Here is a 285,115-nt window from a genome sequence, read left to right as displayed (position 1 = left end):
GTTTTAGTCTCTCAGTCTCTGTCTTAGTACCTCAAAACAAACGCTACCTTAGAGTTGACGGAGTCAAGGACTTAAGTGACTGACGGAATTAATTGTTAGGAATCAATCAAGCAATTAATTTTAGTTGAAGACTAAAGTGTCTGGTCTAAAATTTTTTGAGGACCAAAATTGGTATATACTCTAATAATAAGGGAAAAACTCAAGTGTAGTCGACTTCACGTGAAGTTGATAACTGAGAGTCGTTAATTAATTTGATTAATTTGACTAAATTTTCTTCTAACGACTCTCATATATCAACTTCACGTAAAATCGACTGCACGCACCTGAGTTTTCACCTAATAATAATAATAATAATAATAATAATAATAATAATAATAATAAAGTGACGTTAGGAACAAAACCAGTTTTTTGGTCCGCATTTTCTCATCCATATGGGCTATTCCAAAAAAAGGGAATTAAACTTATCGTAAGGTATGCTTAAAAAGTTTGAATATCTAGTAATGGCGTACACGTATATATTGAAATTAATGCATTAAAAAATATTGAAAATTTTAAATTTATAGAAAAAAATGAAAAAAATTTGTGAAGGATTAGTTTGGTACACAACATTTAATTTTAGAGACTAAAATAAGTCACTTAACGTAAAGTGAAGGACTAATTTAGTGTATCTATAATGATGACATAATGGAATACATATGGACGAATATTGTTGCGATATGTGGCACAAACGGACACATGGCTAAATAATATTGTGACATATAGCACAGCCATACACATCAGCATGCCATGCGTCACTGGTCAACACATCATCATATCATTACACGTGGCCAAATCTTGGAGTAACACGTATCACTTACAGTCCATATCACCAAATCATGTCATCATATCGTTAATAAAAAATAAGTCAGAGACTAATATGATGCATTTTTGTCAATCTCAAGAACGTAGTTAGTACAATTGAAATCTCAAGAACGATTTTAGTGTATGATGCCGATCTCAAGACTATTTTGAGGTTTAACTCAAACGTAAGTTAGTATTGAATTAATAGATAGTTGATTCAAGAATTTTAGTAATGGATGTGTGAGAGAGTGCATATAGGGAGTAGAGATCAGAGATGGGTGTGTGGGAATCACGACAAGACATGACATTGTTGGCACTCATTACTAAACTAAACTACTATCAATACAATACAATACAATACAATACAATCCAAACCGCGTCCTACTATCTCGGAACTCACCTAAAACTCCTCCTACAGTTTTTTACACACGCCACCTAACCAAATCAGGAAAAAACTGGGAAAAGAGAGAGGCATCAGGGTGCCGCAGAGATACAAACTAAGAAATGAAACAGAACCCTGGGAATGTGTCCTATGATCCTCTGAGATCATCCTGAAAACGCAGCAATACATTCATAAGGAATTCAATCAATATATTATAAAAATAGATTATTGTTTATCTATACATATATTTTTTGTTGGCCTGTCTGGATTTGCCAGAACCCTCAAACCTGCATCAATCATCCTCTACATTGCTCAATTCCCAGCAAGAAAGAGAGTTCCTTTCTTGCACCCTTTTGTCCCTTGTGCATGGTAATTCACTCACTTTCTCTCAATGCTTTAACCTTTCCAACTCATTTTCATTGATGCCATAAAAGCTTACTTGCGGATGGGGTTATTCCTTTTTCTTCTTTTGCTTTTTATTGCCTTTCTTTTTTTTTTTTTTCATTCTGATTATGTTGGTTGGTTCTAGAAATTCTCTATCTTTTGTGGAGTTTTCTCATCGTGGTTGAGATTTGTTTCAGCTCTGCATGCTCCTGAGGATAATTGAGACGAAAGCATTGAGATTATGTCTTTGTTGAGCAAAAGCTTGTAACAAAGAGATAGGATTACACAGAATGAGGGACCCTGATTAGATCAGAGCTTCCATTATACAAAACCTTTGCCTAGTTAATTGAGTTTTTCTTCTTCTTCGTCCGAATAGATTCTCTTTGTACAGCGAAATCCTAGAAATTGTGTACATTGTATTGCATAGAATCCTGGCTATCAAGGATTATAGATACCGTCTCAGTCACTCTGGCATTGGTTTCCCATAGAAATGGGAATGAGATGGAACATATTTAGATTTTGGCTCAGAATTTATGTTTGCTTAATTGCTCTTTGGGGAATCCAAGAGTGTTGCTCTCTTAATGACGAAGGTGATTTTCAAATATTTCCTTTTAGTTATTAGTATTCTTTTTCCCATTCATGAAGAAAGGACGTAATGCAATCATTATATATATATTGAAGCATGTTTTCATTTACATGGAAAGTGCAGGAATAGCTTTGTTGGAGTTCCGGGCAAGAATAACTTCTGATCCTTATTTTGCTTTGGCAAATTGGAATCCAAATGATTGTGATCCCTGCAAGTGGTTTGGTGTTCGTTGTGTTGATGGTAAAGTGCAAACATTGTAAGTTCCTTTCTTTGTAAGTATTCCAATGATGCAGATGCAGTATTGTTTATAAGCTTGTTGTAGCTTTTCCTGGTTTTTCAAGGTAGTTGCTATTGCGACAGAATTTGATCGGAAACTGAATATAAACATTGCTGTTACTTCTTGTAGGGACCTTAAAGGACTATCTTTGGACGGGATATTGGCTCCTGAGCTTGGAAAGCTTAGTCACTTAAAATCTCTGTATGCCTCACAACATTTCTTCCTTTTGTTGTTTCTAAAAGTCTTTGTTTTCTCTTCTTCAATAATGGCAATCACCTTCAATTAAACCAAACTGATTAACCAGAGTTGGACTTTTCTGATATGGATATGCTTCCTCTGCTTTTGAAATAGCATTTTGCGCAAGAATAACTTTTCGGGCGCTATTCCGGAAGAAATTGGAGATCTAGCCAAGCTGGAGCTATTGGATTTAAGGGAAAATAACTTGAGTGGAATTATCCCAACAGAAATTGTCAGGTTGTTATTGCTAAAACACTTGTAAGTTAACTGTATGTTGCATATGCATGCATTGTTGGAAATTTCAGTATCCTCTAATGGAGTTATATTTTTACTCTAGGTTGCTTTGTAACAATAACAATGAATGTGGTGGTTCTCAATATGACAATGATGGTGGGTGTTCTCAATACGACGATGAAGGTGGTGGTTCTCAATATGATGGAGAGTTCAGATTTAAATCACTACTTGTTGCCAATTTTTCAGAACCTCTAACAACATTGGTTACATGCATCAATAGAAAGTTTGGACACTGGTAAGCATATCTTCATTCATTTTTTTTTTCACTTTGATCAAGCCAGTTCAATAGTCCCATTGCATGCTTTTCTTCCATTGAATTTTTGTGCTTGTATTAATTTGTTGCCCCTTTTATGATTAAAAAGTCTGTAATTTTTTTTGTAAATTCCTAGCCTTCTGAATTGATGGTATATGCAGTGTGTGGAAGAGCAACTTGAAGGAATGGAACGAACCAGATTCAACAGTTAACCAAATTAAAGTAACAATTGCAAACTACCTCAGTGCTGTTGTGCTGCAACTGTGTGTAGATAACTTGACATCATCTTAATCTTATTCTGCACCTATGTTTATACCTTAATCATGTTCAACTTACTAACATTTTCTACTCCTCTTTGAAGGTTTAAACTAGGAAAGCATACCCTAGATGGAAATGAAGAGAATTGTTGCGACCTTTTAACCGGTGAGTCGAGAAACTTCCCCGAATTATGGTCTATTGAGCAACCGAAATATTTCCCTATCATTGACATTCAAAAAAATCTTGCACCATGCAGATTCTAATGAGATAGACAACGTTGAAAACGTACCGGATCAAGACAATTCGGCACGTAGGAAGCTACTTGATCAGTCCAGTAACCTTGCAGCCGCGCCATATAGTGGCGAGGCTAATGTAGGGATCAGCACTGATCCAGTTACACAAAGCAGTGGGGGGTTCCCAGCTGTGCCAGCTGCAAAACAGCAGCAGAATCAAGCACCTCCACCTCCACAGCTGCAGCCACCTTCTGATCCTAAAAGTGATGCTTCTTCTAGTGCAAATAAACCAAGTCAGCAACCACATTCAGATAATGGTTCCTCTGGGAATTGGAGGAAGTATCTTCTTATTATTGCACTTGTCATTGTGTTGGTCATTGTTACCATAATCATTATTTGCATTTGGCGTAAAAGAGCAGTGAAGGTAATAAAACCATGGAAGACAGGAATAAGTGGACAGTTGCAAAGGGCATTCATAACAGGTAATAGTTCCAATTAGTAAAAAACAAACTACAAGTTCTACATGGATCTTACTTAAGTGGAACTTCAATTGATGCAAACAGTACCATCTATTCTTTAAATGTAGGAGTCCCCAAGTTGAATAGAGATGAACTAGAGACAGCTTGTGAGGATTTCAGCAATATTGTTAGTACTAAGTATGATGAGTGCATCATATACAAAGGAACCCTGTCCAGTGGAGTTGAGATCGCTGTCGTTTCTACTGTGATTAAATCTGCCCAAGATTGGTCAAAGAACACAGAGTTGAACTACCGGAGAAAGGTTTTTCTCCATCTAAACCTCAATATAATGAAAAGGATTGAATGAAAAGTACCATTTTTCAATTTGATAGAGACTCTCAAAATCAGTTCTTAAATTCTTCTTTTGCTAACTTCTTTTTCCCTCCCCATATATGCTTCAGATTGATTCTCTGTCCCGAGTAAACCACAAGAACTTTGTTAACCTTATTGGCTACTGTGAGGAAGAAGAACCATTCACAAGGATGATGGTGTTGGAGTATGCTCCGAATGGATGCCTATTTGAGCATCTGCATGGTAAGAGCATTTTCTCAAGTCATTACCTTCAGCAAAGCAAAATCAGCTTCAACTGTGTTCTTCCAACTATAGCCTGAGTTATCTATGTTTTGCTTCTTGCTTTTCTCAGTTAGGGAAGTTGAACGTCTCAAATGGAGTGAAAGGATGAGGATAATCATGGGCACTGCCTATTGTCTTCAATACATGCATCATGACCTGAACCCACCAGTAACACATACTGACCTTAATGCACATTCGATCTTTTTGACAGATGACTTCGCCGCTAAGGTATACACTTTCTCATCAGTTTTCTATTTCCTTTGTTATATGTTAGCCTTAGACATCAATCAAATAACACACCTCTCCATTATTATATTGTTCTTTCATCAGATTGCTCAGACCACATTCCGGAATATCGTAACACGCTCTGAGGCAAACAAAGAGAGGAGAAAGAAATCTGAGTTGCCACCCCATGATGATCCTGAAACCAATGTCTATTGCTTTGGGGTGCTGTTGCTAGAGATCGTTTCTGGGAGATTACCTCACTCTGTAGAACAAGGCAGCCTTGTTGATTGGGTGAGTATGAAATACATCTACTGTTTTTTCTCCTCCTTCTTGTTTAAACTTTTAAATGCAATACCATTGTTATATGCAAATATATTTAATGAGTGAATTATCATAATGAACATCCTAGGCTGCTGGGTACTTGAACGACAAGGGAAGCTTCAAATATCTGATTGATCCAACTCTGCAATCTGTCAAAGACAATGAACTTGATGTCATATGTGAGGTGGTCAAAGAATGTATCCAACCTGATCCAAGGTTAAGACCAACAATGAGAGAAATCGCAATCAAATTAAGGGAAGCTCTTAGAATATCACCTGAGCAAGCAGTTCCAAGATTGTCTCCACTTTGGTGGGCTGAATTGGAGATCTTGTCAGTGGAAGCCACTTAATTAAGTTTTATCTGACTCTCTTCTATTTGGTTTTTGTTCATAGTCAAGTGTCTCTTTAGCCTTTTATCAAGCAGCAAGAGTGCAAGTTAGGATATTTGCTAGTGAAGTTCTTTTTGCTTCGTTTTCTTTGGTCTTGATCCTTAAGACCTTAGCCACTCATGTCTCAAAGGAAGTGTGTTTGTGTTGTTGATCAACTATGGGATCTAAAAATTTTAATTTAGTATTGGGAATTTGGGATGTTGATCCCCACTCCCTATGCAACTTTTGAATAGGTGAGTATAGCTCTATAGATTATTGAATTGTTCATGTAATGAAATGAAACTAGTACTTTCTTGCTCGCTTGATCTGTGATGTATACAAACAATTTCTTACTATATTAGTGCTTGTACTCTTGTGCTCCACAAATGCAAATGAAAATGTACATCCAAATACATTATAATTAAATCTGAATAGTTAATAATACAAACAAACACGTACTGATGTTCAAATTTATCATCTTACTTCAGGGGTTATTAAATGGATCAAATTCATTAATGAATATAAAAATCAATAAATTGAATACCACCCAAACATTATTCAATCTAATCGTTGTATCAATTACATTCCTATGTATTTTTTATCTTTCAAAGAAAAAAAAAACTAAACAAACCAAATCAGCTAGACTTGTTTTGAAGTTAAACAATGTGAGTGCATTCTGCTTTGCAATAACAGTGGAAATTATTACCAATAGAATATTAAAGTAGTAGAAAAAAAAAAAAAGAGAACGAAGATAGGAATGGCAACAAGTTCCCACGGAAACTGAGACATGCCTCCCGTCTCCCACCTTCGGAGATTTTTTTTTTTTTTGTCGGTGGATTGGACAACCCCAATCCTAGGTATCCCAATGGATTGGACAACCCCCAATCCTAGGTACATAACACATCCACACACTCCTCACATATTTTATCACATTTTTCCTCAATTGCATCCTCTAGGATTTGAACCCTAGACCTTGAGGTGAGAAGAGGAGAGAAATGCCACTAGAGCCAAGGCTCATTGGCCTTCCGGAGAATTTTTTATTGAGACTCCATATCCACTGGATATTCGAATCTTCGCATATATCTACAAGTTTAAAACAAAATAGAAAAAAAAAACAAAATAATTGAAAAAATTTTAAAATAATATTTAATTATTATTATAAACATAATTTTACAGGGAATTAAACTCTAAAATAGTCTCTAAATTTAGAGTCATACATCAAAATTGTATCTAAGATTTTAATTGCATCAATCACATTTATAAAATTTGACAAAAGTACACAAGTTAATTTAATTTATTTTTTATTAAAGATGTGCTAATGTAGCTTGATAATGTGAAATATTAGTGATATCTGTCACTTCAAAATTTCACCACATGTAATAGTATGATGATAGATCGATTAATGACATGCGAAATATATTGACGTCAGGTGTCAGCTTGAACCAAATTGTGGGTAATAGATTAGAGACACTTATTTCCTATTCTCCTATTCCAAGTTCCTAATAATATTTGGAGTTCGTCATTTTCAATGGTAGGAGTATTTATGTGTGCAAGGACTCAGACACTGAAATTAGCATGAGTCGTAAGAAGAGTTAAGTTAGAGATCATATTTTAGTGTGCGTATTTAGAATAGTGCATATATTATGAAATTGTGATGTCATAAGCTCTTCTTCTTTATGTTTTTTAAAAGTTATTAGTTGTTAAGTTGATTTAGAAGAATAAACTATTCTCATAATTGTTTAATATTTTATTGTGGTATCATATGTTCCTACAAAATTTTTATATCTATAAATAGTTGATATTATAACTTTCTCTTTATAATGTAATAATTAATCTCATCAAATTAATTTATTAGACATTATAATAAGTGATTTAGAGTTAATATTCTTTTTTATAATGTCTTACTTAAAATTTCAAATAATACTTAATCATTAGAATTTCTGATACTCTTGAACCGGTTCTTTGTGTTGGACTTATACAAATATTCTAAAATAATTGCTTTCATACTTTCTATTTATAAAAGTATAGAATGTCTATAAATTTAATGAATAAACAAAATAAATTTTGAATATATAATTAAAAAAATTAACAAAAATACTTAAATATTAATTTTATTTCATAATAAAAAAGAAAAATACTAGATAATTATTATAATTTATTATTTTTTATCATTACTCCTAATTATCATCTTAATTTTCTTGAATTTATTAATTTAATAACATATTTTAGCCGTTATTTTTAAACATAAATAATTAATCACGAACAAAAAATAATAAATAATAAATTCTAATACTTTTATAATATTTTTTAACTAATATTTTTACAAAATATTTTTTTAATTTAATTTAATTTCAAAACAAATAGTTATATACTCAAATTTTAAATTAAGTACTCTATATAATCCATACTTTAGGAAATTAAAAAATATTGGATGTACTCAAATTTTAAATTCTTTACATAATCAATATTTTAAGAAAATAAAAAAATTAATATTAAAAAATTAATAACTTTTGACATAACTTTTTAAAATTTTTACTTAAAATAATAATTTAATAAAAATTAGAGAATTTAAAATTTATTTTAGTTTATTTATCTATTTTTAAATTATTTGTAGTTGATAATAAAACAAAAACACAATATATTCAAAATTAAAAATACAAAATTTAGGAAACAGAAGATAAAATATCTATTGTGTTTTTTGAGAAGAGCGAAAGGTCACGGTCTAAAAGAAAAGCTTGATATTACATTATTACTGACATCTGAAACACAAACAATTGATACACTTGTTGAAAAGCCTATTAGGTAATTGTTGTCTTTTTCTTGCCGCCTTGGCTGACCCTTCTCCAAGATGCATACCTCTGTATCACGGGTTGGAAGCCTTTCACCGCCTTCAAGGTACTGGAGTCTCTAAAAAAAGATAACTTTTTTGGGATGACAGAAGAGTAACAGAAGAAGATAAGAGAGCTAAGGATGAGGATGAGGATGAGGATGGAGATGGAAAAGATTAAGAGGGAGATGGAAAAGCAGCAGATAGCCATGACGAATAATGGAGTTGGCCAAGCTCTCTGGAAGAGCCACGTGGAAGAAAAATAATAATGGAGAAGAACATGATGAGATGGTACAGTTGGCGATGAAGGATGTATTTGGAGGATAAGAGAGAATAATTAAAGCTTCTGATTGTGCGAGGTTGAAGATTATTGAAAGGAGTTTTGGGCGTTCTTCAGTCAATACAATGTGCCTACTTCTTAACTGCTAATATTATTATACAACTTTTTCTCAAACAATGGAGTAACAACTATCACCCTATTTATCATTTTCATGCAGAATCCATTCAGATTCAATCATCCCATCACAAAATTTGAATTATAATTAAGTAGCAGTAGCTAACAATATATATTGCTGTTGGCTAATTAGTTAGTTCATTACTATTACCCAAGTTCTTTTTATATTTTATTCTGAGGTACTAATGAATTATGTTTTAATTTTTTTAAGGTTTTATAGTTCTGCAATTTATTTTCAATACACAAGAAATAAAATGATAGGATACATCACTTTGTTTCTTTCTCTTACAATCAAAGTAGCTTTAATATAGTTTATTTTTATTTTTTTTAAGACAATGACTTTGATAATTTTTTGTGGTGTTTTGAACAATTCGACTTTAACTAGATGGTAAAAGTATTAGATTTCGCCTTCACATTCAAGTTAGAAAGCTTATAAAATAGTACTCAAAAAAATTATTAAATTAAATTTTTTACTTTCAGCTGGGAAATTTATAAAACTTGAGATATCTAGAAAAAAAAAAGGCTCACCTGATTATGCTCCTCCAATTTTAAATTAGCCCGATCATCTAGTTGTTTGCTACATAGTAACATTGCTTGAAAGATGGAAACTTTATTGCAATAAGGACCAAATCTACCAATGGTTAGATTATCTAGCCATGCATAATAATTGCAATGCATATGAAATTTGTACATCACATGTGATATTATATGAAGAAATGGAGAGAATTAGATAAAAAAATATATAATAAAAACTTTTAAAAATAGAGTTTTTAATTATGTCATATTTATTCACACTATTATATTATATTTTTATTTATAACATAATTTTTTAATAGAGCTAGACCCAATACTAATTCTAATATTATTCTCCCTTTAAAATAATTTTATCTTCAAAGTTGCAAAAAAAGTCCTAATTAAAATTACAAATGCGAATTATAATTAATAAAAAAATAATTAATTTTAAAATAATATTTTTTATTCTACAACTCAAAATAAAAGTTATACTACTAGAATATTATTGTTTAAAAAAATATATATTTTTTTTATAAAAATGGGACATGATCCCCAAAATAAAGAAATTACAAAACAGAAATTAATCGAGATAAGATAGTCTTTCTACTGTCATCAACTAATATGCTAAGTTTAGTACTTGGTTGATCAATAAAATGATATCCTGGTTCAATAAATAAGTTTTCTTTCGCCATGCAATTCACTGCTCTATTTCCTTCTCTGTAACTATATACAAGTTTAATTTGTCATTTTATGTGGAGGAGTTCCACTATTTTTTTGACTATTATTTCTAGGTGTTTATTAAAACTAGAATAGACCCTGCAATGCGCGGAGGTAAATTAATGATAGTATATAATAAATATTAAAAATAGTTATGTTTTGTAAAATTAAATTAAATATGTGTAAACTAAAGTTAAATTTGAAAGGTATTTTGTTTAAAATAATTTGTAGTACAAAATATTTGGATGTTGAAATTGTACAAAGTGATATTTTTATTTGATAATTTGATTTTTACATTTGTTTTAGTTGAAGGATTTAGGCCCAATTTGGGTAAACAACTTAATTAAGCTCCTTTTGACAAAATAGCTTAAATAATAAATAGCTATATTAAAAGTAGTTTATAAATAAGTTATTTTGTGTTTGGTTTTTAGCTCTAAAAGTGTTTATTTTATAGAAATATGATAAAAAAAATAGTAGTATTATGAGAGAAGTCATTTTTTTAACATCTCTATAAGAACAACTCCAATGGCCAAAATATGAGCCCCTGTTTCTGACAAAAATAGAGGCCAACCATTGGAGAAGAAAAAAAGTAAGTTCTAGCATGATTTCCAAGAGAAGAGAGTCCTTGTAAGCAGGGACTTTCATCATCCAATAATAACTTGCCATATGGTAAGTTATTATAAAAATAAATAATTATATAAATTCATAATTAAATCATAATTAATTTATTAATAATTATTAAAGGTTGTAGAAAACTTAGAGAAGAGGGGTTAAATCTATGACTTTTTTTACTTTAATGAAATAACCATTTTAAAGTAAACTTCAATCTGAATCTGTTTGAACTCAGCAGCAGAAAATTTATGAGACAATTTATTTTTGTCTTATGAATATCAGAAAATAGAATAGAACAGGGAAGAGAGAAGTTGACTCCATAATGTATCCTGGTTCAGTTGCTTTATGTAATGCAACCTACATCCAGTCTCCACCATAACAGTGGTGGAATTTTCACTATAGTTAAAGTATTACATATACCAATTTCACAGGATTGACACAATCCTTTCACTCTCAAGTTCTAACCTAACTTGACTTGGTTATGCTAATACCTAACTCTTCACTCTTAGTGCTAACCCAACTAAGAAAGGGATACCTCACTGGTACAAAATATAAGACACATAATCAACCTAAAAAAATCTTAAATAAGTCTAGGCTTTTCACTCATGTGTATCTCTCTGCCTCTTTTCACTATTAGGCTCTTTCAATAACTCTCTCATTCAGTCTTTTACCTCAAGAAATTACAGAAAGATAAACATTAAAAAGAAAATTACAATCTGTAAAACATGAAGGAGATTAATACTTCAACAGCCTCTTTGCTATGTGATAAATCAGATTTGCTTGCCTCTGATTTAGTTCCTCATTCTGGCGGAATGCTCCTTTGACTAGGAAGCAGTGTCCAAGTTGATGAATTTTTTCAGAGAACTCTTCTCATAACATAAACCTCAATAACACTGGTTATCTCTCATTTTCTTCAGAATGATGAGAAATCTTCTTTTGTATCTCCTAATATTTTTCTGAGTTGCTCTCTCCTAGGTCAACCCTTGAGCTGTGTGCTTCACCAACTCACTTTTTCACTTTCTTCCATTTTTTTTAAATTATGAACTATGGTTCTGACCTTCTTTCTTGACCGAAAGCCTCATGACAGCAAGGAAGAAAATATTTTCAATGGTAAAATTAGATTTGAACCATTGAAATGCTACTTGGTCTCCAAGATGTAAAACCCGGTCTAATCATAATTAATTAAATAATAAATTAAATAGGAGTGAATATGGTTCGAAAATTTAGCAATCGGAATTTAATAATTTAAATATGATATTTGGATTCAGTGAATTTTTTTGAGTCGGAACACATAGTTTTCTGTGTAAAAACGCGCATTGGAATTTTGACCGTCAGTACCGGCTGAGATCTGTCTAGTACTGCAGCTGAGAAAACTGATTACAAGTAAATGAGTTTAAGAAATTAATAATTTTAACTAGGGAAGGTAGAAATATTTAAAGTGCGATTTAAAGTACTAATCTTAAAGGTTTTGGCCCAAAATTGGGCCAACAGACAAAAATATGTGAACCGGGCCTAAGTGGGCCCCAGACCCAACATATATAAACATTAGTTATGAGCATTTCAGCTCATTTTACCCTAAAGAAAGGGTGTGGGGCGCAGCTATGGTAAACGGAGGAAAAAGAGAGAAACCCTAACTCTCTTTGAACTTCAAATCACCATAACTTTCTCACCGGAACTCCGATTGACGAGCCGTTTGTGGCCACGCTTTTCTCTTCTCATTATCTATAATTCTATCTAATTTTTGTGGTGAGTATTCTATTCATCTCTGTCTAGTTTTCGAATTTCCCCACTGCTATATGTTTTTGGGGGGGGGGGGGGGGGTTAGTGTTAAAATCTTGTGATTTTGGTTGTTTAGAGATACTCTAACATGGATTCTAAGTGGGTTCTATCCCTATGTCATATGGGCTGAGATAAGATGTGCTCAAACTTTTTTGAGATTTATCTATTTCATGAACCCTATGTTAATGTATAATGTAAAATTGGTTATGTTAGTGTATTTGGTGATTTTGGTATATAATTGGGAGTTGGTGTTGCTTGAGAAGCTTTGGTGAGACTTGGAGCTAAGGGTTGGTAGAGACTCTCAAGAAGAAGCTCAATTATTTTGGCTACAAGAGGTACGTTTTAAGTTTCATTTAAGTACCGTGTGGTGTGATGAGAATTTCTAGGTAAGATGCCCCTATGATTAAGTTTGGATTGTGTGAATGGTTGGTGCTAATATGTATAGTTGATATGTTATGTAAATTAATGATTGGGTTGAGAATTGTGTGAATTATATGTTTGGTGTGTTGAGAATTTGATGAATTGGATAATGAGTATTGGTTTGTGGAATATGTATTTAAATTGTGAATTTGGGTCGAAGGCCGTGAATTTTAGGCTGGAGGCTGGAAAGAGGTAAGGAAGGTAAGTTGATGTGTGTATTGTGTGATGATATAAGTGATTGGATGGATTTTAGATATTGAATGTGTGAATGATTGGGTTGGTTATTGAATAATAAGGCTTGAGGAATTGAAGTATGGAATTTGATGGTTGTAGGTGAAATTGTGTAGATGAGGTAGGTTTGATTTTGGTTGAGTGTAATTATGTGAATGTGATTGGCTTGTGGTCATTTGGATGAGTGAAGATGAATTTAACTTGTGAACATTGGCAAAATTGGTGATTTCTAGTTTTGGGTAAAAACTAATTTTTTGACCAACTTTGGCGATTCGTAATTCGGCCCATGGAGTTTGAAATTCTTTAAAATTTATTCAACGATCTTTCCAATGGTTCATAAATGGTTGAAAAAGGAATTTTGTAGAAGAAGTTATGTGTGTTGGAGGTTTGGGGTTTGAAACTGTGAATTCTGCAGCTTTTTAACTTAGTAAAATTTTTAGTAGAATGCGCTCCCACCCATAAGCGTGGCCGACGCGCACGCATCATTTTCAAATTTTTACTCTCCACGAGTGCGCATGGTCCACGCGTACGCGACGATATGCTGCATCAGTTGCTCAGCCTAATTCCTGGGAGTTGTGCGTAGGGCACAAACCGCATCCACACGTATGTGTGGCTGACGCGTGGGCATCACCTGGCTTTTCTTCCATCTACGCGTGCGCGTGGGCGATGCATATGCGTCGCTGTACTTTTGGGCTTTCCACGCGTGCGCGTGGGTGACGCGCACGCGTGACTCTGTTTTCACCCCATGGTTGATTTTTGAGTTTTCAAAACCAAATTTCAGACTTCTAAGTCTCCATTCTCACCCTTTATGTCCTAAATCTTTTTGATAGAAATGAAAAGAAGCTAGGACATGTGATAACTTGTGGATGAAGTAAGTGAGATTAATGATATATTATGTTTAATGATGACTGTATGAGTTGTTGAGGGTGATGATAGAAATACCGTGTATGTCGTGAGCCAAAGGGCTGTATTTGATAATGATTATTGGCTGGTTATGGGTTATGCCATGAGCCGGATGGTTGTGATAAGCATTGAATTACAGCTAAGTATGTATATGTGCATGATTAATGATCAAATATGGAATGTGATGTGTGACCTCGGGTAGTAGGCAGTGGCATTGTCCACTTGCTCCGGGTATGAGATAGGGAAGGAGGATTATGATAATGAGTTTAATTATGGAATTTTGAATAAATATGTATCTGTGATACCTGGGTAGTAGCAAGGGTCGCGGTTCGTCCCGCTTGCTCTGGGTCATTGTTTGAGAATGGATAATTATGAAAAGTGATTATGAATAAATGTGTGTTTGTGATACCTGGGTAGTAGTAAAGGTCGTGGTTCGTCCCGCTTGCTCCAGGTTAATGTTTGAGATTTGATAACAATGATAATTGATCGATGAGGCTTTAACATGCGGCGAGTATGCCGGAGATGCATATATGATTAATGAACGAATGTGGTAAATGAATAATAATGGAAAATGTTACATATGAGTATGCTTGTGTTTTCTCTCTGGTTGTAAAGGTGATAGGGCACCGATACCCTCTAATGGCGACAGAGCGCAGATACCCTCTAATGGCGACAGGGCGCAGATACCCTCTAATGGTGACAGGGCACGTACTCCCTCTAATGATATTAATGTGCAACCGGACACGTCGGGTTGGCTTGATAACCGACAGATGATATCATCAGCCATAGGACAGGCATTCATCATTTGCATATGTTTGAATTATTTAGGTTTGCCTATTTGTTTTGGGTTGCTATATCATATATGCTATGTTACCTGATTATGTGCTACTTGTTCTACTTGTACTTTAATTGTGTATTACTTGTCTGTATTATTTGTGTCTGTACAACTGAGAGGTCCCTCATGCTGGTGTCGGTGGACGCTGAGGGCTGTGATTGATGAGATGAGTTCATGATGTAATTAAATAATGATGATGATTTTTGAATGAGGTAACTTGAGCTCCCTGGGTAGACGCAGTGAAGTGATTTCACTTGCTCCAGGTGAGGATATGATGTATTGATATAGAATTGTTGAGACAAAAATAACTGGTGATGATTTTATTTATGATTCTAATTCTGATTTGTTGGAGAGATAGAAAGTTGGAGGGCATGAAAGATATGAACTAGATTTAGCATTCCCTTATGATAGTTGCCTATTCATGGATTAGCGAGAACATAGGGTGAATATTTGGTGAAAGGAAGCTTAGGATGCTTAGTGAGTTTTTATTGCAGTACATTGTATTTATTTGGCACTTTTACCGTACTGGGAACCCATGGGTCGGGGGTTCTCATTCCGTATATATCTCTTGTTTTTCAAATACAGGTCCAGGTGCTCAGAAGTGAGCTGTGGTTCGTCTGAGAGACAGCGAAGATCTTTATATTCTCTACTTTATAATTTGCTTAGAATCTCTCCACCTTTATTTTGAAAAGCTTACATTATGTATTGAACTCTTTTGAACTTGCCTATAGAGGCTCTTATGTTTCTTTTGGGAGAGATTAAGAGATACGGTTGTCAACTACTTTCATACTGTACCCTAGCCGGCCTAAACTTCGCGGGTCGCGACTAGTAGCTATTTATTTATGTTATATATCTATATTCTGTCTTTCTCTTAATCTCCTTTGTGTCTTTATCTGTATATCGCTTTTGACTTCACGCCTTATCTTTTAGTCGTTGACACGTGAGTGATACGTCTTTGCGATTTTATTTTTACTCTTTTCAGGCTTCTCGATTAATACTTCCTTCAAATATATTTATATTATGTACTAAAAATCCACCTGAGAGTCGTACCACCGTAATATCATTGACTTATGATTCGAGCATGAGAATATTAGGATGTTACACAAGACACACTTTTGACCATAGATTCATAGCAGTGTTGAACAGAGATCATCTTTCTCATGTATCCCAATTTGGACTGGCAGATAGTTGGGGAAGAGGAGAATAAAGCACGATGCATGCAAGAGGAAATAAGTTACCTTTAACTTCTGTCTTAGCTTGATTTGGTTGGATGTGGGTGATTAGACCTCTGTCTTTCAAGCTTAATCTTTCTCTTTCTTTCTTCTTTGGTAAATAGCTTAGGAACTAAGCTTTCTCTCTCTTTCTCTGAGTTTTTACCGAAGAGGAAAGAATGAACGTTGTTTTAGTGAAAGGAAAATGGAGGGATCAGCCTTAAGTGATATCAAATCGGGCTTGGGATGGCTTAGATTCAATTAGTCCTTTTTTATTTCTTTGCTTTGTTTCTTTTTGGGCTTCCTTTGGATTATTAGCTCACCAGCAGGTTCATTTTGTTCCATAAATCTATAATGGGCAGCAGCTATATATTGCTTTTTGGCCTGCATCACTCAATCAAAATAATCAAAACTAATTAGTTAATTAGCCAATAATCTAAAATTTGTTATCATCAATTATATTAGTTAATTTCTTAACTCAACAATTATAATAATTTAATTATATTAAGTAATTATATTTTTATTTAATTTAATTTATATTAATTATCTAATAAAATCATTTAAATAATAATTAATTAAATAATTACATTAAATAATTAACTTGTATTTAATTTATTAATAATTATAATAATTAATTATATTAAATAATTATATATTTATTCAATTAATAATTTATATTAATTACCTCAGTTAGGAGAGGAACATTTTGCACTGTATTATCAATTTCCCTAAAAAATACCCAATTTCAGAATATGTAGCAGTATTGACCGTTGAAAGAAGACTTAACTAAACACATATGACAATTTTACGATACTTGGCATTAACTATAGAGTTCCACTTATTTTTTTTATATTGCGTATTTTACAAATTAGTTTAATTTTGAATTATATATTGTGCACTATTGTTATATATGAAGTTATTATTTTTTTTAATATTAATATTTTTAATAGTAAATTATTTTTGAATTTATAAATTTTAATAATATTATTACAAAAAATAGTAACTATATTAATTTTAATTAATTAATTAAGTAGAATCACAATAGAGACTAAATTAGTTCCTCCTAATGGAGAAGAAAGAGATACTTTGAGTTCCTATTTACTGTTTATGACACAAAAGCTGATGTAGACAGGGGCGAAGCTAGGTTGAAGTTGAGGGAGGGGCCAAAAATTAATCTTGTAATAAAAAAAGAGTAAAATAAAATTTTTAAGGGGGGCTAAAATAAAATTTGTACACAATTTATAAAGAAAATTTAAAGTTTGGGAGGGGCCATTGCCCCCCTTTGGTTATATGTGGCTCCGCCCCTGGATGTAGAGTTACTTTTTATGACAAGTGGGCTATAAATAGGGATTGAAATGAGTTCCCTAATGGAGATGGTCTAAGCTCCTAAATAGCTTTTTAAAAAGCTGCAATTTGATTTTGAAAATTGTACCAGACATTAATACAACTACTTTCCATAAGTCAAAAGCTCAAAAAAGTTACATTTGAAGTTTTCCAAACGGGCCCTTAGTTTTCTTATGTGGCGCTCGTCCTCCTTTTTCTTTATTGATTATTGTTAGAATTGTTGCTTTCTTCTTTCTGTCGAGGTTCTTGTAAAGGCATGTTCTTTATGAATTGTTGAGTTGTATGGCTTTCTATTATGTTGTTTGTTCTATTTTTACATGTATGTTTTTTTTCGAATATGTGTCTTGAATTTGTATGATTTTCTTTCTTCTTAATCTCTTGATGCAGTTTTCCAATGACATTTACAATAAAAAGAAAAAAAAATGTGTAGATTTTTTTTGAATAAGTTATTTTTAATAAAAATAATTAAAATAGTATAAAATAAAATTACCTGTTAGTATTTTTCTTTGACCCACTTTGTCAGACAATGTCTCAAGTGATGCAAATTCAAAATAGTCTTGAAAAATGTTCAAAATTGGATCTTTCATTTCTTTCACAACAATTGTGAGTAAAAAATTTGTTTTCATTATACCTTTAATTGGCCTATACAAATCATTTGTATCTTCTATTTTTAAATTTTTTATAATATAGATTTGTCCTTCCTTGCAGTGTCCCTAAATCATAGTTCATAATTAGTTAAAAAAAATAATGTATAGCATATTAAAAGAAGTATAATTTTAACGATATTAAAATACAATTATATATAAAGTATTATAAAATAATATAAAAAGTATAAAAAGCAAAAATAATTAAACTATTTTTATCGTAAATTTGATTTAAAAATATAATAAGTATATTTGTTTTGTACCTTATTCATCTAATATAATCATTTTTAAGCAAAGAGCCTCTTCTTCATTTGTGGGTGTTAATGTTTTCCATAAATGAACTACGCGAACTTTGATAAACTAATTGCCTTTTTGTTTGGTGATATTGTCCAAAGAATGATGCTCCATTGAGTAAGTTTGAGATATTGTTTAGTTTGAAAATAAATTTTTTGTGCTAAATTTGATGTCATTTGAAGGAATAATATTATTTGAATATTTGTAGTTCAAATAGTATGGAATTTGAATATTTGTAACGTAAAATTTATTATGATTAATAATATTATTATTACATTTGTAATATTAATGTTTATTATATTTAATGAGTTATTTATAGAAATTAATAAATTAATTATTGGAGTTATAAATTTATTGTATTGTTTATAACGGTTCCATATAATAAATATATGGATATGGATTCAATGTCTTTGTAGGTTACAAATTTGATTACAAATTTGTATGGATTCAATGTCTTTGTAGGTTACAAATTTGATTACAAATTTGTGTGTGTGTGTGTGTGTGTGTATATATATATATATTGCTAATTTGGAAATAATAGTTGATTTGGCAAAAACTGAGTGGTTGATTCTAATATTTTGCCAAGTAAACGATGTTGTCAATATGGCATTAATAGAAAGAAAAAGATGTTTTAAAAGTAATGTGGGTAAACTTATGTATCTACTTTTATATATTAAGAATAAATGTGTACTCTTTTTATCGCGTCCACCACTGCTTTGGGACACTTTCAGAATGATTTTCCTCAGCTCCAGTTTCCATGCTATTTTGAGTCCATAATAAACTCCCCCATAACTTTGCATAGTAAGCTGTGCAATAACCAATATTTGTAATAAAACCTACAATCCATCTACTTTGGTAATCATAAATTAAACCTTCACATCCTGCCATTTCAGAATTTTTCTTTGCAGCCCTATTTGTGTTGACTTTCATCCACTCTTCAGGTGGGCATTTTCAGTATATATTCGCTTCAATTTTGTTTTGCATCTAAACCTCCTTCTTAAAAGCTTTTTGGATTATTTTCACATATTTGAGGATAAAAGGTAAAGGCTGCATTAATCTTTAGAACAGTGGTTTCAATATTTATTAATTTCTCTACTTTTATAACGACCAACAAGTTACTAGAAATTGTATTTTCCAGTTTTCTTGTTTGGTGGTTCCAAGATCCATGGCAAGATTCTATTGGATCCAAATATTAAAGAAAACTCTAAAAAAATTATGTATGTGCTCATGATGGATTAGTTTTACCCAAATTCTAGATGTCATTGGACAATCACGGAACACATGTATTGTGTTTTGCTCTACACCAACACATCTATGGCAACTTGAGTTCATCCCAAATATCTGTGCTCTTCTGTGTGAAGTCATGATTCTTTCACAGACAGCTAACCATATAAAACATTTTATTCTTTCAGGTTCTTTCCACTTCCAAATAATTCTCTAAATTTGATCGATTTTCTTTCCATAATTTTCAAGTATTCAATATGTAATTGAGATGGAAAAGTTATATCTTTTATATATATAAAATAATTTTCTATAACACTTGATTTACTTATGAATTTGAGTTGGACTTAGTACTATAAGTAAAAGTCCACCTCAAAATTAGGGTCATCTTTTTCTTTCCACCACAATCCAAAAACAGAAAGTCAAATCTCATTTTTCCTTTCTCCCTTTCAACTATGTTTAATTTTCTTGCCGGAAGAACAGCCGTCGGCGAGCCAAACACCACCGTTTGACTCTAGTGGCTCTTTTTCCATCTTTTCTTGATTCAATTTTTTATTACTTTCTCTTTGTCTTTTGTCAAAGCCACCACTCTAAGCCGTTGCTATTCCGTTCTCCCCTGCGATTCTAAGGGAATATAACTGCTATGAGTGGTTGTGGAATAGTCACAATCGGAGAGACTCAATGAAATTAACAAGCTTGGAGATCTTCGCCGCCGATGGTGGTTGCGATGGCGTGAGCACTCACCACTGTTACTGGAGCACCATGCGCTTCTCTCTTTCACTCCGCGAAAGTGCCAACCTCAGCACTGCTGGTGGCTCTGTCGTCCCGAAACATCCTTAAATATCGGCCTTTCTTATGCGTCATTCCACCAACCACCATTGGAGGCTGGAGAACAAGAAAAAGGTAGTTGGTTGCTAGAGTTTCTTTCTCGTGATCCCAAACGAGTACTATCGTCAGGAGCTTTGATGGCGTTGCCACTATAGGAGAAACGTGATGGAGAGGAACGTGATGATGTACCTCACCAAATCACTTTCCTGCAACCACCACGTAAGATCTCAGTGCGATTCTCCCTGTCTGTAATTCTTCCTTCCTCGTCGCAAGAACTCCAATCTCGGTATCACTGCTTCTGCTAGGATCTTCGCCGCTCTGCACATTGTCGTCACATTTAATGGCAGTCCCTTCGCTAGATGACAACAGATTTACAGTGAGTGAGGTTGTGTTTTGCTTAATGAAATTCCTTAAACACTCTCAATATGCAGTCCTATTACTTCTTCGTTTTCTGGATGTATGATTTTTGAATTTTAGCAAGAATATTTCAATTGTTGAAATATTGTTGTTTCATTGTAATTATGAATTGACAATGATGATTGTTGAATTGTTACTTACTTTGGAATTTGTATTGATTTTTTTTGTTGCTGTTATTGTTGAATTTTGAAATTGAAATCTGATGATTCTTTTCTTATGATGTGTTGCGGTTGTTGTGATTAATACATCTCCAATTTTGTTCTGATTTTTTTCAAAATTACATCTAAATCTAAAATTTTATGTTGATCAATTATTGACAGAACAGGGATAAAATCAAGTTGATAACGAAAAAGAAAGGTGAGCTCAAAGGTATCTCAAACTAAGTTGCCGATGGATTGCGAAACTTTCATAATCAGTACCATTGTAGAACTTTGCTAGATAATCTATCCATGGCATGCCTCTTACAATCTTTGGGTCTCTGATACCTTTAAAAAATTTCAGAATTTCCAAACAGAAAAAATCTACTAATAACCATTACCACCATCAATAATAGGAATAGTCTCATACACTAAAATGTGATTTAAATTTTCTAAATCACCATTGATTTTAGATTCAGAATGAAAAATTCTGAAAGAATTATTAATGAAAACATCATTTGATACGGTATTGTATCAAAGAATTGAGAGAATTAGATAAAAATCAGAAAAAATAAAATAAAAATTCCTAAAATTAAGGCTAAGAAAAAAAATTTCAATTGCATCATGCTTTTTCACACTATTATATCATATTATTATTTATAACATAATTTTTTAATGGAACTAGGCATAATACTAATCCTAATAATCACATTGACAAATTTGTTCATGTACATAAACTTACCTAATAATCAACTTGAGTTGATTAAGTGATTAGTTTACTTATCTATTTAAATAAGTGTTGAAAGCTTGAATCTCGTCTACTACATAATATATATAATTATTATTCTAATAATAATTAATAAATACTAATAAAAAATAGAGTAAAGTATCGTTTTTATCCCCAACGTTTGGAATAAATTCCAAAGTTGTCCCTAACATTTCAATCGTCCTATTTAAGTTCCCAACGTTTCAAAATTGACTCAATGTTGTCCTGCCGTTAGGGATCCGTTAACAGAATTGACGGTGGGACAAAATTGAGACGATTTTAAAACGTTAGGGACTTAAATAGGACGAAAACGTTGGGGATAAAAACGATACATAAAAATAAAATTTAATTTTATCCTTCAATAATATCAATTTTTTACTATACATAGTATTCAATTATTTTTTAATCACATCTAAGTAATTACACTTAATCATATTATTTTCATTCTAAATAAATTAATTTTTTAATAATTTTACTCTTAAAGATTTTTAGTTATCATGAAATGTTTGTAAAATGACTAGTATATAAACTTGTGGAAAAGAAAATAATATATATATACAATAAAATATAAATTATACATTTTGTCTCTAATGTATCAAAATTCTTTAAAATTATAAAAAAATAAAATTTATTTAAAATAAAAGTAATGTGATTAAGTGTAATTTAGTTAGATGTAATTAAAAAATAATTGAATACTATGTACAGTAAAAAATTTATATTATTGAAAGATAAAATTAAATTAAAATTTATTTTTATGTATCATTTTTGTCCCCAACGTTTTCGTCCTATTTAAGTCCCTAACATTTCAAAATCGTCTCAATTTTGTCCTGCCGTCAATTCTGTTAATGGATCCCTTATGGCAGGACAACATTGAGTTAATTTTGAAATGTTGGGGACTTAAATAAAACGATTAAAACGTTAGAGACAATTTTGGGACTTACTCCAAACGTTGAAGACAAAAACGATACTTTATTCTAAAAAATAAAATAAAAAATAATATTTTTAAAATTTGTTTTAAAACTTTATTTGTTTTATATTTTATAAAATTAAATAAATTCTAAAATCTAAACTCTGTCAAGTCACAAGTGCATGAGATCGATGAGATGTTGAAACTAAAGTTTATTTTAATGATTTATGATTAGCCTACTTTTCAAAACATTCACGTGTCACTTATTAAGTAAATAGAATCGTATTAGCCTTTCTTATTTGTGTCCTTTTGTTGTTAACCGCCCAATTAAGAAACACAACTAGACCAACGTTGTCCAGTCTTGTGGAGACTTTGTGCAAGATTGGTTTACCATAAAGTGTTTGTGATTAGGATTAGAGCATTTTCTTTTATGAAAGAAAGAATGCACAATCGAAAATGACACTTGCTTTTTGCTATGAATAAAATATTCGGCTTCAAATCCGTGGCGGACATGTTTCACATAAGATAGCTTATCACCTATATAAAGTCCAAATTTGATTCGTCCTTTTATGATAACCACCAATTTTTCCACATTCAAGGCTACATAATCCAACGGTTACCTAATAAATCAAGAAATTTCTATCCACCAAGAAATAATCTAAACTGAAAAGGTCCCCCTCAAAAAGTGATGCTATCATCAGTAAACAATTCAACATAAAATTCAATATATATCGAGCTGCAAAATATTTTAATTAGGCACTCCACTATACTCAAAAAAACGCGAATTTCTTCACAAAATTAACACATTAGGCCTAACATTTTCCATATTTTTGGGTTACGAATGGTTCCTTTTTTGGGTTTCTAAGAATATCCATGCCTAAAATTATGCAGTGGTTATTGTTGAATAAAAAGATAAATAGTTAACCACATAATAATTTTTTTTATCTAATATACAACCTTATCTAATATTTATATTAGTTAATATTTTCGGTATTATCCTTCCAACTCCGATATAACATACAAAATATTCTCGTGTCCTCATGTATGATGTAAGCCATTAACTAGTTGTTTTCGGTTGAATATATAAGGTTATTATTCACATAATAGTTGAATTATATTAGATTGTTTAACATTTTTTTTAAAAGTAAAAGTTCAACATTCAAGTAGAGCAAAATAAGACAAAGACAAAAACAATGAAGGCATAATAATTCCTATATCATCTCCGGTATAATCATCAACAACTTGAATTTTTATAACACCATTCTGTAGCACATAAAAATAATTGTTCTACACATTCGCGAATTCTTGTTGTCTTGCTGCGAAATATAACATCATTTCGGCCTAGTCAAATAGTCCATATAACTGAGAAGAACCCAACTATTCAGTACTTGTGCCTCTCTTTTCTCATAGGCACGATTCTCCAACTCTCAAAATGCTCTTTCAGAGTACCAGGGACAATCCATGACTGTCCAAACGCCAAGATCCAAACACACCACACCTGCCAAGAGTACTCACAAGTAATAAATAAATGTTGTACATTTTTAACATCTTTCTTACACAACACACACAAATCGTCATTCTTTTGTAGGATTCACAGTCTATTTAACCGGTCTTTTGTATTGACCCAGCCTACTAAAACAAACCAAGCGAATAACTCCACTCAAGGCAGGACTAGGTCTTTCCAGATTTTTTTTGTGAACCTATTTCTCAGAAGCTCCTCATCTAAGGTCTCTTCCTGCATAACCTGCACAAATGAATTAGTAGAATAAACGCATTTCTTGTCAAATTTCTACACTACTCTATCTTGCACATCTACTATCAATCTAACAGATTGCAAGACATGAAACAGTTGGTTCAATGTATCTGTCTTCCATTGTCGCATTTTTCTTCTTCATTGGAAGTGTCAGACCCACTCTATCCCATCCCAGAACCCACAATCCCCTATTACTGATCCTTTTTTGTTTGAAATCAAGAAGAGTCTCGGAAATGAGTCTTTCAACTTTCCCACTTGGAGCCATGTATCCTCCCAAAATATGGTGGATCTTCCATCTCCTACTTCCATAACAAGGCCATCAATAATCTTCTTCCTGACATGTTGCTCCGTTATTTTCACTTGACATATGTCTCTCCACGGACCCCCTTTTTCGGTAATGTCTGAGTTGACAACAAGTGATTTGCGTTCAAACTATTGCAGGAGCAGACAATCTTTTTTCATAGAGGACAGTTCTCCTTAAAGAAGCGCCACCACCATTTAAATAGTAAAGTCGTATTACGGACCATTGCATCACCCACTCCCAAATCTACTAACTTCCTTGGTGCCTGGATCAGCTCCCACTTCACAAGAGCCATACCAGGTCTACCATCATCCTTCCCCTAAAAAAAACCTCCTCTGCAAGGAGATAATTCTTCGTGCAACCGCAGTAGGCATCTTATACAGACTCAGGTAATAAATAGGTAGGCTATTAATTACCGACTTAATAAGTACCAGCTTACCAGCCTTACTAAGGACCTTTACTTTCCACAAGCTGAGTTTCTCTTCCACCCTATCTATAACCGGCTTCCAAATTTTTACCAGCCGCGGGTTTGCTCCTAGGCTAATGCCAAGGAACCTCACTGGTAGAGCTGCCTCTTGACAACCTAGTAGCTGACACATCCTGTTCACCCACTCCTGGCTGCAGTTCACTGGTATCAAGTTAGACTTCTCAAAGTTAATGCTCAAGTCAGACATCATTTCAAAGCATCTCAGAAGCCTCTTATAGTTTCTCAGTGTCTCCTTCTCCGGTGGATAGAATAATATAGTGTTATCAGCAAATTGTAAGTGTGATAGCTCTATATTATCCCTGCCGACTAAGAGTGGAGATATCCGACCATTTCTAACTGTCTCTCCGATCATCCTGTTAAGCACATCCACCACCAGAACAAACAAAAAGGTGATAATGGGTTGCCTTGACGTAGTCCCCTCTCCATTCTGAATGGTTTCGATGGAGGCCCATTAACCAGAATAGAGATAGATGCCGATGTAACACACTCCCTAACCCACGCCCTTCATTTTCTTCAGAAGCCCATTTTCTCTAACACAATATCAATAAAACACCATTTAACTCTTGTTACGGTGGGTAACCGGAGATAAATGCAACGGATGGCGTTGAGTGGCCCAAATGTGTGAAGGAGGAGAACTCCGGGTGGATCAGCAACTCGGGAGGCTCCGTCCGACTTGCGCGCGCGAATGAATGGGGGGTGGTACCTGCAAAGACACTCCGATGCTTAAGTTAGCAAGAGTGTGAGCAGGTCTAGAGAGTATTGGGCTTAGAAATACCTGATTGGTGTCAGTGTACTTATAGTGGTGAGCCAATAACCACCGTTGGTGTAGTGCCGTATCTTTAGGGTGTTAACCGTCCCATTATCTTGGGGAGGTTAAGATATGGCTTTATGAAGTGGTTAGAGAGATTTTCGGGGCGGTTACTCATTTGAATGAGTGTTTATCTGCCAGTTAATCTCATAACCGACTTCTTCATGCTAAGTCGTGGTTGACACCGACTTCTTAAGTGGAAGTCGGTGCTTTGCTAGGCTTAATCTATTGGATCAGGCCTTTTGGTTGGACCTGGTCGTTTTTACCATTATGCCCCTTATCCTATTTATAAATACTTTCCCTCTCTTTCGTTTTTCCGTTTCTGCAATCTTTCAAACTTTTTCTTGCTTTGCTCGTGCTGCATTCTTGCGTTCGAAGCTTTCCGTTCTTCCCAACTTTCCTTTCTTCGGATAAAGGTTAGTTTTGTTTTTTCCATGCCATGCTTTACATTTGCATGTTTTGTTTTGTGAGTGGATAGGTCGACCTGTAGATTCTGGCTTCGTATCTCTCCTCTTTAGGGGCCGTGTTTTTTTATTTTTCTTTTTCTTTTTTCTTTTTGTAGGTTTCTGCCACTTTTCTTTATATATAAAAAATGGCTTCCGTAGATGTTCTTTCTTTGTGGGTTGATGACACTGTCCTTGGGGAGGAACCCCTGGTCGATGCTGAGTTTATCACTCATCTTCGTACTCATCACCGGCTTTGTACTTCAGAGGAGGACGAGCCAAAATATGAACTGACAATCCCGGGTCCTAAAGACCAGGTCTGTTTTGGGAGAGTTAATGAGGCAGCCCCTCATTTTTTCTTCATGTATGAATGTATGATCACCCGTTTGGGTGTTTTTCTTCCTTTCTCAGATTTCGAAATATCTGTTTTGCACCACTGTAGAGTTGCCCCTACTCAACTTCATCCCAATTCTTGGGGTTTTTTGAAGATCTACCAGTTTATTAGCCATGCTCTGGACTTTCCGACCTCTTTGAGGATTTTCTTCTTTCTTTTCCATATGACCAAGCCCTTTAGTGGGCTAAACAACAAACAACAGTGGGTATCCTTCCGAGCCATACAAGGTCGGAGGATTTTCACCCTTTTCGACGAGTCTTTTCATGATTTCAAAAACTACTTTTTCAAAGTTCAAGCCGTAGAGGGTCACCACCCCTTTTTCCTTGATGAGCACTCCTCCCCTCGCTTTCCCCTTTATTGGTTGTCGGCCTCCCCTTGTGAGAAGTATGGTCCAGATGACCTGGACGAGGTGGAGGCGGCCATTGTGGGGTTTTTCCGAGAAGCGTGGGGGAGGTCCCCATACTTGGATACCAGAAAAATCCTCCAGGGAACGCCGACTTTTGTTCAATCTCAATTAGGTAGTGCATGCATTCCTTATTTCCGAGTTGTTTCTACCGACTTTGAATATTACCGACTTGAACATTACCGACTTATGACTGTTGGTTGTTTTTCTTGTAGGTATGGCAAAGAAGAATGCTCAGGAGGCTTACCAAAGGGTCCAGGAGGCTAAGGCGAAGTCCCGGGCTAGATCGGGAGGTGCTAGGGCGATCATCTCTCCTCCTCCTCCTCCTCCTCCTCCTAAAAATAGTGGCACTCCCTCTCAACCCCTTGTCATTTCTTCCTCAAGTTTGTCTCGACCACCCCCTTCTGCCCAACTACTCTCCGAGCCAGAGAAGAAGAAGCGCAAGACTACAGAGTCTGGCTCTTCTTCTTTTGATGGTGGGGTTAAGGCGGATGCTCTGGCATTCGTCCGAAAGAACATCTATCCTTTTATAAGTACAGATGATGTTTCTGTTCGAAACCACCTCACCACCATGGCCGAGGAGAGTTTTAGGGCAGCGGGTTTTTGTGGTAAACTTTTGGATATTTTTGAGAAGACTCCCCTCAGCTCTTTGGGGGCATCCTCGAAGGTTGAGGAGTTGGAGGGGAGGCTTCTTCTTTTTGAAAAACATGAGAAGGAGTTGAAGGAGGAGAGAGATAAGTTGAGGAAGGAGAGGGATTACCTTAAGGAGGAGGAGGGTAAGCTGCGGGCCCAATGTATTTTGGAGGCGAATTTGAGGAAAACGGCACAAGACAGCTACCACAGTTTATTTCAGGATATTGTGGCCGTGAGGAAGGACTTGCTGAATTCTCGGAACGCATACTCCGAGTTGGAGGACTCTATCGCCGATGGTGCCGAGGAGTCTTGGAGAATTTTCTTGGAACAAGTCAGAGTTATCGCTCCCGACTTGGATCTTTCTCCTCTACATCCAGACAAGGTAGTTATTGATGGCGCCATCGTTTATCCTCCTGCCCCCGAGGTTGTTTCCGAGTCAGATTTGAAGACTCGGGGGCAGAGGATTATTGAGTCTCCTCCTCGAGATCCTCCGAGTTCGTCCTCCGTTCCTCCTCCTGGCCCTGGTGGTGGTGATTCCTCTGCTTCTCTGAAAAGATAACTTTATTTTTTATGGCTATATGGGGGCCCGGCCTGTGGGTCCCCCCTTTTTTAAACTCGTTTATTGTTGTTGGTTTGTGTGAACAATTTTTGGCCTTTTAAGGCCGTAAACAAAATATTCTGCTCGGTGCCCTTTTTGGATAAGGGCTTTTTAAACAAAGGTGAATGCCCCTTTTTTTGGATAAGGGTTTCAAGTTACCTTTTGTGTGTATGCTTTTCTGATTTTCCTGAATTCCCCTTAGCTTTTTCTTGAAAACCTTTCTTTTTGGATTGTTTGTTTTTCGTTGAGGACTTTCGAGGCGTCCTTGAAACTTCTCCTTAGGTTTTCCTATCTCTTTTTGTTATTCCTCATACTCAACTTTTGTTTTAGCGAGTTCTCATGACTTAGGTTATTTTTGCGATGCGTTTTTCTTCTACTCGGTTTTACACTCCGATCTATGGATCGAAGTGTTTCCAAGTTTTCATACTCGGGGTCTCGTTCCGACTTATGAGTCGGGTTGGTTCCCGAGTTTTTACGATCGACTCATATAACCTCTTTACACCGACTTGTACCTCGTCGTTTTATCCTGACGACCATCTAGGTCGATTCATGGGATTTTCACGTTTTGTCGAGCTTAAGTCGGCGCGTTTCGTAGAAAGACTTAGAAAAATAAAGGAGGATATTGTAAGAGATATTATAAATGAAAAAGATCTTTATTGATTGGGGAGGTACCTTCTTTCGCTACTAAGGGTTTTGATAGTCTATTCCCTTAGTCTCTACTATGATGCCTCGTTAAAAACCCTTCTCCAGAAAAAACCCTTTTTTGGGAAAAAATCATGAAGTTGGGAAAAGAGTACATCAGGGAGTAGAGTTCGCTTTTAACTGTAGTACCTTTTCATATTACAAGCATGCCACGACCTTGGTAGCTCAGTGCCATTCAGGTCGGTTACTTTATAATAACCTTTCCCTAACACTTCCTTGATTTTGTATGGCCCCTTCCAATTTGCGGCGAGCTTTCCTTCTCCTGATTTGTTGACTCCAATGTCGTTTCTGATTAGGACCAAGTCGTATAGGGCGAATGTTCTTCGAATGACTTTCTTGTTGTACCTGGCAGTCATCCTTTGTTTTAATGCCGCTTCTTTTATTTGGGCATCTTCTCAGACTTCGGGGAGCAGGTCGAGCTCCTCTTTGTGCCCCTGTATGTTTTCGACCTCGTCATGGAGAATTACCCTTGGGCTTTGCTCATTGATTTCTATTGGAATCATGGCTTCCACGCCATAGACTAGTCGGAAGGGTGTTTCTCCCGTGGCGGATTGGGGAGTTGTCCTATAAGCCCATAACACTTGAGGGAGCTCTTCTGCCCAAGCTCCCTTTGCTTCCTGGAGTCTCTTCTTGAGTCCCGCCAGTATGACCTTGTTAGCTGCCTCGACTTGCCCATTGGCTTGTGGGTGTTCAACCGAGGTGAATTGATGCTTGATTTTCAGACTGGCTACTAGACTTCTGAAGGTAGCATCGGTAAATTGAGTACCATTGTCTGTGGTGATAGAATAAGGTATCCCATACCTTGTGATGATGTTTTTGTAGAGGAATCTGCGACTTCTTTGAGCGGTGATAGTGGCTAATGGTTCTGCTTCTATCCACTTTGTGAAGTAGTCTATTCCCACGATCAAGTATTTAACTTGTCCTGGTGCTTGGGGAAAAGGACCTAACAAATCCATTCCCCATTTTGCGAAGGGCCAGGGAGAAGTGATACTGATGAGCTCTTCTGGTGGAGCTACGTGGAAATTTGCATGCATCTGACATGGCTGGCACTTTTTCACAAAGTCTGTGGCATCTTTTTGCAAGGTCGGCCAATAGAATCCTGCTCGGATTACTTTTCTGGCGAGTGACCTTGCTCCTAGATGGTTTCCGCAGATCCCACTATGTACCTCCTCCAACACCTCGGTGGTCCTTGAGGTCGGTACGCACTTTAATAATGGCGTTGATATCTCTCTTCTGTAAAGGACATTTCTCACCAGGGTATAGTGTTGTGCTTCCCTTCGGATCTTTTTGGCTTCTTTTTCCTCTTTGGGGAGGATGTCGAATTTCAGGTATTCGACTAAGGGATTCATCCATCCGAGGTTTAAACCGACTACCTCAAGTGTCTCTTGTTTATCTTCTTTTTTTGCTACCGAGGGTTCTTGAAGGGTTTCTTGAATCAGGCTTCTGTTGTTTCCTCCTGGTTTGGTACTTGCTAACTTGGATAGGGCATCCGCTCTGCTATTTAGATCCCGAGTTATATGTTTGACCTCGGTTTCTGCAAAGCGTCCAAGATGCTCCAGGGTTTTTTCCAAGTACCTCTTCATATTAGGATCTTTTGCCTGATATTCTCCGCTTATTTGGGAGGTCACCACCTGTGAGTCGCTGTAGATCGTCACCTTTGTAGCACCAACTTCCTCTGCTAACTTTAATCCGGTAATCAAGGCTTCATATTCTGCCTGATTGTTTGAAGCTGGAAATTCAAATTTTAAGGAGACCTCTATCTGGGTTCCTTTTTCACCTACCAATATTATGCCTGCGCCGCTCCCCGTTTTGTTGGAGGATCCGTCTACATAGAGTTCCCATGTAGTCGGTTTTTCCTCTTGTTCTCCTGCATATTCTGCAACGAAGTCGGCGAGGCATTGGGCATTAATTGCTGTCCGAGTTTCATATCTCAAATCAAACTCGGAGAGCTCTATCGCCCATTGAACCATTCTTCCTGCAACATCCGTCTTTTGGAGGATTTGCTTCATGGGTTGATTTGTGCGGACTCTTATTGCATGAGCCTGAAAGTAAGGTCGTAACCTTCGAGAGGCTATCACTAAGGAGTAGGCAAACTTTTCTAGTTTGTGGTACCTTAGTTCAGGGCCTTGTAGGACCTTACTGATGAAATAGACCGGGTGTTGCCCGACCTCGTCTTCTCTGATCAGGGCTGATGAAACAGCCCTGTTTGCTACGGATAGGTATAGGACGAGGTCTTTTCCCGGTATTGGTCGGGTTAAGATAGGAGGTTGGCTTAAGAACTTTTTGAACTCTTGGAACGCCTCCTCGCATTCCAGAGTCCATTTGAACTGGCATCCCTTCCTTAATAAGGAAAATAGTGGAAGGGATTTTAGTGCCGAGCCTGCCAAAAATCTGGAGAGGGCTGCAAGTCGGCCATTGAGATGTTGAACCTCTCTCAAACAAGTCGGGCTTTTCATTTCTAGGATGGCTCTGCATTTATCGGGATTGGCCTCAATCCCTCTTTGCGTTAGCATAAACCCTAGAAATTTTCCTGCCTCCACCGCGAAGGCGCATTTTGCGGGATTTAGTTTCATCCCATGCGACCTTATAGTGTTGAAGACTTGTGAGAGGTCGGATAAGAGGTCGACTTCTTGTTTGGTTTTTACTAACATGTCGTCGACGTATACTTCCATTAGGCTCCCTAGATGGGGGGAAAACACTTTATTCATCAGCCTTTGATATGTGGCTCCTGCATTCTTTAGTCCGAATGGCATGACCACGTAACAATAATTGGCTCTTGGCGTGATGAAAGATGTTTTCTCCTGGTCTGGTTCATACATCGGGATTTGGTTATATCCCGAGTATGCATCCATGAATGATAGGTATTGATACCCCGAGCTAGAATCCACCAGGGTGTCAATACTTGGTAGGGGATAAGGGTCCTTAGGACATGCCTTATTCAAGTCGGTATAGTCGACGCACATTCTCCATTTACCATTCTGTTTTTTGACTAGCACTACATTGGCTAGCCATGTTGGATATTTGACCTCTCTGATGAAGCCGGCTTCCAAGAGGGCCTGTACTTGTTCCTCCACTATTAGGGCTCGTTCCGGGCCGAGCTTGCGTCGTCTTTGTTGTACAGGTCGGGATCCTGGGTAAACCGAGAGCTTGTGGGACATGAGCTCGGGATCTATCCCAGGCATGTCGGAGGCCTTCCATGCGAAGAGGTCAGAATTAGCTTTCAGGAGTTCACCTAACCTTTGTTTTAGGGTTTCCCCCAGGTTGGCTCCTATGTAAGTGTTTTTTCCTTCCTCCTCTCCGACTTGTACCTCCTCGGTTTTTCCTCCCGGTTGGGGTCGCAGCTCTTCTCTGACCTTCGTGCCGCTGAGCTCTATGGTGTGGACCTCTTTGCCCTTTCCTCTTAGGTTTAGGCTTTCATTGTAGCACTTTCTTGCCAATTTTTGATCTCCTCTCACCGTTGCTATTCCTCCTGGGGTTGGGAATTTCATGCAAAGGTGGGGAGTAGATACCACTGCTCCAAGGCGATTAAGGGTAGTCCTGCCGATTAAGGCATTGTAGGCTGACCCTTCATCGATGACTATGAAGTCTATGCTCAGAGTCCTTGATTTTTCCCTTTTCCCAAAAGTGGTGTGAAGGGGTAAGAATCCCAGTGGTTTTATTGGCGTATCCCCTAATCCATATAGGGTGTCGGAGTAGGCTCTCAATCCTTTTTCGTCTAACCCTAGCTTGTCGAAGGCGGGCTTGAAAAGGATGTCCGCCGAGCTTCCTTGGTCTACTAGGGTTCTGTGGAGATGGGCATTGGCTAGGATCATAGTTATCACCACGGGATCATCATGCCCGGGGATTATCCCTTGCCCATCTTCTTTTGTGAATGAGATAGTGGGGAAGTCGGGTGTCTCTTCCTCGACTTGGTAGACTCTTTTGAGATGTCTTTTGCGAGAGGATTTAGTGAGGCCCCCTCCCGCAAATCCTCCTGAGATCATATGAATATGTCTCTCTGGAGTCTGCGGTGGTGGATCTCTTCTATCCATATCATCTCGCTTTCTTTTTCCATGGGTGTCCGACCTTTCCATGAGATATCTATCAAGCCGACCTTCTCTGGCCAGCTTTTCTATCACATTTTTAAGGTCGTAACAGTCGTTGGTGGAGTGACCATATATTTTATGGTACTCGCAATAATCGCCGCGGCTTCCCCCTTTTTTGTTTTTGATAGGTCTTGGGGGTGGCAGCCTTTCGGTGTGGCAAATCTCTCTGTATACTTCCACTATAGAAGTTTTTAGAGGAGTATAAGAGTGATATTTCCTGGGCCTCTCGAGACCGAGTTCTTCCTTCTTCTTGACTTCCCTTTCCCTCTCCTTAGATGAGGGAGGGGGTCCGGGTCGCCAACTCAGGTCTCTTAATTTTGCATTCTCTTCCATGTTGATGTACTTTTCGGCCCTTTCTTGTACATCACTTAGAGAAACGGGGTGCCTTTTAGATATAGACTGTGAGAAGGGACCTTCTCTGAGCCCATTGACTAACCCCATTATGACTGCCTCTGTGGGCAGGTCTTGGATCTCCAAACATGCCTTATTGAACCTTTCCATATAGGCTCGCAAAGATTCTCCGACCTCCTGTTTTATTCCCAGGAGGCTCGGTGCATGTTTTACTTTATCTTTCTGAATTGAAAACCTCATCAGAAACTTCCTTGAGAGGTCTTCAAAACTGGTGATTGATCTTGGTGGGAGGCTATCGAACCACTTCATTGCCGCTTTCGATAAAGTGGTCGGGAAAGCTTTGCATCTCGTAGCGTCGGAGGCATCAGCTAGATACATCCGACTTTTGAAGTTGCTTAGATGATGCTTTGGGTCTGTGGTCCCATCATAGAGGTCCATATCGGGGCTTTTAAAGTTTCTCGGAACTTTTGCCCTCATTATGTCTTCGCTGAAAGGATCCTCTCCACCCGGGAATTGATCTTCTTGGTCGTCGCGGGAGTTGTGACCCTTGAGGGAGGATTCTAGCTGTAAGAGTTTTCTCTCTAACTCTTTTCGCTGTTCCATCTCCTCTTTGAGGTACCTTTCAGTTTCTTTCTGCTTCTCCCGCTCTTGCTCCAATTGTTCTAAGCGACTGTGGACTAACCCCATTAATTCAGTTATGTGGGATGGTCCACCTTTTCCCGATTCTCGCTCGTCTGAGGGGTTTGCTTTCGGGTTTTTTACCCCGGAGGTGCCCTCTCTATGTTGATCATTAACTTCCTGGTGGAGGGTTAAATCTACATTGTCATTACCTGCGTTCAGATTCTCTTCTTTGGAATCCGTTTCCGCATGGACTTCCTCGTGGGATCTATCCGCCATCGATGGATGATCTCTCGGGTCCCCGGCAACGGCGCCAATGTTACGGTGGGTAACCGGAGATAAATGCAACGGATGGCGTTGAGTGGCCCAAATGTGTGAAGGAGGAGAACTCCGGGTGGATCAGCAACTCGGGAGGCTCCGTCCGACTTGCGCGCGCGAATGAATGGGGGGTGGTACCTGCAAAGACACTCCGATGCTTAAGTTAGCAAGAGTGTGAGCAGGTCTAGAGAGTATTGGGCTTAGAAATACCTGATTGGTGTCAGTGTACTTATAGTGGTGAGCCAATAACCACCGTTGGTGTAGTGCCGTATCTTTAGGGTGTTAACCGTCCCATTATCTTGGGGAGGTTAAGATATGGCTTTATGAAGTGGTTAGAGAGATTTTCGGGGCGGTTACTCATTTGAATGAGTGTTTATCTGCCAGTTAATCTCATAACCGACTTCTTCATGCTAAGTCGTGGTTGACACCGACTTCTTAAGTGGAAGTCGGTGCTTTGCTAGGCTTAATCTATTGGATCAGGCCTTTTGGTTGGACCTGGGCCCTTAGCATTGGGTCAGGGTATGAACAACTCTGTTATAGGCTTTTTGGAAATCCAGTTTAACGTTAAATTATTTAACATAATTTTAGTACGATTATGTTATATGTATATTAAAATTAGCTATAAAGACAGTTATCAATATAAATATATGTTAAAATATAAATACATACACATTAAAAATAAATTAAATTACATATGTATATATATATTTATAGTGACTAATTTTAATAGCTAATTTTGATATATGAGAAACAACTTTGATTTTAATATAATATTGTTATTATTTTCACTTACATTTTCACGTGAGGAGCCAGCTATAATATATCCTTAGGAATTTAGATCTTCCTTCTTGTTATTTTGTGGAGGATAGCTAGTAATATAACTAATAATAGAGGAAAGGAGACACTATGAAGAGGTTTGGGTCCTTAAGGTTTGGTTCCATTTGCTACTCTAATAGAATTATCAATAATTTGAAAGCAACGGTTCAGATTGTGGACCACACATGCCTAGCTAAGGAAAGCAACAAGAAACAAGGTTGATGCTAGATTACTCGAACAAGTTAAGAGAACCAATTCTGGTTCAGCTTTAGCCACCACTACTCTCTTGCATGGCATTGGCCAAAGACAACGTGCTAAATGCACCATACATATGAGATCAAATAATTATCATTGGTGGCACACTATTTGCATAGATACAGTTAATTATGTCTATTAATAAACTCTCTAGCAACAATGCACATACATACAAGTTTTCTAAGGAAAAAAATAAGGCTAAAATTTAAGGAATTCGGATGCTCAAAGTATAAAGAAAGAACGAATATTTATGACTATCTTCATAGTAGTCCGAAAAAACATGAAAACTATATTTAGCAGCTGTCTCTATTATTCCATAGCTTATTAGTGGCCCATACTTATTATATGACGTGCTAATTTTGGAAATTTTTTTTTTTTAAGGATTCTTAGTGGAGGGGAATTTGTATCCTTTTGGTATTAGATAATCTCTACTGAATTTCTCCCCCTTCTGAGGACTTTGATGTGTCTAAGTACGCATTTTTTGTTTTTTTCTTAATCTTCGATCTCCCTACCTATTATAATAAAATAATACCAACACATACATGCAAGGCATGGAAAGTCAACAGAATTCGGGGGTTGCCCCTTACCTCAATGTTCTAGTGAAATACATAAATTTCGGGTTGAATGGTCTAGCTAGTTCATTAAGGCCGCCTTTGATTAAAAAATCGAATAGAATAAAATAAGATAAGATAAAATAAGATAAGATAAGATAACGTAATGAAAATATAATATAAATGATAAAAATATAAAAAATTATTATTTTTTATATTTTATTTAATAATAAATTAAATAAAAATAAAATAAATAATAAAAATTTAATTTATTCTTTTTCAGACTCAAATAACTCAAGATCAATAAAAAGTGTAATAAGATTGGGTCATCTTATAGAAGCTCAATAAATGTGCAGATCTAATCCAACAAAATCATAGATTCACCGACCCAATTTGTTCATAGCACAAGTTTCGTAATGTGTGATTGACTCGATTTGTAATGCAAGCAAAACTTTGTCTTTTCATTATCTCAAATATTATTTACGAGTCAACAAATTCAATTCTGCAACGCTGGATCACCTTCCAAAGAATTAGAGAAAAACATTCTATTACTATAGGCGGTGAGATATAAAAGTGATGGACAAGTTATTATTTGGGTTAAGTTCGATTTTGGTCTCTAACGTAGGAGTTAAAAATTAGAATCGTCTCTAATTTTTTTTTTGTTATAAATTGGTCCTCAAAATTTTAATTTGTTTTAAAATCGTTTTTTTTATTAATTTTATTTTTTTATTACTAAATTATCCCTCATTAAAAAATTATAAAATAAAATAAATATAAAAAATAAAAAAGAAAAGCAAAGAAAGAGATACAGAGAAAGAAAGGGAGGGGGAGTTGGGGCTCGAGAAAAAGGAGGGGGGAGGGGGGAGGGGGGAGGGGAGGGAAGCCTTACCGCCGGACCACTGCACCGCCGTCCTGTCGCCTATGATCCGCCACTGCTCCTCCTCCTCATCCTCACCGGCCGCTTTTTCTTCTTCTTCTTCTTCATCTGTGAACTAAATTTTTTTGTAGAATTTCTGAATTTTTTGTGAAATATTGTTATTACTGAATTTGGCTTGAATTTGAAATATTGTTGGATCGGGAGAGAGAAAGAAGGGGGTTTATGCGAAGAGAAACGGAAGAAGGGGGGAGTGTTAGGATTTGGTTGAATTAGTCCCACATTGCTTAGGATAGCAAATGGAGTGGGTGGCCTAGGCTATAAATATGAGGCTAAGTTCTCCATTTGTTTTTGCACCAGTCGGAAACACTTTAAGCTTGTATCTGATTTTTCTTTTCCTCTGTACTCTTTGATTAGAGAGTGTTGTGAGGTGTAGTTAGATATTTGCTTTGAGAGAGTGTGGGTGTACTGGGGTGCCGGTGAGAGAAAGAAGTCTATGTGTTGTAACAATTTTCACATAGTGATATTCTCTGGTTGTCATTTGACAATGGCCGTGGTTTTTCTCCGGTAATTGGAGTTTCCACGTTAAATTCTTGTGTTGTGATTGTGTCTATTTTATTTCTCTGTCAAAGGTGTTTTCTCAAGGGGGAATGGTGTCTTATTTCCCAACAAGTGGTATCAGAGCCTAGTTCGGTGGGATTTATTCTTAGTATGCTCTGTGGTTGCAGCCTAGTCTGACCTTCCACATCAGAAAAGAATTTTGTCCTGTGGCTTGAAGTTGATATTTGGTTGCTGTTGTTGTTGCTGGAAGACAGTGTGACACTGTGAGAGTGCAGTTTGGAAAAGGTTCTGGCTAAGGAAAGACCTGGTATTTAAGTGTGTCCATTGTGACCCACCTCTCTTTCCTGGGGACCTTTCCTAGTGCATGGTCTACAGTTGAGTTATACTATTCCAATATACGGTTGCAACAATGTCAGGATATTCAAGTGCTGTGAAGCTTGAAATAGAGAAATTTGATGGAAGAATCAATTTTGGCTTGTGGCAAATACAAGTCAAGGATGTGTTGATACAATCAGGTTTGCACAAGGCGTTGAAGGAGAAGATCTCTGGTTGCTCTCTCTATGAGAGATGATGATGTTCTCTAGAAGACAAGAAGTATCCTCATGGTATTACCGCACTGCCATGGATAAGGATGAGTTGTGGCAATCGGGTCCACAATTGCACACGGGCATTGGTTGGCGTTGAGATGCAAGGTGTGTGGCGGAGTTAGGTCGATGGCTGAAGAACTTCCAGGAAAAGCCAATTTGGAAGTTGCACCATGAATTTTCAGCAAGGTTTCGATCTGTACCAAGACGAAATGCTTGGAGTGGTCTAATTCCAAGTGAGTATACTTTCATGGTGGAGTATGATAGTTCTCTGAACTATGATTGTCGGTATAGACAATGGCAACAAAGAATAGTCGGTGTTGACTATGGAAGCTGAAGATGTGTGACTATTTCAATCAAGGTGGAGATTGTTAGGATTTGGTTGAATTAGTCCCACATTGCTTAGGATAGCAAATGGAGTGGGTGGCCTAGGCTATAAATATGAGGCTAAGTTCTCCATTTGTTTTTGCACCAGTCGGAAACACTTTAAGCTTGTATCTGATTTTTCTTTTCCTCTGTACTCTTTGATTAGAGAGTGTTGTGAGGTGTAGTTAGATATTTGCTTTGAGAGAGTGTGGGTGTACTGGGGTGCCGGTGAGAGAAAGAAGTCTATGTGTTGTAACAATTTTCACATAGTGATATTCTCTGGTTGTCATTTGACAATGGCCGTGGTTTTTCTCCGGTAATTGGAGTTTCCACGTTAAATTCTTGTGTTGTGATTGTGTCTATTTTATTTCTCTGTCAAAGGTGTTTTCTCAAGGGGGAATGGTGTCTTATTTCCCAACAGGGAGGATATGGAAGAAGGGGGAGGGAGGGGTGTTGAGGAAGAAGAAGGGAGGGGTTTTATGCGTAAAGTAAAGGGAAAAGGAGGAAGGGGTTATGCGAAGGGAGAAGGGGGGAGGGGGTTCGGGAAGAAGAGGGGGAAGGATCTTCGCCGTCGCCGTCGCCGTCGCCGTTCTTCGCCGCCGCCGCCGCTGCTCTTCTTTGCTCGATGACCGTTGCTCGTCGTTCAAGTGGCTCGCCGGATTCTGCTTCTGCTTCCATCATTCTTCTTCTTCTTCTTTCATTCTGCTTCTATTATATTTGTTGATTTTTTATTATTGTTGTTTCTGGTTGATTCTGATTCTGATTGATTATATTGTTTCATTGTTATTGTTGTTGTTGTTCTGTTTCTGTTTCTGCTCTTGCTTCTTTTATTTCTATTTGATTCCATTGTTGATTCATTGGTGATTTATTGTTGTTGTTGTTTTCTTACTGCTGCTTCTGTTTGATTCATTGTTGTTGTTGCTTTTGGTTCTGTTTCTGCTTGTGCTTCTGCTGGTGCTTCTACATAATTTTGGGGAAGAAGGGGAAGAAGAGGGGAGGGAGGTGCTTCTGCATAATTTTGGGGAAGAAGGGGAAGAAGAGGTAAGGGAGGGGTATTTTCGTTCGAATGACGATTTTAAAACAAACTAAAATCTTGGGGACCATTTTGTAGCAAAAAAAAAAGTTAGGGACGATTTCAATTTTCGACCCCTACGTTGGACTTAACCCTTATTATTTCCTTTATAAATATTTCGTCAATTTAGATATTTTTTATTTTAATTTTTTTAAAATGTATTAAATTTTTGCTAATTTAAGTATTATAATTTTTTTAAGTATTCCATCATCATTCATTTGAAGATATCAAATAATTTTATTACTTTAATTAACAAATAGAAGCTTTTATTTAAAAGAGTATGGATTTCACGTTTAGGTTCATATAATTATAGATGACGAATATTAGGGACCAATAGAATTTATAATGTATAGTCATCAATTAGTTATCATTAATATTTTTAATAATATGAGATGACATATAATAGTATAGATTATTTATTTTTCTTTTAATAATTAAGTGCTAGCCAAATTTTAATAAAAGTGTTGGCTCTCTAAACTTTATCATTATGGATTTAGGTATTTTATCACAATATTTTTATTTTTTTCTTTCACACAAGATTAAAAAATAAATAAAATAATAAAAAATTAATAACAAAAATTTAAAATATTATATTCCTATTTACTGTGTTTTTCTTTGATAAAAAAATATAATACTATAATATCTTTAAACACAATATTTTTATTTATATTTTATCTATCAAACACAATTTTAGTCTTTATATCCGAGTTAATATTCAATTTGGTGGACTTGCACGTGAGCCTCCATTTAGGGTCCGTTTGGAAAGCTTTAAAAGTAACATTTTTGAGCTTTTGACTTATGAAAAGTAGTAGTATTAATGTCCGGTGTAATTTTCAAAACCAAATTACAGCTGTCTAAAAAATTATTTAGGAGTTTATAGAGAAGTTAAAAATTTTTTTCTCATAATACTACTATTTTTTATCACATTTCTATAAAATAAGTACTTTTAGAACTAAAAATCTAAACACAAACTAACTTATAAACTACTTTTAATATAGTCATTTATTGTTTTAACTATTTTTTCAAAAAGAGTTTAATTAAGCTGTTTACCCAAATTAGGGCTTAGTCCCTAAAATTTCAATTGTCTGTATTTAGTCCCAAAATTTTACGAATAAATACTACTTACAATGTGGTTTTGAGCTATTTAAATGTCAAAATAAAAATAATATCATCTTAAAGAGTCGAACGTAGCATCAAAAATTCTAAGAATTAACATGAGTCACATTCGTAAAATTTAAAAATTAAATAGAGACAATTAAAATTTTAAGAACTAAATTAAAACTCATAAAAATTTAAAGACCAAATCAAATATTATTTTCTGAGTGTCCTCATCAACAAATTAAAAGAAACCTAAAAATATGCAATTTTTTTGCTTGGTTCAGTAGAGCTGGATATACAACTTTTATATTTTTTATTTATTATATTTTTACAAAATAGGTTAAAAATAAGGGTGATATTATTTGGGGCTTTTTTATCCATTTTTTAAAAGACTTACCTTTTGGTTTTACCTTTGTGAGAAAAAGTATTATTAAAGTTAAATTTGCGAATTTATAAATCATTTCACAAATACACCCGGTATAACCAAACAACTCAGTTACACTTGCACACAATATTCTGCAGATCTCCGGCAGAGACCAAAGAGATTATCAAAGATGTGTAGCAGAGCATAGCATGTATTTTTTAATAACGCAGCACAACCTTATTGAATTGGAGCAAAATAAAACAAAATAAATAAAAAAGAAGCAAAAAGGTAAAACAGTGTTTGTGGCATGCAAGAAGAGAGATGTAGAAATATATACTCCATTTAACTATACTTTCGAATTAGAAGACATAAATTTGATGATAGCATCACTAAAAGATGCAAACCTACTCCTGGTAATAGAGGGTGCAAAAAGAATTTAATTTATGAATTACCATACATACACAAAGACTCTGTAACGAATTAAATTAAGCCTCTGAAGCTGGAGGTCGATACTCGACAGGATCATCCAAAGCAGAAGATATCTTATTGGCAGGTTCTGAAAGCACACGCAGCAATGGGGGATGGTGATGATGATAATGAGGAGTAGAATCGCTGCTAATTCCATTGGCAGGAGAAGCAGAGCTACTAAAACTGGATGAACAGGATTCCTCCTCTTTCATCAAGTTCATCAATCCAGGCCTCAATTCATTGTTGCAGAACCTCTCATACTCTGCTCTGTCTCCTCCTTTTTTCTTCACCTCAACTACTACAAGCTTCGGTGTCAGCTCGAATATCTCAACAGCAATCGTCAATGGACCCGTCAAACCTTCCCTTGTTCCTTCCAAGCTCACCCTGCAATCCTTCTTCCTCACCGAGAATCTAACCAAGTGTGCAATCTCCTCCAATTTCGATATAATCTTCCCAACCGGCGCCGACGTCACAAACCTGGCCTCGTCCCCTTTCTCCTCGAACAATCCAGACAGATCGAATCCTTTGGAAAACGAAATTATGTCGAACGCATTCAAACTCGCAGGCCGAGGCAAAGGAGGATTGCTAACGCTATGTCTTCTCTTAATCTCAACCTCAGAATCAGATTCAGCGTAATCCGAAACAGAAGCGTTGTCATCGTCTCCGCAGTTACTGATATTAGAAGGATGATTACTGCTATTAATGCTATTAACATTATGATCCTCCATGATCATGTTTTCAGTATCATCGAAACTACAGAGCCTATCGTCTTCGACATAGAACTTGATTTGCTTGAAGCCTTTCTTGAACCACTTGTTCTGCATGATTTCGGGAATGGCGATCCGCGTCTCGGGCTTAGTGTCGAGGAGCCTGGTGAGGAGATTGGCGAGATCAGGGGAGAACCACCTAGGGCACCGGAATTCACCTTTGTAGATCTTCTTATACATCTGCATCACGTTCTGATCGTGAAACGGCAAGTACCCTGCCATCAAAACGAACAAAACGACACCGCAAGACCACAGATCAACTTTTGCGCCGTCGTAGCCCTTTCGACCGAGAACCTCCGGTGCCACGTAGGCCGGAGTCCCGCAGAACGTGTGGAACAAACCGTCCTGGCGAATTTGATCGGAGACTGCGCTGAGGCCGAAATCGGAGACCTTAAGGTTACCGTTCTCGTCGAGGAGGAGATTCTCGGGTTTGAGGTCGCGGTGGTAGACGCCTCTCTCGTGACAGAATCCGACGGCGGAGATTAATTGCTGGAAGTACTTTCTGGCGACTTCTTCTTTGAGTCTTCCTTTTGCAACCTTGTTGAAGAGCTCGCCGCCGCGGACGTATTCCATGACGAAGTAGATTTTGGTTTTGGTTGCCATTACCTCGAAGAGCTGAACGATGTTAGGGTGGCGGACGCGCCGGAGGATTGAGATCTCGCGCTTGATGTGCGCCACCAGCCCTCCTTTTAGAATCTTCTCTTTGTCTATCACCTTTATTGCCACCCATTCTCCGGTTTTCACGTTCTTTGCGCAGTACACCTTCGCGAATGTTCCGTGACCTAGCAGTTTTCCGATCTCAAACCGACCTAGCAGGAGGTTCGATGATGACGACGACGTTGAGTCTTTTTTGTTGGGTGTTGTGGTGGTGCTCATGGGCTGCTTCGAAACCACGCCCGCCATGGATGGCTAATTAGGATTTTATTCTACTTTATTGGAGCTTTCAATGTTTGGTACCGTTTTTTCTATTGAAACGAAGGAAAGAAGACACGATTTTCTTTTGTTGTGTGTGTGTGTCTAAGCGTGTTCCTCCATTGGAGGGCGTATTACGAGAAGGTGGAAGGAAGGAAGAGAGAAGCTAAGGGGGGTGTGGTTTTGATTTGTTTTTAGGTTTCTTTTTTATTTTTTTTTCCCCTTTTGTGTTTCTGTTTGTTTTCTGTGTGAATACCCCTAAAATTGATTCAAAGGTAGAGAGTAGAGACAGAAGAGCGAGGGATTGTAGAGAGGAATGCTTTTATAAGGAAGAATATATTCTACCATTAACCTTCCTTTGCTATTTCTCTCATGCTTTTATTATCTTATTATCTTATTATCTTTTTCAATTTTAAAATTTTAATACTACTACTGATAATTTAATCATTGACTCAATGCCACGTAAAGGTACACCTATTTTAGTATTTTGGTTGTTAAGACCTTTTTTTAGTTAGGGGGTTGTTGTTACTTATTAGTTATTTTTTTATACAAAAAAGAATTCTATTTTACTTTAACCGGTTAATTTTGTTGGACTGAAGAAAGCAGCAAAAACCAAAATGAAAAAGAAAACAAAAATGAGGGGTACGCGTGAGCTTCTCATGAGTTTGCGCATCCAATTGTCTCACGGTCTTACCATTCAAAAATCATAACAAAATTAAATTGAAATTTTATGTAAATTTAGAAAAAAAAATAAGTATGCAAAACATAAAATCATAATAAAATTTAAGTGACATCAAATATAAATTTTGTAAAATTAATTGATTCATTTAAAATTATAATATTAAAAAAATTAACAATTAAAAAAGTAAATAAAGTATATAAAATATAAAATTATAATAAAATTTAAATTATAAAATTATAAAATTTAATATAAATTTTATAAAATCAATTGACTCATTTAAATCGTAATATTAAAAATCTATTATAATCATAGACACTACTTAAAACTGTTATCATCTTGCATTATTTTGACGTGAGCAAATTTTTTATTTTATTGAAATTATTTTTCTATTTTATTAACTTTTAAGTTTAAATAAAAATAATAATAGAATAATATCGAAGTAAAATATAATTAATTGAGTACGACAAAGTCCTTACTTGTTTTCAAAATTTTAAAAATTTTACAAAAATATTATAACATTAAAAATTAGTTAATTTTTAAATCAGTTATTATATTTTATGTATAAATATATTATTATTTAATTTATTTTTAATATATATTTTATATAAATAATTAATTTAATAACTAATTTTTTATATATATTTAGCATAGATAAAATATTTATCCTATGATGTACCATTGTTTCAAATAATAACATGTGGTGTGCAAATATTGTGGTGACACTCTTCATAGTGTAAGACAAACAAACAGAGAATAAAATCACATAAGGTATTCACGGTCAAATCTCTGGTTATTAAACTGTTAGGATTATTCTTTAAAACCGTTTTAAAAAAAGTATTGATGTTGATTAATCTGACTGACTAACCTGAACTGTTGACAGCGCAACATCTGCCTGTGAAATCCTATCCAACGGCTATTTCCTTCTATTTGGTGTACCGACACGTTTGACTCCGTGACACGTGGAAATTTCTTATATTGCATGTGATGAGAAGCTTAATTAATTTAATAAAGTCTATTTGAAATTTTCAAATACGAGTTGCGTGCAGGTTCAACAAGGCCTCCATATATTTTGGAATTTTGGGTTTCATAATCGTATTTCCAAACTATTAATTTGATGTTATTGAATGTAACTATATCATATTAGATAATATTATATATTAGATATTAGATTGTATTCTCTTAAAAAAAACCTCGCTCTATGTCATCATATTATAGAAGCAATAATAATATATCATTCAACATTTATCATCCACAAAATAGCAATAATAAGGATATTATAATTTTCAGCTACGCATTCAAACAGGCTTACCAGAATTTAAGAGACAGATCACATATGTTCATTTAGTGATACGTTCAATCAATAATGTAATTTTATGCAGGAAATCGTGCAATTTTTGCATAGTTTAGCTCTATTATAAGATTTAATGAAAAAAAAATCATGTTTTAAGTTATTTAAACTGTAATATTAATAGTTTGATATGTTAGGATTTGGTTGAATTAGTCCCACATTGCTTAGCAAATGGAGTGGGTGGCCTAGGCTATAAATATGAGGCTAAGTTTTCCATTTGTTTTTGCACCAGTCGGAAACACTTTAAGCTTGTATTTGATTTTTTTTTCCTCTGTACTCTTTGATTAGAGAGTGTTGTGAGGTGTAGTTAGATATTTGCTTTGAGAGAGTGTGGGTGTACTGGGGTGCCGGTGAGAGAAAGAAGTCTATGTGTTGTAACAATTTTCACATAGTGATATTCTCTGGTTGTCATTTGACAACGGCCGTGGTTTTTTCTCCGGTAATTGGAGTTTCCACGTTAAATTCTTGTGTTGTGATTGTGTCTATTTTATTTCTCTGTCAAAGGTGTTTTCTCAAGGGGGAATGGTGTCTTATTCCCAACAAGTGGTATCAGAGCTTCGGTTCGGTGAGATTTATTCTTAGTATGCTCTGTGGTTGCAGCCTAGTCTGACCTTCCACATCAGAAAAGAATTTTGTCCTGTGGCTTGAGGTTGATCTTTGGTTGCTGTTGTTGTTGCTGGAAGGCAGTGTGACACTGTGAGAGTGCAGTTTGGAAAAGGTTCTGGCTAAGGAAAGACTTGGTATTTAAGTGTGTCCATTGTGACCCACCTTTCTTTCCTGGGGACCCTTCCTAGTACACGGTCTACAGTTGAGTTATACTACGGTTGCAACAATGTCAGGATATTCAAGTGCTGTGAAGCTTGAAATAGAGAAATTTGATGGAAGAATCAATTTTGGCTTGTGGCAAATACAAGTCATGGAAGTGTTGATACAATCAGGTTTGCACAAGGCGTTGAAGGAGAAGATCTCTGGTATGAAGATGATGTTCTCTAGAAGACGAAAAGTATCCTCATGGTATTACCGCACTGCCATGGATAAGGATAAGTTGTGGCAATCGGGTCCACAATTGCACACGGGCATTGGTTGGCGTTGAGATGCAAGGTGTGTGGCGGAGTTAGGTCGATGGCTGAAGAACTTCCAGGAAAAGCCAATTTGGAAGTTGCACCATGAATTTTCAGCAAGGTTTCGATCTGTACCAAGGCGAAAGGCTTGGAGTGGTCTAATTACAAGTGAGTATACTTTCATGGTGGAGTATGATAGTTCTCTGAACTATGATTGTCGGTATAGACAATGGCAGCAAAGAATTGTCGGTGTTGACAATGGAAGTTGAAGATGTGTGACTATTTCAATCAAGGTGGAGATTGTTATGATTTTGTTGAATTAGTCCCACATTGCTTAGGATAGCAAATGGAGTGGGTGGCCTAGGCTATAAATATGAGGCTAAGTTCTCCATTTGTTTTTGCACCAGTCGGAAACACTTTAAGCTTGTATCTGATTTTTTTTTCCTCTGTACTCTTTGATTAGAGAGTGTTGTGAGGTGTAGTTAGATATTTGCTTTGAGAGAGTGTGGGTGTACTGGGGTGCCGGTGAGAGAAAGAAGTCTATGTGTTGTAACAATTTTCACATAGTGATATTCTCTGGTTGTCATTTGACAACGGCCGTGGTTTTTTCTCCGGTAATTGGAGTTTCCACGTTAAATTCTTGTGTTGTGATTGTGTCTATTTTATTTCTCTGTCAAAGGTGTTTTCTCAAGGGAAAATGGTGTCTTATTCCCAACATGATAAACTAAAAGAGAGAAAAAGAGTAAAAGTTAAGAAAAGAAAAAAAATAAATTCTTTTTATTTTAAAATTTTTTAAATAAATAAAAATTAAAAAATTAAAAAAATTATTTAATAGTTAATCTTATGTATTTTTATATATTTTTATTATAATTAATTATTATTAATATTAAATTAATAAAAAAATAATCAAAATATATTTAAAAAAGTATAAATAACTCTTAAGAAGGATACTCACAAATATTCTTTTTCTTTTGTTTCTTTTTTGTGAATTTCCAACTATATAGTATACACATTACAGATTACATAAATTTCAAAGTAATCATGAAGTCCAATGAACAAGCTTATGGAATAATGAGTCATTTGACAAAACCAAAAATAGATTTTTGGCCAACCGAACCCTATAACAAAATTACAAAGGGTACACGCTAGTCTATCTAGTTGTTTTTATCTGAATGTTAATGGCAAGGATACGAATTTTAAATTGAAAAAATAAAAAATCTCTCTATTTGAATAATGTTTGTTTCTGTCATCATCGATTTTTAGTGATAATTTATGTGTTTTTGTATAAACAAGTACAAATGTGCGTATATAACAGCTGAATGATTAGGTTAAAACACTATTCTTGATACCCGAAGATGAAACTATTTTACAAGTTGTTAATGTTAACACCGCTGAAGATGTTGTATATATATATATTATATATATAGTCCCCCGTACGTTAAAAGTTTATTTATACTTCTCTAAAAATTATATATATACTTGCTTTTTTGGACGAGAAATTCTATACGAACTTAATATTAATAGTTAATAAGAAGATATTTTTAATTATCAAGCTAGAGTTATTTTGTGTTATTATCTGTACTTTTATAATAATAATAAATAATAATAATAATAATTTTTATTATTATTATTATTACTATTATTATTATTATTAACTTTAAAAATATTTGACTACAATACACTAATAATAATTGTTAATTAAGGAAAAGCTACCTGAGAGAATTGTATTGCTAATTTTACTCGAGTTTTGAAAATCAGTTAAGCAAATGTAGGAAATAATAAAATTCAAACGAAGTGCTCCTAATTACTCTCCCAAATCCTCGCTAACAAACATGCTTATACTTTCTTCTTATAAGTCCAAACCTGACCAACTAATTTTCTTCTAAAAAACTCACACCACGCACTAAAGCTCCCTATAGAGAGATCCAAAATCAGCAAATATGGGCAATCGATTCAGAAGTTGTTCATTATTTTCGGTTTCCTTGATTATTATATTGTGTGTGCCATCAAGAGTGAATTGTACTGAGTTTGAAGTTGGGGGTCACAATGGCTGGGTTGTTCCTAAGTCAAGAAACAACGACCAAATGTATAATCAATGGGCATCCCAAAACAGATTCAAAGTTGATGACACTCTTCGTAAGTATCCTCATTATTCCAATAACTTATATGTTTTTTTTAATTATGATTTACAAAAATGTTATATGTACATTAAGATTAGCTACTAAAATTAACTACTAATCTATTTGTATATAAATATATATGTGATTCAAATTATTTTTATTGTGTATTTTTTATTTAACATATATTTTATGTAGTTTAATTTTGGGATATGATTGTTTGTACACAGGTTTCAAGTATTCTAAAGATTCGGTGTTGGTGGTGAGTGAAGAGGAGTATGAAAGCTGCAGATCCACGAAGCCAATGTTCTTCTCTAACAATGGTGACACTGTCTTTAAATTTGAGCATCCTGGAGTGTACTACTTCATTAGCGGGGTTAGCGGCCACTGTGACAGAGGACAGAAAATGATTGTCAAGGTTTTGGCCGAACATAATCCAAAGCCAGAGCCACTATATTCACACTCACCGGCACCGGCACCGGCACCGGCACCAGCATTTACATCTGCACCTTCTCCTTCTCATCATTCTCGTGCGGCAAGATCAATTCCTCTCCTCAGCATAACCAACTTGCCGCTCTTTCTTATCTTACTTGTTCTCGTGCTTTTTGCTTGATTTTTTTGTTGTATTATTGTCTTATCTATCCGTATGATTAGTAGTAATTACAATGAGTTTTTAGGCGTTTAATTTTAATTTGTAGTAATTACAATTAGTTTCTACTTTCTAGGCGTTTAATTTTAATTTATTGTTGGGTCTTAGGCTATTTAGTTTGGTTGTTTGAGTCATCTAGATTATTTACAGTGATGCGAAATTGTAGTTTTTTTTCAGTTGCATGAGAGGGTTGTTCATTATATATTTATTAAGTCATTTAGATGAGATATTTAAAATAATTTTTTTAATAATTAAAATTTAATACATATAATTAATTAAACGGTATTATTTTATCAAAATTAAATCATACAAATTGATTTAGCTAAATATTTAAAAATGATTAAAATATTTTTATTATAAAAAATAACTAAAATATTCTTATTTTATATATATTAATATTAGTTTTAAAAATTTTAATTCATAATCCTTTTCTTCTATATATATATATATATATATATATATATATATATAATATTAATATAAAATTTTTATTTTATATTAATATTATTTTTTATATTTAAAATATTATAATTATTTTTTATAAAAATTATTAATTTAAACCAGTTTAAAATTTGATTTATGGATTATCAAATCGATTTGTTTAATCTAATTATAATAAATTCATAATTAATTATAGTAGGAGTACATAAGAGTACATAAAATTAATCATTAAATAATTTTTTTTTCATATCACAGATGAAATAAAAAGTTTATCATCAAAAATAAGGTGAAACTATGAAAGGCAACTCTAAAGATGCAAATAGTAGAAGAAAAAGAAAAATCAACATTTCTCTAATATATTAAATTTGTATTCCTTCCAAAGGTTTTAATACTGATCATAAGAAAATAAAATAAAATAAAATAAAAAAATTATAAATTAATTAGTAGAATAACAATATTTCTGTTGAGAAGGATGTTTATAGGCATGTTTATCTATCAACTAATGTTTTGAATACCTCTTAATCAATTTTTAAATGATAATAATGACTATATTCAACAAATAATTTTCTTTTTAGTACAGTTATGAAAACGTAACAACAATAAATTATGATCCTACTATTATTGCCAAATGATTTTCTACACATTTACTGTTTTGAGTGAAATATCTGAGCATAGTCCTTATAAAAATTTTAATTGACCTAATATAGATCACTAGCCTTCAAGTTGATCAAAGTAAGCATAACTTTTTGAAATATGTCTCCCAGTTTTGCTATTCAAAAACACAATGAGAAATTAAAGCTTAAGTGTACCAATTTTACATGATAACAATGATATATTTTGATATTTCTGACAAAAAAAACTAGAGCACAATTCAGTAACAGGAATGAAAACTCACTCCCTATCTACCAATATGGCTGGAAGCAGAATTGATAGTATGGAAAATGGAAAATGGAAAATTTCATCCTAACTTCTCTAAGAAGTATTTATGCTCAAAGAAAGAAACCCATAATACCTTGAGAAACAACCTTTTGATTTTCTATTCTAAGGGACAACAGAGACTAAATGCTTTGATAAATTGAAGGTTTAAGCAGAGACTAAATGCTTTGATAAATTGAAGTTTTAAGCAGCAACCGTTTGCTTCTGAGCAAAAGCAATTCCCTTTTCCATGCTGGCCTTAAGTTCTGGCTTAAGTGCTTCCAAAGCCTTCTGTTCATATTCAGTCAATCCTTGGAGATTAGATGGAATCAAAGCCTCAACTCCTTTCCGGCCGAGTTTGACCCTTGAAGCAAAAAATGGAAGCTCAGTCAGGTCTGATTGTACAAACGAGCACTCATACACGTCCCCATCTCCATCGAGAGCACGAAGAGACGACTCAACGAATCTAGCAGTCGCATATGCCATAGACAGAGTAGCAGATCCGGCACCAGCCTTTGCTTTAACAACTTCTGTTCCTGCATTCTGAATCCTAACAGTTAACTCTTCAATCTCTTCATCAGTGAAACTCGTGGAGGGCTTTGTCTTCGACAGCAGGGGAAGTATGGTAATCCCAGCATGGCCCCCAACAACAGGGACATCAACATCAATCAGCTTCAGGTTCTTCCTCTGAGCAACAAATGTGTTTGCCCTGACAACATCCAAGGTAGTAACACCAAAGAGCTTCTTAGGATCATACACACCCTTTTGCTTCAGAACCTCGGCCGCAATAGGCACGGTAGAGTTCACCGGATTACTGATGATGTGAATAAAAGCACCGGGGCAATTATCGGCCACCGCCGAAACCAAATCCCTAACAATGCCGGCATTTATGTTGAAAAGGTCGTCGCGAGTCATCCCCGGCTTCCTTGGAACTCCGGCGGGGATAACAACAACATCAATCCCTTTCAAACAGTTAGCCAACTCAGCAGCTCCGGTGAAATCCCTGACTTGCGAAGGCGTGTTGCAGTGGCTGATGTCAGCAGCAACACCCTTGACATTGGCAATATCATAAAGGTGCAAATCAGAAACCAGCGGAGACATCTTGATGAGCAGAGCGAGAGGCTGGCCAATCCCTCCGGCGGCACCGAGAACGGCGACTCTGAACGACGCCTGAGGCTGAAGATGGTAGTGGATAGTCCTGTCTTGCGTTTGTGCCTTGGATGCAAAAGATGCCCGAAGGGCAGAAACGGTTTCTTTACCGGAGAACGATAATTGGGATTCCAATGTGACGGAAGATGAAGCCTTGAGGCCACAAAAGTTCTTGAGGGAGTTCTGCGAGTTAAACCTAAGTCCTCCGAGATGCTTCGATTGAGGGAGGGAGGTTCCTCTGTGGGCGGTTCCAACGGTGAAGGTAGGCGCTGTTGCTGAAGCCGCCGCCGCCATTTGAAGCTGCCTGAAACATACAAAACGCAACAATATATTATTCCACTGATTGTCAAAAAGCATAAAACATTGAATCGATAAAGGGAGGGTAAAAGAAATCAGATCTGGAGTGAGGAAAATGAAATCTGAGAGTGTACCTGGGAATCGGAGTGAAGAAGGTGAAAGCTGAGACTGTAATTTTAAGAAGGAAGCTGGGGTTTGGAATTTCCGCCTATGGTTCTTTCTTCGTGCTTAACGATACCGGATTCTTGGCTAGTAGTATGGTATGCAATATATATATATACCCTGTTTCGTCACCAACCACAAAAATGCTATTTTCAAAAAGCATTACTCTATGATGCTAGTAGTCATTCAAAATTCACGTGTCGGTGTGTCCTGTGTCATATCGTGTCTCATGTCGGTGTGTCCTGTGTCATATCGTGTCTCATGTGCGTGTATGAATAATACTAAAGTCATTCAAAACTGTTCAAAATTTTGCTCTAATAGTCTTTTCTTTTACAGTTTTCTCCAAGATATAAAATCCATCTTGGTTGATTGTATGTGACCAAGATCATAGAAATGGACAATTACAAAGAAACACTAGAACAATCCATAGAAACAATAATAATATATTATTCAACATCTATCATACATGAAATAACAGTAATAAAGATATTACAATTTTTAACTATGCATTCAAACTGTGATATTGGAAAAAAAATATTTGATGATTAATCTTGTGTATTTCTCATGTACTTCTATTATAATTAATTATTATTAATATTAAATTAATAAAAAATAATTTAAATAACATTTAAAAAATACAAATAATTCTTAAAAAAGTACTCACAAATATTTTTTTTAGTTTTTTTTATTTCTAATCATATAATATACACAATATAGATTATATAAATTTTAAAATAATCATAAAGCCTCATGAACCAAAATTATGGAATAATGAGTCATTTGACAAAACCAAGAGGAATTCTTAGCCAACCGAACTATATAACAAAATTATAAAGGATACACGCTCTTTTTTTATTTGTATGTTAACTATGAGGATACGCAAAGTGTAGAAATTAAAAATCTCCCTACAGAGGAATGTATATATTTAATTTTGCATTTTTAATAATCAGAAACCTATAACTAATTAATATTAACTAGGGTTATAAATTTATCCATGCTCTTTATAAAATAGCCAAAAAATAATTTACCTTTTACATTTTTATTTTTATTTTCTCTCAAAAAAATATATCTGATTCTGAATGAACGATCACTAGTCATAATTATTTAGAGCATTTTATATGATTGATCTATTAATCTTGTCACAAGGAAGTTGTAGCAATGCAATTTAAAAAGTCAACTTTGTGGTCGGTGATGATTAAATTACACACAATCATATAAAGAGACCTTATTATATGTATATTACTCTTACATTGAGTTAAAGTTAACAGAGTTTTTTGGTTTAATTCATTATCAACCAACTATTGTAAAAAATACTTAAATTAATTCATTTTGTAATACATGACGTGAAGACTCAAGCCAAGAGAATTACACTGTAATTATTTGTGAGCTATAAAGTATAAATTCATAGGAAAACTTAATAGGGATACTAAAGCCTTATGAGCTTGGTGAGTGCCTAGGACGGTGGATGAGTGCTGTATTGGGATAATTGGGTCATGGAGCTGGACATATTCATTGAGTTCCTCATATTAATTACGTGGTGTTTCCTATTAGCTTAGCATAGAAAGGTACGATGTGTTTGGGTTTTAATTAGCTTAGCTTAGTTTATAATGTGGTATTCCCTATTAACTTATGATGTGTTTGGTTTCTTTTTGTTGGCTTAGCTTATTTTATTATTTTAAGAATGATAAAATTAAGAAAAGAAACAGAAGAAATGGGAGGAAATAAAAAAAGAAAATTAACACGCCTGCCTGCTTAGTTATTAGTAATGCCATCCGAGTTTCATCTCATATATGAAACATGTTCAAAGTACAATTTAACTATTTTTATTATATAAAAATTGGATTTTTATTATTTTTATCCTTTAATGATAGAGTTGACGTGTTATATTTTTAAAAATATTTTTTAATTTATTTTTTTTAACACATTAAATAAATTATTATGATAAATTAATTATATCAACTAATTGATTTGATTAAATCTTTAAATATCATATAATTTATTATAATTTATATAAATTTTATTTGGTAGTATTTTTTAATTTATTTATTTTAATATTCTGTTAGTATTTTTTAATTTATTTCTTTTAATTTATTGAACTAAATTTATTGTGTGTACTAATTAATTAATTTGATTAATTTATTAGTCATTAAAATAATAAATCTATGAATAAAATAGACAATCGAGATATTTTCAACTAATAATTAAATCAAATCAAATCAAATCATATATATTGAACTAAATTCAAATCATATGAATTAAGGACTAAATTAAAATAAGATAATTTCTTTTTTCAAAGATAAATATTATTTTATTAATATAAAATAAAAGTGTTTCCATAAGGAAGTACAAAAGAATTGGGTATTCCCATTTATCACCAATTGTGACTGAAAGACTAAGAGCAAGAAGAGTAAAGTAAGAGTAAAGAAAATTAGCAGATCTATCAGGTATGGCTCACGAGTTCACGCACTAAATTGCTGGCTTCTTTCACTATCTCTAGTGCCAGGCTTATTACCTTCTCAAAAACAGACCGATTCCTCGCTTTCCAAGTGCTCCAACACAGTGCCGCTATGAGGAGGGTCTTTTGTCTACCGTCTAATTGAGCCGCTGCCAAGATAAGACTCGTTGCCACCAATTGAAAAATGTCTCTTCTTCCCTCATCCATAGGTCAGGGGACATTGGAACAAAGCATGAGAAATTGATTCAGCCTTCAACATGCATCTTGGACAAGTGGCAGGAGTGGATGTGAACTTGTTGCAACACTGGAAGCTTTTCATGAAGACTTTTTCATAGAAAAATCTTAATTTTATGTAGTAATTTCAACTCCCAAATGTTATTCCAGACTCTGTTGTGTATGTTCTGAGGCCTCAATGAAGTAGGAGAATGAAAGAATCCATAAGCAATTTTGTATCCTGACCCAACTTCATATATACCAGATTTTGTCCAGCACCAATTAACTTCATCCTCCTCTTCTGTTGGTTTGATTGAAAAAATTTTATTGCATATATCAACTGAAAAAATCGACTCAATCAGATTTCTATTCCAGCTTCTATCAGGATTTAGTAACGCACTAACGTAATACACTTGCAGATCTGGCGGGATTGTGAGTGCATTTTGAGGGACATTAAAGGGCACTGGTGGTGGGAGCCAGGGTCATGGAAGATGCGAACATTAGTGCCGGAGCCTATTTTCCATAACAAGCCTTTCTCGATCACCTTGCGCCCTTCAAGAACACTTCTCCAGCCCCACGACGGTACGCTTCCTATCTCTGCATGTAGGAAATCTGTATATCTGAAATATTTAGCTTTGAGCATTCTTGATAGAGTAGAATTAGGGTATTTCATTAGACCCCAACATTGTTTTCTCAATAAAGCCAAATTTTGCGCCCTTAGGTCCTTGATCCCCAGCCCGCCATCTTTCTTCGATCTCATCATTGTGTCCCATTTAATACAAACCATTCTTCGTTCTGCGCCTTTTTGACCCCACCAAAATTACGAGAGCATGCTATAAATCTCAGTCAACAGCATGTCCGGGAGCTTGAAACAAGAGAGTGTATAAATAGGAATCGCCTCCCCCACAGCTCTCAATAGCGTGTGGATGACAATAGACTTTTTTTCCAACCCATAATCCTCTTCTGAACTTCAAATAAGATAATTTCTTACTTATTCAAGTTGAGTACAATAAATACAAATTAATTTTGTTAGATAATCATAGTTGTCTGGTCTACTATATATAAATGGCCACACAAAATTATAAGAATCGTGATTTTTATTGCCCTTACTATTTCAACTCTTCTTTTTCTTCTTCTTATTTTTATTTGTATAATTTCTTTTTATGTATAAATATACCCAAAATGAAAAAATACGAATGAAAATTTTATTGATTGTTTGTTTGGTGAATATATCTTAATTTAAGCATTCTACTATTATTCGTAAGAATATTAAAAGAGGTTATGAGTCTTACATTTTTTTTAAAATTTATTGTTCAATAAAACAAACAACTTTCATATGATTTAATTTATATGAATACCAAACTTTCTTTTTTAGTCAAAAAGGCTACAAAAGCTTTTCAATGTGCAAATAATAGATTTTGCAGAACCTTCTTGATGAGATGCATGATAATAGTCAAATTCTTGAATTTATGCATTTGCAAGAATAAAAATAAACATGTATTAGTGGTTAAAGATCGGTGGAATTTTCCATCATTTATTTTTTGGATATCATTAAATTTTCATTGTCACAAAAAAAATATACAAGGAACATCTTATTGGACTCGGACTAATGTATAAAGGGAGCAGGTCAAATCAATTTCTTATATTTGAAAAATATGAGCAGTAGTCCATAAAATATGTTATTTTTTGTTGAAAAATTGCATGAATCCATTTAGTTTATATGAAAATTTCATTCACAGAAGTATTTTAAAATAAATGAAAAGCTGTTCCAAAAAATGTATCATTCATGGAAAAGCAAAGAAGAATTTTAAGATAAATTTTTTGAAGATACAAGATAATAAAATAAATTGATTTTAATATAATTAAAAGCTAAATTTAATAATTTAAATAAGCATCACTAATTATGTTAAAAAATAATTTTGTAATAATAATATAATTTACATATTAATTTTTTGAATAAATTCATTTCAAAATGTAGAACTTAGATTCAATTATGCTAAAATTTTAAAGGTAATATAGAATTTGACAATAAAATTAACATTCATTAAGAAAATAAATTTATTTATGGCTATTTTCTAATTATAAATAATAACAAGACTTATGAAAAAATATTAATATCACCATTCTTATTAATTAAATTATAATATTAGGTAATTGATAATTTCATAAACAAAAATTATTAAATAATTATGTAAAAATTAGCAACGAACAAACAATAAGGATTCAGAAAAAATCTATTATATAATAACAATTTTATAATTAAAATATATCACATATTATATTATCAGATATTCTATTTATTATCTATTCTATTATATAAAAATTAGGTTTTTAATTTGCACTTAATGATAGAGTTGACGTGACATGCTTATGAGAGTGTTTAGCGATTTGTTTCTTTTAACTCATTAAATACAATTTATTATGATAAATTAACTATATCAACTAATTAATTTGATTAGATATTTAAATATCACATAATTTATTATAATTTATATCAATTTGATTTGGAAGTATTTTTTAATTTATTTCTTTAATGTTCTCTTAGTATTTTTTAATTTAGGTTTAATTACTCTATTGGTCCCTATAGTTTTACAAAATTTTCAATTAGCTCCCTATACTTTTTTTCTTTTAATTGGTTCTCTGCACTCATTTTTTTTTTTTCAATTAGGCCCCTCTTGGTAGTAATTGGCTTAATTTTATAAGGACTCTACTAAAAAAAATTGGTGCAGGACCAAAATAAAAGAAAAAATGTATGGACCTAATTAAAAAAATTTTTGGTGCAAGGATTCAGTTAAAAGAAAAAAATACATGGACCTAATTAAAAATTTCGCAAAACTATAAGGGACAACAGAGTAATTAAACCTTAATTTATTAAACCAAATTAGTTATACTAATTATCTGTATTAATTAATTAATTAGATTAATTAATTAATTCATTAAAATAATAAATCTATGAATACAATAGGTTCTCGAGATGTTTTTTACTAATAATTACATCAAATCTAATCATATATATTGAGCAAAATTTAAATCATATGAATTAAGGACTAGGCTAAAATAACATGATTTTTTACTTATTCAAATTGAATGTAATAAATAAAATTAATTTTGTTAGATAATCATGGTTTTCTGATCTCCTGTATATAGATAGTCATACAAAATTATAAAAATTATCATTTTTATCGCTTTTGCTATTTCAACTATTTTTTTATGTATAAATGTACTCAAAATGAGAATGTATGAATGAGTGTTTTATTAATTATTTGTTTGACAAATATTATAGTCTGAAAATGTCTCAATTTAGGCATTTTACCATTGTCGATGGAAGTTGAACCTGTAGTAATTCAGGGTGACCATGATATATTTTATAGTATTACATAAAAAAATATTTTTTAAAATGAATATACCCGTTGTAATTAATTTTCTTTATCAATTTATTATCTTTTACCTCATAAACAATAACCATGTATGTTGAATATATTATTTTCATAAAAAACTATACATAATTGATTGATAATTCTATATATAAAAATACTCATGTGGTAACTAAATATTGTATTGTTATCTCGCTAAAGTTAATTCTCCTATGATTATGCGAATGTATAGCACTATCAGATAAAAATTTGATTGGATTACATTTATTTTCAACGAGGTACATGGTTTTTTAGGCCTAATCACGGTCAGAGTTGAGTAAGGTTTGATAAATGCTAGCAATACAAATACTTTTAATTTTTAATACCCAATAATAAATATATAAATTAAAACTAATATTATTTCGTACAAAGTCATAAAATGTATAGCATACTCAAAACATATCTAATTCATATTAATTGTCATTGTTTATCAGTTACGTTATGACAAATCTGGTTATTAAAAAAGATTAAAATTAACTTAAATATACACAATATTATTTCATGCTTTTCATTTTTATTTATTATCATAAAAAGCCATACATATTATACGAGAACCTCATTCTTTTACCAACGATTCTTCCATTCAATAGTTTCTATAAAGAAAAAAAGGCATAATAATATTGTGTTTGACAAGAATATATGGAATTTTGAAAGGTTGAAGCATAGGTTTAGTCCTTAACATATTTGTAGATGAAGTGCAGAGTAGTAGATAAAAAGATAGCTAATAAAAGAATAAATGGTTAAAACTTCCTCAATACTAACAGTCGTAGTGTGTGATAGGTGTTCTATAATTTTTTTGGATTTGATTGTTTCTTTATTATTATATATTATTCTATTTAATTTATGCTAAAAAGACTTATGATAATCATCTTATCGTAGTAGTGTAAAAGTTGTAAGTATTATATTTACTTTGTATGTTCTTAAATCTCACGTTCTTGATAGATATTTGTGGCTGAGTAATTATTAAAAGAAAATGGTTTAATATCTATTTTATATTCTATTTAAATTATAATAGTGAGTAAATATTTTTTTTAAAAAATAAATAATATGATTTTTCATAAAAATAATGTTTAAATAATTGTGAAATTAGATTATAATACAGATGATGATAAATATTTTAGTATTAAATTTGCTTTAAACAAATTTTTAGAAATATTATGTTGTATTGTATAATTTAGTTATATTTTTTCTATCTTCAATCTATATTATTTAGATTAGCAGATTTCTAAAAATGGTTATTCAATTTTTTTAAATTATTAAATCAAATTAGTTACAAATTAATTAATTAAGTTGATTAAATACCTAGATATTTTATAATTTAATATAATTTAATTTATATAGATACATGACTTTTATAATTTTATTATTTATTGTAATAAATTCTAGAAATAATTTTTATAAGTTATAATTTATTTTTTTATCTGTATATTCAACTTTTAAGGCTATTTTTTTAATTTTGTATTTATAATTAAATTATTTTCTACTTTCTTATATGAATTTTTTATTGTGCAATTCACTTTAACAAAAATAAATTAATTTATAAAAATTTAAACTTGAACACTTGTTATGGTTAAACTGAAACTTTAATTTATTTTGTCATATTATTATATAAATATTAAATTCTTTGATTAAATACTTATTTGATTACGAAATGATATTATATGTTACTTTTATATTAGCAATTAAATTTCAGTTACTATACAAATATTATATTTTAGGTAATTGTATATTTTTTTGTTATTTTAAAAATTATTATATAATTTTAATATAATTTAATTATGTTTATTTTTTAAAAGCATTGTCATTATTGGAGAATAACTAATGTTTGTGATAATCTAAAATTGAAAAATAAAAAAACAAAATATTAATATACTCAATTTTTGAAGTATAAATCTTGAAGTAAATATATGTGATTATAATTAATGATCATAATTAAAAATCTTTATTTTATTTCAATTTGTTCGGGACATGTTTATCTTAAATTTTATTTCTTTATTTATTAGTATTTTTTTGTATATTTAATTGTCATTAATTTATATAAATTAAAATGTCTAACTTAAAAAAATAGATACATGTCTAAAAAATGAAAAAAAATATTATTTTTTGTTAGTAAAAAATTTATATTGCTTTAACTTTTTTTTTTTGGATCATATCTTATATTTTTACTATAATTAAAAGTTAGAGGTAAATTATTCAATATAAATTAGAAAAAAAATATAATACTTAATGAATTATCATAATCACATTAAAAGGTATAAATTATTTTTATATAATAAAAGTGATATGCTTCAAGAAATATTTGTATATAATTTATTAATGAATATATGAGATATTTATCATAATTTTTATTTTTAATAAAAATATCATTGTATTAAAGTGATGCATTTTAAAGATGTATAAATGAGATTTTTATTAAAAAAATTACAAGATAGCAAATGTAATTTTATTTTAATTTTATCCTTAACATTTAGTTTTAATTTTACCTTTAGAGTTTTAATATGTTTCAATTATATTATCTGATTTGACCAAAATTAAATAAACATTAAATTATTTAATTAATAATAAAATAAATTAATTTGATTTAAATTATTCTCTTATTATTTTCTATATCTAATAATCAGAATGTACTTTTATGTATTTTGATTAATAATTCTTAAAGGAGTTACTATTTTATTTATTAACATTATAAATTTTTTATAATATTTTAATAAAACTTGATTAATAGATTATTCTTCGTAATATTTTTTTTAAATTTTTTAACAAAAATATATCTTAATTTTTGTCTTTCATCTTTTATATTCATTGATTATACTAATTTTTTTACAGTGTATTTTTATCAACTACATGTATTTTTTCTGTCTTTTTTTACTCTTTTTTAATTATTTTATTACCTTATTTTTAATTATTTATTTTACTTTTACTCCTCATATGTTTATTGTATTTCACTTCATCTTAGTTTTAATTTCATAGTTAACTTTCGATTATATAAAATTCAATAGTTTCTTTTAAAATATGCTTAAATATATTATCTATTATATACAATTATTAGGATAAACAAACAAATATAAATTGAATATATAATTTAATTTTAATTTAAACTAAAAACTAAATGAATTGTCAGAAAAATAGCAACTACTTTTGTTTTTAATTTTTCTATAATTTATTTAAAGGTAAAAATCTCTCAATAACCACTAATATCGTCGATAACAATTTTTTTTTTTAAAAAAATCCTTATGGATCAAAATGTAATTTTTTGATTTTTTGATTTTTTAAAATTTTTTAAACTTATCAACATTTAAGTTGTCTATACATCACTTCTCAAAATATTATGATTTCACAAGTTATAATATGTGGGGTAAATCACTTTTATAAACCATTTGCAAACCAATTTTACGTATATCTTCCAAAGTAAAAAAGGCTACGTGCATGTCTCAATTTATATATCTATATAAATCAAATTTATGGAGTTCGAATTATATGTATTCGTAGTTAATCAAATCTATAAGATTCGAATTACTTGAATGGTATCTATGCTACTAAATCGAATGAAGAAGATTCAGTTTACAATGAGCTGGATTGCTACTAAATGAGTATAAATCAAATCTTATTGTTTTGATTTAGCATGGACCATATAAATCAAAATTTATAGATTCGATTTAGTAGGGGATGACATAATTTGAATTTTTTGAATTTAATTTACTTTCGAATCACAATTTGAATCCTATAGATTCGATTTACTATTGATTACCCTAATTCGAATTCATTAAATTCGATTTATATAGAAATATAAATAGAGACAACAAGGTAATATTTTTGGGTTTGGAGGATTCGGGTAATTTTGGAGTGGTTTTAGTTTATCAATGTAAATTAACCTAATATGTGATATTAGTTATGATTGTATATATGAAAAATGTAACTTATTTATGCATTGTCTGGATTAGAAGAGTTTGTAAGAAAATAAAATGCTGCAAAAGAAAATGGATAGAAAAATTAATTTTTTATTGTTTGGATAAACAAAAAAATTAAATGAAAAATATAAAAGTGTATGTGGAGCTCATATAAATTTTTTCTCTTCAAAATTGCAAAGAAAACTAATGCAGAAGTACAAACATGGGTAAAAAAATACAGAATTAACATTTGAATTATAATTTATATATAATATATAAAAACATTAATATAATTTTACTCTATTATAATTTTTTCTCTTCTTACTTTTCTTTCCATTCAAGTAAAAGAAAATTTTTTTCTCTATTTTATTTTCATTCATTTTTTCTTCATCTAAACAACACACACAAAAATATACTTTTCTTTTCATTTTCTTTCCTCTTATTTTTCATCTTATATCCAGACAATAGCTTAGTGTTTATCTATTTATCTTCTATTAATATTGTTATAATAAGGATATATGTGACATTATAGAAATGATATAACCTAAACTTTGATTATCTAAGAATTTATTGAGTAGCTAGAATAGTTCCACGTCACGAACCAATAAATGCTAGCAATAGAGATGATCATAAAAACAGTCGAAACGGGTATTTGCAGGGATTACTCGCATTTTGGGGATAGATAGGGACTCGAGAAATCTTCACGACCTACCACGCGAAAATAGATGGGGACTAGGGGTCGTAAACGGGTCGAAACCCGTTGGAGTTGGCCCGCATAACCTGCCAAAAAAGACGGGTTGGTCAGAAATTTGAGACCGCAAACTTAAAAAGTCCGCCTACCCTACACCGCTTAATCCATGGGCTTTGGCGGGACGGAGACGGGGCCGGGCAAGCTTCCCTTTTGGGCCAAGCTTTTATTTTGTCAGGGCCATTTTTTTACAGATTTCTATGATGTTATTGATCTACGAGAAGATGAAGATAATAATTGAAGATGTTCTATGTTATATTTTAGATTATATTTTATGTTTAATTGATTATAAACTTGAAGATGTTTAATTATATATTTTGGACAATATTTATTTTATTTTGGACAATGTTAATTTTATTATTTTATTTTAAAAAAATAGGTTTATAATTATGTTTATTACATATTTATAATTATAAAGACTTTAATGCGTGTGAATTTAAAAATTATAATTTTTTTATGTTTTTAGAAATTATAAATTTATTAAAATTATTGTGAAAATATATATTATTTAATATTTAATGGTTTATAAAAAAAAAAGAGATCCCGCCAACCCGCCAGCCTACTATTAAGCGGGACGGGGAAGAAATTCATGATCACCTTACTAGACGGGGCGGGGCGGGCCAACCCACCATATGGCGGGCTTTTGGCGAGACAAGACAGACTTTCCTGTTTGGCACTCCTAATGAGACACAGACATAAGTACCCGCTCCATGGACCTATTAAATATACATAAATATAAAATTATTAGTTTATTCTAATTTATATATACATAAATCCATTTCTTAAATTTAGTAACCCTAATTTGTGCCTCCAATTCGAATTCTTCCTTTTTCTTTCATATTCATTCTTAGCCTCGATCCTCTCTTCTCTCTCTAACTCACTTTCTCTACCTCTCAAGTTAGTCACTACGTCGCTCAGTATCATCCAAAAAATGTTATGTTATGTTATTATGTTGGAATATATTTTTATATTTTATCCTTTTGAAATGTTATTTTTCATAACGAATATGTTATAAATTGTGTTGAATTATATTGAATTGATTATTTTATGATTATTATATTATGTCTTTTTATGTTAATTTTTTTCAAAAGTTTTCAAAGAATATTGTAGATATCCAAGGAGATATGTGTTCCCTAAAGGTAATTAAACAGGAACTTGCAATGACGGAGAAGGATTGGGAGTATTTTTTTTTTGGATCCCGCTAGGGAGACAATGGACTATTTGTACAATGTGTACAATGGCTATTGAGTTATGAAATGAACATCCCTTATACTATTTAGAATAAACATCCGAGTACAAGGAATAATAAACATCTTCTCGAAAAATTAGTTTAATTTTTGGGTTCACCAAGGATCGAACTTTTGACTTTTTGGATCTAGCACTTTAATACCATGTTATGATACTACTCATCCCAAAAGTTTCAGCTGATGGAAAAATGTAACATTAATAATTATATCTCTAATACTCCATAAATCTCCATTGTACACATTGTATAAATATTTCATTGGCTCCTCATATTTTCCCTTTTTTTTAAATAGGGGTGAAGGATGAGAATGGGGCTTCTCACGCTCCCTTGAGTACTCATTATCATATCTAACTAGCAATGGAGATCCAATTTGAGCCGATTTAAGAGGGGACGCGTAGACTTCGTTTGCATTGGGCCTTTAAGGTAATGAACCTAAATCGAATTTAGGACCCTAACAATGGATTTTAGTTAATCTTGTTTGCGTTGAGGTTTTACTAGGTTCAAATATATCTTAGATTAATATTTTGAGTCATTGTTATAACAAATACTATACTATTTAATATTATAACACTTAGTATATGTAAAAGTTTGATATATTTACAAGACATTTTTTAATTCAAATTAAAAAATTAATGGTATCTTTTTTAGTTTTAAATATTATTTTTTAATGTAACGAAAAAGTGAAAATAACAATAATCACTCACATAATTAAAATAGATAATCTTGATATATACATTATATATATCAAGGATTATTATATATGATATATAATTTTTTTTCTTTTCTGTAATGACTATTTATATAATTTATTGAATAATTTTTTTATCTTAATATTTAATAAATTTAACATACAAAAATTATTTAACATACAAAATAAGTAACTTAAGTCATCATCTAGGATAATAAATATAATAGTGCAAATACTTATTTATTTATTAGTAGTGAAAAAATATGTAAATAGTATAAATTGATAATTTTTTAGTATAAAAGTAATAATAAAAATTATTAATTAAGTTAATTACATAATTAAAAAATTATAAAGAATTTTTTAAATAATAATAAAAAATAAGATCACTATTTTTATATATTACAAAATTTATGAAAAATATTTTGGATAATAAATCAATCCTCAATAGATTATACATTAATTCTGTCAAAAAAAATAAATAATGAATACATTGGATATTATTATTTATGTACTATATATATATATATCTATATATATATATATATATATATATATATATATATATATATATATATATATATATATATATTATCGATTATTAATTTTATAATTAATTTTTAACTCAATTTCTGGTAATTAAAATTTAAATGATTGAAATTATTAAATGCTAAATACTTTATATCTAACTAATTTATTTTTTTATTGAAATTAAAAAAGGATGAGTTGTTAATCAAATTTAAATTTAAATTTAAATTTAAATTTGAGTAAGAAAATAAAAAATTAAAATTTTATCTCACTAACTAGAATTAATTTTAAAATAAGAAATTACCTTGTACATCATATATATTATAGAATAGTATGCTGATTTACTATTTTTTAATGGTAAATATTGTCAAATAAAATGGTGTAAGAAATTAGAAGAAAATATATTTACAAGTTTAGAAAATATTAATTTATTTTTCAATAGAATAAATTATATATTGAATAACAAAAGTCGTTATTGATTTCTCTTCACACTAACTAATACTCAACGATGGTGTTTCGGTACACCATGTTACCAAGAAATATTAATCGAACTAATAACTTTGTAATGACATACGTTTATAAATTTGAAAATTTAAAAATTATTTCATAAAATGTGAAATTTTAACAAGTAACAATGTTGATCATATTGTTTTGACTTTAAGAATAAATATGATACCAACAAATAAAATTGTCCCAAGTAAATTTTAACAAAGACAAAAGACCATAAGTATTGCTATTAATGAAAAATTAATCTATTTTAAAGACAAATACAATTTTTTTTGTATAGATTTCTTAACTCGGCAAGTTGAGGATTAATCCACCATATATTGATGTTCTATTTATTAAGAGTCTGTCGCTAACTAATGAATTCTTATACACACAAGACGAAATTCGAACTCTAAATACTTACTTAAACAAACAAATGAGATGACCATTCAACTAATCTAAATTAATTAAAATAAATATTAATTATTTTTAATATTTTTAAGTTGTATAATATTTATAATAATAATTACTATATATATTTTTATTTAAATTTTAATAAAAAAATTTATATAATTGTATGTATTATCCCGTACACCATACACGAAAATATACACTCATTAATAATAAACTTGTAATCTTGAGTGTTTTATGTTAATTGTATGATTCATTTATTTCAAATATTTCCAATCAACTGTATTAATTATATATTAAAATTAACTATTAAAATTATTAATATAAAATATATATTAAAAGTAAATTAAATTATATAATTATTTATATACAAATATATCATACTTAATTTTAATAACTAATTTTAACATGTAAATAGTATATTTTATTTTCAATACATCCATGCAAACCATACTTGAACTTAAGGCTTTGTATAGATTTTAAGCTATTAATTTTATGCACGCTTTTTAATTATCAAGCTATAGTTATTTTGTGTTATTATTATTATTATTATTATTATTATTATTATTATTATTATTATTATATAACTTTAAAAATATTTGACGGCAATGCACTAATAATAATTGTAAATGAGAAACGCTGGGCAGCAATTTTGGTGTTTTGTAACCATTAATTGGCCATCAATAATGTTTTTAATGGTGTGAGATTACATATAGTTGAGTGCTGGCCAAAAAATATAAAAATTACTAGCTCTCTAAACTTTTTTATTGTAAATTAAGGGAAAAGCTCCTAAGAAAGAATTGTATTGCTAATTTTTGAAAACCAGTTAAGCCAATGAAATTCAAATTAAGTGCTCCTAATTACTCTCCCAAATCTTCGCTAACAAACGTGCTTTTACTTTCTTCTTATAAGTTCAAACCTTAACCACCAATTCTCTTTTAAAAAACTCACACCACGCACTAGAGCTCTCTATAGAAATATCCAAAACCAGCAAATATGGCCAATCTATTCAGAAGTTGTTCATTATTACTTTCGGTTTCCTTGATTATTATATTGTGTGTGCCATCAAGAGTAAATTGTACTGAATTTGAAGTTGGGGGTCACGATGGCTGGATTGTTCCTAAGTCAAGAGACAACGATCAAATGTATAACCAATGGGCATCCCAGAACAGATTCAAAGTTGATGACACTCTTCGTAAGTACCTTCACTATTCCAACAACTTATATTTTTTTTAAGGAAAAGTCTAGGGGCCAGCAATTTTATTGTATTTTGGCCAGCATGTAACCAGCAGAGAAAGGTGAGCCATTGGATAAAATATCAGACCAATCTCACACCATCAAATCATCATTGATGGCTAGTTAATGGCCCCCTAGCATTGCTCTTTTTTTAATTATGATTTACAAAAATATTATTTATACACTAAAATCAACCATTAAAATTAACAATTAATGAATTTGTATATAAATACATACATAATTTAATTTATTTTTAATGTGTATTTATATTTCAACGTATAAATGTAGTTTAATTTTGGAATATGATTGTTTGTACAAAGGTTTCAAGTACTCTAAAGATTCGGTGTTGGTGGTGAGTGAAGAGGAGTATGAAAGCTGCAGATCCACTAAGCCACTATTCTTCTCCAACAATGGTGACACTGTCTTCAAATTTGAGCATCCTGGAGTGTACTACTTCATTAGCGGAGTTAGGGGCCACTGTGACAAAGGCCAGAAAATGATTGTTAAGGTTTTGGCCGTACATAATCCAAAGCCAGAGCCACCACATTCACACTCACCAGCACCTGCATTTACACCTGCATCTACACCTGCATCTACACCTGCACCTTCTCCTTCTCATCATTCTAATGCTGGAAGACCAATTCCTCTTCTCAGCATAACTAACTTGCCGCTCTTTCTTATCTTACTTCTTCCTATGCTTTTTGCTTGATTTTTTTCCTTGTATTATTGTCTTATCTCTCCTTATGATTAGTAGTAATTACAATTAGTTTCTTGGTGTTTAGTTTTAATTTGTTGTTGGGGTCTTAGGCTGTTTAGTTTGGTTGTTTGAATAATCAAGATTATTTATATTGTTGACAAATAAATTGCAGATTGTTTTTTTCTGGTTTCTTAAGAAATTTGCTGTTCATGATATATTTATTATTAGGGTTTTTCTTTTATTAATGTCAGTCTATTGGTGGCTTAATATTAATTATTCCTATCAAGTTACAATCTAAGCAACTATCTAGAAGCAAAATATTGAAGTTGTATATTCCATGTTATATCTAAACTATAAAAAATAAGACTGTTTGAGTTGTATGGTTTTTTTTTTTTGAGTCAATGTTTTCTGTAATTATTTTTTATCTTAAATTTTGAATTAAAAAATTTAAATTTAAATCCTAATTTTAAAATTTATTTTAAAAAAAAGATGAGAGTTAAAAATTAAATTTATAACAAAAATTAATTAATATTAACTAGTTAAAAATTAATTTCTCATATTCATTTATTTTTTTGGTCTTATGTAAACGGTGAGAGCAATTAGAGCCCATTATTTGACAGGACTCCATTCCCCTTCTTTAAAGAATAATGGGCTTACTTTAGGCCTTGGCTACAGACATTGATACACTAATATGTGTCTGTTTGAAAAAAAAAAAATCCAACAAATACGGCAAAGCATAACAAAACCAATTCCAAACCACCACTATGAATCTATGATCACAGAAAATACCCCATAAGGCCGTAACAAATGCTAACGTAGAAAAGAAATAACTAATTAAAGGTCTCTTTTGCTAAAGCTTATCTTTAGTAAAAAATTTGAAATATTTTTATTTAATAAATATAGAATAAATATATTAAAAATTTAATTTTTTTATATTTTAATAAAAAAATTTTTAGTTTGTATTAATATCTCTTTTTAATTTTGATTAGAAGTGAGTTAGTATTAATAGGATTTATGTTTGACAATTTTTATATCAAAATATATTATAGTAAATTAAATATTATTTGAATTATATTATTCAATAATTTTTAGATAAAAAATTACTAAAAATGCATAAATTTAAATAATTATTTTATTTATATTATCTTATTATTTTATTTTAGATATTTAAATAAATTCTAATACTCTTTTTAGTTTTTTTATTTAATATGGTCTTTCTAATAAAATTAATAGAATCATAATTAAAAAAATATTAACATGTATGAGAACATAAGAAAAAAAATGTTACAAAAATAAACATCAAAATTCATGTACGAACAAGAAGGAACAAAAGTAGTAGATAAAAAATAATAAAATTTAGAATGATTTTTTATTGAATAAGTTTTCATTTTGCCAATCTTTTAGTTACTTGCAAATTGTTAACAATAATAATAATGAAAATCTTTATCCATACATATTTTTTCTAAAAATTTCACTTAAAATCAACTTGAATTAATGTAATAATTAATTTACTAGTCCGTTTTAGTCGAAATTCGAATTAATGTGAGACAAAAACACTTTCACCCATATTAAAAAATGGCAACTTTCTTTTTAAGTCTTTTAAAGGAGAGAGGTCCCAAAAAAATAAAAAACCCGTTATAACAAAGCATACACCCGATAATGTAACAATCTGAAATTCTATGAAACTTTCAATTTAGGAATTAAAAAAAGTACCGGAGCTAATAGTCTAAGTGTACAATGTATATAATGGATTAAATTTTTGGCCCAATATTAATAAAATGAACATAAACATTTCATGTCATGAAATCACTCATCTCAAAAGTTTAAGCTGATTTTGGAGTTCATCAAATATCAAACTCTTGACCTTTCGGATTTAGAATTCTGATACCATGTCATGAAACCACTCATCCTAAAAGCTTAAACTGATAGGAAAAAATAACACTAATAATTATATCTCTAATACTGAATCAGACATTCCTAAACCGCCATTATATACATTGTACAAAATTTTCATTAATTCTCTATACTTTCCCATTAAAAAATTAAAATAAAAATCTGGTTGCTGAAATGGCACCTTTATCATAAGTTGAATTTCAGTTGTGGGGACACAGACAACCACTAATACAGACATACAAACTTAAATCATACATACTATAAATCAGCTTTCAGGTAGGAGTGTCAACTATAGTTGTTAACTATTTTATTTTAATAATTAATCCTCCTTAATCTAAGTGTATCTGTTAAATGTTGTGAGCTGTCATTCTCTTGGAATTCTGTTTGGATGGTTGTGGATCAGTGGATACCATCATCCACCTTTTCTTGCCCTCCATTAACATTTCCAACTTCCAAGGATAGATTTGTTTATTCCTTAAGATATGGAGGCAAATGCAAGAAGCCAAGACCCACGTGCTAGGAGCAGGTGAGGTAACCACTTAGCATCTGGAGTTTGTGGAGCAAGCTGCTTGCCATCTTCCAAATCCATCTTCACAATATGCTTAATTAGTTTTTGAATGAACCACTTTACTGTATCCATGCATATATCCTCTTTTGGTTTGTCTTAGTCTTGGTTTGACTAATGCATCATGCATCATTGCCATGTAATTTGTCTTAGTCTTTTTCTTCATTTGCAATGTAATTTCCATTATGCCTTATCTTATTTTGTATTCTAATTAAAAATCCATTTGCATAATTCATTAAATGGGCAATATTTCCTTAGAGGTCTAAACTCTAAAGATAGGTCAAATTGAAGTCATAGTCATTTGCACGTGATTTGTTTGTCTCTAAGCAATTAGATGATGTAGAGAAATGCCCCAATTTGTGCTTATCTATTCCTCAATTTTTTACAATCCTATTTTGTATTGTTATTCAATCATAGGAATCCTCAATCTCTAATCTCTGTTTATTCCTTTCTTATAGCTCTAGCAAATAACAATCACCCGATTAGGCATGGTTTAAACTAGTAAAACCTGCTCAGTCAAAAGGGAAGAAATAAAGCACTCTTGACTAGAATATGTAGCTGAGCTGCGATCAAACTATAATAATTGTTATGTGATAATTGTCCTGATCTTCTTCACCTACTAAGAACCCACTACCTTATCAAATACCCATAAAAGATACAGTGCTGACAAATGTACTCATATAAGAATAAAACGACAATTATAACTACGGAAGATGATTTCTATGTATTAAGAGTATCCGAAAATTGGTTACACTACAATTGTCGTTTTATTCTTATATGGATACATGTATCTTTCATGAAAATAAATGGTAATTTATTCTTTATTTATAAAAATAAAACATTATAATATGAATACAGAAATATAAAATTTTATTTGACAGACTAAATATAAATAAAGACATTGTATCTTGAGATATTAATATTATATATTTTGTGTCTTTTATGACAAAAAAATCATATAAATACTGAATAGAGATATAATTTATTTTTTTATTTTTTATTATTATTATATTTTTTATTCTAAATTTTATATGAAAAATAAAGATAAATTAATTTTTTTATTATTTATTCTATCTTATATTTAATCTAATAATAAATAAATATAAAAATATTAATTGTTATATTTTTATCTATTTTTATATTTTATTCTTTAATATCTTATTTTATCTTTATTCTTAAAATTAAACGCAGTTTTAATAAAAATAAACATGATATTTTCTATCTAAATTACAACCTCGCATTTAAAAGGGGATTAGTAATTAGTATAGACATGATAATATTACCTAATCCTATAAAAGATGAATATGACTTACCCCAAAAAATGTACTATCCTACAATTGGTGTTTGACTAGTAGCATATGTCCAATCTACATAAGAAAAACTGCAAATGTAGCTAGAATCATTAAATTAGGAGCAGAAGAGGTGAAATGTTGCTTCTTGCTTGTTGAATGTTGAGCATTTGCTCAAGTATGAGTGGTTAGTCAAAAGCAAAAACAGTGTTCAGGTCGAACTTGAACAAGTATATTGCCATTCTACTCTGCCTCTGCCATCAGAATAAGTTCTTTTTTAAAACTAGAAAAGCACTGTAGCCCATTCCTTCAACTCTGCAACACTGCATATATTGCTGAATTTGAGTAATCCAATTTGCAACACATTGTAAGCGCATGGAGTAATTGTTGCAAACATCTAGGCATACAAAATTTGCTAAAACCGTATAAATCATGCTCCATAATTTTTACCCATTATTGGATCAATGTATTTAGGAGGAATGTATGTCGAAATCCATGAGCAAATTCAATATAAAGTTATTCATGAAAAATGTAACCATGTGTTTACATGCATAAACCAAATATATAAACTATGTAGCTTGTTTCTCTGCTTTGCATCTTGTTATGGCAGTTAAAAGGCTTAAATTAAAGCACTGTCTGAAATTGTTGACAGAAGCATATACGGTGTTGTGAAGTGCGGTTTGGGTTTGGAAAATTTATTGCATGCCATTGGCAACAAGTTTAGCATTACATCATCTGCCCTTCTGATCTTTCCAACCCTCTGAGTCCAAATTTAAGAACTGGGTCCCCATCCCTTTGAACCCACAGTGATGTCACCTTCAAATCTATTTGAGTACACTATCATAAATCCTAATATTATATTAATACAACTTAGATCTTTTTTCTTCCACACACAATAATCAAAATTTTATGATATTACAATCTTAAATAAATAAATCAATTTAAAATCATCTAAAGATTTTATATATCTTTTCAATATAAAATCACTGTGTATTAAAACCAATACTAATGAGGTTAGAATAGTATAAAAAAACACCCACAATTTTGAAAAATAAAAGGGGATAATGAAAACAAAAAAGGGGTCACAATCAGCGAGTGCAAGAGGAAATGTGGTGAAAGCGGTGATCATAAAAACTGTGTTGATTTTTGAAGCTAATGAGTCATGATGCTCAACAGTCAACGACCCATAGGTACAACTTCCATTAATTCTGTGTTAATGAGTTTCAACGCATGCTCACGTGCCGTTGGCGTTAACTCCTCCGTCATAAAAATCAAAATTAAATGACGCCGTTAGTTTGCTTCTTCAATATTCATTCCTTCCCACTTCACTATACCTATAACCGCCAACTGTCCCACCATATAACACCAACATCACTACCCTCTTTCTTTTCCTTTTCCCATTCCTCTCATCTCACTCACTCTCACTCACCATTCCCCTGCGCCGTATAATATAATACCATACGAGATTATTGAGCTTAATTAACGAACTCATCATGAACCCCTTCTTTTACAGATTCTTGATTCTCCTTGCTCTGTTTTCTCTCGTGGAATCTTCTTCATCATGCAGCAGCAACAACAACAGAGACCACGAGCTTGTCTTAAAAGCCTTCCAATATGTCTCTGGATTCAAACCTTCATGGTTCCAAACAACACGCCAACCTTCTTCTTCTTCTTCTTCCAACTGTTCGGTAGAAGAGTCATCTCCCATTATTAAGAACATAGAGCTTCCTTCAAGAAACTTAAGCGGCAATATCTCATGGAGCTACCTAAAGAACATGTCAAACCTGCAAGTTCTCGATCTCTCCGGAAATTCCCTGCAAGGCCAAGTATCAAACATGTTGTGGGCAACTCCAAACTTGTTAGTAGTAAACCTCTCCAGAAACAGGTTCGGAGGGACCATTGCTTTCAACCAACTCACAACACGAAACGCTACCGTTTCATCATCGCTTCAAGTTCTGAACCTCTCACACAACAGGCTCACCAATCAGGTTCACCTCTCCGGTTTCACAAACCTCAAAACCCTCGACCTTTCCCACAACCACCTTGGAACCTTACCTTCGGGGTTCCAGAACCTCAAAAAACTCCAACACCTCGATCTCTCTAACTGCAACATCGAAGGACCAGTGAAACAAGTCTCTTCCCTTCACTCACTCACCTACCTCGACCTCTCTAACAACACGTTGAATGGAACCTTCCCTTCAGATTTCCCTCCATTGAACACCATCAAGTTCCTCAACATCTCACACAACAACTTCATCAAATCCACAGAACTAAGCCCAAACAAGTACAAGAAGTTCGGCCAATCGGCGTTCATAAACGCCGGCAACAACTTCCACTTGAACTTCAACGCATCCAACCTCCATTCAAAGAAGCAACACCACCAACCACCAATGCAACCAACTAATAACAAACACCACAGGCACAAGTCAAAACACAAAACCGTTTTGCTTGTGGCGGCATCGTGTGCCTCAGGGGTAGTTTTGGTATTGTCGTTGAGCGCGTGCATGTTACGGTGTTACTGTAGGAAGAAGGAAGAGGCGAAGAGGAACAAGTGGGCCATATCGAAACCCGTGGCGTTGACGAGCATCAAGATGGAGAAATCAGGGCCGTTCGCCTTCGAGACGGAGTCAGGGACGTCATGGGTGGCTGACCTGAAAGAACCGTCGTCGGCCGCCGTGGTGATGTTCGAGAAGCCGTTGATGAGTTTGACTTTCAAGGACTTGATGAGTGCCACGTCACACTTCGGGAAAGACTCACAACTTGCTGAGGGTAGATGTGGGCCCGTGTACCGAGCTGTTCTACCAGGAGATATCCACGTGGCAATCAAGGGTTTTGGAAAACGCAAGAGACGTTGATCACGATGACGCTGTCAACATCTTCGTTGACCTCTCCAGGCTGAAGCACCCTAACCTCTTGCCCCTCTCCGGTTACTGCATTGCAGGTACTCTCATTCAATGCTTTTCACGGGATGGAAAACTGGATATTCAATTCACGAATGTACTTTCCAATTTCCATACTAGGATTCAATTGAATTTAGCGCCAAAATATTAATGATTAATTGTTGTTTGTGAAATTGAAGGGAAGGAGAAGCTGGTGTTGTATGAGTTCATGTCAAACGGGGATTTAGGTAGGTGGTTACACGAGCTACCAACGGGTGACACCAACGTGGAAGATTGGAGTGGTGACACGTGGGAGATTCAAAACGGTATCGCGTCACATGAAAAGATGGCTTGGCCAACACGACACCGTATCGCCGTTGGTATGGCGCGTGGTCTCGCATTCCTCCACCACGCCGGATCCAGGCCTGTCGTTCACGGCCACATGGTAACATCTAATATTTTACTCTCTGATGACTTCGAACCACGAATCGCTGATTTCGGGTTGAGGAAATTCGGGCAGGAACAGAACGCGCCGAATTGCAGCACCGAGACTGACGTGTACTGCTTCGGTGTGGTGCTGATGGAGCTTCTGACGGGACGGCACGGCACGGCAGAGACAGTGGTTTCGGTGAGGAAGCTTGTTAGGGAGGGCCACGGTGTTCGCGCGTTGGATGAGAGGCTCGGATTCGGTGACTCAGAGGCTGAGATGGTGGAGAGCCTCCGAGTCGCGTACCTTTGCACCGCCGAGTCGCCGGCGAAGAGACCCACCATGCAGCAGGTCTTGGGTCTTCTCAAGGACATTCATCCGAGTGGCGGACTCGACTGAGTCCGATGAGTTGACTCGTCCCTGAATCGTTGCTTTTTTCCTTTTTGGGTTTAAGGATTTTGAAGCCCACCACGCGCTTCGTGAGCGGTTTGTGGCTTAAACTCGACGATCCTAAAGACAAAAAAAAAAAAAAAAAATCGACGATCCTGGTTACTATAGGAGGTGGCAAAATTGGCAATTGAGTTTTTGAATTTTGTAGTATTTATTATGATTATGATAATAAAAATGTATAGGAAAATTTTCGACGTACATCGATACATAATAATTTTTAATTGTTGATTTTAATTATAAAAAATAGTTAAAATTTATCGAAATACCAATATACTTGAAAGCTTTTTAAATGTATATAGTGCAAAAAACAAAAAGGTTGAGGAAACCAGTTGGACAAAATTAAGTGGGGTAGGAGGGGAAGCTTGGAATGGTGAGATAAGGTGTAATGAATGATAATGAAGTGGGGGAAGTGTGGTGTGTGTAGTATTCTTCTTTTTGGGTGAGCATGTAAGAAGGCAGAGAATCCCACTTATTACTTGTCTCTTCTAATAGGGCCTTCCATCATTTATTCTTTACCTTCTTTTTCTGTTTTATTTTATTTTTTCATTTACTATATACTACTTTACTTTAATGTTTTTTTTTTCCTTTTCTTTTTTATTTTGTTTTATTCTCTTTCACTTTGTTCTTTTTAGCTTTGTTCTATTATTAGTTTATTTTCTTCTCTCTTTAGTTACGGAATATCCCCTTCCCTAAAAGAAACAAAGATGGGTAGATGAGATTAGATACAACTATATTTATATCTTTAATAATGTGCATGCGTAGCTACTATTTGCTGCTTGTGAGTAGTTTTTTGCTTTATAATAGAAAATAAAGGAGAACCATGTGCGTTGTGTGTTATACCGTCATGGCTAGGACCAGGTTGTGGCTCTTTAAATAGTGTTAATTTGAGTGACCTTTGATTTTATGGTAGGTAATTAAGGCTATTCTATTTTTGATTTGTCTACATACTCTTGTACGTTAATTCCATCAACGTGGGTCAATGAGTGACATGGGATCTCGTATTGCTTTGATTATTTTAGCATGCTTAAGATGTCAAGTTTTGAATGATTTCGATTGACTTATCTCATTGAGGGATCTTTCACACATTATTGCCAATATGGAAAAAGATCACCAACACATAGAAAATTTCAATGTAGTGTTCTGTTCTGCATGAATTATTCAAGTGATATTTGTAATAGTAGATTGTTGAGCTAACATATGCATTTTTTGTATTCTATGATGACCTTTGTCACAATGAAAAAAACTCGGGTAATCAGTTGTCTACCTACTAACAAATGGAAAGTAATGATGATTATAAAAAGAGAAAGTACATGGAGTCAGTGGCCTAAGCGTACAATGTGTACGATAAATGTTTATAAAGTATTAGAGATATGACTATTAGTGTTATATTGTCCTATTAGGTTTAGGCTTTTGGGATGAGTAGTTTTATGACATGGTATTAGAGTTCTAGATCCGAACATGAGATGTTTATTATTCTGATATCCGGATGGTTATTCTGGATAGTATGAGTGATGTTCATTTTATTCATATGCCAAAGATTTAATCCATTGTACACATTGTATGTTTAGGCCATTGGCTCAATTTGTAAAATATTTTTGGGAAAAAAAATATCTTTCATGAAAAATACTATTTCTAATATCAATAACTAATACTTTAGGACACTTGTTAATAGGACTATATATTTAATTTAATAGCTCCATTTACTATACATTATTCTATTTTCTATCATATTATTTCTTCTTATTCTAGTCACAATTAATTAATTACCTAGAGACATAGAAGGTGTTCTACGTTGGTTAAGTTCGTTAATGCCTCTTGTGTTCCTCCTCAGAGTTAATGCCCCCAGCGAGTCTCTCATGCTTAGATTTCAATCCGAATCTGGTTTTGATGGGAACAATAACATACTGTGGACTATAACACTTTGATCTTTGATGTTTTATATCACTTATATCTTCTCCTAATAATTCTTTACAATAGTATATTGCAGTACATAATTTTCTCTTTTATATATCTTTACAATGTGACATAAATTAAAGGGAAGTATTTTGTTTTAATCCTTATTTCATTATCTTTAACTTTTGATGTAATTATCCTACTCTTGTTTCAAACTTTAAATCTTTATGATACCTTTAACATTATTTTAATACAATGTGTATATATATATATGCATGGTGATGAAGAAATGGATTTGTATTATCTGCATGAGCAAGCTTATATAAGGTGCACGTCAATATCAACTTTACTTGCAGCTGCTTCAATTCAAAGTTGGTCTGCCAGCTGCTATATTTCCGCGTTTTTCTTATCCACATGATGGATGAAAATTCTTGAGCCTGACATTACAATTACAATAGTCCCATCCCATTAATGCTAATAAATTAAATTAGGCCGACACAGAGAAATGTAAAACCTTAGCTTCCACGTTCCTTGTCTATTTCGTACTTTATAAATAAAAATTTGGATAACATTTTTTCTACCAACATATTATTTCTCCATGATCGGCTTATTATACCAAATGTAAAATTATAAATCACAAGAAAAGTTTCAACTATTGGTTCTAATTAAATTTCTTGCAACACACGTTATGTGGATGCTTTTTCAGTTTCTTTTACCTTTAGCTTTTACACAAGTGTTGTTGCCAATATTGCTACAAATATATATGAGTCTTGGTTATTATTGTCACTTTACTATTTTGCTGAAAGTTTAATGTTGCTTTTGAGCTTACCCTAATTGAAAACTCAGTTACTGGTTTCGATTAAAGCTGTTATTGTGTCCAGAGATAGATTTAGATTTCCGTCCTTGTCAGTAAGAATTGAGTTAGTTCCGTATTCCACAAATCCTTTAGACCTTAAAGTAGAGACAAAAGGGTGTGCTTCTAGTATTCTTACATGTATGTACATAACTGATGGAGTTGGGTAATACAAATCTTGTGGTCATTTAATTCATCCTAACTCCATCCATATATAAAGCGATAGATTTAACGTATATTTGGGTATAAGTATACGTGTATGTATAATTTAACTTATTTTTAATATGTATTTTGTATTTTAAGATATATTCTTACTTTTAAGATTGATTTTAGTGGTTATCATACAAATATTATAAGAGAAGGAGTTAAATAATTATTAGGAAATAGGAACCGAGGGATATATACATGGAAGCATTAGAAGTTAGAACCATACATTTTATTTTATTTTATTTTATTTCTCACGGTATCCCCCTAACCCAACAGGTTAAGGACTAATTCGTTGCGGATCTGAGCTCCATTTAAAGGTCTGTCGCTGGCCAATGGGTTGCTGCATGCACAAGGCGACATTCGAACCCCCGACACTTGCTTAAACGGACAAGTAAGCTGACCATTCGACCAACCCAAGTTGGTTTTTATTTTAGAGAAAGTATAGGGAGCCAATGGAATGTTTGTACAATGTGTACAATAGAGATTTAAGAAATATTAGAGATATAATCATTAATGTTACTTTTTTCATCAACTGAAGCTTTTGAGATGATTGGTACATTGTACACTTAAATTATTGGCTCCCTATCACTAGCCTTTTATTTTATTATTTAACCAGGGGATCATAATAACTGGATTGCTTCTAACATGTTTTTTGTTGCTGTTGTCAGTTTATAGGCTCTCAGGCCCAAAGGATTTGTTAGTTGAGATTGTTTAAAAATGGGCTCATTATCCAGGCTGAAAGAAAATGGGTTCATTATATTGGGCTAAACTCCAATATTGATTCTTACACCAAGAAAAAGAAACACCGGTTTGATCGGGTCGGGTGTGCCCGGCCCACCCATAGCAAAAAAAAAAAAAAAGAGGAACCCCTGTGTTTTCGAATTTCGATTCATCATTTGCATCTGTCTTGAGTCTTTCTTTGGTTCTTCCTGATTCAACCTTTTTCCATCTTCTCTGGTTCCCTCCTAATTCCAATTTTCTCGTCTCAAATTCCCTTCACTCGCAGCTCAACAACACTTCCCTGTCACTCGATTTCAACCCTTCACAGGAAACAAGCCCTTCATTTGTTCCCTCGCCGGAACCCTAGCTTCTGCCAATGGCATCCAAGAAGAAGCAATCTGAAGGTATAGCCTTATTGTCCATGTACAACGACGACGGAGACGACGATATGGAGGACGCCGAAGAAGATGAAGAAGATAACCAAGAGATAGGTATGCGCCACGAGCAGAACGAGGACGCCGCCGCCGGAGGATTCGCTGCGGAGGTAAATTTGACCGCCACCGACGCGGATAGAATGGCAGGGGTTGATTCAAGTAACGAGGGAGTTGCGGACGAGGTGTCCACGCCGGCGGAGAAGCGCAGGTTTGGAACTCCAACGCCGCAGCGTGTTAACACAAACATGGTAATTTCGCCGCCGCAAGATCAACGAGGGGTGGCGGTGCTGCCGTCGGATTCGACGAGGAGCGGGAGAGGGAAGCTTACTATAGTGGACTATGGTCATGACGAAGTTGCAATGTCTCCTGAGCCTGAGGTGCACTCCTTTTGTAGAATCTTATGTTTTCTCTTCGGTTTTCTTTGGAAGTGAGAATGATGGGTGTGTTTGTTGCCAATGATTGCAGGAAGGAGAGATAGGAGGTAGTGTTCGAGTCATGTATGGGGACCAGCTTAATTTGATCAATGGTAAGTGAAATATGATATTACAATGATGATTGAAATCCGATGAAACTTGTATGATACTTATGATAAATCGTGATTGAAATGCATCTTTATGCATTTAACTCATGCTTAGAATGCGGTGCAATTTGGGATGGGAAGAGTAGCAATCCTGTATTCGAATTTCAGTCTTGAGAAGATGATATTGCTTGATTTAATTTTTATTCAAATACAGTACAATTGCTAGTCTGCTACATGTTCATTTCTCCTGCCTCTAACTTACTACCCTCTGGAACATGTAATTGCAGGTGATTTGCTAGATAGAACACCATCTGGAGCAGTTCACGTTATGACACCTAGCAATCAAGCAAACACTCCTCAATTATCTGAGCAGTTGAAATCTGATACAATGAATGATGATGCCATGATTGGACCTGATGATGCAGAACCTGGAGAAGCAGGTCAAGATGAGCAAAAAGCTGAAGACCCATTGGATAAATTTCTCCCTCCTCCACCAAAAGCAAAATGCTCAGAGGAACTGCAAGTAAGTTTTGTTACAGCATTTGAATATTATCAACAGTTGAATACCATTTTAATAGATTGTAAAGTAGCATTCAATAAGTTAAGTAAACCACTTAGCTTGTCTTGTGGCGCTGATTTCATGTTGGATTTAATTGTAAGTTCCCTCAATTTTTTGAGCTAGAACATTCTTTGGTAATGATTTAGCAATCCATGGTTTCTAATTGCCTCAATCAAATACCTTCTGTTAATAATTAGAGGGTTCTCTTTTGTAGATCTTTTACCTCAGTTTTATACTATCTAGACATTAATATTTTCTAGTGGATGCCCCCTTCTCTTTTCAGTACTATCCCTTAAAAGTTGGCTGTAATTCTGTAATTATGGATTCTTTTTCGATTGCAGAGAAAAATAAATAAGTTCTTGGAGTATAAGAAGGCTGGAAAAAGTTTTAATGCCGAAGTTCGCAACAGAAAGAACTATCGAAATCCCGACTTCTTATTGCATGCAGTGAGGTATCAAGAAATTGACCAAATAGGGTCTTGCTTCAGTAAAGATGTATTTGACCCTCATGGATATGATTCAAGCGACTTCTATGATGAAATTGGTCAGTAACTGCTGCTTCTCTCCTTATTTCCTGACTGTTATTTGTCATGTTAGTCTGCATTTTACTCTTTTCCACGATTTTGTTAAATTTATCATGCATACTATTTTACTGTCTGGACCATAGTAGTTAAGCTTTGATAGTGGCATGATGCAGCTGGGTGAACAAACCGCAAAGATGGTATTATGGTATAGCAGATCATAAAGCGGCACTGTACCCAAGATTGTAGATACCCTGTAAATAATCTCTGATACACATTAGTTCTTAAAACCAGCTACTTGTTATCAATACTATAAATCTGCACTACTAAAAACCTTGGCGCATCTGGTCATTTTGCTGCTATTGGTTACCTTGGTCTGTAGATGTCTGTCTACATTTGTTGGTTATGACGGGTTGCGTGTTAGGCCATAAATCCATAATAGGTTGTTTATTCCAAGCTGGCAGTGTGTTTAAAGTATTTAATGATGTTAAAATCCTTTTTTAACTGTCAGAATGTGTTTTGCTTGCAGTACAAATACATTAGAGGTTATCTTTTGGGCTGCAATGCAGCACTACCTTTTATAGTAATTATTATACTCTTGATGAAGTATAATTTTATCAGATTAAGTATGTAATGTTAACTTCAAGATATGAGGCCTTCTAGATTTCTCTATTATTTTTTTGGTTGTCAATTTTTCTTGGTCTTGACTTGGCAAACTGAATATTTGCTAGGTTTAGGCTTTAGTTCTTGGCATGTCTATATTTTGGCTTCCATCTCTGAGCATCTGTTTTTAATATTTTTCCAATCTCATCTATTTTATTTCTCTTGATTTTCAGCAAATACTGGTTTTTCTATTTTTTAACTTCTATTTGTTTTTCGGTGCATTAAATGAACAAACAGAGGCTGATATGAGGCGTGAAAGTGAAAGGAAAGAACATGAGAAGAAGAAAGCACAGAAGATGGAATTTATCGCTGGGGGAACACAACCGGGAATTGTAGCAGCAGGTGCTCCCAGAATCGGCTTGCCTGTTGCAGGTCCAGAAAGCTCCTAGATGTTTTGTGCAATAGTGAAGCTTTTTCTTAGGTGTCATTTTTCATATATTTATGATGTTATCTTATAGTGCTTTTATGATATTGTTTTTGCACAGGTGGTTCTGCTGTGGCTGCAAGTGGTTTGGTGCCACCTATAGCTGACTCTATTAATCGGGATGGTAGACAGAACAAAAAATCAAAATGGGATAAGGTGTTCATCTAAACTTTGCAACTGCAACGTCAGGGACATTCTTAATTGGCTCATTATGCTAACAAATTTTTAGTGAATGATTTTGTTCCAGGTGGATGGTGATCGAAAAAATCCTCTGCCCTCTGTGGGGCAGGATTCTGTGTCCACTGTTGGGGCTCATGCAGCAATTCTATCTGCTGTTAATGCTGGCAGTGGGTACATGCTATTTGTGTAAGTACATAAACAACCTTGAATTTTATGCGTTGTATTTATGTATCTTGATTCCAGTTTGGCATTTGTTCAATCATATAGAGGAGAGAGGAGGGGGGACTAGAATAGATGACATATGAAAGCTAACGAGAGAGATCCACAAAACTAACAAGAGATGACAACATGTGATTGATACAGTGACGGGTGTTTTTGTTGGGCAGGCAGCAAAAACGGCGAGAGGCAGAGGTGAAAAGATCTACTGAAAAAAGGTCGGAGATAAGATCGTGAACCATCCATTTTACTAAGGCTGTGTATAACTAAAAAGTTGTGGGTTGAACATATTTCAGCATAACATTTTTGTCTGTTAATCAACTTTGGCAATGATCACTGGCACTGTATATTTTTTAGAATGGAAGGAATTTTTTTACTGAAGCATGCTTTGATGCCTTTTTAAATTTTAATCTATGTAGCAATGCAGTAATTAATTGGTTTAATGCTTCCTAATTTTATTAGGTGACTACCTTTGTCATCAGTTTACTCGAATAGTTTTTTCATATTCGTCGTGAACTTTGTACTAGATATGTACATGACTCTAGGTTTGGGCTCACATTTGGGGGTTATGGTGGGTCTCTATGCTGAATGTATTTGTAACTTGAGTAAAATTTAGTTTGAAGTAACAATGTATTCTGGACTAGTAAATTTATCGGCTATTGTATTGAAGAAGAAAAAGTATGACAAATGAAGAACTCGGTTGTTATGACTTATGATTGACTTGATAATTGATATGTATGTTTTCTAGTTACTACTGTGTTGATGTTATCTCAACACCCAAGAATGATGCCTCTTGTTAACATGAATATTACATGTTTGTTAAGGATAACAAAGTTCCAAATATTAATTTAGGAGCATGGATTTAGTTTTCCGAGGGAGTCATTACAAAATATTAGTAAAGTTATGCTTAACATTATTCCATACCGTTAAAAGTGCAAACTCAGGTGTTTCTTTTATAGAATGTGGGGGTTGATAGTAATAATATTCAGCCTGCCTTAAACAATGTTATATTCACGTGTTAGTTAAATTCATAATATTGTTCTGTTAATAAAAACCGCTACCCGATATTAAGAAGCTAGAAAGTGTTGGTGGCACCGAGCTCAGAGGTGGTTGGAGTGAATCATTGGTTGCAGTAATTGGGCAAATAAATAAATAAACAGTAAATACAATTTACGGGAAACGAGGTTGGACTTGGGGTGTAGACCAGTTGAAAATGTGCCACTTGCTTTCTGCTCTCCAGCTATTCATTCATTCATGAAACTCACCTTCCTACACTGGTGTTTTTACCATAATTAAATATGACCTTACCACCTTAAATATAAGGTGCATGCTATTGTGTCTATATATATTTGTCTAACTTATTAAAAAAAGATAAAAATTAGTATTTAAATTAAAAAATATAAAAATAAATAAATTTTTTAATATTTAAATCTTATTATTAAACATAAATTCGGTAATTTCAGCACCAAAATTATAGGCACCACAGAATTTGCTTAAATATAATGTGAAGTTGTTTAGTGAATAATATTTTTTTTTTCAAAATAATGATTAACACTAATGATGTTGGTTAAAAGTTAAAACATTAAATGATGCTTAGTGAAACCAAGCATTTTGTTGTCGTTATTGGGTGGAAGCATGAAATTGTCCATTGGTTCCTAACATTGCCTCATTTTGTTGTACTGTGCATGTGGGACCTTATACGGAAACAGTTCACGGAATCAATCACGGTTGCATTGCACCTTTTATTGTTTGTTTTTGTTTGGGGGAAACTTTTTGTTGCCTATCATTTTTGTACTTAAATTACTTAAAAGTAAAAATAGAAAAAATTGAAATTTATTCTTTTATTTTTAAATTTTATGTCAAAAATTTAGCAGAAATTATTTTTAATATGGAGAGAGAGACAGTATTTTGGTTGAATATTGATATTTAAAATGTATTATAATATTGTGAAAATCATTCAACACGTCCCCACGTGATGCAACACGCCCCCACGTGTTGGTTAATATGTTGCCACGTGTCCAACATGCTCCTCACGTGTGGCCAGAATGCTGTCATGTGTCCAACACATCCTTTATATGTTGACTTCTCTTCTACAAAATTCACACATATGTAATTACACCAAATAATCCCATTTTCAAAAAAAATACCAAAATTTTTTTCACACAAAAAAAAATCAGCCAAAATTTAGACACCATAAAAACACCTTTTTCGGAAAGCTGAAAGTCAGATTCAGCTTTGACCATGTGATACGAAAATGTACCAAGAACAAAACATTTTAATGTTAGAGATACCATACAAATTAGTGAAGTAAAATCATAAAAATTATATTATTTTGATGTAATATACACCAAATTTAACCTAATGCATCAGAGCATTTTACTAGGTAGGGGACCCCATATGACATATTCAATGCAAGATCCTTATATCAACATCTATTCAACATTCCAATCTTGTTCATTTGTGATATTAGGGTAAAAAATTGAAATGAGCCAAGGAGACCTCAAAATTATCTAAATCAGCCAAATGAGAAATCAATACATGAATCAACCAGGACGAATTACTATATAATTCGAATCAATATGATTCGAATTTGATTTGCATGTAATTCGAATTGATATGATTCGAATTACTAGGAACGCCAAAATTCAATGAAGTTCGAAACAACTTGTTTCGAATTATAACTATAGAATTCGAATTAAGTTAATTCGAATTACTAGGAGAAGTGCATGTTAGAGGAGTTCGAATCAATTGGATTCGAATTAGGTGAAAACGGACTTGCATAGTAATTCGAATCAAGTTGATTCGAATTACAAGGGAATCGGCTATAAAAGGAGTTCGAGCCAAGTTCATTCGAATCACTTTCTCATTCTCCAACCCCACCAAATCCCAGAGAAAAAGACCAACGTTCAGTACGAGCTTGACCAGAGCGGCTGTATCTGTCGATGGGGGACGATCCGGGAAGGCTTTATCGTTTGGATGGAGTAGCTCATATCGCCGGTGTTATCAACGACGAGGTTAGTGGTTTATGAAAGCGGTTTATGATAACGGTATTTGTTAATGGTTTTTTATAATGGTTTATGTTACTGTTAGTGGTTTAGGATAGTGGTTTAGGAAAGTAGTGTAGGCTAGTGGTTTTTGTTGATGGTTTTTGTTAATGGTTTTTGTTAATGGTTTTGTTTTAGCGGTTTATTGTAAATGGTTTTTGGATAGTGGTTTAGGAAATTAGTGTAGGGTAGTGGTTTTTGTTAATGATTTTGTTTTAGCGGTTTATTGTTAATGGTTTTTGTTAATAGTATTTGTTAATGGTTTATTGTTGATGGTTTTTGTTAATGATTTTTGTGAATGGTTTTGTTTTAGCGGTTTATTGTTAATGGTTTTTGTTAATGGTTTTTGTTAATGCTTTTTGTTAATGGTTTATTGTTGATGGTTTTTGTTAATGGTTTTTGTGAATGGTTTTGTTTTAGCGGTTTATTGTTAATGGGTTTTGTTTATGGTTTTTGTTAATGGTTCTTGTTAATGGTTTATTGTTGATGGTTTTTGTTAATGGTTTTTGTGAATGGTTTTGTTTTAGCGGTTTATTGTTAATGGTTTTTGTTAATGGATTTTCTTAACGGTTTATTGTTGATGGTTTTTGTTAATGGTTTTGTGTTAATGGTTTTGTTTTAGCGGTTTATTGTTAACGGTTTTTGTTAATGGTTTTCGTTATGTTAGTGGTTTGTGCATCTGTTCTAATTATGCGGTTTATGTATTGGCCAGCCTCGTCGTTGCATATCCAGTGTTAGGCGGCAACAGGGGATGCGTCTTGATGAGAGGTATGTCCCGTACTTGCAGATGGCGGGACTTTACCATCTTGCGAGACTGAACGACAGATGGTTCCGACTAGACGAGCCCCTAGTCAGCGCATTCGTCGAGAGGTGGCGGCCTGAGACGCACACCTTCCACATGCCGTTCGGAGAGTGCACTATCACGCTTCAGGACGTCGCATACCAGCTGGGGTTGCCAGTCGACGGAGATTATGTTAGTGGTTGCCTTACGGACTTCCACCTTTACATTGAGGGTGGGAGACCTGCTTGGCAGTGGTTCCATGAGTTGCTCGGTGTTTTACCGCCGGAGAACCAGGTGCAGAAATTCGCAGTCAACTGCACCTGGTTTCAGGAGACATTCGCGGAGTGTCCAGATGGGGCAGATGAGGAGACAGTTAGGCGATTTGCCCGGGCCTACATCATGATGTTATTGGGTACGCAGCTGTTTGCCGACAAGTCCGGCAATCGTATACACATCAGATGGCTACCATATGTTGCTCGGCTTGAGGAGATGGGTCGCTATAGTTGGGCGTCGGCGGCACTAGCATGGCTGTACAGGTGCATGTGCCGAGTCGCCAACAGACATGTGGTTAAGTTAGCTGGCCCGTTACAGTTATTACAGTCGTGGATCTTCTGGAGGTTTCCCACACTTAGACCATCTGGGTATGATGAGATCAGCTGGCCCCTTGCCTCGAGGTACCGTTATTGTTTTGTACTAGATATTCTTCTTGTTATTATTTTGTAATTATGCCCTATATTCTTCTGTTTTTTTGTACGCAGATGGTCTGGTTACAACCCTGGTATTAGCAACAAGGGACCTCGGGTACAGATGGCTCGCATGAAGATCGACTTGTTACAGCCTCGGCAGGTACGTAAGCAGAACTTCTGTGTATGTCAAGTCAGTGTTTCACTTTATATCACTTAACTGAAAGTACAAACGAGTTGATTTTGATTTTTTCAGTTCATATGGATGCCCTATAGCGCAGTGGACGTCATCCAGGTTGTCCATCCTGAGGTGTTGGAGCCTCGGCATACGATGTTGTGGCGATGCAGGACGTCCCTGATTTATTTTGCGGTTGTCGAGTGGCATCAGGTTGATAGAGTTTTACCTCAGTTTGGCGGCGTTCAGCCCATACCGTCTCCCGCCCTGAACATCGACTTCCTGATGTCGAAGGACGGGAGAGGAGGTGACCGCTGGTTCCCGGCACAGTACCCCGAGTGGCATCTTTACTGGCAGGAGCGTGCTGATTATATTCTACAGTTTGACATCGTGTCCGACCCTGGACCGTCACATGAGTTCTTGACATGGTGGTACCAGCACGGGAAGAGGTTTTTATCGCCGGAGATGTTATTGGGGGATCCGAGAGGTGTTCCTATTCCAGATGAGGCGACGCAGAGGGGTGCAGGCCGACTTCCAGACATGGACCGGGTAGAAGATGTTCCTGACAGACGTCGCATTGAGAGGAGAGCACGAGTTGGGACACGTCGTAGCCAGCGTGAGTGGAACTGGGTAGATCAGGCTATGGATGCCGGAGACGACCCAGTTAGGGGTGTGGGGAGAGGTCGTGGTCGTGGAGGCAGGAGGAGGGTGGGTGCTGTTAGACATGGTGCCCAGATGCCTGGGGGTGGTCATGTTGCGGGAGTTGCTAGGGCGCATCAGGGCGGGCATGATGGTGGGTCCCCTGGAGCCGGTATGGGAGATCCCACGAGTCACGCTGATGCTGGGGTTGGTGGTGGAGGTCTTGGAGATTACTTCGTAGGTGTTCCCGGTGATGATCATACCCTTCAGGATAGTACTCCATGGGTGAGTCCTGCCTCGATGTTTGGAGACTTACTTGCTAGTGATGGCATTGTGCACGAGTTTGGTGGACCATATTTCCTTGAGGATATCCGGACCATCATGCAGGAGGATGAGGCTGCAGCCGGACGGGTACATACGTCAGGGACACAGGCACCACTGGACGTTGATCTGAATGAGCCTGCCACGGTAGCTCCTGCGCATCCTTTTGCCCTGGGTGGGACCCCAGCATCGGCGCAGACTATTGGATCACACTCGGTTGCCGGCCCGTCCTCATCCAGACCTGTCCATGTACCGCCTACGACCCCGAGACAGCCAGTTCCGGATGACAGCGACGAGTCCATTGAGGATGAGGAGCCACTTATTCGTAGGGGCTACCGGACACGGGTGCCACGCCGTTGCGGCACTGGATCGCACCTGTTTAGATGATTCATGGATAGTGGTGTATTTCTTGTTGTCATATTTATATTATGCACTTTGTTGGTTTGTTATCGTTGTTATGGTATGTACTTTCTTATTATGTTATTTGAATTTATGTTATGTAGTCTCATTTAATAAGATGTATTCTACTTTTCTGTTATGATTTATAGTTTCATGTTATGTTATTCGTTATCCTATTACCATGATATAATGTTGTTTGTTCTAGTTATAAATTTCAATGATATAAAAGACATTAAACAGAAATATTTGGTACAAATAACAAGTTTCATTACACAAACGAAACAAAGTTGTTCCATACAAGTTGTAATACATTAAAAGTTCTAAACAAATAGAGGACAAGTGCTACTACAATAAGAAAGAAACACATACATAGCAAATCGCCTACTGATTTCTAGCAGTCCCGCTTGGGCCTGCGGCCTGTGGACAACTACGCCTGGTGTGACCTGGCTGCCTGCAGAGGCCACATCTCTTTGGCCGGTTCGGATCTCCTTCATCCATGTTGGTTCGAATTCTTGTGGATCTAGGACGACCCTCCCTCGCACGCCTCATACTCGGATCCGGTATAACGGTAGGCCCGGCATAAGGTGGCCAGAAACCCTCCGGAATGGGAGGGGCAAATCCCATCTGATAGACACCGAAAACGGAGCTAAGCCGATATACCTCGTGGACGTAAGGCTGCCATGTAAGCCGTGAATAAGCACAGCATGCCAATGCATGCGGACAGGGAAAATGAAGTGCTTGGAAGTATCCACAATCACAAGTCTTAGACCCTAATGAGACCCTGTACGTACCAAGAGAGAATGAGCCTGTCGGAGTCGTCTCAGCAACGGTGTACTCCGAGTTATCCCTGTCGTAAACAGTCACCGTGAAATGCCTGGCTGTTCTCAGGTTGGCCTCGATACACTTTACTAGGTATTGACTGAATTGTTGTCCAGTACCCATCTGAGCCTCGGCCTCCCTCCCCTTACGCACAAATAGCTCAGCAAGCCTTCCGTATGTGGCCTTTACCAGGGAGCAAACAGGGAGGTTTCTAACCCCCTTCAGGATTGAGTTGACACACTCCGAAATATTGGTCGTCATGTGCCCGAATCTCCGACCCTCATCACAGTGCTGTGTCCACAACGAATACTCGATTCGGTTCGCCCAGTCACACATTGCCGGATTCTCAGAGCGCAGAATGTCAAACCAGTAGTCAAACTCCACCTCGGTCTTGGCATATGCGGCGTTAACAAGAAGCCTCCGGGCATCTTTTCCCTTGAACGTCAAGGCAAAATTCGCTGCAACGTGTCGAATGCAGAACGCCCGGTACGCAGCAGGCGGTAGCCATCCCCCATCCGGAGCCTCGAGGGCTGCCTTTATGCCGTTATGCCTATCTGAAATAACTAACAGACCCGGCTGAGGTGTCACGTGCTCACGGAGGTGGGAAAGAAAGAAAGACCATGACTCAGCATTCTCACCCTCAACTAGTGCAAATGCCACGGGGAGGATGTTCGAGTTTCCGTCTTGTGCAATGGCGACTAGCAGTGTTCCCCCATACTTCCCATATAAATGGGTGCCATCAATACTCACCAAAGGCTTGCAATGACGGAATGCCTGGATACATGGGGGGAAAGTCCAGAACAGCCTATGAAAATAAACCTGAGAATCGTCAACCTGTCCCCCAACTCGAACAGGGCAAGTCCTGAGGACGGCTACAGTGCCAGGCATCGTCAGCTGCACTCCTAAAACCCACCTAGGGAGCTCATTGTACGACTCGTCCCAGTCCCCATATATCACGGCAACGGCCTTCTGCTTCGCCATCCATACCCTCCTGTACGTAGGCCTGAACCCAAAGTGTGCGGCCGTGGCATTTTGGAGCACCTTGATGTTCACACCTGCATCAGCCCTAACCATCGGCATAACGAAGGTGGATATGACATGGTAGTCCAGACTCCTATGGTCGCTGGAGATGGAGCTGGCAAGACATGTATGCGGTCCGTTGTATCGCTTCACTTCCCAGATACCCTTCCGCTGTCGGAGACTCAACCGAATTAGCCATGTGCACCCATTCCCAAACTCAGAACACTTTCCCACATACCTGCGGTAGTCAGACTCAACGACCTTGTACTGGACCCTTCGGCGGATACTGTACGTCTTCACACTCAACAGCGCCTCATCTTTATCTTGAAATTGTTGGCCAACCTGGAACTCGTTCATACCGGCAGACCCCTCGGTATCTCTAGCACCAAATCCTGAGGCCTGCAGATCATTGTCCTCTTGCCGCATGGCATCCAGGTCCAATGAGGAAAAATGGGGTGGATACTGCTGTGTGCCAGAACTAGATCCACCTATAGCCCTTGTCGGAACAGTAGTTCCAACATCATCGCCGCTTTCATCAGCGATCATATCCGGCTCCACGTCCTCGTCATCTAGATCATCAAACAAACCATCACCAACACCAGCCGGTGTGGGACAATGTACCTCGGTGGGAATATGTTCCCCGTACCGAACCTCCTCTCCAACATTGCCGCTCAGATCAACGGCAAACGAAGGGGACGCAACAGGCTGCATCGGTGGCTCATACACAGGAGCAGAGGATGAAGCAACAGCAGGTCTCGAGCTCGAGCCGGCAACCGCGGCTATAGTAGTGGCATTCCGGTTCGAACCACCCGAGCTAGATACCACATCAACCAACTTTGCCAACAGCTCTGGTGTCCTTACCTCGGGAAACTGCCTACGAGAAAGAAACATAACCTGCAAGTCCTCGTCACTACCGATTGTGAAACAATCAAACTTCACGGTGTCATGGAGCACCGCTGTTGGAATGCGGTAGAAAAACTTCTTGACCCGTTTAACGCCTTCAACACCCAGCTTCTCCAGCACAGAGCTAACAAGTACATCGTACGTGGTTGTCGGCGTCACGATAATACACAGGGGATCCTTATCAGTGAACTTCACGCCGGACCGAGTTTTTCTCTTAATCGACCCTCTGTAATGTACCAGAACTAGGAAACTCTCCTCACTAGCCATCTCAGCTCTTTGTTGAGAGCAACATCAGTTCACAGCATATATATAGAGACCTGGCTCGCACTATATATATATAATTCGAATCTATATGTTTCGAATTATCTAATGTCACAACCTAACCTAGTAATTCGAATCAAGTTGATTCGAATTACTAAACAATGTGCTTTCATAGTAATTCGAATTAAGTAAATTCGAATTATTATGGTGTAATTCGAAACAAGTTGTTTCGAACTTCATTCGATTGTTGGCTTCCTAGTAATTCGAATCATATCAATTCGAATTACATTCAAATCAAATTCGAATCATATTGATTCGAATTATATAATAACTCGTCCTGGTTGATTCACGTATTGATTTTTCATTTGGCTGAATTAGGTAATTTTGAGCTCTCCTTGGCTCATTTGGGTTTTTTACCCGTGATATTATCCGGCAACTTCGGCTTCCATTCAATTCAACCATCAAACACTTTTGGTCAGCATTCACATATATAAACTCCTCAGAATCATCATTTTCTTGCTTCTTTTCACTAATTTAGCCAGGCCCATTCATAGAAAGTTACATGAAAAAGGAAAGAAAAAGAAAAAAAGTGTTTCTCTTCATCTAAAATAATAGAATCTGACATTTCTTTTCTTAATTAATATTATTGTCACAAAGCTAGCACTAAGGTTGTTCCTTTTATGACTTAGTAATGATTTCTTGGTTGTTAACGGGATATACATATACTAAGGAAATGAAGCCTCTAGAGATAGATAACATAGGATGCATCATCTTTCCCTCCATAAAGATGGCTTACTAGGTCTATTACCTTTTTCATGATGAGGGATGCAAACACATCATAGTTCTTGAGAAAAGAAATGTCACTTGCTACCTCTCTTCATCAATCAAAATTTCCTCTATAAATATTTAAAGAAAATGACAAATCAATTCTTGACTTTTTGGTATACGAATATTTAAGTTTCTGAAAATTTAAAAATACATTTAATTTTTTACCTCTTTAAAATTTGGACATATCGATTTCTGAGTCTAATTTGTTCAATTTTAAAAATTCTCTCATGTGCATCCGTATCAACCAGGTCAATACAACGGGAGTCATATATGATTTTTTCATTAAATCTGACCAAAATGAACATAAAAGATCAGTATGTCTAGATTTTGAAAAAGTCAAAAATTTAAATGTATTTTCAAATTCTCGAAAACTTAAATATCTACAAATCAAAAAGTCAAAAATTTATTTACCCTTTTCTCAAATATTTATTTAAAGGTACATGTCAATGCAGACAAATTAAAGTGCTTTGGATATTCTCTAACAAAAGTTTGTTGATTTAATTTTATTTGTATTTTTAACTTCCTTTAACATGCTTAGCGTTTTAATAATTTAAGTGCACAGCATTACATATATTTAAATAAAATAATAAGAATATGACAAGCTTCAAGGCCTTATTATCACAAAGCATAACTCCAGATTTTGTGGATTGTTTTCCTCGACCACAAAACATTATTAGATAACACAAAGCATAACTCCATATTTGTGTTTTCTATATTGAAATAAAACACACTTTGTTTACAAAAAAAAAAAAAAAAGCTCAGTCTTTACTGTTGTCTTTATCACTAGATCAATGGTAAAGAAGAATAAATCAATTCGGTGTAAGATACCAAAACGTACGTGCGTGCGTATAAAAGGCCAGTAATTTAGTTTTTTTTTTATTAATTATGAATAAATGACTATTTGTACAAAGATAAAAATGTTGACATATGTGTCCACGCTAAATCGAAACTAAATTTGTACTCACACAAGATGCCTTTCGTGTGACAAAAGTATCCTGTCTTTTGGAGGATTGGAGTGCCATGTAGAGTACTTTTGTCGCATAGAAACATCTTGTGTAGGTACAAATTTAGTTTCGATGTAACGTGAATACATATATCAGAGTTTTTATCTTTTATGATACAAATGATCATTTATTCTATTAATTATTAACTATTAATATAAAAATCAAAAGTAAAGTGATGTATTGAAGTGTTGAAGACAGTGCAATTTCTCTTGTTACTCAGTTGCTGTGTTCTCAGTTCTCACTAACTACTCTGTGTGTCTCTTCAAGACTTCAACTGCGCATTCTCTCTCTTTTCTCTGTCTCATCTCTCTCTCTCTCTCTCTCTCTCTCTATATATATATATATATATATATATATATATATATATATATATATATATATATATATATCTAGTCTCTTTTCTTTCTGCTATTCAACTTCATAGTTCATACATTGACTCTACTACACTACTGCATTCTCTTCCACTCCCTCAGTTCTCTCACATTTTCATCTAGTTCTCTGTCTCTCTCTCTCAAGCTGTTCTTTTTTATCCATCATTAGCAACAAGGTTTTTGAGGAAGAGAAGAGTTACAAGCTGTGTCAGAGATCATGGAAGCTTCTAAGCCAGAAGAGATAAACCACCCACCAATGGACCAGCTTCAAGGCTTGGAGTACTGTATAGACTCAAACCCATCTTGGGGTATGCAAAGCTTTCACCTTTCCTCAACTACATTTTCAGTTTCAGTTTCTGTGACCATTTTGGTTTTCCGTGACAGTCATATATTTGCTTCTAAACTGTTAACAGTGGAGTCAATAGCTCTTGGTTTCCAGCATTATATTCTGGCTTTAGGAACTGCTGTCATGATTCCTTCATTCCTTGTGCCTCTGATGGGAGGAAGTGATGTAAGCCATTCCATGCTTCCAACTCTTTTTTCTTTCTGCATCTTCAAAACTTCATTTTTTGTATTTCTTCTGAGAACTTCTTGTGTGCTTGGGCACATTTTTTCCCTGCTTCAGTTGCACTTACAACTACTCTTTCTCATTTTTAATGTTAAAAAGGTCTATATTAGTTAAAAAAACCGAATGAATAGTTATAAATACTTTTAAAATATGCATTAAATATGCTTTACAGGCTTTTCTTATTCTGAATTTCTGATGATATTATTTGATATCAGGAAATCCCTAGGAAGTAAAGTTTTTTCTTTCTTTTTTGTCCAGCTTTTGATTGTATTGAAATTATATATTTGGATTTTGTCATCATTTGCTAAATCAAAATTGACTCATTGAGCTGGTTGGGCCCCACAGAAGAGAAAATTTTGTATAGACTGAAAATGAAATTACCTTGGCTTATTTTTCGTCTGCATTGGCCTAAATGGGGGAATTGATGTTTCATACAACGGTTCAGGATGATAAAGTTAGGGTGATTCAGACACTGCTTTTTGTTGAAGGGATTAATACATTGCTACAGACACTCTTTGGAACCCGGTTACCAACAGTGGTAGGAGGATCTTATGCATACATGGTCCCCATTATATCTATAATCCATGATTCATCACTTATGAAGATACAGGACCCTCATTTGGTTTGTACATTTCTCTACTCTTTGGTCATAATGTTTTTCCCTTAAGTTCATTTATAAGTTGATGGTCCTATTTATTATGTTGAAATTATATCTTAGTTCCTTTAAAATGTGAGTTTAAGCATTCAAATTTGAAATTTGCCTTGAATTTATCATGTCTATGCTCCATGTCTGCATAAATTAACGCTCTTTCATTGATTTCCAGAGATTTCTTAACACAATGAGAGCAGTCCAAGGTGCAATGATAGTAGCATCAAGTATACAAATTATTTTGGGTTTTAGCCAATTATGGGCCATTTGTTCTAGGTAGGTAAAAATTCTTCTATTTGAAATGAATAGATATTCTTGCATTTGAAGAATGAAGCTTTGATATCATTACTGTATTATCCTTCCCCTTTTCTTTCAGGTTTTTCAGTCCACTTGGAATGGCTCCAGTGATTGCATTAGTTGGTTTTGGATTATTTGACCGAGGTTTCCCTGTGGTATATATATATATAAAACAATAACTCATGTGTCAACAGTACTTGTTATCTGACTATACAAGAAATTTAAGACTCTCTCTTTCTGTCTAACATTGTTTGTTGTTTTGAATCTTCTTTCAGGTTGGACATTGTGTTGAGATTGGAATTCCCATGTTAGTTCTGTTTGTAGCCTTCTCTCAGGTACTACTCAAATTCAACTTCATTATGTCAATGTAGAGTATTTTCTATACATTCGAATTTGGTAAAGTATAATAATTGTGTTACAATATTTGTGTTACAAAAACTCCGCCTATGTTACACTTGCGGTACATAGCCGGTCCCAAGCCCGGATAAAGGAGGAAGGTTGTGTTAGGTCTTCGGCAACCAACATAAAAATATAGCCGAACCCCTATGACATGAATAATAATTGTGTTACAATATTTTCATTATGCAGTACTTGAAAAGCTTCCATACAAGACAAATACCAATACTAGAGAGGTTTGCACTACTTATATCAACCACCATCATTTGGGCATATGCACATCTCTTAACAGCAAGTGGAGCATACAAACACCGCCCGGAACTAACCCAACATAATTGCAGAACAGACAGAGCCAATCTTATTTCTTCTGCTCCATGGTTAGTGCATAAAACATCTCTCCCACATTTGAAATTAGTTGCAATGAGAAGCTTGATGAGCAATTGCCATTAACTCTTGAACATTGTTTCTTGCAGGATAAAGATCCCATACCCTCTTGAGTGGGGTGCTCCTACATTCAATGTTGGTCATGCTTTTGCAATGACAGCTGCAGTTTTAGTCTCCTTAATTGAGGTATTGTATTTAAAGATGACAGTTCATACTGAAATTCGATTCTAACAATTTATACTAATACTTCAATTCGTGTTCCTCATTTGTAGTTAAAGTTTGTGATTTATGTTCTACTAAAGCTTTATGGTGTCTTGGAATTTCTAATATCATGTTCATATTCTGTATCAATACTTGAGCTTCATAGTTGACTAACTAAATTAGGAAAAACCTTTCACAGTCAACTGGGGCATACAAAGGTGCATCAAGACTGGCAAGTGCAACACCACCTCCTTCACATGTTCTAAGCCGTGGTATTGGCTGGCAGGGAATTGGAATACTGCTAAATGGACTTTTTGGAACAGCAACTGGTTCATCAGTTTCTGTGTAAGTGCAATTCTTCATGTTCCTAGTTTCCAGTTTCACTATTATATAGGACACAAATTTGATTCTCCTAGGATCATGACAGAGAGAATGTGGGACTCCTTGGAAGCACTCGCGTTGGAAGTCGAAGGGTCATTCAAATTTCAGCGGGCTTTATGATATTCTTCTCAATGTTAGGTGAGTAGTAAACTGTGGGGCAACATTAGTCTTAACTAAATTTACTTTGACAGTTTATTTCATGATTTTTACTTACAAAGCACAATATACCTCTTCAGGAAAATTTGGAGCTTTCTTTGCATCAATACCCTTACCTATTTTTGCAGCTGCACACTGCATTCTATTTGGTCTTGTAGGTGAGTATAAGCTATAACCGTTTAATTCATTTCACCTTCGATTTCATTGGAGCCTATCTATGCTTCATTCGTCTATCTTTTGATGACAATTGCTCTTTGTATGTTTCAGCTTCTGTGGGACTATCATTTCTGCAGTTCACTAACATGAACTCATTGAGGAACCTCTTTATTACTGGTGTTGCCCTTTTCTTAGGACTTTCCATTCCTGAGTATTTCAGAGAATACACTGCCAAGGCCCTTCATGGACCTACTCATACAAAGGCTAGATGGGTGAGTCTGTTTTTCCATCCATATTATTATATTAAAAATTGTCCAGAGACTTGAAAATTTGAAAGTTGTCTTCTCAAAACATTAACTAAGTGCTATCATGGTGATCTATTGACATGAACTATATACTGTCATGGAGATTTCTGTTCTAGCTATGCATCTTATGCTTCTATTTGTGATGGCTTGTGCTTGACACAACCTAAAAGCATGTCATTCTTTATGAGAAATGTTACTAATTCTTATTCCTTTTGTTTTTTTTTTTTTTTTCAGTTTAATGATTTCCTTAATACTATATTCTTCTCTTCACCAAGTGTTGCATTGATTATTGCTGCATTCTTGGACAACACACTTGATTACAAGGATAGTGGAAAGGATAGAGGAATGCCATGGTGGGCCAAGTTTAGATCATTCAAAGGAGATACCAGGAATGAAGAATTCTACACCCTCCCTTTCAACCTCAACCGGTTTTTCCCTCCATCTTAAGAAGAAAGTTCTATCTTACAGGAAGATGTAAAAGGAAAAGCATCATTCCCAGAGGGTTGTATATGTTTTGGTGTGACAATTGTGTATTACTGAAAATTTTTGTGAAGTAAATTATTGTCAGTTATCTTAGACCTCTTTCTCACCTATTTTGGAAAGAGTTGTTAAAGCAAGTCAAGAAGATTGAAATGATAAACTACTAGTTCGAATTAAGTTTTAAATTAGCAAACATTAAAAGATTAACTTGGATAAAATTCTGAGAGAAATTCTGTATTAGCACTCTACACTCATTAAAGCTAAAAAAATAAAAATAAAATCCAATAAGCCATCCTATATCAGTCTTACAAGTATTTCATTTTTAACTTTTTTTTTTAAATTTATAATTTAAGCAAGTCAGCTTCTTGCTTGACTTTGATCTATTGGAATTTACTTATTTACTGTCAAAAACTTTTAACAAAAAGAAACTGTAAAAGCTTTAAATTTTCAGTCTTTGACTGGTAAAAAGACTTCCTTGAACCAAGTAAAGTTCTTGAAAAAAAAAGTATTCATTTTGTTATAGTTTCAAGTATAAATGAATGTGAATTAGCTTTGATGAAATACATCTAATTATCTACTATTTTGCAGTTATTCCTATGTTTATAAAGAACCTTGGATTCTGTGTGTACAGCTTGAGGTGTGTTTGACTTGTAACTTGAATCTTTGGAAGTTGGACCTAAGAAAGAAAGAAAAGATGACAGTGGTAATGTATGGTTTCAGTGCCAATGAAGAACTGCTAATATGTTCTGTCTCTATTGAGAAGCAGCTTTAGCTTTACCCTATCTGTGTCTGTCTTCTTCTGCATATCATGTCCTTTTTTGTATTTATGTGATAAATCACAGTGGATAGGGATGCCATATTGATAATCATATAATAATGGATTCTCATCCACCTAAGTTGCCTCATGTGATTACTGGTAATTATAATTTCTCCAGTGATGATCAATATTTTTAGTCTCTTTTGCCAATTATTTAATGTGTTTGGGATTATAATTTCTCCAGTGATGATCAATATTTTTAGTCTCTTTTGCCAATTATTTAATGTGTTTGGACTACCGTTGGTAAAATTGATTTTGCAAAATTGATTTTCATCAAAAAAGTGAATTGGTATTAACGTAGTTTATATTTAATAATTTTTATTTAAAATAAATTATAATAAATTAAATATTATTTAAATTATATTATTTAAAATCATTTTTAAATAAAAAATTATAGAAAAGAACATAAATTTAAATAACTATTTTATGTAATCTTATAATTTTAGTTTAAATATTTAAATAAATTTTAATATATTTTTTTAATACTCTTAATACTTTTTAGTACTCCAGTAGAATTAATAAATTTTAATATTTTTTAATCACTCGTGATGACTTTTAACACATGACAATGGTACTAAACTATTATTAATCTAATTAAGATTGATTCAGGTAAAACTTGAAAGAATATGTGAAGGGCGAACACAAATTTACTAGTGGAGTTTACACATACACTCTTGGCACCTAGGATGTCTATAAATGCTTTTGCCATAACCCTTTGTTCCAAGCTTCTGAGCTTCTTGGATCATCTTCTTTATTCTATCTTTAAAATTATTCCATCCTATGGTCCCATTCTCAGATAAAATTGACGATAACCTCTTCTTGTTTGGCCGCAATGTAGGAGCGTGGCCGCTGCCATAGTAGGTTCTTAGTCCAGACACCAATGATGAAAGTTGGCTACCAGAGTCGGTCATAGCAAACACATCAGCACTTGCACATACAATGAAATCCAATGCAGCCAGCTGCATTACATAATCAAATATATATTTTTAGGTATTATCATTCAAAATTTAATTATCAACAACTTCCAAATAAACAATTCAGCTCATAGATTGTGTTTGTGCTAATATATGAATTTACCTGAGAAGAAAAATTTCTAAAAGGTGCTAGTTCAGTAGGTGTGAGCAGATTTTCTTTTGTGATCACATTGGGATAAAGTCTAGTGAATGGATCCATTCTTGATGTTCCTCCATAAATTTGTGAACTAGCCAAATAAATGTATGTACTACGTTTGAAACCAAGACCTGCTAGAACAAGACCTGCTTCTTCTGGAGTCAATGGACATCTTCCCAATTTTCTCAAATCCGCAGCGGAAATAAAACTACAAACATCATAGTAATACATGTCATAAGAATGCTAAACTAACTTCGAAGGATTTTTATCAAAGAAATATTTTGTGTATTCATTTTGCCATGTATACGAGACCAAATAAATATGTACAAATAACTTAATTCCTTAATAACCAACATAATATGCAAAGAAAAGCATATGATAGGATCATGCATACGTCGAATTCTTCAAGCGCTGAAGGAGCAGAGGAAAATGGCTTTCTCTGTAAGCTTGAAGTTCTTTTCTCTCATTTTCACCACCTCCAAATTCACAAAGTGAATAGGCTACCATATCTATTTCAAATCTCAAGTGCAAAGCAAGGTATTTGGTTGTGCCTCTAGCATATTCTTGGCTCTCCTTCTTCTCAATGAACTTCCCCAGCAACTGAGTGTCTAGCATACTTGGTGGAGTACTATATTTTCTGATCCTTTTGATTAACAGTGACCCAGCTTGCTGAATTTTTTGTGCAAATTTCAAAGCATGGAAATTGCATTTGCATCTTAACCTCTGCAGTTGTTTCAAACATATATAAAGTTATAAATTTATAATAATTTTTAGCATTTGAACGATAAATAAGGTTGCTTTATGACCTGAATATCAAAAGGCAGTGGATCAAAACCAAGTCTGTTTCCATATCCGAGGAAGTGAACAAATCCATTTTTCAACAGAATAGGAAGGACAATTTTAATATAGTCAGCAGAAGTAGCCTCTTTTGGAAGATCTGCATCTGTAATCTGAAATGCAAAATATTTAGAATCATAAAAGTTGCAATTAGTCTTCTCTAAGTGCAATGAGATTATTAGCTAAGATAATAGACCTGGCTACCAACAGCATTTAAATCTTGTGACTTCATATGAGGTGGAAGTTCCTTCACTATTCTGATATCATCCTTCAGAATATTCGTAAAATAGTCCTCCTGGTATATGTCACCAAATTGGCTGCATTTATTTACCCCCATTTTTTCAATTAAACAAATTTGGTTTGATGAAAATATATATAAAACAAACTTTTCAGCTATTATTCTGGTAAACAAATTTTACCTTGGATCCTTCCATACATTACTATAGAGAAACTTTGGCATAACTAGAGTCGCATTAAGGAGTGATGCCACAGCAACAGCATTGCAAATCTGTAATCACTATAGCAGTCTCGTTACTTACATCCTTGTTATAACATTTTAACCATAGGCTTGATTTTATTATTATCTAAAATGACACAACATTATCTAGGTGCCAATACTTACAGCAACTCGTTGTTGATTAAGGCCACCATTTGCACTTACTGATATGTAGCCATTACTTTTCACAATGTTCCCTGCCACATATTGTAAACTATGTTAAGTCTTATGTGATGTTAAGAGATTAAACTATATTAAATATTCATCCTAATTACCTGGATTATGTTTAACATTTTTATCTGCACATGGTTTCCATAAAGATGCTTGCTGATATGGTTCAGCCCATAAATTGGATGGCTCTTGCTTTAACTCTTTCTATTAGTAAATTAAAGTCAGTATCATGATACACTAATGAATTATTGATTTTGACAAATTATCTAACAAGAAATACCAATAAGAAAGTTTTATACAAACCTCAGCAAGAGCACTGCCAGCCATGTTTAGAAGCCGATCATACATTTGAATTGGCGATTGCTTCATGTCGATGTTGGAATCTTTAACCTTATTCCATCAAATTAAATGTGTAGCAATTACAAACAAGTATCAATGCAAAATATCACATTATTTATTTTAGTTGCACTAGTTAACCTTAAATTACTCTGCTCTATCTGAAAATTCAAGGAGGGTATTGAGAAGCATGCATGGATGATTTGCTTATACCTGAAGAAATGCACTTGAATTATTTGATGATGTAGTGGGTTGAGGATTTTCAAACTCAGAGAAAGAGATGAAAAAGGAATCAATGAGGAAGAGGCAACCCAACAATCCAAGAACAACAACAATGGTCTTGATGTGCTTTTGTAGCCACAAGTGCTTTTTCCCAACATAGATTCCCCTACAAGAATAATAATTATACTTTGAAGAATCACTTCTCAGCCCATAATGATGAAGCAACAAAGTTTTTTTCACTTTCTTCCATGAAGGAAGAATATCACAACTGCTTGTTATCTTGTGATCTTTCATTCCTCCTGAGATTATAAAACTAGCACCCTCAAATAATTAAGCTCAAAATAGCTAAGACATTGATATTAGCAAGTGAACTCTAATAAAACATGCATGCAACTAAAAGTTTGTTTCTGGGGTTTGTTATTCTTATAGATTCTAAAACCAAACTATGAATAATCCAATAGAAAAGTAACGAATAAAGGTTAGTTCTTCCTTGTATGAATTCAAAGTGAAGCGAAGAAGTAGGTGATGTAGATATATATAGTTAAGTAAGAAAAAAGTAGAAAGAGTGAAATCCAAGCGAGTGATGAAGACTCAACCATATATGCATTACCTTACAGCACAAGAATCCCAACAATAAGAACAGCTACTTCCTACCAAACTCAACCAGCGCTGGGGTGTAGGTACACCTTCCTGCAAGCCTTCCAATTCCATCTTTGCAGAAATTCAAGCAATCACAACTTAGCGACAATATACTTTTTCCTTCTCGGTTTTTCTGTTCTGGACTTTTAATTTTTGTTCGTTCCAGCATGGCTTTGTTTGTTTACGTTAGTTGTGTGATTTGGTTGGTTGCCACAGAACCCCATGTTTCCTATAAAGCCGTTGTACTAATATGGCTAATAACTTGGTATATATATACACGCATAAAACTAAGTTAAGTGCATACAAACAAATCAATAACTATTGTTACGTCTAGATCATTTTTTATTAGAAATAATATAGGTTCATTTATAATTAATTTTATAATAAAAATATATAAAGAGTACATAATATTTTATAATAAAAATATATAAAGAGTACATACTATGTAACTACTTAACAACTATATATTTATATAGGAATATATATTGTTTAATTTATCATCAATTTTGAAAAAGTAAGCATATTTGATTATTAAGTAAATTCGTTCATCACAGATTTTATTAAAAATATCTTTCTCGTAATTTCACTACTAATTTGTATTATATATGTGATTAGTTTTTCTTTGTCGTTTATATTTTTGTAGTTAAATGATAAACACATGGAAATAAAGAGTTGTTAGACTTGGATCTTAAATTTGCAAAATTGTTACCTTCTCTGTTGAGGTCAAACTTGGATCAACTTAAATGGTTCGTATTAAAGTGAATATACACATCAATTTTTTTAAAATAATATTTGTTTGTTTATTACGTCGTAATTGCTTAACCTTATCCTTTCCTTGCAGATCAGATTCCGTGTAAACCAATCAAACAGTCTGTACTCTGTAGAACTTGAAAATACTAAATAGGCTAGGTGACCACTCGTTTTTAATTAAAGCAAATTAATGGAATTCTCATTGTCATAGATTTATGGATAAAATAAAGCATAATTTAGACTTTGGACTTTGGACAAAATAGGCTAAGTTTTAACTACATATCATAAATATAATTAGTCATTTTAATATATATTTTTATAATTAAAATTTAAAATATATTATTTTTTAAATGATATATTTTATAAATATATAATTAATCGTATTATAATATATTATTATTTATTATTTATTATTTTAAAAAAATTCAAATTTTAAATTTTATGTCACTTTGAAAGGTCATCTTTTATATTAACTATTTTAATATAAAAAATTTTGATAATAATTCTTTAGATATTAATGAGTCAAAAGATAATTTTTAATAAATTTTTAAAAATTATTTATTGTTTTATTTTAAATTTATAAGTTTATAAGTCACAAAAAAAAGAAATTAATAAGTTTATAAAAATATAAATTTTCTAAAATTTAAATTAAAACATAAAAATTGGATATCTATTCTTATTCGTTTTGATTTTTTTGATATTTTATTTGAATCCAAATAAAGGGTATTTTTTATTGACATTATGTTTTAAAGTATTAATTTAAAAATAGTAAATGTCAATAATTTGTACCAATATTAAATCAAATTAAACTGATTCGATTTATTATATATGAGCTGTTTAATAGCAAATTGAATTAGATCAATTCGATTTATTACTGAAAAGATTGATTCAAATTAGATCAATCAATTTATATAGATATATGCATAGAACTTCAACGTAACAATTTTTGTTTTGAGGGATTCATATAATTTTGAGATGCCTGAGTTTAGTTTTGGATTTTACATTTTTACCCCATTTATAGCATTAACCATGTTAGATAGTTACATACCATGTAATAAGGCATTACAAATTGCTTCAACAATTTTTTGCTCCTCCTAATACTACTACTACTACTACTAAGAATATGCCATTGAACTATTCTCCTATGTGGCACATCATTTGATATCTCTATGTGAAAGTTAGCCCTATTCTGCAATATAGTCTTAGTCAATAAATTAAAACTCCATAAATTCCTAGTGTTTTGTTTCTGGTCTGTCATTACCAGTCACAAGTTCTCATAAAAGAAGAATAGTGAGCATTAAAAGAGAAAACCAAAATCAATCCAAAAGCTAATAAAGGGATGTAAATTAAGGGTCCCAAGTAATTAAGCAAATGAAACCAAAACAATGGGCAAGAAGTTAGTCAAAATCTCCCTGTTAAGAGTCATTATTAATGATGTGTAAGCAGTAGCAACTACTGTAATAATTTAGTTTTGGGCAAACACCACCGCAATGTGATGTCACTACCTGCTCATTATGATTGCGCTTTGGTATCATTCAATAAAATCTTTTAGGAGAACCCACTCCCGAGACTAATTATTGTAGAGGAATAGTTCAAACTTATACAGTAGTCATTTTTGTGGACTATACTATGTATATAATAGATAATAGATGTATCTTAGTTCTTAGATTGGTCATTTTCTTGTGTTTTTTAAACAATTTGCTCATGCTAATAATTGTATAAATAAAACACTTATACATAAAAATTAAAAAGTAGAACATTATTCAACAAAAAGTTTATATGCATGTTATAAGAAAGATCTGAATAAAGGGTCAAATTGACCTAATCATATAACGTATTTAAGAATATATTCTGTAGACGTTAAAAATGATAAAGTGAAAAAATATGGTTACTTTTTTTTTTTTACCCTTTATTGTTTTTTATTCACATTTCAATCAAGCACACCTAATAATTGTGATTAACTGTGTCTAGGAGGTCTGAAGAAAAAAAACGGGAAAATGACAAAGAAAAAAAATAGAAAAATAGGGAGAAAAAAAATAAAAAAGAAAGAAAGGGGAAGACAGAAAGGAAAGGGAGGTGGAAAAAAAGGAGAGCTGGAATCACATGGACTTGTCTTTCTCTTGCTGGGTCCTCCATCCTCTTCTCTTTGTTCACACCTTTACCGTTCTCTCCCTCTTCTTCTTCCTCTCCACCCACTCTTAGATTCCTCTTTCCTTTCTATTTCTCTCTCTTCCTCCATGGCTGAGGATAAGGTACTTCCCCATTAACCAAAAACTGCTTTTTTTTTCTTTTTTTTTTTCATTGCCGTTGTTGATGTGCTGATTGTTTGGTTTCTGAGAAAATCTGGGTGACCCTTGAATGGGAGAGTTACAAAATCTTATCTTTTTGTTTAAGGGATGAGGCTAAGATGATCTAGGATGTGTGATTTTTGTTTCTCTGTTTCTCTTTTGGGTTTCCTTAGCGTCAGAGGGAAAGTTAGGGTTTGTTCTTTTTGGGGAAATTTGATTTTCGTGCTAAAAAAATTTGGCCTTTGAGCTTAACAGAGAAGACCATTCAGCTTATTTTCGTCTTGATCTATGCTTTTCAGTGAAGTTTCATCTCTATTTTTTTTAAACTTTCTCTTTTTTTTTTCTGGAGAGAAGTTTTCTGAACTCGTTCTGTGATGCGTAAGGATTTATTTGATGTTGAAACTCATGTCCGAGTCGGATCATGTTTCTTACATTGATGGTGGGGTTTCAACGTCTTTTTTTTTAATTTATTTTTCATATGTTATGATTCCAAATCTGGATTACTCTCTGTGTATACTATCCCTTATGATTTCTATTTCTGATTAACTTGTGTCATTCCTTTTTTCACTCTTGTACTAGTTGTTGCATTGCATCTTGCTTATTTTAGCAGCATAGTATGTTTTCTTCCTTGAGTTGCTTCTTACTTTCGATATTTGCAGTAGAAGTTTGTCCTGTGGGCTTGCTGCTACTATATTCCTTGTCATCCCCTTCTTTAGCAGCTTATTACCATAACAGAATATCTGCAATACCATACTGATGTTTCTACTTTCTACCGGGTTATTTATTAATGTTAATGAAACTTGCCTTTTAGGTTAAGGTTATTGAGTTGTGCTGTTGAAATGTGGTGGTTCATTTGTGGATTCACTTTGTGTGTTTGATATTCTGTCAAGTGGTTGTTTATATCTTCCTTGTGACACCTAATCATTTTGAAGTATTTGTTAATCGTTCAAGATTCTAACATTCCTTATACCATTGTTGTAAATGTTTCAATTTGAACAGGAGATGTCTACCTCTGTTGTCAACGGGAATGATTCTCTCACTGGACACATCATATCTACAACTATTGGAGGCAAAAATGGCGAGCCCAAACAGGTATTGTCTTTGTGAATCCATTCCCCTGGTAATATGGCATGTATCGGGATTTAATGATTTCTTATTTACTGATGCTTGTAGACTATTAGCTACATGGCCGAGCGTGTTGTAGGAACTGGATCATTTGGAATTGTTTTCCAGGTATGCTAATATCATGCTCATGACTGTTGCTGTTTCCACCTATTTTCTATCATGCTGATGTTTTTTTTTCCTCTTAGGCGAAATGCTTGGAAACTGGAGAGGCAGTGGCCATTAAGAAGGTTTTGCAAGACCGAAGATACAAGAATCGTGAGCTACAGCTAATGCGTGTGATGAATCATCCAAATGTGATCTCCCTGAAGCATTGTTTCTTTTCCACCACAAGTACAGATGAACTTTTTCTTAATTTGGTGATGGAATATGTTCCAGAATCCATGTATCGGGTCTTAAAGCATTATAGTAATGCTAATCAAAGAATGCCCATTATCTATGTAAAACTTTACATGTACCAGGTATGCTTAAGAATTTTGGTGATTTGTTAACACCTTGATTTCATTCTCTTTGCCTAATAAAAGTTTGTGGTGGGCCTGCAGATTTTCAGGGGCTTGGCTTATATACACACGGTTCCTCGAGTTTGCCACAGAGATTTGAAGCCTCAAAATATACTGGTTTGTCTATATCTCTTTGCTGAATATATAAAAATCACAATTATTTCTCATAATCCTTCCTGGCTTCTGATGCTGTTATCTGTATTATCCAGGTTGATCCTCTTACCCACCAAGTTAAGCTATGTGATTTTGGAAGTGCAAAAGTGCTAGTATGTTGGCCCCTTCATTTTACACAAGACACTTAGTTTGTTCTTTGTTGTGCATGCATAATTTTTTGTAGTATTTATTCAGTATAGAATATATCTTGACATGCTGGTGTCCTGGCTTCTTAATAGTGAAGACCAGCATTGCATTCTGTTTTTACTTTCTAATCATCCAACATATTTTGTAGCAATATTATTACTCATCTTGCAGTATTCAGGATCATGCTTTTTCTGTGTAATAGGCTTTTCTTTGTTGTGTGGAATTTCCTTGTGTTAACCTTGGGTCTTTATTCTGATCAGGTGAAAGGTGAAGCTAACATATCATACATATGCTCACGTTTCTATCGAGCTCCAGAGCTTATATTTGGTGCCACAGAGTATACCACTTCAATTGATATTTGGTCAGCTGGCTGTGTCCTTGCTGAACTGCTTTTGGGTCAGGTTTGTGTCAAGGCTTTGTTTTCATTATTATTCCTTCAAAAATGTACTGTGAGTGAGATGATTTTTCTTTTATTATCTACCATCCATCTGACAGAATTTCAACTTTTGCAGCCACTATTCCCAGGTGAAAATGCAGTGGACCAGCTTGTACATATTATACAGGTGCAACTGGTGTTGGTAATTTTAGATTATTTCTGATATCATGTCAATTTTGCCATCACAAGTTAACTCTAAAATTTTGATTGCAGGTGCTTGGCACACCCACTCGAGAGGAAGTACGTTGTATGAACCCAAATTACAATGACTTCAGGTTTCCACAGATCAAAGCACATCCATGGCACAAGGTCTTATCCTTTCCACCTCTTTTCTGACACTTCAATTTTCTGATGTTGAGATAAGTTGAGTAGATTGAAAATATTCCTGGTCATTCTAACACTTCAAAAAATTGTTTTCAGATATTCCACAAAAAGATGCCTCCGGAAGCTATAGATCTCGCCTCCCGGCTTTTGCAGTATTCCCCTAGTCTCCGGTGCACTGCGGTGAGTGTGATTGGCTAGCTTTTTTGTTTTCTATCCTCTAACTCATCTATTAAATTAGTATTTCTATATGTATATCAGTTTGTATTTTGTTGGAATTGGATCATTAATGGTTGTTATTTGGGAAAAAATAACCTAGAAATCTGATGAGGATCTTTTCTGTTATGCAGCTAGAAGCATGTGCACATCCTTTCTTTGATGAACTCCGAGAACCTAACGCCCGCCTGCCAAATGGTCGCCCATTCCCACCTCTATTTGACTTCAAACAGGAAGTAAGTTCTCAATAATTTTCTTGGTAGATGTGTAATCTAGCAGTAACTTATTGGTCCAAAATAATTAAATTTTGCAATGTGTTTACAGATGTCTAGAATCCATAGAAGGGTCCATATATCCAAGTGTGCTTTTTTTTGGGTGTTTTCTTTTTTATTTCTTTAACAACTGTTTGGGTAGTCTGAATTTTCAACACATTGCTCTTTGTCAAAATTCAGCCAAACCAATCAACCATCCAAATTGTTGCTGTTATTGACTGTGATTAATATATAACTCCCTAAAACAAAATTGATGAACAAATGTTGTGACTCTCCCTTTACAGCTGTCTGGGGCGTCTCCAGAGCTCATCAATAAGTTGATACCGGATCACTTGAAGCGGCAAATAGGGCTACAGTTTTCTCCCATGGAAGGATCTTGATGTAAGCTCCAAGGGCAATGTTGTATACTAGTTCAACGAGTTAACGAAAAAGTGGCGCCATTATTTTTTGTCTAGATTACCAATGTTCTGTGGCATGGGCAGTGTAATTCCATGCCAAACCCGGACTGAGACTTGGGGGTGCTGGATGGCTGCAAGTTGATCCATCAGTATATCATCATATATGTATACCCTTTCGAATCTACTGTTGCTTAATCTGGTGGGTCTTCAGTGTCCCCAGGCAAAAGCAAATAGCCTTATCCCTTTGCATGTTTTTTATTGTAAACGTCTTAAATGTCTTAGTAATAGTTTTGGCCTCAAATGGGGTCAGAAATGCTTCTGAGGGGGAAACTAAACCCTTTCCTTCTGGAATATGGAATGTTGGTCCTTTTTCTGATGGCTGGTGGTGGGGTGGATATGTTGGTTTTTTTTGGGTTTAGTTTTTCCCCAGAGTTCAAATGTTAATATGTCGCTGATGTGCAACGTTGCAGACTAGTTCCTTGTTTAAATGTAATGTGCTTTATGTTTCTCTTCAATGTTGTCTTCTACTTATTCTGCCATTTTGTTTCCATAAGCTGAATTACAAGTTTTACATCTCTCGAATAGTTTTTATATAGTTTTACAAGTGAGCCAATATTCACCGAGTCAACTTTTGGAGTTAACATCATTCAATCTCAATTCTGAGATACTTTTGGATATGGTATGCAGAAAGTTTAAATGGAACTTATGAAGCGCAAATTTTAAAATTTTACATGATACGGGAATATGAATATATATAAAATATAAAGTATATTTTAGGTAAATCGTAATGATATTTTGATATTTTATTATATTAAAATATAAATTAAAATTTTTAATTATTTTTAATGTCTTATTTTAATTATATTAAGTATTTAAATATTGTTTTAATAAATAATAATATATATTATATTTAAATTTATTTAAAGAATATATGTTAAAAATAAAATTAGACATGCTGACATGTGATGGTATTTAGGTATGTTCAGAAATTTTTTTTAATTTTTATTAAGACACGGTTGGTCACAGCAGACAACTAGACACGCATGTTGGATGAGTGTCGATAAATATCGTGTCCGTAATATGTTCGACACGCAGACATGACAACTTAGTAAAGTGTTTGTACTTTATAGAATGAAACATAAAATGTAATTTTAATGCACTGATAAAAATATTTTACACATGTTGAATTATATTTATTTTTTGAATGATTATTTTTGTTAACATAGGGATGTATTTTGTAAAATTATCTTTACACTTACAGTGAATTAAAGATAAATTCAAATATAAATTAGTGGGTGGCTTTAGGAGTTTTTTTTCCTAAATTTTTTATATAAAACTATAATTGTTATTAATTATACTATGGTTGATAAACAATTATGTAAAAGTTGGCGATAATAGTATTGGTTTGCTAGCAGTCAACGACGCCGTTTAAGGAGCTGTTTCTTGAGCTGTGAGACTCTCAAACTATTAAATTTCGCGCTTCGAGAGAGCATTACTCTGCCGCGCACTCACTTCGCTACTTTGATCTACACCGTCCATTCGCCATCATCATCACAAACAGAAAAACTAAACGGTCCTAACTAACCCATACAACAGAATCACGTGACTAACTGCAGGGAATCATAGCCAGCAGAGTTAAGCACTGTTGTTAAACACCTAAACCAGACCATGGGACAATCACTGTCATCTCACAAATCTCGAGCTGTTTTCCTGGTCTTACGTTCGTTCTTCATTTTAATCATTTCACTACTTCACTTAGATTTTATTTATTTATTTATTTTTTATATAGTGTACTTTTTCATTTTCTTTTTGTCGTAATAATAAAATTGCTTCGTCCTTTTCAACTTCGTTTCCCTCGAGGCAGCAATGAACGACTTTCCAAAAGGGGTTTGCTTGCTTTTATGCTTGTGTGCGCTTTGTCATTGAAGCTTTGTTTGGTAGAAAAGTTTAAAGGAGTCAGAAGAGAAAGTTCCCAGTTAAAAAGTTCCAAACTTTTTCAGCTCCCAGAATTTGATTCGGTTTTTCTGTTTCATGGAAGGTGTCAAGTTGGTTGCTTGGTTCTTCTCCTTGTTTATTTTGTGTTCGATGCCAATGGTTGTTGAGGGCACTGATAGCCTTCTCTCTCCAAAGGGTGTCAACTATGAAGGTTTTGTGTCACTATTGCTTATTATTCTAGCTTTGCTTTCTTCAAGTGTTGCTTACTTAGTTCACTACTTTGGTGTTATTTAGTTGCTGCTTTGATGTCCATGAAGAATAAAATGAACGATGAATTGCACGTCTTGAATGGCTGGGATATTAATTCGGTTGACCCTTGCACTTGGAATATGGTTGGTTGCTCTGCTGAAGGTTATGTCATTTCCCTGTAAGGGTTCCTAATTTCTCTTGCTCAATGTTGCTTCCTTTTGGTTTTATGGGGAAAAAAATTGTGAAAGATCTTACTTGTTAGCATTTTCATGTGTTTTCTCTGTCTTTCTAATACCATCCACTGTATTCTAATGATACTGATCTTTGTTGCTGGTGGTAACTTTCTGCTTTTGGCAGGGAAATGGCCAGTGCTGGTTTATCTGGAACTCTTTCGTCAGGAATTGGAAATTTGAGCCATCTCCGAACATTGTGAGTGTCTCTTATTCTCTACATAAATGGCCTATACTTTTCAAACTTAATGGTGAATTGTGGTGTATTGTTGACTCAGCACTATCTGAAAGATGCCTTGTTTATTATGCTTTTTGTTCATAAATAAATAGTCATAATAATCTTCCACTAATTTTTAATAGATGCCAAACAACGGTAGGAGAAAAATAAGTAGTCATAAAATACAATGAACTCATTTTTATCATATGATTAAGTGAGTTTTTTCATTGCTGAACTTAGGTTACTGCAGAACAATCAGTTATCTGGTCCTATCCCGGCTGAGATAGGCAAGTTGTCAGAGCTTCAAACTCTAGACCTTTCCGGTAACCAGTTTGTCGGAGAAATTCCTAGTTCTTTGGGCTTATTGTCTCAACTAAGTTACTTGTGAGTGTGTCTTAACAAATAGATAGATGATGATGTTATTTTAACCCTGTTCTTTTTGTTCCCCTTAAATTTTAATTTTATTCATTAGTGTTTCTCTAACTCCATGGTTCCTAATTCAATCATGCCAAGCTTTTCAGGCGGCTCAGCAAAAATAATCTATCTGGACAGATCCCTCCACTTGTTGCTAACTTGACAGGCCTTTCATTCTTGTATGTCCTCTACTCCTCTATGAAACTTTGTAATACCTTTACCTCCTCAATCAGTCAAGTACAGTTCCATAACCTTATCTTGTTTGTAGGGACTTGTCATTCAATAATCTCAGTGGTCCCACTCCAAAAATTTTGGCAAAAGGTTACAGGTGAGTTCTTTAATTGTATTAGATTTTTTGCCTAGTTATGCAACAGCTAAATTCTGATTATCCTATTAAAAAGAATAAACACTTGTAGCACTTTTTTTTTTAATTTCCTTTAATCATGCATTAACTGACACTATACTTCTTTTATTATAATAGTATTTCAGGAAATAACTTCCTTTGTACATCTCCTTCAGAACATTGTATGGACATTTCAAAACCACTAAACGGTAATACATTTAACTTTTTATTTATTAAAACCCAATAATCAGTGGACTATGTTACAGATAATGATTCAATTACAGATACAGGATCATCTCAGAAAGTCAAGAGTCATCACCAAAGGGTGATTTCTGTTGTTGTTGGCATCAGTTGCACATTTATAATTTCAGTGATGCTTGTGTGTTGGTTGCATTGGTACAGATCGCGCATACTCTATACATCTTATGGTACCTCCTTAAACGAACTTCATTACCTTTTTTATTGCTTCTAGATATGCACATATTCTGACAATATGTAATAATTGACATCTGAAGTGGAGCAAGATTGTGAATTTGATATTGGCCATTTGAAGCGGTTCACCTTCCGTGAACTACAAATTGCTACTGGAAATTTCACTCAAAAGAACATCCTTGGACAAGGAGGCTTTGGCATTGTCTACAAAGGATGCCTTACAAACAAAATGCTGGTGGCAGTGAAGAGGCTGAAAGATCCCAATTACACTGGAGAAATGCAATTTCAAACTGAAGTTGAGATGATCGGCTTGGCTGTGCATCGTAACCTCTTGCGTCTCTATGGATTTTGTATGACTCCAGATGAAAGATTACTTGTTTATCCCTACATGCCTAATGGCAGTGTTGCTGATCGTTTGAGAGGTTTGTTTCATATTAATTCTTACCATTTGTTATTCATCCTATCTTATAGTTAAAACAATGTGTCTCAAAATTAATGTCAATTACTGATTCCATTACATGGGGAAACAAGAAACAGTGATTCTCCTTGTATAGTTGGTAGTTAGAGGCCTAAATCTTATGTATTGGTGCTACCTCCTAAATCAGTGAAAATCCTTCATTAATTTGTTTGTTCTTTTATTAACTTGTGATATTTTAGTGTTTGATGGATTTTATCTTTTCCCTTGTTCCGAAGCAGACACATGCCGAGAAAAGCCATCTCTGGACTGGAACAGGCGAATGCGAGTTGCTGTTGGCGCTGCACGCGGGCTTCTGTATTTACACGAGCAGTGCAATCCTAAAATAATCCACAGAGATGTTAAGGCTGCAAACATTTTGCTAGATGAAAGTTTTGAAGCTGTGGTGGGGGATTTCGGCCTTGCTAAGCTGTTGGATCAAAGGGATTCGCATGTCACTACCGCCGTGCGTGGTACAGTAGGCCACATTGCCCCGGAGTATCTCTCCACTGGACAGTCTTCTGAGAAAACTGATGTTTTTGGATTTGGCATATTACTTCTGGAGCTCATAACAGGACAAAAGGCACTAGATGCTGGGAATGGTCAAGTACAAAAGGGAATGATTCTTGATTGGGTAAGTAACAAGTAAATTTTTTCAAATGTTTTGTTGCTTCACAACCAAGTAATCTTAAAATCAATGCAACATGTCATTATTGCTCAATTTCTAGTTTTCATGCAATCCATTTTTTTTCCATCATTGAGTATTCATTGACCTTAAACTTTGAGTAATGTGTACTGGCCTGAATTCCTGAAGGTTAAGACATTATTTGAGGAGAAGCGGCTAGAAGTGTTAGTTGATAGGGATCTAAGGGGATGCTTTGATCCAGTTGAGTTAGAAATGGCAGTGGAGTTGTCTTTACAGTGCACTCAGTCACTTCCGAGTCTGCGGCCGAAGATGTCGGAAGTCTTGAAGATTCTAGAAGGCCTGGTTGGGCAGCCGGCGCAGCCGGAGGAGTCGCAAGGAGGGTCTAACTTATATGAAGAAAGAGCATGCAGTTTCTCCCAAAATTATAGTGATGTTCATGAAGAACCTTCCTTTGTTATTGAAGCCATTGAGCTTTCTGGTCCTCGGTGACAATGAAGTGTAGCTTATTATTCCATTTTGTAAATGAATTTTGCATTTTATGAATATAGAAAACGTACATAGAAATATATTTATTTCCCATGCTCTCTATTCTTAACTAGAGCTGGGTCCATATGATCACAAGTTATTGCATTTAGTACGAATTTTCATGAGTTATTCGAGTGAATCTCTGATATGTTGAGGTATTGTACAATTATATGTCATATATCAAATTAAATAGTATATCTACCGATTTCTGCCAACTCTTGTTTATGACTGTGTTAATGAGAGTGCCTTTATGGATGTGTCTAATAAAAATGTCTTTTTTATAATGGTGTCTAATGGAATTGTCTTTATGAATGTATTTTTTTGATGTATCTCTTTATAAATATATTTAAAATATAATAATTAACTATTGTTGGTAATAAGTTGGCAGATAATATATTGATATTTTATATTTTTTTTTTATTTATATTATATAATGTATCTTAATAAATATTATATTATTTAGAGATTAATTAGATAATATGTAAATTAACGTTAAATTTAAAATATTTTATATTAAAATTATTTTGCAAAACATTTATTTGAGAATTTGTATATTATTTATAATTATTTAATTAAAATATAATACAAAATTGAAATTTAGTTTATTGTTTTAAGAATTTTAATTTATTTATTTTTAAAGAAAACACGGGTTTTTTATATTAGTTATATAAAGTTATTTTTTTTTTGTTGTTTATATTTTTATATTTGTTTTAGTAATTATATTTTGTCTTTTTCATGAAGTTTTTTTTTGGGCTCGTAAACAATTTTAAAAAATGAATGAATGAAAATAGAAAACATTAAAAATATAATATGAAATTATGAATTAATTTTATAATCATGATATATTTAAATGTAATTAATAAGAAGATGTGTAAAATTTAAAATTATTTGAAATAATTTTTGACAATTGGTATGAGAAATGAAAAAACGAAAAGTTGTAAGAATTTTATGTAGCATGTATAAGTAGAGTTTTAATATGTATAAATTCTAGAATTAAATATTTGTAATTGAAATTTTTTATGATTATTATTATAACACTTTTAATATATGTTTATTGTATTTAATTAATATTTTATATTTTAATTAAATAATAATTGATAAGAGCTTTTTAATTTTTTTAATATTTTTAATTAAAAAATGATTGGTTAATTTTGATCTTTTGTTAAATTATTAAAATTGCTGACGTGGTCTTATTAATAAAACAAAAAGATGACTTAAATTTATGGTAGAAAAAGTTAGTATAATTTTTATGTGTTATAAATAGATAAATAAATAGATGATGTTGAAATTAAAAGTTGAAACCCGTGGATGGGGCCTCTAACAAAGAAATAATGCTCTAAGTTGTTCAAATCTTGCTTGACAGAAATATATAATTTCTCTGCCAAGAGTGGTGTGGTCAAATTTTGTACCAGCTTTTTCTCTTCCCTTCATGTCCAAACCAATGAACCTTTCAACCTAATGTACCTACCACATTGGATTTTCAAAATTCAATCAGCTAGTCATTATATATTTTTATATGTATAACTGATTTAGTTACTAATTTTGTATGTATACATAACATAATTATTGTATTGGAAGATTTTTAAGTGTATTGTTATATCGGTGTATTACTGATTTTTAATTATTGAGTGAATACTTCATCCGGTTCCTGATAATTATTTCGAAAGGATAATAAGGTCCTAAAAAAAAAAATACCTAATCCGGTCTTTGATATTTTTTTTGGGACTGATTAGTCCCTGTGCAAAAAAAAATCAACATTGATTTTTTTTGGCACATGGGCTAATTAGTTTCATAAAAATAAATTTCAGGAGTCGGGTTGGTATTTTTTTTTTTTCAAGAATCTCGTTGTCTTTTAAGGTAATTGTCAGGGATTATTTTGAATTTTTCTCTATTTTTTATAATTAAGATTAACGGTACCGGTACGACGGTACATTTGAAAATTTTTCTATTGTATTTTACTTTTGCATTTTTCATGATAAAAGCATCTTTACCTTCCAACGGAGGCTCATTAATTTAAATATGGAAAATATTTTGGTGTATTGGGTGAAAATGGAGTAACTGTGTGTATTACAAATAGATGGACGTGTCAGATGAAGGGGTAACACGCAGGGGGCGTGGTGCCTTCAACATGTGGGGGGCGTGGAGGCTAGGTGGCATGCTGTGGTTGAGCCACCTAAGCAGCACGCAGGGGGCATGCTGAGTCAGCACGCAGGAGGCGTGCTGACGTGGCAGAATTTGGTTGGCCAGGAGATGCAGTACGTGGGGGCGTGATGAGTCAGCACGTGGGGGCGTGATGAGTCAGCACGTGGGGGCGTGCTGACGTGGCAAAATTTGGTTGGCCAGGAGGTGCAGCACGTGGGGGCGTGATGAGTCAGCACGTGGGGACGTGTTGACGTGGCGAGGAGTGATTGGTCCAAGTATGCAACACGTGGGGGGCGTGATGACTTAGCACGCAAGGGCGTTCTAACACGTGTCAAAACGTGATTGGTTGTGGTAGGCAGCACGTGGGGGGCGTGTTAAGTGCACTGCTCTATATAAGGTAGAGCTCGAGAGTGTTTTCCATATTGAGTGAGATTTGAGTGTGTTGTGAGGATTCTTTGAGGTTGTTGTTGGTGTAATGGAGGGCACCGCAAATTTGGTGGTGTATCGCAACGGTGAGATAATACGTAATACTCATGAGGGAGTGAGGTTTGTGTCCCATAATCCGTTTTCGTTTGTGGTTCCATGCACGATGACGTTAATGGAGCTGCAAAACGGCCTCTGTCAAAGCATGGAGAATGGTATGTTAATGAGAGTAAGCAGAATTCTGTACCGAAATCCGGTTGTAGTTTTTGGTGGTTTAATACAGTTTGATGCCATGCCGATCACTGATGAAGCGAGTATGCAGAAGATGTTTCAAATTCACCGGCAGACTCAGATGTGACACCCACAGATTGAGGTGTACGTTGATTTTAAAACTGTAGAGGCAGTGGCGGTTCAGAATGATATAGATATACATGATGATAGAGCTGCAATGTACCAAGGAATGAATAGTGACAGCGAAGATGACTTCGAAGCCACTTATGAGGCCGGCGACGAAGATGAGGATGGTAATGTGGGAGTTGAGGCAGCAACAGAGAATGTAGTGGTGGGTCCGTCGAGCAGTCAACCGATGGACGTTCCACCTTTTATGCGTGAGTTGGATCTCGAGGCCATGCATGCCCCCGAGTTTCTGGAATATACAAACATAGGTACGTGGTGACTAAATAATAATTTTGTGTTAGTTTATACGTTCGATTGAGTAATAAACAGTGTTGTCTTAACCGGACCGGACCGAACCGAACTGGCTGGTTTGACCGAAAAATCGGTGAACCAAATATTAAACCGGTCTGGTCCGTTAATTAAACCGAATAAGAAAACGAACCATTATGAATCGATGAAACAAAAAATGAACCGATGAAAACCGGTCAAATCATAATGATGCACGGCATAGTACTCTGTAAAGATGTGCAAGACATGCTGACCCCCAACTATAAGTATGGATCCGCTCGAAATCGTGAAGCAACGGTAGATATTTCGCATGGGCATATGCAGTCGACTTGTCCGTGAATAGGGTCGACCCTAATAAACAGAAGATATGACATCTGACGTATCTCCTGATAGACTCGTCAGTGTCCAACGGCTCTGCGTCTCTGATACGTCGAACCCATCCCAGCTTTATATAGGACTTCGCATTACCACTGACTGATAGCTCACGACCGAATATCGCTATGCCCTAACTTTGAACGAACTCGCCACTACTATCTGTCCATCCATTGACAGGCTCTCCATCAATGGGTAGGCCGAAAATATGAGCGACATCCTCTAATGTCACTGTAACCTCACCGATCGGCAATACAAAGGTGTGGGTTTCAGGCCTCCACCTTTCAACCAGAGCAGCTAACATGGGGTGAAATCCTCTTATGACCCCAATTCTAGAGACGTGGTAGAATCCCGTGGCGCATAAGTAGTTCTCCACCATCGGATTCCACGTCTGTGGCGGATCCAGTTTACGCACCAACAAATTTTGGTTAGACTACATCAACAAAGATATCTGTTACATTAATTAAATAATAATCCTTATAAATATATTAATAAACATTCACATATTTATTTTAATATCTTATTTATTAAATATTCAACATAACTTATCTATTTATTTATTGATTTATTAAAAATTTAAATTCTTTATTTATTAAATATATTTTATACGCCTTACTTATTTAATTTATTATAATATTATTTATTTATTAACATACGCATATTTATGTTAAAAAATTTAAAATATTTACTATTTAAAAAGTTTATGCATATATTTATTAGTATACAAACCGTAAATAGATATATGTATATATTATATTATATTATTATTATTTATATATTAATATTATTATTATTATTATTATTATTATTATTATTATTATTATATTTTTAAATTGATATAAATGAGCGATTTTTTTTACTCCTGCATCAAAAACTAATATTTTTCTACTTTTTAATAACAATGCATATATTATTTTCTAATACGTATTTATTTATTTATTTATTATCTTAACACTTATATATTAAAATTTTGAATATTTGCAACATACATATTTATTTATTTACAGAATATATATTTATTTTACTATAGTATTTTTATATTTTATTGTAAAAAGAATATATTTTATTATAAAATTTTTATTACATCATATAATATACATTTTATTATATTATAGTCTTTTTATAACATAAAATTAATCTAAAAATAACAAAAAAATAAAAATATATTATACTATGTTAAATAAAAAAAAATAACAAAAAATTAAAACACAATAAAAATATAATGTACCAACTTACATAAAATTGGATGATCCAAATAATTTATAATATGTTTCTCCGGAGCACAATAATTACGAACCATTTTTCAAAATAAATACAAAAAAAAATTATTTTTTTCTCCTATTTTCTAATCTTCCTCCTTTTTTCACTGCAACCCTCCTTCTCTTCTTTGTTGATCACCAATCTCCCTTGTAGTTGGAACACACTGAACAACCCTTCTTCTACTCTCCATAACACAACACACTACTACTATTGCATGTAAATGACCGAGAAGCTCCTTATAAAGAGTCACTACTCTTTGCTTGCTGTTTTCCGGGGTGGAAGACTGTCCCCCTGCATGGAAGTACAGTCAACACGCCCCCGATGGTAAAGACCGCCTTGGAACTCTGCGCTGCCACCTCCACCACGCCCCCCAGTGGTGTCAGCTTTCTGCAGGCGTGCCGCGTCACCACGCTCCCTGCGTGGTGCTTGGGCGATGACACGCGGCGTCACCATGCCCCTTGCGTGGTGCTTCAGCGATGACACGCGATGTGGCTGCTTGGACAGCACGCCCCTGCGTAGTGACTGTTACCTCCACCCCCGGTATATCACCCCACTTTCCAATAATCTCCCAAAACACCATCCACTTTTCTATAACAAAAATAATTTCTGTCCCGACGGAATACATAAATTATATTTCTATAATAAGATTTGACCCTAGAATCTTATGTATAATATTAAGATGAAATCAATATTAGACTAATCCGAGTAGCTTCTAAATTCTAATGATAAATTATTAGCAAAACTAAATCATAGGTCATTAACGACATGTTATTTATTTAGCAAAGCTCATAGCATATCTAATTTTAGATGTGTGGTATATATTAGGTGACATCTACATTGAACAAACATTTAGATTAACATCCAGTCATCCACACATTAGTGTTTTAATAAGACAAGGTTGCATGGCATAAACACAAGGCTAAATGCTTTCCTTTACCATAAATTAGTGTCTGTATGGTACGAGAACAAAATGAATCGGGATCCATACAGAAAGAAAGAAATGAGTCAATCAATCAAACTCCAGTTGTATTTAGGAAAAATAAATGCATACCGGAAAAAAAGGGGGTTTGTGGGTACAGGCATAATAGTAGTCAAATAGCACATGTAGTTGCCACACTTGCCAAAATTAAAAGGGGGATGCTACGGTAAAGATGCCTTTTTCATCTTTTCGTAAAGACGTTTTCATTTTGTGGTTGTTATTGATTTAAAAGCGTGTCACTAAAAGTGTTGCTTAAAGAGAAAGTGTTACCCTTAATCGTTAACTTGGTTCTGATACCAATTTTTAATTTTGCAAATTTTTAAAATATTTTTCTTGGGTTGGATTTGCACTATTAAAATCTTCTATTTCTTTTAATAAATTTTCTATTTCTCTTGTTATACTTTCTATACAATTTTTACAAAATTGTTCTACTTCTTCTCTATTTCTGGTGTATATGTTACTATTCTGTAATCTTACTTCATAATATCTTTTTTGATTTTTCTGAAATTCTAGATCATTTTTTAATTCTTGTAGCGTTTGATTTGCTAAACCAGGCATTTTATATGCTCCTTAGATTATAGGATTTTGTAAAGGTGATAAAGATACTTGTAATTCTTGTTCAGATTCACTTTGTTCTAGGGGTTCAACCTGTAGAGGTTGCATTACTTGAATATTTTGAACATGTATTCTTGATTCTAAAGCTTGTAATGCAATCATGCTTTGAATATGAAGATAATGTAATCTTCGACTTCGAAAAATACGTTTATTCTTAATACTTTCTTTTAGATTTTTCACTGTTTTCTTGATCTTTACATATTGTAAAAGTTTTCTTGTTTTAATTATTTTCTTAGTTATCTTTTTAATTTCTACTTCCAATTCTGAAGATTCAATTGCTAATCTTTTTATTTTCATGGCTATAGCCAAAAACCTTGTTTTCATTTTTCTTTTAGTAGTTTTTAAAGAAATAAGTCTTTTTTGAAAAACTTTCATATTGAAATTTCAGCATCTTCTGCCATAGATTCATGATTATTTTCTAAAGCTTCTATTATTTTTTCTAGTTCTTCAACTTCCTTTTTTAAATTATTACAGATCATTAGTAATGTCTCAAAAGCCCTTTGATTTATTGTAGAAAACCTTAGGTATTTCAAATGATTTTCTCTTTCAAAGAGTTCTTGTTTCTTATTTTGATAAGATACGTATATTTCTTCTTTATTTATTGTCATAATTTATTATTCAGAGTTTCATTCAACTTTTCAATTCTTTTCGTTAACTCCTTTATTTCAGAGTCTTTTTCTTCCGCTTTTACATGAGATAAACTTAGAGGACTGTTAATTTTAGATTCTCTTATTCTAAAACTAGATGATGAAAATGAATTTCTTGATGGTTGTTTTAATAACAAAACTGGGCTTTCAATGGCTTTATTTCTTGGAATTTCTGTTTTTACAAACTTTTGAAAAAGTTCATCAACATAAATTCTTTCTTTATCTTTGAAGTCTATACTATGATGACTATTTGTTAGTGCATAATTAATTGCATATGTAATAGAAAATGGTTCATCATTTTGTTCCATTAAATCTATCTTATGAAATTTATAAGCCAAACTTAAGGATCTTCCTAGGTTTTCGGTTGATAGGGGAATAGCGTATCCAATATGAGCATTGAATTTAACATTTACATTTGCTAAGTTACCATGGATTATTCCAATTATTTGGTCTCTAGGATTAGTGATTCTTTTATCACAAATTGCTAGACTTATTGGAGAATTAATTCCTTTCATGTATGTGGATTTAACTAAAACTGAATGGTACTAATATGAATCCATCCGATTTTAGATCTTTTTTGTTGATCTCTAATTTTTCCAATTTGTTTATTTACATCTTGTTCATTTATCAGGGCTATTTCAAGTTCCCCATTTGCAGATTGTATTTTTATCGGAGTTTCAATTTGAATTTTTCCATAATATATTATATTTTTTCTATTAAAGATTTCTTTTAAAGGGTTTTGTTTGTTAAAATTATCATTGGGTTTAAGATCTAATTCTGTTTTTAAGATAGCTTGTTTTTCATTATCAAGTAAAGCAGTTAGCTTATAGTAATCAGATTCTTCAGTTATTTCTATATCTTCTAAATAATTCATAACTTAAAGAGATTGAGATAAAGATGTACCTTTCTGGAGAATAAACTTCTTTATTTACTGCTATTTTACAATATGTGTTTTGTTCTCCAGAGGGGAGATTTTACAAATTAATTCCAGAGGGGAATTTCTTAGAATTATTTTTCTAATGACTTTGGTGGTCAGACTTCAGAATCGCCTTGGCTTCTTCCTCTTTGCCCTCCTGGCTTGTGAGTACTTCTAGCCTCCTGCTTTCTGATTTCTGCACCTCTTCAAATGACTTAGCACTCTATTTATAATGGTTGGGTTTGATGGACAAATCCCATCCTTACCCTACTTGTGACGTCATTGCATGCGTCACTGAGCACTTAGTTTGCACCAACTACATTATTGGTGCTTTTGTGATGTAAGCTCTTACGTCATTCAACAATAATGTTGATGGATGACTCAGATGTCTCATCCTCTTCTTTTCCCACGTGGGTGGGGTCTTCAACATTGTTGCTTTCTTCAGACATTTCTGAGGTGCATAGCTGGCACCTATGGTCTTCTTTGTCTTTTAGTAAATGGCATAGATTCCTCCTTATCCCGTCAGGAAGCTTTTCCAGTAATCCAGAAAAGTTGTAAAATGCTGATTCAAAATCTACTAGGAGTCTCATCTCTCTTGATTCAATTTGGTTTTTCTTACTAGAAACAATTAGAGTGTTTCTACTTTTGTAGTTTATTCTTGTTCTGGATTCTTTGTTTATTTTTTGGGCTCTCTCGAAGACTCTTGCCAATGTGCTGGCTAATCTACCTTCGTCGCTATAAATTGATAGATCTTGAACTTGTTCTATTGGTTGAAAATCTCCTGGGAAGACTGACATGAAAACTACTTGAAATGCTGGGATCAAACATTCTCCTTCTTCATTGAAGATTGGCTGACTACTTGTAAATTTTAGGGATATATCCCTTGGTTCTCTTGCATCAATCATATTTTTAAATTTTTTCACTGCATCTATAAAACCTGCAGGAAATTCTTTGATAATATTTAAATTGTCAAAAATTAGGATCGTATCAATTAATCCGTATTGGAAAAACTGATATGTATCAGAGGGTGAGGCCTCTGGGAAGATTACCAGCTTTGTTAGCTGTTCTTTGTTAATGGGATAATATCCCAATGTTGCTCTTTTGTCTAGAGTCCAGTTTAGAACCAGATTTAAGGTTTCTCTACAGTTTGATCTGCAGACCCTTTTCTTATCATTTATTTCGGCCCTTGTAGGGATATTTTTCATTAGTCCAGTCCTTTGGGCTTGGGCTGTTCTTTGGATTTGGACTGGAGCTTTCTCTGCTCTTTTTAGAATTTGCTCGGGATGGAGCGCTTCATATTTTCTGAGGGATTCTTTTGCTTCTTCTATTGTCAAGAATCCTCCTTTGTGAATAGTTTTGGGTTGGTGAGTAAATGGGGCTGCTTTTGCCCAATCATCATAAACTCCTTTCATTGGGCCATTATAGATGACATAATATTTTTGTCCTGAGTTGATTTTTAATTATTTCTGCCAGAGTTTTATTTTCAGAAATTTTTTCAATTTTTGGTTGGTCCACCACGCTTAGCTGGCTGAATTCTGATGGTGTTGTCAATATTGGTATTGAAGCAGCTAATGTTGTTTGCTGGGTTGCTTTCATGGCTTCTATTGCCTTCTTGATGGATTGAATTTGAGCTTTTAGCTGCTGACAGTGATTGCACTTTTCAAGCTCTCTTTCAAGCTTCTGGATTTCTTGATTCATTGTGTTGACAATGAACTCCATTCTCTTGTTAATGTATCTGCAATAATATTTTATTTCCTTTAATATACTCGATTTTATTGGGTATTGTAATAAGAACATTTGCCATCTTACCAGACGACCCTGATTATAATCAGCTTGTAAATTATATTTAATAAAACCTGTTAAATAACTTGAGTCTGTTCGTAAAAGAAATTCCTTGGGAAGAAGATCTATCCTCCATTTCTTAATAGTTTTTATTGCTGCTAGAGTTTCTTTTTCGTGGGTAGTATACCTCTGTTCTGTTGTTGTAAAAGTTCCAGAAATATATCTGCATAGTAATTCTTTTGAAGAATGTTTAGAATCTAGTGATTCTTTTTCTTTGTTCAAGCTTTTTTCAGCTTTTTTGGCTTTTAGACAACCTGACCAGGTTTTGTCTGAAGCATCTGTTTCAACTATTAAATAGTCATTTTCTTCTGGAATATAAAGTTCTGGAAGATTTTTACAAAGTTCTTTAATTTTTTGAATCTCCAGACTATCCTTTTCTTCCCATTTCCAAATTTTCTTTATGCTTATTTTTGAAAATAAGTTTTTAGTATAATCTGTTATATTCTTTAAAAATCCTTGATCAGAAATATAATTTATGCATCCTAAAAATCTTTGTAATTGTTTTCTATCTTCCATTTTATCAGGAAATAGATCTACTTTTTCTAATACATTTGGTTGAAGTTTTAACTTCCCTTCAGAAGATAGAATTAATCCAAGAAATTCTATTTCTTGTTTTGCTAGCTTAGCTTTCTTTTTACTAAGGACTAAACCTTTTTCCTTACATCTTTCTAAGACAATTAGTAATTTTTGAAGATGATCTTCTTCATCTTGTTTTGTAAAGATTAGTATATCATCAATGTAAACTAGAACGAAATCATTTAAATCTTTTAAATTTTCTTCCATAAATCTTTGATAAATACCTGGAGCTTGTTTTAGTCCAAATGGTAGGACATTCCATTCGTAGAGTAATACTCCGGTTGATTCTTTTGTTGGACAAGTAAAGGCAGTTAATTTCTTTGTTTCTTCGTCTAAGCGAAGTTGCCAATATCCTGATTTTGCATCGAGCGATGAAAACCAAGTTGCTCCTTTGATTTTTTCTAGAATGGAATCCTTTCTTGGGAGCTTATGAGCATCACCTATGGTTGCTTCATTCATTTTTTTATAATTAATAACCATTCTTCGTTTTCCTCTTTTAATTTCATTATTGTTTTCAACATAGAAGGCTGGGGCCGCATGAGGGCTTTTACTTAGTCTTATAATTCCTTTATCCAAAAGATCTTTACATTCAGATGAAAATTCTTCCTTATCTCTAGCTGAATAGGGAATTCTATTTGGAACATTTATTTCCCTTGTAGGAACTTTTAGCTTAATGCTTATTAATTCTCTGTTTGTATTTTTAATATCTAAGGGATTTTCAGCACAGACTTCATTTAAAAGTTCTTCTATTTTAATTTCAAGATTATTTTTTGGAGTTTTTATTTGGAAGAATAGGTTTAAATAACATTCTTCTAGAATAGAAAATATTTTGAATTTTAAAATTTCGTTTATAGTAGTGGTTGGGATTTTTATTAATTTTGCCCTTTGATTTAGAGAGGAATCATATGGGGCTTTTAGAACTATATATGTTAATTCTTGAATAAAAGGGTGATATAGTTTTAAGAAATTATTTCCTATAATTAAATCTATTCCAGATTCTAATTTATATATAGATGGAATAATGAATCTGTAATTTTGAATGAAGATTTCAACCATTTCTGTTTTAAAATTAATTTTGTGTATAGATTTATCGGCTATTCTAATTCTTAGTGGATTTTTTAACCTTTTCCAGTCAAGTTTTAAATTTGAACTTGCGAAACATTTTGTTGCCCCTGTGTCTATGAAGGCATTAATAAATTTTTCTGTAATCTTTACAGTAATAAATGTAGCACTATTACTCAGTTCCTGAGTTTGTTTCTGAGTCTGTTTCTGAGACATATTCAAAAATATATTTTAGTTCATCATCAGATTCTTCTAAAGGTTCCATAAAACAAGTTTTTGCAATTTCCAGTTGTTTAGTTAGGCCTTTTTTATCCTTCTTTTTGGACATTCATTTGCATAATGTCCTTCTTCTTGACAATACCAACATTTACAGTTTTCTTTTTTATTTGGGCAGAAGTTTTTTTGTTTTTTATCGATACTTCTTTCCCTAAAATATCTCTTTTTTCTCCAATTTGGATAATATTTTCTTTTTCTAAAGTGATATTTTCTTTTTCTTTGGATATTTTTATAAGGATGGTATTTTCTAATATTTTTGTTAGAACCATATTTTTGAGGAATTTCCTCATTATCTTGACAACAGATTCTAATTATATTATTAAATCTTTTCTGAGTAGCCTCTTGCATACAGCGTTCTTTTATTTCCTCTCTTATAGCGAAAGTTGCTCCACCAAAATTATTTTCAATTGCTTTATTATTTATTTCTCTTATAAATCTTCCCATAATAATTTCATTAGCAGGATATGGAAGTTTTGTGATATACATGCTAAGATAATGATTTTTATCTTCTTCTTTTAATTTATAATAATATATTCTATATTCACAAATATAGGATTCTATATGGCAAAGATCGAATATTTGAATATTGGCCAAATGATTTTTTGCCTCTAAATACTCTCTTTCAGAGATTTCTTTTCCATGATCTATGACATTTTTTCCAAAAAATTCTTTGTATAGAACCCTCATTATGTATGCAATTTTATCATAAGCTGTTGTTTTTTCAGTTAATTCTTCTATTATTTTGTTATCTACTGATAACATATAATTTCTTATAGTTCCTTTTGTGTGGAAACCTATGAAATTCCAGATATCCATTTCAGATAAATCATTTAATTTTGGGTTTGTATAAGCTTCTAATAGAAAAGAGTTCATCCAATCTTCGAAAATTTCTTTTTCGTTTCTTTTGCAATCTAAATCAAGCATTTTTTCTCCCTCTAGCTCTTGGATTTTAGGAACGTATTTAGATGGTATTTTAGTATATTTCGAGTTTTTGCTCATAAAACCTTTTTTAAAAGCATAATTTTCAAAACTTGTTTCCCATTTAAATTGGGTTTGATTACTATTCCCAGATGTTCCAGCTTCATCTTTTACTTGTACTGGATTTACTGGTTCCTCATCACTTGAATAGTCTAACACATATTCTTCTCTTTCAGAAATTTCTGGTTCTTCTTTAATCTGAAAACCTTGTTCCACAAAATTGTCTTCTTGAGCCATTTTAATTGTTTAAAAAGCATTGTAACTTCTTCTAATTTTTCATCAATATTCATAGTTTTAGGGGTGGTCTAATCTTTAGATTTGTTATATCAATTTTACTTTGGGTTTCCTCTTTCTTAGGAATTTCTTTTTGGAAATGTTTATCAAAAATCTGCTCAATTTTGTTTATTATATTAGACTCTTCTTTTTCTTTATTTTTCTGAAATTTTAGAGAAACTAATATTTCTTCAAGCATATCTATTATAGAATTTAGTTGTGGATTAAAAGTATGATGAAGATGGGGATAATTGTCTCCATAATAACATTTTTTAGGAACTCCATGTGAAATATAAGTTTTTTCAGGTTTTTGAAGTCCTTCAATGAAACTTATAGTAAAATAAAGATTTTGAGAAAAATTATTTTGTATTGATTTTAAGAATTCAGTGTCATTACAATTGATATTAGTTAAAATCATTAATTTTTGATCTATTAATTTTGATAACTTAATTATTTCATCTCTTAAATCTTCTAATTTACTTTTTTCCATTAGGTGACGCTTTTGAAGAGTTACGGTTTTTAGAAGAAAAATGTGGCTTTAGAATGTATGGCTTAGATTTTGCCACGTAGGCGTCTTTACCATAAAGTCAATTTTGGGATCTTTATTTAAGTGGTGCCCAAATTAAAATCCAAATCTAAATCCAGTTGGTTTAAGAAGTGGTTAGTATGTAGCTGGAAAACGTGTAAGACCCACAAACACTCATTTTCTTGTAGACGTCATTCTTCTACGTAGGCCCCATTTCCTCATAATTAATCATAATTTTTGTTCATGCATTCAATTTTCTAAGCATCTCATTCGTCAATCCACATTCACCAGATCTTTATATATATTTTTTTCGAAAATATTTAATAAATAAAAAAATTAATTAAAAAAATCTAAATTTATCTTATTTAAATTAAATAAGATAAGTTCTGACTATTTTTTTTGTCTTTTTAGTATTATTAATATTTTTTAAGATAATACGACTGAATTCAAATTAAGTGCTTGTTTGAATGTCATTAAATCGATAAAAAAAATTTTAATAAAAAAATATTTTTTTATTTTTTAGTGTGTTTGACAAATTTCTAATAATAAAAGTAAAGGCATTAGAAAAATAAAAAATATCTTTTTTAGAAGCTACAATTTACATCTTTTCTTAAAAGATCTTTTTTTCTTAAAAAAAAAATATTTTTTACATAATAAATGAACAAAAAATATTTTTATCTTATTTTATCCAAACATAATTGATAAATAAATTTTTTTTATATATAAAATATTCAAATATAAAATCACTTTTATTTTTATAAAAGATTTTTTTAAAAAATATTATTTAAAATTTTTTTTTATGAGAATTGCCTCTAAACCAATCCTAAACCCAACTCAAAGATTCTAGTTCCATCTGAATTTTTTTTTCATTCAAATTTTCTAGGACAATGCTAATGCATATTAAAGGGGTAATAAATAAAATAATTAGCCATAATTTTTATGGTTTGGTAAGAAGATTTATGTAATTCATTTATTTTTTAAAAAAATATGATTAATCTAATTAATAAATTATTTTAAAATTTTTAAAATCTTATATCAAACATAATAAAAAAAGTACTAGGGGTCAGCACTTTTGTTAAATCTTGGCCTGCACTTAACCATCAAAAAAAAATTAAATGATTTTACACCATTAGATGCAATCTCACACCATTAAAAAGAAAAATTTAGGAGGCCAACAATTTTATTAAATTCTAGCCAGCATGTAATCAGTAAAAGAAAAGTAAGTAATCCGACACCATTAGATGAAATCTCACACCATTAAAATTATCATTGATGGCTACTTGATGGCTACAAATCACAAAAGTTGTTGTCCCCTAACACTCTTCTCATTAAAAATATCATTGATAGCTAATTGATGGCTAAAAATCACAAATTTTACTGGTTTCTAAACTTTCTCATAAAAAAATATTTACAAATTGAAGATCCTACGCATTCATTTGCAGGTTGAGATCCTTGAATTAGACCACCAAATTTTCATCCTTCATCCTCTTGATCATTGATTAATGCTTGTAATTATGTGACGTTTGTGACATTTGGATTCATCTGGACCGTCAATCAATTTCATTTTTTATGGTTTTACATAGGGGTGTTCGCGGTGCGGTTTGGATCGGTTTTGAGTCAAAAATTCATCCGATCCGAACACTAATTTTACTTGCGGTGCGGTTTGGATTGGATGATATTTTAAAAAAAAAACCGATTCGATCCGATCTAATTTCAAGCGGTTTGGATTGGATTGAATTTGCGGTTTTGTAAATTAAAAAAATTAAATACTTATAACAAATCTTAACATCAAATTTTAAATAATTAACAATGACATAACAAGTCTCAACAATATCTTAAAAAACTAACGATAACATAACATAAAAAAAAAATTATAGGTTAGTTAAAATAAATAATAAATAACATTTTGAACATAAACTATTTATTAAATAATAATAATACATGAATAATATAAAAATATATAATAAATTAAACATGTTATAAGTATAATTATAAATATAATAATAAAATAATAATATTATAACACATTGTGCGGTATGGATTGGATTGGATCGGTTTTAAAAAGTAGATCCGAAATCCGATCCGATCCAGCGGTTTGTAAAAAATAAAATCCAATCAGATCCAAATTAGTGCGGTTTTAATCGATTTCGGATTAGATTGGATTGGATTGGATGAGCGGTTTAATTTGGATCGGTTTGGATTTGAACACCCCTAGTTTTACATCAAATCTAATGAATATATATTTCGTTGAACAAAACGGGATTGATGAATTGAAACATAAAAGTAACGGATATATAATAGTCAATTACCGCAGATGTCACTAATTAAGTTAAAGAAGTTAAGAGGGGAAAGCTCAAAATTATGCTCCTACCCTTTGTCTTTTCATTCCAGAAAGGCCTTGTACTAGAAAAGGAAAACCACTAATTAAACAACTATGTTTAGGTATTTAATTGATTAATAATTCGCAGGCATGATTAAGCACTTGTGGCAACGTGGATAAGAGTTTTTTTGTTTCTTCTATATATCTCTAAATAAAGATACTTTATTGATGCGTTTAATATCCTACTTTATTTGCTCAACTATATGATTTCATTATTGTATTATTCAGAATCTTAACTTCTATTTATAATTTTCATTTGTAAGTTTGGAAAAAAGACAAGAATAAGTTCTTGTTTTCCTTTACCCTAATTTCAGTAAATACTTAATTTGTGATCATATCATATGTAGTTATCACTCAGTTCATATTGCAACTAACAGCTGGAAACTTTGATATGTATATATAATACAAAGGTGCGTGCAACTGGTTTAATAATTAATATAATTTTCTTTTAATCCTATAATAAATGAAAAAATATTAATACTTTTAGTGAAAAAATTAAAAGTTGATTAGTATTAATTCAAATATCCAACATTTCTCTAAATAAATAATATAGATGCACGTTTCTTGAAGAAATTAAATAGCCGAAACATTGACTTTCAAATTATTACGATAAAAATGCAAAGATTCTCCATGATTGAGTTCATTTATTTAATTTTAGTTTGAGAATATATTTAAAGATCAGATTTAATTTAATATTATAAACAGTCAATATTCTGTTTGTTATAAGTATGCTGATATATATATATATATATATATATATATATATATATATATATATTTTTTAAAATTAGCATATGATTATTTTATTAACACCCCTTAAAATTAAGATTAAGTTCTCATGTTTTATACTTGACAATAAACATTGGCATAAATAAACTTACCCAATGTAATATTCGTGAAGATAATAACATTTCGAAATAAACCATCTCATCTCTTATTAATTAAAATATTTGCCTAACATTAACCGATAATCATTCATAACGCATGCATCCACCTTTAAACGTATGAAAAAGAAACAACTTGTAAAATCTTCAAAAACTAGTTAGTCCTAAAATAGTAATATTAAAAAGATAAAAAAATAAAATGATAATAATTAATGAATATTAAATAAAATAAATTTTAATTATTTTAAATTAATATTTTTTTGTTATCAAATATTTTTGTAAAATACCAAGGTTTGACATTTGAAATATTGAATAACACCAACGTATAAGGTTAAACTTCTGATTTAATATTTAATTATCTGCCAATGTAACAAAAGTATATAGCAGCTACCTTTCACACTTGCGTCTCTAGGTAGAACTCATTTTTTAAGTACTTTAATGAAAGTAATAAACATTGAATATTATTGAAGCACAATAAAAACTTGTGATGAAGGTTTAAATTGAACTCTAAGGAAGAATATAATAATAAATCAATTATCCCTTGAGTGTAACATATCTGCTTGTAATTTAATAAATAAATGAAAACATCTCTGTCAAGTGTCAACGATAGCTTAAGTTAAAATCAATACGACAAGTTCCTACCATACACAATAAATACGTACCAAAATTTAAGAACACAAAAATATAAAATAACTGACAAATTAACAAGATACACACAAACACAAAAAAAAAAAGCAAATATATATAAGAGATAAATGGAGAATAATATTTCTTATTCTGGCTAACAGATCAGTGGACTCTAGTCATTAGTACGTAAAATCTTCAATGAAACAAAAAGAGTGCTTTCTTCTTTATTACATAAATATATGGAAGCTCATTTTTTTTAGGTCCATGCAAAACCCTAATACTTCACCTCAGCCATAGAACCTGTTCCTCTAAGTTGGCTCTTCTGGTTAGTGGTTACGGCACTAACAAGAATTAGACACATCTTTACAAATTACAACACTAAAAGAATTTAATCACTTTTATTAATATATAAATAATTATTAAAAAATAAATATAATTAAATAATTGTCTAAAATATTTTACAGTAATTTACGATAGTTTAATTTTGATATACTGATAATAGGATTGTCAAACGGGCTAATTCGACCCATTTATGTCCGACCCATTAAGTTCGTGGGTTAAATTGGCTGATCCGTTTAAGTTTGCTTTATTCAAGGGCCATGATTTTTCACTCCGGACCGTTTATGATAAGTCCGATGGGTTAAACGGGTCAACCCGTTTATTTTTTTATTTTATTTTTTAAAAAATATTTTGATAAAAAATATTATTTTTAGGTAAAAAAAATTTAAAAAATAATATTTTTTAATTGATAGGTCGGATTTTTGGGTCGAACAGGGAAAAAAAGTGCTTTTTTTTTGGAAAAATGTAAAAAAAAATTTAACGGGCCAGCCATTTAGCCCGCAGGCTAGTTCGTTTAACCCGTCATCTTTTTTAGGTTAATCGGGCTCAGCTCGTGTAGCCCAAAACTTAAACGGGTTTAATTTTAGAGGCAAAATTCGATCATTTAAATAGATAAAGAACTCACCCAATGAATTTAGTCCATTTTAAAAGCTCTAACTGACAATATATTTTACGTGCAATCACAGCTATTTTTATTTACGTGGTTAATATAAAAATAATTATTTTTATTAATGTGACTTTATTGAATTGAATGTTCGGATAAAAGAGTTTTATACTGCATTAAAAATAAATTTAATTTATAAATTCAATATATTTTTCGTTTCAAATTAAATAATGATAACTACTTTGTGAGCTTTGTATTTTGCAATAGTAGTGAGATGTCAATCTCTGTCTGTGTATATATGAAAAGGGATTCATATGAAACCGACCAATAAAGACAAAACCCTTTTTATTTCTCATTTATCCCTTGCTTTCCCCACTCATTAACACATTCAATTATATGATTCAAACGCACTCAATCCTCTTTTATTTGTTGCTGTTTTTCTTCTTCATTTCTTTTCTTCACCTAACTTAATCTCCTATTTTCCCCAATTAAATATATTTCTATTTGCTCCCTGAAGTTAAGGTTAGATTCAAACATTCCCAGATTAAAATTTTCCTTTTTTTCTTGATTTTGGGGGTACTTGCTTGTTTTTACTTGGAAATTGAGGTCATCCTTCTTTTTTTTAATTAGGTGACATCCAAATTTTCATTTTTTCAATAGAATCTTGATGGTTTATGATAATATGCCAAGGTTATGTCTCGAATCATGAAGTGGGTTGTTGAAAGATATTCATTTTCAAAGTTTTATTTGATCACATTGATCTTCCTCTGCAATTAAAAGCAGCATTTTTGTTTATCCGTTACAAGTTTAGTTTTTGGTGGTTGGAGTTTGCACTGTGGCACGTATATGTAGTAAGGATTTCTTTTCTGGTTAGAAAATAATTGAGTTGAACGAATTGGTAATGGATCAAGCCGCAAGTGAGGGGAGTGGTGAGGTAATGGATCCTGTTCATGAAAGGGTTGATGATAATTTGAGTCATGAACCTGATGGTGCTGCAATTGATGCAGTAGGTAGGGGTAGCTTGGGTGAGAGAGCCACTATAAGTGGAGAAGTTGGAACTTCAGAACAAAAGGGTAAGGATTTGGGATCAGATAAGGAGTTAAAGGTGGAACCTGAGGAAGTTGAGAGTGGGAAGAAGTGTGATCACCAAAAAAACAGTGAAACAATGTCTGAGGTTGATCAAGGAACTAGTTATAATTCAAGCAATTTGGTTAATCAGCAAGTGGTTGAAACTGTGGTTGTAATAGAGGCTGTTCAGAGTGAGTGTGTTAATGGGGACAGTATGAAATTGGAGCTGAAGGTAAATGAATCAGGGTTGAGCAAAGTATCTGTGAGAGCCCCCAAAGGGGTTTCTGAAATGACAGATAAGAATTCTTGTGTGATTGATATAAGGTGCACCAACCACAAACGGTTTAGTGAGAGTTCAGAAGGTGAAAGGATTTGTAGGATTTGCCACCTTGCTTCTGGGAGACCATCAGATGCAACAGCTGTTGGAACTGCCAATGGTGCTACTAGTACTGATTTGATTCAGCTTGGTTGTTCATGTAAGGATGAGCTTGGCATTGCGCATATTCATTGTGCTGAGGCCTGGTTCAAGCTTAAAGGAAACAGGTACATGTGTTGTTATCAATGTTTTTTTTCCAATTTATATATCCATGTGTACATGTCTTGTGAAATATTTGGAAGTATGCAGCAGCTTCAGACTATTTGATTATCATGATTATCATCTATCCTTGGAATCCAAGAGTAAATGGCTGTGCTTGTATCTTGCATGTCAATTATGACCAGACTATTTGATGTTTATTCAAAATTGTAAAGAGTCTTTTGATTCTGCACTTTCCCTGCTCTGAAGTTTGATGATTTGTTTGGCTTGGACTAGGAAAAGCTTATAGTATCATCACCCTAAAATGATTCTTATTTTTTAGAAGCATAACACTTTTCTTCAAACCCCTTTTTATTGTATATTCTTGGATGCCAAATTTGGTATTGGTATAAAATATTAAGGTAGGTAAAAACTCACATACAGTTAACTTCAGAACCGTTAGATAATAATTTAGTCAAACATGTCAAATCATCTAACGATTTTTAACTAGCAACTTTACATGAAGATAACTGCATGTGAGTCTTATCACTGATCGTTCAAAAACTATTAAATTCCGAATTCGCAAATTGCTCCATGTTAAATACATTTTTTGTTGCATTTTATTACAGAATAAATTGCTTATTAGCTACTCTTTCTAACAACAGATTATGTGAAATATGTGGCGAGATTGCGAAAAACGTGTCGGGTGTTGCTGATGCTGGATTCATGGAAGAGTGGAACGAAGGGAGATTCATGGACCAGGATAACTCATCACGCAGGTTTGGTGGATGTTGGCGAGGACAGCCATTTTGTAACTTCTTGATGGCATGCCTTGTAATTGCTTTTGTTCTTCCATGGTTTTTTCGTGTAAATATGTTCTAGCTACGGATTCAATCACTGTTCTTCCCTTCCATTCTTCATTACACGCATACATATCGAGTGTTTTATTGGTTCCTGGCCTAAAAAAACGGTTGCTGAAGCTTATACATATAAAAGAAGTTGCCAACTTCACAGGTTACTGAAAGATTGTTTCCCTGTTGCAACTTTTTGTGGGGTGTGTGTGTGTCTGTCTCTTTTGATCTGTTGTGAATATTGGAACCTCTGTTTCCATTTTCTTTCCTTGAAGAAATGAGAGGAAAATAATAATAGAAAAAATACACATGTATATTTTACATTTTGGTGATAACATCTTTCTAACAGAATATTTGAAAGAGGGGGATGTGACTGCAAAAAATTCAGAGTTGTCTAAGGTTTGTTCCTTAGCTTTCTTGTGTGAACAAATTCTTGATCTTGGTTAATGACACAACAACATCTGTCATTGTAATTCGTTCTTCAGGTGAATTTACACAACAACTCAAAGCTAATTCTAATATAGATGATATATGGGGCAATATATTATCAATTTGTTCACCATATAATTGTACTAAATTGTAATCCACAACTTCTATGATTGAATTTGGCAGTGATTGGTTAATCCAACTTTTCAAGCTCAATTCTGCAGCAAACATATCATCTGTAGGCATCTTTCTTGTGAAGACTTCCATTAACATAATTCCATAGCTATACACATCTCCTTTGACAGAAATAATTCCCATAGATCCATACTCTACAAGTCAATACTAATTACTAGTTATTTTCAAATGTTCTCAATATAATAAACAAATATAATAAAGTAAATATTTTTTCCACAACAAGTAATTAAGACTTATAGTTTATAATTTGTCTAGGCATGTCTAGTATTACCATTCCTATCTTGATGTCACTCCTAACTTTATAAGATTTTGTTATAGATATGCTTTATAATGATGGAAATATGTCCAAAATAGGAATAACATTATAAATTGGGAATCAACTATACTATGTGTATATTTATAATGACTGATTTGGTGGCTGATTTATAGTGTGCAAATAGTATTTTTGATTTGCGAGTCATAATATCCACATCCATCATTTAAAGATATGTTTAACTAAGACAAAATCCAAAGGAAAATACAATAGTGATAAGGAATTACCTGGTGCAACATAGCCAAGAGTGGCTAAGTAGGTCTTTGTATGAACTTTAGATTGTCCCTTATCCAAGAGTTTAGCAATGCCAAAATCACTTACATGTGCCACCATGTCTTCATCTAACAAGACATTGCTAGGCTTCAAGTCACAATGAACAACTGGAGTTGAAAAACCATGATGGAGATATTCCAATGCAGATGCCACATCTAACATTATACTCAACCTTTCAAAGAAATCTAAACAATACTCATGTGAGTACAACCATTTGTCAAGACTTCCATTTGGCATAAACTCCATCACCAAGGATTTGAAATCATCATTTGAACAACTGCTAATAATCTTAACAAGATTTCGATGGCGTAGATTACGCATTGCATTGCATTCCACTTCAAAACTGTGTGCTGTTTCTTCTGAATCCAAATCAAGCACTTTGATTGCAACTATCAACCCACCAGAGAGCTTCCCTTGATATACAGAACCAAATCCACCCTTTCCAATTAAATTACTCTCACTAAATCCATTAGTTGCTCGTACAAGTTCATAGTAGGAAAGCCTTCTTGTTTCCAAAGTTGATGAATTTCTCTCATGACGAGTTTTAACATTTTTTCTCTTACATTGCAGAACTACTATGAATGCAACAACCAAAATGATTGACACAACTATAGGTGGAATGCATTTGAGCAAAAGCAACATTGTCCTTGATCTTTGCCTATCTTTCTTAGAACATGGAGGGACCAATAGGCGAGGATTACCACAAAGTGCTTCATTATGCATGAAAGATTGAGCAGTGAAATTTACAAATGGTCCATCATTAGGAATCTCTCCTTGCAATTTATTATAAGACAAGTTGATGTATTTAAGATAAACAAGTGACTCTAAGGATTTTGGAATCGCACCTGACAAAAGATTTCGAGATAAGTCCAGTGAGCTTAAGCTTACCATTTCGCCGAATGACGCAGGAATAGACCCTTGAAATTTGTTGCTTGCCAGGGACAAATTTTGCAGAGTTCCCAAGGAACTTATGGTTGTAGGAATGTTGCCTGAAAACTCATTTTTTGATAGATCCAATAGAACCAGAGCTCTCAATCTTCCTATATCATATGGAAGTTCTCCAACAAGAGCATTAGATGATAAATTTACCTCTAAGACATCCTTGAGATTCCAAAAAGAAGATGGTATCTCTGAGATCAATTTGTTAGAATCCATGTAAACGATTCTAAGAGAGGCCATATTTCCCAAGCATGTTGGTATAACTCCAGATAGCTTATTACTTGATAGAGACAGCACACTTAAGCTCCCAATTTCACAAAGCTCATCTATGATGGATCCCTGCAATTCATTGTAGCTCAAATTCAAAGACTGAAGCTTCTGTAACCCTTTAATTGTAGTAGGAATTGGTCCACTTATATCATTCCCATACAAATTTAAATTCAACAAGCTACTTATGTTTCCTATTTCCAATGGAATGTTGCCATAAATTTTACAGAGATCTGCTTGAAAAAGTTCAAGAGACTTTGATAAGTTTCCAATCGACTTAGGAAGACTCGCCTTTAAAGGATTGCCGGTTACTACAATACGCTTCAACTGTGTAGAACTTGTCAAGGATGTAAGGAATTCAAGTTCATGAGAACTTGTCAAATTATTGCCACCTATATGAAGAACTTCAAGGATTGATAGATATCGAAATCCGGTAGGCATGAGTCCATTGAATTGATTCTCACTCAAGTCAATTTTAGTAAGCAAAGTAGCATTGAATAAACCATTTGGAATGCTTCCAACAAGCTTGTTCCCAGTTAAGTGTAGTTGCACCAAGCTAGGCAGAGTATACCCCATTTCTGATGGTAGAACACCTGAGAGAGAGTTGTATGAAAGATACAAGTATTTCAATGTTGAAATGTTGAAGATCTTTGATGGAATTGGTCCACTCAAATCGTTAAACCCCACTGCAAGATGCTCAAATTTACCAAGATTTCCAATCTCGATGGGTATTGGACCTTCATAAACAGAGATATTTTTGTGAAAGAAAAGATAGATATTGATTAATAGGTGACATAAATTTGTTATGTATAATGGCTGAAATATTGTTGTACAAAATTAAGGAGGACATATTATTATACCTGTGAAAAAGTTATTGGATAAACTTAATAGTACCAGAGATGTGCAGTTAACAATTGATGCTGGAATAGTTCCCTCAAATTGATTAAAATCCAAAAGAAGGAATTCAAGTTGAGGAAGCTGATGGCACAACTCTTTAGGGAGAGTTCCATTTAAATTGTTGTAGCCAGCACTGAAATGCCTCAATGAAGAGATGTTCAACAGAGACACTGGAATCTCACCTATATAAGCAACACTATTCACTTATTAGTTATTACTGCAATGTTGAGATGTTTAACATGTGCTAAAATGTAAGGTATATTTACCTGACAAGGCATTATAACCAAGGCTAATGACTTCAAGTGAAGAGAGATTAGATATGGCTGGTGGAATGAATCCTGAAAGAGAGTTGTTATCTAACCTCAAAACCTTCAAATGTTGAAGCTGTCCAATGACTGGTAGAATAGTATTGGATCCTTTGCTGAAACTTGATGAACAGTCCAAGTAAACCAACTTAGAAAAGTTGGATATTGAGTCCAAAATGAAACCACCAAAGTTGTTATAACTCAGGTTGAGCAACTTCAGTTGTTGCAACTGATACAATTCATGTGGCAACTCACCATGGAAGCTGTTTCCTTTGAGATCAAGCTCCTCAAGGAATGAGAGGCTCCCCACTTGTGGAGGAATGGTACCTACAAGCCCCATGTTGCTGAGATTCAAAGACTTCACTCTTCCATTACCCAAATCACATGTAACACCAACCCAGTTGCACAGAGAAGAAGATGATGATGATGAGGTTGACCAATTACTAAGCATGAGATTATTGGGGTCTGAAGTAATGGAAGACTTGAATGCAAGAAGAGCATGTTCATCATCTGTGCTGATGTTCACTTCACTCAGAACTAAGCATGCCATGAAGTAAAATAGTGAGAGACAGAAGGTAGAGAGATAAAAACATAGTTTTGCCATTACATCAATAGGTTGGATTGGATGAATCTAAGCACCTGAAAGAAGAGAATATAACTTGCACAAATGCTTTTTTTTTTTTTAATATGACCCGATGAACACATTTTTCTTTAACAGATAATTTGTAGTTGCCAACTTATGTAACTTGTATATAATTTTTCAAAAGAATTTATAACCTTTGAAAAGAAAGACAGAAAATAATTGCATAAAATTCACACTCTAGTAATAATTCACTCAAACTAGTCAAAACTATCCCTTGTACTGTGTGTCCATCATTATTGTTGCAGACAACTTGCCGACCAGAAAACTATGACACTTTTATTTTAGTAAGAGATGGTATGGTTAGCTACATATTTCTCGATAGGGCTGCACATGTATTGGATAATATCCGCATATCTGCCGTAATTATTTGCATTCGATCCGAATTTTACGGATATTATCCGATCTACAGAGCTATTGGATTGGATCGGATCCGATCCACACTATGGTAGAATCGGATTGCGAATTTGGTAGTGACATTCGCGGATCCAATTCGCAGATCTGCATATCCACGCATCTCATATAAATAGTATAGTTTAAAAAAGTAAACTATAAATTTTAGTGTGTTATTTTATGAATTTTACGATATCTTGTTTTTAATTTTTTATATTGTACTTTAATTTAGAATAATTAAACTTAGATCTTATATTATTATTTTTCTTTTGTTATTTAAAAGAACTTTTATTAATAATATTTTATGTGTAAATAGACTTAAACAGGTAAAAAAATAAATATTTTAGAGCAAAAAAAAGTCTTAAAACAAATTTTTTGAATTATGCAGATATACCCGATATCCAATCCGATCCAATCCGCAAGTATGCGGATCGGATCCAACTTGAAAAAATGCAGATATCGTATCCGATCCGATCTGATGAGTGTAATGCAGATCGAATAAAATTATAGGCTATATCCGATCCGATCCGGGTACAGTCCTATTTCTCAAAATGTTGTTATGAATAATTCAATACATAATTATTTTTTAAAAAAATATTTATTTCTGTTTATTTATAGTCTATATATACAAGTTAAAATTATCACTATTTCTGACCAAAATAAAATTGTCTGTTTTAGAAACATGTGGCAATTTCATTTTGTTTTCTTATGACAAGTGGCACTTTTTATTTTAATGTTGTCATGCATGCCACTACTGACTACTTCATCACCTTTATTTTATTCAGACGTTGTTATTTAATTATATAATCCATACTTTATACCAAGTTGATGAATATTTAAATGATTTCTTGGTAAGGGTAACAAGGACGATGCATGTATGGCATGTCACTGGTACTATTGATGAGCTGTTATGTCATTTTCCGTATCTTGTTTACTATTCTTTCTTAAGAAAAAAATCATTTGTAGATTCTTTCTAATGATACAATTATGTATGTCCTTAAAGTATAAGTGGCTTTTTCATCTCTCTTTAGAATATTGATTTGGTCACTAACTATGATTAATTATGCTCATCTCATGTGTGGAAAGTACTCTTGAGCTCTTTAATTAAGGCGTAACAACAATTACATATATTATTATGATACTTCTGTATATATATCTATATAAAGTAGGGGCTAGGAGAACAACAATTACATATATTATTATCTTATTTATGACTTTACATTCTTTTAATTTAGCTTTGAAATCCATACAGATGAGCCATGCATATTTCACTGGCTTGCTCATTCTTTCATTAAGGTGAACTCATTCTTGATCTTGGTTAATGCTGCAACCACATCTGTCATTTTAATTCGTTCTTCAGCTGAATCTGTACAACAACTCAAAGCTAATCTCAACACAGATGATATATGAGGCAATACAACATCAATATCTTCATCACCATATAGTTGTATTAAATTAGAGTCCACAACTTCCATCACTGAATTTGGCATTGAGTTGTTGATCCAACTTTTCAAGCTCAACTCTGCAGCAAACATATCATCTGTTGGCATTTTTCTTGTGAATACTTCCATTAGCATGATTCCATAGCTGTACACATCTCCTTTGATTGAAATAATTCCTTTAGATCCATATTCTGCATTTCAGTAATAATAATAATAATAATAATGATTATCAAATGTTATCAATATAAGAAGCAAATAAAATAGCTTAGATTGTGTTATAGTTAACTAGAAAGTAATAAGAATTAAGAAAGTACCTGGTGCAACATAGCCTAGTGTAGCCATGGTCTTAGTATGTGTTATGGATTGTCCTTCATCTAAGAGCTTGGCAATGCCAAAGTCACTAACATGTGCAACCATTTCTTGATCTAGTAAGACATTACTAGGCTTCAGATCACAATGAACAACTGGTATTGAAGAACCATAATGAAGATATTCCAATGCAGATGCCACATCCAACATTATATTCAACCTTTGCAAGAAATCTAGACAATAGTTATGTGAATACAACCATTTGTCCAGGCTTCCATTTGGCATGAATTCCATCACCAAAGATTTGAACTCATCGTTTGAGCAACTAGTGATAACCTTAACAAGATTTCGATGGCGTAAATTGCGCATTGCATTGCATTCTGCATCAAAGCTCTTGGATGTTGCTTCCAAGTCCACGTTAATCACTTTAATGGCAACTATCATCCCACTAGAGAGCATGCCTTGATACACAGAACCAAAACCTCCCTTTCCAATTAAGTTACTCTCATTAAATCCATTGGTTGCTTGGACAAGTTCATAGTAGGAAATCCTTTTTGCTGCTCCCAAGTCTGATGAATTCTTTTCAGCTGGATTCTCAACATCTTTTATTCTATGTCGGCGAACAATTATGTATGCAAGAATCAAAATGATTAACACTAGTGCAAGGGGTATGCAAATGGCTAAAATCAGTTTTACCCTTGAACTTTTGCCATCTTGTTTAGCACATGGAGGGACTTGTAAGCGAGGGTTACCACAGAGTGCTTCATTATGCATGAAAGATTGAGCAGTGAAATTTGCAAAAGGTCCACCACTGGGAATCTCTCCTTGCAAGTTATTGTAGGACAAGTTGATGTATTTAAGAAAAGTAAGGGACTCTAAGGATTTTGGAATGGAACCAGACAAAAGATTTTGAGACAAGTCCAAAGAGTTTAAGCCTACCAACTGACCAAGTGATTCAGGAATGGAACCTTGCAACTTGTTGCTTGCCAAGGAAAGATTTTGCAGAGATAGTGAACTTATTGCAGGAATGTCACCTGAAATGTCATTTCTTGATAGATCCAATAGTACAAGAGCTCTCAATTTTTCTATCCCTGGTGAAAGTTGTCCAGTTAAAGCATTGGAGGACAGGTTCACCTCTAAGATGTCATTGAGATTCCAAAAAGAAGATGGAATCCCTGAGTTCAATTTATTAGAATCCATGTAAACCTTTCTAAGAGAAGCCATATTTCCCAAGCATGCTGGTATTGATCCAGAAAGCTTGTTGCTTGATAAAGCTAGCACACTTAAACTCTTGATTTCACAAAGCTCATCAATGATGGATCCCTGCAATCCATTGTAGCTCAGATTCAAAGACTGAAGGTTCTGTAATCTTTTGATTGTAGCAGGAATTGGTCCAGATATATTATTCCCATATAAATTCAAATTCCACAGGCTTGTTATGTTTCCTACTTCCATTGGAATGTTGCCATAGATTCCACAATTATCTGCTTGAAAGAGTACCAAAGACTGGGACAAGTTTCCAATTGATTTAGGAAGAGTTGCATTTAAAGGATTGTTAGATAGGATTATCCTTCTCAAATGTGTAGAACTTGTCAAGGAAGTAAGGAAGTCGAGTTCATGAGAATCATTATCGGTTGTCAAGTTATTGCCACCTATATGGAGAACTTCGAGTATGGTTAGATCTCGAAACGCAGCTGGCATGATTCCACTGAATTGATTCTCACTCAAGTCCAGTTTAGTGAGCAAAGTAGCATTGAATAAACCACTTGGAATGGTTCCAACAAATTTGTTCCCAGTCAAGTGCAGTTGATCCAGGTTAGGAAGGTTATAGCCTTTGTCTGATGGAAGAGTGCCTGAGAGAGAATTGTATGAAAGATACAACAATCTCAAAGCTGTACTATTCAGAAGCTTTAGAGGAATAGTTCCACTCAATTTGTTAAATCCAAGCATAAGATACTGAAGATTGTTCAGATCAGCAAGCTCACCTGGTATGGTACCTAGAAGCATAGCAAAATGTCTCAACAATATGGATTCAAGTAGTAAATTGAACAGGACCAAATGCATGCAAGAGTAGGTAAATTGGTCAAGTATGAAGAAGTATATACCTGTAAACTGGTTATACATTAGCCTTAAAACTTTGAGTTGTGTGCATCTGCTAATTGATCTTGGAATGATCCCTTCAAATTGATTGGTATCTAGGTACAAACATTCCAGTTGAGGGAGCAAATGACACATATCACTTGGAAGCTGGCCCTTTAACTTGTTCTCCATAAGGCTCATTATCACCAAAGAAGAGATGTTTAAAAGGGAGAATGGAACCTCACCTGTATATATATATATATATATATACACACAATAATAAGCATTAAACAATGCCTTTCCAGAACAGAGTATTTTAGGCATTTACTATCAAGTAATTAACAATGCTGGTGTAAGTTCATACCTTCCAAGTTATTATCATCAAGATATAAATACTGAAGCTTAGTCAAGTTACCGAAATCGCTTGGCATGGGACCTTTATCGAAACCATTGACGGATAGATTAACATGGATCAACTCTTGGCAGTTATGCCAAACAGTTGGCATCTTACCAGAGAGATCATTTTCGTTGAGATAAAGGTAAGAAAGTTGGGGAAGGCCTTGACAAATGTTTGATGGAAGAGTGCCAGAAAGATAATTGAAGTGAAGAATGAAATCATACAACACTGACATGTTGAATAATGTTGCTGGAATTTTGCCACTAAGCTTATTGTGATCAAATCTCATTCTCCTTAGTTTAGTAAGATCACCCACCTCTCTTGGAATTTCTCCTTCAATTCATCAAAACATGCACATGAAAAAACATTATCATGCAAGCTGGAATAATAATAAAGTATATAAACTCTATGCATGGTAATAGAAAACAACATTCATAACATCATATATTTAATTTAATATCAATAGAGAGAGCTCAGGTTGCATTGACTTTGGAAGAAAGCTTTTGTTGCTCTCATCAATAACCGGTGCCGGAAAAATTAGACTTAGAAAAGCTTTTCTTGCATTCACATAAACTCTTTCTTAAATTTATTAAATAATTTAATAATATATTTGACTCAATTATTGTTTAATGATTCTTATCTATTATCTTTAGATAAAAACAAAAAACAGCGTGTATAGAAAACCTTAAACTCAAATTCCTTATTTAATTTCGTGTGAAAACTGATGAGTTAAGACTTAAGAGTTAGTATTTGATTGTTATCTTGCCTCAACCCTCATGTGGTCGTGTACGTATTACATCATGCAGGTAGCAAAAATGGACTTTGAAAAGTCAACCTTCAAATTTCTTTATCTTATCTGTTCAGTTATCTTATCATGTCCCTTTGTACATAGAAAGAATATATACAATGTGTTAATTAAAATTAAATTATGGAAAATAATGTTAATATTACTATAACAAATTGAACGTTCACTTAAAATATAACTTCCACAGTACTATTTTAAGTTAAAAACTCGAGTAAAGAAGTTGATATCTGAAAGTTGTTAGATAAAAATTTAGTCAAATCAATCAAATCATCTAACGATTCTCAAGTATCAATTTCACGTAAAGTTGACTACACGTTTTCACTTTATTTTAATTACTACTAGAAAAAAAGAAAACTGAAAGTGATATACACAAGACTTTTCTCTTAAAAGAAAATGTCTAAATGCATGTGACTATTAGGTACGGAAATAGTACCTGATATGAAGTTAGAACCAAGGTTGAATACTTCAAGCAAAGTGAGGTTGGAAATTGTTGGTGGTATAATTCCAGAAAGCGAGTTATTCTCAAAATTGAAGAGCTTCAATTGGCGAAGTTGGCCAATCACGGGTGGAATACTTCCATTGATGAGATTTGATGAACAATCGAATTCGACCAAGTTGGACAAGTTGGACACAGATTGAGGAATGGAACCACCAAACGCGTTGGAACTCAAGTTGAGCAACCTTAGTTGATGCAACGAAAACATCTCCTGCGGCAACATACCATGAAAGTTGTTGCCTTTGAGGTCAAGCTCCTCAAGGAAAGAGAGGTTCCCCACGTGCGGGGGAATGGTACCTACGAGACCCATGTTACTAAGATTCAGAGACTTCACTCTTCCGTTGTCCGAATCGCAAATGACACCAACCCAGTTGCATAAAGAAGATGATGAAGAGGTTGACCAGTTACCAAGCATGTGGTTTGGGTCTGAAGTAATGGAGGATTTGAATGCAAGAAGAGCAGATTCATCATCAGTAGATAACAAAGCAAAGGTGTAATAAAAAGAGAGGAAGAAAAGAGAGACATGAAACCATGGGTTGGCCATTTCCGTAGAGAAAAAATGTCCTGAGCTTCTTTAATAATTCTCCTTTCCTATATATAGCAGGCAACATTTTATCATTATTGGTGTCGGTATGTATCCTTTACTATATCTTATACATACAAATAAAATGCTAAGTTGAATATTCAAATTATTGATATATTATATATGTTATTGACTATACTTTAGAATTATGAGTGGAAAAATTTTTTACAAAAATAATGGCGTTCACATTCATGTCCACTAGGTGTACAATTGTACATACATGTTGAGTGTTGTCGTATGTACACGTGTTATTGACTATTGACTATTTTGCGACTCAATACACAGCGTTTCAACTTGAGGCTGAAAATGGAAATATTTCAGTCTTAACTCCATTCATTCATCTAAACTGGTTTTAACTATGCCAATTTCAAAATTAGATGAACATATTTATGTACGGTGAATAAAGTTTAGCCTGATTTTTTTTATATGAAAAAATATTGATATTTTTTTTGGAAATAGAATTATTTGGTAAAATTATAGATAGGTGAATTTTGTAGTGAGAAGTCAATATATGAAGGTCTATTATAATAGGTGAGGTATGTGTTCGACATGTGATAATATCTTGGCCAATACGTGAGAAGTGTATTAAATATGTGGTAACATATTAGTCAATACGTTGAAAGCATAATGAAACACATGAGGAGTGTGTTGAATAATTTTCATAACACTGTAATACATTTTAAATATCAATATTTAAACAAAACACTATTTCCACTTTCATATTAAAAATAATTTCCGTCAAGTCTACCTGTGTAAATAAATAAATCCATACATAGAGTTGATTGTTGTTGTCACCTTCATTTCAAAGAAAGATCGCACACTCTTTTTCCATTCACACTTTTTTTTTTCTCCTTTTGGCTCTATGTATTCTTTCCAAGATGACATGCTCTTACCCTGGAAGGAATTCAAATTATAGAGCCGCCACCTCAATCATCGTCACGGTGGAATTTCTCAATTTCTCAGCCACAGCACATTGTTTTTCTCAAACCATTTTTGTACGTGTCACAACCTAAATTTTGTAAACCATGCATATAAAAAGTTATACAATTTTTTGTTCTTATTTCAAACTACTATAAATGCATGCACACATACTTAACTAGCTACTAAGCACTACTATATGCTGATAAATTCCATTTGCGCAATCTTCTTAGTCATCCTCGCGTTTTTCTTCATAGCAGAATTTACTCTTTTCTTTTTTCTTAATATCTTAGAAATTTTACAAATAATAATATAAAATTCTTCAACACTTTAGCATTTAAACTATTCTAAAAAACATTTTATATTTGTTTCTTGGGTAGCTAAATAAAAAACGTCATATAAAAATGGTCTCCACCCAAATTTTAATTTGATTATTTCATTGGTGTAGCTTACAATTGTATCCAAACTTTATCACCAAATTGTTTGCTTTATGAAAAATGAACTAACTATAACCGAAGCCTGGTCAATTTTTTTTTCTTCATCATAAATGATAATAGTCTAATAAAACTTTAATTTGATGGAAGTAATGAAAAAGATAGACTACAAATGTGAAATATTAGCACCCACAAAAGCAGGTATTTTAATGTACCAAAAAAAGTGTAGGGTTATTATAAAACTAGAGTCAGCTGAATTCTAAATGAACTTTATGTAAAGTCAACGATTCAAATACAATTTTTTTTATCAATTATCCCATAACATAAATATTTTTTTTTTGGTTTCCCACGGTATACCCCAACCCGATAGGCCAAGGACTAATCTACCGCGGTACTGAGCTCCATTTAAGGATTTGCCCCGACACTTGTTTAAGCAGACTAATGAGCTAACCACTAGACCAACCCAACTTTGGTTACTAGACCAACCCAACTTGGTTAGAACATACATATATATATATATATATATATATATATATATATATTTTTTTTTTTTGTTTATCCAAACGGTATCCCCCAACCCGATAGGTTAAGGACTAATCCGTCGCGGATCTGAGCTCCATTTAAGGGTCTGCTGCTGGCCAATGGGTTGCTGCATACACAAAGCGGGGTTCGAACTCCGGACACTTGTTTAAACGGACGAGTGAGCTGACCACTCGACCAACCAAGTTGGTTACATAAATATTTTTTTTGTCATCAAAGGAGAATGGGAAAGAAACTATATGCTTAAGGCCTACATTGGGCTTAGTATTTTTGGACGTACTATATCTACATTATTGGGCTCCATGACTTTGATGGGCTAGTTATGGACCATTACCGAAAATGGAGAAATAAACAAAATGTTTTCTTTTGGGCCTTGAGGGCCCGCATAATTACCAAAAAAAACTGAGATAGTTAGTTCATAAACCCTAGAAAGCAGAGTGGCTGAACATTCCTGTTGCTGCCGCGCTGCTGCATTTCACTTCCTCACAAAGCGCCATGGTTAGTTCTTTCTTCAAATGCATATCTTTCTTCGGATTTAGATCTACGTTCAGATTTTGTTTATATATTGAATTGCTTTTGTTCTTATACAACTTGGAATGAGTGTGAACACTTTAATGGATGCAGGCATCGGAGAAGAAGCTTGCGAACCCTATGAGGGAAATCAAAGTGCAGAAGCTTGTCCTCAACATCTCCGTCGGCGAGAGTGGCGATCGTCTCACCAGAGCTTCCAAGGTCTTGGAACAGCTCAGCGGCCAAACCCCTGTCTTCTCCAAGGGTATTCTCTCACCTAAACCCTAACCCTAACGCTAATCTCTTTTTTGTTGTTTATCTTCTATAATTCGTGGTTTGGTTTGGTTTGGTTCACAACAGCTAGGTACACTGTGCGTTCATTTGGAATAAGGCGTAATGAAAAGATTGCTTGCTATGTCACCGTTAGGGGAGACAAGGCCATGCAACTCCTTGAGAGTGGGTTGAAGGTCAAGGAGTATGAGCTGCTTAGGAGGAATTTCAGCGATACTGGCTGCTTTGGTTTTGGAATCCAGGAGCACATTGATCTCGGGATCAAGTAAGTTTCCGATTATGCCCTTAAATCATGTATATTATGTATATTGCTATATAGGAATGTTTAATTAGGGAGAGTCCTTGCAAATTCACATGTTATAAATTGATTTATACTAATATATGAATATGGTGGTTGTGTGATGTTACATTCATTGTACATTAGTGGTGCTCAATGAAAAATGTAATCATGTATAAATGTTGAAGTTCAACTCAAAGAAATTTGATGTTGGTTTAATTGGATTTGCTTACATGAGTGGTTTTTCTTTGGGCATGGTGTTGGAAGATAATAAAATAATTTTTAGTTGTGTGTGTTATGCTAATGTTGTGTTATTTTGCTTCAGGTATGATCCTTCTACTGGGATCTACGGCATGGATTTCTTTGTCGTCTTAGAGCGTGCTGGATACCGTGTGGGTAGGCGGAGGAGACGAAAGTCCCGTGTTGGAATTCAACACAGGGTCACCAAAGAAGATGCAATGAAGTGGTTTCAAGTTAAGTACGAAGGAGTTATTCTTAACAAGTCCCAACAAATTGTATCCTAGGCAGCACTATTTTAGTTTTTTTTTTGGACTGGTAGTCAGCAACATGCAACTATTTCATTTGGTTTTCTTCAAGTTTTGATGGGATTTTTCCCATTTTTACGAAGCAAGATATTTGTTTCATTTTGAGTTCAATACAATGCCGGTATTGTTTTTATTTAATTTAGGGTGTCATTTCCTGAAGGGACGTAACTTAATATTGTTAATGTTGGGTATTGCATGTGTTTGTTGTTATGTCTATTAACGCCTGTTTGAACCGTTCGATGATTTCTGGCGATTCAGCATACCATGTTGATTTGCATAAATTCTATGAATCTGAGTTTCATATAATCCGTAGTTCCATACATTTGTACAATCTGATGGTAGTTAGAGTCATCACAAGGAAAACTAGGATTAGGTCTAGTCTAGGATCCAAGTACTTTGATAAGTTCGCTCTTCTTAAGCTTAGAGTAACCTTTTATTCCTCTTGACTTGGCCAGTTCTTTCAACTGGGCAAGTTTCATTTCTTCCAGGGTTTCTTGCTCTGGTTGAACCTTTGTTTCCAACGAAATGTTTGATGATCCATAGTTAGTTTGCCCAATAGTGTTGCTTCTTGGGGTTGATAGAGATGGAATAGGGGATTTCTTTGCAAAGTTTGAAGGTAGCCTAGTCAACTTAAACCCTAATACATGTGGGTTCTCCTCTACTCCTTCCTCATTTCTTGACGCGGATATTTTCTCCGACAAATCCTTCTGTTTTGACTTGTTTGAGATATTACCTGCTGTAAATAGAATCAAATGAGAATTAGAAATGAAAAAACATAACATGCATCTGCCATTATAACCAAGGCAATACCTTTCACTTGTTTCTTTGGTTCACCAAGAATATCTCGATCAAATTCAGCTGAGGGCTTATCCTTGTATTGTGATTTACCCTTTGATATTGAAATCCGTATCCTTTTGAGTAGATCCATTATCTCTTCATGATGAGGTGACTCTGTTTTCTCAGCCTTGAATGATTTAGATCTCTTGTCTTCAGTTTTCCTACTTGTTTGAACTCCCTCGGTGTCTCCTTTAGAACTTATAATTTTTGAATTGGTAAATGGAGAGACAGCCATTTTGAACGCAAAGGGTGAAGGTTGAACTTTAACCTCTGCCACATTTTAACAAGCTGCATCATAGTATTATCCTCAGAACTTAGTCCGCACAATATCAGGGAACATTATCAACATATCACTACCCCAAATTGCATCAAGTTATGTATTGAAGAACAAATAAGATGAAAATTTTGCTCATTATGTAGCAGAAAGCCATACGAAATTATTCTTCCCAAAAATTTGTTGTGAAGTTAAGCTACCAAGAGGTTGATGACTTGTTGGACTAATATTAAAAGCATAAGAAATCAGAAAAGGTGAATGAATGAAATGAAGTCAAGAAAAACAGCAATCAAATAAGATTTTCAGAAATCTTTAATATCTCACTCTCAGAACAAAACAAGGAACGGAAGTTGAAGTACCAGCTAAATAGCAGTGCTTGCGCAAAGAGAAACTCGTGGAGAAAGAGAGGCCAAGAACGCTATAGGAATGAGAAGCAACTACATCCATCTTCCCCAGAAAAAGAAAAAAATAATTGGAAAAAACCAATTCTCAAACACAACTGATATTAAATCACAGTTCACAGACCCCCACTACATTTCTTAAATGAACATACATATATTATACTTTATACTCTATTTATTTATTTGCTTATTCTTTCCCACGGGTAAAATAGCTGGTCCACAATTTTCTGTGATCTGTAACGCGTGCAAGCACGCGCAGACTCTGTGGCTAAAAATCGCAACACCTTTCTTCATATAGGCTTTGCAACTTTCAAGAGGGTATTATCTGTTCATAACAAGCGAATGCATCATTGAGAGTTTGAGACCAAATAAGAACATTCTACATGGCTAAACTATTTCAAAAGTAAAATAAAAATGGACCCAACAATCATAATCATGGAATAGATACATCTGGTCCAATTGTTATGGTACTTGGTTTGGAGCTAAGTAATGGCATGTGGGGTGCAGGGTAGGGATTCTTATTTCATAGGAAAGTGCAAAGTTCGAACAAAGCTGCGTGCAGATCACGTGCAGTGACCAATCCCCTCCACCGACTATTCCTCCTTCCTTGCAAATCAGGCACCTTAATTGGACAAAGCCGCATTTATAACCACTACAGCAATCACTAGGAAAATCTTGGCCGTGTCTTTTCCATCACTATTTCATCAAATTATTCTTTATGCTCTCTCCCATGCATAAAGATCACACTATACACATTGTATTCTTTTGCTATCTATCTTGATCACTATGTTAAGCAACTTGCAGTGTAAGCCAAGGTAAATGGAAAATAACAATTTTTGCAGCTGTTGGATATTTATTACATTATACTATTTGAAACCTTAAGATATTAAGCTTGACTAATAATAATAATTTATCAGAATTCCAATCTAATTTGGAACAAGAATCGGTGTTCAAGTTCATTTAAATGAAAGTAGGAGAGACAGCTCATATCCAACCGTCCAAGACAGTATAGCACAGAACATGAAATTGGACCAAAGCCAGATATTATGATTCTCCACTCAACAAATCATGTACACCAACCATCATCAACATGGGGCTGCTGTCCCTTTCTGCAAGTCTAGATAAAGAAGTTGTTTTTCCTCAAGTTGTGTGTGCCCACAAATAATAGCATCACTGTTTTGTCCAATTGCTGCAGAACCTGAAATCAATGTCACAACTGCCAGAGCTATCTTGCTCCAAAAATGAACAACAGCGATATGTCAAACAAAACCCATAGAAGAGAGTTTCAAGACAACTGAAACTATATTCTATCATAGCCTCAAATTCAAATACAAGGTATATAAAAAGGTTAAATTACACTAGACTAATCTTAAAAGTACACAAACATATGAGTGATTCCGGGAAACTCTGCTTGAGCTAATTGGGATGCAAATAAACACAATATGTAGCAAATAAAAAGGTACAAATCTACTGGATAACACTTCCATCATCTTTAGGATGTTTAAGTAACACTCTCTTCCTTTAACTTATAAAACATGCCCTCCATTCCCTTTGTAAAAAAAAAAAAAATACTTCTATTTGACCAAATTATCTTTTAATAATTATTATAATTATATATAATTTAGTGATAATATAATTTTTCTGTGTAAATAATCTCATTATAGATATGATTTATGATAGATTTTAATGACATCAACTAATCCATATAGTCGATCCAACCTAAAGAGTTAAAGCTTTGTTGTTGTTTGTTGTTGTAGTGATAAAATAATTATTTGGTTTATTCAATATTATTATTGTAATAAAATTTATTTTTTAATATTTTATCACATAATATAAAATATTTTAACATGTTACAAAATATTTAATCTGGATATTTTTTTATATTTGATGATTAATGATAAAATATTAAAATTACATAATTTTTTATTTAAAATATTTATTTTATATTGTTATTATTATTATAAACCAAACAATTATTATTAATTTATATATATAATTATAATAATTATTAAAAAATATTTTAGTTAAATAAACTAAAAAATGTGTTTTGTTTTTGGTGTAAAAAAAAAAGTAAACATATATTTTATAAATAGAGTAAAGTATCGTTTTTGTCCCTAACGTTTAGGGTAAGTCCCAAAGTTGTTCCTAACGTTTCAATCGTCCTATTTAAGTCCCTAACATTTCAAAATTGACTCAATGTTGTCCTGTCGTTAGGGATCCGTTAATAGAATTAACGGCGGGACAAAATTGAGACAATTTTAAAACGTTGGGGACAAAAACGATACATAGAAATAAATTTTAATTTTATCCTTCAATAATATTAATTTTTACTGTACATAATATTCAATCGTTTTTTAAATTACAGTTAATCACATTACTTTTATTTTAAATAAATTAATTTTGTTATAATTTTATTCTTAAAGTAATGTAAATTTTTTATAAATAAATAAATTTTACACTTTCATTCTAAATAATGTAATTTTACTTTCATTATTTAATCACATTATTTATAATTTTTTTAATAATTTTCCACTTTCATTCTAAATAAATTAATTTTTTTATAATTTTACATTTAAAGTAATGTAATTTTTTTTATAAATAAATAACTTTTACACTTTCATTTTAAATAATATAATTTTACTTTCATTATTTAATCACATTACTTATATTTTTTTTTTAATTTTACACTTTCATTCTAAATAAATAAATTTTTTATAATTTTATGCTTAAGTATTGTAATTCTTTTATAAATAAATAAATTTTATACTTTCATTCTAAATAATGTAATTTTACTTTCATTACTTAATCACATTACTTATAATTTTTTTATAATTTTACACTTTCATTCAAATAAATTAATTTTTTTTATACTTTTACTCTTTCATTCTAAATAATGTAATTTTACTTTCATTACTCAATCACATTACTTATATTTTTTTTTTATAATTTTACACTTTCATTCTATTCATATTACATTATTTATTTAGAATAAAAGTGTAAAATTTATTTATTTATAAAAAAATTACATTACTTTAAGTATAAAATAAAAAAAAATTATTTAGAATAAAAGTGATGTGATTAAGTGTAAATGTGATTAAAAATAATTGAATACTATGTATAGTAAAAAATTATTATTATTGAAGAATAAAATTAAAATTTATTTCTATATATCATTTTTGTCCCCAACGTTTTCGTCCTATTTAAGTCCCTAACGTTTTAAAATCGTTTCAATTTTGTCCCGCCGTCAATTTTATTAACGGATCCCTAACGGTAGGACAACATTGAGTCAATTTTGAAACGTTAGGGACTTAAATAGGACGATTGAAACGTTAGGGACAACTTTGAGACTTACCCCAAACGTTGGGGACAAAAACGATACTTTACTCTTATAAATAAATAGAAAATAGTTTTATTTAGAGTTATGGTTCTGAAAACCGAATCGGATCAGCCGATTCAACCGAATTAATTAAAAATCTGTCACTTAGTTGGTTCGAATAAGGTCAGAAATCGTCTCACAAAAAATCGGTAAAAAAATCGATCGAACCGACAATTAACCAGTGAAGCGAAAGAATCGTCCGATTTTTTAGCAATTTTTGGTTAAGAAAACAAAAGTGCTAAACGCGTCGTTTTTCCTTTAAAATAAAAAAAAAAAAGAAAAGAAAGGCTAAACGCCTAATTGCCTGAACGAAGCCCTAATCCTTAATCCTTTCAGCAGAAATCACCCACAACTCCACAAGCCAGAAGAGGGATCTGGGATCAGCAGTTCAGCACCGCCATCGCCACCGCATCCCGCAGCGACAGCAGCGACGGCGTTGAGAGCCGCAACCACCACCGCGTTTGGAATTTGGATGAGGATGATGATGTAATCCGCACACAGACTCCAACCGAGAGAAAAGCAAAACCAGCAAATCTCTTCTGTCTTATCTCCAAACTAAATTGGAACGTAATCGACACTCAGGTCAAACACTGAACACTCTAAACTTATAATAAAAAGTAAAAAAGAAAAGGGGAGAAATTTCCCATGGCAGAAAGAGTAGAGGGATTCAACTTCGAGCAAAGGCATGGGAAAAAGAGGGTAAGGGTGGCTCGCGTGTGGAAGACGAAGGAAGGAAAACACTACGTTGTGGAGTGGCGAGTCAGCATCAGTCTCCTCTCTGATTGTGTCAACTCTTATCTCCGTGATGATAACTCCGATATCGTTGCCACTGACACCATGAAGAACACTGTAACCTACTTCTTCCTCTCTTCTTCTGTGTTATTAAATAATAGTTAATTAGTTGAACCGATTTAATTTTTTAATAGTAAACTAATTTAAAATAATAAAATATAAAAAATTATTTATTTTAAAAAAAATATATATTTTATACATAAATATATTATTTTATTATATTTAATTTAATTTAATTTAATTTCAGTTAAATTTTTAGTTCTGCTGGTTCAATTACGGATTTAGTTTTCACTAAATGCTTACGAGGAGGTAGAAGAGGGCATTGGTGTCATTTCACAACAAAACTAGGGTTTAGAGAAACAGAAACGGATCCCCTTAAAATACCCTTCACTCCAATTAACTAGTTCGTTTGATACTGCGGCTGCTACGAGTTGGAGCTTCCATTGTCTCCAAATCTCTCAAGAGCGCAAATCTGCACCGCAACAATGGCCACTTCCGCCGCCGCCACAACTGCCGCAGCGCCACGCCAGCTGTCACAGAAGGAGCAGGACATCCAGATGATGCTTGCTGCTGAGGTCCACCTCGGAACCAAAAATTGCGACTTCCAGATGGAACGCTACGTCTTCAAACGCCGAAATGATGGTCAGTCTTCGTGATCTTTTTCGTTTCTCCTTTTGGATTTTGAGTCTGAATATTATTGAAGAGTGTGTCGATTATGGCGAATTTGAAGGGTATTTTGCAAAATGTTATATCTTTTCAGTCTCAAATTGTTTATTCTGATATGGATTTTTTCATATTTACTCAAACTGTAGTGAGTAGTTCAGTTCTTGAAATCTAATGCAAACAACACAGATGTGCGTAGTTGTTTTTTGTAATATATTCCTTGCTCTTTTGTGAATTTTGTATTCGATTTTTTTACATTTATCTTTTCCTGTATCTAGGGTTCCTTTTGTGATATATACTTTTTATAAATTTGTTATAATCTAGTGGTTTGTCAATTTTTCTTTGTTTGTTTCGTGTTTTCTATTCAAAGAGGCAATTTAATTTCTAATCAGGATTTTGATACGAGTAAGTGTATTTTGTATGACCACCTTTGTGTTCAAAACAGCTTATTATCATAATTTTATGATAGAGCTTATGAAAGCATTTTTATGTTTGGTTGATTTTTCGTATTCCTTGTTCCCAGGTATTTACATAATTAACCTTGGCAAGACATGGGAGAAGCTCCAACTTGCTGCTAGGATTATTGTTGCTATCGAGAACCCGCAGGACATCATTGTTCAGTCTGCTAGGCCATATGGTCAGAGAGCTGTCCTTAAGTTTGCACAATACACTGGTGCGAATGCAATTGCTGGAAGGCACACTCCTGGAACATTCACTAATCAAATGCAAACATCCTATAACGAGCCTCGTCTACTCATTCTGACTGATCCAAGGACTGATCATCAGGTGCCTCTTATGATATTCACTTGTTTCACTATTAACTGTCAATATGTTTTTTGTGGGAGTTTGAAATTCTGTTATTAATTGATCTCATCTTGGGTTTGTTTTTCTATTTTTTTTTTCAAAAAAATATGTGCAGCCCATTAAGGAAGGTGCTCTTGGAAATATTCCGACCATTGCCTTCTGCGACACCGATTCTCCGATGCGCTATGTTGATGTTGGCATTCCTGCCAATAACAAGGGGAAGCACAGTATTGGTTGTCTGTTTTGGTTATTAGCAAGGATGGTTCTGCAGATGAGGGGTACTATTCGTCCGGGGCTTAAGTGGGACGTGATGGTAAACTAATTTTTTCTCTTAACGGATTGAACTATTATTATTTTGTAGCACTTTTAGATTTATTGTGTTTCCCAATGTCTGCATTGTAAGTGTCTGATCTCGTATGCACTTATTTAGAACAATCTTTCTTGCTGTACATACAGGTGTAAAAAATTTCATATTTTAACAAAAGATAGTAGTCTTATTATGTGGTTTCCTTTGAACCTTAGCTAAATTTGTCAACTTTTCATGTGTAGGTGGATTTATTCTTCTATAGAGAACCTGAAGAGGCCAAGCAACAAGAGGAGGAGGAATTACCAGCTGCCCCAGAATATGCCATTCAAGATTTTGGTGCTGCTGGCATTGCCGGCTTCCCCGCAGCTGATGGGGAATGGGGGGCTGTTACAGCTGAACCATCCTGGACTGAACCAGTTCCTCAGCAACCCATTGCAGCTGCTCCTGCTAACTGGGCCCCAGACGCCGGTAAGAATAATTATTTCCACTCTGGATCTGTTAAATATGATGCAACATAATTGTCGTATTTGCTTTTAATATGTTCTAGTCAAATAATTCTGGGTTGTTGTGTTGAATCATTCTCCCTCGATATGCAAGAAAATCTGTGCGCCCTAACATAGTTCTGTCAAAAACTGTGATGGCAATTTATTTGATCCAAGTTCTTTTGTATCCGCAGCTGCAGGTGATTGGGAGCCAGTTCCAGCTCCACAGGCATCCGTTCCTGCACCTGGAGGTGTTGCTCCCACTGGCTGGGACTAGGCATCGAGTTTGGAATTTTGTTTATGTTTTCTTTGCTTCCTGAGCAATTTTCCTTCCGGGATTATTTCTTTAGGAAACATACATATTTAGTATTTTGTAGTCTTGGTATTGAGTTTTAAAATTTTGTTGACGTGTCGATGGAAGCTTGTTTAGTTTCAACAATTTAACAGGATTCGTAATGGAAGTTTGAGCAGTTAATTGACAAGGACATGCTACTTTTTGCATGGCAAATTTGTTCTTGGTGATTGTTCTTCAGTTTGATTAGTATTGAAAAATATAGATAACCTCAGTATATATGCAAAAGTACAATAAAATAAACTTAGGTATTTTCTTAAAATATATGAAGATCTGCCATTATAACCAAGGCAATAGCTTTCACTTGTTTCTTTGGTTCACCAAGAATATCTTGATCATATTCGGCTGAGGGCTTATCCTTGTATTGTGATTTACCCTTTGATATTGAAATCTGTATCCTTTTGAGTAGATCCATTATCTCTTCATGATGAGGTGACTCTGTTTTCTCAGCCTTGAATGATTTAGATCTCGTCTTCAGTTTTCCTACTTGTCTGAATTCCCTCGGTGTCTCCTTTAGATCTTATAATCTTTGAATTGGTAAATGGAGAGACAGCCATTTTGAACGCAAAGGGTGAAGGTTGAACTTGAACCTCTGCCACATTTTAACAATCTATTTCAAAATAAGAACATTCTACATGGCTAAACTATTTCAAAAGTAAAATAAAAATGGACCCAACAATCATAATCATGGAATAGATAGATCTGGTCCAACCCCAATTGTTATGGTACTTGGTTTGGAGCTAAGTACTGGCATGTGGGGTGCAGGGTAGGGATTCTTATTTCATAGGAAAGTGCAAAGTTCGAACAAAGCTGCGTGCAGATCACGTGCAGTGACCAATCCACTCCACCGACTATTCCTCCTTCCTTGCAAATCAGGCACCTTAATTGGACAAAGCCGCATTTATACCACTACAGCAGTCACTAGGAAAATCTTGGCTGTGTCTTTTCCATCACTATTTCATCAAATTATTCTTTATGCTCTCTCTCTCCCATGCAAAAAGATCACACTATACACATTGTATTCTTTTGCTATCTATCTTGATCACTATGTTAAGCAACTTGCAGTGTTGGATAGTTATTACATTATACTATTTGAAACCTTAAAATATTAAGCTTGACTAATAATAATAATTTATCAGAATTCCAATCTAATTTGGAACAAGAATCGGTGTTCAAGTTCATTTAAATGAAAGTAGGAGAGACAGCTCATATCCAACCGTCCAAGACAGTATAGCACAGAACATGAAATTGGACCAAAGCCAGATATTATGATTCTACACTCAACAAATCATGTACACCAACCATCATCAACATGGGGGTGCTGTCCCTTTCTGCAAGTCTAGATAAAGAAGTTGTTTTTCCTCAAGTTGTGTGTGCCCACAAATAATAGCATCACTGTTTTGCCCAATTGCTGCAGAACCTGAAATCAATGTCACAACTGCCAGAGCTATCTTGCTCCAAAAATGAACAACAGATATGTCAAACAAAAGCCATTGAAGAGAGTTTCAAGACAACCCTCAAATTCAAATACAAGGTATATAAAAAGGTTAAATTACACTAGACTAATCTTAAAAGTACACAAACATATGAGAGATTCCGGGAAACTCTGCTTGAGCTAATTGGGATGCAAATAAACACAATATGTAGCAAATAAAAAGGTACAAATCTACTGCAATAATAATACAAAGACCAAACAAATTAAACCATCAATTACGAAATTAAGCAGAAGCTGCTGGTATAGATAACAAGTGTGAAAAATAAATGCTTGATATTGTACAAGTAAAAGAGAAAGCTTTAAGAATTAAGATGCCACATGCACCACCTACAATCTTTTACAGCATAAACAGCTAAATATACAGTGTCCAACCAAGCCTAGCATTCCACGTAAAATCATTCAGCTGCACATGCATTTATTGAAAAAAGCAACAAATATAGAACTTCAATTTGATCATAATCCCTTTCCTAATTGTTCAGTTTTTTTTTCTCCTCTTGGGCAACTTCTACAGTAACAGCCATATCCCCACAAAATCTTTTTTTTTCTCAAACTTTTCCCTTTTCATTTCCATAATTTTTGTTTTGGCCAATATACCTTTTTCCATTTCTGTTCCTGCTTCTTGAATCTACTCTCTAGTATGTAGTGTAACACTGTATAATAAATAAATTAATTAAACAAGCCCTCACCCCAAATTATGAATTTTCCTAATCTATAATCTTAAGAAAAAAAAAAAGGGAAAAATGAAAAGAAAAGAAAATCCTTTAACGGCAGCAGCATTTTGCGCACATTATCATGAAAACAATGAGAAAGACAATGGAAGAAAGTGCAATTGCCACACCAAGAACAAACTTGTTAGGGCCACTATGGTGCCCTTTCTTTTGATTGCTGCTACCATCACTGTCATTATAATCACTGCTATCATCAGCATAAGAAGAATCCTTTGATGGTGGAGACGCCGGCATCCCATACTTATCACAAGGTGAAATTCCAAGCTTCAAGTTTGAGGACAGAACCGAATGGTTATAGCAAAGGTTGCTATTCCCACCAACGTTGAACACATCCAAATTCTTAATGAAATTTTGATTGAAAGGCAGAACACCACGAAGGTTGTTGTTAGCAAGATTCAAGTGCCTTAAACTCTTCATCTGAGAAATGAACTTTGGAATAGAACCATTGAATTGGTTTGAGCTCAGATCCAAATGAATCAAACCCGAAACAGAAGATATTGAACCTGGAATTTGGCCAGAGAAAGAGTTTGAAGCCAGAGACAAGGTTGTCAGAGAAGTCAAGTCCCCAATGGTGGCAGGTACCTCACCACTGAGATTATTATTGGAAAGATTCAAACTTTCCAATCCAGAAAGCATGGTAATCGAAGAGGGTATAGTCCCTTTGAGCTTGTTGCCAGAAAAATCTATATGGGTAAGGTCGGAATGAAGATGCCCAGGAAGAAAACCAGTGAGATTAGCGTTTGAAATGGTCAAAGTTTTGAGCTTGTCCATGTGGGCAAGGATAACGTAAGGTCCAGAAGCTTTGACTTGGACATTGGTTACGGCGAGATCAGTGAGATTCTGAAGCTGAGAGAGCCAAACGCCGGAGACCTTGCGGAGGCTGTTGATGCATGTGAAGGTGCGGAGGGAGGAGGTGAGTTCGGGTGGGAAGCGAATGGGGGTGACGGGGCAGTTGAGGAGGTTGAGAATTTGGAGTGTTGAGAGTGATTGAAGTGCGGTGAAGGAGAGTGCAACGTAGGAGGAGCAGTTTGAGAGTGTGAGAGAGATGAGGTGGCGGAAGGGTTTTGAGTTGTCGCAGGTTGTGGCGTTGTGGAATGCGGATTTGGAACATGGGTCCTTTGAGGTTGGGATGTTGAGGGATTGGAGTGCTCTCAGCTGTTTTGGGTCGAGAGTTGATGAACTTGAAGGCGATGATGGCGGGGAAGAGGTTGGTGAAGGTGTTGGGGGTTGAGGTTTTGATTGACAAGTAGCAATGGTGGGGAAGAGGAAGATGAAAATGAAGAGAACTGCAAGTGTTGGTGGCGGTGCTGATTCTGATGGTGATCTCATCATGGTGTTCTCAGTTGTCAGAGCCACACTTGAGTTCTGTTTTGTAGTGATGAGTACAATGTTGGTTGTTGTTGGAACTGATGGTAAGTCAGATTCAGATTATATTAGATTAGCATAGTTTAGATTCAAAACTCAAGAGAGAGAGATGAGATTATTGGAGTTGGGGATGCGTATGTATTGGTTCTTTGATTTCATTTTGGATTTATATATTTTCACAGAAACAAGAAACAACATCACTTTTTAATTTAGACGTGAGAGGGAAAATGGTGTAGAACGCAGATATAAAGTGTATAGGTGTTTTACGTAATTATAATGTTAGGGGCAAAAATCGAACGGTCTAATTTTTGAGTACACAAATCTGAGGATTTAATTTGTGTACTCCAATTTTTTTTAATTTTTAAATATAACTCAAAAAGTTCGATTATCTTCACCAAAATAAAAAAAAAAAATTTCACATTAATCGGATTGTCCAATTAATAAGTTTAATTTTTTTTATAAAGGTCTGATTTTTTCATCCTCCTTTCAAAAAAGTTGTTCTCACATCTATGTCTAACACCCACATTTTTCATAATAGTGCACAAGATACACATACTTCTCATATCAAAAAAATGAATAAGATAAAAATTCAAGTACGGTCGACTTCACGTGAATTTAATAGTTGAGAGTTGTTAGATAATTTAATTGATTTGACTGAATTTTTATCTAACGACTCTCGATTATCAACTTCACGTGAAGTTTACTGCATCAGAATTTTCACTTTATTTTAATTGGTTGATTTTCTGGTAATAAAATTGGGATGGTGTAGTAACGTAACAAATTACATGCACGCATGCCAAATATTCACTGTCACGGGACTACTTTATAAATATAAATAATTAGAGAAGACTTAAGAGGCATCCAATAATAATAATGCTAATGTATTTAGATTCTCCAACTCACAAAACTGAGTTAATTTGAGTTGCCAGAACCGTGTTTGGCAACACAATCCCCTTTTATTCTTCCCACTTTTACAACGTGACTTATTAGCTTCAATTTCGTGTGCCCATGAAGAAACGAATTTCATGTTCTTTAGGTCAACGATATATACAAATGAACAAGTAAATGTGATGTAAAAGTTTGTTTAGCATTATTAGCTTTTTGTGTTTATTTGATCAGATAAAATGATTACTTTTTTTTTAGAGAAAAATATCAAACAATACGAAGGTAGAGTTTTATGAACAGAATTATTCAGAATATAATAGGGAATTTATTCTGTGAACACTCAAAAGGATTACACATTATTGGTCCCGAAGGAGCTATTAGTTCCGGTGTTTTATTCATCAAGATTATACAATCTCTGAAAAATTACTTCTTAATTATTCATTCTGATTAAACCAGTATTCTTCAGTTAACAATGTAAAATTTGTCAGCATCTCAATCGATATCATCACTTATTGTACCTCGTTATTAACAATGCATCTAAAATTAAATGAGTTAATATTTCTTGAATTTGTAGGCACTACTCAATTTAATTTTTAAAATTTTAATTTTTATTTAGATTTTAAATTTTGTAAATATGATATATATTAGTTTTTTTTGATAATTTTTAGCACACAAATATTAATGAAGTGTTGATATAAAATGTCAATATTATGTCATATCATTTGCATCTAATATTATCCATATCAACATTTTATTAACATTTGTATATTGAAAATTATTTTAAAAATTAATGAGTTATATTCATGAAGCCCGCTCCGCCCCGTCCCGCCCTGACAGAAACCCGCTTTTTGGAGAGCTGGCCTGTCCTGCCCCGCCTAGTGTGACGGTCTTAAAATAAAATTTCATCCCGCTCCACCTAACTGCGGGTTCACGAGCTGGCGGGTTAATCCCGCTAAAGCTTTTTTTTTTTTACTATTAATTACTAAATAATATATATTATTTCACAACCATATTAATAAATTTATAATTTCTAATAGCATAAAAAATTATATTTTTTATATTCACAAGCATTAAAGTCTTTATAATTATAAATATCTAATAAATATAATTATAAATCAAGTTTTCATCCAAAACATAAGTATAAATATTCTTTCTAAAGTAAAATAAACATAATCCAAAACATAATTATAAATTTTGTCTCCAAAGTAACATAAACATAATCCAAAACATTAAATTTTTATCTTCATACTCTTGTAAGTTAGGTTTGGAGAAATTAAGTTTTGGTAAAAAAATTACAAAAATATCCCCTCACTACAAAAATCTTAGTCCGGCGGAAAATCCCACCCTGCCCTATCAAAGTCCGTGGTTTAAGTAGTGCGAGTTAGACGGATTTTTGCTATTTGGCGATCCTAATTTTTCAGCCCCCGTCTTTTTTGGCAGGTTACGCGAACCGACCCGACGGGTTTAGTCTCATTTACCATCCCTAATATTAGGTTCAATATATATAAAATAAAAATTAATAAATGTTAGGTAATCAGCTGCTGCATTAGACGTGGCACAACCAATTGAAAACATTTAAGAAGTGTATTAAACGCTTGGGATCCATTTCTTCCAATAATTTAACTTCCTCTTTTAGTATTCCAGCTCCTATATGCCTTTTTCATATCTTTGGTCAAGGGTCGATATTACAAAAACAAGTTCACCAAATCATATTTATATATGAATTCATATATTATCTTTTAATTTATTTTTAATGTGTATTTTATATTCTAATATATATATAATATGATTGTATTATAATTGAGTTTATTTTTATTTAGATGTTTAAATTTAAATTTATTACTTTGTTATTCAATAATGTAATAACTTATGTAACTAATATTTTTATTACAACTCAAAAATGAATTATACAAGAATTTATTATATATCTCCAACCGCTCAAATCCTTGGTGATGAATATCTCTTTAGATTATTTCATCCCGAGATTGATAAGTTCTTGATTTTGTTATTATGTCAACAACAAAGATTTAACTCATTATATATGACAAAAGAAAAAAAAACGTGGGGAAGGGGGGGGGGATAAAGGTAGCAATTAGTTATTATTATGTCTAGGCATTTTTATCAATCCTTATAAATATAGTGCTAATGTATGAGATCTTAGTAATTAGTGTTTAGTTTTGCCATCTCTTGCACACATTTGTGTATGGACCATGGAGTGCCACATGCAAAAGCTTTGTCATAAATCTAAAAGGGACTACTAGAGCATCCACTTTTATGGTGCTTTTAATTAATTAGTTTCAGAAAAGGACTACAAGTTCCTAATAATCTATGTTTGATCAATGCGTATTAAGTCTAAAATTTTTCTTGGCTGAGTAATTGTGTTTTATTTCATTGGTTGTGTGATTATATTTGTGGCATAACCTCATAATTCTGACTCAAACCGAAAATAGGTTGCAGTTATAGGCTAGGTTAAGTGCAATCTTTGATGGATAATGGCTTACAAACTACTTTGATTAATAGTGTGTTTAGGCTCATCCTTAAATGCTCCTTGCTAAGTATGGAGTACTGCACACCTTGTAAATTCGTTAAATCTAAACTCTTCATTTATTATATTTTATTTGAATGGTCTGAATTTAAAAAAGTAACCTATTAATCAGGTTAATTATTTTTTTTACAAATTTTAGATTTTTTTGGCAAGTCTCAGATATTGGAATGAAGTTCAAAATAAAAAATTAGTATATAAATATTAAAAACAATATGTCTGTAGAAAAAAAAGTTATTGGATTTTAGAATTAAAATAAATAATACATAAAAAATAAGTTAAAAATTCATGTACTAAATCCAAAAAAAAGATATATTAGAATCTTAAAAAAATAATATTAAATATATATTATGTATATAATATTAAAATTTAAATAAATTTTGTTTTGTGTGAAATAAAATATAATATTAAATATAAACATAATGATAAAAAAATTTGTGTTATATATATATAATATTAAAATTTAAATAAATTTTGTTTTATGTGAAATAAAATTATAATATTAAATATAAATACAATGATAAAAATTTTTATATTATATATATATATATATATATAATTTTATTTTGTGTGAAACAAAATTAAAACATTAAACATGAACAGAATGATAAAAGATTTAGTACTATATAAATTTAATTAAAAAATATTTATATAACGTAAAAAGCAAACAAAATATAATAATTTTATTTTGTGCGAAACAAAAATTCATGTAAAAAAATATTTATATAAGTTTTTATTAACAATTTTTTTATTGAAATATGTTATTTTACTATATTTATAATATATTATTTGGGATAATTATATTATTTTAGTTAATATATATTATTTAAAAAATATTTAAAATTTATTATTTTGTATTAAGAATATTATTAAAAATATATTATTATTTTTTCTTAAAATAACATTTTCTTTTTTTTCGTTCAAATACTATGACAATAAAATATTTTGTGTAATTGCTTCTACTCAATAAATATTATATTCATTTATTTTTATATCGCATGTAAAATAAATAATTAATGTTTAAAAAAGTTAATAAAGGAAAGAAGTATTTTTTTTTTTACCAATTCTTAGGTGAATATAAAGAGATTATGTCATTTGAACTATAATTCGTTGGCAAAGAAAGAAATACTCTTAATTATATATTAAATAGAATAATTATTTATTAGGCTCATTTTTATACAAATAAAATTTTTCTTAGTTTTATATCTGTAATATTTTATACCAATTAGCTTCAGAATTTAATTATTTTTTGAATAAATTAATAAAAAAATAATACAAATAATTGTTTAAATATAATTGTATTTTAATTTTTCATTCTATTACGTACACGTTGAGGTTAATTTGAAATAAAAGATAATGGACTTGTTGTAACTGCCATGTATTTTGTGCTTTGACTGCGTCGTCATCTAAGAATCATGCGCCTTCATGGAAACCGGAGTTCTTCTACAGAATCCGTTTTGCGTTTGGAGTTAGCTAACCAGCAGTGGCGACAGACATGCGTCTTCCTTTTCTATGGCAGCAATTTTTCGTAACAGAGGAATTAGTTTTTTTGTTAGTGCTGGTTTGTTTGTTCAGCCCATGATAAAAAAAATAATAACAATAATAAATAAATTAAAGTTACCTGGTAACTTTTGATAGTAGGTTAATTTTTAAGGAGTGCTGCACTTCCTACTTTATCTGGAGTGCACTAGCTTTCGCCGTGTGTTTATCAAAAATAAATGGAATTAAACTTATGATAGGAAAATGAAATAACTCCTAAAATTATATTCATGATAGCTGATGAGGTATCCTTCAATCAAGTAGTTAAAGATTAATTTGTCGCAAATCGAAATTTCATTTAAAAATTTATTATTGATCAATAAGTTAATTTCATTCACTTATCAAGACGGATTTATTTAAACACATTAATGAATTAATTAATAGACCAACTTAAATTGGTTAGTGTTTTTGTCTTTGGTGTGATAATGATATATATTTCAACTTTGATTATGCATTATAGAGATAGATTTATTCAAAGAGATGTATGATTTTGGACTGAGATAAATTGAGTAGGTATTATATCAATTAGAATGAGACTCGCATAATGTGCGAAATGATAAATTAATGATATTAGTATGTATATTTTTTTTTTGAAGATGTGTCTTAAATTTGTATAATTTTATTTTTTCTTAATCTCTTAATGGATATGTAATCTTCGTCTGATGATATTAGTATTGGTGAAGTTAGTTCTTATAATTAACGAATAATTTAAATTAGAAATAAAAATAATGTCTTGAATAAGTGATTTTTTTAGAGTATTGTCTGTTTTATTTGTTGTAGCGGGTGTTGAAGTTCAGTGTTTTTTGTTGGAATAAATATCTTGGTAACAGTGTATTGTTGAGAACCTTGTTTGATATTAAAATCATTTACTTTGATTTCAAATATAACTGTCAGATTGCACAATTTTTTTAATTGGAGTGGTGCTTTAATGTCAATACTTTTATGGTGTTTCAATGTCAATAATTTTTCTTCACAATTACATGAAGTGTTCCCTACAGTATTAATAAATCATAGTTAATAATTAGTTAAAAAAATAATTACACTTATTTTTTTAAAAATTTATTAAAAAAAGAACAATGAATAGCATATTAAAAAAGTATAATTTTAACGATATTAAAATATAATTATATATAAAGCATTATAAAATAATATAAAAGTATAAAAAACAAAAATAATTAAAGTATTTTTTCGTAAATTTAATTTAAAAATATAATAAATATATTTATTTTGTACCTTTTCATCTAATATAATCATTTTCTAAGCAAAGAAGCTCTTCTTCATTTGTGGGTGTTAATGTTTTCCATAGACGAACCACGCGAACTTTGATAAACCAATTATCTGTTTGTTTGATGATATTGTCTAAAGAATGATGCTCTATTGTATAAGTTTGAGATGTTGTGTAGTTTGGAAATAAATTTCTTGTACTAAATTTAATGTTATTTGAAGGAATATTGATAAAAAACTTATATAAGTAGTTCAAATAGTATGGAATTTGAATATTTGTAATGTAAAATTTATTACAATTAATAATATTATTATGACATTTGTAATATGGATGTTTATTACATTTAGTGAATTATTTATAAAAATTAATAAATTAATTATTAGAGTTATAAATTTATTGTATTATTTATAACAGTAAAATATAATAAATATAGGAATATGGATTATTCAATGTCTTTGTAGATTACAAATTTGATTATAAATTTTTATATATTTTATTTTTTTGCTGATTTGGAAATAATAGTTGATTTGGTAAAAATTGAGTGGTTGATTCTAATATTTTGCTAAGTAAAAAATATTGCTGATATGACATTAATAAAAAAAAAAAGAGATATTTTAAAAATAATATGAATAAATTTATGTATCTACTTTTATATATTAAGAATATATGTGATTACTTAGCTTTTAGTTGAATTATGCCAAATCTCTTGATTCTAGAGAAGTTAATATTAATTCATTAATGTATGACAAGATTTCAGTTTCATTGCTATATTTTAAGTAGTAGTTTTTGTTAAATAATTTTGAAGAATGCAAGCTGTTAAGAAGATTGTTACTAGGTTTTGATTTTTGACGAGCGAGTTTGATGATAGTTGGGGATTGTTATCATGTCAAGTTATAACTGCGTCCATCAACCAAATTTTGCCTTATTGTTTTTGTCTATATAAAAAATTTTTGGAATGATTTTATAATATCAAATAAACACCAAACTAAATAGTAAATACCCCCAACTAACATCCAGTATTAACTTCGCTCAGATGAGAACACATTTGCACATGGATTTTTAAAAAATGATTAATTAATTTAGTAGATGTTCTTCAATATCCTTTTAAATATTAAGTAAAAATTTACTGAAAATATAGATCAAATAAACAAATGTTTTTAAATGTACTAAGAGTATATATTTTTTTAATATTTTTATTGTTATTTTAAAAAATTACTAAGATATTATATTATTAAGATTATGTTAAATTTTAGGTATATTCATTTTAAATTAAACATCATAGTTCACATAAACTCATTTATTATTAACCATTAGTTTGAATTATTTAAAGAAGTATATATTTTATTTTATAATAAATAATAAATAAATTGATATAATATTATAACAAGTGAGAATATTTATATATTACTATTTCAATTTAATTTCAAAAATAATTTATGATAAACTATTTATTCAATTTTCATAATTTTTATGTCATAAGAACAACAAATAAACAATATTATTTTTATTAATATTTATATCGTCTATTCAATTTCTATAAGTAAAAAATATTAAAAAATAATTCACTAACATTTCTTAGTTCTTATACAACAATTTAGTCAATCTATAAAAAAAATAACCCAAAAAAATATATATCAAAAGAGTTTTCAACCTTGGTGGAAAATAGTTACACATCTTATGACTTTGCACACTGTAGCAAATGAAATGTTTCACAAATACCATATGATCAAAACTGTTTGATAATTGTGAGATTTTAACAATCAATGGAAATGCAAGTTCCTGAGATGGTTGAGCTGTCAGTTCTGCTGATAAAAGGATTAATCTTAACCCAAACAAGAGAGAAGACTGATGCCAACAACACTGACCAAAGTATAACAATGGTTGGTGTTCTGTTCTGGCGACCCATGAGACCTTTGAGGAATGGATACAGATGAAAAATAACCCAAAATGCAAAGAAAACTTTGCCAAATAAAGGTCCCCAAGACTCATAGCCTCCATTGAGTGCATCAGAGAAACCAGCAACAACACCAACCATGTTAACTATGATCAAAGTTGTTGGAGGGATCAAGAGTGTGGTCCATTTTATGATGTAGAGTTCACCAAACTCTGTGTCATCTGCAGCTTTTGCTGTGACTGTGAAGTTTGTGTCAATGCCTGCTAACATCTTCAGGAAACCTTGGAAGACGGCGAAGAGATGGGCCGAGACGCCTCCTATGACCCAGAACTGCTCGTTTCGCCATATTGCTTCGATGGTCACGCCACTCCATCGAAGCTCCAAGATGCTGGTGGTTATGATGGACAGAAATAGTCCAAGAAAGAGTACACTTGCTAGGTTTGATAGCTGCATTCAATTGTCAAGAACAAAATGGTTTAAGGCTAATTAGTGTAAAGGCCTAAGTTCTAAGCTTATGCAGCTATGAATTGTTTTCTTTAGTGCAAGACATTATTAGTTGTAACTTGTTATGATGTGTTAAGAAGAATAAAAGATGAAGAAACTACCGTTGGAATGATGAACTTTCCAGAGAGAAGGCAAATTGCTGGCAAGGAACAATAAGCAACAAGAGGAAGTGATGTGAAAGGATAGACAATGGTGTTTATGTAAGCTAGTCTCTGAAGCCATCTGAGGCGTCCACCTGCAAATCCATACCACAAAGGGCAGTGTCTGCTGAAGAAGATTTCAACTGATCCAAGGGCCCACCTAAGAACTTGGTGCAACCTATCAGACAAGTTGATTGGTGCTGATCCTTTGAATGCTGGCCTTAATGGCATGCAGTAAATTGATCTCCATCCTCTACAGTGCATCTTGAATCCAGTTAAGATATCCTCTGTCACTGATCCATAAATCCAACCAATCTGAATGAATGCACAACAAGAACAACACATTTTAGTTAGTAAACAAGTCAACAACACATGAATGAAACGTTTAAGCCTCACCTCTTTTCCCCATTCAGTCTTCTCTTCATATCCACAGCCAATTACATGAATGGCCTCCTTGATCAGCATTGAGGGATCTGCAGAATCAGGAACACCTCCATTCTCCATCAATGTGGACTCAATGAAAACAGTGGACAAGCCAAATGTTTTCTCAAAGCTCATCTGTGAAATCAGCATTGACCTCTCATACTCATCATAATCTACAGCAAAGAAAAAGAAACCAGTGATATATCACTCAATAAGAGTTTGTTCTGTATTTTTAGTGAAACATGGTTGGAAAAAAAAACTGTTCTTACTTTCAATCTCCCTAAGATTAAAAATAGCAGCATCAAGTTCTTCCCTCTTTGCATCTTTATAAAGCTCAGAGACATCTTTTTTGGCCTTCTTTGAGGGGCAGCAGCAGCAGCATGATGAAGAAGATCTTGGTAAGTTGGGCATGGAAGGTGGACTATAACCATAAAGAGCTTGTCTATTGAAAACACATCCAGTTCCCACATACATAGGTCCTTGAATTCCATCAAGTCCTTTCATGTTAACCTGAAATGGATCAAGGTTAAAAAGTGCTGTGAATACTTTTTTCATTGTTATATAATTCTACCACACACAATACAAAAATTTCTGTTGAAACAGTTTGTTTTGATTTAAACTCACGTCGAAGAAAACTGTGTTGCGATTTGCATATCGATCACTGCGATCAATACCGTCGAATCTCTGGGGGAACTGCACATAACAGACATCTCTACCAACTTCTGGATCCATAAGAAAACACATTGCTTCCCGGACAGCTTTGCTATTGTTAACATAATGATCACAATCAAGATTGAGAATGAAGGGAGCATTTGTGAGAACTGCTGAGACCCTCACCTATATAAATCCAAACAAGAATCAACAGGCCTAATAAAATCTCAATGATCTTAATAAGGATATGAAACATTAATCCAGAAAAACTTTTTAAGCATTCTTACCAATGCATTTTCAGCACCAGCCTTTTTGTGATGTTGGTAACCTGGCCTTTTCTCTCTGGAAACATACACCAGCCTAGGAAGTTCATTCCCTTCTATGTCATGTGCACCAGTGTGTCCAAGGAAAACCTGCAAATAGCAAATAACAGAAAAATTCATTTGAATACAGGACACTTTAAACTGGCAGAAATAATTTAGTCCTTGAAGTTAGGCATTTGACTCTGCCAATAGATTTGATTCAACAAATGGTGAATGAATATACCTGAATCATGCCAGGGTGATCGCGCGAGTTATTCCCAGGCCAAGGGGTTCCATCTTGCATAGTCCATCCTTCTTCTGGTGTTTTCTGTGCCTTGGCTACCAAAGCATTGATTCTTACTTTATACTCCTCATAGTCTCTCTGGAAGATAATCATGATTCATGAGATACTCCATTTGGATTTGGAAAAAGAACAATGTAATGTAATGAATACCTTCATAGCTCTACGTTCCTTCACAAAAGAAGGTTGAATTTTGTCTTTGAGGTAGTCAATCTTCTGAGAGAAGTAGAACTCAGGCGCTCGCGGCTCAATTGAGTACTGCTTGCAAAACGGAACCCACTTTCTTGCAAAATCAGCTGTCTCCACAAGGGATTCAAATGTAAGCATTGCAGCACCATCATCAGACACATAACAGGATACTTTATCCACAGGGTAGTCCACAGCAAGAATAGAAAGCACTGTGTTAGCCGTGATCAGCGGCGGTTCCTTCAATGGATCCACTGTACTGACAAAGAAATCCACAGCAGCAAGCTGAGATGGTTCACCTTCTCTTTCAAACCTGACATTCCAACATAGATCACATATGAGTTTTCACAATTAACTTAGAGATGTTCAACAGAAAACTTGAAGTACAAGGAACATGTCTGAATATCTTAGAACTTTGTTTTGTATATTTACCTGGCAGAAAGCCTGTCAATAAAAGTGTGCCTGTTGATAGGATACCATTTAGGGAACTGATCTAACACCCATGAAAATGCAAACCAGATCTCACAGATGATAGATGTCAACCACAAAGCAAAAGCACTGTCAACAGGATTCGTGACTCGGTAATGGAAGAAGAGACCTAAGATTATCAGACGCATGATTATCACAAATCTGTATGGTCCCATTTTTGTTTTCGATATTGGAATAGTAATTGAGAGTGGCTCAGCAGCAGCAGCCTCTGAGGACCTGCAGAACATACCAACACATAACCATGTATGCACATCAATATAATCTTAAAGAACCATACTAAATTTTTGTCCATGTCATTCCTTTTATATTTAGGATGCTTAAGGTTTGATAATTTGTATTCTTCCTATAACTACTGCTATAAAGTAGGACAAGAAAAATGCAAGAATCCTCACAAAGGATTCAGAACTTAATCAATGCAAGAAGTCAATTTTCAAGCCATATTATTTGTTTTACTTCTATGTAGTCTAACTTATTTCTGTGTCCAATTCCATGCATCTCTAGGAATATACTAACCCAAGGGGAATGAATTGTTTATTGTTCATTTCAAGAAAACTTTCTCATTTCTGAGTGAACTTACTGTATTTCTTCCATCTGCTGTTCCGGTGGAATTGGCGCCGCATTTTCGGCCTTAGATTCAGTCTTTTTCTTCTTGTTTTTCTTCTTATCCTTCTCCTTCCAGCTCTCCACTCTATTTTTCCAGATTGGATTCCCATATTCATCATTTAACTCTACAAGAAAACCATGTTATGAATGAATGATCAATGAGCATTTCTAAAGAAAAATCTACTTGAAAATGTTAGCTTAAGTCTCTCATACCACTATCCACTGTGGACACAGTACTGACATGCCTAGCATGGATTCCAACATCCTGAGAAATACTGAGCTCAGAAGCCATTGATGTTGACCGATTTCCATTAACCTTGGTGTCATCATCATTTTTGGATCTTTCTATAAGATGTACAAAAGGAAACAAGGCTCAGGAAAAAGAAGGTGCCTGCATGCTAATTCAATTACTTTGTGAAATGATTTTATAGAAGTAGAGATTTCAAAGTGTTACCTTCATAGGGAGTAGCACATCTCAGACAAGCTTTGCGACCCTCATTCATTTCATAATCAAAACAAGCTTTGCAGATTGGAAAATAGCACTCATGACAAGCCACAAACACCTCTCCATTAGCATCAACTCCAATTTGTTCCCCACAAGAATTGCACAACTGAACACTAGATTCCATCATTCTGTTCTTGTTTTCTTGGTTATGGTCTTGGTCATACCCCTCAAGGTTCAAATGAGAGTGCTATGTAGCAATGTTTTTATAATCGTATGGCAGAAGCATAAACCAACCCTTTGAATGTGTATGGTGGAAAAGGGTAGTGATGATGGTGGTGGGTTCATTTTCATATGTTGAAGGGTTCATATCATTGTTTAACTCACAAACAAAGGCACATTCTCTCACTGAAGGAATATAGTTTTGAATTTATTGCGGGAACTATAAGGAACAACAACTCCTTCGGTTGTGCTAGGTACATCTTTAACTAACTACCCTTCATCTACAAGCTCATTGCAGCAACCATATACAAATATTATTATTTCAATTATATTCTTCATTTTTACTAATATAGCACATGATTATAATTGATAATGATACTTGACCCTTCATCTTGTTATTCCAGATTAAGCTAACAATGTTCAGCATTTATTATAACCGTGATTCGTATGTTGCACATCTCTACTAAGTTGTTCTAACATCGGTTCGGTTCATATTTAATTAAAACCGGTTAAACTTCAGTTGACTCTCAATCGAACCAGTAAACCGATAACTTTATCGGTTTATTGACCGGTCCGGTTCTCACAACCTTGTTATAGATACTCACCATGTTGTGTCCTAACTCAGATTTCTTTAATAAATTTTCAATATTTAAAAAAAAAATTCCATTCCTTTTGAGGTTAGAATACATGACTAAAATATGGTTCTTAATAAAAAGGCAAAATATTACAACAGAAGCATCAAGGTCATGATATCTGACAAAAGTGGTTGCCAAAAAGTAACTTGGAAGTTCAATGTTCAGAAGAGACAAAGTTACGATGACATGAATTATTAAACCATGTAAAGATGTAAAGCCATCATGAAATAGCATCTTGTCCTGATTATATCTAAATACAAATAAAGATCATATTATTGACAAAAATTACAAAGTGTTTGAATGTAACAAGACACTTTATTAGTATTACCGTGATGCCACAGAGCATTAAGTGGCATGTAAAACTTACAACTCTTGACATATAATAACATGTCAACTTTGTTACCAAATATAGATTCCGTTTTTTTTCCCTCTTTATATGATTTCACCAATCTAATTACAGCCTCAGTTCTGTGCCTCTCAAATCTACAAAGCAGTATCACCTCAACAGTTCCTGAAAACATCTCCACCTATGTTAGTATATATACATATTAGAGCAGGTTAGTTTGAAGGAGGCTTCTAAGAGCAGCAATCCTATATATTAGGCCATGTAAAGAACATTAAGTATTAAGTTAGTGAAGAAGAGAAGATTGCTGTAACATTTTAGGTGGAAGAGAATACCGCAATGTTCGCTGAATTCAAATCCATGCCAGATTCCATAAGGCAACGGAACGTTTTGAATTTCCTATAACACCGTTCTGCTTCAGAATCAAGCCACAAATTCCAAAACAACATAGCCTCTGGATGCATTTGTTTCTCATAATCCAAACTCTTCCCAAGACTTCTTCGAATGACCTGAAGCTGCAATCACTCAAACATTTATTCCAAATTTCAGAAAAGTTCTAGTTACATTCTAGTACCATCACACCAAGTACCTCAGCAAATTCATTTTCAGTGCCTTGATGATTGCTAGATGCAAAAGAAATCCGTCCACTCTCAGCAAACACTTTAGAAACACTGATTTTCTTTCCCAGGTGATCATTCTGCACATAAGGTTGATTCAGCGTGGGTAGGGTCTCGACACTTGTCAATTCAAGTCCCTTCAACATAGACATATTAGTTTGAAGAGCAGTAACAAAAATCAGCATAAAACTGGGGGCAGGGAGAAGATTCCAGCTAGGGTGCTACCATGCATAAATCGCCTAAGACAGATTAAATACATACCTTAGAATATTTTGATGACCTGTCAAGATGATATGGACTGTCTGCCAATGTTAAATCATGGGTTGAAATCCCTTGTTCAAATCTTTTTGTGCTAAGCATGTTCAGATTATTGATTATTTGTACAACAGTATCAGGATCAGGTTCACTATATGAATTTGCTAGGTCTACAGAAGTTTGGACAAGCAATTCTGAAAGAACATGCATAGCATTGACCATTATATGAACATCGGGTCTGGGAGACTCGATAAATAACTTCAAAAGACCCTTGAGTGTTTTAAGAAGATCAGTATCAAAATCAACTCCAGATGAGGATGAAGTTGGAATTGGAGGATGACCATTTCCATGGAAAACCCCATTAGTTCCATTCACAAAGCCATCAACATCTACAGCAGTTACAAGTTTTCCTTTCAGTGTTGAGCAATCTACTATGGAAGAAGATTGAGTCATTATAGAGTGAGAATTTTGCACAGGATTCATATAATTATTTTTTGGATCATTAAGGACATTAAATGTGTTCTCTCTTCCACTGACGTTAGTATAATGCCGAAGCTCAGTTCCCTTATTTAATTCCAACGGGGATTCCACCAACACAGTTTCCATATAATCTAAATTATTAGCTACAGGGCATGCACTAGATTTGGAAGACGGAAAATCATCTTTGATGTATCCAACACCAGGAAAGAACTGAGGAGCCAGAGGATTTAAACTATTATGTTTTTCTGTTCCTTTCTCAACATGATGAGATTGTATAGGCTCTGAAGTTTCTAATGGCGTTGCACTAAAAGCTGTTGTTCCCTGCCAACAAGGAGAATCCACCTCAGATTCACTGTCAACTCCTAAGTTATTGGAAGATTGATCTTGCAGAATGTTTTTAGCAGAGTATGTATCAGTTGATAACTTGAGTGGCGATAACTTAGGGTAATTAAGATTAGAGCTAGCTTGATCTATGGTGCTTTTTGAATTTGATAGAATATCTTTTTCCCCAATTGTATTGCTTTTTTTATGAAGACCATCAGACACTGCTATACAAGTGTTTGACCCATCAAGAGCATGCTTACCTAAACAAACAAAAAAATTATGAAGCACCAAAGTGCAACTTGTCAACAAAATTATAACCAAAATTCAAGAACAGCATACTAGAATTGAATGCTAAGCATGCTTTTGATTACCACTACTTGAACTGATTTTGCTGGTGCATTTGAAAATCCAATAATACGATATTTTCGGTCATGAGAGCATAATTAGAACAACAAACATAAGAATGTAGCAGTAAGTCGAAACATTTCTCTCATATATGAAAAATCAAATGTTTCTTCACTATATAGTAGTAGAGAAATACTAATCAACCACTTTATAGACACAAACACACTCAGCACGTAGCTTATCTTTAAACGGTCTAAAGAACATAAAAATTCACTGAAACAAATAAATTGCTTGTCTTTTAAGCACCAAAATTTTTAAAAAGCAGAGATGCATAAGTTTCTTGTCTTTCAAGTACTAAAAATTCTAATATGCAGTATTTACAAAGGCCTGGGAGTAACCTTCATTACTTTGTTCAACCCCACAAAATTTATGGTTATTCTTTGCATACAAGTGAAATATGAGTGATTTTGAATTTTTTATTATGAAGGCAACAGCATAACTAGTGAGTTGCTTTTCAGTGCATGTAATTCCTAACATTTGTAGGTGAACTAAATTGAAATCTAAACTTTTAGCATTGCTTAGAAATTGTGCAAGACTGCAAATTACCATTTTCACCAACAATAACGACTCAGAAATTCCCTTTGTTAACCACATGCTACTTAACAGTTAAATCTTATACATATACTCCATATTAGTAACCATAGAAACACAAGGCTCAAGTCTACAATAGACTGATTATGAAAGAAACTATCCTCACTATATGCAGTAAAAGGCTTAATGTGATAGAAATTATAGCACACAACTAACTAAAGGTACTTCCCTCAGAAGTAAGGGCGGGAAGATCAACAAGATAAGAAAGGCATAACCAACATACTATACAAGTGAAAGATAATCATCAGAATCTATCAAAATTGCAGAAGTTTGGGGCAGGCCCCAAACCATTCAAGAAGAAAAAGAAAATTACCTTTTTGAAGCATGATCCCATCATCAACTGAACTACCAACTTCATTACCACTGATACCAGTACCATATCCTAAACCAGTCAAGCTTGATGAGTAACTAGGCATTGGAAACTCTTCCAGAATTCTAAAGTGTGACCAGTGAATCCCATCAAAGTCATCATCTTTTCCAAATTCCTGAGAAGGGTACTGTTCAAAAAGTGATTTTTCCTGTTCCTGAGTGGAAATTTCAACAGGTGAAGCTGTTGTTTTTGAAGGCACAGTTGCTACTTTAGAACCCATGTTGCTTTTCCTGAAAGAATCAAGCAAAGAGCTAAAAGGATCATCGTTACAGTGAAGCACGGATGAAGAAGCTGAACCAGGTTGGTGGTTGGTGGAGCGGTTGAGAGTGAAGGGTTTTGCAAGTGGTGACAAACGTGTAGTGGTCAATGAAGCCGATTTCTTCGCCTGATCCATTGTTGCTTTGTTTCTTCTTTGATCCTTTGGAAGAGCACACAGAACAAACACTTGGTGATCAAAAAGTCAAAGCTTGGTCAAACAAAAATGCAGAAAAGGAAAGGGAGTGATAATGGTATAGAGGATCAGAGGGAACAGTGGAAAAGAACAAAGGAAGGCGAAGACTATTGACTTTGAATTTGTTTTAGCTTCCTCCCTAAGTAGTAAGTACCCTTTCCCAGTGAATTGTTTGTACTTTGTTTAATGGCAACTCATGATCCTTATTTAAAAATTATAATTTATTTGCTTAATAACATTTTCAATAAATGTAACATTTATTTTAAATAAAAATCAAATCTTACCATTTATCATCCAATAGTCAAAATAAAGTATCTTCACATGATGACAATCATAATATCTTCATTGGAGTAACCACCTTGTTTAATAGTTCCTCTCTCGAAATTTGTTCCTTTACTACTGGATATCGAAATTTTTTTATCAATTTTTTATTTTAATTTTAGAATTTGAGGGTTAAAATTTAAAATTTATTATTTTTGTATAAATTATTTTTTATTTTAAATTTTATTTATTAGGAGAATAAGCTCCTAAAAATTAGGTTACATAATTATTAGTGGACCTGTTAGTAACTTAATTATTGAGATATTTTTAGTAAAATTATTACTTTTATAAAAAAATTTGTTTTTTTTTGTGACTATAAAAAAAAAAATTGTTTATGCAACATATCAACCTCCTCTATTTTTTTTCAATATTTTCTGCTATCAAAATCCTCTACTTTCCTAACAATTCGCTGTCTACTTCATTTCCTAGTTTTATCTCCTTCAAGCATAGATGACAGTTGACCACAAATTAAATGGGTCAAATTGTGTCTTCCAAATTACATTCCCTATGTTGAGCCAATATCCTTTCCCGTGTCCCATAATCACATAGCCTCTTCTCGTAATCCTAAAATGTAACTATAGCAATTACTGAGTAGATTGTTCATTCTTTTTCTATTCATTGACTTATTTTCTTGGTTACTTGATATATTGTTTAACGAACAAATAAGTAGATAAGCAATCAATGACTTTTTCTTCAATTGATTTCTGCTTTGAAGATAGATGTATGAACTACTAATACACTATCATCCCCATCACTCACTGTGGAAATGACGTTAGCTTTTTAGAATAACGCTTCTCCAACACCGAAAATATAAAAAGAAAAATGCTTCTCTTTATACTGTAATTATCACTCTATGCAACTGATAACTGTACTACACGTGATAGATACGTAAAACCTATTAGCTAAACCCAGATAAAATATGGTCCTATTAGATTGTTACATCCAAATTAACTGATTCAGCCACAGCTACCTAGGAATATGTTGTTACTAGGGTCTTCAAAATCTGTGTGTGAACTGCGGAGTATGCTATTCTGTGTATACCAATCCCATTTGAGGTCCCAAGTATATGTGAAAGTAGGTCAGTAATTTCACTAATTTGTATGTGAACATGTCATGGGGGAGTGTCCAACACTGCAGAAACTTGGAAGTGACCAACAACTTCGTCGCTCAATAAGCGCATGGCAGCTCCCTTAGAGAATTTCCTAGCAAATAAAAAGCACGGAACCGATGTTGAATTCACACGACACCATTCTGTCCTAAACTCCGTCTCATAATATACATGATTGATGCTCTGTTAGAGAGAAGGAAGAAAAAAAAAAGAAAGAACAAGGCACAGGGTTAAGGAAATGGTAGCCAGAAACAAAAATACAAACATGATAATTGAGCATAATTTTGCAGACCTATGATAACTGAAAATTATTGACAAAAAGGAATAGAAATCTCTGCACAAGTAGTTCTCAATTATCCACCAATTATGCAGCTAAATCTATCCACAGGTATAATATAAGGTATCAGAAGATAACCTTCATTTCCTTTATCCTTTGAGGGCTAGCATTTGCATAGCTGAAAGTAATAGGATGCCAGCCTTTATTCTCCATCTTTGTTGTAGACTGGTTCCACAGGGTATAGGTCAACGTTCTACGTTCAAGTTGACCTTCAAGACCATGCATCTACAAAGAAAACATAGGAAAGAAGAAAGAATATCATTGCAAATTAATACTTGAAGAGGTATTAAACTTTAATGGGGAAAAAATAGAAAACCTTAACCTCAAATAGCAAAGGTAAATAGTGATGGAAGAATCTTAGTATCTTACTGCAAGCAATGTCTGAACATAGTGTTCATCTGGAATACAGTTGTGCTGCTTCTGAATTTTCTGCACTTATGCCAAAACCATACTTAACAATCACTTATATTGATAGGGAAAAGAAAGAGGGGGAAAAAAGAACAAAAACAACACCCTATAATATGAGTACTCAAATCACGACGACATTATCAGTATGAAAAAAACTAGAATCACAGCATCCTCCATAAATTGATCAAGTCCACAGAGGTCACTGATTTTTACAAGGATCTTTTAAGACATATGACAAATAAGTGAAAACATAAAATCCCACAAAAAATGTCAATCATGTACTAATTCTCACACATGAATCAAATGGTTTGTATATGGGGCTTTTGCAAATCTTAGGTTATTTGAGTGTTTGAGAAAAAAGTATACAGGAACCATATCATAGATATTCTACAGCTGTTCCAGGGTTGTGAAAGTAACTCATCTGACTATATTCTGTGATCAAATACCAAATAGAAGGGGGGAAGTAAGACAATGGGATGAAATTTAAAATAACAACTTCGGCCTGCAATTATGTGATATAATCAGAATAGAAGTATGCCTTTATAGTAGAGTATTGAACTAAATTTCCAGTTTAAAAAGAAGCAAGGAATATTGTGTCGCATAACAGTAAGATAACATGATACATTCCAATAATGATACAAAGAAAACTAAAATTAAACCACTTACAAGATTCAGCTTTCCCTTTCTGTTATCAATTGGTGGACGTCTCTGAGATGGGAAGAAAATCAGACAGGTTATTCCTTAGTATTAACACATTAAACATTTACAGTAGTCCCAGTCTCGCAACAGTATTGTGCTGGGTTCTATAAGACAACTTTGAAATAATATCATATCAACTTTAAAGCAAACTTAATAAATCAACACAAGAAAGTTTGAATCAACATAAAATATGGTTGAAAATAGTTGTGATTGATTACATACCTTACAATGCTTATTGAAGACAGGGAAGATAACATCATCATCAACAATTACTTCTGCATGACTACGTACTACAGTGAACCACTGGAAATTCAAAATGAATTCAACTTTAAACATATTTTAAAGGAATAAACAGTTTATGATGTCACCTACTAATATAATGTGATATTTAGCATTCAATTTGATATCTACCAAAAGCAATTAATGAATCAATAAGGTATGCTTGAATTTCCAAATTAATAACTACACCAATAGCATGGTATGTGTTACCAAAGTCAGCTGGATGTAGCAAACAATGATTTATGACGATCAATATTTTCTCCAACTAGTTCTAAAGGAAAGCAACACATTTCCTTGCCTCTTTTTAACCCATTAATCTACAGAATTGATTGAACCAAATATTGTCACATACAGGATACACAGCATAAAAACCACATAAACAAAGAGTAAATTGAAATGGATTAATATATCTCATCAATCCTTCAGCTATTCAGATTGATGCTCCTCCATCACCTACAAGAGATAGCTGATAGCTACACCTAGGTGGTAGGTTCTGACAGATTGCAGAACAAAACATTTTAATAAAAACATCTCAGCAACAAAAAGAAACATAATTACAGATGAAAATACCACCAGATTTAGTCCTTCATGACTGGAAAGAACAACATCAAGATTAAACAAAAATCAAAGCTAAGAGAAATCACCTGTGACCCTTTACGCCATTTTTCCCTTGGTATTTTAGGTGACATTTTCGGGTTGTAGCGGCCATCCTTCACATCAAGAAAGCTACAATATGAACAAACTAATTCATTGCACCTTTTGGACATTTCCATTTCACATGAACTTATTATAATTGAGCAGCCAAAAAAGATATAGTGCTAAGCACCTCAAGAACCAAAGCCTTCTTCTCTACCTGTCCACAAAGCTCCTTTGAGAAACCATGACATAATTATACACATACGAGAAGTTGTACAGAGGAACACAGCTGCACGTGGAAAACAGAAACTTAGACTCTTACTATGGCAAGTAAATTACCACGTCCCAACCTGCCTCTTCACTTCAAAAAGGATACAAGGCAAACAGGACAAAGAAGAAACATATAAAGATAAAAGTCCTAATGGAAACTTATGTTATTACAAGACTTGTAAATGCCAACCTATCTGAGAGAAGAACAAATCTTTGATTTGCAGGGTCATCTAGTGCTGCCGCCAGTAACAACCTTTCAGCCTGAATCATACTTGATTCTCCCCATGAAACCTAAAATGATGAATTAAGCGAACTCTTAAAAAATTCGGACTAGACAACACATTGGTATACCAGACAACAGCTGACAATTTATATCTTTATCGGTTTTACAAAGGGCATTTGTGAAGAATACAAAAATGGAAGGATTTCTATAGGAAAGATAAAATCTGAGTTTCCAATGGCATTAAAAATACATAGAAGTTCACTTTCTCTATAAAATTATTTCCCTTTTGTATTAGCATAACTCTATCTTTATACTAAATCATATCCGCAGAGATCGCATTAGGATAAAAACATATATCCAGGCCCAATAAAAAAAAAAAACAATTGAGTATGAACAAAGGATACTTATTTGACTCAGGTCAAATGCTTAGCTTCCTAGCGCCAGATTATTGCAAATTACAGCATTTAAGCTAGGAAATAATATATATATAATTTGTTTACTATATCTTGCATAATTGCTTTTGATGAAACCATGCCATGCATTATGTAATATGATTTTTAAAAAAATGAAAAAATAATGTTATAAGATGTAACTTACCACTATTGTTTGATAAGTTTAAATCACCCATTTGAAATATTTTCTTAAAAGGTAAATTATGTTATACACGATGCAAGTAACATAGTGGTTGACAAGTTAAAAAAAACCGTTGGAAAGAATTATTCCTTGATCAATAGTCAATTTGGTGTCCCTTCAATTAAGGGGTGACAAATTTAGCGGCTCCACCCACCAAGTGTAGCAGAAAGTATATTTTCAAGGGACATGGAGACAACTTCACAGGTCGTATAACAAATTCAACTCAAAATTTGTGAGCAGTTAAACAAAACAGACGTTAGAAGTTCCCCGGGAATTAATATTTTACTTTTTGTTTTCTTTCCATTTTGTGCATCATAAGAAAGGGGTAATATATACATACATCCACATCAAGCATCAACAACCGAAAAGAAAGCAACTTATATATTTGCAAACCACCAAATGGAAAAGCCAAAATAGGGAAAAGAGGAGAAGGATGGGGAACCTGAATGACATTGGAGATTTGTGTACCATAGAAGAAGCTGGATCTCGTAGTTGACTCATCCAACACGAAACCTGGCGCCGAATGAACGTAAATCGAGAACTTGGCAACGTTACCGTTCTGCACCAACCAAATCCATAAAAAAAACAAGAAGCTCAAACATATTTTTCTCATAATTTCCAATAACGATCAGTTTTAAAAAAATATTAGAAAAAAGAAAGAAAAAGAAGAGGGAAACGAACCTTGAAGAAGACATGCCAGAGGAAATCAAGGGGGATGTTTTGGCGAACGAGGAACAAGAAGGCGATCTTAGGGGGGCCGTGGAAGGTTCTAGAAACCGTTGATCGCGTTACCTTGAAGTGGTTGGAGCTATCAGCGTTGGAGAGGTAAGAGGAGTGAAGAGAAAATAGAGAGGCCAAAACGACGAGGCAGGAGAGTGAAACGCAGAGCAGGATGAGGAGCTTCCAGCTGAAGAATCTACTGCCGCTGGTGCTGGTGATGACGTGGCGCCTCTTGGGAGGCACGCCTCTCGCACTTGCAGTTGCCACCACCACCATTACCACCTAAAGCTAACAGAGCATTTGATTTGATTACCATGTAAATTGGAGAACGAAAACAAGCATGAATGATGATGATAGCATAGGGGCTGGCGCATAGCCATAGCTGCCTGCGTTGAAACGTCGGCAACGCCAACGTGGCCAGTGAAGCTTTTCAACGGAGGGCGCGGCACCGCCTCGCCAAAATACACGTGGACCCACATCATTCGTTCACTTAACCTAACCCCAGATCCAATGTTCTTATTACTTATGGATTCATTAACTAAATCCAAATTTATATAATTTCTTATTATAATGAGAGGATGGGAAAAAATTTGTTGTTATTTTTTTAAGGATATCTGTTATTATATATAATTTATAAAAAATTATATTTGTAATGTCTAAACTTTAAGTTCATATTTAATTTGAGCATAAAATACTTACTAACTTAACTAATATTGCATTTACTATTATTCTCTATGTTAAAAAGTATATTAATAAACATTTATACACTAATTCATATATATATATGTTTTAGAATATAATCATTATAATATTTAAATATATTTTAGCTAATTTTTAACTTTTATGTATTATTATATTATTATGCTCCAGTATCTACCAATATATAGGACCTAGTTCCTAATCAATGACATTCATTTATAGGCTAAATTAATTTATAGCCTATATTTTATTGTTCAACACTTCTACTTGAAGGCAATTTTTTCCTCCTATTATCATTAAAGATTAAATATAGCAAAAACCATTTATTACTCAATTTACTATTCCTTTATAGTTCAATCTATGATCTTTCTCAGCATCAAACCAAACAATCAAACATATATTTTATAGAAAACTCATTTCCTATGTAATAATGGACAAGATTTTCCACTAAATTCTTTTACATAAAAGTGAATTGAGATAATTGGGTGGGTGTTTTCTTTGTTGCTGAGTTCAGTCTGGAGTCCAATTCATTAAAGGTTGACAGGAGTTGGTTGACTTTTCTAAGTTATATAACAGAATTAATTTAATTTTTATTCGCAGAGTTAATAGTCAAAATTATCCCTGAAATATACTCCGATCTTCATTTTCGTCCCAAAAGATAAAATTAATCAAATTCGTTATTCCCGAAAGATAACCAACCTGATCGCGTTAGTCCTTCCGTCATCGCCTGTGCTGAAGTGGCTAACACTTGCTGACATGGCCTGTTAACTGCCAGCGTGGCACTCGTTTAGTGTACCCTCTCTAATTCCAAATTCAATGATTGGCTGCCTTGGTACTGTCGTCCCTCTTCCTCTCACTTCCGTTTCCCCTCTTCCTTTCACTTCCATAGTTGCTCTTGGAGCAATTAATTCAAACTATAGCTATATTAAATCTTCTTCTCAAGTCACAGAGAGTTTATGTATAAAATCAGAACATTAAGATAGGTGCCAGCAATGTCTTTTCCTGTTCTGCTTTGGCAACAAAGTTAATATATGATTATGATGATGATGGTCGTGTGAATGATGAGTGATCAAGGCATAAAAAGCTTGTTCCCACACTTGCAACACCACGCTTATGGGTAGTACTCAAGCCGTATGATCATACGCGGTTGGACCGATACGTGAATCGGTTCGCATGGGTTGCACCACCCGCACTTTGACCTGCACGATGGCGGCCACAACCCTGGACCTCTCGACCTCTTCTCATCTCTTGCTGTTGCCATTTTTTTCTTCTCTTCCATGTGAGGTTGCACATGTCTTGCTGCTACTCCAAAATCTGAACCCATAAAACGAAGTTAAACAGTTAGTCAGAGCTGAAAACAGAAGTAGAGAGAGTGTCATGTGATGTTGAAATGTACTGTTATGAACTTACTTGGCACCGATGATGTTCTGGTGGTTTTGCTGCTTCTGCTGGTCATGGTTGAAACAACAAAAAAGAACAAGAGGAGAGTGAAGGCCGTTAATGCTAATTTGGAATTAGGGTTCATGGACCTAAGGACTGATTTGAATTGATCTAATGAACTTATCTTATCAACAATAAAAGGGTACACTAAGCGAGTGCCACCTTGACAGTTAACAGGCCATGTCAGCGAGCGTTAGCCACCTCAGCGCAGGAGATGACGGAAGGACTAGCGCGATCAGGTTGGTTATTTTTCGATGACGAATTTGATTAATTTTATCTTTTGGGGACGAAAATGGAGATCAGAATATCTTTTAGAGACGAATTTGACTATTAACTCTTTATTCACATGTAGAAAGTGTTATTGGGTCTTTTGATAATGTACATAGCAAAGAGTAAGTGGCCTCAATTAAATTTATATTTTTTCAAAAAGAGTAAGATTAAGTAATTAATATTTTTTTAGCTAATATTAATTTTTTTTAAAATTATTTTATTTATTTTAAATTACTTTTAATCATAAATACCGTCAAAATATTATAATTTTAAATTAATAATTAAAAAATATTAACTAAAAATTATAAAAATTTGTTATTTTTGATTTTATTTAATATATTTTATAATAAATAAATACTAAATAAAATTAATTTAAACGATTTGAATTTATTATTTTTAAAACATAATACATATGCATCAATTATGAAAACATAACAATCGTAATATGTGGCAAATATACTGTTGTAGCTAGTAACTCTATATTATTATTGAAAATACTAAAATCATACCTCTCATTTTAGAATTTAACCAAGGTTCTAAAAATCGCTTTAAACTGACCAAATCATGAATTACTGTTAAATACAGTTCGGATAGAAATCAAAGTTAAAAAATAGAAAAGAATCATCGAATGATCGAAAGTTGATCGGTCGAATCAAACCGTGACTTAGTCGATTTTTGAAAACTTCGACCTTCGAAGCCACCAGTGCAATTTTCGAAAGTCGCAATTTTCGTCTACCCACCGCCGCCGTTGCAACTTCGACCTTCGAAGCCACCAGTGCAACTTCCATTCAGCCAACGTCCAGCCACTGCCGTTTGAGCTTCTAAAATCGAAACCACCATTGTCAGTCTCGCCTGCTGACTTGTCACGCAGCCACTTCCTATCGACGCCAGCTCTGTACCACCATGTCAACCACTATCTTGCTAGCCACTGTCCCCGCCAACTCTCCTCTGTTCTAGCTTCTAGTCCTTGGTAAATTGAGAAGAGACGGTGACCTAAAAATGATATTCACTCTTAGTGGCAGCAAAAGTACTATGGAGGATCAGGAGAGTTCAGAGTTCCTATCATGTTGTGGAGCCAAGAGCTTGTTTCTGGTTGTTCTAGTAAAGCTTTGATTTAAGTCTTGTAAATAATAATAACTTGATTAATAGGTAGTGATTAACTAACTGATCAGTGATTAACTGATTATGAGGTTCCCTGGTATCATTTTTTTTGGGCGATTTTATTTGTTATTGTGCAAGAAGCCAAGACTTTTTTGTTAGTATAAATCACAGTTGTTTAAGAGCTGGTTATCAACATATATCATATTTTATTTATTATTTTATTATAAAAAGAATATTTCAATTGAATTAGGGTCGAACTAATAAATTATTAAATTAATAATTAAAGTGGTTTAATATTCGGTTCGATTTTTAGAATTTTAGAATCTTTTATTTTATTAATTGTTAAGGTGGTCGGTCGGATTCAAACGCTATAAAAAATAAAAAATTTTAAATTTTCCCAATCAATACGATACAATATCAATAATCATGGTACAATCAAAGATAATGGGATTTTCAAGTTTTTATATTATAATAATATTATATTATTATAGGACTTCTATAATTCAAGATATTGCTAATCATGGGATGTATATATGCATCAATCATAAGATTTGGTGTTGAACTGTTGATAGATAGACAAGGCCAACAAATTAAATATTTTATATGGAAACCTTTTTTATTATTATCTGATGTAGTTGTTAAATAGATAAATGATATATAAATCCTATAACAGTGTAAATTATTAAGCTTGAGATACACTTCACTCCACAGTTAATTAACGGCATAATTCTGAGTTATTGACAGTACTTAATTAGTACTTACGCATGAAAGTGCATGCCAAAGATTGAATCTAATACTAATACAAATTATAGTTTGTTACTTTAATATAGTATCTAATAAGGTTGTGTGCTTAAGAAGATATGGCAATACTATTAATCTAATTAATTGTTGCGATCTGTGGAACATATTATTGCAGAAAGCGTGTATGGAATGTGGAGATGGGTCCCAAGAGAAAAATAATAGATCGCATGGAACTTGATATTGAAGCAACAAAAACTCAAATAGATAGGTTGTATAATTTAATGTATCTGAGACTCATGTTATGCAAATTTCATATCCCACATTTTTGTCCAAAACAATACCATAACCATCAATCACGTATGATAAAAGGGCCCACGGATCATATAATGTTTCTGTATAGCACTGCATAATTCTAAGTCTACAAGTATATTATTATTAAAAAGAAGAGGGGGAAAGTTAAATAAAAAATTACTTTTTAATTCTGCTATAACCCTACCACATGACTCCTTTCTCCAAGTAATCAAGTACTTTACTATTTGAGAAAGTATGAGGAGGCAATGAAATATTTATAGAAAGTGTATAATAGAGGTTTAGAAAGTATTAGAGATATAACTATTAATATTATCTTTTTTCAGCAGCTGAAATTTTTAGGATGAGTAGTATCATGACATGATATTAGAGTTTTAGATTTGAAAGGTCTAAGAGTTCGATTATATTCATTTTGTAACTCATATAACCTATTATACACATTATACAAATAAGCTATTGTCTCCCTCACGGATCCTTACTATTTATTTTAAAAGAGATTATATTTGTATTCTTTATCGTTGAAAATTTTGTATATGGTTTTAAAAATGGTTAAATTCTTTAAGATGTACCAAAGTTTTCTGCAGAATACTAAAAACAACGTTTTTATCCTTTTTTGCATTTCTTATTTCTCAATTGCGAAAAAGTAGTATGTGTTTTTTTTTGGCCACCATGACTACTCTCTCACATTAGGTATCAACCCATATTTTTTAATATCATTTTAGCCACTCATTTTGATAAATCTCACTAATTAAAGAACCATTTAATATATACAATAATGTTAAAAAAATAACTTAAATTTATTTTATTTAATATTTATTAATTATTATATGCGTATGCGTGAGTGTACGTATAAATATAAAAAAGCAATTTTTTCTTAATTTTTAACTCTAAAATAATAATTAAGAGTGCTTGCAACGAAGAAGTATAGAGAACCAATGGAATATCTGTACAATATGTACAATAGGATTTAGGGATGTTCGATTCAGTAGGATATCATGTTTATTATCTCTGGTATCCGGATGGTTACTCTAAATAGTATGAGAATATTGTGTTTGAAAAATTAGTAGTATTTTACTCTGAATATTCATTTTTTAACTCATATTGAGCCAAATAAATAGCGCATTGTATACATTGTACAAATACTCAATTGCTCCTTAGCGAGATTAGCTTTTTATATATTAAACATGACTAGCTACAACGTTTAGTCAAAAAGATTTGTGACCATTTTCAAACCAAAATCCAAATTTTCTCTCCCAAGTGACAAGTCCATAGAGTCTGATTTCACTGTGTTAGACAGAGATTGATTGATAGATATCTCTTCTTCTAATTCTCTGCTTCAAACTAAGCATTATTTTCATGAGATGGAAACCATTGCAACCAAATCAGTAACCAAAGCTAGAAGCAATAATAAACTCTCCAACACAATCCAGAAGCTCACTACTCTCAATTTTGCTTCAAACAATGCCCTTTTCTTCCTCACTACTCATGAAACCAAAGCACATCATCATCAATCTAAGAACAAAAATGAAGAATCCAAAGCAAGAACAAGAAGAAGAGAGGTTATGGAGGCTCTTATTGCAAGGCTCTTTGCTGGTGTCACCACCATTAAAGCTTCCTATGCAGAGCTGCAAATGGCTCAGCAACCTTACAACAATGAAGCAATTCAGAAAGCTGATCAAGCTGTTGTTGATGAACTCATTTCCATCTCTGAGTTGAAGAAAACGTTCTTGAAGAAAGAACTTAACATTTCATCACCACAAGTCACTCTCATGCTTGCAGAGGTTCAAGAACAACAAAGCCTAATGAAGACCTTTGGAATCACCATTCAAAAGCTCCAATCTTTGGCTGATACCAAAGATTCTGAAATCTCATCAATGAAGAAACAGCTTCATGAGTGCACTGCATTCAACAAATCACTTGAGAAGAAGCTACACTCAAGTGCTTCATTATCAAAGTTCGAGAATCTTCATCTCTCAGAACTTAACACAACACACTTCATCCATTTTCTTCAACATACTCTAAGCACAATGAAGAGCTTCACGAAGTTGATTATCAAAGAAATGGAATCATCCAATTGGGATTTAGAACTAGTAGCCAAATGTATCCAACCAGATGCAGTTTTTATCAAACAAAGCCATCAATGCTACGCATTTGAATCCTTTGTAAACATGACAATGTTTGAAGGCTTCAATGTTCCAAGTGAACCACTTGAGAAACACCATAACAGAAACCTTTACTTGGAAAACTTCAAGAGGCACAAATCTCTGAACACAAAACACTACTTATCAGCACACGATCCAAACTCATCGTTTGCCAGATTCTTGAAATCCAAGTACCTTCAGGTGGTTCATGAAAAAATGGAGTGTTCCTTCTTTGGAAACCTTAACCATAGGAAGCTACTCAAACTCAACAATGGTGGTGTCCCAGATTCAGCTTTCTTCGTTGCTTTTGCGGAGATGGCAAAGCGTGTATGGTGTTTGCACTGTTTGGCACTTTCTTTAGATGAAGATGTCAGAATTTTTCAGGTGAAGAAGAACACTAGATTCTCTGAGGCCTACATGGAATGTGAAGCAGAACAAGTAGTTTCAACCTCCTCAGAGGAAGTTACTGATTCCGATTCCGGCGAGCTTCGGGTGGGTTTCACGGTGGTTCCAGGTTTTATGATTGGAAAAAGTGTTATACAGAGCCAGGTTTACCTTTCTCCAGTGAGTTAGAATGCATATATTTGGTCTCAAAAGTCAAATTTCGTTTCTTTTTCTTTTACTTTCTTAAAAATTTGTTTATGGTATGGTGCCATTACTTTGTAGCTTAAATGATTAGCAATATCAAGTGTATATTGTAATGAGTAATGAGTAATGTTTGGCAAGCTTTTGTTCTAGTACATACCACTCAAGTCTCTTTAGATTACTATTCTGATTTTGATATATGCCAGAGAAAGTTTGAATTGAGTAAATCCTAGTGCTAAAACTATAGCTTATGCCAAAATAATCATTAAGCGGTTGGCGCCAAATAGAGGGGACATGATGATCATGATGGTGGCTAGGTGGTTGGGAAGGGAAGGTACATGGATTTATAAGAATGTTACTGTTTGAGAGAATATTTTGATGATTGTTTTACTATCAATAATTAATACAGCAATGTTAATTAGTGCATTAGGATTAGATTAAACCAAAGATAAGATAAAACAGTGGTCTCACATATGAGTGAGGGTAGTTACTAGTTAGGTTGTTGGTTTTCTAGACAAAGACAAGTACCAACGTTTGGAAATGTCACATTCTTTTTTCAGGTGATGGGTTATAACTTGGAGGTTCTGATGTTTCTGACTATAGTTCACGGGATTGCTATCTAACATGCATTATTAGGACAAGTACTGCTATAACCTTTAGCTAATGTCTTTGTACAATCACAAGACCCAATCAACAATTTTTCTGATCTCATGTAATTCACAGGAAATAATAAACCACAACAACTTTTCTATGTTTGAACATAGGAATATTGTAGCTAATTAATTAACAAGAAGGCGTATGCGTAAAACCTTTCCTAGAACAGGTAAAGTGTATCTAACAATTCATAATTCTTTCCGAATTACCATTATTACCATAGTCAAATAACATCTTTGCTGAATGCTTACCTTCTAGTAAAGCTCAACTCCATGTGACAATCTGTTAGCTTGCAGTTTCTATTTGGGTTATAAAAGAGGTAGATAGAGATTCAAGTTGTTTATAATAAAGTGGCTTGCAATAAGAAGTTGACTGTTAGTTTGGAAAACATTGCCCCTTATGAGAAATAATTGATCCTACTCTCTCCAAACAAATGATGGCATGCACATGGACAGAGTATAGAGACAAAGAAGGTTTGTACTTTGTAATCATAATGTATTTAAAACTCCATTGAAACCTTGAATTTATTTAATTATATATCTTCATAATGGAGAAGTATCGGAAAACAACGAGAATATTAAACAATATGAAGAGTGAACAATGGATATGTCAGATGTTCAATTCAATAGGTATGCAGATAATTATGTTGATTATTTTTAATTGGATGGTTATCTTAAAGTTATAGGTTAGGAGATAATTTGAGGATTTGGTCAATTTTAAAACCTATTGTTCACATTGTTTAGAAAAGTCATTATCTACCTAACAAAACAAAACAGTTTTACGATGACATAGTAAATAACTGAGAAACAGTCCTACATGTGAGTTTTATTTTGGTGATTTCTCAACTAGGTAACCAAACCCCTAGTAAATATCTCTCTGACTCTGTGGGCTACTTATCATGGAAAGCAGAGAACACCCATTTTAGCATTTTCTTCAATGTGCTGCCATAGCTTCAATGAATGACACTGACTAAAGATGCACAACATGCAATTATCAAAGTTTCTCTTCCTTGTCATTGTTCTTTGAAAATTATTATGATATTATCCAAATTAGCAGGCAACTTAGTTCGATTCACCTATGCAAAAATCTCCCTATGGCTTTTCTCCTCATTGTAACCAAATCAAAGTAGATTCCGCAAGTGACAACCTGATAAATAAACACATGGGAAGACATGATTAATAGAGTCGACATGCTTTTTTTCCTTATTAAAAGGTGTCATTAAAATGGCCCATGCAGGTTTCGAACCTGCGACCTTCGCGTTATTAGCACGACGCTCTAACCAACTGAGCTAATAGGCCAACTACTCTATAATTATCAATATTATTATTCTATTTAATGTAGACAGATTTTTTTAAAAATCATGTTATCAATTTGGAGTAAAAAAATATTTATTTTATACTTTAAAGGTATACATAAATTTGTTTCAAATTAATACGTAATAATGATATACTAATATTTTAGCCCCCTAAATTACCAAAAATATTTATACTATTATATTTTTTATAATTTAAATTTAATATCTTTTATAATTAGCCACATAGTCATCAATTCTAAAAAATAAAATAACGAAAAATTCTGCATTCAAGTTATTTATCTAATCAAACCCAATCAAATTATTATAATATATTTTTTGTTCACGCGCTTTTTTTCATACATCATTGTTGTTATTGTCTTTTTTTATTCTCCTTTTTTTTCTTATCATTCTTTTTTGTTATTGTTACCGTTGTCACCCACCACCACCACCTCCTCTTCTTCTTCCTCCTTCATTTTTTCATTTGAATTTATTTTCCTCCTCTTCTATCATTATTATCATCATTATTATCGTTATTGTCATTGCTGCTGCTACTGTCTCTTCCTATTCTCCTCCTTTCTTGTCATATTTCTCTTTTGTTATCGTCATCGTCACCACCACCACCAACTCCTCCTCTTCAGTGACGGACTCAGAAAATTTATGTTGGAGGGACAAAAGTGATACACATTATTATCAAAAGATATATTAATTTAAATTTAAAAATATAAAAATACACATTAATTATTCGAATAAAAAAAACCAAAAATTACATTAGCCGCTAACTTTTTTCGCTTCAATTCTAAGAACTTCTTTTTATTAGAAAAGACTAATGGAATGACTTCAGATTTTAGTGGTAGCTTTCTTTTGAAATATTTTTCCTTATTATTTCTAAAAATAAAAATATATATTTAAAATTAGTATATTGATCAATTCACTTTAAAAATTTATATGCAACATAATTACATATAATAGAATAGAACGAAAGATAAACAAATAAATAATAAGGATCACTAAATTGAGAATAAAATAAAATATATAAATTCATGAAGAGAATAAAAAAATAGATTAATACCTAAACTATAATTATTTGAATTAAAATTTGCAATTGAAGATATCAAAAAGAGAAACAATGAAATTGAAAAATAAATAGAGTCATAGAGAGCTATATAAAACAAAATAAAGAATTTAAAATTTACCTTTTGATGAAGAGAAAATGATCACTAGATAAGGAATAGAAAACAAGGTTGCAAATATGAAACTAAGAAGAGGGTTTAAAAGAATAAATGAGTGGCGGCTGAGATTTAAGAATAGAAAAAGACTAAATTTAATTAGGTTAACTAATAGTCAAAATGATAGAAAGATAAAATGAGTTTGGAGCTTTTAACAATTGGACTTTGTTTATTTGTAGTGGGGTCATTTAAAATTTAAAATGGGAACATATTATATATATATATATATAAATTTTTTTTGTTGAAAAATATGAAATGAGAGTGGGGCAAGTGCCCCCTCACTACTATGCATGGGTCCGTGCCTGCTCCTCTTCCTCCTCCTTTCATTTTCATTTGAATTTATTCTCCTTCTTTCTTTTTCTCCTCCTCCATTATCATCATCATTATCGTCATCAATGTCGTTTTCTTTTTATACATAAGTTACCGTATTTCTTTTCCTCCTTCATTCTCTTTCAAAATTTTGCACATATAAGATTTCAATATAATAAGTATGCATTCAAGTCTAATTGAGAAATAATGCTTTTAAAAGAAGTAAGAGCAACAGAAAAAAAAAAAAAGAATAAGAAGTAAAAAATGCAAATTAAAAAAGATATTTCTGTATTTGTGTAGCAATACTTCAGTATCAAAATTAAGATATTTCGGTATTTTTTTCTGACAAGAATTTAAACCAATAAGTGTGAACTTATATTCATTCAACTAAATAAGTTTTTAACATAGTATAAACATATTCATTTAAGTGATTTCGGTCTTATCTTATAATCTTTTAGTATGCAATTTACTTTTTACATTCATTTAATTATATAAGATTGTAATACATATTCATTCAAGTCTAATATGAAAGCAATACTCATATAAAAAAATAAGAATAACAATTCAAAACAACAATTCCTCTTCCTCTTCCTCCTCCTCTTATTTCTTGTTATCTTGATTATCATTATTAGTTAGCAAGATTAGAACATTAAATTAAAATATTCATTCTCATTGTCTTTAGTTAGTAAGTAGGAGAAGAAAAGAAGCTCTCATTGAACCATAAGAAGACATTTTTGTGTTTGTAGTAAAATTTTAGTGTCAAAATTAAAAAGTTTTTTTTTTTGTTTTTGTAGCAACATTTCAATGTCAAAATTAAGAAATTTTGGTGTTTTTTATTTTTGGTAAGAATTCAATCCAATAAATATGAAGTTACATTCATTCAACTAAATAAAATTGCAATATAATATAAACATGTTCATTCAAATAATTTCGGTGCTATGTTGTGATCTTAACAATTCAAAACTACTATTACTACTCCTTCTCCTCCTCCTCCTCATCATCATCACTATCATCATCAGCATCATCATCATAAGCACAAAAAATGCAGCATTAAAGAAGCTGTGTTTTTCTAGTTAAATTTCGGTATCAAAATTAAGAAGTATCAGTGTTACTGTTAAGATATTTTGGTGTTATTTTTTAATAAATTTTTCATAATTCAAAACTCATCATTCTCTTCTTCTTCGTTATCATCATCTTTTTCTTTTCTTGTCTTATATTCTCATAATTTTTTTTGTTTTACCTTTTTAATAAGAAAAAAACAAAAAAAAAAGAAAGAAAAAAATCAAATAAAGAAAAAGATAACATATATAATGTTGCAAAAAATCACCAGAAAAATTAAAAGAAAAAAAAATGTAGCAACTACATGCAGAGAAAAAGAAAGAACGCAAAGAAAAAGAGAATGCGAAAAAGAGAAAGCGCACGATGCCACTGGAAGTTGAAACGTGTTTATACACTTTCACTAATAAAATTAATTTTTGTTAAATTTAATCCAATTTGATTGTAAAAAAAACTTAAATATATACTAAGACCGATAAAATAAATAATAAAATACTCATGGGATCAAGATAAATAATTACTGAAGTGGTACGTTAAAATATGATGTTTTGTTATTTATTTATTTATTTATTTGTTTTTGAATTGTGAGCATATCATATAAACTATAAAAAAATTTTTAAGTATATTTATACATTCGTGTTTCAATAATTTTTAATCATTAATCTTAATTATAAAAATATGTATAGCATATAACAAAGATTAATAATTTAAAATTACTAAAATACCAGTGAATTAGTATACTTAAAACCTTTCTTTCCAAATGATAATTCATTGATTGATGATAGAAAAAAACTACTAAAAGTATTGTCGTTTGAAATGAATAAAAAAAGAGAGAAAAAATAAAGCAGCAAACTCGCATGGTTTACAGTTCTCTCTTGAGTAAATACTCATAGTCGTCCCTGAGATTCGCGTAAATACTCAATGTAATCCTCAAGATCCCGATTTTTCTATTTTAGTCCTCTAGATAGAGTTTCGAGCACTCAAAGTGGTCCCTGGACATATTTCTGGTGATGAGTCATCACCAAAGCGCTGACGTGGCCTCTGTCTGCCATGCTGGAGGGGTCCAACGGCTATCTAAGCTGGCCAATTTTCAATTTGTACCCACGTTGGTCCCTTCCTTTATATCTAACCCTAAATCCCCAAATTTTTTTAAACTTTATCTCTTCTTCTTGTTCATCGCACTCTCCTCATTCTATAGCAATCAATTTCCATTGCCAAATTGGAGAATGTGGTGAACGGCAGTGAAGTTTTGATGGCAAGAATATCTGATAAGGATGACATTGATTATATGATGTTGGGTTGGTCGTTTGATGAAGTAGACGAGGATATAGTTGATTCCCAGATGGAAAGAGCACGCTAATTTGAAACAGTTACAGATCGAGGGTTACAGGGGTACAAGATTTTTAGATTGAGTGGGACATTCTTCCTACCACAACATCATCAAAATATCATTGGATCGTTGCAGGAGTTGCTGTATGCTTCCTTCACTTGAACAATTTTCCTCTTTGAAACACTTATCAATTTTATATTTTGCAAGTCTGGCAATTGTGGGTATTGAGTTTTACTTTTACTAGAACGGTGAATCTTGTTTGGAGACACCACCATTTTCAATACTTAAAACTCCTTCGATTTCACTCAATGTGGTGCTGGAAGGAGCGGCGTTCGTTAGAGTTCAATGCATTTCCTCGACCTAGGGAGCTTACCATAAGGAAGTGTCCGATGTTGAGAGGAGATTCGTCAAATCAACTTACATCTTTACAATCACTTAAGATTGAGGAGTGCGATGAGCTGAGTTGTTGTGTTCCAAAGGCTCCTGAGATTACCAATCTTTCAATTTCAGAAAAGTATCTAGTGGGATCTGTGGTGGAGGCCATTATGAACACGCAACTGAGTTGCCTCACTTCTTTAAGCATCTCAAATTGTTCCTCCCAGATATCATTTTCAATGAGTGCTATTTCCCCATCACTACAACAGATGAGGATCAAGGGTTGTAGAGAATTAGAAATCCAAATGGATGGCCAATACCACTCACTTCAGGAACTATACATATGTAGCATCTATGATTCACTTGCATCCTACTCCTTGTTGGATTCCTTTCCGAATCTCGTGCGTCTTCAAATCAACAACTGGAGAAACATAGAGTTTATTGTGGTGTCACGCTCTCTTTTATGTCTCCGTTTTTTATATATCAACAATTGTGGGAGTTTGAAATCTGTGGCAACGTTATGGATGACAGCACCTCAACTTGAATAACTCTCATTAGTGGCTTGCCCAGAGATTGATTTGTCTAATACAGGGTATCCACACCGTAGCCTCAGATTTCTTGAAATCAGCAATATCGAAAAATTGGTGAGCTTTGCAGCATTCATGCATACGAAAATTTGGGAATTTAGGGTTAGATATAAAGGGAGAGACCAACGTGGGTACAAATTAGAAATTGGCCAGCTCAGATAGCCGTTGGACCACTCCAGCGTAGTAAACAGAGGCCACGTCAGCACTTCGGTGATGACTCATCACTAGAAATATGTCCAAGGACCACTTTGAGTGTTCGAAGCTCTATTTAGAGGACTAAAATAGGAAAATCGGGATCTTAAGGATTACATTGAGTATTTACGCGAATCTCAGAAACGACTATGGGTATTTACTCGTTCTCTCTTCCATCATGTTAAGTACTTCAATTTTTTTAGAAAAAAAAATTTAAATATTCTCTCTGCAAATTATTGATTCACGTATTGGTATATTAATTGAATATAATTATTTAATATTTATAACAAAATCATTTATCTACGGTATAAATATTAAAAAATTATTAATTTTTTAATTTATTTATGAACAATACATATATTAATTATAATTGCTAATTAAATTATTTTATATTAAATTATTTATATAACAATAAACTTATTTATAATTTATTATCATTATTAAATTATCATTTTTTTCTAAATTTGTTATACTTATTTTTTTAATAGAATTATCTAAATTTTTTTTGTTGTTTTAACTTATTTTAAAATTTAAAATAAGAGATTCTTGTTATTTTAGCTTATTTTAAAATTTAAAATAAGTTTAGTATAAATAAAAATAAAATAAGATAAGAACAAATGTAGATAAAATAAGAACAAGCGATTTAATAGTCATAAATATTGAATTAAATAAGTCATTATTATTTTTATTTGAATTTAAATAAAAATAAAATTAAAAATACTATTTTATCTGAGTATTGTTACATCTAAATATAATTAGTAATTCAGAATTTTGGTTCGTCTCCAATATATTAAAATTGCATTACAATTTTTTTTTTTGGTTATCAGAAAAGTTGCTATTCAACTCTATTAAAAAAAAGCTATGATTAAAACAAATTAAAGAATAAAATATTTTAATTATGTTCACAAATTTAAGTACGCTTTCGCTTTTAACTTTTTTAATAATTTTATATGGATGATTTTAAGGATGAAGAATTCAATACAATCCAATCAATAAATAAATTGATTAGAGAGAATAAATTTATCTTATAAACACCTAAAAATGACTTAATTTTTTAGAATTTTGTGTATCATCTCTTATAACGACAGAAAAAGAATGTTCGATCGTTTAATCGTGTATCTGTTCTATACTTCTATATAATATATATTATTGCATGCATATAGAAAGGAGGAATATAAATAAATTAGATAGAGTCCCCTGTAAAAGTAGACGCATAAGTAAACCGAAATATTTATATAAATAATCATTAATAAGTCGTCATATATAGAATATACGATGCATGCCCATTATTTATTAGCTATAGCTTTGCTTTGATTTGATGCATGAAGGGATTGTATTATTAAAATGGCTTGCCAAGTGTGGGCGGTGGCAGGGGATCATGGCGATGGCCTGGTCCGGATGGTGGTGGGATTGGTCCCTTAATTAGAGAGGGCGGTGGCTCTGGATTATGGCGATGGCCTGGTCCTGATGGTGGTGGGATTGGTCCCTTATTTAGAACAACGAATGCATCTTTATTATTACCCATTCCCTTATTTTCTTGCTCCATAGAAGTAAATAATTTTTGTCGACTTGCTGAGACTCCTTCCCCCACCAACATCAATAACATTATGAAACAACAAAGTGACTGCATTGTGGCACCTAATTTAGCCATATTACTATTACGACCAAATTTGAGAAAGCTGTGTGTTTATGGTGAAAAACATGATACAACATACAATCTATTTATAGGTGAGAAACAAATGATAGGACAATTAAAATAATAAATACGTACCTAATATTTTATAATTAATAATAAGAGGTAATAAGAGGTAATATATTAAAAACATTTTTTATGCAGGATGACAATAATTTGGTCTTTTATTGTACATGATGAGTAATAATTTGATTTTAGAGTACTACTACATATACAAGTTTTTTTGGCATACAAGTCATATAAGTCATTTATATAATGCGCGCGTTTCTCCTGGCCTCTTTATGCTCTTCCTTCTTCTTTTCCTTCTTGTTTGAATTTTTCTTCCTTTTTCTTCGCGTGTTTCATCTTCCTCGTTGTTGCTACAAATTTTTTCTCCTTCTCTTTTTATTGATTTTGCAACATTATTTATTTTTTTCTTCTTTGTTTGATTTTTTTTCTCCCAAAAAGAATTATGAGAATATGAAATAAAAAGATGAAGAAGAAGAAGAGGAAGAAGAAGACTTTTAAATTATGCAGAACTTATCAGCATACATACACTGAAAATTCTTAAAAAATACACTCAAATATCTTCGTGTTACACCCAAATTTGCTGCAAATACAGAAAAATATTTTCTCTAATGCAGAACTTTTACATTACACTCAATTCAAACCATCAAGGATGAAATATTATTCACCTATAGAATCATAAACTTCTAACGAAAATATTAATTAGAATTGAACCACACCTCAACTACTTGATTGGATTCAAAACAATAATCATGATGATGATGATGATGAAAAAGAAGAAGCAGCAGCAGAAGATGAGGAGGGGAGAGAAGAAGAGTTTTGAATTATACAGAACTTATCAGCATACATACACCGAAAATTATTAAAAAATACACCCAAATATCTTTATGTTACACCCAAATATTTTCGTATTTTACCCAAATTAGCTACAAGTACAGAAAAATATTTTCTCTAATGCAGAACATTTACATTACACTCAATTCAAACCATCAAGGATGAAATATTATTCACATATAGAATCATAAACTACTAACGAAAAAATTGACTAGAATTGAACCACACCTCAACTACCACTTGATTGGATTCAAAATAATAATCAATTTCGTTTTGATTCAATTGACAATTTGAACTTGACTTATTCATCATCTTTAACAACGAGATAACTGATGGAGGAGAATGGGGAAAAGGAAAGAGGAGAAGAAATTCCAATAAAAAAAGAAGGAGGAAGAGGAGGAAGAGGAGGAAGAGGAGGAGGAGGTGTTAGTGACGATGATAACGAAGGAAAAGGAGAAGAAGAACGTGCTCACGTAAAAAATATCAGTGACTTGTAAGGACTTGTATTAGGAATCGAGATACTAAGAGATCGCTCTCAAGGTATTCTTGGATTATCACAAAAAAAAACTATATAAAAAAGATTTTAAGTAGATATGTCATGGAAAGTTGTAGACCAATAGACACACTCATAACTAAAGGAGACAAGTTCAGTCTAAAGCAATGTCCCAAAATGATCTTGAGAAGACAACAATGCATGATAAACCTTATGCATCAGCACTAGGAAATTTAATGTATACTCAAGTCTGCACACATCCCGGTATATCATTTACAGTAGGAGTGTTGAGTAGATACTTGAGCAATCTGGGCATAGATCATTGAATAGCTGTTAAACGCGTAATGCGTTATCTAAAGAGAACAAAGGATTACATGCTTACTTATTGGAGATCAGAAAAAATTTGGAGATCATTGGGTACTCTGATTCCGATTTCATGGCATATGGTTGCGAAACTTTATCACTGAGCTTCGTATAATAGATGACATTGAAAGGCCATTAAAGATATTTTGTGACAATAAGTCAACAATGCTATATATTCCAACAACAATAAGAAGAGCTTGACAAAATCGAAGCATATAGACATCAATTTCTTAGTTGTCAAGGAGAAAGGTTAAGAAAAATAGATTTCTATAGAACATATAGGAACAGAGTATATGCTAGCAGACCCATTACTAAGGGATTGACCCCTAAAGTCTTTCATGAGCACACTGGTCGGATGGGTGTCAATGTTTGTGATGCCTTAGTTTAGTGGGAGTTTATTTTATACTATATGTCCTATGAAAGATATTGAATTATTTTATGCAGAATTAAGTTGGTGTTTATTTCATGTTATGTGAAATGTTCATTTTGTAATATTTGTTTTGTGTTTGATCTCAATAAATTTTTAAAGTTGGACCAGGTGGAAATAGACATGTATGAGATCACTTGGTATGTAATTTTCATATTATTCATCCAAATTTAATCTATGTCGTCAAGTATATTAGGATGGTGATTGTCGTGGTTCAGTCATGACATTAATGTGATAAAAGCTGCGGTAGTTCCATATCTAATGTATGAGACGGATCAGATTATTAAAGTAATAAGGGAAATAGCATTTAGATGCGCGCATAAAGTTTATAAGATGTGATTATGTCAAGAAAGAATATATGTATAGCTCAAGTGGGAGATTGTTAGAAAATTATTTTAATTTCCTAATTTGTTTGTGGACAATACATATATTAATTATAATAATGAATTATGCTATTTCAAATTAAATAACTTATATAATGGTGATCTTATTTATTGTTATAAATGCTAAATTGAATAAGTCATAATTACTTTTGATTTGGAATTAAATGAGAATAAAACCAGATATTATCTTTTGTTCTTTAGATAATTATCTTTTGGATTTTAGATATATTATCTTTTGGACTTTAGATACTATCTACTTAATATACTAAAATTGGGTTTTCCCCCAACTAATGAAGGTGACGTATTGATCTCTTATGACTCCGTTTTCCCTCCAAAATGAACTTTCATATTCTCTATTCTAAATTATTTTATAAAAAATATATTTATTATAATTATATTATAATTAATATTTAATGAATAATACATAATTATACTAATTTAGGAACATATCTTTATTTTTAGAAAGTACTATTTTCATGTAATTAAAGCACTCATCTCTTTTCTAAAATTATTTTTAGAAAAATATATTTATTATAATTATATTACAATTAGTATTTAATGAATAATGCATGATTAGACTAATTTAGGAAAATATCTTTATTTTTAGAAAGTATTATTTTCATGTAATAAAAGCACTATTATCTCTTCTAAAATTATTTTTAAAAAAATATCTTTATTATAATTATATTACAATTAGCATTTAATGAATAATGCATGATTATACCAATTTAAAAAAATATATTTATTATAATTATATAAAATAATCTACTTAATATACTAAAATTAGATTTTCCCCCAACTAATGAAAGTAAGGTATCAATTTCTCATGAATTTATTTTCTTTTCAAAATAAAAGCACTATTCTCTCTTCTAAATTTATTTTAAAAAATATATTTATTATAATTATATTACAATTAGCATTTAATGAATAATGCATAATTATACCGATTTAAAAAATATCTTAATTATAATTATATAAAAAGTTAAACATAAATTTATAATTCTAATTGCTATAAATATGATACTAACATTAATAGTGATAAATTGATATTGCAATAATTAATTTCTATAATTATTTTTATACTATATATAGTGTATCTTTGTGGTTAGTGAGTCTAAATCTACGAATCAAAGCATTTTTTTTTCTAATCTGTTATTCTTTTTTGATTGGGCAATTGTTTCTAAGGAGTTTTGTAGGTCAAGTTCAAGTCACATCCCCTCTACATTTTCTACGTTTGTCCAAAAATATTCGAAGCGGAGCATATAATGAGATCGAATTTTCTCAATTTAGGTTCAATTTTAAAAAATTCGTGCCAACCTTGAAGATGCAATTCAAAGATTGGTACTATATTTAATTTTTTTCTGTTAAGCTTTTTGTATTAAAAATAATTTTATAACATATTGTATTTCTTTCAGAAACTACCGGTCTTTTGGTGCATTAATGCAATGCCATTGAAGAGAATAAAAATCAATTTAATTTGACAATTTTAACAAGAAAATAGTCTGAATTTGTACCGATTCTAAGTATTCGATCTTATGATGTTATTTCGGTTGGTTGTTACGAGAATGACTCTAATCTATACGTATCTAAGGATTAGAATAGATTAAATATTATTTAAATAATTTAGTTCTAATATTGGTAGTTGATTAAATTAGTTTTAGAGAAATTTAAATTGTTGTCTCAATTTATATATTATAACTATTCTTTATGGATATGTTATTTTTAAACTTTTTAATATGATTTTTTTTTAAGTTTATTTTCTTTTTTGATATATGTATCACCTTTTTTTTTGTATTTCAGATTAGTAATGAAATTATTAAGAGAAATATAATTCATCAATAAATTAGAATGATTAAAAGTTCAATTAAGATTAACTAACATCTGTTTTGGACACAAGATTAGTTAATTAAGATTAAGGCGTGAAAAAGGAAAAAGATTCACAATACGTGATTTTACTTTCTTGCTAATATATAAAAATACGTAAAAAAAAAAATTAAAATATCACCATTTAAAAAAATTATTAATCATACATATGAAAATGGATTGTGGAATATGCTTGGATATAAAAAAAAATTATTACTCGATTGTAGAATAAAAAATAATCATATATATAAAAAAATAATCATAACAAAAAAATAATTAGCATATGTGACTTAAATTTTATATGTACAATTAATATATATATATATATATATATATATAGAATTATTTAACAAAATTAATATATATGTATAAATAAATAAAGAAATTATTATAATTTATAAAAATTACACATACGATGACATTAATAATAAAGAATACAAAAATTGTTGAATGATTGTAGACTCAAAAAAAAATTAATTATGATAAAAAAAATTAATTAATATATACAATTTAAATATATTTACATACAATTAATATATATATATATATATATATATATATATATATATATATATATATATAAACTACATAAAGAAGTATTTAGAATTATTTAAAACAATAAATATATTCTAAAAATAAAAAAATTATTAAATAAACAATTGATATATATATATAAATACGGAAATTAGTATGATTTATGAATATTATTACGCATATGATGGTATTAATGGAATAACAAAATTAGTATAATTATTGTAGGCTAAAAAAATAATTTATAATAGAATATAAAAAAATAATTAATATATGTGACTTAATATATGTGTACTTAAATAAGAAAAAATTTAAAATTATTTAAACAAAATAAATAAATATATCCTACCAATAAAAAAATCATTGACTAATCCATTAATATATACTGGTAGTATAAATAAAAAACCATTAAATAAAAAGAAATAGTATGTTTTCAATTTTGGGAATAAAACGTAAATAATTATAATATAATAATTTGTTTAATTATTAATATTTATAATTGTTATTTTAAATCATAAATTTAGAGAGAAAAAAGTAGATTAATAAAAACGATTAATAACTATATTAGAGTTGATATACATAACACTAGATTAAGAAAAAATAAACACAATTACTACAATTTAAATTAATTTTAATAAAATAATTTAAAATTATAATTTCAAACTTATCACGTGCATAATACGAATTATTGAACAATTTATTATCATGTACATGGCACGGATTATTAAACAATTTCTCATGTGTTTTTTTTTCTAAAATAAAAATACTATTTTTACTTATAATTATTATTCTTTATCAACTCTTTTATTTAAACACTAATATTATTTACTAATTTTTTTTATTTTTATTCCTCACATTTATTAAAAATTCCTTTTCAATAATTTAGGTATTAATTGTTGTTATTTAATTAACTTATTTTAAGTATTTACTTATTAAAATGTTAGGCATTAATTATACCTCAATTACAGTATTAAGACTTTGAACATAATTTCAATTTAATTTTGGACAATATCAAATATATATATATATATATATATATATATATATATATGATATTTTAGGTATTAATTATTATTATCTATTAACTTATTTTAGGTTTTTAATTATTAAAGTATTAGATATTAATTATATTCTGTTTTCCATGTTAAGCCTTTAGACATAATTTCAATTTAATTTTAGACAATGTAAGAAGCAAATATATATATAATATTAAATTAGAAGAGTAGATTTTAATTTTACATAAAATAATATAATAGATATAGAGTATAAATAAATTTACTTGACAAATACAATTATTCATAGTGTGATATTTTATTACGATAACATATCTTTGTGCACTGACTCTCTATATAGCAATAATATATATATATATATATATATATATAATTTGTTATTTTTTCATTACATGACATATTTACTATCTACTTCTACTTAATATACTAAAACTGAGTTTTTCCCTAACTAATTAAGGTGACGTGTCGATCTCTCATGACTCAATTTTCTCTCCAAAATGAACTTTTCTATTCTCTATTCTAAATTATTTTATAAAAAATATATTTATTATAATTAATATTTAATGAGTAATACATAATTATACTAATTTAGGAACATATCTTTATTTTTAGAAAGTACTATTTTCATGTAATTAAAGCACTCTTCTCTCTTCTAAAATTATTTTAGAAAAATAACTTTATCATAATTATATTACAATTAGCATTTAATGAATAATGCATGATTATACTAATTTAGAAAAATATCTTTATTTCTAGAAAGTACTATTCTCATGTAATAAAAGCACTATTCTCTTTTCTAAAATTATTTTTAGAAAAATATCTTTATTATAATTATATTACCATTAGCATTTAATGAATAATGCATGATTATACCAATTTAAAAAATATATTTATTATAATTATATAAAATAATCTACTTAATATAATAAAATTAGATTTTTCCCCAACTAATGAAAGTAAAGTGTCAATTTCTCATGAATTTATTTTCTTTTCAAAATAAAGGCACTATTCTCTCTTCTAAATTTATTTTTAAAAATATCTTTACTAGAATTATATTACAATTAGCATTTAATGAATAATGCATAATTATACTGATTTAAAAAATATCTTAATTATAATTATATAAAAAGTGAAACATAAATTTATAATTCTAATTGCTATAAATATGATACTAACGTTCATAGTGATAAATTGATATTGCAATAATTAATTTCTATAATTATTTTTGTACTACTAAAGGCTATATATAGTGTTTCTTTGTGGTTAGTGAGTTTAAATCTAAGAATCAAAGCATTTTTTTTTCTAATCTGTTATTCTTTTTTGATTGGACAATTGTTTCTAAGGAGCTTTGTAGGTCAAGTTCAAGTCACATCCCCTCTACGTTTTCTACGTTTATCCAAAAATATTCGAAGTGTAGCATATAATGAGATCGAATTTCCTCAATCTAAGTTCAATTTTGAAAAATTCGTGCCAACCTTAAAGATGCAATTCAAAGATGGGTACTATATTTAAATTTTTTTCTCTTAAGCTTTTTGTATTAAAAATAATTTTATAAAAGTCTCTTCTAATTTGACAATTTTAACAAGAAAATAGTTTGAATTTGTACCGATTTTAAGTATTCAATCTTATGATGTTATTTCAGTTGGTTGTTATGAGAATGACTCTAATCTATACGTATCTAAGGATTAGAATATATTAAATATTATTTAAATAATTTAGTTCTAATATTGGTATTTGATTAAATTAGTTTTAGAGAAATTTAAATTGTTGTCTCAGTTTATATATTATGACTATTCTTTATGAATATGTTATTTTTAAACTTTTTAATATAATTTTTTTAAGTTTATTTTCTTTTTTGATATATGAATGACACTGACTAAAGATGCAGAGCATGCAATGATCAAAGTTTCTCTTCCTTGTCATTGTTCTTTGAAAATTATTATAGATTCCCGAAGTGACAACCTGATAAATAATGGGAAGACATGATTAATAGAGTGGACATGCTTTTTTTCCTTATGTAAAAAGGAATATATTTAATATCTTAGTAAACTTCAATGCAGGTTCGAAGACAACCTGATAAATAATGGAAACTGGAAAGACAGGATTAAAAAGTTAGAATGACCCATGCAGGTTTTGAACCTGCGACCTTCGCATTATTAGCATAACGCTCTAATCAACTGAGCTAATAGACTAATTAACTATTAATTATCAATATTATTATTGTGTTTAATATAGACAGTCTTTTTTTTTTAAATATGCTATCAATTTGTAGTAAAAATTTTATTTATTTTATACTTTAAAGAGATACATAAATTTGTTTCAAATTAATACGTAATAATCACATACTAATATTTTAGTCCCCTAAATTACCAAAAATATTTATACTATTATAAAATAACGAAAAACTCTATATCCAAGTCATTTATTTAATCAAATTCAACCAAGTTACTATAATATATTTTTTGTTCATGCACTTCTTCTCATACATCACCTCTTTTTTCCTTATTATTTTTTTTTTGTTATCATCATTGTTGTCACCACCACCATCATCACCACTGTTACTATCTCTTCTTATTCTTATCTCTTCTTATTCTCCTCCTTTTCTCTTCATATTTCTCTTTTGTTATCGTCGTCGTCATCATCACTACTACCACCAACTCCTCCTCCTTTTTCACCTCCTTCTTATTTTGGAATAACAGAATGCATTTTCATTGCACAATGACAAAAAAAGAAAAACTCACAATTACTATAAGATAAAGTACAATATGAAGCTGCATGATGATTAATATAAATAATACAGTTATGAAGACTAGGCGAATAAAAAGTGTTTCTTGAAACTTAAAAGTATCAATTGATACATACTATTCTAAATTTTAAAAGAAAATTTAAGTTTTTGTGTAATATCCAATAATCCAATTCCTTTTGATCTTTTAAAATAAGAAAAATTTTGATATAACACCATGAACATCGATTGATTATCACAAAATTATCAAAGATGAATAAGAAGATATAATAAAAAAAGATGAACGAGTGATTATAACTAAATATGGAATGAAAATTTTATACTCTATAGAAGATATATGATAAAATTCTTCCCAAAATAAAGTCAAAAATAGGATTAGCAGAATTAAATTGAGTCAACTAATTAGTAAACAAGAATGTTTTGTAACAATATATTTTTATACATTTGATTAAGAAAATTTTAAAATTTTCAATTTCGTATATATATTTTTTAATTTCATTCTTTCTAAAAGACGGTTATTTTATTTATTTATTTGTAAGAAAATAATAAGATCATTTATTAGTTAATTCTTGAATAGTTAAAAATACTTTAAGGTAAAAATCTTACGTATGTGATTAAATTCTATAATGGACACTAAGATTCACGATGTGTATCAATTTGGTTACTAAAATTTTAATTGTACTAATTATATTGTTGTAGTCTCTGATATTAAGTTTCTGATACTATAGTAGTTCTTTGACTCTTTATTTATTTACTTATTGTAAGAAAATAATAGGACTATTTTCTTTAAATAATTAAAAATAGTTTAAGTTAAAAATTCTACCTATATGAGTAAATCTTATAATGGTCCTTATCGATTTGGTTATTGAGGTTTTAATTGTACTAATTGTACTATTGTCGTCTTTGATATTGAGCTCCTGATACTACAGTAGCCTTTCAACTTTGATAGAATAATAAGTTGACACTCTTTTATCATACTAGACAATGATAAAATCATGTTATTTACTTTTAACATCTAATCAAATATATGTGCAAATTATTTTATATGTTTACAATCATTAAGGTAGCGTTTGGTGGAGAGACAGAGACAGAAAGACTGAGACTGAGAGACAGAGACTAAGAGACAGGGATTGAAACAAATCTCAGTATTCAGTTTGGTGCAAAATGAGAGACAGGAATTGAAACAAGAATGAAACTTTAATTTAATTTGTACAAAGGGTAAAATTAGAATTAATTAATTGAAATGAAAGTATTTTAGGTATAAAATGTTATTAAAGTTTCAGTCTCCATCTCTAAAAATTTCAGTCCCCTGCGTCCCTACTTTTTGGAGGTACTGAAATACTGAAATTTTAGAGACAGAGACAGAAATTTTAGTACCAGTCTCTGAACTAACAAACACAATACTGAGTCTCAGTCTCTCAGTCTCTGTCTCAGTACCTGGAAACAAACGCTACCTAAAGGACATTATTTCTGTTTTAATTGGACGCAAAATGCAAACATGTTTAAAAATTTGCTAAGTTGAATAAATAATGTCTATTTTAATGCTCTTAAGGAGATTATTTTTTACTTAATAATTATTTTATGGGTCTTGTTTTCGTACTTCGGAGCGTAATTTCTCTTTATGTCTGATTTCTAAATTAAAAAAAATGTTAAGTCTAATAGATTATGTGTGGTATGCAATTTAAAAGTATATAAAAAGTGAATATATACAACAGTAAAACATTAAATGTAGAATCATAAGAATTGAACATTATAAGAACCTCATTGTTATGCATCTTTAAAGACAAATAAAAGATTATATAAAATCTAAAGATATATTTATATATATTATATAATATTGTTTTTATTTACAGATTCAAGTGGAGATTAGATTCATGTCATGAATAATGCTAGATTGCTAGTGTTAAGAAAATTGAGAATTCTATATAGCTTGAGGGTGAAGAGAAATATCAAACATGTATATAATAAATACTATGAGTAACCTCATTAAACAAGTTCAAGTAATAATCACCTTAAATACAGAGTCAATAGGGTAGTTGTCCCCAAGTCTAGGGTCAACATATTTTAAAAGATCTTCTTTTGAGTCTGGTTGACTAAGAATTTTTTCAAACTGCAATTTTTTCCCACAAAAAAGGTGAAAATATATTGAGTGGGATGTGTGATGAGTTATAAATAATGATTAGACCAAAAAAAAAAAAGGAAAATGAAAAAACAAACCAAGGCAACTAGCACCTTTTGATTCGGTCACAATCTCATTTGTCTTGATAATAGCTTCCTTTCCGGATATCAGTTCATAGAGAACAACACCAAAAGCATATACATTTATTTCGGGGAAAACTTCACCATACTGTGCATATCTGCATAAAAAGTATGCACTTGGTCAATATATACAATAACAACAACAACAAAGTCTTGTCCCACTATGTGGGGTCGGCTACATGAATCAAACGACGCCATTGTGCTCTGTCATGTATCATGTCTACAGAGAGACCGTTTACATGTAGATCTTGTTTGACCACCTCATAAATGGTCTTCTTAGGTCTTCCTCTGCCTTTAGCCCTTTGTCTATCTTCCATCTCATCCACCCTCCTGACTGGATGTTCTATCGGTCTTCTTCTCACATGTCCAAACCACCTGAGACGCGATTCAACCATCTTTTCCACAATGGGTGCTACTCCAACTCTCTCCCTTATATCTTCATTCCTTATTTTATCCAATCGCGTATGACCACTCATCCATCTCAACATCTTCATCTCTGCCACACTCAGCTTATGTTCGTGCTCCCCTTTAGCCGCCCAACACTCCGTACCATACAGCATAGCCGGTCTTATAGCGGTGCGATAGAATTTACCTTTAAGTTTTAAAGGCACTTTTTTGTCGCATATAAAACCAGATGCACTCCGCCATTTTGACCAACCTGCTTGGATCCTATGATTTACATCCTGTTCAATCTCTCCATTATCCTGTATGATGCACCCAAGATACTTAAAACTTTTAACTTTTTCTAGAATGTTTTCTCCAATCTTCACCTCTATATTGGGGTTTTCCCTTCTCAGACTGAACTTACATTCCATATATTCTGTCTTGCTACGGCTTATGCGCAGACCATACACTTCTAAAGCTTCTCTCCATAACTCCAACTTCTTATTTAGGTCTTCCCTTGACTCTCCCATAAGGACAATATCATCGGCAAAAAGCATGCACCATGGCACAGGCTCTTGGATGTGCTCTTTGAGTACTTCCAGGACTAATGTGAAAAGGTATGGGCTTAAGGATGATCCATGGTGTAATCTTATACCAATAAGGAATTCTTCCGTCACACCACCTTGAGTCTTCACACTAGTTGTGGCCCCATCATACATGTCTTTAATTGTCCGAATATATGCAATCCTTACTATCCTATTTTCTAAAACCTTCCATAAGACCTCCCTTGGTACCCTATCATACGCTTTTTCCAAATCAATAAACACCATATGTAGGTCCCTTTTACTACTACGATACCTCTCCATCATCCTTCTTAATAGGTATATCGCTTCAGTGGTAGATCTTCATGGCATAAATCCAAATTGATTCTCTGTTACTTGTGTCTCTTTTCTCAACCTCCGTTCTATCACCTTTTCCCATAACTTCATAGTATGACTCATAAGCTTAATCCCTCTATAGTTTCCGCAACTTTGTATATCCCCCTTATTCTTGTAGATAGGTACCAAGGTGCTCTTTCTCCACTCATCAGGCATCTTCTTTGACCTTAAAAATCTCATTAAAAAGCTTGGTTAACCAGTTGATGCCTTTTTCTCCAAGACCTTTCCAAACCTCAATTGGGATAATATCAGGTCCTACTGTCCTGCCATTTTTCATCTGCTTTAAAGCCTCTTTTACCTCGAAGTCTCCAATCCTTCGATAGTAGTCAAAGTTTTGATCTTCTTCCCTTGTGCATAATCGACCAAGGCTCGGAAGAGTCTTCTGTCCCTCATTAAATAACTCGTAGAAGTAACTCTTCCACCTTTCATTAATCTTCTCCTCTTGAGCCAACACCTCTCCATCCTTATCCTTTATGCACTTAACCTGATCCAAATCTCTCGTTCTTCTTTCCCGACTCTTTGCGATTCTATATATACCTTTTTCTCCTTCTTTCGTGCCCAAAGACTGGTAGAGACCCTAATATGCTCTTGTTTTTGCTTCACTTACAGCCACTTTTGTCTCTTTCTTAGCCGCCTTATATTTTTCCCAATTATCTGCATTGCGGCATAAAGACCACTCTTTAAAGCATTCCCTTTTTATCTTTATCTTTTCTTGTATACTCACATTCCACCACCAGGACTCCTTGTCTCTTGGTCCTATTCCTTTAGATTCACCAAAACTTTCTTTTGCTATTCTTCTAATAACTTCTGCCATCTCCCTCCACATCTCTTCCGCGCTTCCATTCCCATCCCACTTTGCCTCTTCTCCTACCCGTCTTAGGAAGTTTCTTTGTTCCTCACCTTTCATCCGCCACCACCTCGTCCTTGGGTTCTTCGTATAATGTCTTTTCCTCAACTTTTGCTCAACGCGAAAATCCATGACGAGCACCCTATGTTGTGTTGTCAAACTTTCTCCCGGAATAATTTTGCAGTTAATGCAAAATTTTCGGTCGACTCTCCTCAACAAGAAGAAGTCGATTTGAGAGCTTGTCATGCCACTCTTATAGGTTATAAGATGTTCGTCTCTCTTTTTAAAACATGTATTTGCGATGAGAAGATCAAAGGTTGAAGCAAAATCCAAAATAGTTTTACCCTCGGCATTGATCACCCCGAAACCATGGCCTCCGTGAATACTCTCATATCCAGTCACTTCTCTCCCAACATGGCCATTTAAATCTCCTCCTAAGAAAATCTTATCTCCCAAAGGTATGCCTTGAACCAAACTCTCTAGATCCTCCCAAAACCTTATCTTGTGTTGTTCGTCCGAACCCACTTGCGGTGCATAGGCGCTAATCATATGGAAAGCACCTCCCTCCACCACAAGTTTGATAGAGATGATCCAATCTCCCACCCTCTTGACATTCACTACGTCCTTCTTCCACTGCTTATCCATAATTATTCCAACCCCATTCCTATTCTTCACCTTTCCTGTATACCAAAGTTTGAAACCAGAAGTATCTAACTCCCTAGCCTTTGCACCAACCCATTTTGTTTCTTGTAGGCACATAATGTTAATCTTCCTCCTTGTCATGGTGTCCACCACCTCCATGGACTTTCCTGTTAGAGTGCCTATATTCCATGTCCCAAATCTCAACCTTTTGTCACTTCGACCTTTACCTTTTACTTTGTGAACTAGCTTATTTACCCTCGTCCGTTCACGAAAACGCGAGAACCCTTACTCATTTAACACTACATCCGGGCACCGATGCAGCGGCTCTTGCTTTGACACCGTACTCGAGCTATACGACGCGTTGCTTCCGGGCAACGACCTAACTTTAGCGCAATAATGTCTTTGATTCATGTCATGGGGGTTCGGCTATATTTTTATGTTGGTTGCCGAAGACCTAACACAACCCTCCTCCTTTATCCGGGCTTGGAACCGGCTATGTACCGCAAGTGTAACATAGGCGGAGTTCACTTGGTCAATATATATAGTTAAGAAATGTTTTGTACTATTAACACACATTTTGAAACTCCAAGTGAATCAAACACCATTATCAAGCAGCCACTAATACTACCAATGTATAGTATATATTGAGAAATATATGGATAACATCAATAAACTTTTGTCTGAGTGGCCTACTTGCTAAAAGATTAATTTTAATGTACTAACAATGTAAATATTTTTGCAAATCATTTACACGATCAATATAAAAAGTAGTTATTTTTGTTGACATAAACTTATATAATTGGATATACGTGTAAAACTGTTTTATACTGATAGTGCATCAAACTAAATTCACATAGCAAAAGACTGAACATATTGAAAGAAACATAGCAGGAAAATCTATAGGTAAGGAAATTAAATGGTAAGTAAGAATCTTACTCTGGAGGCATATAGCCAAATGTACCAACAAGTCTTGTTTGTAATGAAGAGCTACTATATTCAGTCAATCTTGTTAGACCAAAATCTGCAACCAGTGACAAAGGTTGTAAACTCAGCATTTAACTTTCTGGAAATGCATATCCAAAACTATGAGTTCATGAATGAATTGTTCTTGTTTATTAATTTTACCTGAGCCGTAAATGTTGACTTAGATTGCCATTCTCAATGTATTCATAAACCAAAAATAAGGAGCCTTCAACACAATATCCTATTAAACGCGCGCACCTGCATATCATATATAAGAAAACATACACTAAAATTATGAATCCTTGCAATTTGAATAAAATGAAGCAAAAATTCATTCATACCAAGTTCAAGTGATGGACGTGTGTTAGAACCTTGAGTTCAGCAAGGAATTCTTTTGCCGCTTGCATATCCATTTTTGTGTTTATGAGAATGGAAAAAGGGTTGAGAAGTCGGAGGAATATATCCATTTTAGTATTTATATATGTTTATTTTAAAATTGGATGTTTGCTTGGAGAATATGACTACTAAAACTTCATCTAGGGGTGGCAATGAGGTGTGTTTTTGCTCTATTCGATTCCGCTCCGCCGTACAATAACCCGCATAAAATCCGTCCCGCTTCTATTTGCGGACAGTAAAATGTTGAACCCTAATCCGCCCTGCTCCTATAATTATTAAAATTTAATAAATAAAATTAAATTTCAAAATTTATATAACTATCATCACATACATAACATAAATTAAAATAAAAATTTAAATATAATACAATATTATTAATCATTTACTAATTATTTTATATATATTATACATATTATATATTAAAATTATATATATTATATATAGCGGGGCAGGTAGAGACGAATATTACCTAAATCTGATCCGTTCCGTTCCTCTCAAAAACTCACCCCGAACAAAAATGGACGGAATGGGTACCCGCATATTCGGATACCCAAGCTTCATCTGGAAAGGGAAGCAAGAGTCACTCGAAAGGGGGGTTTATCAAATGTTTAATAATACAAAAGGTTAATTAGTACAATGTAAATAAATAAAAGAAGAAAAAAAAATGTCACTTTCTGATATGCTATCAAACTATATATTATAATGAAAATGGAGATGGTAGCAAATTTCACACTTAAATCAATTAGAACTTTAAAGTTAAAGGGGATAAAAATTACTTAGTGTCACAAAGTACAGGTATATAGGAGAAATGATCTTTTGAACGCCCAGAGCCATAAGTAATAATTCTTGTTTTTTTTTTTTAACACATATATGTTACAAATATGTATTCAGTCTATAATATAGTAATTAATATTTTATATGTCTCATTTCAACCTATATACTATACTTATAATTAATCACTTTGTTCCCCCTAAAATAATATTCTATAAGAATAATGCTAGTTCTATTATTTTTGCTTGAAAATATGAAAAGACATGTTTATCCTTTGTGTCAAGCCCTTGGATGTTCTCCAATTCACAGCTGAATAGTGGGTTCCACTTTGGATGTAAAATTTGGCACTTTTCAACAGAAGCTCAAAGATATTTCCTTACGTGGATTGAACCATGTAGATATTTTTTGTTTCTCCTTATGAAGACGCCATAATAGCCCGTAACTCAAACCTCGTTCCACACCAAAAGTTAAGAATCTTTAGTAGTAACCATGGAATCTTATTATGCAACTCTAGCACTTCCTCACCTTCCAAATTCTAATTATGCCTACCCTTCATCAATGCCAAGCAGCAACAAAGTTTACCCGTTTTGGCCTTGCAAGAGAAGGAGCTCTCAATCCACACGCTTACAGTGCAGTAAGATGTTTGTACCTGGTGAGTTATATTACAACTCTCTGCTCTTCCTCTTTCTATATATATACTATATTATGTATATACCAATAGGGAATGATCCATTTGTATATATGGTGAGATGCAGGATTCGGAGAAGCTTCACCAGAACAAAAGGCTGCTAATAACCTCCACAATTTCTTTAACTACACTGCAGTTAAAATTGTTGCTGCTCAACTTGAGGTTGATAATTCCTTCTTTTAATTTGCCTTTTTTGCTAAGCTTTTGTTGGTTTTTGTTTTTGTTCTTCTTGCTTAGCTTGAGTTGATACTAAATACTTTCAGTCATGAGAAATACATCCAAGAAAGAAGGAAAAGTTTTCACTCTTTAGACGTTTAAATTTTGTAATTGTATATCATACTCTTCAGATTTTTTTTATTACAATCTCATGTGTTGAATTTTATATTAATGCCTGAGCAGAGCTACAACCCTGAAGCATACGAAGAGCTAATGGAATTTTTGAGTAGACACTCGTTGAATGATGGGGACAAATTCTGTGCTAGTATGATGAGAGAATCATCAAGACATAAGAACTTAGGTAACCACATTTACCGAGCTACTTAATCCTTAATCAATGCCAATATCTAACCTCAACATTTTTTTTTTTGTGATTGAACATACGAAATCTTGCAAACTAATGTCTTATGGATCTTCTATGTACAACAATAGCCCTACGCATAATGGAAGTGAGTACTGAACATTACTTGTCCAATTTTCACTTATCAAACTACTTTTGATGAGTACTAAATAAAATGATGATTTATTATAGGTGCGATCCGCATACTGTAAAAATGATTTTGAATGGGACAACTTGAAGCGCTTAGCTGTTAAGGTTTGTAATTCAATAACGTTTTCATTGTATTCAGAATGTTGATGATAATGCTAAAATTAACTCAACTTGCCGTATATATAAATGCAACTGATTGTTCCTGCCTTTATTGTCTTGTAGATGGTTGATGACTCTAACACGAGGCTCATGATGGATTATGTGGTAGAAACCACTCCCGTTGAAACTGAGAAGTGAATAGTCCCAACAACAATGTACAAGCTTCATTGCCTCTTATGGAATAAGAGACAGAACATTGTTAACATAAATAAACTGTGTGTGTAATAGAAAAAACTCATCCATGGTTCTCAAATGAATTGTATACGGGAGAAATAGCAAAATCATGAATTAATATCGAGTTAGATCATATAGTGTTAATTGATAATCTAACAGAATATATTATTAACCTTAGTCTAATACTTTTTTGCTTTATCAACTTTTTCATTTTTGAAGAGCCAAGACAAAAAAATGCTTTCTCTGACCAAGATTCTGCTGAACCCTTCGACCAGTTCGAATCTAACCAATTTTCCTATGTTACACTTTACATTTAATGATCTGAAACCACCAAATTGGTAACAGCAGCACACTGTTCGCTCGAGATGGTGCGTGCTGTCAGTATAGTGTTATATTGATATGAACATACATCATATAGTTTACTACATGGCTTGAGTTTTTTCTTTGTGAAGAGAACTATATAGCTTGACGTTTGCTAAGACAAGCATGAACCATTTATCATGGCCTTCTGCAATATAGCTCTCTTGCAAGAGTTGCCCCGTCATTATCTATGGCAGTATGAACAAAGAAATGTATGAAAATTTTGCAAGTAGTTTCCTCTCAAATTTTACCGCAGTATTGTATTAGATATACAATGGCGTACCTTTAATTATCTTTACATAAATCATCAACATGTGAAGATACAAGCTTCCTCATTTCTAGATTTAAATGCATTTGTTCCTAGTTTAATCCGAGAAAGCAGATTTCATTGTTTCTTGTCACTTTGTTGCTGCATATAACAGCAAAAAGGTTAAAATATATATTAGCAGTAAATGGATTCGTTTCTGCTTTCCGTACCAGAAAAGCACAAGATATTTGTGTGAAAAATGTATATCTCACATCAAACTTGAATGGAGATTAAGCAGATCAGCAGAAGGCATTACCTCAACATAGTGACGGAGATCACTTGAGGCATGAATTTCCCCATTGCTGAAATACGAATGAGCGTACTCTTCTATGTGCCCCAATCTGCAATTAGGCATTATCAGCATACACTTCAAATTTGATAATGTGAATTGAAAATTAAATTGAATTCATCTTTTCAAATTCATCCTTTTAAAGAGATTAATAACATAAGTGATCCACAATAGCATGAAATGACAATTACAGTTGTTACACCTTCTAATGGTAAGATTCTTCCCAACTCCACCAAAATAACCAAGGTGAACTTCAGGAAATTTGTCAGCTAAGCAAACAAGATTTTTCTAAACATTTATCAAAGCCCCAGAGCTACCTGATAGCGAAAAGATATAATGCTGTGTACACTTGGGTAAGAACAAAAACAGAAAAACTAGCTCCAGTGTTTACAAGAGACAGTACCTATATACATAGTTGACCATGATGCCCGCACTTTGGGAAAGGCCATTTTCAGATCGGTCTGCCATCCAGTTTATTCTTTCAACCATCTATGATATATTAAGAAGATTATGTTACTTGTGGTATGGGACAAAAAATTGCTAGATGAAATCTCCCATTTTTGGCATACAAATTATAGAGAGAAACAAATGCTAGGAAAATAACTGAGAGAATGTTTCCAATGAAAAAAAATCCAGTCAAGTCATCTGAACATATTGCAAAGCATCAAACATTGCATAGAAACTATCGGTTTCAAAGTGGATGCCATTACCAATAACAGAGAAGTTTATTGACTGTATATTACACTTGCAAGACATACCGCTCCATTTTGCAAGTGAAAATTTGCTACAGAGTCCAAAGCCTTCCCTCTTTTCTTCTCTTGCAGAATGTATCTATAATACAAAAAGAATAAAAAGTTCAGATGAACATGAATTAAGAAATATATGCATAGCTGTCTAGCTCAGCGCAAGTTTAATATGCTCTTGTTTATTTCCAATATTGCTTGCAATACCTCGCACATAAACGCATCAAAGGAGACTTTAGCACTGACACAAGTTCTGACGAATGGATCCACTTATAGGATGTAGAAGTAAGCAAGTTGAACATGGTTTCCATACCAGTTTGTCCCATTGCAAGATCCCTGAAACTCATAATGCTGTTAGTCACACTTAAGATAGATGAGAGGAGCCAGTAGAGGTTACCACTTACTAAAGTGTGTGTAACAATCAGAAATTGGTATCACTAATAGCCATGGCATGGGCATGACTATTTACAAGCACAACACATGGAGAAAAGGATCAAATATGATTATCAATTAATTGAGTTGGAATATGACATCTTCCATTATATAAAATCATGTGAGATTCTTATTTAATTTCAAAATATAGGAACCTATTGTCTGCTTACCATTATTCCGTCAAAAGAGGAGAAACAAAGAAAGCAAGAATAACACAGAACAAATGTAGTGCAGTTATCAGAACAATTTTCTTTATGCTAATGCAAGACTTCCATACAACCGGTGAGATGCCAAATAACATCTAAAAATAGCACAATTCAAAATTTCAAACAAATAGTGTAAGCTTTAGAACCACATGAGAACGGCATGTAGCTTACTTCGGTAAACTCATAAGTGCTTCTTCCTCCTCTGGCTTAAGTATCTTCTCATAGAAAGTCAAATTGGATCCCTCAGTAAGAGTTTGTGACATGTCTCCTTCAGCGAGCCTTTTTTGACATGCCAATTTGGACAAGAGCCACTGCATGAATCCTGGGATGGGACTGAGAGTTGCAAAGGTCTGCAAGCAAATATTGGTCAGCAATCTTAGATGTGGGAAGTTATGACAATATTATATTAATATGGTAAGATATTGCAGTATCCTAGAAGAAATGGTTTTTCCAAAGAATTTTCACAACATAAATGTGCACAACAACTATTGCCAATTGCATATTGTAACACACAGTAAGAAAAAAAAGAGTCCAGAATTCTGCAGCTTTGAGAGAAGGTAGAAAGTTTAATGGCTAAGATTTAAATAATTTTACCAGAAATTGTACTAATCTGCAATATTTGTAAAATACTTACAGATATATGTGGCATCTCTCTTTTCACCAGCGTTATAACACGTTTGATAAGAAACTTCCCTAGATTGATCCCTGCTAAGCCAGGCTGCAAATTCATAATTATGCCAATAAGGAATAAAATTATGTCCAACTATTTTCTTTAGGGAGTTTTTTGAAGGTCTAGTAGAGAATCTCTTCCGATGACTTAAGTTGCTAAGAACAGGGTTCTTAGAAGTTTAGTAGAAAAATCCTTTTTCTATCAGTTTTTGTTTTCGCAATAATTTTTTCATCTTTTCGTTTCCACTGTTACAGGCGAAGAAAACAGACAAGTAACCAGCTATAATTTTCAAACATAAATAAAACAAGTCAAAGAACCAAAATGGGGAATTAAATAAATAGTCGGACAAAATGCCCAAGAGTAGAGCTCACTTTCACTGGAAAAATCCTACCAAGCTTCAACATAATATAAATACAAAATTAGCTCATATATTTCTAGTAGCATTAATTTTTCACTATTTTTAATATAAGCACCTGAGTTGATGATATAGAGTAGAATAGTGCACAGGTTGCCTCACTTTCAGGTATAGGAGGACTATCCTCCAGAACATCCTGTGGTACAAAAATTTTTTGGTTACACAAGTACTGAAGAGCAGTTAGCTAGGTCCAGTTGATATTTACCTGAATAGAATGGGCAATATTCTTCAGCAGTGCAACTTCAATGAAAATTAGAGGTTCACCTGAGCAGAAAAAATAAACCAGAGCACACGAAATAATTTCACACATTAAAATCTTAGGACAAGACTACTTTTACGGTAGATTTGAGAATGTCTATTGTCAACCACTGAAATTCATTAAGTCACAAACCATCAAAGCAATCATGTAAAAATTGTAGACCATAGAAAATAAAAACAGCAAATATTAGTTTTTCAGTTTACTCGTCATCGGAATAATGAAACACATGTATTGTTCATGTAGAATCACCTTGTTAGCAAATAGCAATAGTTGTTATATCTCTTATTGTCACTAACTTGTTAAGGTGAAGCAGGTTCACGTTATTCAAAGTAAAACAATGACGGCTAACTAAGATATTAATAAAGAAATTAACTATTAGCTTCAGTAGAAATCATAAAACCATGACAACAATTTCAGTTGCAGCACTATTAGATATGCTTATATATGAAAAACTTTGGCTATCAGTCATTAGTAAAGTCTTTTCACTCTTTTGACATCATACATGAAAACTCGGTTGTTTTCAGGCTATTACAAAATCAAATTGAAGAGAAGCCAAATAGTGATGGATTCGATATAGCCAAGTATACAATTATCTTTAGTAACCAATGTTCTAGAAGAAATGCTGACCAGGAATTGCAGGATGTAAATATCCAAAACAACGACGGCCAATTCCTAGCCTTCTCTTTAGATCTAGAAGGTTGCTGATAGGGTGCACAGCCTACACGAGATATTGAAGATTATACACACGATAGAAGATAAGAGGTGCACTAAATAAAAATTCAAGGAAATGAAAAGGAGAAGGTACTTCGTATGCAACAATTTTCTCCAGAAGAGAAGCAGGATCATCCCATGTAATTTGGTGAAGCTCTAAGGTAGCAGGACTAAGCCACGTACTCAGTTTCTCGTGTAAATAAGAATCTAATGCTCTCAGAGATGCAATATTTTCCTCTCTGTACAGTGGAAGAATTGATTCATCATATTCAAAGTTTTGGAAAAGTAAAGATGAACGCTTATCTTCTCTCTCTATATATATATCTCTGTATCCCTCTCCTTTTTTTATTATTATTATTATTTTTTTTTGTGAAACATGAAACGAACTGTAAATTGATTTTACAAGGCCAAGTACTGAATTCTCTAACATGGAATCCACTAAATTTAATAGAAGCAGCATACAAAGAAGATTTGTTTATTTACTCCTACTGTCATTTCAAGATAACTAAATTGAAGGAAATAGAGACACTATAAAGTGGCTAACAAAATCATTCGGCATAAGCCATAACCTTACGTGAGAATACATAGGATATCAGCCCGAAGGATGGACAAGAACCTCAACCCTCCAGGATGAGTGTTGAGGCGCTCAAAAAGGACTTCATAAACTGGCTTAAGTGCATGCCTCAAGTTTCGCTCAATGCGATAGAAAGAAGCAAACAAGCCTTCTTCTTCACTCACTTGAGCTTTGTCTGAAAAACCATATCACACAATTGATTCTCTTACAACACGAGTTTGAAAGCAATAATGCAGAGAGTTACACACACAAAATCACTCACCAGCAGGAAGTTCAAGTGCAAGGTACTGTTTTATCAGTTCACGAACCTGTGACCTATTGAGATCATACTCCCTAGCAAGGAGTAGGAGCAACTTGCGACGGTTTTCATGAGAGAAACTAAAATAGCCCTACATTATTGTCAGCTTATGGAAATTGAATAAGCAATGATATTAAGAGAATTGCATAAAGAAAGTTCCATACCACTGAAACCTAAGATCATACTTACCTCTGAGAAGTTATTAAGCGCATCATCTAGAAATTCCGTCTTGTTCATTGACACCGCAGAGTCCATTGAGGCACGGACATGCATAAACTCTCTACAACCAAGCAAAGATAAACAGAAACGAAATGAAACCAATAAGTTTTACTACATCTTCTTAGATCATTGACAAGTCCATGCAACTAGGCAGGATCGACTATAGAAATAGATGGATCCGACAACACAAATTATACACTTATCAATAGAAATTGTTACATATAAAACGATAGATGTATTAAAATATTCAGAACTTTAACAACACAAAAATCATCAATTATTAATAAGGAGAGTATAGATCGACGCATTATACAGAGAGAAAATGAAACTAGAAACCTCTCAGAACTGCCGGAGCCATTAGAAGCTGAATTTTCTTCTCTCGAAGCACCTCCAGCTGATTGGCCTTCTCGGGAATTCCGTTGCCGCTGCATTTGCTTCACGGCGTTCTGTTGTGCATTCATCAGAAACAAACAAACGAATCAAATTCTAGCCGAAAACAATCGAATAACATGAAATCGAAAATCTGCAATAAAGAAAGAAACTAAGAGTTGAAATCACTAACGGTTAGAGAGAGAGGAGAGACAGAATGGTTGGAATTACTGTTAGGCCTCATTCTGGCGCGCATCAAGATGGACAAAGCTTTTTTGCTCATTGATTCCTCTCTGCTTAGTCCCTATTTATTTCTTTCGAGAAATGCGTGCGTTTTGGTGCGCTTCCAAATCTCAAAAAACTAACTAACCTGCCACCTTTCCCTTTTCCCTTTCGGATTGTTTTCTTACAACATTTATTTTTGCAATTAAAACTTTTTGTGATTTTTCGTTCCCACGTTTATCTGGGCGTTGCTTGCAATTGCAGTCCATTCCCAACATCTTTTTAATTTGCTTTGGGGTCCACACCACAATTAACATCTCCGGATTTGAATCCTCTCAAGTTTCAATTTTATTTAAGAGAATAAAGTGTGATTTTTTATCATTAATTTCATAGGTGGGATCAAAAATAAATATAAAAGAGAAACTATTCAAAAGTAGAAGATCATATTTACTTTCTAAAGTGAAATTCAAACTTTTTTTTTTGTGCACTAAATTTTTTTTATGACATAATGGGCCATAGGCCCAAATAAGAGAAAACACACGAACAAAACAAAAACATAACACATACAAAACGAAACAACTCTGACCAAAGAAAAAGAAAACAAAGAAGTCTTACTAGCTATTTGAATTTTTTATTTTTTGATTTTGGTCTTACTGCAACGTCTAATGGGCTTCTACGCTCAGAGCCGATTGATGTTTTGGGTTTCGAATTAAATGTATTGACACAAATTCAAGTGTGTTGGGTTAGTTTAGCGGATAATTTATAGTTCTTTAAATTAGTGTCGAAGATTTAAATTCCACACATGCGTAACCTATTTTTTAATTGTAAATCCTTAGATAGAGTTCTTATTCGGGACAAATTAGTCATTGCTTATTACTGGATTTACATAATACCAATGGATAAAATATTTTAAAGGAAAGTACTAGGGGAACAATGAAAATTTTGAACAACATGAACAACTACCAATCAAATGAAAATATACTACACCCTAATTTAATGCTACTAATCAAATTTACTCTTTTAACCTTATTAATTCACATTGTTTACACATTGTTCAAAAATCTTGTTTGTTATCTATACTTTTCCTATTTTAAAATAAATCTGCATGTGCTCTTTTATTAAATGCTTCTAATACAAGGTTGTGGTGTATAGAGCAGTGAATTTTTTATTATAATACATAAGAAGCTGCAGAAGGCATAATAATGATTCTATCAAAATAAATGATCTTTGGCATGGCAATCTGGGTTGACGCTTTTGTAAATACAATTGCAGACTGTCCTACTTAAGCACTGGCCACTTGCGATCCCCAAGTTACTTGAATATTTCTGATCACACAATGAAGAACAATGCGGAATAGTGCATACATCAATGGGTATTTTCGCTTGACATTGAGTTAGACGTTGTGCCTCTACTAACCCACCATCTGCAACAATAAAATAGGATTATTTGTTATTAAAAAAAAATTCTAGAACACATGACAAGGATGAATCATGAATAGATAGATGATAAGCAATGCTACTTAGTAGTACATACCAGAAACAAAAAAGAGAACAACAAACAAAACAATAAGAGAAGCGGACATAATTTGATTTCTCATTATTTTCTGTGTCACGAGAAATATTTGTATAGAATTATTAGTCGTGTCTGAGGATGAGCATAAGATTTAACGAGCACTGTGAAGATAAAATTATCAAGGCACCTATTTTTATAGTGGAAGTTGAGAAAAAAAATTAGAAATAATTCAGCTTTAATTGGTATTAATTAATCATCTTAAATTTATGATTTTATTTATTCGTAATACATATAAAAATATAAAAATTATTTTTATTATTTTATTTTGTTAATGATTGATGCATTTAATATTCATTTATTATATATTATTAATTTTATAATCAAAATATTCAATATGACTTTTTTTATAATTGAAATTAAATTTTTTCTTTTAAAAATAAATTAAGGAGATCTCACCTTTCTCCCTTTTTCCTTTTCTATGTCTCTTTCTTCTTTATCTATGTTATATCTTTTATATATTATTATTAATTACTAATTTATTAATAACAAAAATATATCACATATTTTATATTACAATTGTAATTAAAATATATTATATATTATTAATTTAACATGCAAAATATGTGAAATTACACCCGATCTCTTTAGTTAACTGAAATTTATGATTTTATTTACTTATAATACATTAATTAATATAAAAATTATTTTTATTTTATCGATAATTGAAGCATTTAATATTTATCTATTATATATTATCAATTTTATAATCAAAATATATTATATAATTAATTTAAAATATCTTATTTTAAAATTAAAAAATTTTTTCTTTTTTTATGTCTTTTTTTATCTATTCTATCTCTCTCATATATTATTATTAATTACTAATTTAATAACAAAAATATATTACATATATTTTGTATTGCAATTAAAATTAAAACGTTATAAATATATTATTAATTTGACATACAAAATATGTCATATTATACTTTATCTCATTATTCAACTAAAATTTATCATTTTATTCTTGTAATACATTTAATTAATATAAATAATTATTTTATTGATAATTGACACATTTAATATCTATCAATTATATATTACCAATTTTACGATCAAAATATATCATATAATATTCTTTTATAATTAAATTAAATTCTCTTCTTTTAAAATTAAATAGATCTCACTTTTTCCTTTTTCCTTTTCTATGTTTCTTTTTTCTTTACCTATTATATCTCTCTCATATATTATTATTAATTACTAATTTATTAAAAAAAATATATAACATGTATTTTGTATTGCAATAAAATTTAAAATAATATATTATATATTATTAATTTAACATACAAAATATGTTATATTATACTCTATCTCATTAGTTAACTAAAATTTATGATTTTATTTATTTATAATATATTTAATCAATATAAAATTACTTTTATTTTGTTGATAATTGATATATTTAATATTCATATTATATCATATATTACTAATTTTATAATCAGAATGTGTCATATGATACTCTTTTATAATTAAATTAAAATCTTTTTTTTTAAATTTAGGAGTGTTTAAAAAAATATTTTCTTTTACTTTTTATTAATTACTTTGTAATATAAATAATACAAAATATTAAAAAAAGTATATATACGTAAAAATATCACGTATAACATCAATATATAATAATACAAAAATTTAATTTTCTTCTTTGAAAAATGTTAAAATGATATTCCTCTTTCTTCTATTTTTATAATGTATATTTTTCTCTCTTATAAATTTTAAAAAATCTACTCTTTAATCTATTTTAAATTTTTTTATTAACTATATCTATTTTTCAAAAAAAAAGTTATTTTTATAAAAATATTCTTTAGCAAAAAAATTTTTACCATTAAATTTTGCTTTGAAACTCCTAAGAGAGCTTCCCTATCACATCTTTTCACACTTTTCTTTTTTCTTGTCAATGTAATCATTGGAACACCCGTTTCATTGATCATTACAAAAACAAATAGACTCAATTAAGACATAAACAAATAGTAAAATATTTCTGTTGATAACTTGAGTGGCACTAACTTAAGGTAATTAAGATGAGAGCTAGCTTGATCTAGGGTGCTTTTTGAAATAAATAAAGGAAAAGTATAGGTAGACAATAAAAATATTAAATTAAATAATATAAAAAATAGATATATTGGATGTTCATTTTACTAGGTGCACGGATGGTTATTTTAATATTAAGATTTAAATGGATAATTTGAAAATGTAGTGTATTTTTATTTAATCGGTGGTTGTTTATGTTTTCAAAAAATTTATTAATTACCTAACATAACCCATAAATAAAAAATTTTAAAATAAATCTGCATGTGCTCTTTTATTAAATCCTTCTAATACAAGGTTGTGGTGTATAGAGCAGTGAATTGTTTATTATAATACATAAGAAGCTGCGGAAGGCATAATAATAATTGTATCAAATCAAATGATCTTTGGCATGGCAATCTGGGTTGACGCTGCTGTAAATACAATTGCACACAGTTCTACTTAAGCACTGGCCACTTGCAACCCCCAAGTTACTTGAATACTTCTGATCACAAATTGAAGAACAATGCGGAATAGTGCATACATCAATGGGTTCTTTCGCTTGACATTTAGTTAGACGTTGTGCCTCTACTAATCCACCATCTGCAACAATAAAACAGTATTATTTGTTATAAAAAAAAAATTCTAGAACACATGATAAGGATGAATCATGAATGAATAGATGATAAGCAATGCTACTTAGTAGTACATACCAGAAGCAAAAAAGAGAACAACAAACAAAACAATAAGAGAAGTGGACATAATTTGATTTCTCATTATTTTCTGTATCACGAGAAATATTTGTATAGAATTATTAGGCGTGTCAGAAGACGAGAATAAGATTTAACTAGTCACTATTAAAGAGTATTATGAAGATAAAATTATCAAGGCACCTATTTTTATAGTGGAGGTTGAGAAAAAAAAATAGAAATAATTCAGATTTAATTGATATTAATTAGTCATCTTAAATTTATGATTTTATTTATTTGTAATATATTTAAGAAATATAAAAATTGTTTTTATTATATTATTTTATTGATGATTGACGCAGTTAATATTTATTCATTATATATTATTAATTATTAATTTTACAATTAAAATGTATCATACGATATTTTTTTATAATTAAAATCAAAATTTTTCTTTTAAAAATTAATTAAGGAGATCTCGCCTTTTTCTCCTTTTTTTTTTCTATGTCTCTTTTTTCTTTATCTATGTTATCTCTTTTATATATTATTATTAATTTCTAATTTAATAACTAAAATATATTACGTATCTTGTATTGTAATTGAAATTAAAATATCTTATATATTATTAATTTAACATGTAAAATATGTGAAATTACACCTTATCTCATTAATTAACTGAAATTTATTATTTTATTTACTCATAATGCATTAATTAACATAAAAAATATTTTTATTTTATTGATAATTAAAATATTTAATATTCATCCATTATATATTATCAATTTTATAATCAAAATATATCATATGACATTTTTTTATAATTGATTTGAAGAAATATCTACTTTCAACATTAAGGAGATTTAACCTTTTTTTTCTTTTTCTATATATATTTTTTTTTTACTTATTCTATCTCTCTTGTGTATTAAATTATTAATTTAATAACAAAAATATATTACATATATTTTGTATTTCAATTAAAATTAAAACATTATATATATTATTAATTTGACATACAAAATATGTCATATTACACTTTATCTCATTATTCAACTGAAATTTATGATTTTATTCTTGTAATACATTTAATTAATATAAAATTATTTTTATTTTATTAATGATGAACACATTTAACATCTATCCATTATATATTACTAATTTTACAATAAAAATATATCATATGACATTCTTTTATAATTAAATTAAAATCTCTTCTTTTAAAATTAGGTAGATCTCACTTTTTTTTTTCTAAATCTTTTTTTTCTTTGTCTATTATATCTCTCTCATATATTATTATCAATTATTACTAACTTATTAACAAAAATATATCACGTGTATTTTGTATTATTGTAATTAAAATTAAAATATATTATATATTATTAATTTAACATACAAAATATATTATATTATATCTTATCTCATTAGTTAATTAAATTTTATGATTTTATTTATTTATAATATATTTAATCAATATAAAATTACTTTTATTTTATTGATGATTGATGTATTTAATATTCATATACCATATATTATTAATTTTATAATCAAAATATGTCATATAATACTCTTTTATAATTAATTTTTCTTTTTAAATTAAGCAAAGAGCCCTTTTCTTCCTATTTATTTATTCATTCTATCTCTCTTATATATTATCATTAATTATTAATTTAATAATCAAAATATATTACATGATATTTTTTATTATAATTAAAATTAAAATCTATTATATATTATTAATTTGACATGCAAAATGTGTCATATTATTAGTCAACTGAGATTTATGATTTTATTTACTCGTAATACATTTAAACAATATAAATATTACTTTTATTTTATTGATGATTGACACATTTAATATACATCCTTTATATATTATTAATTTCGAAAATATTTGGTAACTAAAAAAATTTAATCAAAAAATCTGTTAAAATTTGTCTTATTTAATATTTATTAATTATTGAATATTAAATAAGACAAGTTTTAATTTTTTTTATTTCTCTAATATTACCGTGTTAATTTTATAGGAAAGTTTTCAGGTGTTCCAGTTACTTTATTGGAACTTCAATGTTCCATGTACGATTAAGTTGCAGGTTAATTTTTTGTCTTGTAGTTATGAGAAAAAGACGAAAATAATCCTTCAATCATAAAGTAAAAAGACAAAAACATAACATAATAGCTTGAACCTGAAAAAAACTTGTGTAAAAATTTTATTTCTTTATTTATTATGAGTTATATTGTTTGTGAAATCTCATAAAAGAAAAAAAGAATTTTGTTTACAAGATGCTTAAAAATAAAATTACTTGGAATAGTTTGAGCTAAACGTATACAAATAATAAATTTATTAAAAGAAACAACACTTTTTTATATTCCAAAAATTATATATATCATGTTATTGTATATTGATTAAATAATTATGTATCTATTTTATATATTATTTCTTAATTTGAGAAGTTATGATTTATATAATTAACACATTGATTTTAATTAAAAAATTAAAATAATAAACTTTAATCTCATTTCATTCATGATACATGACAAATTATTAAATTTATAAAGACTTAAATTTAATATTTGTAAATATAATAACATTATGTATGTTGTTACAATTTACTTCTTCATTGCTCAAATAAAATTATTCAATTTGAGTAATTTATTTTTTATTTTTAAAGGTATAAATTGTAATTATTAATTATGATAAATGATATGCGTAGTAAAAAAAATAATTAAAACTTATTTTGCTTCTATTTTTTAAAATCAAAGTATTATTGATTTTTAGAAAAATTAAATAATTTTTTTTAGTAAAAATTTTTCTTTTAAATGTATCAAATATGTTTAAAATTTAATAAAAATACTTTATTATTTTAAAAAGTGTTTTTTCACAAAAATTTCTAATCCAAATAAAATATTTTTTAGTAACGCTACACATCCAAGCTTTTTTATGAATCAAGTCTAACCAAGTTAAATAATAAGATTTAAAATAATACTAGCTATAACTGATATTTGTTATGTTAGACTAATTTAGTTATACTTAGTTAACAAAGATACTTAGATGTATAACATTATTTTATTTTTTTTCTTTAGGTTATTCAATGTATTTAATATTAATATTATTTTTCTTTAATAAGTATAGATAAACTAAAAGGACAATCATATTTGCCTTGCATATAATGACTTCTTTCTTATATAATATTATTTAAATATAGCATAAACATATCAATTTAAAAATATTTTTATAATATATTATTGAAATTTGTCTTTTACTATATTTTAAACAAGAAAAACAAAGAGAAATTGAAAAAAAAACTAGTGATAAATATTAAATAGATATCTATAATTAAAAATAAATTTTTTCTTTTTATTTTTTTTCATTCTTTTTAAATTTTCTATTTTTTTGCTTTTGTTTATTTACTTATTTATAATATATTAAAGGTGAAATTAAATATTATTATCTTGAAAAACTAACACACAATATAGGTAAAAAATATTGCATATATATATATATATATATCTTAATAATAAAGTTGATATATTTTTTTCTATTTAATATTTTCTTTGTCCATCTTTAATTTACTAATGTTAAGATCTTTTCGTTTTGTTTACTTTTCTTAATTATCATAGGATATGAAAAAAACCATTATATTAAAATCTAAATTAAAAGATGATTATTTTAAATAGATTCTAAAAAATCACAACAAAAAAGTTCATATGTGCTCATTTATTTTTTCATAAGAATTATCATTAATTTTTAAAATATTAAACTAAATTTTATCATAAAATAAAATAGGAGAAAAGAGTCAAACAAAAGAATATTAATTTAGGACAATTATAATTTTAAAATTTTTCATCTAATCAATTATAAGTAGCATAAGTAACTATTCTTAACTTACAAGTGTAAGCAATTTGTTAATAACACTTAACGAAAATATATTTAATATTAATTTTAAATTATTTATTAAATAATTTCTTATACACAAAAAAATTAATTCATTACGGCTTTATAAAATTTGTGAGTTTATAATTCTAGTTTTTTTTTTAAATTTGATTATGATTTGGTTTAGTAAAGCTTTTTGAAGATGTGTTTGTACTTTTTAAAAGCACAAGCTCTTTATTTTGTGTTTGGTAAATTAAAAAGAGTATGTGATTATGTTTACAGCTTTTAAAAGATCAGAATACTTTTGAAAGCAACTAAGGTGGAGCTTTGTGAGGTATCAAATTTTTTGAGAAGAAAAATACGAATCAGTTAAAAGAAGGAGAAAAGAGAGTTGGAGAAGAAGGAGAAGAGAGAATTAGAAAGTGTGTTGAGATTTTTCAGAATGATTATTAGATGATTACACTTGAAGTGATACTGAATTTGTAATATATAAAGTGACTTTAATAGAGATTTCTGGAAGAGTTAATTGGCTCTTCTTCTAACAAACCCTACTAATCTGCCTCTAACAAACTCTGCTGATCTAGCAAGTCAATTCTAATTAACTCCGATCCTTTTTGCTGCACATGCTTTTGTGTGTGTGCAATTTTCTGCTGTTATTCGCAGTTCTATTATTGGGCTCTCTTTTTTCGTCATAGCTAACATCAACTCTACTATTTAAATTTTCATTTATTTGCTCTTTTTCAACAGTGCCACTTGGATTCCATTACTCCCTTTTAACAAGTTTTTTAAAATTGGCTTGTATTTTTCAAAATTTAAAGGTCTAATATAACCTTATATATTAACTAATTTTTGAATTTAACGTTTAAATTTATGTCTTTTATAGTATTTTTATATTTTAAAAAATTATTTTACCAAACGTAATTGTTATCATTTGTCTTTATTAAAAATAATTTTTAATTTGATTTACCAAACATAAATGTTACACTTTTTAAAAAGTAGAAGTTTTACCAAGGATTAAGTACTAAAATAGGGGCTAAAAACTTATTTCGTCTCCGGCCTTTTTTTCGCTACAAAATAGTCCAAAAGGTTTAACTTAGTTTTAAAATCGTCATTCGGACTAAAATACTCTTTCCCTTTCCCTTCTTCTCCAAAATCAACCGGAATTTCCTCCCCTTCCCCTCCTTTTCCAAAATCTACCAGAAATAAAGAAGAAGCAACAGCAACAATGAAACAACAACAACTAGAAGTAGAAAAACAACAACAACACTAGCAGCAACAATAATAAAATCAAAAGCAAAATCAATGTAATCAGAAGTATAAACAGAAGTAAAATCGGATGACTATCTGGTGGTACACGACAGCAAGAGGAGCTCTTCTTAATATTTAATAAGTTAAGTTTCAATATATATTAAAAAAAAAAAACCAAAACGATAAGAAATTTAAAGTTTTTAATTTAAAAATTAAAAGAATAATTAAAATAAGTTAAAATTTTTAATATTTTTCAATTGATAAAAACAATTTAATTATAATTACAGATAAAAGATAACATTTATTATGAAATTAAGATTAATAAATAGATAATTTTTTATTAACACTGATGTATGTCCAAAAGGAATAGATAATTTTTTAATTAGTGTTCTAATTCGTTATAATGATCCCAACAGAATACATATATAGGTTATATAATTAATTATTTACCTATTCTGAAGGAAACAATAATTAATTATTTACTAGTAAATTCGTTTTTAAATTTTTTTGGTCGAAATGTTTAATTTTCAGCAAATTTTAATTATTAAATCAGTTACTAAACTTATTACACAAATTAATTTTTTTTAATGTTAAATTCTGTAACAAATAGATAAATCAACCTTCATTATTATTTAAGAAAATGTTAAAAAGCTATCAAAATTTATTATTTTTTATCATTACTTAACTATCAGTTTAATTTTTTTTAGTTTAATCTTTTTAATCTAATAATCCAAAAATATATTTTATCCCATTTAATAAAAATTTGAATATCTATAGAGAACAAATAACTTAATATAAAAATTAATTTTTTAACAAAATAAAAGTTTAAAAAATGATTTGATAATTAAAATTTATTAGAAAACTAAAATAATGTTACATAAAACTTTTCTTAAATATCGATCCAGTCATAAAATTATGTATTTAAAAAAAAGATATAGGCGTTTGATATTGTAATAGTATAAAATTACATATTAATTTTTTGTTTTTATTTTATATTATTTGTAGAGATTTATTAATTTTCTTATGTGGTATTTGGTTTTTTTTCTTTCTATTAAAGTTGTTTATTTGTTCTTTTTCTCATATGTTTTTGTAGAAATTAAATGTTTTATAATATTAACTTGTTTGAGTTTTGTACTATTTTTTTTACTTTTGTATATAAATTTTTCATTTGAAAATATCTCTTGAATTTTTTATATTTTTTTCTTTTGATGTATCTTTGATTAATATGTGATTTTTATCTAAAAATATTAGTATTTGTCTAATTAAAATCTATTTATAATAATATAACAATATTTTTTTATCAAATACTAAATACATAATTTTTCTACCCAATATCTAATTTTTGGTATATGAATAACATGATTAAACATTAATATGAGACACATTAAAAAAAACAAAAATAGAATAAACAAAAAACTCCTAATACGACTACACTTCAGCCAAAACCATATGGTTGGGGTGGCTTTTCAAACTTGCAGGAGGAGTGGAGGGTATATTGAGAATTTCAACATAAAAAAAACTTGATAAAGAAAGAAACGGTTGTATGGTCTACAAGCATTCTAAATCTTTATGTCCATAGTATATTTTATCAACAAATCTGAACTTTACATTTTTTTTAATATTATATCTCAACGGTAATCACAACTGGAATTTCAGACTTCCAGAAAAGTACATGGCATACCTGAAATTCTTCCAATTTTATAATCAAAATGTGACACTCTTTTATAAATGTAGCAAAACGAGTAGTCAGCTACCTCTTCGAACCAAAAGTTATTTGGAAAAACTATCATTTGTACCCGTAAATTTTGCAAACGCTGACAAAAGTATCCATCAAACAAAAAAATTAATGTTGTATTCATGAAAGATGGGTTCCGTGTGACAATAGTATCCAAACCGTGATTTTTCGTTGACTTTTTAATAAAATTTCCAAATTACCTCTTTTATCTTCTTCCTCAGATTCCAAATTTCACAACCCTCATTTTTCGTTTTCCTTTGCCACCGCCAGTCACCATTCCCTCAAGACCCAAGCACATGATGTCTTCCTCCAACCTTTATCTTCAACCTCTATCTCTCTTTATTCCAATTTTAATTTGTTCTCCAAATCTAAATCCAAATCAACTTTAACATCATTATCCTTGTTGTCTCTTTCTTCTTCAGATGCAACAACACTAAGAAAGTACACCCTTTTCAAACTCTTCAACCTCTTCAACCTGAATATTGTTGTTCTTCTTATTCCAAAACAATAAGTAGAAGAATTCAGCAAGGTCAGGGGAATGCAGGGTGAAGAAAGACCCACACTCCCTATCCCACCTTCAACGACGACATCATCAGCAAATGCTGCTCCTCGGGTGAGTTCCCAGCAAAACTTCTCCTCTGCAACAAATGCGACTGAGGCTATCACATCTTCTATCTCCGACTTATCCTTCTTTCCGTTCCTAAAGGCTCTTGGTTCTGCGCCTCTTGTTCCCACAGTAACACCAAGAAATCAAAATGTATGTTTTTTTTGTTAATTTCAAACTTCTTTTTCTTTTTCTACACCAAATCTATAAATCTATAATATTTAAACAATAACCTCAGATAATTAATAATTCACAGTTTTTAATCTTCTTAATTTTTTGGTGACTGGCAGCAATAGAGAAACACGAAAGGTGAGGATAGTGAATGTTTAAAATTTGGAGAAGAGAAACACGAAAGGTGAGGATAGTGAATGTTTGAAATTTGGAGAAGAATATAAAAGGAGTAATTTGAGAATTTTATTAAAAAGTCAACAAAAAATTACGATTTGGGTACTATTGTCACACAAAATCCATCTTTCATAAATATAACGTTAATTTTGTTGTTTGATGGATATTTTTATCAGTATTCGTAAAATTCATTGGTATAAATGATAATTCTTTTAAAGTTATTTTAAAAAGAGATAGACCGATTTAGATTATCAAATAAAATTGGATTAAAATATTAGTTTATTCCACTTTATTGTTTGCGTATACTTTAATTTAATCAACAAAAATTAAGCTTATATATCTAGCATTAAAATTTAACGTTCGACAAGAAAAGAAAAATATTTTGTATCTAGCATTAATTGTTCATTTTTAAATATTATTAAATGTTATATTTTATTTTCAATACTACAAAGAAAATTATTTTGTCTAATACAAAATCTTTACCATAAGTTTGCCATTTTTTTGGGTGTCGGTGGTTTGCATGTGCCCGTTTTTTATTTTTAATATTGGGAGAGAACTGGAGTATTACCAAGATATGGTGGTTCACGGTGCATGACCAGAGTGTGACGGCTAGGATAGTAGAAATCGGACGGTCCGTTTTGAGGTCTTGTAATCGGACGGACCGATTTCTGGCTGGGAAGGTACGCAAATCGGACGGTCCGATTTGCGCCCCCCAGGCCACGTGTCGCGCATGCACTTGGTCCGAAGGTGGAGACCAAATCCGGGGGAGGCTTAAGCTAGTTCGAGTTTCCCTTTCCCTTTCACATTTCACTCTCATTCATTTCTCCTATACCCCACCCCCAGCCACGGTAAAAACCCAAACCCCATTGTTGAAGCCATTCGAGCTCCAAGAATGCCCAAAAGAAGAAAAATAAAAGATGTGAATCGTCCAGAACTCCATATTGCTAATTATCTTGATCATCCTAATTATGTAAGTTTTCAATCCAAAATTTTTTATTTTAGTTAAAATAATATTTATAATGTTAGAGATTAGTAATACTTTATTGTAATGATAATGTTAATTAGGAATTAGTGGAGTAATAATATTTAGATATTTGAGTTCAATCAAAATAATATTAGAGATTATTGGATATTAATGTTGTTCAGATATTACATTATAATAATAAATTAGTTATTGTTATTAATAGAATAATTGTAATAATAATATTATTAATAATAATACGGTTATTATAAAATTTTTTGGATGTCTGAAAAATAAATGGAATAAGTAATATTAATATTAATAATTGTTATTACTACAATGCTTAATGTAATAATAATAATTATTATTATTATTATTGCTAGTAGCGTTTAATTTTATTTAAGTATCAGTAGAATAGAATACATATAGTAGTGCAATGTGTGTGCTGTTAAGTGTGAATATAGATATGTGAAGTAGTTTTAATTGTTAGTAACAAATAATTTTTTTGTACTTACTTAATATTGTATTAGTAGTAGTAGTAGTCGTTATTTGAATAGAATAGAATACATATAGTAGAATAGAATAGTTTTAATTAGTTTTAATGGCTAGTGATTGATTTATTATTGTATGTTTGCTTGCTCTTAGAATAGAATAAAATAGAGTAGTTAGTTATTTGGATATTAGTAGATAATATAATAGTTATTTGTGTAAAGTATTGTGTTGTATTGTTGTTATTAATATATTTATTGATTGTTATGTGTGGCTGATTATTTGATAATGAGAATTAGATTCTTTTAAGTTTAATTTGTTAATTTATTAATATTATTGTTTTTGTTTTAGGGATCTAGAATGTTGGAATGTGACCACTACATGCCGCCGGATCGGTACAATTCAATAGCGGAGGGGTTTTTACGGGACACCGGTTTTTATTATGTTTCACAGATTGGAGTTGTCCAATGTCAGGCGGCATTGGTTAATGCTCTGATTGAGAGATGGCGCCCCGAGACTCACAGCTTCCATTTTCCGATTGGTGAGTGTGCTGTGACACTAGAGGATGTGGCGTTAATTTATGGTCTTCCGACGAATGGTTTGCCAGTTACGGGACCGACACTGAGTAGTTATGAGGCGTTAGAGGCTGAATGCTTGGATCAGTTTGGTGTTGCACCTAGGCAGGCAGACTGTAGGGGAAGTTTCATCAAGTTGACTTGGTTTCGAGCATTGAAGGATCGGTTAGTGTTGGTTGATGATATCCAGATTCAGAGGTACGTGAAGTGCCACATAATGTTATTGTTTGGAACCGTTATGTTTGGAGATAAGTCTGGAGCAGGGGTGCACTGGAAGTTTCTCCCATTACTCCGTAACTTTGCCGGGATAATACAGTACAGTTGGGGTTCGGCATGCTTGGCACACCTGTACAGAGCTTTGTGCAGGGCAACTCGTGTCGACTGTAAGGAGGTTGATGGTCCGTTGACACTCTTGCTTGCCTGGGCTTGGATCCGCCTACCGTTCCTTGCGCCGATTCCAAGCAATCCTCAAGTCTTTCCGATTGCAAAAAGGTAAACTTAATTAGTAAACACTTTATAATAGTGTATCTTAAATTTATTTGATAAATGTATATTAACGAATTGCATGATGTTAGGTGGCATAACTGGGAACGTGTGAATTGGCCTTACAGATTGAGGAAACTTGAGTTTTTTAGGGGCTACCTGGATGCTCTGCAAGAAGGACAGGTCTGTTGGAATAAATACGTAGTTGTTTTCAATTAGTAGTGTTATTATTAATTGTGTATTCCTCGGTTGCTGTCATAATGTGTGCAGTTTGATTATTTGAGTTGTATGTTGATTATTTGAGTTGATTAGTTGAGTTGGTTATTCGTTTAGCCGTATTGTTATTCCGTGTGTAATGGTATCATTACTTGCATAATGTGTGCAGTTTGTTTGGGAGCCTTATGCAATTGGAAGGACCGATCCGGAAGTGATTCCTCCTGACATCCGTCAGCATTCTGCTATTTGGAGTGCGACAGTTCCACTTATATCTTTTGAGTGTGTTGAGTGGCATGCATCTGATAGAATGCGGAGGCAGTTTGGCTTGACTCAGGGTATTCCTGATCAGGAGCGAGACCTAGGTGAAGCACACGGCGAAGTTTTGACAGGTCCGAAGAATCAGGATTGGTCTGGAACCCACTCATCCTGGGTTATGCAGTGGACGAACCGGTATAGTCTAGTTCTTGTCGATGACACGGTGCCTTCAGAGCATCAGGCAAATATCTACTTGCATTGGTACCGAGGTGCATATGGTGACCACTTGCAGCTGTCACAGATGGAACCGCAAGATAATCAGCCTGGTGATCCTATTCATAACCAGGAGAACCAAGACACACAATCACCGCAACCACCATCGCCACGGCCAACAGCACCGCCCCCCTCAGAAGGACAGGCACAACAAGAGCCTGAGCAGTACACTCCATACATTCCTGACACGCATTCTGCGGATTACCTGACTCCACCAGTATATCAGCAGTACTGGAGTGTTCCGCACCAAGAATCTATTGAACAAGGTTCTTTTAGCCAGCTACTTGGGTTCATGGCTCCTGGTCCAGCTTACTCATATCCCACTTATAGAGACATTCCCACCGGTCAGATGGCCCAACCGAGTGGGATAGCTCCAGGTAGATTGTCATTGGATACTAGACCACGACAGCACACTTCCTCTGGTACATCCGGAGGGAGATTTTCTGTTGACTCTGGTATGAGTGATGATGCCACGAGGGGTATCATACAGAGCGGCGTTGACCGTCCCGTCCCAATGAGTCTCATTCTAGAGAGCTACCAGCCAGTTGATGAGGACAATGATGACTTCCTGGTTGACCATCCAGATGGGGATGAGGTTGAAGACGAGGATGATGCCGCGGATGCCGATGAGGACGACGACGAGGATGAGGCGGATGCTGAGGATGATGATGATGGGGGTGATGGTCCGGTTCATGATTCAGCGCCTACTGCAGGTAAAACAAGTTGTAGTAAATTGATTATTTTACTTGAATGTTGATTTCGGAAGTATTTGTTTGTTGAAGTACCTGGTTATTGATTATTCAATTTGATGAGTTGATATGATTAGTCGGTGATCGATTATGTGATTTGAGTATTCATTAATCGAGTTCATTGTTGATTTACTTGTTTGGTGAATTTGTTGGTCATCAATTATTTGACTTCATTAGTTTATTTGACTATTTGGTTAAGAAATGTTTTTATAGGTAACACTACTAGCGAAAAGGGAAAAGGATACAACCTTAGGGCTGACCCTCCTCGGCGGAGCGCTAGTCGGTATACCCCATCCGCTTTTAAGAAGGTTGCAAAGAAATGCAAGAAATTAGTCAAAGATGTAAAATGGGGGATGAGAAAATGATGTTGAATTTATATAGCATGTGTTGGACTTATTTACATAGCATGTGTTGGACTTATTAATGTACCAAGGTTTATGCTTAATTATGTACCATGTGTTGGACTTATTTACATAGCATGTGGTGGACTTATTAATGTAGCATGTTTTATGCTTAATTATGTACCATGTGTTGGACTTAATTATGTACCATGTTTTATACTTATTCATACAAATGGTTCAATTTTGTGGATTGTTTGAGTTTGGAAATAGTTGAGAACAGGTTTGAGAAATACTTGGATGGGACCCGAATAGGGTGGCAAAGTCCGACTTTTAGAGGAGATGCTGCCGAATTTTTATAAAATTTAAAGTCTCTATTGTAATACAATATATAATTAAAATACAATTAAAATACAATTAAAATATAACATGTAAATTACTCAAAGTCATACAGTATATAAATTACTCAAAGTCATACAATATATAAATTACTCAAAGTCATACAATATATAAATTACTCAAAGTCTCTATTGTAATACAATATATAATTACTCAAAGTCATAAAATATATAAAATACTCAAAGTCATACACTAATGCGTTGTAGCACCTGGGTTACTTGGCCCAGCACGGTGACGACATCTACTACGACTGTGGCCCTCGGCCCCGCATTGCTTACATCGCCTAGGACCACGCAACATCCGAGTGTCCATCTCATTCAAGAACCGGGTCATCCTTGGCCGACCTTTGGATACCCGTCTTAGGAATGGATTACCTACGAATCGAGGTCCATTATAAACCGGCCATGTTGACGGATTCCCGAGTGGCCTAAATCTAACCCGGTACACTCGTCGAATCTGGTCCATCTTGTAGACATCATGTACATACAGTTGCCAATCAAGACGTTGGTTTGCACAACAAGCAAACACATGTCGACACGGAAGCCGGTCAACTTGGAACTCACCACAGTCACACCTTAGTTGACGGAGGTCCACTGTATACTCCACACCACTAGGACACTCACGCACCTCGAATACCTCATTCTGTCGGTCAAAGCAACTAACTTGGATGTTACCTGCTGCCAGCTGATTTGCATGTAGTTTGGAGGTTACATGCTCAGAGAACACATGTCCTTCATTAATTCGAGCCTCAGCCTCGGCTCTTTTTCGGGTGAACAATTCATTAAGCCTGTAAAATGTTGCCTTAACTAGTGCAGTGACTGGAAGATTGCGAGCCCCTTTCAATACCGAGTTGATGCATTCTACTAGATTGGTTGTCATATGACCCCATCGATATCCCCCATCAAATGCCAAGGCATACTGCTCACGCGGAATTCGATCCAGCCAGTTGGTATAAGCCTCACCTCGCTCACGTAACCGCTGGTAACGCGTCTCGTATTCGCGAACTGTCCGCGAGTATCCTGTAACATAAAAATGGGCCCACCATAAGAAACGTTCATCACAATAACTGAGTCCAGGAGTAAATGTAATAGTAAATTTCATACCGATGTTGACGATTAGCTTCTGCAGATACGGAGCCTTGAATTTCCTTAGAAAGTTGGACTCTATGTGTCTGATGCAAAACATGTGGAATGCTCTGGGAGGAGACCACGCTCCGTGACTACGAGCAATAGCAGACCTAATGGAGTCGTGTCGATCGGAGATAAGACCCACACCGTCACGTGTCACAACATGCTGTCGCAAGTTACTGAGAAAAAAGTGCCAAGCATCAGATGTCTCACCCTCCACAATGGCAAATGCAATCGGCACGATGTTATTGTTGCCATCCTGTGAGACTGCAACCAACAAACAACCCTTGTACTTTCCATACAAATGAGTTCCATCTACCTGCACTATTGGCTTGCAATGTCTGAAGGCTCTAATACAAGGGTAATAACTCCAGAAGACTCGGTTTAGCACACGAATATTAGGAACCAAGTCATCTCCCTGGTACGCAGGCATTGTTTCAAAATGAACAACTGCGTGTGGCTCCTTGTGACACATTGCCTCAAACCATATCGGCAAGGCTTCGTACGAATCTTCCCACCCTCCGAAAATTGATTCCACTGCCTTCTGTTTAGCCAACCATGCTTTGCGATAACTAATGGTGTAGTTAAACTTTGACTGTACATCCGCAATCACTGATTTCACCCTAATAGACGGGTCAACTTCTACCAACGGCTTTATTGCTTCTGCAACTGTGTTGGAATCTAGCTTCGAATGATCTTGGGAAATGGTGGCGCTAGTACAGGTGTGACTACCGTTGTACCTCCTAATCTCCCAGCAGAACTTCCTGGACATTTTGCTCACCCTTATCAGCCAATCACATCCTGCACCATACTGGGTGCATTTAGCATAGAATGTCGTCGGTTCTGACTCATGCACCCGATAATTCACACCTCTGCGGATTGTATAATCTTTCATCGCCTTAATTACTGCCTCCCTAGAACTGAATTCCATCCCCACAGTAAATTCACCATCCGGCATAAGGGGAAGCTCTGCTGCAATAACATCACAAATTTTAGAGTAGTCAGAACTAATAACGTAACAAACTAATAAGCGCATAACAATGGGAAACGTACTTTTCGAAACCGAACCGGCCGGTCGTCATCGAACCGGCCGGTTCGGTCCAACGGTCCGGTCTGGTCGAACCGGCCGGTCTTGTCTGGTCGAACCGGCCGGTCCGGTCTGGGCAACCAGTCGGGTCCGGTCGAACCAACCACCCCTGTTTTAAACAATTACTAATTACATGCTATATTTTGACTATTTACCCTTGTCTTAATTATTTGTCCTAAACAAATAACCCATGCACAAATCATACTATCACAAATCTTAACTTAAATTAACGACGCACCTGCATTTAAATATTGAGGAAACTCCGGTGCATGCATGGCATCCAAATCCAACGACCGCATGAAACTTGGCTCCACAAACGGCTGCTGATTTGCTAGTGCATTTGCCACGTCCGCCACATCTGCCACCATAGCCTTGTCAGCTTCATCTTCGTTTCCACCTGGATCAACAACCTCATAGTTACTTTCGAAGTCTTCTTCACTATCACTGTTGTACTCCTCCAATTCAATTTCTCGGTCCGCTTCAGATTGCTCGAACTCGATATACATTTCAATAAACGTCACTCACGACCGACTTTCAAGATACACTGAAAACATTTCTTGCATGCTCGCCTCGTCGGTCACGTATTTCGTTTGAAATTGCACGAACCCACCAAAGACAGATATAGGATATCTGTACAGAATACACGACACTCTCCTAGATATTTCAAAATCCATCTTCTCACATATGATCCCTTTTAATTCTTCAAATGACAGTGTGAATGGAATAACAATATCTAACGGATTATCACACACAAATTTCACTCCTTCTGATGTTTGTAATAAAATATGGCCATCATAATATACTTTTAACCTTACTCTATCATCCATGATAATAGAGAAGAAGAGATCTACAAATAGAGAAGAAAAGATATGCAAAGAGGAGATGTAGAGAGTTGTAGCTACGAAGGAGAAGAATGATATGAGGTGCTTAAATTCAGTGGGTGCATCTATATATATACCACACCCAAATCGGACCATCCGACCGGATGTATGCCCATTCGAATTTTTTAGAACAAAAAAATCGGACGGTCCGATTACCAGAAAGCCCGCCCAGAAAATTTTCCTTACCCAAAATCGGTAGGTCCGATTTGGTCATAAAAAAATTTTGAAATCTGCCCTCAAATCGGTTGGTCCGATTTCCTTGGGCAAAAAATCATCTTCAGCTCCCACAAATCGGACGGTCCGATTTGTGACGTCAAGAAATCGGACCGTCCGATTTCTACCCCTCTGCTGAACGCCGTCACAGCCTGGTTAAACACCACCAACCTCCATAACGGGGTATTACACCACACCTTGCATCATATCCCAAAAAATTAGCCTGCATGTGCCTTCATTCTACTGCTATAATTCTGTTAATTTGGTTTCCATTATTTTTTTGTGTGCATTTATTTTATAAATTTTTTAATTTTAAAAAATATTTTTTATTTTTTATTAATTATTTTGTAATATAAATAATACAAAATATTAAAAAAAGTATATATACGCACAAATATCAGGTATAACATCAATATATAATCAATTATATTCAATAGTCACTCCATCACTTTGGAATTTTCAAAAGAACTTTCGAATAACCTACGAAGTACAGACACTTCGTTAAATTATTGTGTTTGTGTATCGAATACATTTCGAACAGGACACTCATTATTTACACTCGTCTGACACGCGTGTCTGTTATATCCAACCGTGTCTTAATAAAAAATAAAAAAGTTCTTCTCCAGATACGCTTGGACACACCTAAATACCATCACGTATCGGTGTGTCCAGTCTTATTCTTAATATATATTCTTGAAATAAATTTAGATATAGTATATATTATTATTTATTAAAACAAAAAAATATTTCAAATACTTGATATAATTAAAATAAGATATTAAAAATTGAAGATTACAGAAGGTTTAGAGAATGAGGATTGAATCTATGATCTTCTTCTACTTTATAGATTAAGTCTTTAATATCAAACTTCAAACTTGATTTCTGTTTGAACTATGCAGCAAAAAAAATTAAGAAATAATTTTTTTTGTCTCATAAATTTCAGAAAACAAAAGAAAGGAAGAAGTTGACACAGTCATGTATCCTGGTTTAGTTGCCTTGTGCAATACAACCTACATTCAGTCTCCACTACAACTGTAGTATAATTTTCACTATAGTCAAAGTATTTACATACACTAATTTCTAGGCTTCACACAATCCTATCTGGACACACAAGTTTTTTTCTAAAGTTGACTTGGGTTATATTAATACCTAAACTCTTCATACTAAGTGCTTACCTAACTTAACAAGGGACACCTCACAGGTACTTGATACAAGAGAGAAAATACAGCCAAAAGAAATCTAAAATTGCTCTTGATTTTTTTTCAAGTGTTTCACTCAACCTCTTTCACTCTTAGGCTTTTTCTTAATGTCTTTTTATCAGCCTTTTATCTCTTTAAGAAGATACAAAAAGATATACATTGAAACTGAAATACAAAACAGTAAAATATGAAGGAGATTGATGTATAACAGCTTAAACATTATGAACTGAACCCAACAATAGAACTCAAAACTTCATTTTTCATCTTGGCGGAGTGCTCCCTTTAGTGTAGGTGCAATGCTTCCAAGACTTCAAATTCAGTAGTGAGGTTTCACACACGGTTCTCTATTCAGGTTCTCTCTCGTTGCTGTCTGCCTGTCTTACCAGAATCATTTTCCCTTTTGTACCTTATTCTAGGTCAGGGCTTGAGTTCCTTTAGAGTCAACTTCTTGGAATTTGAGATTTCAGAGATCATGCATTCTCTTTCTTCAATCAACTCTAAAGATTAGAGATTTTGAAACTAATCTTATCACCGTAGCAGAGGCAGCAGTATCACCAATCAACTTTTTCAATAAGCTTATCAAAATCCAAACTATGAGATTTGTGCTTTGGCCCCAAAAAACATTATTGACTATTGATATACAGCAAAAATGTTCAGCCATCATTTTTTTTTAATTTTTTCAAAATGGTATTGCAGAGAATAGAAGAAGAATTAAAAAAATCAACTTGCATGCAAAAAAAAATTTATTTATCTTTAACCTCTAATTTAACTTAACATACTTTTTATTATAGTATAATTTGACAATACTTTCTTAATAAACCTTTCTCTTTTTTTATTCTCTGGTAAATGTGAGCTTCGAAGATGAAGCGCTCTCTCTCATGTCCGAACAGAGCTTGTGAACTTTGGATTTGATTTGATTCCCTCTGGTTGAAATGTCTTGAGCTTGGTTTGGATTAATTTTCAGTTCAGCCCTTTTGGTTTTTTTTGTTTGTGGATCAACAATTTTTTCACAACCTTTATTTATTTGTTCTAATTTGTTTAGCTGCTGCAATCTTTATTTTTGGGCCTGCATCACTAGCTCAATTAATCAAAATCAATTGGGTGTTTAACCTAATAAAACAATGTTTGTCATCATCATTTAATTTATTTATATTCTTGACTCAATAAAAATAATTAAAAATTAATTTATATCATTATGATTTATCTAAAAAATACTTTATATTTTATACGTATGCGTATCTTAGTATTTTATAATATTTTAAAATTTGCGTGTCAACGTGTCCCGTGGTGTGTCATATCCCGTATATGTGTATCAGTGTTTATGCATCATAACCTATAACATTATTTCACACTTTTCTTTTTCTTGTCAATGAAATCATTGGAACACTCGTTTCATTGATCATTACAAAAGCAAATAGACTCAATTGGGACATAGACAAATAGTAAAATGTTTCTGTTGATAACTTGAGTGGCCCTAACTTAAGGTAATTAGGATGAGAGCTAGCTTGATCCAGGGTGCTTTTTGAATTTGATAGAATATCTTTTTCCCCAATTGTATTGGTTTTCTTAAGAAGATCATCAGACACTGCTATACAAGTGTTTGACCCATCAAGAGCATGGTTTCCTAAACAAAACAAAAAAACAAAATTATGAAGCACCACAGTGCAACTTGTCAACAAAATTATAACCAAAATTCAAGAACAGCATACTAGAATTGAATGCAAAGCAGGCTTTTGATTACCACTACTTGAACTGACTTTGCTGGTTCATTTGAAAATCCAATAATACGATATTTTCGGTCATGAGAGCAAAATTAGAACAACAAACATAAGAATGTAGCAGTAAGTCAAAACATCTCTCAGATATGAAAGATCAAATGTTTCTTCACTATACAGTGGTAGAGAAATACTAATTTACCACTTTATAGACACAAACACACTCAAAAACGTAGCTTATCTTTAAGCAGTCTAAAGAACATACAAATACAATGAAACGAATAAATTGCTTGTCTTTTAAGCACCAAGTTTCTTGTCTTTCAAGTACTAAAATTTCTAATATGCAGTATTTACAAAGGTAAGGGAGAAACCTTCATTATTTTGTTCAACCCCACAAAATTGATGGTTATTCTTTACGAATTTAAATCTTCTAAATTTTGAATTTTATTTTAGAAGATAAATTATAATCTCTTACAATTTATTTTATAAATAAGACTAAAAAAAATATAAAAAAAACTATTTAAATGTGAGATATTACACATTATCCTCTAAAAAAAATTCAAAATTTAAAGAATCCAAATTTATTCTTTACATACAAATAAAATATGAATGATTTTGAATTTTTTTTTATTATGAAGGCGACACCATAACTAGTGAGTTGCTTTTTAAATTGTTGAACCTTTTAGTTTAATAAATACATAATAAATAATTTAAAAACTAAAATTTTATGTTTTCTTATAAAAAAATTTTCAATGAATAACTTGAACATGTGCTCTTTGTTGGCTAAAGATAAGATCAAAATTCTCTAAAATAAAAAAATAAAAAAATTAATAAAATAATAAATTAATTATTCTTAAATTATGATAACAACACATACATTTCATGAAAGTTTATACTTTACCACACTAACTTTCTCTCTTTCAACCATCTAAATTCCAATGTGGAACACCAAACACCTAAATAAATAACCAAGTATCCAAATGGTGCATATCGAAAGCTTCCGGAGATACTTTATGCCTTGAAAAGCTCTGAAATAAACTTGTATAACTAATTGCTAATGTATTTTCTCTGTTTACTACATTACATTAATTTAGCAGAAATATGATAAGTTAAGATTAAATTAAAGTAGAATGTTAAAGCAAGTTTTCTGCTCTTGATAGCACGACTGGGAAGGTTGACAGCTAGAGAGTACAAAATGATAGTAATGCAAATAGTTTCAAGGAGTAACCCACGGAATCTACTTCAGCAAGTATTAAATTACTAAAGACAAACCAAGGTGTTAAGGTTATCTAAACATAATTAATAAATAATAATCATATCATAACAAGATTATGTACCAAAATAAAAAAGATTATCATTTATCATAATCAATTGATAGAGAAACAAAAGAGAAGTTTCTACACACTCGGCGCGCCTACTCACTACTACTGAGTCCAAAGTCCAAACACAACTCCCCTTACATTGTCCGAGTCACGACTCACTCACCGTGAACCAAAAACCTTGAAACTCGCCACTCGATTCAAACAACCGTAGAATCAAAATCTGCATATATCATTTAACACTAATCTAAAACTAATCTTGAATTAACAACACTCGTCCTTCGTTGCTAAAGTAATCTCGAATTTCAAAAAAGAGCGAAAACATAAAATCTGAGAGAAATCAGTAGAAGCAGAGTATACATAAAAGAATTTACAGAAGCTCGGCAATGAAAGTACACATGTATCGAGAATCTCCATCACTCACAAAAAAAAAATTAACCTAAAAATCGAATAAAGAGGGAAAAGAGAAAAACGGAAGAAGCAGAGGCAGGGAAGAGGGAACTGAATCAGTGAACCGTCCTCGGATGAGAAGAAGTGAATGGAAGACTATGGAGGATGAGGAACCGAACACGCCGAGGAACAGGAGCTGAACGGAACACCTGCTCCACCACGCGAGCCAGCAACGCCGTATACTCCTCCAGCACCTCCGCGACGATCGCCACTAGTATCATCTCTCTAAATTCGGGTCGGGTCGATTTCGAATCCGGAATATTCAAAGATATTAAAATCACGCTCGCGTCTCGTCTCTTGTGTCACGATTTGATATGAACGATATCTCTGGATTTTAATATATAGCTGCTGGACCGGTTGACCGGTGTAGCCGGTATGGGCCAGTGGCACAATAACAGCGGCGCCAAACTTTCTCTCTCTGTGTGTCTCTTATCCGGAAAAACAAAAACAAAAAGCGTAAGAAGGTAATGGTAGCCGGTTTCCAGTTTGAGGTAGATTCAGTGTGCTTGTGTTGTATTGTCTCTATTATGGTCTTTTCTCTTTTTTCCCGCAAATCTTATCCTCTCGCCTCCAATCATATTTATTTCCCCTGCCCATGTCTTTATTAATTGCTTTTTATGCGTTCATTAGCCTTTTTCTTTTTTATTTTAGAAAAGTTAAGAGTAGGGGTACATATGGTCCGGCCCGGCCCGAAAATTCGGTCTGGTTTTAAATATTTTAGGGGTTAATTTAGTGTGATTTTATTGGATTTAAGATTGAGTAAGGATCTCAAAAATAGATCCGGGTCATAGTTTGGGTCACTCAAATTCGGCCTGGTGACCCAATCATCATACACAATTAATATTTTGTGTTATTAGTGATGGAAGATGGCTATTTTTATGTATAATTTAAATATTGTAAACCTTAATATTTTGTGTTATTAGTCATTTATAAGATTATAAGTTAATGTTTTATGTTTAAAATGTATAAGACTTTAGACTAATGCATAATATTATGTTATTTGTATTGATTTAAATATTTGGTATTATTAGACAATATTATTATTGATTATGGTTATGCTTTAATTTTAGAGAAGAGTTGGTTCTTGTTAATTTTTTTTTCAGTGAATTTTACTATGTGAAATGTAAAATAATAGTTGGAGATTAGGTGATTTTTACATGCTAAAGACTCGATTTTCACTCGATTTTTACCCGGTTTTCACCCGGCCCGAAGATGCATAGGTTTAATTTCATCGGGTCTAGAATTGAATTAGGGTCTAAAAATTAGGCGCGATCTATATTTCGGATCGGGTCTGGGTTAAGCCAAATTCGGTGTGGCCCGGTCTATATACACCCCTAGTTTAGAGGTTATTAAAATTTATTATTTTTTATTATTAATTAGTTATTAATATTTAAAAATATAAGATAAAATATGTTATTAAATTAAAAAAAATAGATTAAAACAATTAAATTAATAATTAAATAATTATAAAAAATAATAAATTTTAATCTTTTTTAGTTTTTTTTTGTAAAATAATTTTACAAAAACATTGCTAAAATTACTTAATTTATTCATTTAATTTCTTTCTCAAGTTACAAAGTTACAAGAATCATGTATTGATATATATGCTAACAAATGTATTAGTTACTATCATTTCAAATGTTATACAAATATGTGAAAAAAAAAAAAAGGTACAACAATAACTTTGTTTTACGTGTATATTATCTCTAAATCATTTAGAAATAAATCCCCTTTTTTTAGTGATGCGATGTTGCTGTTAGCTGCGTTGTGCCACGTTGACGGCTAATCATATTTCAAATTATTCTGAGTTGATTATTTGTATTTTAGTTTATCACGATTCATGATTCATCATCATGGCTATTGGCTAGGACCACCAGTTGGCGAGTGTGCATTACATTATATATTAGCAATTTTGCTTGATTTTGGTAATAAGAATCCCAAGAGATTATGGTATTTACTATTGGAAAGTTTTCACATATGCCAGACCACTTTATTGACATATTGCTATGCCATGAAGCAGAGCTATTGAGATATATATTAAAAAATTTTAAAGGTGTAGATGAATTGGCAGAATAATGTTGTAGAGTAGGTAGAAGAATGGTGTAGGCAATTCTCTTTATCGGTAGAAGCGTAAACCAAAATAGACCCATTGATAATTACTTTGTTTGCACTTCAGGCTGTTTTTGTCATTTTTCGTAGGCAATATTTAAGGCTGGGCTATCAGCTACAAGCCTACAAGCACAAGCCAATGGAAACGATTGGGCCATATATTTTTGGTGGGTAGCGATTCGGGCTACGGGCAATTTGAGGAAATAATAGGATCACCTTCATTAAAGATAAGACAAAATATCATTGGACAGGAGGATGAATTACCGTAGAAGTTAAGGTAATTGATTAAAATTAAAATTCACAAGGTAGGTTCTGTTTTACAGAAAAAAGAATTAAGAGTTTAGCTAAGTTATATCTTAAAAATATATGTTAAGATTATTTTCAATAAAAATTTTCAAATTTTTTACTTTAATAAATGAACAACAAATGTATTAAAAAGTAAATTTTATAAAATATATACAAAATTTAATTGATAATCTTAAAATGTAATTTTAGAGTATAAATTAGATAAAACTAAAAATAATGGTTGACTCCTTGGTATTTTTCTTTGTTATTTTTGTCAATGTTATATTATTAATATATAATAATTTAATGAATGAAACTATGTTAACGAAATAAATAATATTAGGTGAAAAGTTTAACTTGAAAAATAATTCATAAATGTAGGTTCTATTATAATATATACAAAAATAAACGTTAAGTCATTCTCGTGCTTCTCTTTGATATTATTGTTAAGGTCAAAGACGAATAAAAATAATATTAACAAATAATAATTTAATGAATAAAACTAAAAAAATAATATTAGGTGAAGAGTAAAATTTATAAATAGTGAAAGTAGTCCGTAAAATATTTCTAAATTACATGTTGACTTATCAATATCTTTTATGTTCTTTTTTTAATAGAAACATCTCCCTAGTTACTTTTTTTTTGTTTTTTTATCAAAGATAGGAGACTCAAACCAGCAACCTCTTAATTGAGTATGGGGAGACTAATGCCATTTGAGCTATAACTCATTGGCACCTCCCTAGTTACTTGTTAGTATTAGAATCATGTATATACATTATCATATGTAAAATAAAAGGTGAGTTCTACGGTGCCTTTGTTATGGTGCTTAAATTGCCTAACTTTTCTTTTAAAGTAGAAAATAAAATATTAAAAAAAAATAAATTATATAAAATTTATTAAATATTATTTATTTATTTTTTTTAGTAACTTAGGTACAAAGTGATAGACACCATAGTATTCACCAAAATAAAAAACAGCGTTAAAAAACGAATAAGTGGTAGTTGAATTAACTCAGATAGCCACATTGCATAAAGTAGTAATGTTTATTCTAAACACATCAATATTGCAATGGCGAAAGAGAACACAACATGATGTGGCTGCAACGATAATTAACATTAAAAGCTTTTTGATTATAATTAATTAAAGGGATATCTTAAGAAGATTCTAAAATATCGAAATTTTTTGAGTCATACAAGTTTAAAAACCAAATTAAAAGACAAGCCAAGTAAAGAAAGCCTAATAATTAAGAGTAGTAGATCAAAGTTTTGCATTACATAAAATAGGACCGATAATAAAAAAGTAGTATGAATCTAATTTTTAATGAAAAAGTGATCATTAATTATACAATAACATTAAAAATTTTCATCTTTTAATCAATCTTTTATTATATGAATTTAAAAAAAAAATTAAAACAAACATATCCAATAAATATGATGTTTGATATATTCTTTTTCAAATTTTAAAATACAAATTTAAAATACTAAACATTAGGTAATTTAAATTTAATTAAAAGATAAAAAATAAAAATTAAAACAAATTCTAAAACATACGTTGATACCTTGATTTTTGTTTTTATTTTTAGTGTGTCTTTTTATAGATAATTAAATGTGTAAAATATACCAATGTACTTTTATTTAGTTTTTTTTTATTGAATTCTTTTTCCTCTTTTTTTATTTAGAAATTTAGAAGAATGTGGTTTAATTCAATTGTAGAGATATCAACAATTTAACAATGTGTAACATATTGATTTATCAAAATAATATGTGTATTTATATATAAATACATGATGATTAATTTTGGTAATTAATTTTAGTATCTAAATAATATTTTTTATTTTTTAAAGATTAATAACTTGTACATAAAAAACTTTAAAAGAAATGACCCAACTAATGGCCCATTACTTGCCCAGCATTTCAACCCACAGCGCGCCCCAACAGCTTCCACTCTTCCAACCTTCAGCTTGGCTAAATTTATCAAATACTGCTATGGTCGTATCCTGTATTAGCCATTATTACGTCTGACTTTTTCGTCTTTTACTATTACATTTCAGGGATTGTTTTGTAATTCCACTAATAGTTATAAGACAAAATGTAAACGTGCTACTGGACCGTACGTGGCATAGCAGTGTGGCAGTAAAGTTGGCTGGTATAGGTGAAAACCTTTCTTTACTATTTAAGATAAATGTTACTTTTGTAAATAAGAGACGAAAATGGAAACAGACAACTTCTGTATATTATTAAGTGTCAGGATCTTATTAGTGAGTAGTGACTTAGGCATAGGACCTTAAAATAAGCTAAATTTATAGGATCAATTTATTTATCTATTTAAATAAATAGATTTTTTTAAAATTAAACCTGTTTAAATTACAGGCTAAACGGATTGAGTCCGAATAACTCAAAAAGAATGACGAATTAAGCGAATTAGTTCACAGATTAAATAGATGGCTCGTTTATTTTTTTTACATTTTTTAAAAAACGTCATACATTTAGTCGATATTTCTATCAATTCGACTCGAAAAATCGACTCATCAACTAAAAAAATATTATTTTTTAAAAGTTTTTTATTTAAAAATGATATTTTTTTATTTAAATATTTTTTAAAAAATAAAATAAAATAATAAACGGACTAGTCCGTTTAACCTATCGAACTGATCATACATGGCCCGTGCTAAAAAATTCTGGCTTACAAATAAAATAAATTTAAATGGATCAATCCATTTAATTCACGAGTTTAATGGACCGAGTCTAAATGGACCGAACTAACTCGTTTGATAGCCTATTAGTTAGGCAGCACTACACGTGTTTGCATCAATTATGAAGCATATCAGCATATGAATTGCCTAACTATATTTATAGAGGAATGCTAGGGAGCTAGCAATTTTGGTATTTTGTAACTATCAATTGGTCATTAATAATATTTTTAATGGTGTAATATTACATCTAATAATATTTAATGGTAGAAGATCTATCACTTTTATTTTGATGGTTAAGTGCTGGTCAAAAAATACAAAAATTGTTACCCCCTAAACTTTTTCATATTTATATCCATCATTAAACATAATTGGAGTAATAATTGAATAAAAAATAAACCAATAATAACGGACAAAGTTTATAAGTAGAAGAAAATCAAACTCAATCGATACATTTTAAGTTTTATTTTATCCTCTTCATAACGTAGATATCTTCAATTGTTGAGAATGATTTGCTTGCACCATTTATTATTTATGATAACTATAGTTTGCACTTTGCAGATGTAATTATTGACAATATAATGTTGATGCTGGTTCTAGTAGTTTCATTGATCCATGATGTGTCGCATCATGTGAGGCTTGTCTAGACTCTAGACCCTTCTCTGTGAGGAAAAGGAAAATATATATAAATAATAATGAATTGCATCCAAAGTGGTCCCTGGCCTGTGCTTCATGGTTGAACTCGATAGGAGATTAAATTAATTAAATTATGATTTGTACACAAAAATAATTTCGTACATTTTAATTAAAGTTATTGGCTTAGGTGTTATAGATAAAAATACAACTGTAACAAAAATAAAAAATAAAACTATAATATAATTTAAAATCAATAGCAAATTGAATAAACCACTTGGTATTCTTAAAAGATATGTATAGGAAACGAAGTAGAAGGAATATATAAAAAAAATGGGGCCAATCCAAATGCGCCGCAAATTCCAAACTATGGGCATAGAAGGTTAGAGATTAATCCCTAATCAGTAATCACTAACCCCAAAACAAACCGAACCTATCGCTATTTGCAAGCGTCTGCGTCAACTGAGAATAATAATAATTAATTCACTATGTATACTACTATGATAGGATGCTAATGATGTAGACTCCATAATAATGCAGCAACTCAGCAAGGATTCTTTCTTACAAAATATCTACCAAAGATATTTAATCTAATATTTTTTTAAAATGAATTTTATACATATATAAGTAATATAACTAGTCGACAAAAATTTAAGCTTATATATTTAACTGTTTGCATCAGATTGAAAATATAACTTGTAAAAATATTTCGACGTTTAAGTTAGCAGTGTACTTAAGATAATTACAATGTAAAAATATTGTTTATCCCGAGATTTTTTTTTGTATTATACTATCTTTAAGTAATTGTTAAGTATTTACAATTTTAATATATCTTTAAGTAATTGTATTATACTAATTTTAAGTAATTATGTTAATGAGTTTTAACTCACATTATATGTATCTTTTTTTTTATTTTAAAGATTTTGAATTTAATTCCTACTAACTGCAATTGAGGAAAAAAATTAATAAATATGTAAAGAATATATAAATGTATATTATACCTAAGATTAAAAATTATCTAATATATCTGAAATATCTAAAATTAAGAATTATCCAATCTATATGAACACACACACACATATATATATATATATATATATATATATATATATAACTCTATTCATTTCTTTAATAAGTGACCAATTTTATTTAGTATTTTATTCTTATCCATAATGATAGCATTAAAATTTAACGTTCGAAAACAAAAAATCAATCACTAATTCGTCAAATGTTACAAATTTGTTGATTTTTAAATATGTTAAATCTTATTTTTCTTTTTCAATACTACGAAGATAATTATTTTGTTAAGTACAACATCTTTACCCTACGAGAACATTTTTTTTTGGGTGTCGGTGGTTTGTTTGTGTTACCATGGATAACTGGAGATTAGGAGATTAGTGGGTTGAACTCGTTGGGTTGGTCTAATCGTCTGAAAGAGGAAGTCCTTTGACTAGGTTCGTCTCTTGAAGCCTTCATCCAACTTGTGTGTACATGAGAGAATGAGGGGTGGTACTTGCAAAAACACTCCGATACCTAAGTCAGTAAGGATCTAAGTAAATTTAGAGAATATTGAACCTTAGAGATACTTGAGGGGTGTCAGTGTATTTATAGTGATAAACCAATAATCACCGTTAGAGTAGTTCCACCTTTTAAAAAGGATAACCGTCCTTTTATTAGAGAAGTTGAGCTATGGCTCCTTATGGTGAAGTGTGTGTTGAATCCGACCTCTTGAGAGGAGGTCGGTAGAGAGACCAATCTAAAGATTAGATTTTTTTATCCTATTTAAACCTGGACCTTTAATATTGGGTATGAATAATTTGCATGTGCCTTCATTCTACTATATAATTCTATTAATTTGGTTTGCATTTATTTTGTAAACTTTTTATTATTAAATTTTTTTTTCTTTTACTTCTTATCCATTATTTTTTTTTAATAAAAATTATAAAAAAAATATACAAGAGATATATCCAATAGTCACCAAAAAAAATATATATCCAATAGAAGGGTGGATATGCATATATTAGGGAAGATGTATGCACCCCATCACCTTGGAACTCCTAAGAGAGCTTTCCTATCAATGTGATTTTGGGTTCACCAAGGATTGAACTCTTGACCTTTTAAATTTAGAGTTCTAATACCATGTTATGATACCACTCATCCAAAAAGCTTCAACTGATGAAATAAAATAACATTAATGATTATATCTTTAATACTCTCTAAACCTACATTATCCATTGGCTCCTCACACTTTCCCATAAAACAAATATAAGTGAGTTTTTATCTCGTTCCATATGTCAATTGTCCTTCTTTAAGTAGTGATTCTTTCCTTTTATAAGTGATCATCACACAAGAAGGAAGTGAAGAAGCTAACCCAAGTTTCAAGCAATCCCCTTTAGCTTTTGATTGGAATGAAGATCCTTTTATTCACATCCAAGTTATTTCATCCACTTTAATTTATTCTCCTCTTTCTTCTGATCTCTTGCATGCATTGTGTTATTATATATATAAACACACTCATCATCATTCAGATTGAACTCAAACACCATTATTATATAGTAGATTCAACTATTAATAATGCCTTCATCAGAATCTGCAGCTAAGCCACCAAACCAATCTTCTCTTGACAGAGAAATCAGGGAGATGGTATCTGCCATCACTAACCGTGTAACTGATTTCCACAAACCAGGTTCAACCCACCACCACCATTCTGCCACCCACGACGACGACGACCACGGCGTCAGAATCATCACGCTCGCCGGAACCAACGACGGAGCCACCCTCAAAGGCGAGTTGGACGAAAAGTCACCCGGAAAAGCTGCTTCTTCTCATCATCAACATCATCATGATCATGGTGTTGAAGCAGAGCCACTGAGCACTTATGTGAACAGCAACTTCCAAGCCATCAACAACTCTATGATGCTTGGCGGTAGCTTCCATGCAAATGATCCTGGTGTGCATTTGGATATCTCAGATTTCACTGACCCTATTCCTCATCATAATAAGCATGGCAAGAAGGGCAAGAAGAAAGACAAAGAGAAAGAAGGTTCCAAGAGTGACCTTCATTCTGATTGAGGCTATACTTTAACTATGCTATTTATATTTGATGGCGTGTCAAACAATAAATCTGCAATTATCTATATATGACTGTCAAACAATAAATATATGAGAAGCAATGCTAGGGCCAGTAATTTTTGTGATGGTTAGCCATCAATTAGTCATCAATGATGATTTGATGGTGTGAGATTGGTATGAAATTTCATCCAATGGTTCACCTTTCTCTGCTAGTTGTATGCTGACTAAAATTCAATAAAATTGCTGACCTCTAGACTTTTCCGTATACGAGTGTCTATGTATCATGTTTGCTTCACTAACCATGCATGTAATACTAAGCTAGTATGGTTTTTTTTGGGTGTGTTCGTTCTTTGTTGAATCTTATATTTTATGAATAAAAAAACAATGAATTTATATATCTATCTATTAAGTTTTATGGTACCTAAATTGACTAACTTCGCTTTTAAAGTAAAAAATAAAATATTTAAAATAAAAAGTAAATCATGTAAAATTTATTAAATATAATTTATTTTTTAATAACTTAAGTACAAAATAATAGGCACCATATAATATTTACCATTTTTATTATATAAAAATTGATACCAACTTCTTATATAAAATTTAAAAATTAATCAATCATCTTTTAGTAAAATTTTTTTATTATAAACTCTTATTTGTTATTATTTATTAAAACATAAAATACTAATTAAATATAATAAATATACATTAAAAATTTCATAATAATAATAATTATAAAAATTTCAATTACAAATATTAAAATTCTATAACTTATGCATGTTAATAGTGTATCTACCTTACTCTTTCAACTTTTAAATAAGTTTAAATTTGACATATTTTTTTTACTAAATACCTTAAATATATCATGATTATAAAATTAATTCATACGTTTATATTATATTTTTGGTATTTTTTATTTTTATTTATTTTTCTAAACTAAAATAAATTCAAATTTGACACATTTTTTACTAGGTATATTCAAATATATCATAATTATAAAATTAATATATTATATTTTTAGTGTTTCTTATTTTTATTTAAATTTTTAAATTTTTTCTTTACTTATTTGCAAGGAAAATAATACCATATAAGAAGATAAAGTATGACAACTAAAACAAATAAAAATAATAAATAAAGATGTAATTTTGTACAACTCTAATATAAAAAACTTATGTCTTTTTTAAAAATAAATAAATTCAAATTTTTAAACTAATAAACTATATTTTAATTTATATTAAATAGAAGCAACAAATGAAGATGTAATTTTGTACAACTATAATATAAAAGGTCTATGTCTTTTTTAAAAATAAATGAATTCAATTTTTAAAATTAATAAACTATCTTTTAATTTATATTATTTTTAGTTGAATAATTATATATGAAATTATATACAAATTATTAAATAAATATTCTACAAAATAGTTTTAATATAAATAATTCAAATTTAACATTAGTTTATATATTATCTAATCAATTTTTAAATAATACAACACTTATTAGAATAAACTATATAGTATAATTAATTTATTTTTCTGCGCATTGCGCGGGTATCACTTTAGTCGTATGGGAGAAGCTTCAATTAGAGGGCAACTAAGTAGACAATTAGTCTTAAGTAAATGCCAAGTCATAAACAAAGCAGATACTCCTAATTTTATATTAATTAATTCGACTATATTATGTATATATTAAAATTAGTTACCAAAATCAGTTATTAATATAAAAATAAAATAATATTAGAATAGAAAATACATATTAAAAATAAATTAAATAACACATGTATTTATGATTAATTTTAATGACTAATCTTAGTAATTAAACAAATAACATTTTGTAATTAATCACATGTCAAAAATATTTTAAGATGGCTCATTGGCTCTTATCTATTCAACTCAAAATTGGAGAAAGGAATGTTGGTCTGTGAATCAACTCTTTTAGTATTGCCATTGAGACTAATCACAAGCTAGACAAATACAAAAACACAATAAAAGAACCTAAAAATTTTGACTAAAGCAAATTAAACAACAAACATGAATAACAATTAAGCAAAAAAGATTATTTGATCACAATTAGGATGATGCATGGTTGACTATTTAGTGCAATGAATGAATATGCCGGTATTTTTATGGTTACAGCCAAATTTGTTCTAATTGTAATAAATCCAGAGTATCTCCAAATCTTTATAATTTATGCCTGTAATTTTAATGCCTTAAACTCTTCTTTAACAGTTATCCAATCTGACATACATGTGATTTACTATGGCTATACAAAACTCCTATTTTAAAATTAAAACATTATTAATGTAGAGATGTGATTCTCAGATTGCATATTATATACCATATATTGTTCCATCTTTCTATGTAAGTCATCATAACAATAACTATACATACCATATGTGCTTAACTATGTTCACTATATATATATATATACACATACATGTAACATCGAAGAAATAGTGATCATCATTCCACTTCATCTGTTGAGACTTCAAAGAATATAGTTAAGGCAAACCATGGGAAAAAAACAAGTAAGGAAATTGAAAGTGCAATTCATTTACATTCTCTGTTATCTAAGTATATATTATACTGCATCTTTTGGTTAATTATGTTTTGATGTAAGGAAAATACTAATATTATTTAGCAATTTACAAGATTGAGGGCTTGTTTGGGTGAACTTCTAAGAAAAGATCTTTTTTTCAAGTTATTTTTTTTAAAAGATTAATTTTATGTTTGGATATCTCATGTAAAAAGGTCTTTTTATCTATCAATTATGTTTGGGTATAACAATATAAAAATAATTTTTTGTTTATTTATTACATGAAAAACATCTTTTTTTTAAGGAAAAAATATCTTTTAAAAAAAGATGTAAATTACAGCTTCTTAAAAAAGATCTTTTTATTTTTATTTTACTAGTGCTTTTACTTTTACTACTAGAAATTTGCCAACACATTAAAAAATAAAAAAGATCTTTTTTTTAATTGAAAAAAGATATTTTTTTAACAAAATAATGGCGCTCAAACATTAACTGAGTTGTCATTTATTATTTCTCTGTTTTGTATGCAAAAAAAAAATGTCAGCAAAACAACGAAAATAATGAAAAAAAGGGAGGACAATCAGACAAGGCAGTGGTGGTGAAAGCATTCATACATTGTGACGGTTGCTCAGATAAAGTTTCTAGGTGTTTGAGAGGTCTTGAAGGTAATGTTTTGTTTTCATATAAGTTTCTTATCATATATTATAAAAGATAACAATGAATGAAAATGGTATATACAATGATTATATATATAGGAGTGGAAAATATTGTGATTGATAGAGAAAATAACAAGGTCACTGTGAAAGGAGAAGTGGTGAAAGATCCTTTGAAGGTTTTGGAAAGACTTAAGAAGAAGTATAGCAAAAATGTGGAGCTACTTTCACCAAAAATAAAGCCAGAGAAACCAAAAAAAGAAGAAAAAAAGGAAAAGGATCAGGTTTGGATCTTTTTTTTTCTTTTTGTGTTAAGAGTATTTCTTAATGCTCTCTTCTCTTGTTAACCAATTTTATTTCTTTCAACTATTCTGAACAGCCTATAATAAAAACTGTGATGCTTAAGATGTATATATATTGTGATGGCTGTGAAAATGATGTCAAGAGAAAAATTGAGAAAATGGAAGGTATAAGTTTCTTTTCTCCCTTTAAATGTGATATTTTAATTTAAATACTTAATACGACTATGGTTACTGTAACCATTTTCTTAGCATCTGGTGTGTGAATATGTGACAGGTGTTGCTTCTGTAGCATTGGACAAGGAAAAATCACAAGTCACTGTTAAAGGAACAATGGAAAAAGACCAGCTTGTAGAATACGTTAAGAAGCAACTGAAAAAGCATGCATATATTATAAATGTAGACGATAATGGAAAAGAAAATAAAAACAATGAGACATGCCAAAAACCCGAAATTATATTTAGTTATCCTCCCCAATACTCTGCACAACATACTTATCCCAATCAAACTTTCAGTGATGAAAATCCCTTTGCATGTTCAATCATGTAAAACATTTCAACGACATTTGTAATATATATTTGAAACGAAGAATGTTTTTCTTTCAATAATAGAATTCACATCACTCAAGGTAATGTCAATCTTTAATTTAAGTTGGGAGTATTACTCTTTTGCAAGAGAAGTACAATAGGAGATATTTATATTTAATAAGTATATGGGAATGAATATTAATAAATTGTTTATGATAGCTAGGAAAAATTCTAAAGAAAACATGTTGAAAGAAAAATAAGAAAAAGAATGAGATTATGTTTGTTGCCTTTTGACTTTGATGCCTAAGTAATAGACTAATAGTATTGAATAATAAGTATTCAGATCTTCGAATTCAACGCTCTATGATATATTTATTCATTACTACGATATATGCTCAATTAATATAATTATTAGTACCTCATTAAACCACCTCTTATCAATCAAACCTGAAGTTTTCAATCCAGTTTGGGAAGACTACTCTAGCTGAGAATTTCTCCATAGACAATACATATTCTTAAATTGCAATATAGATTGCTTTGAAAAGTGTCTATTATCCCGCTATGAGGATTTACAGCATTAGTTTAAAATTATTGACTAAAGTTCATACTATGAGAAAAGTAAACATTCACAGGCGCAAGAGACATATATTTACAAAGATGTATTCGACGGAGATAAATGAATGTGGCCAACATGTCATGAAGGTGTGGCTTCAGCCCCATCGTGTAGGGCACAACAAATAGTAGCCTTATGATGACCTTGGTAAACCCTAATATCTTCACCACTTGACATATTCCAAAGCCTAGCAGTTGTGTCAGAGGAAGCTGCAATGACAATATGTATTGGCTTAGCGATACTTTGATAAATTGAGTAAATTACACAGACTTCCAATATGGTTAAGTAATGTTACACATGGAGCTCTTGGTTTCTAAAATGTGACAACTCCTCCTCAAGTTTGGGACACATTAAACCCGATAAACCCCCCTATATTTCAAAATATGATTTAGTTTGTACCTGTTATAAGGTAGGCACCATCTACAGAGAAGACACAATCCCACACCCAGCGCTGATGACCTGGGAAGTGAAGGCAAACTTACTTAGGGAAAATGATGTTTTGACTTCTGAGGAAAGTAGTAGGAAGTGAGAAATCAATAGATTTGTCAAAGAATTTCATGCATTACCAACTAATGTTTTCTCCAACGTAAAACCTTCAACATTCCATATTTTAACAGTATGATCAGAAGATGCAGTTGCCAAATACCTACAAAGATATATGCAGCATCTTACATAAGAAGAAATATGAGGCATATCAATTGGTAGAGACATTGGTCAATCGGTCCCATGATGATCAGTTATAAATGTTGAATATACACAGATAATTCTTATACAGGGGGCTTGTTTAAAAACTCAACAAGGTCCCAAGAAAATAAAAAAGAAAAAATTGAAACCTGTGAGGTTCAGAGAATTCCGGTGATAAAAGACACTTGAGAATGTAATAGCCCTTGTGTGCTTGCAGCTTATGAAGAGGCTCAAAGTTTGTCATTGTCTGCAAAAATGCACAATCGATCAAGAGAGATAACCAAAGTTTGATATGAGGGTATTATATTGCAAATAATTTATGAAGGTGAAACCTGAGTTCCTCGCAAGAGGCGCCACACATAACAAGTTCCATTATTATTTGCTGCAACTACCAAGCTCCCATCCCACATTACTGTCAAAGAGCGAACAGCTGTATCCACCTCTGGCACCTACATTTCCTCCAATATTGAAATGATATTTAAGCCGCTTGTTTTTTTTTTATTATTTTTAAATCTAAGGGTGAGAGAAAGACCAAAAGACAGAGGATATAATGCAATGTGCCAAGTCTAAAGATGGTCAATCAAATCATTAAAGGATTGTGCAATGACTTCTCTGAAGCGACTGACTAACAACAAGGCTCACTCAGTACCATGACCGCTCATGCAAATTGAGTGTATATTAGGCTGCAGATGGGAGATTAAAGAGATGGAACATATAACATGTTTGGAAGCTTTATGCTAGAGTTACTATGGCAAGGCTACATTTTTTCACCCTCAGATAGCAAGCACTTAAAATCTTGATTCTGCAGTCATATGACATATACAAAAGAAGAGTTCATAACTCATACCAATTCACAACTGCATGAATTTGCTGTCAAATCCCAAACACGAATATTGCCATTTTGATCACCAGATATTAGTTCAGTCTGTTGGATCAAACATACAAAATTCATGAGATCCACAGAGGAAGAACATAAAGAATACAGATTGATGTATCGGTGCCACATGATTTAATTGGAACATAATTAAACATAAAAATCTGCTTGATAGTTGATATTGAGTCAAGAAATCAGAAATCAGATCTGAAACTCAGTCAATAAACTACTAGTAAAATAAAATGCATATAGTGCCAAGTAGCTAAACAAATTAAAACAAAAGATTGCTAGACCTATTCAGCCCTAGTTATTATAATGACATGATTCACTAAAGCACTTATTGTTATTGGTCCCTATCTCTCTCTTCTAAGTTGTTCATACTAGCTAAAATTTTTAATTATTGATATAATCATAAGATAGAAATAAATTAATAAAGCCACAGAAAAACAAAGGAACATACCTGATTTGGGTGCAATACAACAGTGTTTACAGCTGCACGGCTTTCATATTCCCTTTGACAACCCGGTGCCCTGCATAGGTCATCAAATAAAAATAAGCACATACTAATTAATGGAATAAATTCAAGGGTGTAAATCATACAACATTATTATGCATTATGATATCTACTTCACCTCAAATCCCAGATCTTGACTGTGCCATCCTCTGAACCAGAATACATCCAATTACCATCACATTGGAACCCAACTGCCATTACATTATTGGTATGCGAATCATAGCTCATCACCTGCGACACAATCAGGGAGATTACTATTTGTAACCATATATGAGATGAAACTTTTGAAGTAAGTTTATCAGTAGAAAAGACAAACCGGTTGAGGGCTATTTGAATTAACATCAAACAGTCGAATGTGAGGATTACCAGCTGCAGCCAGGTATCGCTTATCCGGTGTTATCTCCATCCTGTTTACTTGCTACACAGCATTATGCATGGAAAAATCACATTAGAAAATCAGTCTTCTTGACAAAGTAACACAACTGCCGTCTGCCAAAGGCAAATGCACAATAAAACACTGAAAAAGCTCAGTTATGCATGTTTTGATCTCCTTTTTCTTTTGGATCCCCTTCAAGATTCATAGATTTGATTAAAAATCATGTGCTTCAATTCATTAAGCTATGAATTCCAGTATTTTCATAACGAAAATTAAAAGAGGGAAAGTATGAGAAGGAACCGAATCAGGATATTGAATGGTGCGGTAACAGCGGCCACTCTTGGCCTCCCAGAAACGAATGGTGTGATCATAACTCGCAGTGGCAAGAATCACCGTTGGCTGGCTCATCCTTGCAACATTTACCTGATCATCAAAATCAAAACGAAACACGGTTCATAATAAAATCTCTTAAACGGAACAGCTAAGCTAAAATGAACTAGAAACACTACGCTACTACGATCTATCTTTCGAATCTGAGTAATATAATAACACTGCAAAGCAAGTAAGATGTGCCGGAGAACCACTTAGTGGTAGAGACTGTTACCGAGGATATTGAATGAGGATGGCGACGATGTTCGCGGCGGTTGAAGCGGCAGCACGCGACAGCGATGTGCTATAAGGTTGTGGTGGTCGGCTAGGAGCTTGGCAAACCGCTGATGCTGCCGTCGTAGTGGAAGGTGGCGGAAAGTGAAAAAGGGGGACACAAACGGAAGCAGTGGAGGCACTCAGGAAGCGACAGCCGGCACGCCGTTGACGGCCATGACAGCGGCGCGTTGGAGCTGAGAGAAGAGAAAGCGCGAACACGAAGAGGAGGATGCAGAATCAGACGGCTTTCAACTCTGAACCGGGCTGATTGGGTAAGCCCAAACCGGTCCATAATCATTAGGCAACCCAGACCCAGGAATAGTGGGTCAAGCCCATCGCCATACTAGACTCAGGCCCAGTTTAAATAAACAACTTGAATAAACTCTTTTGTAAAAAGAACTTAAAGTAGAAGAATTTTTTATTAATAGTAACTTATAAATAAGTTATTTTATTTTTGGATTTTTAGTTATAGAAATACTTATTTTAAAATTGTAGCGTTTAAATAAATAATTCAAAAAATACAATTTTTTTTACACAAGAGAATAGATATTAAAATTCTAATTCACAATAATGTTGATGGTAATGCCAAAGAAACTATTGTGTAGTTAGTATATGATATGGTAGGTGAAAATAAAAAACAAATGTGAAATGTGTGTCAATGTATATTTTGTTACTATTTTTTTTTTACTCCTATTAGAACTAGTTCCTCCTTATTGGGGTTAAGAACTTGTTATAACTAACTATAAAAATAATAGCAAATTATAAAAATAAAATTACATGTAAAAAAATAAAATTAAGACTGAAATTTCATACCATATATAATGTTAAATACAAATTTAATAATAAAAATAGAATGGTAAAATGATATGCAGTAAATGATTCAGATGGAACATTGTCTGAAAATAGTGTTAAAGGATCAATACTCTTAATAGATGAATCATTATGTAAAAATGATAATGGAAAGCCGGTTTTTTTAACAGATAAAACATTGTGTAAAAATGGTCACAGAGGACCAATATTTTCAGAAACAGAAAACATTTTTCATAGAGTCAAGTAAATTTTTTTGTTTTGAAATTATTTTGTGTATGAAAGTGATAGAATAATTTTTTTATAATTCAAAAAAAAGCTTCTACTACTTTTCAACCAAGCTCTCAATCAACAAGCCATTTCGTCAAATTAATGGGCCAAACATCAATTTGTTTCAAACTGTTCAAGTTATCATATTCCCATGTCCAAGAACAAAAATTTAGATTTGGATTTATCCTATGTATACACTAATTTATTAGCCCGTAATAAATTTTTAATAAAGTTAAGTACTGATTAATTTTTAGTTTGCGGGACTGGAGTACAATGGATAACCAACAAAAAATAGAATAAATGTAATTCATTTTTGAAAAAATAACAAATAGATGTTTAGTATTTTGTCAAAGCCAAATGAGTCTCTCACTAAGTTTCATTATAAATAAGTTATTAACATTTTGTAAACGGTAGATTCATAGGCCTTTTAGAGTTTTTTTATCTCTTATTTACAAAAATGAGAGACTTATTTGTATTTTAATTTGGTGATAACTTTATTTGTTTTCATAATAAAAAATTAAAAACATTCAAAATTTATTTGTTTTTTCTCTTATTTTTTTTTAAAAAGGGATTATCTTATTTTATTTTAAAAGATATTTAAATTTATATTTTCTTTTTTCACAACTTTATAATCAAAGTTGTCTTTTCCTTTTCGGTGACAAAGGCAAGGTTATCCTAAAGAAAAAGCAATGCAATGAATATAATCACATTGGGTCTAATTATAAAAATAAGATTAACTTTAAGTGAAAATAGTATAAATAAAAATAAAACTAGTGTAATAATTATCCATGCATTTAAAGTATTAAAAATATTAAAAAATATACTTTTTAGTATAATATTTTATGCAAAGTATCTTTAAGCAAAATCCTTTCATTTTTAGTAATCGGTTATGCTTAAGCTAGAAAACTTTAATCCAAACACACTAAAATATTACAAAAAATTAAATAAAGTTTTTTTAATTAAATGGTAAGCTCAAATGAGCAACAAATGTAGCAAAACACATATTGATTTTTGTTTTTTTTTTATTGATCTGAAAATTATATATTTTCTTAATTTGAAAAAAAAAATAGAATTTTACATGCAAAATTCTGATGAAAAAGAAAGGTCAACACTACTCAATTCAAGATATTAATTAATTAAACACGAATGGTTCTCCACCCATCCTAAAGTTCTGGTTAGGTGTGGCAATTACAAAGTTTGATGAATATAAAATTAAAGTTGTAGGGTTTGACAACATATATATTCAACAAGGTAAAAACTCACGTGGAGTCGACTTCACGTGAAATTGATAGTTCAGAGCTGTTAGATAAAAATTTAGTCAAATCAGTCAAATCATCTAATGGCTCTCACTTATCAATTTTAAATAAAGTCGACTACATCTAATTTCTACCATTCAACAAACTTAATTGTGTTAGTGACACCGGTAATCACAAGAAACCGTAGCTTCTTGTATTTCCGGATCTTGTTCCTTGGTTTGTTGACTTTGTTCAGAGTCTTGGACTAACTTGATAACACGATTCTGAATCTCCATGCTCTTACCCCACAGAAGAATGTATAATCCCATCATCACCAACATTGATCCCAACACACTAATCAGCAAAGTCAATGATAAAATAAATCAGGTAATGAGGTAAAGGTTGTTTTGCTTCTTTTCTTTTTTATTCCCTTAATTTCCTTTCACTTTAACTGTTACTTTTTTTCAAAACATAAAATGGATATATATCTTTTTTTTCTTATTTTGTGGACATTATTTAGAGAAAGAGACCAAGTTTGACATAATTACACTAATTCTTTCACTTCAAGAATGTCAAAGATTATGAATAGAGCAATATATAGTACGTGCATGGTTGAAGACATTCTGATTTTTTATACAAACTAATTAATATCTAATCATGTTAGGATGCAGTTTTAGCAGTTTTACAATCCAATGGTATATATAAATAAATAATCTGACTATACATAAAAAAATCAACCACCAAATTATTTATATTAAATATATACTAAAAATTAATTATTGAATCAGCTATTTATATAAAAAATATATTAAAATATAAAATATATTTAAAAAAATTAAATTAAATATATAACAACTAATTTTTAATAATATTTTTTATAAATAATTTACTTATTTTGAACTTAGACATATATGTATGCAATGTAATTAAGTAGTGATTAATGTATGTGAGACATAGCATAACACTATAGTAAATTATTTTATTTCTTTTTTTTTTAATTATTTATGTCATTTTACTTTTTAATACAGTCTTAAATTAATATGATCTAACAAGTACATAAATTTAAGAAAGTAATACATAGACCAATGAGTTAGAGCTCAAATAACATAGTCTTTTTATACTTATATAAGAAATCATGGGTTAAGAAGAAGGTAATACATAGAAAAAATAGAAAAATAGAGTATTTTATTATTGAATAAGATGAGTATACCTTCCAAGATGTAGTTGCTCATGCAAGATAGGGATATCAATCATGGCAGCCATGATCTGAACAAGAGGGCTGAATGCTGCGGTGAACACTGGACCCCTCTTCTTCACACACCATGACATTCCCACAAAACACAATCCTGATCCAATCATCCCCTGCAACAAACAATTTTAACTAACCCTCAATTTTTACATTCCATCAAACCTACTTTTGGCCCTTCTACATTATTTTCACTATTCCACACTTTTTTCTCTTTTCCTTTTATCTTTTGTTAAGAAATAACCCAAATCAGGAAACAGCCACAGAGATTGTGACCCCTTTTCCAATACACAACCATTTGAACCTAGAAGTAGACATTAAAGTACTTGTTTGTGTGCTATTATTTTGATAAAAAAAAATTTTTTAATAATTTTTTTTAATATATTTAGTAAATTTCTAGTAATAAAAATAAAAATACTAAAAAAATAATTTTTTTTTTCTAAAAAATTGTAATTTTTATTTTTTTTAAAGATATTTTTTTAAAAAAAATGTTTTTCATATAATAAATAAACAAAAAAGTACTTTTATATTATTATACTCAAATATAATTGATAGCTAAAAAAATATTTTACCTGAGATATTCAAACATAAAATTATTTTTACTTTTTCATAAAATCTTTTAAAAAAAGATAACTAAAATTTTTTTTTTTAAAAACTCACCCAAACAAGCCTTATTTAATTAATTTAATAATTTTTATCCACATATAATACAAATTAAAACAGTTTTACACCATATCAGTAAAAAAACTAATTTTAAAATAAATTATTTTATATATATAACACAGATTTGTATGTCTAATATCTTTATATAATTATACTTGGTATAAAAAATATAAAAATAAAAATAGATAAGTAAGAATTTATTAGTTTTGTATTAATAGAAAATCAAGTAATTTTAATCTTTTAAAAAGAACTAGTCTTTTTAAATAATCACTCATGAATTTGTCTTTGTATAAAATAATAAGTAAAAATGGTTAGATAATTTAATATATTTCACTAAATTATCCTCTGAGGATTTTTAATTACACAAAAACAACTCTTTTATGAGTATATTATTCTTGCTCTAGAACAGTCTCCAAAATGCAGTAGTTCTATCTCATCTCATGACATAGAAAAAAAAGAAGAGATAAAGTGACTCACAGAGAAGAGAACAGCAATTATTGGAAGCTTTCCCTTGAGAACCCAAATGGAGAAATCATGGTGTTGAATAGACAAGCTTATGAAAGCTGCTTGAATGGCTCCAAAGAAGGTCATCATGGCTGTGCTTGAGTATTTACATGGGAACCTCTTGCTTATGCTTGATTGTACTATATACCAAGATGACCAAAACAATGTTCCAAGAATCAAAGCCACAACACCAATGGTCCATCTTCCACTACTACTACTACTACTTGTTCCTGTCTTTGCTATAGAAGTTGCAGAAGAATAGTTAAACAAGGGCTTTCCTTTATAGAGTGTCAACAACAATGCACCCCCTATGCACACCAATGTCCCAAGAATCTTGGCTCTCCCACTCTTGCACTTGATGTTCACACTCTCTAACCTGCAGTACAATGAAAGAATCAACATTCAATAATATATACAGAGAAGTGAAGGTGACTGCATGATAGATTAAAGAAAACAAAGATAATATAACAAATATAAGAGAAAGTATAAGGAGCCAATGGAATACTTGTACAATGGAGGTTTATGGAGTATTAGTGTTACCTTTTCCCATTAGCGGAAGCTTTTGAGATGAGTGGTATCATGACATGGTATTAGAACGCTAGATCCGAAAGGAAAGATGTTTATTATCCCTAGTACTCGGATAGTTATTCTAGATAGTATGGGGGATATTCATTTTGTAACTCAATAATCCATTATACACATTGTATAAATAGTCCATTGTCTCCCTAGCGGGATCCCAAATATAATTATGTGTAATTAAGGTGACGTGTGCATATGTATATACCCGAATGGTAATGCCATAATGAACGTGATCACAGGCACCATGTTGATGAATGCACAAGCAAAGGTAGCAGAAGTATATTGGATCCCCAGCAGGAAGAAATATTGTGTCACTGATGCCCTACAAACAAAACCATTCATTCATTCATTCACTCCAATCATGTTAACAAATAGAACTGATATATATTCAATGACTAAAAATGCTATTTGTACACCAAAATCAGCATGTATTTTATACTTTGATAGCTGATTTTGGTGTACACGTAGCATAACTCATTGATGACTAACCCCACAATGGCACTGAAGAAGATGTAACATAGAACTCGAAATGTGAGCCTTGGCCTACTGTTTCTGCAAATATCTTAACATTGTTAGAGTCTAATAATACAAATAAATTGGTTAATTTGGTTCAAGTGTCATCAATCAAATAATCAATGCTTAAAACAGTAAATAAACAAATGAAAAGACATTATTAAAATTTGGGACAGATATATCTGCATATTAACAATATGAAGAGATTTTAAAATAAGAGAATAATATTGCATACTAAATCAGGGAACTGGGGTACCTACCTTTCCCTAAAGTAACCGATTGGAGCTAAGAGAATGGTAGCAATTGATAAACGGTATGTAATAAAAACCAAATGGTTCATTCCTTCTTCAAGAACTTTCTTGAGAATAATGTTCACTGCAGCAAAACAAAAATCAATTGCTACCATTACTACAAAAGGTTTCCATTCATCACAATTCCTCATTGCAGCAAATGCAACTATCTATGCCTCCCCTTATGTTTATATTGAAAGTTTTATGCAACAGAAAACTACTACCTGTTGCTGCTGATTTATATTATGAAAAAAGAAAGAAAACACTTATTCCAGAATAAGTGGTAAGAAAGCAAGATTAAATTCTGTAGGTCACATCATACACTTTAAGCAACCAGCTTTGACAATAGTTTAATAGCTTTGCTGTTTACTTTTGCTTTCTTTTGACTGATCCTGGCCTATATCCAACATAAGCAGATTATTCCAGAATCAATACTTAAGGGCTTGTACAAAATTTTAGTGGCTGATTCATATATAATCTATCATTACCTTTGTTATTAGCATAACATATATATAGGCCACGAGTTTTGCATTTTACTAATCATGTAATTAACAAGAACTACATTATTCTAGACAAATTTTAAATGAATATACAAAAAATAATCTTTTGTGATTACTGATTAGTACAGAGATATATACATCTTTAAAGTTTTAATCTTTTTTGTGATTAGAAGAAATGGTGCTTCTCCCCCTCTCAATCTCTCATGCACATGGCATCTAATACTCTTCCTTTTTTTATTATCTTTTGGAATAGATTGAGCAGAGAAAATGCAGAGCCAAAACAATTTGTCAAATCTAAGAGCTATTTAAATCACTTAAAAAACCAAAAGAATATTAGTGGTGTGTAAAGCATGGGAGACTTTTTTAAATTTAGTAATTAAGGATCAAATTAAAGATGTTTGAAGTTCGAAAATTTCCAGTGGCTTACCTTAGGAATTAGATTCTTTAATGTTGATTCATACAAAAATTTTTTAGAGTTTAATTATTTGCATGTTAGTAAATGTAAATTATTCTCATTTCTTAAATAATTATCAACTTTTTAAAAAAAAAAAATAAATGTTATTTACACCACTTTCTTTTCACACTTTTTGAATATTAATTACTTAAATTGTGTGGTCAAGTTTATGTCTTTAAAGTGCTTATTAACAAATATAAAGAATGACTTCTTTTTAAACATGACATTCCACCAATTCATTCTTTGCCTATACTTTAAGTATTCAGAGGGAATTTGCAGTTGAAAGATGTTGGAGATTTAATTTAATTTAGTTTTGCTCATATCTTTTGGATAATTAAGATATGACATGATGAAAATGACATATTCTTTGATTCACTATAAATATTTTTAATGTAATAAGATTATCCTCGGGGGCCAAGCATGCATGGCCTACATATTTGAGAGTTGGATTTGGTCATGTAAGTGGCACAATGATGGATTGAATGGGAAGTGGGACTGGCACAAATTCTGCATGATTATAATTTGTATATTTTCGAGAAGAAGAAAACATGTATGTTAATGATGCTAATTATGAGTAAATAGTTAATTTGGTCTTTGAGAGAGCACTCATTTTTTAAATTGAGAAAATTTTTGAAGCATTGAAATATTCTAATTTAGAATTGATTTGATCTAATTTTATGAATTTATTATGTTAACGGCCAATTAGAACTATTAAGTATGTATCATATCAGCAAATTTTGATGTTATTAGTAATAAAAATGACAAAAGAATAATGTAACTAACTTAAAATCTTTGAAAAAAAAATTAATTTAAAAAAATTTTGAGAACCAATTTGAAGAATAAATGTTCTTTATTTCACCATTTAATTTGCTAATTATTGTATAGGACTCCGTTGCATTTGCATATTGGCTTTTCTAAGTGATGAGTGAAATAATTGATTTGCGTAACATATCATGTGAAGTTGATAGTTGAGAGCCGTTAGATGAAAATTTAGTCAAATCAGTCAAATCATCTAACTGCACTTTCAGCTATCAACTTCAGGTAAAGTCGATTATCTAACTGCTCTCAACTATCAACTTCACGTGAAGTCGACTGTACCTGAGTTTCCACTTATATATTATATATGTGTGGCATGCATTGATGCTTTTTCTGGGTGAGGTTCCTTCTTCAGGCTTCCTTCAACTATTTCCCCAATTCTTTAATATGTGAATATTAAGAGACCCGTTCATTTATTATTTATAACATAATTGAGATTGATATCTAAGATATGTGCACCTCCACTTGCTTCCCTTAGAGGGCAGGCTGCAACTTAATTAGATTCCCATACATCACATACACAACACTGGAAAAAAGAAGAAAAAAGAAATGTTAACAGTGTTGACCACAGATTGTGTCTCTTCAAGAATTTATGATAGCCTCCTCTCATAGTGTTTGTCATACAAGGGGAAATGTTTTTTTTTTCCTTTTTTTTTTAAAAAAAATCATATAATATATATATCATATAAGTTAAGACTCACGTGCAATTGTCTTTATGTGAAGTTGATAATCAAGAATCTTCAAGTGATTTGACAGGTTTGCCTAACTTTTCGTCTAATGATTTTTGACCATAAACTTCACGTGAAGACAAATGCACGTGAATTTCTACCAAGATATATAACAATTTTATCCATCGACCTGAGAGTATTGTGTATTTTGATATTTTGGACTCAAAATTTTGTTCTTGATTGAGGGATGAAAACTACTTCATCTCATGAAAACAAATTCACAAAGAATAGCAAAGTTGTAAATGAAATTTAATAATGAATAGATAGATAATACATTGGCATAAAAGCAAGCAAGAGAAAGAATTTTAGGTAACTAGCTTGTATAGTTTGTATCAATTCCCCTGTTGGATGTTGTCTTTATCTCATCGTACCAAAAGGTGATACATCCGAAGATGATGAAAAGAATAAATTAAAGCTTGAGCTGTTTTTTGAGTATCTTAAATCTTAGACAGGAAACTTGATAAAATGGGGAGCTGGTGGAATCAATGAATTGTTGGACAACAAATTTGATCAAAACTAGGACCTATAATTCGAATAAATCAGGGCATCTTCAGCACTAACATTCCTTCAATGTATCTTCAGGACTTATGAGTTAATGTTATTAGGTTTTAGCATTACCCAAATTAAAATACTGAAATCATGTGATGAATTATATCCAAAGACTAATCAAGTTGTGTTTAATTATTATTGTATTTGTTTCTCTCAATGAAGCATTTAATAAAATAAAGAAGTTTCATAATATATGTAACTTTTTGATGCTCTAATAACTTAGGGGGGAAATTGAAATACATAATTTAAAATTTCATCATGGATATTTCAAGGGATGAGTTTCATCCACAATGACAATTATGACTTCATGAACAAGCATACCATTCTACTTTCCTTTTATTATTGTAGAAATTTTGGTGAATCTTTGAACAAAAACAGAGAAAAAGTTATTCTATGATATCTAATCATAAAAGAATAAAACTAATAACAATATATCAAGATTAAGAATTGAAAAATATAGCATATTAAGTTATTAACAATAGTAATAATAATAATAATAATAAAGCTATAGATCAGAGGGCACAAAGAGAAGAGGATCCCAATATCCATTAGAAGCAAACCAATTGGAGCCTTCACATTGCAGAAATTGTTGCTGCTCCATTGTCCAAAATCCTTCATTGCTTACTCCACCAATCAGAGGAAATTGCATACTACTGTTATTCCTGCTGTTATTTGATGTTCCAGGATTATGATAATCTGTATTATATCCCATATTATCTACAGTATTTGACTCATTTACCCCTGAGAGATGATTAGGCCATGTAAGAGTAGCTGTGCTTGAAGATGCAAGAAAACCATTCTCTTGATGATGAGTCCATGGTAATTGATCATATGATACTTCATTATTTGACCATGTTGTCATAGGTGATGGGGTTTGACAAAATTGTTGATGATGATGATGAGAGCTATTAAAAGTTCCTTCATGATCATCATGATTAGCATTAGCAGGGGTCATAATCACACTCTTAGAACAAGTGTTTGATGAAGTACTAATCAAACATGGCAAACTACAAGTGCTGCTGCAATTTACATTATTATTATAATTATAATTATTCATCTTATTAGGGAGCATTACTACTGATGAAGAAAACAACTCTTTATTCTTCACAGAACAGTTCTGATTCTGATTCTGATTCTGAGTTGACCTTGAAACCATGCTTGATTGAACAACCGGCGGAGGAAACCTCCCTCCTCCGCCCTTTCCATCAAACAGTTTAGCCTTGAGTGCACCAAGAAGCCCATCTCCATCAGCCACAGCCTCACTGGAATCCTCAAATGAAAAAGGCTCAGTGCAATCAGGAATGAAGCCGGAACCGGCGCCGCGCTTCGAAGCAGCGGCGCCACCAGACTCTGCAGCAGGCAAGTCAAAGTTTGTCCTTGCATTGACACCTCTTAAGGCTCTGGCAGCAGTGTCATAAGCTCTAGCCGCGTCTTCAGCCGTGTCAAAGGTTCCAAGCCAGAGTCTAACCTTCTGCAACGAATCTTTGATCTCAGCCACCCATCTCCCTGATGGCCTCTGACGAACACCAACAAATTTATGGTGTCCTCTAGATGATGCCTTCTTTCTGCTGCGAGTTCTTTCCACTGTTGCTGCTCCCATTTCCTCTGATAAGTAACCAAACCTTTTTGTGCTTCAAATGGAGATTGTTTATATTATAAGGTTGGATGAGAAGGCAAGAATCTTCAACTCTGAGGAATGGACAAGTTGGAAGCTGACAAAGATGTATGGACATGTTGCATGTGTACATATTATACAACGTCATTGTTGCAGGCGTGTTGATGATATCGACCACAATAATGTTAAAATCTCACCTAAGACACACAACTAAATCATTATTGTTATTTCCACAACTTTGATTAAGATTAATAACAGGAATAGACAAGGTCCTGTTACTGCTAATGTTGCAAGTTGAGGAGCGCGTAGAAGAAAATAAGAAAAAAACAAAGAGTTTATAATACGAGAAATCCATTAATTTATATTGTAAAATTTTTAGTTGGATGTAGTATTAAATAGTATAGAATAATTAATATTAAAAAGGTTATATTTTTTATTGAATGAATTATTCAGACGCTACAAATATACCTATATAAAAATAAAAGAGGTTATCTTTTGTGGTTATAATCAGTCACAGATCTAAAAAATTTTGATAATGAGACAAAATTTTTATAACATGATAATAATTTTTATAATAAAAATAATATATGTACATAAAAAATTAAATATTGAATTCTCTATTAATTATTATGTATTTGTGTATAAATATATTATTGTTTAACTTATTTTCAATGTATATTTTGTATTTTAATATATATTTATATAGGTAGTTATTTTTATGTACATGTAGCATAATTATTGTTATGATTATATTTTATTATTATAAAATACGATTAGCCTTCAAAATATTTAATATACCAATTAAAACACTAAAATAGTAATTTAAATAATAATATAAGGTTTTATATTTTTAAAAAATTAAATATCTTTTTTCTTAACACTACCATTAAAATTCCTCTCTTTCTATATATATTACTAAACAATTATTTAAAAATTCACTTTCCAACAAAATTAAGAGCAGACTCTTATTGATATTCATAGTTAGAAAAGTTATTTCAATTAATATAATTGCTAATTTCAAAAAAAGATAAATAATACTATTTTGAATTGATTTCTAAGAAATAACAATAATTTCGTTTAAATCTGAAAATTGATCATTCTAATGAATATCTAATATAAAATTCTTAAATTGATGGTTAAGTACTAAAAATTGAATAAAAAATTGTTGTGGAGTCAAATTTAATAATCTAATAGAGGTAAATAAATATTATTATTATATACTACTAAAATTTTTTTAAATTATAGTGGAATATTTGTCCCTATAATACTACACTTAGAATCGTTTCTGATTACAATTATTGTTTTATTCTTATATATATATATATATATATATATATATATATATATATATATATTGTATTTATATCTTTTATGAGTATAAATAATAATTTATTTTTTTATTAGACGTCAAATGATAATATTTAAAGAGAATTATCTCTAACAAAAGAATAGACATAATTTTAAAATTTAAAGAAAAAGTTATGAAAGGGTGATAAGAAGACAATCATATGCAAGGTTGTCCTGTTTTGATTGTATGGTTACACTTAAAGAAATGGTTATATTCATATCAAAGCTTAAATTGTATCTATAAAAATTGAACTAAAGCACGTAATGACAACTGAATAGCTCTCAAAAATCCTTGGCTCCAACGTTATCGACTTTGAGAACGAAGATGCAGATTAGGAAAATAGTTAATTAGGTTGCCACTAATAAACAGATATTTAGGTGTCACTCACAACTGTACTTTATGTCTTCTTTTGTCCTTGTCATTTTCTCCCCCTTATTTGTTTAGCATAGGCCTGATCATTCTTTTTTATTATTATTAATTTTTTTTACCGAGGTTAAGTAGAGTTCTTGATAGTGTATCAACATCTAAATAAAATAGAACATGGAAATCCAATGTTGCACATGTATAAAACATATCTTACCGTTAATAGCTGGAGCCAAGAATCAGTAATACACTTTAAAATTTCCATATGATATATGAAACACGAACACTTCGTTAAATTATTGTGTCTGTCGAATACAACACTCACCGACACTTGTTCGACATATATATTTGCTGTGTCCAACCGTATTTTAATAAAAAATAAAAAATTCTTTTTCGAATAGTCTGGACACACTTAAATACTATTACGTGTCAGCGTATTCAGTCTTATTTTTAACATATATTCTTAAAACAAAAAATATTTTAAATATTTGATATAATTAAAATAAAATATTAAAAATTTTAATTTATATTTTAATATCAATAAAATATCAAAATATCATTATAATTTATCTAAAAAATATTTTATATTTTATATGTATGTATGTTCCTATGTGATATTAAAATTTGCGTGTCAATGTGTTCTGTGTCGCATCTCGTTTCCGTGTCAATATCCGTTCATCTTATGATATTAATCAATTTTCACCTCATCATGGCAGCTCGGCAACAAACAATGATCCTTTCTGTCTCACTAAGTTCATGAATAGAGGAGTTAGTTTCCAAGACATGCAACTTTAACTTATTGCATTTATCTTAAACAAATAAATATGATGACTTGATAAGTACGGGAGATATATTTTTGACGTAAATATATGATACGCATAATTATAATAGTCAAATGGGTTAAATTATTTAATAATTTTTTATTGTTAAATTTATATAAAGTTTTTTTCATGTCAATATGTAATTCATGTGAAGTGTGTGACAAATAATTAATTATAAGTTGTAGCCATTTGAAATAATGTTACTTTTGAATGATTTAAGGTTTAAATAAAAAAATACAATTATTCTTTCAAAATAATAAATATTGTTAAAATAAAATGACCTGAATATTTTGTGTGTGCGCTTATTTTATGTATTTCCATTTTTTTAGAATTAAAAATAAGATTAAAAAAATAAAATAAGATAAAAATATTTATTTTTTGTACTATAAAAGACAAGGCATATAAAACATGTGCACATACAATAAAATATAAAAAAAATATTAATTTTCTATATAAATATATAATTTTTTTTATTAGGTAGATTGAAGAGTTCTCAATTTTAAGTATTACATTAAAGAATTTAAATTTTGTAAAGTAAAAAAATTGATAAAATAATAAAGTAAAAAATTAATCATCATTAATTTTATAACTTCTATGAAATCTCTGATCTTCTATCTTAATTTAAGACTTAAAAATGATCAACTCATCACTTTACCACTCTATCAACAACTTTTTCATTTTAGAGGATATTGAATATTGATCCTCCATCACATAAACCCGGACACTACACATTCATATATCACATACCCAACAATTATTTGAAGTAATGTAACCCTTTATTCATGATAAGCTAAGATGCTAACTATATCTCTAGGAAAAATATCCCAAAAATAAAAATCAGATTCTAGTTATAAACTTTTTTGCATAATCTGCACATTTGTTACTTTCTCTATAAGTATGTACAAAAAATAACTCCCAATTTTTAGATCTCTACTTATGAATGTTTCTTATTAAAGTATTTAGATGATTGCTCCGATCAAAAAGATTGTTCAGAAGAGAAATACTGAAATAATAGTATTAAAAGTCACGTATTATAATTCTTTTCAGGCTCATGGTCCATCCTATCTATCTTTCTTTTTTTTTTTTTTTTTGGTCAAGTAGATTGGACAGCCTCCACTATCTATCTTTCTTTTTGGTCAAGTGGATTGGACAGCCCCACTATCTATCTATCTTTTATTATTTGCAACCTACAATGTTTTGTCGAATATTTTGCATATGTCACAAAATTGGGCCCAAAGCCCAGTACTGCATAACATTGAATAATGCTTTTTGTATTTCATTGGCCCAAACAATTTAAACAAAAAATGAGGGTTCATCAACCATTCAACCGTTAACCCATCAATCTCGCTGCTGAAAATTGGAAAGAGTTTCAGCTACCGAGCTACCCCACTTGCCGCTTGCTTCATTGCCACACTTCCACACCCAACTCCTCCTTTTTCTTTCGTTGCTTTCTTCACTGTAAATGGCACTTCAATGACTACCTCCCTCTGCAATAGAACATCCACCACCTCAAAGTTTCAATTTTTGAATTCGTTCTGTCGTGGGCACCCCAATGGCCCCTTCCATGCCATCTCCGCCACCAAGCTACGCTCTTTCCATCAGGGACGACCAATTGGATCCCAAAGAAGAGAGCAAGTGCGCTTTCCTTGTGGTAGCTCTCTGCCCTTGTCTCGTTTGCTTCATTATCCTCTTAATTGCACTCTCTATCATTCTCGTTCTCAAATTCCACTTCTTTTGCCACACCCCTCTTCACTTCTTGCTCCACAAAAAGAACTGCTGAATTCCCATCTTAATTTCTTATTAAAGTTTCCGTTTATCAATAATTCTATCGGTTTTGCTACTCTTGGTAATGGTGATGCTGTTTTTGGGGTTGAATCTGGCATTGATAATGATGAAGATGATGATGATGATGATGATGGTAGGGATTTTAATGCTGAGTCATGTGCTGATCCAGATGAGGTTAATAGAGTATGCAAGGTGATTGATGAATTGTTTGCATTGGATAGGAACATGGAGGCTGTTCTTGATGAATGTGGGGTTAAGTTGTCACATGATTTGGTTATGGATGTGCTGCAGCGGTTCAAGCATGCAAGGAAGCCGGCATTTCGGTTCTTTTGGTGGGCCGGGGGAAGGCCTGGATTCGCCCATGATTCCAGAACTTATAACTCCATGATGCATATTCTTGGGAAGACCAGACAATTTGAGACGATGGTGGCAATGCTTGAGGAAATGGGGGAGAAGGGCCTTTTGACAATGGAGACTTTCTCCATTGCTATCAAATCCTTTGCTGCCTCAAAGGAGAGGAGAAAAGCTGTTGGGGTCTTTGATCTGATGAAGAAGTACAAGTTTAAAGTGGATGCTGATGCTATTAATTTGTTGCTTGATAGCCTTGGCAGGGCAAAGCTTGGTAAAGAAGCTCAAGCAGTTTTTGAAAAACTAAAGGGTAGATTTATGCATGATTTGCAAACTTACACCGTACTTCTTAATGGTTGGTGCAGGTTAAAGAATTTGCTGGAGGCAGGGAGGGTGTGGAATGAGATGATTGATAAGGGATTTAAGCCAGATATTGTTGCACATAATATTATGCTTGAAGGGTTGCTAAGGTGTAAGAAGAAATCTGATGCCATCAAGTTATTTGAAATCATGAAGGCCAAAGGTCCATCTCCCAATGTTAGGAGCTATACAATTATGATTCAGGAATTCTGCAAGCAAAAAATGATGGGAGATGCTGAAGAGTATTTTGATGAAATGATAGATCGTGGGTGTCAACCGGACACTGCACTTTACACGTGTTTGATCACTGGGTTTGGCAGGCAGAGGAAAATGGATTTGATATCTGATCTACTGAAGACAATGAAGGAAAGAGGTTGTCCACCGGACGGGAAAACCTACAATGCTTTGATAAAAGTGATGACAAGCCAGCATATGCCGGATGATGCAATGCGAATATACAAGAAGATGACTCAAAGTGGCATCAAGCCTACCATTCACACTTACAACATGATAATGAAGTCTTATTTTGTGACAAAGAACTATGAAATGGGACATGCCATATGGAATGAGATGCATCATATGGGGTGTTGCCCTGATGATAATTCCTACACTGTATTCATCGGAGGCCTTATAAGACAGGGCATGTCAGGCGAGGCATGTAGATATATAGAGGAAATGATAGGGAAGGGGATGAAAGCTCCTCAACTTGATTATAACAAGTTTGCTGCTGATTTTTCTAAAGCTGGGAATCTTAGCATACTTGAGGAGTTAGCTGAAAAGTTGAAAATTGCCGGTAAATTTGAGGTCTCCGATGTTATTGCCAGTTGGGCTGAGATGATGAGGAAAAGTGCCAATAGAAGAGAGCCTACATATTCAGTTGGGCGGTTCATATAAACACTCAGCATGTCAAACGTGGGTGGAACCTGTTGGTACTAGAATGTTTTAACTAAATTTTATTGACTACCAGTCATCTAGTTTGGCTTCTAGTTTATGTCTTCTGGTTTTGTACTTTGTATTTCACTATTTGTATATTGATATTAATGTTGTTTGAAAATTATAAGCTAATATTGTATGATGTCGTGTACCACTTTGAAAATCATATATTAATAGATTGTTCATTAAAAGAAAAAGACCAATTGAACATGGGTGATTTAGGAATTTTTAGTAGCTATGGGGTGTAGCATGAGCATGTAAAATATTTACATTCCTTCATGTCACTCCATTCAAATAAAATATCAATAAACCCGGAAGAAAATTTAGAGATGTTAAAAAAGGGATGTATTGGATGTATACAATGAAAATGAAAGGTATCTTTTCCATTATTGGTAATTTTCTTGATAAGACGATAATATTGGACAAAACTTATAGTGATAATCTGAAACAGTTTGTATAGTGTCTTTGAGTATTAATCAAATGCTTTACATAATAATTGTCATTGTCTATATTCTTTGGTTACACAGAAACTACTGACCCATAAGCATTTAGCTTCTGCTATAAGATTGACAATCCTCTTTGCCCAATATAGTTCTGCCAATCAGCTTGTAATGATTCATGCTAATTATTGTTTTACCACAATGTTTTACATGCTATAACAATAAAATCATTTCTGCTTCTTTAGTCTTCTTCACATAGCATGGTAACATATTACTTTTTACCTTAGAACACAGGCTGTTAAATTAAATATCTATCACTGTAATGTAACTGTAAGTCCTTCACCTTAGCAAGCGAAAAAGTAAACAAAGCTGAAAGCTCTGTAGGCTGTAGCCTGAGTCCTTTTAAGTTATCCTTATTTCAAACAGTACAATATTCAGGCCTGCCATTGGTTCTATTCCTACATAAATTGCCCCATGACCATGACCTAGTCTTTTTGTCTATATTTCCAAGTTTGTGAAGTGTGGAACTCAGCAAATTTCAGAAGTAGAAGAGTTCAACAACATAGAGAAGTAGGAAGTGAATGAAATAGGAAGGGAAACTGCATTAACCAAAAATATTGAACAAAATTTTCAAAGTTATAATCTGAAATATGTGAGACAGAAAATACTTGAAGTTGAACCATGAAGTTTATTTTATTCATTATCATCTGACATTGGAAGCAACAGTGTGAGCCCATAACTTGAGGCTATCTTTAATGTCATTTTCATTGTTCAAAGCAGGAACCTTCCAATTCTTCAAAGGGTTCTCTTTCTTTTTCTTATGTACCTTCCATGCTTCTGAAAGGTAAGGTCTTGGAACTGGAGCCTTATCACAATTCTCCTCATCTTCTTCATCATCATCATCATCTTCTTCTTCCTCATCTTCCTCATTCTTGACACTCTTCTTCCCTAACCTTTGCAAACCAGGAAGGATTGAAGCCAAGCTTGAATCTTTGTCTTCCTCTGAGAAAACAAAGCCAAGATCCATAAACCCTTTAAGCTCCTCAAATTCAAGGTCTGATAAACTCTTGCTTCCCCTTCTCTTCTTCTTCCTTCCTCTGCTTGTGTTGTTGTTGTTCTTCTTCTTATTAGGAAACCCTTCAAGTTGCACTTGCACCTGTGCTTTCCTTTCACCATGTTCAGTGTCCATGATATCTTTTCCTGAAAGAATGGTTTGAAGCTTTGATGGCAACATGTCAAGCTCTGGGGAACTAGAATCATCATGCATGGAGCATGTCATGTTGCCCAATTGGTCGCTCATAGACCTTGTATGAATAGTTTGGCTGCGCAAAAGCATCGGTTCTTCGGATTCTGATATTCCTTCTTTGGTTTGATGATTTGTGTTTTCATGAGAACTTGATGAACAAGGTTCTTGTTCCTTCATGTCTTGAATCCCAAACCAGCAAGAATCAAAGAGCTTCAACACTGTCTCTGCTTCCATTAATACAAAAAAAAATGCTTTGGAAAAATAAGCTTAAAGTGGTTTTGGAACTGTATTAGCAGAAGTAGATTTGTCAAAGCATGGTAGATAATACAAGATATATTATATTATTCTTTATGACTATATTGCCCTTCTTGCACCTTGAAATTACAAGAATAGTTCAAACAAATTATCATTATATAGGGTGTACTGTTTCTGTTCTCCAAGAAAATACAAAAGTTGAGGCAAAACCAAAGGGAGTGTCTGTGTCTACTAATAAACACAGATCTATGAACTGAAAAATATAAAAGAATTATAGGAACCTGATTGATTACCAATGCTTAAATAACTTAAGCATACATACAATTCATCACTATGTATAGGTTGGAGAATAGTTTGTATCAAAGCACTATTGGGAATCCATTTTGTGTTCTCTTAGATGTTGACATTATATGGTCACATCTCTTTCTGGTTGGTTTGGTGTTTTCATCAAAGTTTTCATGTGGGAACCAGTTGCCAGGGCAACTATTGCTTCCAAACTACACTAAATAAATTAAAAGCATCTGTGTTTACTGTGGTCGGCAATAGCTGCAACTTCTGATTATACTTTATTGCAGTGCAGCACATTTTTGCTAGATTAACAGGTATAAAACTTTCTTAATGAAAGCTACATTTTCAAGGCTGAGTTTCACTTTTTCTTTTGCAAGTATATGAGAGTTATATTGTTGTTTCTAATCTCAATGTGTAGTTATTTGATCCTCCTCAACCAAAATTTACTAATCTTTTAATCACTGGACCAACCTAAATTGGTTAACTTGACCTTTATTTATACTTGATTATTGGTTCTAATTAAATCCTAAAGACCCAGGTAAAAATAGAACAATATTGATTTTATTTTCAGCCCAAACTGATAAGTAATCTTTTTATTATTTAAACCATTAGTGAGACCTTTCAAGAAAAAAAAAACTATTAGTAAAACCATTATATATATAAAATAGCTAATATGATTATATTTTATATATATTCCACAAAACAGGTTAAGAAAATAAAATTTTCTGACAATAATAACTGATCAGCATAAATCAAATTAGTTGGAGTTTAGTAAATTATAAAATGGGACATTCTACTATACAGATTGAAGTGGTATAGAGAAAGAATATAATTTTTTATATAATTATTTTTTATTATTTTATTATTATTTAAAATGTAGGTCCTATCTTTATTAATCTCTCTTTCATTCTATTAAAAAAAATATTTGTAAATTTACATTTTTACCTAGGGCCGTCAAAAT

At 32.3% G+C, this 285,115-nt stretch overlaps 33 protein-coding genes and 1 non-coding gene across 57 annotated transcripts; 15 read left to right on the top strand and 19 right to left on the bottom strand.

Moving 5' to 3' along the window:
* The first annotated feature begins 1,294 nt into the window (after window positions 1-1,294).
* On the top strand, window positions 1,295-6,059 carry LOC130955133 (protein MALE DISCOVERER 2-like). Of its 2 annotated transcripts, none has more exons than XM_057881930.1 (14): window positions 1,295-1,591; window positions 1,804-2,196; window positions 2,316-2,448; window positions 2,599-2,670; window positions 2,821-2,943; window positions 3,044-3,235; window positions 3,415-3,516; window positions 3,615-3,676; window positions 3,768-4,226; window positions 4,331-4,524; window positions 4,664-4,796; window positions 4,906-5,063; window positions 5,166-5,351; window positions 5,470-6,059. In XM_057881930.1, the coding sequence occupies exons 2-14, from the start codon at window positions 2,097-2,099 to the stop codon at window positions 5,728-5,730; spliced, it is 2,175 nt and encodes a 724-aa protein (XP_057737913.1). In that variant the 5' UTR covers window positions 1,295-1,591; window positions 1,804-2,096; the 3' UTR covers window positions 5,731-6,059. The 2 variants fall into 2 exon arrangements, with proteins under 2 accessions (XP_057737913.1, XP_057737912.1); XM_057881929.1 differs by having other exon boundaries at window positions 2,821-2,964.
* A 35,506-nt stretch (window positions 6,060-41,565) lies between these two features.
* Window positions 41,566-43,694, bottom strand: LOC130955138 (CBL-interacting serine/threonine-protein kinase 12). Its single transcript, XM_057881937.1, has one exon. It carries the CDS (start codon window positions 43,379-43,381, stop codon window positions 41,729-41,731), a length of 1,653 nt encoding a protein of 550 aa, XP_057737920.1. The 5' UTR covers window positions 43,382-43,694; the 3' UTR covers window positions 41,566-41,728.
* Window positions 43,695-48,421: 4,727 nt separating this feature from the next.
* On the top strand, window positions 48,422-49,211 carry LOC130955395 (early nodulin-like protein 6). The gene is made up of 2 exons (XM_057882244.1): window positions 48,422-48,617; window positions 48,829-49,211. The coding sequence occupies exons 1-2, from the start codon at window positions 48,422-48,424 to the stop codon at window positions 49,209-49,211; spliced, it is 579 nt and encodes a 192-aa protein (XP_057738227.1).
* Window positions 49,212-50,449: 1,238 nt separating this feature from the next.
* LOC130955144 (malate dehydrogenase, chloroplastic-like) lies at window positions 50,450-52,353 on the bottom strand. Its single transcript, XM_057881943.1, has 2 exons — window positions 52,184-52,353; window positions 50,450-52,056 (listed from the first exon to the last, which is right to left on the bottom strand). Exon 2 carries the CDS (start codon window positions 52,044-52,046, stop codon window positions 50,808-50,810), a length of 1,239 nt encoding a protein of 412 aa, XP_057737926.1. The 5' UTR covers window positions 52,047-52,056; window positions 52,184-52,353; the 3' UTR covers window positions 50,450-50,807.
* Window positions 52,354-67,307: 14,954 nt separating this feature from the next.
* LOC130955394 (early nodulin-like protein 5) lies at window positions 67,308-68,228 on the top strand. Its single transcript, XM_057882243.1, has 2 exons — window positions 67,308-67,478; window positions 67,840-68,228. The coding sequence occupies exons 1-2, from the start codon at window positions 67,427-67,429 to the stop codon at window positions 68,226-68,228; spliced, it is 441 nt and encodes a 146-aa protein (XP_057738226.1). The 5' UTR covers window positions 67,308-67,426.
* A 5,104-nt stretch (window positions 68,229-73,332) lies between these two features.
* LOC130955134 (calmodulin-binding receptor kinase CaMRLK-like) lies at window positions 73,333-76,295 on the top strand. Its single transcript, XM_057881931.1, is given in 3 exon segments — window positions 73,333-74,791; window positions 74,793-74,904; window positions 75,043-76,295. Coding segments are annotated over 3 exon segments (2,073 nt in total). The 5' UTR covers window positions 73,333-73,456; the 3' UTR covers window positions 75,669-76,295.
* A 3,277-nt stretch (window positions 76,296-79,572) lies between these two features.
* On the top strand, window positions 79,573-83,289 carry LOC130955140 (uncharacterized). 7 transcript variants are annotated; one of them, XR_009076615.1, is made up of 8 exons: window positions 79,573-80,203; window positions 80,292-80,352; window positions 80,634-80,869; window positions 81,247-81,448; window positions 82,326-82,460; window positions 82,574-82,668; window positions 82,742-82,878; window positions 83,083-83,289. XR_009076615.1 is itself a non-coding variant. In XM_057881941.1 (8 exons), exons 1-8 carry the CDS (start codon window positions 79,769-79,771, stop codon window positions 83,105-83,107), a joined length of 1,308 nt encoding a protein of 435 aa, XP_057737924.1. In that variant the 5' UTR covers window positions 79,573-79,768; the 3' UTR covers window positions 83,108-83,289. The 7 variants fall into 7 exon arrangements, 4 of the variants coding, with proteins under 4 accessions (XP_057737924.1, XP_057737922.1, XP_057737925.1 ...); XR_009076614.1 differs by having other exon boundaries at window positions 83,079-83,289; XR_009076613.1 differs by having other exon boundaries at window positions 82,960-83,289.
* A 10,928-nt stretch (window positions 83,290-94,217) lies between these two features.
* Window positions 94,218-98,225, top strand: LOC130955139 (nucleobase-ascorbate transporter 2). The gene is made up of 13 exons (XM_057881938.1): window positions 94,218-94,464; window positions 94,570-94,667; window positions 95,170-95,346; window positions 95,549-95,649; window positions 95,750-95,825; window positions 95,946-96,005; window positions 96,259-96,443; window positions 96,540-96,636; window positions 96,851-96,996; window positions 97,079-97,170; window positions 97,269-97,346; window positions 97,456-97,616; window positions 97,884-98,225. Exons 1-13 carry the CDS (start codon window positions 94,374-94,376, stop codon window positions 98,094-98,096), a joined length of 1,575 nt encoding a protein of 524 aa, XP_057737921.1. The 5' UTR covers window positions 94,218-94,373; the 3' UTR covers window positions 98,097-98,225.
* Window positions 98,226-99,500: 1,275 nt separating this feature from the next.
* On the bottom strand, window positions 99,501-102,936 carry LOC130955136 (O-fucosyltransferase 8). Of its 3 annotated transcripts, none has more exons than XM_057881935.1 (11): window positions 102,729-102,936; window positions 102,110-102,417; window positions 101,864-101,950; window positions 101,665-101,764; window positions 101,516-101,586; window positions 101,313-101,401; window positions 101,090-101,210; window positions 100,863-101,006; window positions 100,451-100,779; window positions 100,024-100,264; window positions 99,501-99,905 (listed from the first exon to the last, which is right to left on the bottom strand). In XM_057881935.1, the coding sequence occupies exons 2-11, from the start codon at window positions 102,410-102,412 to the stop codon at window positions 99,597-99,599; spliced, it is 1,794 nt and encodes a 597-aa protein (XP_057737918.1). In that variant the 5' UTR covers window positions 102,413-102,417; window positions 102,729-102,936; the 3' UTR covers window positions 99,501-99,596. The 3 variants fall into 3 exon arrangements, with proteins under 3 accessions (XP_057737918.1, XP_057737919.1, XP_057737917.1); XM_057881936.1 differs by having other exon boundaries at window positions 102,110-102,284; window positions 102,729-102,850; XM_057881934.1 differs by lacking the exon at window positions 102,729-102,936 and having other exon boundaries at window positions 102,110-102,602.
* A 2,597-nt stretch (window positions 102,937-105,533) lies between these two features.
* Window positions 105,534-109,875, top strand: LOC130955145 (shaggy-related protein kinase eta). The gene is made up of 12 exons (XM_057881944.1): window positions 105,534-105,759; window positions 106,795-106,887; window positions 106,969-107,028; window positions 107,106-107,378; window positions 107,460-107,534; window positions 107,627-107,683; window positions 107,978-108,118; window positions 108,230-108,280; window positions 108,367-108,462; window positions 108,574-108,657; window positions 108,825-108,926; window positions 109,247-109,875. Exons 1-12 carry the CDS (start codon window positions 105,745-105,747, stop codon window positions 109,340-109,342), a joined length of 1,143 nt encoding a protein of 380 aa, XP_057737927.1. The 5' UTR covers window positions 105,534-105,744; the 3' UTR covers window positions 109,343-109,875.
* A 1,150-nt stretch (window positions 109,876-111,025) lies between these two features.
* LOC130955135 (probable LRR receptor-like serine/threonine-protein kinase At5g45780) lies at window positions 111,026-115,010 on the top strand. 2 transcript variants are annotated; one of them, XM_057881932.1, is made up of 12 exons: window positions 111,026-111,073; window positions 111,407-111,506; window positions 111,590-111,722; window positions 111,902-111,973; window positions 112,232-112,375; window positions 112,513-112,584; window positions 112,674-112,733; window positions 112,887-112,957; window positions 113,033-113,176; window positions 113,264-113,602; window positions 113,877-114,268; window positions 114,449-115,010. In XM_057881932.1, the coding sequence occupies exons 1-12, from the start codon at window positions 111,029-111,031 to the stop codon at window positions 114,767-114,769; spliced, it is 1,893 nt and encodes a 630-aa protein (XP_057737915.1). In that variant the 5' UTR covers window positions 111,026-111,028; the 3' UTR covers window positions 114,770-115,010. The 2 variants fall into 2 exon arrangements, with proteins under 2 accessions (XP_057737915.1, XP_057737916.1); XM_057881933.1 differs by having other exon boundaries at window positions 111,063-111,247; window positions 111,399-111,506.
* Window positions 115,011-123,196: 8,186 nt separating this feature from the next.
* On the bottom strand, window positions 123,197-124,255 carry LOC130955392 (uncharacterized). The gene has a single exon (XM_057882239.1). The coding sequence runs from the start codon at window positions 124,253-124,255 to the stop codon at window positions 123,197-123,199; it is 1,059 nt and encodes a 352-aa protein (XP_057738222.1).
* A 9,298-nt stretch (window positions 124,256-133,553) lies between these two features.
* Window positions 133,554-135,705, top strand: LOC130955146 (uncharacterized). Its single transcript, XM_057881945.1, has 2 exons — window positions 133,554-134,821; window positions 135,458-135,705. The coding sequence occupies exons 1-2, from the start codon at window positions 134,112-134,114 to the stop codon at window positions 135,672-135,674; spliced, it is 927 nt and encodes a 308-aa protein (XP_057737928.1). The 5' UTR covers window positions 133,554-134,111; the 3' UTR covers window positions 135,675-135,705.
* Window positions 135,706-136,049: 344 nt separating this feature from the next.
* LOC130955131 (receptor kinase-like protein Xa21) lies at window positions 136,050-140,001 on the bottom strand. The gene is made up of 4 exons (XM_057881928.1): window positions 139,220-140,001; window positions 138,917-139,135; window positions 136,805-138,793; window positions 136,050-136,398 (listed from the first exon to the last, which is right to left on the bottom strand). Exons 1-4 carry the CDS (start codon window positions 139,860-139,862, stop codon window positions 136,052-136,054), a joined length of 3,198 nt encoding a protein of 1,065 aa, XP_057737911.1. The 5' UTR covers window positions 139,863-140,001; the 3' UTR covers window positions 136,050-136,051.
* A 1,463-nt stretch (window positions 140,002-141,464) lies between these two features.
* On the bottom strand, window positions 141,465-146,428 carry LOC130956012 (putative receptor-like protein kinase At3g47110). Its single transcript, XM_057883035.1, has 5 exons — window positions 145,757-146,428; window positions 144,486-144,851; window positions 144,148-144,366; window positions 142,048-144,039; window positions 141,465-141,924 (listed from the first exon to the last, which is right to left on the bottom strand). The coding sequence occupies exons 1-5, from the start codon at window positions 146,361-146,363 to the stop codon at window positions 141,572-141,574; spliced, it is 3,537 nt and encodes a 1,178-aa protein (XP_057739018.1). The 5' UTR covers window positions 146,364-146,428; the 3' UTR covers window positions 141,465-141,571.
* A 2,303-nt stretch (window positions 146,429-148,731) lies between these two features.
* On the top strand, window positions 148,732-150,127 carry LOC130956348 (60S ribosomal protein L11-like). 2 transcript variants are annotated; one of them, XM_057883389.1, is made up of 4 exons: window positions 148,732-148,792; window positions 148,919-149,069; window positions 149,165-149,360; window positions 149,698-150,127. In XM_057883389.1, exons 1-4 carry the CDS (start codon window positions 148,790-148,792, stop codon window positions 149,894-149,896), a joined length of 549 nt encoding a protein of 182 aa, XP_057739372.1. In that variant the 5' UTR covers window positions 148,732-148,789; the 3' UTR covers window positions 149,897-150,127. The 2 variants fall into 2 exon arrangements, with proteins under 2 accessions (XP_057739372.1, XP_057739371.1); XM_057883388.1 differs by lacking the exon at window positions 148,732-148,792 and having other exon boundaries at window positions 148,913-149,069.
* Window positions 150,128-150,206: 79 nt separating this feature from the next.
* On the bottom strand, window positions 150,207-152,029 carry LOC130956347 (uncharacterized). 3 transcript variants are annotated; one of them, XM_057883385.1, is made up of 3 exons: window positions 151,388-152,029; window positions 150,728-151,024; window positions 150,207-150,653 (listed from the first exon to the last, which is right to left on the bottom strand). In XM_057883385.1, exons 1-3 carry the CDS (start codon window positions 151,473-151,475, stop codon window positions 150,298-150,300), a joined length of 741 nt encoding a protein of 246 aa, XP_057739368.1. In that variant the 5' UTR covers window positions 151,476-152,029; the 3' UTR covers window positions 150,207-150,297. The 3 variants fall into 3 exon arrangements, with proteins under 3 accessions (XP_057739368.1, XP_057739369.1, XP_057739370.1); XM_057883386.1 differs by having other exon boundaries at window positions 150,207-150,650; window positions 151,388-151,988; XM_057883387.1 differs by having other exon boundaries at window positions 150,728-151,042; window positions 151,388-151,974.
* A 3,088-nt stretch (window positions 152,030-155,117) lies between these two features.
* On the top strand, window positions 155,118-158,361 carry LOC130955198 (40S ribosomal protein SA-like). Its single transcript, XM_057882020.1, has 6 exons — window positions 155,118-155,654; window positions 155,845-156,239; window positions 156,784-157,046; window positions 157,180-157,377; window positions 157,614-157,839; window positions 158,048-158,361. Exons 2-6 carry the CDS (start codon window positions 156,083-156,085, stop codon window positions 158,128-158,130), a joined length of 927 nt encoding a protein of 308 aa, XP_057738003.1. The 5' UTR covers window positions 155,118-155,654; window positions 155,845-156,082; the 3' UTR covers window positions 158,131-158,361.
* Window positions 158,362-161,909, bottom strand: LOC130955196 (receptor-like protein 51). Of its 4 annotated transcripts, XM_057882017.1 has the most exons (3): window positions 160,539-161,909; window positions 159,491-159,616; window positions 158,362-158,797 (listed from the first exon to the last, which is right to left on the bottom strand). In XM_057882017.1, exons 1-2 carry the CDS (start codon window positions 161,758-161,760, stop codon window positions 159,513-159,515), a joined length of 1,326 nt encoding a protein of 441 aa, XP_057738000.1. In that variant the 5' UTR covers window positions 161,761-161,909; the 3' UTR covers window positions 158,362-158,797; window positions 159,491-159,512. The 4 variants fall into 4 exon arrangements, with proteins under 4 accessions (XP_057738000.1, XP_057738001.1, XP_057738002.1 ...); XM_057882018.1 differs by having other exon boundaries at window positions 159,491-161,909; XM_057882019.1 differs by having other exon boundaries at window positions 159,508-161,909.
* A 7,681-nt stretch (window positions 161,910-169,590) lies between these two features.
* On the bottom strand, window positions 169,591-174,397 carry LOC130955437 (cellulose synthase A catalytic subunit 8 [UDP-forming]). The gene is made up of 12 exons (XM_057882282.1): window positions 173,932-174,397; window positions 173,691-173,822; window positions 173,452-173,602; window positions 172,818-173,090; window positions 172,353-172,698; window positions 172,143-172,280; window positions 171,884-172,009; window positions 171,570-171,782; window positions 171,215-171,455; window positions 170,919-171,118; window positions 170,484-170,837; window positions 169,591-170,325 (listed from the first exon to the last, which is right to left on the bottom strand). Exons 1-12 carry the CDS (start codon window positions 174,107-174,109, stop codon window positions 169,738-169,740), a joined length of 2,940 nt encoding a protein of 979 aa, XP_057738265.1. The 5' UTR covers window positions 174,110-174,397; the 3' UTR covers window positions 169,591-169,737.
* Window positions 174,398-174,876: 479 nt separating this feature from the next.
* LOC130956851 (uncharacterized) lies at window positions 174,877-178,773 on the bottom strand. Of its 3 annotated transcripts, none has more exons than XM_057883811.1 (5): window positions 178,105-178,773; window positions 175,998-177,055; window positions 175,709-175,816; window positions 175,455-175,634; window positions 174,877-175,287 (listed from the first exon to the last, which is right to left on the bottom strand). In XM_057883811.1, exons 1-5 carry the CDS (start codon window positions 178,553-178,555, stop codon window positions 175,273-175,275), a joined length of 1,812 nt encoding a protein of 603 aa, XP_057739794.1. In that variant the 5' UTR covers window positions 178,556-178,773; the 3' UTR covers window positions 174,877-175,272. The 3 variants fall into 3 exon arrangements, with proteins under 3 accessions (XP_057739794.1, XP_057739793.1, XP_057739792.1); XM_057883810.1 differs by having other exon boundaries at window positions 174,884-175,287; window positions 175,455-175,628; window positions 175,709-175,873; window positions 178,105-178,772; XM_057883809.1 differs by having other exon boundaries at window positions 174,889-175,287; window positions 175,709-175,873; window positions 178,105-178,769.
* Window positions 178,774-179,641: 868 nt separating this feature from the next.
* On the bottom strand, window positions 179,642-184,746 carry LOC130954743 (glycosyltransferase BC10-like). Its single transcript, XM_057881507.1, has 10 exons — window positions 184,208-184,746; window positions 183,969-184,085; window positions 182,861-182,961; window positions 182,618-182,689; window positions 182,409-182,490; window positions 181,708-181,788; window positions 181,453-181,494; window positions 180,748-180,807; window positions 180,457-180,603; window positions 179,642-180,224 (listed from the first exon to the last, which is right to left on the bottom strand). Exons 1-10 carry the CDS (start codon window positions 184,520-184,522, stop codon window positions 180,045-180,047), a joined length of 1,197 nt encoding a protein of 398 aa, XP_057737490.1. The 5' UTR covers window positions 184,523-184,746; the 3' UTR covers window positions 179,642-180,044.
* Window positions 184,747-190,167: 5,421 nt separating this feature from the next.
* Window positions 190,168-191,540, top strand: LOC130955389 (protein GRAVITROPIC IN THE LIGHT 1-like). Its single transcript, XM_057882238.1, has one exon. It carries the CDS (start codon window positions 190,168-190,170, stop codon window positions 191,518-191,520), a length of 1,353 nt encoding a protein of 450 aa, XP_057738221.1. The 3' UTR covers window positions 191,521-191,540.
* A 1,870-nt stretch (window positions 191,541-193,410) lies between these two features.
* On the bottom strand, window positions 193,411-193,484 carry TRNAI-AAU (transfer RNA isoleucine (anticodon AAU)). Its single transcript has one exon. It is a non-coding gene; the product is annotated as a tRNA-Ile (tRNA).
* Window positions 193,485-216,498: 23,014 nt separating this feature from the next.
* On the top strand, window positions 216,499-217,964 carry LOC130957601 (chaperonin-like RBCX protein 1, chloroplastic). Its single transcript, XM_057884451.1, has 6 exons — window positions 216,499-216,756; window positions 216,860-216,954; window positions 217,192-217,309; window positions 217,441-217,457; window positions 217,541-217,603; window positions 217,721-217,964. The coding sequence occupies exons 1-6, from the start codon at window positions 216,594-216,596 to the stop codon at window positions 217,793-217,795; spliced, it is 531 nt and encodes a 176-aa protein (XP_057740434.1). The 5' UTR covers window positions 216,499-216,593; the 3' UTR covers window positions 217,796-217,964.
* Window positions 217,965-218,016: 52 nt separating this feature from the next.
* Window positions 218,017-224,145, bottom strand: LOC130957600 (uncharacterized). 6 transcript variants are annotated; one of them, XM_057884445.1, is made up of 17 exons: window positions 223,877-224,142; window positions 223,651-223,760; window positions 223,285-223,375; window positions 223,060-223,186; window positions 222,798-222,972; window positions 222,318-222,462; window positions 222,140-222,230; window positions 221,459-221,517; window positions 221,312-221,422; window positions 220,803-220,886; window positions 220,340-220,518; window positions 219,738-219,866; window positions 219,546-219,618; window positions 219,191-219,276; window positions 218,755-218,839; window positions 218,475-218,600; window positions 218,017-218,379 (listed from the first exon to the last, which is right to left on the bottom strand). In XM_057884445.1, exons 1-16 carry the CDS (start codon window positions 223,964-223,966, stop codon window positions 218,577-218,579), a joined length of 1,659 nt encoding a protein of 552 aa, XP_057740428.1. In that variant the 5' UTR covers window positions 223,967-224,142; the 3' UTR covers window positions 218,017-218,379; window positions 218,475-218,576. The 6 variants fall into 6 exon arrangements, with proteins under 6 accessions (XP_057740428.1, XP_057740433.1, XP_057740430.1 ...); XM_057884450.1 differs by having other exon boundaries at window positions 218,018-218,379; window positions 223,060-223,175; XM_057884447.1 differs by having other exon boundaries at window positions 218,022-218,379; window positions 221,312-221,389; window positions 223,877-224,140.
* Window positions 224,146-240,900: 16,755 nt separating this feature from the next.
* Window positions 240,901-243,428, bottom strand: LOC130955388 (uncharacterized). The gene is made up of 2 exons (XM_057882237.1): window positions 243,161-243,428; window positions 240,901-242,807 (listed from the first exon to the last, which is right to left on the bottom strand). The coding sequence occupies exons 1-2, from the start codon at window positions 243,426-243,428 to the stop codon at window positions 240,901-240,903; spliced, it is 2,175 nt and encodes a 724-aa protein (XP_057738220.1).
* A 5,101-nt stretch (window positions 243,429-248,529) lies between these two features.
* LOC130956066 (uncharacterized) lies at window positions 248,530-249,115 on the bottom strand. Its single transcript, XM_057883090.1, has one exon. It carries the CDS (start codon window positions 248,918-248,920, stop codon window positions 248,756-248,758), a length of 165 nt encoding a protein of 54 aa, XP_057739073.1. The 5' UTR covers window positions 248,921-249,115; the 3' UTR covers window positions 248,530-248,755.
* A 7,680-nt stretch (window positions 249,116-256,795) lies between these two features.
* On the top strand, window positions 256,796-261,514 carry LOC130956181 (heavy metal-associated isoprenylated plant protein 8-like). The gene is made up of 5 exons (XM_057883223.1): window positions 256,796-257,458; window positions 260,607-260,678; window positions 260,769-260,950; window positions 261,046-261,133; window positions 261,243-261,514. Exons 1-5 carry the CDS (start codon window positions 256,990-256,992, stop codon window positions 261,512-261,514), a joined length of 1,083 nt encoding a protein of 360 aa, XP_057739206.1. The 5' UTR covers window positions 256,796-256,989.
* Window positions 261,515-261,973: 459 nt separating this feature from the next.
* LOC130954095 (target of rapamycin complex subunit LST8-1) lies at window positions 261,974-265,427 on the bottom strand. The gene is made up of 11 exons (XM_057880835.1): window positions 265,158-265,427; window positions 264,854-264,976; window positions 264,494-264,595; window positions 264,296-264,408; window positions 264,124-264,193; window positions 263,637-263,714; window positions 263,122-263,238; window positions 262,939-263,036; window positions 262,672-262,751; window positions 262,505-262,564; window positions 261,974-262,314 (listed from the first exon to the last, which is right to left on the bottom strand). The coding sequence occupies exons 2-11, from the start codon at window positions 264,959-264,961 to the stop codon at window positions 262,187-262,189; spliced, it is 954 nt and encodes a 317-aa protein (XP_057736818.1). The 5' UTR covers window positions 264,962-264,976; window positions 265,158-265,427; the 3' UTR covers window positions 261,974-262,186.
* Window positions 265,428-267,686: 2,259 nt separating this feature from the next.
* Window positions 267,687-271,457, bottom strand: LOC130954094 (WAT1-related protein At3g30340-like). The gene is made up of 6 exons (XM_057880834.1): window positions 271,276-271,457; window positions 270,992-271,054; window positions 270,708-270,824; window positions 269,897-270,299; window positions 268,721-268,872; window positions 267,687-267,864 (listed from the first exon to the last, which is right to left on the bottom strand). The coding sequence occupies exons 1-6, from the start codon at window positions 271,455-271,457 to the stop codon at window positions 267,687-267,689; spliced, it is 1,095 nt and encodes a 364-aa protein (XP_057736817.1).
* Window positions 271,458-274,696: 3,239 nt separating this feature from the next.
* LOC130956218 (ethylene-responsive transcription factor ERN2-like) lies at window positions 274,697-276,028 on the bottom strand. Its single transcript, XM_057883268.1, has one exon. The coding sequence runs from the start codon at window positions 275,950-275,952 to the stop codon at window positions 274,858-274,860; it is 1,095 nt and encodes a 364-aa protein (XP_057739251.1). The 5' UTR covers window positions 275,953-276,028; the 3' UTR covers window positions 274,697-274,857.
* A 3,822-nt stretch (window positions 276,029-279,850) lies between these two features.
* Window positions 279,851-282,074, top strand: LOC130954445 (pentatricopeptide repeat-containing protein At3g62470, mitochondrial-like). Its single transcript, XM_057881181.1, has one exon. The coding sequence runs from the start codon at window positions 279,973-279,975 to the stop codon at window positions 281,884-281,886; it is 1,914 nt and encodes a 637-aa protein (XP_057737164.1). The 5' UTR covers window positions 279,851-279,972; the 3' UTR covers window positions 281,887-282,074.
* Window positions 282,075-282,512: 438 nt separating this feature from the next.
* LOC130956506 (uncharacterized) lies at window positions 282,513-284,151 on the bottom strand. The gene has a single exon (XM_057883557.1). The coding sequence runs from the start codon at window positions 283,843-283,845 to the stop codon at window positions 283,069-283,071; it is 777 nt and encodes a 258-aa protein (XP_057739540.1). The 5' UTR covers window positions 283,846-284,151; the 3' UTR covers window positions 282,513-283,068.
* Between the last annotated feature and the right edge of the window lie 964 nt (window positions 284,152-285,115).

This window comes from Arachis stenosperma, chromosome 10 (assembly GCF_014773155.1).
Source record: "Arachis stenosperma cultivar V10309 chromosome 10, arast.V10309.gnm1.PFL2, whole genome shotgun sequence".
In the NCBI taxonomy this organism is placed as follows: Eukaryota; Viridiplantae; Streptophyta; class Magnoliopsida; order Fabales; family Fabaceae; genus Arachis; species Arachis stenosperma.
This window is presented reverse-complemented; position numbering and strand designations above follow the sequence as displayed.

Excerpts from the sequence above, each read along its gene's own strand:
- LOC130955133 (XM_057881929.1), top strand. The coding sequence starts at position 2,097 with ATGGGAATGAGATGGAACATATTTAGATTTTGGCTCAGAATTTATGTT. Across the intron at positions 3,236-3,414 it reads AATAGAAAGTTTGGACACTG|TGTGTGGAAGAGCAACTTGA; the intron begins GTAAGCATATCT and ends TGGTATATGCAG. Across the intron at positions 4,227-4,330 it reads GCAAAGGGCATTCATAACAG|GAGTCCCCAAGTTGAATAGA; the intron begins GTAATAGTTCCA and ends CTTTAAATGTAG.
- LOC130955138 (XM_057881937.1), bottom strand. The coding sequence starts at position 43,381 with ATGGCGGGCGTGGTTTCGAAGCAGCCCATGAGCACCACCACAACACCC.
- LOC130955395 (XM_057882244.1), top strand. The coding sequence starts at position 48,422 with ATGGGCAATCGATTCAGAAGTTGTTCATTATTTTCGGTTTCCTTGATT. Across the intron at positions 48,618-48,828 it reads CAAAGTTGATGACACTCTTC|GTTTCAAGTATTCTAAAGAT; the intron begins GTAAGTATCCTC and ends GTTTGTACACAG.
- LOC130955144 (XM_057881943.1), bottom strand. The coding sequence starts at position 52,046 with ATGGCGGCGGCGGCTTCAGCAACAGCGCCTACCTTCACCGTTGGAACC.
- LOC130955394 (XM_057882243.1), top strand. The coding sequence starts at position 67,427 with ATGTATAACCAATGGGCATCCCAGAACAGATTCAAAGTTGATGACACT. Across the intron at positions 67,479-67,839 it reads CAAAGTTGATGACACTCTTC|GTTTCAAGTACTCTAAAGAT; the intron begins GTAAGTACCTTC and ends GTTTGTACAAAG.
- LOC130955140 (XM_057881939.1), top strand. The coding sequence starts at position 79,769 with ATGGCATCCAAGAAGAAGCAATCTGAAGGTATAGCCTTATTGTCCATG. Across the intron at positions 80,870-81,246 it reads AATGCTCAGAGGAACTGCAA|AGAAAAATAAATAAGTTCTT; the intron begins GTAAGTTTTGTT and ends TTTCGATTGCAG. Across the intron at positions 81,449-82,325 it reads CGACTTCTATGATGAAATTG|AGGCTGATATGAGGCGTGAA; the intron begins GTCAGTAACTGC and ends ATGAACAAACAG.
- LOC130955139 (XM_057881938.1), top strand. The coding sequence starts at position 94,374 with ATGGAAGCTTCTAAGCCAGAAGAGATAAACCACCCACCAATGGACCAG. Across the intron at positions 95,650-95,749 it reads TTATGGGCCATTTGTTCTAG|GTTTTTCAGTCCACTTGGAA; the intron begins GTAGGTAAAAAT and ends CTTTTCTTTCAG. Across the intron at positions 96,006-96,258 it reads TGTTTGTAGCCTTCTCTCAG|TACTTGAAAAGCTTCCATAC; the intron begins GTACTACTCAAA and ends TTCATTATGCAG.
- LOC130955136 (XM_057881935.1), bottom strand. The coding sequence starts at position 102,412 with ATGAAAGATCACAAGATAACAAGCAGTTGTGATATTCTTCCTTCATGG. Across the intron at positions 101,765-101,863 it reads CTGGCAGTGCTCTTGCTGAG|AAAGAGTTAAAGCAAGAGCC; the intron begins GTTTGTATAAAA and ends ATTTACTAATAG. Across the intron at positions 101,007-101,089 it reads TAAATGCTGTTGGTAGCCAG|ATTACAGATGCAGATCTTCC; the intron begins GTCTATTATCTT and ends TTTGCATTTCAG.
- LOC130955145 (XM_057881944.1), top strand. Across the intron at positions 107,029-107,105 it reads CATTTGGAATTGTTTTCCAG|GCGAAATGCTTGGAAACTGG; the intron begins GTATGCTAATAT and ends TTTTCCTCTTAG. Across the intron at positions 108,658-108,824 it reads CTAGTCTCCGGTGCACTGCG|CTAGAAGCATGTGCACATCC; the intron begins GTGAGTGTGATT and ends TCTGTTATGCAG.
- LOC130955135 (XM_057881932.1), top strand. The coding sequence starts at position 111,029 with ATGGGACAATCACTGTCATCTCACAAATCTCGAGCTGTTTTCCTG. Across the intron at positions 111,974-112,231 it reads TTGAGCCATCTCCGAACATT|GTTACTGCAGAACAATCAGT; the intron begins GTGAGTGTCTCT and ends TGCTGAACTTAG. Across the intron at positions 112,734-112,886 it reads ATTTTGGCAAAAGGTTACAG|TATTTCAGGAAATAACTTCC; the intron begins GTGAGTTCTTTA and ends TTATTATAATAG.
- LOC130955392 (XM_057882239.1), bottom strand. The coding sequence starts at position 124,255 with ATGAAAGGAGTTTATGATGATTGGGCAAAAGCAGCCCCATTTACTCAC.
- LOC130955146 (XM_057881945.1), top strand. The coding sequence starts at position 134,112 with ATGGATCAAGCCGCAAGTGAGGGGAGTGGTGAGGTAATGGATCCTGTT. Across the intron at positions 134,822-135,457 it reads TTCAAGCTTAAAGGAAACAG|ATTATGTGAAATATGTGGCG; the intron begins GTACATGTGTTG and ends TTCTAACAACAG.
- LOC130955131 (XM_057881928.1), bottom strand. The coding sequence starts at position 139,862 with ATGGCAAAACTATGTTTTTATCTCTCTACCTTCTGTCTCTCACTATTT. Across the intron at positions 139,136-139,219 it reads TGGTTATAATGCCTTGTCAG|GTGAGATTCCAGTGTCTCTG; the intron begins GTAAATATACCT and ends TTGCTTATATAG. Across the intron at positions 136,399-136,804 it reads TCTTGGCTATGTTGCACCAG|AGTATGGATCTATGGGAATT; the intron begins GTAATTCCTTAT and ends ATTGACTTGTAG.
- LOC130956012 (XM_057883035.1), bottom strand. The coding sequence starts at position 146,363 with ATGGCCAACCCATGGTTTCATGTCTCTCTTTTCTTCCTCTCTTTTTAT. Across the intron at positions 144,852-145,756 it reads TGGTTCTAACTTCATATCAG|GAGAAATTCCAAGAGAGGTG; the intron begins GTACTATTTCCG and ends GATGAATTGAAG. Across the intron at positions 144,040-144,147 it reads AATGTATAACCAGTTTACAG|GTACCATACCAGGTGAGCTT; the intron begins GTATATACTTCT and ends CTATGCTTCTAG.
- LOC130956348 (XM_057883388.1), top strand. The coding sequence starts at position 148,913 with ATGCAGGCATCGGAGAAGAAGCTTGCGAACCCTATGAGGGAAATCAAA. Across the intron at positions 149,070-149,164 it reads AACCCCTGTCTTCTCCAAGG|CTAGGTACACTGTGCGTTCA; the intron begins GTATTCTCTCAC and ends GGTTCACAACAG. Across the intron at positions 149,361-149,697 it reads CACATTGATCTCGGGATCAA|GTATGATCCTTCTACTGGGA; the intron begins GTAAGTTTCCGA and ends ATTTTGCTTCAG.
- LOC130956347 (XM_057883385.1), bottom strand. The coding sequence starts at position 151,475 with ATGGATGTAGTTGCTTCTCATTCCTATAGCGTTCTTGGCCTCTCTTTC. Across the intron at positions 151,025-151,387 it reads CAAGCACTGCTATTTAGCTG|AGGTTAAAGTTCAACCTTCA; the intron begins GTACTTCAACTT and ends AAAATGTGGCAG. Across the intron at positions 150,654-150,727 it reads ACCAAAGAAACAAGTGAAAG|CAGGTAATATCTCAAACAAG; the intron begins GTATTGCCTTGG and ends TTCTATTTACAG.
- LOC130955198 (XM_057882020.1), top strand. The coding sequence starts at position 156,083 with ATGGCCACTTCCGCCGCCGCCACAACTGCCGCAGCGCCACGCCAGCTG. Across the intron at positions 156,240-156,783 it reads CTTCAAACGCCGAAATGATG|GTATTTACATAATTAACCTT; the intron begins GTCAGTCTTCGT and ends CCTTGTTCCCAG. Across the intron at positions 157,047-157,179 it reads ATCCAAGGACTGATCATCAG|CCCATTAAGGAAGGTGCTCT; the intron begins GTGCCTCTTATG and ends AAATATGTGCAG.
- LOC130955196 (XM_057882016.1), bottom strand. The coding sequence starts at position 161,760 with ATGATGAGATCACCATCAGAATCAGCACCGCCACCAACACTTGCAGTT. Across the intron at positions 159,617-160,538 it reads CCCTAACAAGTTTGTTCTTG|CAATTGGGCAAAACAGTGAT; the intron begins GTGTGGCAATTG and ends CAGGTTCTGCAG.
- LOC130955437 (XM_057882282.1), bottom strand. The coding sequence starts at position 174,109 with ATGATGGAATCTAGTGTTCAGTTGTGCAATTCTTGTGGGGAACAAATT. Across the intron at positions 172,699-172,817 it reads ATTGACAGGCTTTCTGCCAG|GTTTGAAAGAGAAGGTGAAC; the intron begins GTAAATATACAA and ends TTGGAATGTCAG. Across the intron at positions 171,119-171,214 it reads TAATCTTAGGGAGATTGAAA|ATTATGATGAGTATGAGAGG; the intron begins GTAAGAACAGTT and ends TCTTTGCTGTAG.
- LOC130956851 (XM_057883809.1), bottom strand. The coding sequence starts at position 178,555 with ATGGATCAGGCGAAGAAATCGGCTTCATTGACCACTACACGTTTGTCA. Across the intron at positions 175,874-175,997 it reads GGTCATCAAAATATTCTAAG|GGACTTGAATTGACAAGTGT; the intron begins GTATGTATTTAA and ends TCTATGTTGAAG. Across the intron at positions 175,635-175,708 it reads CTGAAAATGAATTTGCTGAG|CTTCAGGTCATTCGAAGAAG; the intron begins GTACTTGGTGTG and ends GAGTGATTGCAG.
- LOC130954743 (XM_057881507.1), bottom strand. The coding sequence starts at position 184,522 with ATGGTGGTGGTGGCAACTGCAAGTGCGAGAGGCGTGCCTCCCAAGAGG. Across the intron at positions 182,690-182,860 it reads TTTGTTCTTCTCTCAGATAG|CTGTGTTCCTCTGTACAACT; the intron begins GTTGGCATTTAC and ends TTCCACGTGCAG. Across the intron at positions 180,808-181,452 it reads GAAAGGGAAAGCTGAATCTT|AAAATTCAGAAGCAGCACAA; the intron begins GTAAGTGGTTTA and ends GCATAAGTGCAG.
- LOC130955389 (XM_057882238.1), top strand. The coding sequence starts at position 190,168 with ATGGAAACCATTGCAACCAAATCAGTAACCAAAGCTAGAAGCAATAAT.
- LOC130957601 (XM_057884451.1), top strand. The coding sequence starts at position 216,594 with ATGGAATCTTATTATGCAACTCTAGCACTTCCTCACCTTCCAAATTCT. Across the intron at positions 216,955-217,191 it reads TTGTTGCTGCTCAACTTGAG|AGCTACAACCCTGAAGCATA; the intron begins GTTGATAATTCC and ends ATGCCTGAGCAG. Across the intron at positions 217,604-217,720 it reads TGAAGCGCTTAGCTGTTAAG|ATGGTTGATGACTCTAACAC; the intron begins GTTTGTAATTCA and ends ATTGTCTTGTAG.
- LOC130957600 (XM_057884445.1), bottom strand. The coding sequence starts at position 223,966 with ATGAGCAAAAAAGCTTTGTCCATCTTGATGCGCGCCAGAATGAGGCCT. Across the intron at positions 220,887-221,311 it reads ACTCTATATCATCAACTCAG|CCTGGCTTAGCAGGGATCAA; the intron begins GTGCTTATATTA and ends ATGAATTTGCAG. Across the intron at positions 218,601-218,754 it reads ATCTCCGTCACTATGTTGAG|CAACAAAGTGACAAGAAACA; the intron begins GTAATGCCTTCT and ends TGTTATATGCAG.
- LOC130955388 (XM_057882237.1), bottom strand. The coding sequence starts at position 243,428 with ATGTATATCGAGTTCGAGCAATCTGAAGCGGACCGAGAAATTGAATTG. Across the intron at positions 242,808-243,160 it reads TCCTCAATATTTAAATGCAG|CAGAGCTTCCCCTTATGCCG; the intron begins GTGCGTCGTTAA and ends ATGTTATTGCAG.
- LOC130956066 (XM_057883090.1), bottom strand. The coding sequence starts at position 248,920 with ATGATACTAGTGGCGATCGTCGCGGAGGTGCTGGAGGAGTATACGGCG.
- LOC130956181 (XM_057883223.1), top strand. The coding sequence starts at position 256,990 with ATGCCTTCATCAGAATCTGCAGCTAAGCCACCAAACCAATCTTCTCTT. Across the intron at positions 260,679-260,768 it reads GTGTTTGAGAGGTCTTGAAG|GAGTGGAAAATATTGTGATT; the intron begins GTAATGTTTTGT and ends TTATATATATAG. Across the intron at positions 260,951-261,045 it reads AAAAAAAGGAAAAGGATCAG|CCTATAATAAAAACTGTGAT; the intron begins GTTTGGATCTTT and ends TATTCTGAACAG.
- LOC130954095 (XM_057880835.1), bottom strand. The coding sequence starts at position 264,961 with ATGAGCCAGCCAACGGTGATTCTTGCCACTGCGAGTTATGATCACACC. Across the intron at positions 263,715-264,123 it reads TTGTATTGCACCCAAATCAG|ACTGAACTAATATCTGGTGA; the intron begins GTATGTTCCTTT and ends TTGATCCAACAG. Across the intron at positions 262,565-262,671 it reads GTTGGAGAAAACATTAGTTG|GTCATCAGCGCTGGGTGTGG; the intron begins GTAATGCATGAA and ends TTCACTTCCCAG.
- LOC130954094 (XM_057880834.1), bottom strand. The coding sequence starts at position 271,457 with ATGAGGAATTGTGATGAATGGAAACCTTTTGTAGTAATGGTAGCAATT. Across the intron at positions 271,055-271,275 it reads ATCGGTTACTTTAGGGAAAG|AAACAGTAGGCCAAGGCTCA; the intron begins GTAGGTACCCCA and ends AGATATTTGCAG. Across the intron at positions 270,300-270,707 it reads ATTATGGCATTACCATTCGG|GTTAGAGAGTGTGAACATCA; the intron begins GTATATACATAT and ends ATTGTACTGCAG.
- LOC130956218 (XM_057883268.1), bottom strand. The coding sequence starts at position 275,952 with ATGGGAGCAGCAACAGTGGAAAGAACTCGCAGCAGAAAGAAGGCATCA.
- LOC130954445 (XM_057881181.1), top strand. The coding sequence starts at position 279,973 with ATGACTACCTCCCTCTGCAATAGAACATCCACCACCTCAAAGTTTCAA.
- LOC130956506 (XM_057883557.1), bottom strand. The coding sequence starts at position 283,845 with ATGGAAGCAGAGACAGTGTTGAAGCTCTTTGATTCTTGCTGGTTTGGG.